The 288,358-nt window shown below is 36.7% G+C and overlaps 7 protein-coding genes and 1 non-coding gene across 10 annotated transcripts; 5 read left to right on the top strand and 3 right to left on the bottom strand.

The window, feature by feature from the left end:
- Positions 1-43,421: 43,421 nt before the first annotated feature.
- On the bottom strand, positions 43,422-44,483 carry LOC128856553 (uncharacterized). The gene is made up of 2 exons (XM_054091862.1): positions 44,373-44,483; positions 43,422-44,288 (listed from the first exon to the last, which is right to left on the bottom strand). The coding sequence occupies exons 1-2, from the start codon at positions 44,433-44,435 to the stop codon at positions 43,620-43,622; spliced, it is 732 nt and encodes a 243-aa protein (XP_053947837.1). The 5' UTR covers positions 44,436-44,483; the 3' UTR covers positions 43,422-43,619.
- A 35,948-nt stretch (positions 44,484-80,431) lies between these two features.
- LOC128863656 (T-complex protein 1 subunit eta) lies at positions 80,432-156,982 on the bottom strand. Its single transcript, XM_054102919.1, has 6 exons — positions 156,853-156,982; positions 156,177-156,437; positions 155,299-156,118; positions 155,104-155,238; positions 111,927-112,115; positions 80,432-80,870 (listed from the first exon to the last, which is right to left on the bottom strand). The coding sequence occupies exons 1-6, from the start codon at positions 156,853-156,855 to the stop codon at positions 80,644-80,646; spliced, it is 1,635 nt and encodes a 544-aa protein (XP_053958894.1). The 5' UTR covers positions 156,856-156,982; the 3' UTR covers positions 80,432-80,643.
- Positions 86,320-91,307, top strand: LOC128863631 (uncharacterized). The gene is made up of 5 exons (XM_054102883.1): positions 86,320-86,585; positions 86,696-86,767; positions 87,870-88,439; positions 89,512-90,303; positions 90,400-91,307. Exons 1-5 carry the CDS (start codon positions 86,393-86,395, stop codon positions 91,161-91,163), a joined length of 2,391 nt encoding a protein of 796 aa, XP_053958858.1. The 5' UTR covers positions 86,320-86,392; the 3' UTR covers positions 91,164-91,307.
- On the top strand, positions 92,455-97,662 carry LOC128863648 (uncharacterized). The gene is made up of 3 exons (XM_054102907.1): positions 92,455-93,185; positions 95,926-96,723; positions 96,786-97,662. The coding sequence occupies exons 1-3, from the start codon at positions 92,660-92,662 to the stop codon at positions 97,415-97,417; spliced, it is 1,956 nt and encodes a 651-aa protein (XP_053958882.1). The 5' UTR covers positions 92,455-92,659; the 3' UTR covers positions 97,418-97,662.
- On the top strand, positions 106,438-110,238 carry LOC128863640 (uncharacterized). Its single transcript, XM_054102895.1, has 3 exons — positions 106,438-107,225; positions 108,497-109,282; positions 109,340-110,238. Exons 1-3 carry the CDS (start codon positions 106,634-106,636, stop codon positions 110,209-110,211), a joined length of 2,250 nt encoding a protein of 749 aa, XP_053958870.1. The 5' UTR covers positions 106,438-106,633; the 3' UTR covers positions 110,212-110,238.
- LOC128856140 (U4atac minor spliceosomal RNA) lies at positions 129,375-129,511 on the top strand. Its single transcript, XR_008453806.1, has one exon. It is a non-coding gene; the product is annotated as a U4atac minor spliceosomal RNA (small nuclear RNA).
- Positions 156,983-161,916: 4,934 nt separating the features above from the next.
- Positions 161,917-274,890, top strand: LOC128863613 (janus kinase and microtubule-interacting protein 2-like). Of its 3 annotated transcripts, none has more exons than XM_054102863.1 (5): positions 161,917-162,808; positions 251,954-253,317; positions 253,380-253,629; positions 258,783-258,896; positions 274,565-274,889. In XM_054102863.1, exons 2-5 carry the CDS (start codon positions 252,530-252,532, stop codon positions 274,871-274,873), a joined length of 1,461 nt encoding a protein of 486 aa, XP_053958838.1. In that variant the 5' UTR covers positions 161,917-162,808; positions 251,954-252,529; the 3' UTR covers positions 274,874-274,889. The 3 variants fall into 3 exon arrangements, with proteins under 3 accessions (XP_053958838.1, XP_053958829.1, XP_053958847.1); XM_054102854.1 differs by lacking the exon at positions 161,917-162,808 and adding an exon at positions 179,566-180,618; XM_054102872.1 differs by lacking the exons at positions 161,917-162,808; positions 258,783-258,896 and adding an exon at positions 179,566-180,618 and having other exon boundaries at positions 274,565-274,890.
- On the bottom strand, positions 253,874-255,648 carry LOC128856081 (uncharacterized). Its single transcript, XM_054091457.1, has 2 exons — positions 255,629-255,648; positions 253,874-255,515 (listed from the first exon to the last, which is right to left on the bottom strand). Exons 1-2 carry the CDS (start codon positions 255,631-255,633, stop codon positions 253,874-253,876), a joined length of 1,647 nt encoding a protein of 548 aa, XP_053947432.1. The 5' UTR covers positions 255,634-255,648.
- Positions 274,891-288,358: the final 13,468 nt, after the last annotated feature.

Below are 288,358 nucleotides of genomic sequence, written 5' to 3'. Positions count from 1 at the left end.
GCCGTCATCTTCCGTCTTGTCTTACTAGACCTATGCGTGTCTTATCGCGAGTCTTGCAACTACGAACTAATTTGGCCGGGTTAACTGCTTCTAAAACATGTAGTAGGACACAAAAGATCTTTTAGGTCGGAGTGCCGTCCATTGGGCGCAGTGGCTAAGTATGGCGCTTCGACGCTAAAATCGAAGTAAGTCCATCAATGCACTATTGTCTCGATAATTCACGTCAAAAATCGTAATAAATCATGGTACGGAAATTTTCTCGAGTCAATTCCATATTTTGAGCGAGTCGAAAAAATAATAAATTAAGCTCGTAAGTAAAAATGTTATAAGCAATTTATCCCAAAAAATATCAAACTTTCGGTATAGAAAGCGAGTTACAGCTTCTCACACGTAGTTTTGCAAAGGTGAAAAATATAAAAAGCAACCCTCGTAGTAACAACTAGTATGAATTTGGTCAAATATCTTGAATTAATCAATATATTCGCCTTTTACTTCGCTGTACAATTTTGCAGCGGTTTGAATGGCTTCTATCGATTACTAACGCTTTCCCTTTCTCGCCAAATGCTGTTTGGGGCAGAGTGCCAAATCAGGTGAATACGTCGAATGGCGGAAAGATATAGATTTTTTAACAAAAATAGCCTTAGTTACAACCTTGGAAAAATGAGCTTGTGCGCCATAAATCTTAAATTGACCTTACGAAGGCATAAAGGCTCAGTCACAGCTGTCTCAGGAATATTCCATTCCATTCCAATTAGCGCCACAGACGATTTCTTATTACTTAAGATGAAGCCACGCACTTTATTAGTACTTTCTGGGAATACTCTACTCAGTTGACGACCTGGTCTTCTATCGTCATTAAGCGTTTCTCTCACCAAATGAAAACGCTTGTGTCACGCATAAATTCACGTATGGTATGAAGAATCATCCTACCGACTGCCATTCATCGCGTGAAATCGAACAAACTTTTTTCTTGACTGAATCATCTCAGAAAATTGGATTGTCAATTGTCCGCCTAAATTATGTGATTTAACTTCTTTGAAATACTATTTATACTTAATAGTGTATCCTGATAAAACGGCGTATGTAGCCTGGGAGACAACTTTAAACCGCTCAAGAGTATTTCTGCCATGAAAAAGCGCCTAAAAAAACCATCTGCCGTTCGCAGTCGGCTTAAAACTGTAGGCGCCTCCATTTGTTGGACAACGTCAAGACGAACACCACCACAAAAAAGAAGGAGGAGTTCGGGTAAACACCCAATAAATATATATTTAGGTATATCCTGATAAAGTAACTATGACGACTCGGAAGCAAACATTCAACACGATTAATAGCACAAAATTGAACCAACTGGATAGTTTTCTTAAAATTCCGTCGAAGTAGTCGTGTACATGAAATTATTTATAAACGATTAATATCAACAAATTTTAAAGCGAGTAGAATAATTATTGAAAAAAAATGTCTATACCTTTAAAAATGCACCCGCTACAACCACTTTAATGTCAACCTGAATTGTTGGGGCCGAATTACAATTTTCTTCGGGTACACACTAAAGTCGCGGTGAACAAGTAAGTGCCCAGGAGCGCATTGCAAATGTGAAACTTTTCAACGTCATCTGTTTTCCCCCTTTTTTAAATCGTAACAAACTAACTAACTAAAAGAAAATAAGAAGAAAAAAGAAATTATAAAATCGTTACAATCAGATGCGAAAATCTGGTTTCAAAGTGGCGTTTAAGTGGAACCGGTTTGGTTGACGTGAGGCGTTTCAATAAGCTACTGAAGTTAGTCGTAATTGCGCTGATGACGAACAAGAATCACAATCACATTTGGTGGCAAGATTTTACCAACGGCCCAAAGCGAAGCGAATGCGTTAATCAAATTGATTTATTGTCTTTCTCCAAATGATTAGTATTTGAGTACTACTCGCTTCAGAACAACTTAAAAGCTGGATTTGGTAGCACTGAACTATTTAGTTGGTGAAGAGAGTTATGAAGTGATTCGAAAAATGCATACAGAAATAAAAAAAAAATTTGGCCATTATTTGCGATTTTGTTTTATGATTATTCACAGAAATAAAAAAAATCGTTGAATATACTCATAGCTTTGTTGTTGCGATAGCTTTGTTGTTGCGAATTTTTCGTCAGGTGGAGTCTAGAGAAGAAGAAGGGAAGAAGAGCAGAGTCTAGAGATAGTGAGCGGAGAAGTGGCGAATGGAAGACGCCGAATAATGGAAATATATGTTAGGTTAGGTTAAATGGCTGCTTTAGCTTGGCGCCCACTTAGACAAATATTCAAAAGTCGTCCGTTGTGATGCCATACAGGGGAAAAGAGAAGGGAAGGAAGAAGGAGCCTTGGGATTAGGGGATGACCATGCACTTACGACGACGCCGACGGTGGCTGATTTACGTTTGTAATTAGCCGCATCAAGCTACTGAGCGAAAAAATGCAGGCGTAGCGAAAACATGAGACCCCAGATGTCGAAATCTTTGCCAGACGAGAGCAGGGCAGTTCAGAAGAAGTTGTTGAGATGATTCTACCTCGTCCTCAAGGCAGCTTCTGCAGAACAGGCATGAGGCAATCCCAAATCTCACCTCATGGAGACCCATCAAACTCGAGAGCTGGGGCTTTGTTAGCTTTAGGAGTTCTCTCGAGTGTCCCGATCTACCCGTGGCCACAAGGATCTCGCGGCCTTGCACGTTTGTGCACTAGCCCAGCGCTCGCTGAGTTGACTCGAGGCCCATCTTTCCAGGAGCAGGCCACAGGTTCTTAAGGTAGCCCCAATCCTCTAATTTTGCTACGAAACCGTCTAGAAAAGTTCCCTGTCTAGCCAGCTCATCAGCCTAGCAGTTTCCCTCTTTGCCGCTGTGAGCCTGATATCGAAGTATTCGGATGCAATCGAGAGAGAAGCCAGCCTTGGCTATCGGAATAATATTAAGAGTAATTACCGAAGTAAGCAACCAATCCACTGCTTCATTAATTGCGGCTACCTCTGCTTGGAAAACTTAACAAAGACTCGGTACAGCAAGATTGGTTTTATAATCGTGTTATAAAGCCAACCATAAAGCAACCATACAAGGCAACTGTTGTCTTCCTAATTCTCTCCTAAATGTTTGGCTTCCACGTTAGACCTCTGGGTATTTAATATTTCCTCGTAAATTAGACGAGCTCCGTCTTCAGAGGATTTATCGAAAGACAGCAATTTGCGGTCCAATTCACAACTAAATATAAATATAATTATGGTACAAAAACTTTCTTACGGTCGAACTTGCTCGGTTAACTTATTGTTGCTTTCCATAAGGAAGCCGAGATGTTACGAATCAAAAATGGCTAAATATAAACCAAATATAAAGAAATAAAGAAAAGGGAAGATTGAACAAGTTTAGACGACAACCGAATGGTAGAACGTCTCTTACCCCACATCTACACCTGATACCAAATGTGCCTTAACATTTGTTAAATTTCCGTTTAGACTTTGTCTCGTTTTCTTACGTGGGCACCTTGTTGTCTTACCATTTCATTTTCAAGATGACATCAAGCAAATCGGATGTATTAGCGCAGCACATGGCGCAGCAAAATGAAAATTGGGCTGTCAAACAACGAACTGACAGCTGATGTTAAGACAGCGATGACAAGAAATTCGGCAAGACAAATATATTTTTGCTGCGAAATTCTCGGTCTCCTCCTGACAGTTCTATTTCACCACAGGTTTTTAATATAATCTATTGAAGGTGAAGATGTGGGATTAATGGGATTGTTTATTTAAAAATTTGCATTAATTTATATTTGCTTCCCTAATTTTTAATGCTATAACGCGGCTGAGCTATTCGAACATGGCGGAGAGGAGTTGGTAAAGTGCATGCATCGGCTTATGGGCAAAATATGGTCGGATGAAAGCATGCCTACCGATTCGAATTTAAGTGTGCTCTGCTCAATCCATAAGAAGGGCGATCCTGCAATCAGCGCCAATTACCGCGGGACTAGTCTTCTAAATATCGCCTTTATGGTTCAAGCGAGCGTATTGTGTGAAAAGCTGAAGCCCACCGTCGTCAACGAACTGATTGGACCTTATCAGTGTGGCTTTAGACCTGGAAAGTCTACCATCGACAAAATATTCACAATACGCCAAATCTTGGAAAATGCCCAAGAAAGGAGAATCGACACACACCATCTTTTCGTCGACTTCAAAGCTGCATTCGAGAGTACGCAAAGGAGTTGCCTGTATGCCGCGATGTCTGAATTTGGTATCCCCGCAAAACTAATACGGCTATGTAAGATGACGTTGCTCAACACCAGCAGCGCCGTCAGAATTGGGAAGGACCTCTCCGAGCCGTTTGATACCAAACGAGGTTTCAGACAGGGTGACTCGCTGTCGTGTGACTTCTTTAACCTGATGTTGGAGAGTATCGTACGAGCCGCAGAACTTAATCGCTCAGGCACAATTTTCTATAAGAGGGTACAATAGTTGGTGTATGCCGATGGTATTGACATCATCGGCCTTAACAACCGCGCTGCTAGTTGTCATCAAATAAACAGTCGGCGCACTAGCGCATCGGCACCCACGTCATTGTCGACAGTTATGATTTCGAGGTTGTGAAAAACTTCGTATATTTAAGAATCAGCATTAACACCGCTAACAATGTCAGCCTTGAAATCCAACGTAGAATCTCTCTTGCCAACAAGTGATACTTTGGACTAAGTAGGCAATTGAGTAGTAAAGTCCTCTCTCGACGAACAAAAGTAAAACTCTACAGGGCTCGCATCATGCCTGTCCTAACTATGGCGCAGAAGCGTGGACGATGACAACATCCGATGAAGCGACACTTATAGGGGTTTGAGAGAAAGATTCTGCACAAGATTTTTACACGTTGGCAACGGCGACTATCGCAGACGGTGGAACGATGAGCTGTATGAGCTTTATGACGACATAGACATAGCGCAGCGAATAAAAATCCAGCGGCTTCATTGGCTGGGTCATGTCGACCGAATGGATATAAACGCTCCGGTTCTGAAAGTATTCGATGCGGTACCAGCAGGTGGTAGTAGAGGAAGGGGAAGACCTCCTCTGTGTTGGAAAGATCAGGTGGAGAAGGACTTGGCTTCACTTGGTGTGTCCAACTGGCGCCGGTTAGCACGAGAAAGAAAAGACTGGCGCGCTTTGTTAAACTCGGCCAAATCGCGTAAGCGGTTATCGCGCCAATTAAGAAGCAGAATTTTTAATGCTTCATAATTTAGAAGAAAAACGTACGATTTAAAAACTCACAAATTTATGACATTCATAATACATTGAAAAATTAAAGCAAAGTTAAAAGCTGATTAATTTCTTAGGTTAATAAAAGGTATTACCCACTGTTTGTATACTTATAGTGTATACTGTATACTGTAGGCTGTGGACCTGCCTACATCCAGTTTTGTTTTGCTATTCTTTATTTATATATGTATGTGTAAATCTGTAAATACTTAAGTACTATAAATTCTTTGTGAAAAATATATTATTCAAATGCATTTATCAATTATTGTATTTATGACTTTTTGTTTATTTTTTTGCTTATCAACAAATTATAAACAAGCGAAGTACGTCAATGCCTGACTTTACTCTATCGGTGTATTTTTAGTTTACACTCTATAGCACATACATACATACATACATGTACACACCTACCATTTGCACCACGACTATTGATACAATTACGGCAATAATAACATTTGGAAACAGATAGCCCTTTGGGGGTTGCTTGGGGGTTTGAACGCCACATATGCAGATACGTCTAAAGATCTAACTAAATCTTACTTATTTGACTAATTTCCATATCGTTTAGAATATCTCTCCCATACCGTCCTGTATATTTGTATGTACATATGTACGTGTGTACATAGTACAGTTGTTTCACTATCTAGAAGCAGCTTATTGGTATTTGTGTTAAGAGCTTGTATAGATTATTTTAAGTGGAAAGCAAATATTGATTAGTTTGCTAATTTATTTGAATGGCGTACGAATTGTTGGATTATACAAGACTTGTATAGACTTTGATTTGAAGCTCTTAAAGAAAAAGGTATTGCACAAATGAAAAAGCGAAGCAAGGAGTTTCCTAAGTGGGCGTCCCGAGACGGTACAAACTATTTACGCCAGATGCTTTCCATTTCAATTCAACCGGGCTATTCGGGTCATGTTCTTCGATTTCGATGTAACTCAGATATGTTGCTCTCTGGTCAAAATAATGAGAAACGTATTTTTTTGTTCGCCCGAAAAAAAATTTTTTCAAGAGTTATCGGCAATTTTGTTTTTCGGCTCAAACTCGATTTTTTTTAATAATATAAGAAAATTTTGTTTTTAAATGCTCATAACTTAGTCAAAAATGAACCGATTTTAATTATTCTGGGTTCAAAATAATCGTAATTACTTACACGAGCGACTTCATGTAGAAACAATTGCAAAAAAGTAGTCGAAAATTTTTTATTTAGCAAAAAAGAAGAAAAAGTGAAATTTTTTCGAAATTCAATATTTCAAAAAGAGTATTGTTTTTTTTTATAACTTTTTCCAAATCAAGAGGACACCTCAAACTTCAATTAAGCTGAATGCCCAGTAGCTAAAATGAGTTGTTTTTGAGTAATGAATTTTTGAGTAGAAAACCTGTTTCGCACTTTTTGTTGTTTGCAAAATAAAAAATGAAATCGCTCGAGTAAGTAATGACGATCATTTTAAACCCAAAATTATTAAAATTGGTTCAGTTTTGACTAAGTTATGAGCATTTAAAAAAAAAATTTCTTATATTATTAAAAAAAATCGATTTTGAGCCGAAAAACAAAATTGCCGATAAAGCTTGAAAACAAATTTTTTCGGGCGAACAAAAAAATATGTGTCTCATTATTTTGACCAGAGAGCAACATATTTGAGTTACATCGAAATCGAAGAACATGTCCCGAATAGCCCTTTTGAATTGAAATGGAAAGCATCGCCAATATTAGTGGAAAATTTTCATCCTGGGATTTCGGAATAGTTTTAAAGTAAGCAAAAATATAAACATTTATGGTTATACTCTCAGCTTATACGCTAGTAAATGTGGTTTTTTAGCTCGATTTTTACCCTATGGGTTCCAGTGCAGATTGGAATTAAAGGGAACGAAATGGCAGATAAATTAGGCAGCAGAGGGCAACCTCGCTATTTATGCAATCAAAATCAATGATAAGTAAGTTTAACCTAAGCCGATTTAAAGATTGCGGAATTAAATAAGAATAATTTTGGAATCATCACAGGAATTTTCAAAGGACATTCGGTTCAGTGGAAGCGAAGTAATTGCGTCTAAAGTGTCAGTATTTTTGAGTCATCGGTACAAAAATGAGTTTCGAGCAAAGAGCTAATATCAAATTTTGTTTTAAAATCGGTAAAACGTTTACCGAAACATTTGAATTGATGAAAAAAGTTTATGACGATGATTGTCTATCTCGTGCCAGAGTTCATGAGTGGTTTACACGTTTCAGAGGTAATATCAGTAATCACCGAAAACTCCATTGAAATTTTTCGTAAACTTATCAAAAATTAACCGAAATCATTGTTGAAATTTATGGAATCGGAGTTGAATATCTCCAAAACATCGATTTATCGCATTTTAACCGATCATTGGGCTTACGGAAGGTCTGTGCACGTTTCATTCCACACAAGTTAACTGAGGACCAAAAATTGCTCAGAATTAAAAATTCGAAAGACCTCATTAAAGAGGCGAGAAAAGACGATAACTTCCTTTACAACATTGTAACTGGTGATGAAATGTGATGTTTCCAACATGAACCTGAAACTAAGCGTCAAAGTGTCCAAAGACGAAGCAACACCCACAAAATCACGTTTGGAGAAGTCAAAAACCAAGTCGATGCTCATTTGTTTTCACAATTCCAAGGGAATTGTCCACAAGGAGTTCATGCCAATGGGCCAAACAGTTAATACAATTTTCTATCCTGGTGTTTTGAAGCGTTTGTTGCATGGCATTCGTCGAAATCGCCATGAATACCGCGAAGGAGGCAACTGGTGCTTATTGCTTGATAATGCACCATCTCCTCGATCCATTCTTGTGACTGATTTTTTGACCAGAAATCGCATTTTAACCAGCAATCACTCACTGTATTCGCCTGATATGGCTCCCTGTGACTTCTAACTACTCGGAAAACTGCATTTGACCATGAAAGGAAAATGTTTTGCGTCCGTAGAAGTCATCCAAAAGGTTTATACCGACATCCTGAAGGACATTCCGGTCAATGACCTGAAATACTCTTTCGAAAAGCTTTGCCCGTGCAAAGTCAGACAGATGGCACTACTGGCGCGTATCGAGGTTATGTTTAGTTAATAGCAGCCAGATCGGCCTTTTTGTTTGTGTTCGTCTTTCGTTTGAATCGGGGAAGTCGAGTGATTTTCTTTTTTCAACACGATCACGCACCACCTCACGCATCAGCAGTTGTAGTGGTAAAATGTATGGGAATAGGGTTCCAACTAGTTTCACATGCCCCCTATTCTCTAGACTTTGCTCTCTCGGACCCTCCGGGCTTCTATTTGTTTCCCTATTTGAAGAAACAGCTGAAGGGAAACGAATTTTATGGAAACAAGGAGGTGATTGTTGAAATTTGAATGAATGCCTACTTTTCAGACTTGGACAAATCCGATTATTCGAAAGGGATCAATAAACTAGAACAGCGTTGGACGAAGTTTGGTGATATGTCGAAAAATAAAAAAAGGTTGGCTCCAAATAATTCAGTAGTTTTTATTGTTACACGAACTTTTCAAACCACCCTCGTAATACTATTATTGAAGTTAGATTTTTTTTAAATATTATAATATGGTGAAAAATCTATGACAGCATACATATCAATCAAAGACTTTCAGATACAGTCAGCTGAATTCAATACAAGCAGTTAGATACCCAAAATTAATCGGTCACTGACACTTAAGACTTTTGCATACATACATACATACATACTTACATATGGACATAGATACATATGTACATAAATCCTATTTCACACTACTACCTTTCGATGTTATTTTCTCTTGCAACGTCTGAACGTTTTACCCCTTTTTGAAGATAAACATGTCAATATGCACTCCGATTTATTTATTTATACTTTATATGAAATCCAGTCCCATTGAAGTGTCTGCTTCCGCAACGAACTCAACCCCTCCAATATTTATAGTACTAAAGGTATCGAGTTGAAATTTCCGTTGTTATTTTTACTGGATTGTTGTTAGTTTCAATACATACACACATACATATATATATATATATAGAGAGATATGTTTTTATAAATTATACATAGAGGAGTTATTTTTTTTTTTGTATTTCACCTGGGCGTGAAATAACAAAAAATGTATTTCAATTATCAGTCAATTATCGACAACATCGAATGACGTTTTAACGCAAGCAAGTACTATGTACATATGTACATACATATGTATGTATGTATGCCAGATGTACTACCATATATATGTGTGTATGTATGTATGAGTAAGATTGTAGTAAAATCTTTTGTAAGCATCAGCGGTAGAAAATCTACTACTCTTGAGGGTTCATTACCCGGTTACTAATAAATTATTTTATAAGTTTTTTTTAATTATTCTTAATTGTACTTTTCAATTCAAATACTCGACCATTCTTATGTATTGTATTTATAAAACCATTTTATTCAATTCTCGTTCGGTAAATAAAACAAGGTCGCCGTTATCATTCGTCCGGTTTTGTAAATCAAAACTGGGAGAAATATCTGACAAAAAACACGTAGCCCCCAACGCTCATCTTTTTTACGAATGTGGAAACATACACACAAACATACATATTGTATGAGCAAATAGAGCAAATATGTAAATTACTAATATAAACATAAGCACATACATAAGTATGCATACATACATACATATGTATATATACTGCAAACGCACCACTTCTGAACAAGCGAGCCACTAGTTCGGTTTGCAGCTCAACTAATATAGTTAACCTTTTACCTACTTTCAAAGGCACGAACTGATACAATTTTGTTTGTCTGCCCTAGAACTCCAAAATGCTTTGTTTGTTTTGAATCTAAACTGTCAACTTTTGTTTACATTTTAACATAAAATACAACTAAATGTCAAAAATTGCTTTACAGTATTTATCATTGGGGAAAATAAGAAAGCAACAACAAAATATTATACGTGCTCTACCAGTTAAGATTGTTTCTGTTTTTTATATAAGACTGGTTTTTGGTGTGTTTTTGTGTGCCTAATACGTTTCTGAGGACAAAGAAAGCACCCATCACGTCGTGGTTTTGAAAAATTTGAGTTGTAAAAACCCCAAAAAACCTGTAGGGTATACTTAGATGAATGCATGGGTTCACCTCATTTTATTCATATTTATTTGGAACTATCATATACATATGTGCCCATAATTGTGAAAGTGGCCTAAGTCATTTATTTCCATTTTCCAAATATCAAAATCCATGTAGATTTGTGTTCTGGGTGGGATGAAATTTGACTTTTAGTGGTGTAACAACGAAAAAATATAGCAATCAACGAAGCATGCCAATTATGTACTACAAAACAAATTACCAAGAAAAATAATTTCGCGATTTACTGCAGCAATTCATACCCACAGTTACCCGATTTATCGCCCTTAGGCTGTGTTCTGCCATCTCAAATGTAGGGTCTATGAGAGTATACCAGAAGGAATTGAAGCTTTGAAAAATAATATTTAAGAGGTTTGGGGTAGTCAGAATTTTCAAAAAATTACATTTTTTTTTTGTTTGCATTTTCTTAAAGTATAAAAATATTGTGTGAAAATTTGTAAAAGGGCGCTCGGACGCTCTGTAGCCGATAGCAAAACTTTAAATGCGTTTTTCTCAAAACTATGTTTTTTGAACTGGTGATCACTGTAACTTAAATACCGCTTGGTAGATTTTATTTATTATAGTCTGTTATATATTAACAATATGCAATTTTTGTACAACTTGGGTCTATTATGTTCTTTTACCAATGTAAGAAGAATCTGTTATTATTATTATTATTATTTGGTTTTTGTAATTGATATTTCCTGCCGGTACTATTTTACGCATATGTTCGTTTTGGTGGACTGACAGTCGCTGTATATGCTTAGTGCTACATTTTGTGATTGTTTCTTGGATTGTGTCTACGTTTAAGTCACGATGTATGGCTTCATTGGAAATAAACCAACCAGCATTTGCTATATTTCGTAATATTTTGGATTGTGTTCACTGTATGAGCTGAAGAGCCAGTTTTTCGTCATTGTTTGATGCCATTAATACAGTATCATCCACGAACGTTGCTATCATTGCATTATCTGTTGTCGGAGTTTGTACATCTGCGGTGTATATTAGATATAAAAAAGGACCTAATACACTGCCTTGCGGTACTCCAGCTGTCATTGGTAGGATATCGGAATATTCGTCTTCATATCTTATATAAAATTTTCGATCAGTTATGTAGCTCTTCAAAAGTTCAAAGTAGTTTTGTGGAAAGATTCGTTTGAGCTTATGCTAAAGTCCTTTTGCCAAACTTTATCAAAGGCTTTTGCAATGTCCAGGTATACAGCTACATAATATTTTTTGTCATTCATATCGTTAAATATTTTGTTAGCAACCCTGTGAATTTGTTGGACAGTTGAGTGTTGCCGTCTAAATCCGAATTGATGGCTTGGTATCACTTTTTTTCCTGTCAAAATTGGTTCTAGTCGGTCGAACAATATTTTTTCAAACACTTTTGAAAGTATTGGCAATAAGCTGATGGGTCGATATGAGGCAGTTTTGGTGGCATCTTTTCCTGCTTTGGGTATGGCGGTAATTTGAGCAATTTTCCATAGTCGTGAGAAGTATTTAGTCTCTAACATGCAATTAAATATATTTCTTTTGAATTGCAATTTTTTTAAATAATTCTCGGTTTTTTTCTCGAAAACCTGAAAAATATTTCCTGAGGCCGCCACTTTGTCAATTTTGAAAAAAAGCCTCGATCAGGCACAAGATTATCTAGTTTAATAAAAATGATTTCTCTTGTCCGATTGATTTTAGATAAATCGCCAAGGTCTTGTGATGATCACAGCAAGGCACTTTTGGAGAAATGGGCCCCACCCAAACAGTGATAATAACTTTTACAATTTTTAATTTTTTGAAATTCTGCTAAAGTCAAGTCGAAAGATGATGTATGAATGCTACTATATGTTTTTATTTTTGTAAAATAAAGCAATTGACTAGCAAAACAATTTTATTGAAAACCCCTTAAAAGATCCCCAATTAATAGTAAATGTTGCGCCAAATGGATCGGTGTCTGCATGCGTCCAGGGTAACGTTTAGAAAATGTCGTTAATCACTCATAAGCTGCATTCGCTTTCGAAATAACTCTAACGTGAAAGACCAACCACCCTGTATTTTATTTACTGATATTTGTAAATTTCCACCGGCTAATCTAAAATTTAAATGTATTTGCGTATACCTACTTATGTACATATGTATATACCTTTCTACTTGCGTATGTATGTATGCATGCATCTATCGCGCTTTACAATGGGGATTATATGAGAATACTCGTTTGTGTGGGCTCTTATTAACTGTAATTGCATTTAATTTTCCACTGAACTTTATCAGTATTTGCTATATGGCAGAATACGCAATTGACAATGGAATGTTTGCAACTGAATAGATTACTTTAGAAATGCAATGTTTATGAATACCCAGTGGCGAATCGTGATAACTAGAAAATGGGTGGGTAATATGTAGTAAAAGTTAAAGTATAACTGCTAAATTCTTCAAATCTTCCCACTTATGTATGTAAGCACAGTTTTTGTTCCTTAAACATTTCTATATGTTTATATATGTACATACATATAAATACTACATATAAAAGGGTATTTAACGATGTGTGAAAGAAAACGCTCAGCACCGTAATGTGATTTTTGAGCCATTTTGAACTTGCACCAACATTCAATTGGCTTTGCAAATGCATACTCGAAATTTTTCTAAAAATTCTGATACAAAATTATGAAATTTTGATTAATATTTGTTGGATTTTGTATATAAATTTTACACAAAGTTTGAAACTTAGATTTTCATTACAAAATTATTGGAATTTAGTACGAAACAATTGAATTGTCAAAACTTGTCCTGATGCTATAGTTATTTAAGGTGTTATATAAAGGGTGTTTTTTTAGAGGTTAGGTTTTCAAGATGAAATAAAACGTATATAATTTAATGTTACGGCCAAGAATTTAGCTTTATTATAAAGATAAGGGTTTGCCATTATGTTTTAAAAAGGATTTCGGGCAAGTGGCCGCCGCGGCTGGCTCGAATAAATTCCAGCCGAGAGGCCCAATTTTCGACCACTTTTTGCAGCAATTGGGGCCGTATGTCAGCAATAACGCGCCGAATATTCTCTTCCAAGACGTCAATTGTCTCGGGCTTATCTGCGTAGACAAGCGACTTCACATAGCCCCACAAGAAATAGTCCAGCGGTGTTATATCGCACGATCTTGGAGGCCACGCCACAGGTCCACGGCGCGAGATAATGCGCTCACCAAAAGTTTCCTTCAATAAATCGATTGTTGCGTTGGCTGTATGGCATGTAGCGCCGTCTTGTTGGAACCAAAGGTCGTCCACATCAACATCGTCCAATTCAGGCACGAAAAAGTCATTAATCATGGCTCTATAGCGCTCTCCATTGACTGTAACATTATGGCCGGCTTCATTTTTAAAGAAATATGGACCAATGATTCCCTCTGCCCATAGAGCACACCAAACAGTGACTTTTTGAGGATGTAACGGCGTCTCAGCAATGGCTTGTGGATTATGTTCACTCCAAATGCGACAATTTTGCTTATTGACATACCCATTCAACCAAAAGTGAGCTTCATCGCTGAACAAAATTTTCTTCGATGCGTCGCGCGAACCGAACCATTATTTTCGTAATAAATTTGCACGATTTGCAAACGTTGTTCAGGTGTAAGTCTATTCATTATGAAATGGCAAACCAAACTGAGCATAAATCAAGTGACAGCTGTCAAAAAGACCATCTATGAAAAAAGTAGTGCCAACTTGAAAACCTAACCTCTAAAAAAAACACACGTTACCTTGTGAGCCCGAAAAAATGGACGATTGTCATAATTTGTGTTAAATATGTTTTAAAACTTTTATTCAGAGAACTTTTATTCACTCGAAGAATACATTGTGGTGTTTTTATTTAAAAAAATGTTATTATTTATTATTATTACCGCCCCTCCCCAACTGAAATCAAAAAAATTAAATGATTATGGTAGAAAAATGTTTTTTTAGTGAATCTGAACGGTTTATTTACCCAAAAAAAATGTTTCTCAATATGAAAGCTTCTTTGCACCAAAAAACCGATTTTTGAGGGGTTGAAAAATTAAAAAAAAAATAAATTTCAACGAACTATGCAAATATTTATAAAAAGTGAACCGTTCAGATTCACGAGGTTGTAACATCGAATAATTAAAAAACAAAAATTTATGCAAATCGGTCAAATATTTTTTGATAAAATAATGATCACCGCGACGGTAATTTTAAAAAAACACGACTTCGACATAATCGCGTCTAAAGTTTTGCCTGCACTTCTCGATCCAAGAGAGGTCGCGCACTTCCACGGTCTGTAACTTTCGTTCTAGTGCTCCGATCTTTATGATTTGAATTTATATTTCTAAGATGATGTACTTTTAGAATATGCCATAAAAAAATTTTCGATTTTTTACTCCCCTTAACACAGGATATGTGGTTCAGTTCAGGGGTTCCTAATTTTTGAATTGAAAAATTTGAACTGCAACTCATTTTACAGAAATCAGTATTTTGTGTTTTTTTTTTGGACGCCCTTCTAAGAGATAATGTCGCTATAACGCATGGGCTGAAAAGTCTCGGGTCTACCACATGTGTACAAAGTGAGGTCCAAAATAAACAAGACTGAGTTAAAATAAAATCGACAGGGGCTTTGTTCTGATAACTTCGAGTTTACTTATTCAAAGTAGTCCCCTCTGGCCTCGATACACTGTTTTGCGCGATCTAAAAGCTTTTCGAAAGAGTGCTTCAGGTCATTGAACGGAATTTCCTTCAGGATGTCAGTACAAGCCTTTTGGATGGCCTCTACGGACGCAAAACGGTTTTCCTCTCATTGCCAAATGCAATTTTTTAAGTAGATAGAAGTCACAGGGATCCATATCAGGCGAATACGGTGAGTGATTGATGGTTCAAATGCGATTTCTAGTCAAAAACTCAGTCACAAGAATGGATCGATGAGATGGTGCATTATCAAGCCTCCTCCAGTTGCCTCCTTCGCGGTATTCATGGCGAATTCGACGGATGCGATGCAACAAACGCTTCAAAACACCAAGATGGAAAATTGCATTGACGGTTTGGCCCATTGGCATAAACTCCTTGTGGACAATTCCCTTGGAATCGTAAAAACAAATGGGCATCGACTTGATTTTTGACTTCTCCAAACGTGATTTGTTTAGGTGGTGGCTCGTCTGGGGCCTTCCATTCGGTACTTTGACGCTTAGTTTCCGGTTCGTGTTTCATAACCAGACCTCTTTAATGAGGTCTTTCGAATGTTGAATTCTAAGCAATTTTTGGTCCTCAGTTGACTTGTGCGGAATGAAACTTGCACAGAGCTTTCGTAAGCCCAATGATCAGCCCAAAATGCGATAAATCGATGTTTTGGAGATATTCAACTCCGATTCCATAAATTTAAATTTCAACAATGGTTTCGTTTAGTTTTTGATAAATTTACGAAAAATTTCGATGGAGTTTTCGGTGAATACTGATTTTGGGCGGCCCGTATGTTAATTGACATTTATGTCATCTCAACCATCTCCGAAACGTGTAAACCACTCATGAACTCTGGCACGAGATAGGCAATCATCGACATAAACTCTTTTATTCAATGTTTCGGTAAACGTTTTACCGATTTTAAAACAAAATTTGATATTAGCTCTTTGTTCGAAACTCATTTTTGTACCGATGACACAAACATACTGACACTTTAGACGCAATAACTTCGCTTGCACTGAACCGAATGTTACCAAGCTTTCACTGGAAGTCAGCTAGGGATGTAACTTCCAAAGCACTTACTCATTAAATTGATGGCGCCATCAAAAACATTTGTTTGACGTCAGTCTTTTTTATTTTGGACTTCATCTTGTATTTCTCTCGATTGTATTTTAAGCTTTTTCATCAATTATTCTAAAAACACACATGCAAAAGGATTTTGAGATTTCACTGTATGGGTCTAGGTTTTTCTTCTAGAGTTGGAATCATGCTGCCCCATACAGTAACCCTCAAACTGTTGCGGAGTTTTATCATGAAGCTCTTCTGTAGCTCTGGCCTGTAAGGTTATATAATCATAGAATTAATAAAGCAATGTAATGAAATATGAAGACACAACTCAAGGGAAAATTTCATGTTGACGTACAGGAGGTCAAGGAAGCTGACCACCAAGGGCCCTTCCAATCATTGTAATTGTTTTATACAGTTAAATTTGTTAACCGTTAAATTGTGAAGGTCGATAGTAAAATTTGGCTTTGTTATATTGACAAATTACCGAATATTCATTACCGCACCTCGTACATACATACATACATACACACATATGTATGCATTCAAACCGGCGATTTCGAAAACAACCATTATCAATAAATTCCTAACCTTCATTATATTGATATAAACTTGACTACATATAAATTTGTTCATATGTATGATATTATTGTGTACTGCATGAAAAATACTAAGCTACAAACACATATCCATAGTTATTTAGGTGCATAAAAGTTTCAATTACAATGGCTACTCACTACTAAAAATCGATAAAGGGCTAAGTTTAATAAATATACTACAAATATGTATGTATATATGTATATGTAACACAAAAGTACACATTTGTATACACATGGCCATATACATATTTGCATTAATACTTATAAGTATATTAAGATGAAAAAACTGCAAGCGTAATGCATTAAAGTTTGCAGCTGTTGCAATTTGTGGTCTGGGGTCTCTTTTATTTTTATTTTGTATTTTTATATTGCTCCTATTTTACGTCTTTACTTTTAGTAAATTTTCGCAAAAATATGTTCATATATTCATTTTAGTGGTGCTTTAATATTTTATGACTAGTGGAGCTTTGAGGTTGAGCGATTCATGCACGCGTCCCAAGTGAATGGCTGCAATGCGAGATGTGGCATATAATTAATATACATACATACATATGTCCATGTGTGAATATGAATATTCATATGTGTGCGCATATGCTGGTATTTTACATCCATGATTTTATCGACATTTGCGAATCACCGTTGCAACAGGCATTCGATACTGTATTCGGGCTACAAACAGCGCACATTTTCTTGACTGGCTGCGCCGACTTTTCACTTTTTTCGTCGTGGTGCTGATTTAAGTTTGAAATTTCTCTGTTTATGCCTTTATTTTGGATTGTTGTAACGCGCAATTGGCTTCATCAAACACAAAACTGTCAAAGAGAATAAATTTACTTTGCCTAGACTATGACCTTGAGAAGGTCCAGAAACGATTCGCAAGCAGCCCGAATGTGACTTGCAGGTATTTTGGCCCACTCGCGGACAATGGCTTTTTTTAGCGCCTTGAAATTGGTGATTCGTTTAGTTCGGATTTACTCTCTAAAAGGGCCCCAAGAGAATAATCCATCGGATTCGCATCTGGTGAATTTGAGAGCCATTGTGTGGACGTTATGAAGTTCGAAACGTTGTTTGTTTAGCCATTCTTGGTTCACTCGAGCTTTGTGAGTCGATGCCGAGCCCTGTTAAAACGTTCATGGTCTGCCACCGAAATGTTTGGCTGCCCACAACTTCAAAGCAATCTACAGAATACTTTCCCGATAATAATTCGTATTTACCTTGACGCAAGGCTCGATGAAAACGATTGGAGAGCGCCCATCTGCGGTTAAAGCGGCCCAAACCATTACCTGTGCTGCCGGCGGGTGCTGCCTCCTGGTGGCCAATCGATGACTTAAATTCTCGTATGAACGGTCAATCAAATAAACTCTATCGTTTTGGGAGTTTACGAATTGCTCAATTTGGAAAATTTTCTTGTCAGAAAACACAATGTTCGGAAACTGACCGCTTTCGGCCAAGCGAACTAACTCCTTCGCTTTCTCAAGTCTGACTTGTTGCTGCTTTGGTGTGAGATCATGCACCTTTTGCATCTTGTCAAGCTTCACTTTGGGATCATTTGTCAGTGTGCGGCGGATGTTACGGTCAGATATTTTCAATTCTTTCGCCATTTGATTGACATTTCGTCGAGGACTTCGCTCAAGACGCTCCTCAACTTTTTGAACCATTTCACGTGAACCATTTCAATGACCACCTCCATGACATTTTACGATACTACCAGTATCAGCACAGGAATTCCGGGCATCCCTAAATGATATTAGTGTTGTATTCAAAATCAGCCTTATTTGGGTTCCGAGGCAGAAAGATATTGAAGGAAAGTGTAAAACCGATGGCTTGTCAGGAGAGGTACTACTCTTCAATTGCGCAGTGATAGTAGTACCATTGGGTTACGAGCAAATTAATAAATAAAAATCCTTTATCCTAGAGGCCAATAAGGTATGGATGGATGAGGACACATACGTTAACAGGTTACAATGACCGCAAATAAACAACAACGCTGCTTGGCCTCTCATGAGAAGATATCTCGATGATCGTGGCTTATACATATAATCCTTGGCTATTTGGCAGGCATTCCTTGAGACTAGGAGTTCTCTCCCATGAATATTGTAGAAATTGTAGAGATAAGAAAGAAGAAGAAACTGTTGCGCACTTCCTTTGCAATTGTCTAGCCTTAGCTAAAAACAGAGCACATTGTCTAGGTAAATACTTCTGCAATTATCTTACAGAACTGTTTGGCGTGGGGATTGGACCACGCTTCATACGAGCCACAAAATGGTTTCATAAAGATAAATAAATAAGATTCCCATGTCGCCCAGTGCGGTATCACAGCGGACCTGTAAGGTCTAAGTGAGTTGGTCGAGTACCACCTTAGCCTGACCTAACCTCATAGAGCACTGGCGACATCATGGACCCCTATTTCTTTCGAAATGAGGAAGCAGTTGCCGTTACGGTGAATGGCGAGTGAACTTGTCTTTCTATTTGGTTCCAACAAGAAGACGCAACTTGCCGTACAGCGCGCTTAACAATCAATTTATATTCAATATAAAGGGTGGTAAGTTTTAAGGACCGGTGTTGATTTTGAAAAAAGTACAATTTTTTTAGGAAATTATTATTGTTTCTCTTTATTGTGGTAATATTGGTATGGCTCAATTACGCATGGAATAAAATATTGGCCAAATGGCCGCCGCGGCCTCGGCGGCATACCTCCGTCCGATGGTCCAAATTTTCGATGACGCTGAGGCATAATTGAGGTTCTATGCCGTTAATGTGGCGAATTATCTCATCCTTTAGCTCTTGAATTGTTGCTGGCTTATCGACGTACACCTTTTCTTTCAAATAACCCCAAAGAAAGAAGTCCAACGGTGTCAAATCACATGATCTTGGCGGTCAATTGACATCATCGCGACGTGACATTATTCGGCCTTCAAATTTTTCGCGCAAAAGAGCCATTGTTTCGTTAGCTGTGTGACAAGTGGCACCGTCCTGTTGAAACCACATATCGTCCACATCCATATCTTCCAAGTTCGTTGTCATCTCACGATAGCGAACACTATTCAAAGCCACTGCCTGACCGGCCTGATTTTTGAAAAAATACGGCCCAATGATGCCGCCGGCCCATAAACCGCACTAAACAGTCACTCTTTGTGGGTGCATTGGTTTTTCGGCAATCACTCTTGGATTATCATTCGCCCAAATGCGGCAATTCTGCTTATTGACGAATCCACTCAGGTGAAAATGTGCCTCATCACTGAAGGCGCAGTGTGCGATATGCATTTTGATTTGAACGCCCGTTTTCATAATTAGCCTGAATAACTTTAACGCGTTGCTCGATTGTGTATCTTTACATGGTTCAAATTGAGTTAGTCTGAAATTGAAAAATGTCAAATGAAATGCAGAAAAAAACTTGAGGTTTAGGAATGGTTTATATTCAACATCGGCTTTTGAAATTTAACCACCCTTTATATTCAAACCACCATTGACGCCAACGGCCAGATTTATTGGAAAAAGTAGTCGAAAATTGGGCCATGTAACTCGTAGCCACGCCTGTCATATGTCAGATATTTTATTCGAACAAACAATAAATGCCATGGAATTATCTCCGAGTTTATAATAAAAAATTTCATTTCATCAATATTTCTGTTTTTTATTAACATTTTAAGTTCTCTAGCTCTTAAAAACCACCCGATACATACACGGTATACATACAGTCTTGCAGTCTTTTCATCTTACTTTGATTCGCATCGTTGGCTTTGTACAAATATTTCATTATTTGCAAATTGTACGACATTTACTAGAAAACAACTCCACTGCAACTGTGCAACGGCTGCTGTGAGTGTAGGTGGTTGATTAGAATTCCATTTCCTGGTTTGCTGTTTTATCACATTTACCTTGCAGCAAACACTCTTTAACAATGGCTTGTCAAGAAATTCATTACTTTTTAGTACCATTTAAGCTATTACGTTCACTGGCAGGTTCACGGCTGTCTACAATTACCTTTATCGCTTATTAAAACAAGTTTGTAATCCAAATGCTGCAGCTCACTTCGCCTGAAGACAGCTGTTACTCGTCTCAGCAACCTCCAGTTTATTTATTCGCGACAATTTCGTTCGTTATAAAAATTTGTGTTTCTCTTGACGGCCTATTATGCATCGTCTGTTTTATGCCTTGCTGTTGGTCTTTTATGTTGCCTTACCAGCGGATTTCTCTTAAAAGTAAAATCAAAGGGCAATCGATACCGTCCGGTGTAATAAAACAAAGATTATGTTCTGACACGATTGTATGTGCATATGGATGTACGCGCAACCATCTTCTCATTTTTACTGTTCTCCTCACTTACCTGTTATTGCACATGTTGTTTGGCAGCATAAATTCTATGTTGCGTGCCGTATATTTTACGTCTGAATACAGCTGCCTGTATCAGTTTTCAAGGTGCGAAGGCACAGTGTTTCGAAAAAGGGCAAATTTTGCCTGAAAAGTTACCAATACAAAGAAAAATATACATCTCCAGGTATATGTGCGCTCCTATAGGGGTATGATGCATGCAACATAGCCTTGTTTATCTCGAACAATAGTATTTTAATTGCTACAAATTGGAGGTGTTTCAATATTCCAGATGAATCGCCAAAAACATTACTTTGGTTTACAAAAATTTTAGTATAAAAGTTAAGGTTAGTGATAGTTTTTATGACCCGAGAAGACATGCATTTTCATAATTTCGTGTAAGAGCTATGTTAACCAAGACTTAGAAATTATTTTATATACCCGTCAGCATCACGTGTTTCCGGTTAACCTAAACTCCACTGAGCTTAGAAAGCATAGAGGGCTGTAGGTTTTACAAGGCTGTAGGTTTTAGATTCTTAAGTTATATATTTTCCGTAATTTTAGACACATGAGAGAATCACCCTGCCATATCATTTTTTACATAATATTCTACCAAATATGCCATACAAAAAAAATTTTTCGTACAATTGTAAAACATATGACAACGCGTCAAAGCGAACTGTCGAATATAACGACAACGCGAACGAACCATTCCAACAAACCAATCTAAACATATAAAATGACAAACTAATATGGCTGGTCCATTCGTAACGACGTGCTGAGTAACGATCTCTAGATTAGATTAGATTCGATTTGGGGGGGGATGGGGGGGGTTCGACAAGTCCAACCACTCAGTCAGGAAACCATTGTACTACACCCGGATAGATTTCAGTAGAAAGAATATAGAGAGATAGGAAAGATAAAATGTGGTTGGCAAGACGGAAAAATTAGTTTGAGGGCACTCTTCCACAAATCTCTTGGATTCATTGATGAATTCTTAAAAGATCCGAAAGAGGAATAGATAAACTTTATCCATACTGAGTATATGACAACCCAATATCCTAAGTCTGATTCTGGAAAACGCCGGACAACTACAGATAAAATGCTCCGCAGTGTCGTCATCCTCAAGACAGGATAGGCATATCGGGCTATGGACGACTCCCATGACAGCCATGAGCCTTCCACAGGCGTTGTGCCCTGCGATGACACCCACCAGTACTCTCAGGTTCTTTCTGCTGAGTTTTAGGAGGAAGGTCTCTATTTTCCTCTTTGGTTATTTCACAAAGCACTTGGCTACTCTGCACGAGTTCAACCCAGACCAACGTCCAACCTAGAAAGAGTTCAGGGCCTAGTGGCATACTTGCAATCTAAGTTTCTATAAAATGCTATTTCTTTTTCTGTAAAAAACAAATATTTTGATTTTTCTTTGCCCTTTAGTTTTTTATGTTCAATTCAAAAAATGCTACACTCTGCTAAAAAGATAAAGCAAAAAAGTCTCTTGTGTACTTGAAAAGCTTTGTCAGGCGAGATGGTTCCCTGAAAATTAGTCAATTACTTAAAACGATAATATTATGAAGTGCCTATGCCATTTAAAGGTAGATACATATACATATAACAATTTCTAACAGACTGCAAAATATTTGGCCGTAGTACTGACGAGACACTCACTGTCTCACCCCACATCGCGCAGCCAAAATGGGATTAGTCCAAAGCGATGCGTGTAACACAGGCAACGAAGCGAATGTTAGTAGAACTTTGGAACACCTACTTTACCACTGCGCTGCTCTCTGTAGGGCTCGACAAATGTGCCTAGGATCTACATATTTTTCATCCTTGAAGTATATTGCTGACAAAAGGCTGAACGGCTAAAAATTATATCTTCGATTCCAGATACGCACTGGCAACACAATGGACCCTAGCAGTCTCAGTGAGATCTTTTTACATAGCAGCCAGTACTACTTATCCTGATCTTGGGGAGGACTGTGCCATCTTTTTCCGATGTTTTATCTGAATGAACTAAATAAAAGGTCGCAGGTAAATGGCCGATTGGAGATTCTTGTAAGCCTGCATTGAAGGAGTTCGCTAATACCAATATTTTGATCGTACTGAGACTCTATACAACGGATATATGCCGTATCACGAGCATACTAACTGGGCAACGGCCTTTTGGAGGTTCACATAACGATTTCTGAAAAAGTTAAATGCGCTTTAGAGGATCTGGGCGATTTTGGTAATAGGACTATGAATAAGTTCGTTACGGTTTTACAACAGATGGCGTAACTTGATTATTATTCCATCGATCCACATTTCCAAACATTCATTGGAGAGCTACTGTCGTAAGGCACAAACGTCAGTATAAGTTTTTTATTTGAAGCGTAAACAACAATATTTTTACCACACTTGAAAATGTCGAATTTCGTGCCAAATAATGTGTTTTTGCGGGGAATTCTTCTTCATTATTTTAATATGAAGAAAAAAGCAGCCGAAAGTCATCGTATCTTGGTGGAAGTTTATGGTGAGCATGCTCTATCTGAGCGAACGTGCCAGAAGTGGTTTGCACGCTTTAAAAGTGGTGATTTTGGCTTGGAAGACGAAGAACGCGAGGGTGCGCCGCCAAAGTTCATGGATACCGAATTGGAGGAATTGCTCGATCAAGATCCGGCTCAAACGCAAGAAGAGGTTGCAAAAACTTTGGGAGTTGATCAATCAACCATTTCCAAACGTTTAAAAGCCATGGGAATGATCCGAAAGGTAGGCCATTGGGTGCCGTATGAATTGAAGCCAAGAGACGTTGAACGCCGTTTTATGGCATGCGAACAACTGCTTCAACGGCACAAAAGAAAGGGTTTTTTGCATCGAATTGTGACTGGCGATGAAAAGTGGGTCCATTACGACAATCCAAAACGTCGGGCAACGTATGGATACCCTGGCCATGCTTCGACATCGACGTCGGCGCAGAATATTCATGGCCTGAAGGTTATGCTGTGTATCTGGTGGGACCAGCTGGGTGTTGTGTATTATGAGCTACTGAAACCGAATGAAACGATTACGGGGGATGTCTACCGACGACAATTGATGCGTTTGAGCCGAGCACTGCGAGAAAAACGGCCGCAATACGCCGATAGACACGACAAAGTTATTTTGCAACATGACAATGCTCGGCCACATGTTGCACAAGTGGTCAAAACATACTTAGAAACGCTCAAATGGGATGTCCTACCCCACCCGCCGTATAGTCCAGACCTTGCGCCATCCGATTACTATCTCTTCCGATCGATGCAACATGGCCTGGCTGACCAGCACTTCCGTAATTACGATGAAGTCAAAAAATGGATCGATTCGTGGATTGCGGCAAAACCGACCGAATTTTTCACAAAGGGAATCCGTGAATTGCCAGAAAGATGGGAAAAAGTAGTAGTAAGCGATGGACAATATTTTGAATATTAAATTTGTAACCATTTTACGTCAATAAAGTTTCAAATTTCGAAAACAAACCGCACGAACTTATTCATAGTCCTATTATAATCTTGCAGGAGTTTCCGATTGAATATCGAAATGTTTTAAGGACATGCAAGAACAGGACTGGGCAATATAATTAGGTTCAGTGAGCACCTAGTGAACTCTTTCAAGAGCAGACCCGTCTAACCCATCTTCTAGTTAGATTATATGTGGAGGGTCTTTGAATAAACGCCCCTAGATTTTGTTTTAAAATTAAACATGTAAAAATTAAGTTCCTCTCATGTTTCAAAATACGATTCTTAATAATTATATGTGAAAAAATACATCCTTTTAATATCCACGAAACTAGTAAACTCCTTGGGTGTGCAGGTAACATTTCTCTAATTTGGGTTCCAGGACATAGGAATATAGACGGAAATGCTGACGAACTTGCTAGGAAGGGGACTGAATTGGCCTCAGAGACTCCTACCCGGTCATCGCCATCCCCTGACAGTTGTTAAAGGAGAACTGCACAAATTTTATCTCAGGAAAGGACAGAAAACATGGAGCTCCATTTCTTCATGCGCTATTTCGAAAACCCTTTGGCTCCAGTACAATATACGAAGGACTCAGAAGGTCTTTGGACTCCTCGCCATTCAATTTCCAAACCCGTAGCTATGTTTACCGGTCACTGGACGATCGGCACACACACCGAAAAGCTAGAGTTGCAGAAGCTGCGCTGGCCTTTCAGAGAAGAAGACTGTTAAGCACTTTCTCTGTAAATGTCCGGGTTTGGCAGCTAGACGATTAAGATCACCGGGTGCTCCTTTCTTCGACAGACTGGGGCAGTGCGCCAACCTAAATACCATAAATTTTCTCCATTATATCAACAGCTCAGGCTGGCTGTAGATATCTGCCTGTTGGCAAAACGGCGCTTTAGTGCTATTTACTAATATCCACCATGAGCCCGTCTATAGGTAAAATCCGCCAAACAGTCGTCGTCGAAACATGATTGCCTAGCTGTTTTTCAATTCTTCTGCCTAGCACTTTTGAAAGATGCTTCATTTATCGGGCCTCCATTAGTTGTTTAGGTAGGTGAAACGGTTCAAGTACCAGACTGGCATTAGTTGTTCACAAACGCCAGATATTTTGAGTCACTATTTGAGATTTGCGACCACAGTGAGGTGTTCTTTGCGTACAAATGCTTTGTTTTTTTCGACGTTTCTTGTGGAACACACAGTGTATGTACAAGTAATTTATAAATTCATACATATGCACATATATGTATTTTTTCTTGTTTGTTTATTTTGTATGTGCCTCTTCGGCTTGCCTTGCCACACATAAACAATCAGTAGGTCGACCTTCTTCTTGGAGGTTGTTGTTGTTTTTGGAATATCTTGAGCAATGTGTGATCTTCAATTTTTCCTGCTATTCTTTTTGCAGTTGCTTGTGGCAGCAACCGCCAAAGATAGTTGTCGAAGCGGATGCATGGTGCCGCCGTGGTGCTCCACGCATACCAACACTCAAGTGGCACCATTGCATGGGGCTAAAGAAATGCACGGATGAACGATCGTCAAGTCACTTTGCTGTACTAGTTCACGCTGCTGCCTCCTACACACACATACGCATATGCATATGGTTGGGTGTTGTATCAGCAGAGCTTGTTTTTAAAATTCAAGTTTTTAAGATTTCTCTGACTTCTGCTTCGCATTCGACAAATACTTTATTTTTGAGGGCAACCTTCATTAACGACTGTAGTGGAGTCTTTGTTTATTTGTTGTTGGTTGCCTAAGTACCAGTGATTTCTTCATGTTTCTCCCCACAGTACTTTGGTTTGGCCCTGAGAGGTGAGTGATTTTGGAGACTGGCAGCTGGTTTCGGTGTCTGATTTCCATCGACTGCTTTTCAGGCAGCCTACCAAGCCGTTGAGCAGATAGAATTGCTGGGCGGCACATTGCACATGACTATGCCTACGAGTACAAGCATAAATATGCTTAATGTGATTGTAAGCGAGGGAAGCGAAAGGTTAATAATAAGCTGCTACAACAATAACAACAAATATTAATAGTACAAACGCCTAGCGTTGATGCTCAGCGATGCTGTGGGTATGTCTTTTTAATTTTCTCGCTGCTGACCTGAATAAATGCGGCATATCGAACGTCTTGTTAGACTTTGTAGCGGGGACAGCCTACTTGCGTGTATCTCACATACGTACATATACACATACATACGTATTTATTTACTGACGTACTTACTAGGGTACTTGAGAGAGAAAAGTGTTCTCGTATAGAACAGAGCGGAATACAATTTAAAGGTTTCCATATACCTAAATAAGAAAAGCATGCAAAAGTATGAATCACAGTTTTCTTTTATTTTTCAATCATGAGAATTGCATAAATACATATTGTATGTTTTTATAAGTCAGACATTATATTGAAGACGAAAAAAAAAAAATTAATTAGTTCCTACTATATTGCGCCGCCAGTTTGGCACATAGTAATTTCGGAGGAATCATGAGGAATATATCGCCAAGTGGCTTCGTTGTCGCCATATTTTGGAACATATATGTAAGTATTTGTACTGAGTTAGAAGCCTCTGGAGTTTTGGGGAAAAACTGGACAATTACGCAAGCAAAATTGAAGGTATTTATTGCAATATTGTTAGCACGTGGGGCGTCCGGAGGAAATACTTTGAGGCTTCAATATTTGTAGAACAACAAGTGGGGACCATCATTTTTCTCCAGCTCTATGTGTAGACGAGATTTTATTCAGATTCTGCGATACACTCGTTTCGACAAAAGAAATCAGAGGAGTCTACATTTGCAAGCAGACGGATGCTCTAGTTTCAGCAGTTTGGGTCAAAGTTATTGAAAACAGTCAATACTGCTTCAAACCGGGAGCTCATATTGCCGTGGATGAGCAACTGTTTCCAACGAACGTCAGATACAGATTTACTTCGTATATACCAAACAAACCACATAAATTTGGTATACATTTTTGGCTGGCGTCTGAAGTAGAGACGAAATGTGGCTAACCGTATTTAGAAAAAGACGAGTCTCGAAATGCACCAACCTCCTAAGCGAGTTTGTCGTAATAAAACTTCTTGAAACGTATTCCAAAGTATTCCTTTGGCGTTAAAATTAAGATCTAAAAATACTTCGTTGCTTGGTACAATATGTGCAAACAAAAGGGAGTTTTCGAAAACTTCCACGTTCCTCAACCTTGTTGTACCAATCCAATAGATGCACACTAACCGTTTATAAAAGCAAACCAAATAAAAAAGTGCTTATACTGAGTACAAAGCATAAACACATCAAAATTGATAAAGCTGCTAAAGAAATTACATGAAACTGTATCGTTTTATAATATAGCTGGTTGAATCAGCTGAATGTATTGTACAAAAACACAACAGGAGAAAATATTTTACATTCTCATAGACTATCTGTTTAGATTAGTTGTTGTTGTTGTAGCAGCAGAAACATTCCCATTACATGTACGAGGAGTGCTGCTGAAGTGACAGTCCTTGACCGGATCTATAGTAAATCTGGGGCGTTCCGATAACGTAGAACCGACTGTCGGGGGCACGTATTTAGATTAGTAAAAGAACTTGCTTCAGAATTTCAGTCTTCACGGCAAAAACTACACGAATATGGTATTCCGACTACAAGTGTCAAGGTTTTTGTACGCAAATGGTGCCAAATAGAATATTGCAATAATAATCAGACTACAAATATTTGTAAGAAAAAATATATGCGGAGAGTGTACACACATGAAAATCTACCTATGTATGTAGAAGTTGTGACCGACAAACTGTAAACAATTAAGTATTTTGCTATTTAACGATGTCTATAAATTCATTTATCTATTACAACCAATATTGTTCAACTTTTTTTGTATTTTTTTAGGAGTGGATAAAGACTGGAAGTCACAATAAGCAGTTTTTCCTATACACCAGTCATTTTGACTGGTTTTGGTAGAAATAGGTATATTTAAATAGCTGGTAAGTCTACATAGTGTTAAAGAAGGGTCGAAGCATCACATCCGTGCAACGTTCAAAAATCATACGAAAGAAAATTACGAGATACGCCAATCGTATAAGCTGAATCGTAGCCAAACCAACGAATGTCAAACCAACGGATCGTAACTTATTTTCAATTCACAATAGTTTTCAAGTTCCACAATGATTTGGATCGAATTTTTTGGTCACGACGTGAAACTGTCAAAACTGTTGTAAAATTTAATAACCACAACTAAAATATAACCATCGATCCGACTTTGTTTTTGTACGAGTATATGAGTTCTAGTGAAAATTATCATTTTAGTTCGACTACTTTATTTATTATTATTATTATTATTTATTAGAGCAATATGAAATATAACACTAATTGATAGAGCACACTAGCTACTTAGGCCTACGGTACTATTGTTTTAAATATTACTTTAAATGCTATTTTACACGTATAGAAAATTGTTAAGCTTTTTTAATTCGTCGATATTGGTTAAATGCTGTTGATTAGGTTGGTATCTTTTATGAAATTGAATATTTTAAGTACATTGTCTACGGTTATGTTTTTTAGGAGTTTGGAAGGTTGTGTGGAATACTTTATTTATATTTTGGTATAATGCGGCGAATATTATTTATACTGAAAACATCTTACATACAACGTTATACGCACACATTGTACGTGTACATGATCCTATGTATGCATGTATTCACATAATAAATACACAAAAATGAAATTTAACACTCTGCCCTTTATAAAGTTATTTGCTGTCGCCACTATATATGTACGTCCATATGTATGTATGTGCCACGAGTACTTGCCGTCGCTATTGGAACCGGTGGTTGCACGAAAAATACGTTACGAAACGATCTTTATAGCTACATATATATGTATGTACGTATGGCTGAGAAAATACACCCTTAACAGGAATTATCTGAACACAAGGGGAGGAACGAGCAAGAACGGAGTCAAACTACGTTGAGACAATAACAGCAGCAACAACATTGTAGACGGTAACGGATGCGGCAGATGTTTCTTCATGAACCACAGCACATAGCCTTCTGTACATACATATATTTATTAAATACATATATGCATGGTATGTAATAACCATAAAGTGCACACCCAAAAACAAAATATATATCATGTATATGGGAGCGCACACTCAGGGTACCCTAACTATAATTCACTGACGATTTTTGTCTTCTTCTATGTGATTTCTCAAATTTATATGCCTGTATATATGCATGTCTGTGTGCATATGCCATAAATCCATTTTTTTTAGTGCATAATTAAGATAATCCAATGTCTTTTCAGGAGCCTTACGATTCACTTATACATACAAAAATATAACTGATTCAGATAAAATATGCGCTGTTTTGAAGTCAATCTCATGATTCCCAGGGTAACAAGGATAACTAGGGGTTCATCACTTAATTTTGATGCTATTTTCTATTTTTGTAACATCAAGTAAAATCTGTAAACTTTTCAAAAAGCGATAGTATCTAGGTCTATACTACATGAGTGATAGAATCTCCTATCCAGCTTGTGGAGCTTCTGGCGCGGCATTAACGATTTGTGCGACCTGGCGTTGTCACAACAACCTTCGTATTCGCCAATTCGGACCACCTCTGGTCGATCGCCTGCTTCCATTTGGTCGGTAACACAGTGCGACAATTTTCAGGTCATCGGCTCGGGCCCAAACCAAGCCAGTTGTAAATGAAAGTACACATGTAGAATAGTAATACCCCAACTGGGTTTTGGTCTACCGAGCCACAATTTTTTTACAGTGTATTAGAGTTTCGCAATACTGATCAAATGCCATATTAAATAATATAGTAAATACAGTACAAATATTCATTTTTCTTAAATTTCGTCTTAGAAGACTTTTAATAAAATTCAATGATACTTTTTTTTGTAGAACATTTTAACCCGTTGAGTCCAACCGTTATGTGACCCATTTTTTCAAAAATTCGGATATTCCGGTATTCTAGATATTTTAAAAAATCAATTTTTTGTTTTTTCGATATTTCGAAAGTATAGTATCTTAAAAATATACTGTGAAATTTTCATGCGGAAATTCCCAATATTGTAGGTTTTACAGCCCATTAACTAGGTAGAGAGCGGTCCGCGCGAGTTACATATTCAATTTCAAATATAAATTCACATTGTAAAACAGACGAAATTGATGAGTTTGTAAATAAAATAATGAACAATAAGTAAAAGTAATTGGAAACGCATTTCCTGTTTTGCAACAGTTTGACTTACCTGAAAAAGCGTGGGACAGGAAATGCGGAATAAGGTATTGACAACAATTTGTAAAATTAAATATTAAATGCAGAATAAGCAAATACATATGTACGTTAGTTTAAGTCTAAATGTAATAATTGAAATTATAATAAATCAGTTGTTGAGAAGCCCTTCAAGCAAAAAGTTGTCTTTGTTCTTTCATTTATTTTTTTTCTCAGCCGCTTGAGCAAAATACAAAATTGGCGCAGTCGGTAGGATCCTTTAAAAAGTAAAAGGATCCAGTGAACGAATTACGTGCGGTGAATAAACAAAATTTTTATAACACCCAAACCCTAATCCTGCGAATCCGTAGCCAACTCAGGAGTTGACCGGACCCTCCAGGGTATAACTTAATATACGTATAATTAAAAAAACATAAAAAGTGCAGTGCAGTGAACACTTATTAAAGTAGACACCACTAACATAAAAAGGTGCAGTGCAGTGAACACTTATTAAAGTAGACACCACTAACATAAAAAGGTGCAGTGCAGTGAACACTTATTAAAGTAGACACCACCAACATAAAAACAAAGGGAACCATCAGCTTAGCAAACAAGCTAGCTGATAAACCAACAATCAAAAATTAGGCAAGCCAGGCAGAAGGAATTCGATAAGAGAAGGATGGAGCAGGCCCAACAGGAAATGGCACCAGCAGATCTAGTAGAGCAGCTCGCACGAAGGGAGCAACAACTCGAGCAGCTTAGATTGGCCTATCTAGATCTTCAACAAAGGCAGCAACAACACCAATTACAACTTCAACAAAAACAACAGCAGCAAGCACAACAACAACCGCAAGAAAATGCAGCTTCAAATTTGGTTCTACAACAACAGATAGAGCACATTTATAGAAATATATCACATCTACCAACGTTTACTGGAGTAGGTCAGGTGACCATTAATTCATTCATGAGCAATGTGGAATATCTTCTTTCAACAAAAAGGAGACATCCTAGCAGCCGGTGGAGAAATAATGCTAGCCTTACTGTAAGTTTTAGTTAAGCGAAAAATAAGTAAGAAATCTTGTAGAAATAATTAAAGACATTTTTTTTGTGCATAAATTCAGAAAAATCTAAGTGTGTGAAAATAATTGAAAAAAGTAGAGTCAAATTTCAAAAGCTCGATTGTTAAATTTAGTAGCGAAGTAGAAAAAATTTTTATGAGCCAAGCAACATCCATGAGAGAATAATTAAATTGAATAAATTAATATTGAAATAATAAATTATGAAATTAAATTGAAAAAATAATAGTGAGTAAGAGCTAAATATTTCGTAAACTAATATATTTTTTTGAGCCAATTAAAAGAAGGAAAAATCCATGAAAGAGTAATTAAATTGAATAAATTAATAGTGAGATAATAAATTAAGAAATTAAATTGAAAAAAAAATAATAGTGAATAAGAGCTAAATATTCTGTAAACTATTTTTTATAAGCCAATTAAAAGAAGGAAATTTCCAGAGGCCTCCACAGGTAGGAAATCCCAGGGCAAATTCCGGCCATTATCGCTGGAATCAAACCGGGCAAAACCGGAGCGAGCCGATGGAAATAGATAATATCGAGGTAAATCATTTTCAAAGAATCCCACAGATGGGAAACCCCAGGCCAAATGTCAGCCAAAATCGCTTGACTCAACCTGGGCAATATCTAAGGGAAACTATCAACGAAATTATGTAGGACAAAGTTATTTTAGACAGAATACTGAACAGGCACGAAATAATAATAATAATAATAATGATAATTATAATAATTCAGGACGATTTAGAATTCAAAATAATAGGGATAATAACCCATCAGGCAACTTCCAGCGTTTCGGGCAGGTAGGACACCCTAGGCCAAATTTCAATCAAAATAGATGGAATCAACCTAGGCAAAACCTAAACGAACCCATGGACGTTGATAATATAGAACGTTATGGTATACACAATATCCAGAGGGTCGGGCAGGTAGGACACCCTAGGCCATGTTTCAGCCAAAATCGCTTGGAACAACCTAGGCAAAACCTAAACGCACCCATGGAATCCAGAAATGATGTACAAAATACAAAGGAAAGGATATATCGCCAAGACACCAACGATGGATACTCAAACTAGGAGAGTACGATTTCGAAGTAGACTATATAAAAGGTAGAGAGAACAAAGTAGCGGATTTTCTCAGTAGAATAGAAAAAAGTGAAGATAATATTTTAAAATATGAAGATGATGACAGTTCCAATAGCATAAACCTAATTTCGCTCGATGGGGAGGAAGACAACGTAAGCATGGCAACAGTACATTCAGCCGAGGAAGAATTGGGTAATCATTTTTTTATAAAAGAAGAAATTGTGAATAAGTACAAAACCCAAATAATATTAACAAATAATAAAACGGAAGAATTTAAGGAAATACATGGGAAAAGAATTATTTTTATTGCAGAAAGCGACTTTAACCTAATGGGAGACATTTTTAGAAGATACATTTCAAAAGGGAAAATAGGGATATTTTCGGAACTATCCGAACACAACTATAATATAGTACAAGAGAAGCTTATAGATATATATTCAAACGATAGCCAGATTAATTTTACTAAGTGCACCATGAGAGCACAGGACATTGAAACTGAAGTGGAAGCAGTAAAACAAATATCACTGTATCATGTAAGAGAGAGTATGCACTCTGGCATACAAGAAACTTATAATAAAATCAAAAATATAATATATTTTCCAAAACTCATGGAACTCATCCAAGTGGTAATTAATCAATGTGACATTTGCCAACAAGTAAAGTATGAACGACATCCGATTAAAAATAAATTTCATTACACAGAAACTCCTTCAGATAAAAACCAAATCATACATATGGATACATACGTAATCAAAGGATTTACCTTTTTGACGACCATAGATAAATTTTCGAAATTTGGCGCAGCGTATCCATTGAATGACAGAAATCATATGACTATAATAGAAAAACTAGAAGAGCATATCACTAAAATAGGAAAACCAGATAAAATAATAGCAGACAATGAATTTAAGACAATAAGGATAAGGGAATTTCTAACAGAACAAGGAATCGAATTACATTTATCTAAGCCCAACAGCCATACAGGAAATGCCGATATAGAAAGATTTCATAATACGATGGCAGAAAAGTTTAGGATTTTGTACCAAACTAATAAAAATTTACCTATCCAACAATTAATTCAACGAACAATCAGAAATTATAACGAAAGGTATCATTCAAGTATTAAATGTGCACCAAAAGACGTTCAGGAAGGACGTTTAGATCTAGGAAAAATTAAACAAAATTTAGAAGAATGCAAAAGAAAGAAAATTGATAAACTTAATTTAAAAAGAGAGGACTATAAAGAAAAAAGACGTGAGGGATTCATAAAGAACTACAAAGCGGTTAGGCACAAAGAACAACCTAAATATAAAAAAGGACTGTTAAAAAATATTCATCCATGCAACATTAAACGACCTTTAAAATTTACAGACATGGATCATGATGATAGCAATAATACTAACGATACGACAATGTAAAGGTATAATGACTTGGACGGAACTAACGGAACAAACCGGATTTATAGATTTACAAATTAGAAACCAAGAAATACCCAAAGATAGTGACATAGTACTACACATGATTGACGTTTACAAACTAGAAACTATTATCAACGAAATGACGGACAATATAATATTAATGAAATTAGAAAATAAAGAGACACTACAACGAGAGTTGTTAGACATAAGGAATAAGTTACTAACGCTCATGCCAGTAAAAACTAGAAATAAACGCGGACTAATTAATGCAATAGGTAGTATGTCAAAATGGTTTTTTGGTACAATGGACGAAGACGATAGACAAAATATACAAACGCACTTTTTACAGACGAATGACACAATGAACCAACAAATCAAAATAAACAATTATTTCAGTTCAGCTATAGAGCATCTCAAAGAAATCGTTAAAAGTGATAGAGTAAAAATTGAAAAAGAACTTAATTCTATTAATAAATTTATGTATGACGAATATAAACAAAATTTATACTTAGACCAGTATACAAAGATTCAGTTATTAAAAAGTAAAATTGAGCAAATACAAGAAAATGTTGTATCAGCCAAATATGGAATATTACACCCAAATATTTTAACTAGTGAAGAAATAGTTAAATATAATATTGATTATAATAAGCTTAAGTATCTACAATTAGGCACAGCCATTTTAAATAACACCTATCTAATATTCGGCATTAAAATACCTAAAAACTTTGAATACGTAAAAATAAGAAAGGTTATTCCAATACCTAATAAAGAAAATAATGAAATAGAAGCAAAAATAGAAGAAATATTCATTTATGCAAATAAAACTTTATTATTTGAAGAAAATAAATCTTTAAAAAGATTGAAACCAAGTAGACACTGCATATTAAAACAAAACTGTCACCTCACCAGAAATAAGGTTCTTGAAATTTTAGCCATAGACGTAAAAACGATTATTGTTAAAAATGCTGTAAATTTACAAATGAATCAAACATGTAATAAAGAGAAACCAATTATGAACGGAAACTATATCATAAGATATAATAATTGTTCAATTAAAATTAGTGACTACTATTTTTCAAATTATATCGAAAACATAGAAGAAAATATTGAAAGTGTAAAATATGAAGACATTCGGAACTTTACAAAAAAAATTACATTCGATGAAATATTGGAGGAAAATAGATCAAATGTAGAAAACATTTTTAAATTGAAAATTCATAGTAAAATCTCACATATCTGCAATGTACTAAGCATTATTATAATTCTAATAACTGTCATTGTTGTCATCAATAAACACAAACGTATAACTATTAAATTAAATAAAAGAATTCAGGAGAATTCTAATCTAAAGGGGGGAGAAGTTACATATTCAATTTCAAATATAAATTCACATTGTAAAACAGACGAAATTGATGAGTTTGTAAATAAAATAATGAACAATAAGTAAAAGTAATTGGAAACGCATTTCCTGTTTTGCAACAGTTTGACTTACCTGAAAAAGCGTGGGACAGGAAATGCGGAATAAGGTATTGACAACAATTTGTAAAATTAAATATTAAATGCAGAATAAGCAAATACATATGTACGTTAGTTTAAGTCTAAATGTAATAATTGAAATTATAATAAATCAGTTGTTGAGAAGCCCTTCAAGCAAAAAGTTGTCTTTGTTCTTTCATTTATTTTTTTTCTCAGCCGCTTGAGCAAAATACAAAATTCGCGCTCCTGTACCTTAAACTTTAAACTCATTTATCTCGAAACTACTTTTTTCGGACTGGTGTTATCAAACAAAAAAAAAAAGAAAATTTAACCGACTCATCTCTAATTTTAATATGTTGGTTGGTGAAATGGTTGAAGTGTCAGTCGGAATGCTAGCTTCAAGTAGCACTAAAGCGCCATTTTGATACCATAATGAGACCTCCAACAGGCAGATATCTACAGCCAGCCAGAGCTGTTGATATAATGGAAAAGATTGGAGGGATTTAGGGATTTAGGTTGGCGCACTGCCCCTTAATAGTCTAACTGCCAAACCCGGACATTAACAGAGAAAGTGCCCAACAGTCTCCTTCCCTGAAAGGTCCAGACAGCTTCTGCAATGGTAACCCTAGCTTTTCCGCGTGTAAGCGGATCGTCCAGTGACCGGTAAACACAGCTACGAGTTTGGAAATTGAATAGCGAGAAGTCCAACGGACTTCCTGAATCCTCTGTATATCGCCCTTACTAGAATCATATTATTATATCAATTATTTCGTATTTTTTTTATCAAAAACCTAAAAAAAAACAATTTTTTTGTATGTAAAAGAAGTTAAATAAAAATTCTAAAAAGTTTAAATATCGTTTTTCATTTTTTTTATTGTAAAAAAAATTCTTGAAAATACCCTAAATTTTCGAGTTCTAGACCACCGGCACTCCTTAAGTACACCATAAGCGAAAAAAAAATTCAAATTTAAAAACGATTTCGATTTTTTTCAATCTGAATATTGCCCCGACCTGTGTATAACTAAACTTTTTTATCTACAAAATCTAATCTCCTCTTCTAATTACAATTTTGTTTTTTTTTTAGTATAAAATTGGTCTGATGACAAGATATAGTCTAAAAATTACTACAATCGCGAAGAACGGAAACTGGGCAAGACCGAATGAAGAAAAGGCAGCAACACTAGCAGATTATTACGCAGAAATACATTCAAGCTCTACAACTCCCAATACCTTCCCGTTTGCATCAGAGCGAACTCATATTCAAGATTATAAATTCAGACCGGTGACTACACGAGAAATCTAAAAAATTATAAAGACTGATATAAAAGCAAAAAAAAACCCCTGGATTTAACCAAATCACAGGACTTATATAAAACAACTACCATCTCGCGCAATAGCCCACATACGCAACATATTTAACGCTTTGCGTAGGTTTAAATATTTTGCGAAGGTTTGGAAAATAGCAGAAAAATACACGGAGCATCACATAAAATATTAAGACGCAAAGAAATGTTGTATTGGCATTTATTTGGACATAGAAAAAACATTTGACAAAGGACTGATCACTAAGTTAAAACTAAAACGCTCACACTTTGGCAGGCCAGATAGAACTCTGAACGGTACGGTAGATGGACAGCGAGTCTAATACCCGATCTAAAAAAGTGGGTAGAAAGAAAGCGCGGTGAGGTTAACTATTACCTCACACAGTTTTTGTACTTGTGGCGATAAGAAGAGGGATATGTTTAGTGGAATCACCACGACGGTTACTAGATGGTGCGAAGGCATTCGTTACCCAACCTCACCGCCAAAAAAAAAAAGTTAAAACTAGTGCTTTCAAACAGTATTCATATGTAAACTACTGGAAAGTTACATATCGGATCGACACTTCTACGTTAATTTTAATGACAATAACTCATAACTCCGAAAAATTACAGCAGGAATTGCAAAGGGTAGCGTTCTCGGAGCACTGCCTTACAATCTATACACTGCTGACATACCAGAAAATATGCAACAAATATTTAACAAAACCAAAGAATGGATCTACCTGTGGAATATTAAAATAAAAGTTCTGAAAACGCAGCAGGTTATATACACAACAAAAAGGAACTTCGTACCAAAAAATGTCACCATAAATGGAACCCCTATTCCTACATCCTTAACTGCGAAATACCTAGGTATACATCTGGACAGCAAACTACTATGGAAGCATCACATTAAAAATAAGACCAAATTAAAAAAACTCTACTGGCTGTTAAACAAAAACTCAGCTTTGGCTCTGTATAATAAAGTTTTAATCTACAAAACAATTATAAAACCTATCTGGACTTACGGAGTACAACTATGGGGAAAAGCTAAAAAATCCAACACTAATATTATACTAAGACAGCAATCTAAAATTTTAAGAATAATAACTGGCGCACGCCGATATATGTCAAACCACGATTTACACAGAGAACTGGACATTACCACAATCAAAGAAGAAATAACAAAGGTCAGCAGAAAGTATCAGGCAACGATTGAAATACACTGCAACAACGAAGTAAATGTACTTCCTACACAAGAATTCATGCGAGCCAGTCGATTCCAACGCAAACGACCGATCGACTTACTATACAAATCACAATCTTAGAAATATCACTCAGCTGTTAAAAGAAATTGATCCAGTATCAATAATGTATTTTTAAAACGAATTAAAAAAAATATAAAAATCGGGAAGAGTTGTGTGCTCCAATTTGGAAAATGTAGTGTAGATTTGAAGTTAACAATTAGAAGCTATTTGATGAAACGTACATTTTCAGCTGAGCGAGATTGCATTTGAAAAGAAGTAATTATATTTTATTGTTGAAGAAAATGATACTCGTATTTCTATGGGGCTCGTATTTCAAATCGTCACTCTTTGTGGGTGCATTGGTTTTTCGGCAATCACTCTTCGATTATCATTCGCCCAAATGCGGCAATTCTGCTTATTGACGAATCGACTGAGGTGAAAATGTGCCTCATCACTAAATCACAAAGTGCGCGATATGCATTTTATTGGAACGCCCGTTTTCATAATAAGCCTGAATAACTTTAACGCGTTGCTCGATTATGTACCTTTCCATGATACAAATTGAATGAGTCTGAAATTGCAAGATGTGAAATGAAATGCAGAAAAAAACTTGACATTTAGGTGTGGTTCACATTCAACATCGGCCCTTGAAATTTAACCACCTTTTATATATGTATAACAAATGCGTTGTAACTTCTGTGAGAATCCAATGGAATCATTTTGTCTAAAATTTCTTTCTAGTCTAAATTTTGTAAATTTTAGAGCAATAACTGCAATATTCTTTAAATACATATTTAAAAGATTTAGAACGAGCTCTGAGTTCCAACTATATACATATGTATGTATGTATATGATTTTGATATTTTTTATTTATTTCTGCCTATATGCCCAAACTAGATATCCAGCATTAATCGATTTACATACATATGTATGTACTTATGTATCTATGTATTCATGCATTCATGAGCTGCTTTACTTCGTACTTAAAGAACAACCAGTCCCCAAACTTTCACCAAAATTAAAAATAAACAAATGTCAATGCAGTCGAGACGAGCGCAGCTAACTGAGAGACTATCAAAATAATCCGATGCAGCCATAGCGTTGTCATGTTAACTATAAATAAGTGGAAAATATCCAATTCGCCTACACAACGCAACTGATGGTAAACAACTCCAACCCCCCTCCGAGCTACTGAATCACTTTTGGACGCTTTAGTCAGCTTTTCAAGAGACTCCCTGCAGCCAATGTATATGTATGTATGTACGCGTGGTTGTTTACTCTTACGAAGCGTCGGGTCGATATGAAGTCAACACAACTTTGCCCACCAAATGTTTAAAACTAATGCAGTCCATAGCAGTACATACTTGGTACTTGGGAGAAACGAAGAGGCGAAAGGGCTACACCTACAGTGGGGATGGTGTGGTGTTACAGTGGGTGCCGAGGTAGACGTTCCCATTTATTCAGTGCTTAGGCGAGTGAGTGGGTGCCATACAGACTGTGTGGGTGGACAACAGCGTTGAAGAAATATTTAAGACGAAACTTGCTCAGATTAACATTTTTGGTTTTTAAGTTTTGGTTTTTCCTCATTCTGTTTTCATATTCACCCTAACTTTTATGTGGCAAATGCGTTTGGGAAATGATAGCGTAAATGGCGTCGCTACATGGAAAATGTAACTGAAACCTATTCCTTTTCATATTTAAAGAATAGAAGCTAACCCATAAAATCAGAGTGCTTGAAAAGCCGAGTTTGTGATTTATGAAAGATGTAAATAGAAGTGGAATTGATTGGTTTGGCTTTATTTAACTTCACCGCAGAGAAAAAGCCAACCCTTTTCCTTTAACCCTTTCGGTACGGAAAGCCGCTAATGGAAATACAAATTATTTTATATGTTTAATAGTTGCAATGGGTGAAATAAAAGTCTTTTGTCCCATCAAAATTGTATTCGGTTAAAAAGGGGCGGTGGGAGGGGCTGGGACATATATGCCCCCTCAGTAGTTTTATGGACGCATTTGTCCTGTTTAGTATTTTATAATCCAATATCGTTTTATATAAAAGTTTGTTTTATTATGAATTCAACATACATTTAGTTTCAGTAAAGTGAAAAGAAGAAAACAATGAGCAAGTAATACAGTATAAAAAAATTGGTTTTTACTTATGGTAAGGAGCAAACAAGAATACTGATGGGACACATAGGTCCCACCAGGATAAAAATGCCAGTAATTTTTTATATAACACAAAAATTTTTACTAATTTACCTCAATATAATAATAGAGCACTAGCCCAATAAATAAATATATTTTCAGTAAACTTTGAAGAAACCACGAAAAATCGCAAAAAAACCTACCACTTGCAAAATTCGCGTCCACTTTTGCGTTTGTTTTTTGACTAATGAACACGTGTTTACAATTTAACTTCAAATAACGGAAGGAAATACCGTTAAGAATGGCATTAACTACGAAATGGGATAAATAAAGTCCATTAAATTCGCTTAATTTCCAGGCTAGGTATCTTCAAACATGTGCCGGGACATATAAATCCCGTTCGGGCCGAAAGGGTTAAGAACACAATAAAATGTTTTATTCTCCTAGTCCACATTTAAGAACACAAATAAATGTTTTATTCTCCTAGTCAACACCTCGCAAAAAAAAACACTCGAGTATAACTTTCTGGTATTGGGTGCCACAACTCCTTGGGCGTGCATTTATTTCTTGTCAAATCAGAGTTTATCTGTTTCCTGTTTTCTATGAAAGCTTAAAAGGAAATAGAAAAAACAGTTTATTTCCAGTGTCCCATGAAAAAGCTACTCATAAAAAACCGTCTGCCGTTCAGAGGCGGCTTAAAACTGTAAGTCCCTCGATTTGCGAAAAACTCAACAAAGGGTGTAACCGCCAATTTTATAAACTGAAGGGAGGTTTTAACTAAACCAGTTACAAGAGTACATGACCAACAAAATAAAACTACTCGATGTTTCAGTAAACGAAGTTTTTAGTCACAGTACGAATGAATTTCATGTACAATAATCTCTTCCTTAAATCTTAGTCTCTTGAATCCAATATAAAAGATTACGATTAAACTAAGTACAAATTAAGTTAGAATATATAAGTACAGGGTCCGGCCCTCGAAGTATAATCAGTTAAAAGGGCCATAAATTTAGTTTGGAAAATTACTTTTATTCAATTCAAAAGTAAAAAATGTGTGAAAATAATACAAAATTAAGAATAAATTTACTTTTGCTCGATATGACCAACTTTCGCCTTGACTATGGCCTTCAGACGGTCCAGAAACGAATCGCAAGCTGCCCGAATGTGACTTGCAGGTATTTTGGCCCACTCGTGGACAATGGCTTTTTCAGCGCTCGTGACTGTTGAATCTTTTAGTTCGTACCTTGCTCTGTAAAACCATCGGATTTGCGTCTGGTGAATTTGAGAGCCATTGTTTTTTAGCCATTCTTGGTTCATTCGAGCTTTGTGAGACGGTGCCGAGCACTGCTGTAACGCCCATGGTCTGCCACCGAAATGTTTGCCTGCCCACGACTTCAAAGCTACCTCCAGAATACCTTCCCTCCTGGTAGAAATTAAGCCTACAGCAGTTTTAGAATTTATTACCAGCCTAAAACTATTTGAATTCAGGTAGGCTACATGGCTGCACAATAGATCTCTTCAGGTCGCAGTGCACAAACAGCCAATCAGTAATAATAATAATAATCCACTTCCAAGTCAGCTTCATTGAAATTCTCCGGCAATCCCATTGGAATTCATTCGAAAGTAAAATTTTTAAATATTAAGAAAAACTATTTAAAAAAATTGCAATTAATAGAGAGAGATTTAAAATCCCAACTGAACCTTATCCTTCAACTCGCAGCATCGGGTGTGTTTTCAGCTGCATGAGAACTATCTATATCGATAACTATGGCTTTCTTTTTGTAAGAATAAGAGCTACGGTCAGGGCAAAATCCTGGCTGGCTCTTCGGAGGTTCCCGGATTGGTGGACTATGCACTCCCACCTACACTTACCATTATAACATTCACGACCCTCCTACCCTCAAGGGAAGAGTGAGATCGGGACAATGTAAGACAGGGCGAGTCTATGCATGTATACACAGATGGCTCAAAGGGTGCCGAGCATCTGGGGATCTACTTCAGTTTTCCGCTCGCCGACTACTGTGGTGTCTTTCAGGCTGAACTGATGGCAATAATGAAAGCCGTGACACTGATACAGTGTGATGCGATAACCAGAAATTATATCTACATTTTCACTGATAGCCAAGCGGCGATAAAATCCCTCACAAAACAGTCGACAACCTCCAAGGTAGCCATGAAATGCAGCACATTTCTTAACGAGATGGCTGAATCATTTTGCTTAAGGATAATATGGCTTCCTGGCCATCGCGACATTGAGGGTAACTGCAGAGCCGATGACCTAGCGAGACTCGGCACCAAGTTGACCAATGAGTACATAGACAATGACATAGGCATACCCTTACAAGCATGTAAGCTACTCATCCTTGAAGAAGTCGTAAGGAAAGCAAACGAAAGATGGCGTAATGAAGCCACCTGCAAAAGCGCCCGTCAACTGTGACCGACTCTCAATGCTAAACGCACAGAATCTTTGCTAAGCCAAAATAAACACCGTCTTAGCACACTGATTTCAGTCATAACGGGGCATTGCCTAATAGGTAGGCACGCCCAAAGGATGGGAGTACAAGCACATGACTTCTGCAGAAGTTGTCTTGATGAAGAAGAGAAATAAGCGATCCCGCACCTTCTGTTCACTGTCCTGCTCTATCCAGACTTAGACTCGCCATTTTGGGTAGACAATCCTTTATGGAATTGAAAAATCTCGGCTCTGTCGAAATTAAGGATCTTATGAAATTTTTGAAAAGTACACATTGGTTTTTGGAGTAGTTCCCCACGCGACATCACTATGGTCCGTGAGCTTGAGTGTGTCCCACAGTGAACAACCGCTTCAACGTAACCTAACCTAGTCATCTCACAGCAGACATACAACTCTGCGAAAAAGCTGAGGAAATAATATACAAATTTTACAGACCTGACACGAGAGAGAATTATTGCAGCATTATTTCGTAAAAACAAATGCCGTCAGCGTAGTCTGTTACTGTAATCACCTTTTTTTAGGTATATAATATGTCGGAATAAAAAAAGTCATAATTTTAATTGTATGCAATTTTTTTACATAATATATTTCCGCAGTAGATTACATTTTATTGAAAACATCTGGTCACTAGTAACCGTTATTTGATTACATCTCTACGCTACATTTGCTTTAATAAAATTTCACGTATTTCTCCTTTTTGTTAAATCACTCCTTCAAGGTTTAAACTCCAAACGAGATTCTACTACTCATTCTCAAATGTTCACTTCAACCAATTTCGATTCAAGATACTGCTGCCACGCCTTTTCGGCCGCAATAACCTGCTCTTCTACGTCAGCTTGCAGTTTTGCGATTTGATATTTTTCCAGCGCTAATTTAAGTATCAGATACTCCATCGTGCGCTCCCCGCCATTCACTCCCATGGGGGGCTCCTTCAACTTGTCCACTAATTTTATAAATTTTCGCAGATATTCAAATTTATTGCCGGAGCTGGTGGTGTTCGAGCTGAGCGCCTCGGCCGCCGAAGCATCCAAAATATTCAAATAGCGTGTTATTATCTTCACCTTAGATGACACAAAGTCACTGCGCCCTACCACTGGCGATATTTCCTCATTCAGCTTGGTTAACGCTTCTACAATTTCTTTTAATTTTTTATCAGTCATCCCAGTGAGGTTTTGTTCTTCCAACCAAAAATCAGACATAGATCTGGGGGGCTCAACGGTGGTTGTGACCAGCAACAACTCCTCCGGGCGTTCAGTTAATTTTTCTTCTATTGACTCATCAGAATTGAGATTGTTTTTGACGGTGATGTGGTCATTATTGAAGATTAGAGTTTTATTAATAACATCTTCCTTCTCCGTGGATTTATCAGATTTTACATGAAAATCCAGTTCAAAGCGAAAGATCACATTAGCGTTCGTGAGCTATTTGAAAAGATTAGAGTTTGATGTTGTTTATGTTACACAAATATTCCATAATCAGTTTGTTTTTTGTTTATATTTGCTTACCTTTGCCTCTCTGGCGATTGCAGCGATAAAAACCACTAACAAAAAATGCATGCGCGGCCTCATTGCGATGCTGTAATTCAACGATTCGAATACAAACTAAGACAGAATTTCTTAAAATGAATTTCTGAAGTCCAATCGAATCATTTTTGTCCGTTGATGTGTTTTCAGCACTGGCCACATTATCGCTCAACGGTTCTTATAATTATAGAAAGGTCAGGCGAAGTTCAAACGAGATTAAAGAAACTTTCGATTATTTGTAGATTCCAAGCTGAAAACAACCACTTGATAATATGAATTAGTTTTGTTGTTAAGGCAACTGATCCAATACTATCAGGCGTGTTGTTGAATTCTATTACGAAAAAAAAATCGATTCGATTTTAAACGTGTCGCTGTTTTATATTTTTCCTTCTCCTATTGATTTTAATGATTTTTAATTTAATTGAATTTTAATGGGCTTACGTAGGAATTTCATAGATCCTGTTAGACTTACATATATGTATTTACTTATACTTATTTATATATTGGCATCTGTTTATTGTACTATCGGGTCAGTCCATACGTTCATGCGTATTTTACCCATAATTTCACTTTTGTACGATTTTTGCATACAAAAAATTATTCGCGGAATATAACGGAACTATTTATATTTTCTTTGATATATGGTATTGTGAATTCAACAAGTGATTTTAATCGCAGATAGAAGCACGCGTTCTTAAAAAATAAAATGCAATCTTCGAACGCGTATAAGAGATATATTTTGTATTTTTTTTTAAAAAGTGGTAAAAATGCAACAACTGCTGCTGCAGAAATAAACACTGTTCACGGAGAGGATACCGTGAGTGTAAGGACTGCGCAAAAGTGGTTTTCAAAATTCCGAAGTAGTAACTGCGACGTGGAGTATGCCCCGCACGCTGGTCGTCCGTCCCATCTTTAACTTCGACGCCTTGCTCGAACTCGTGGAAGCTGTGCCAAATTTTGACAGTCGATATGATAGCTCAGAGGTTAAATTTTTCGCATGGAACAGTCCACAGGCCCCTGGTTCAGTTGGGAAAGGTTCCAAAGCTGGGAAAATGGGTTCCGCATAGACTTTCCGTCGCCAACCTTCAACAGAGAGTGAATGTGTGTTCTCAGCTGCTGCAACGTCTTATCTCCTTCTCCTGTCTATTTGGTGAGATATGGCCGATATTGTTTATTATGAACTTCTGGAACCAAACTAGATGATAACTGCTGACCCACGACAACGGAAGACCTCATACCGCAAGGCAAACATTAGGCAAGCTGAACGAGCTCGGATGGGAGCTAATGCCGCATCCATCATACTCTCCGGATATTGCACCTTGTGATTATCACCATTTCCGTGGACTTCAATCCCATATGAGTAACAAGAACTACTCCTCAAAAGAAGCTATAAAAAGGATATCGAAGCCCATTTTGGATCCAAGGACAAACATTTTTTGCGCAGGGAATTAAAAATTAGCCTAAACGTTGGGAAGACATTGTAAATAATGAAGGAAAATATATTATTGATTAATAAATACTTTAAACATCTTTTTTATTAATTTTAAAACCACTTTTAAAAATCGCACGAACTTATGGACTGACCTGATATATTTATATATATATAATATATACGAGGTGTGTTCAAAAAGTATCGCGAGTTTTGAATTTTCGCAGGTTACGTATATTCGAATTTCTTTTTTTTTTGTGGCGATATGTTGATACTTATGTCTCTCACTCATGCTGACGAATTCGGCCATTTTGAATGTTCAGTTAATTATTAACAGCTGCTTTGCACGCATTTCGGCTCCTCTTCGGTTTTTACCTATTCAAAAAGATGGATCAAAGAACCTGTATCAAATTTTGTGTAAAAAACGAAATTAATGAGACGGGTCGCCGCAAAATTCGTACCAAAACTGCTCAATTTCGACCAAAAGCAACATCGCATGAACATTGCTAATGAGTTGTTGAACTCTGTTCGCGATGACACAAATTTGCTTCAGAGGGTCATAACTGATGACGAATCGTGAGTTTATGGTTAAACGGTCAATAAGGAATATTACCTGCAAGTTATGCGAAGCAATCCGCCAGAAACGCCCAGATTTGTGGAAGAACAAAAATTGGCTCATGCATCACAATAACGCCCCTGCTTTTCCTATTTGTGGTTGGCGTCTTGATGTTGTTCCAAAAATGGAGGAGCCTACAGTTTCAAGCCGACTCCGAACGGCAAGTATTTTTACGAGGAGCTTTTCATGGCAGAAATATACTCGGAGGCTTCCCATTGCCTGCCGAGAGGCGACCGCTATTAGAAAAAAATGTTTTCTTCATTTTGGTATTTCGCCGAGATTCGAACCTACATTCTCTTTGAATTCCGAATGGTAGTCACGCACCAACCCATTCAGCTACGGCGACCGCATAAGTTGTACTATATAAGAAGAGTATAAAAAATATGGACTCATTTATGCAGTTCTCAGCCTTAGGAAGAAGCCTATAGTGGTTTACTCGTAAATGCCTTTATGATTCCATAAATTGTGAAAAAGTTGCTGATAAATAAACAAGTTCCAAAAGCTAACAGAACGTTTTGAAAAACGTAGGTTTTTCGGAAACCCGAATTAGTTTATTCAAAATAGTCTCTTACCGACTCATTAAAGCAATTTACAAATTTTTACGGCATGTGGAATAAATTTTTTAGTTTGCCAGCCAGAATGTCGATGATTAGTTGACTTTAACGCTCACGAAATCTTTCACGTTCAACAGAAAATGTTGACAGTGGTGACAGTTGCAATGTGATTTTTCATCGAAAATACGGTCAGAAGTGTCGATCATCACAAATCATCATGCATTGCACTACAGCTGGTTGAATCAGTGTTTTATAAATTTTGATTTTCGTTCTTCTATCAAGAGCTTGCTTTTTAACAGCTTAAGGTGACAAAAACGTTTTCTGTTTGCAGCGTATACACAGACTTGGATAGCTATCGTTGTACCATCCGATCTAGCCGCCGTAGATATTTAATTTGATCCACGCTTTCAAATTTATCATCACCGATTGTAAGGTCTGTACATCTTTTCATTGGGGGGATTTTTAAATGGTGGGATGCTTCGCCTTCTCACGTTGGCTCACTCCCGAATTTCGAGGTTGTAAAAGGCTTCGTATATTTAGGAAAAAGCATTACCACCAATAACTATGTCAGCCTAGAAATCCAACGTAGAATCTCTCTTGCCAACAAGTGCTGCTTTGGACTAAGTAGGCAAATGAGTAGTAAAGTCCTCTCTCGACGAACAAAACTAATACTCTACAAAGCTCTCATCATGCCCGTCCTAATGTATGGCGCAGAAGCGTGGACGATGACAACAACCGATGAAGCGATGCTTGGAGTGTTTGAGAGAAAGATTCTACGTAAGATTTTTGGTCCTTTGCACGTTGGCAACGGCGAATATCGCAGGTTGGCTGGGTCATGTCGTCCTAATGGATACAAACGCTCCGGCTCTGAAAGTATTCGATGCGATACCAGCTGGTGGTAGTAGAGGAAGAGGAAGGCCTCCTCTGCGTTGGAAAGATCAGGTGGAGAAGGACTTGGCTTCACTTGGTGTGTCCAACTAGCGCCGGTTAAGAGGTTATCGCGCCAATTAAAAAGAAGGAGAAGAGAATTGTAAGGTCTGGCGCTTTCTCAACGTGTTAAATCTTGCGAGGTATTCCGTTTTGCTTTCATTGATCTTTAATCCAAGAATTTTTATCTTTATTTGAAGTGAAGAAGAAATACTCCATTCTTTTAGAGCATTCATGTACCTCGCAGCACAAATATTAGGTAAAAATTCATTAACAGGAATATCTAAATTAGAGCGGCGTCGTCAAAAATTTCTCATTCCAATAAAATGTATGTGAATCAAATTGAAGTCACGCAGCGGCAACGCCGAACGTTTGAAAAATCAGCGTGATAGGAAGTGATGTTGGCTGCAGAAAACGAAGAAGTAGTCATTTTTGAAGCACCCTTTGGTTGTTGTTCCTTGATTTAACGTAGCGCTAGTCGCTCTTAAAACGCGACACTTGCTGCTCTCATTTCAGTCTATAAATTGGTTGTCTAAAAATTTATTAACAGTTTTCAGTTGACCAACATCGTGCTGCAATCACGTATTCTCATATTCTCTGGAACAACATGAACAAATATCACCACAAACTTAGTTCATCAATCAAAACGGTTAGGCAAAAGTTTAAATAGGCATCAATTTCGTACTGATTACTTCAAAATACTGCCACTGTAGACGCAATAACTCCGCTGCTGTTTGTCCGAACTTCATAAAACCTGAAGTGAAGAATCTACCTTCTCCATACGTGCTAGTAAATTGGCAATGGTCGGATATAAAACCGGGTCGTTCCGGGTACGTAGAAACGACTGTCGTGGGAACGGTCAGGTTTGCTATTTAGCTATGGTGAAAAAGAAAATGGTGAGGGGAACTTTGGCTGCCACGTCACTTGGGAGATTCGACAGCAGAATTCTGACCGCTCATTTGACACATTTTCACACACTTGCCCCATTAGTCGTTGTTCAAACGGTAATGAAGTGTGATTGTGTTGACGTTTTTCTTATATCACCAACACAATCTCAGATTTTTCGTAAACAAACCACTGTCTTGCGCCCGGTTACGTCAACCAATCAGCTGATTCTTTCAAATTCGCTGCGAGCCGGTTAAGCGTCTGATATTGGTCACACCTTCCAAATTTTTTCACCATGGTTGGATTCACTCTATCTGTATATGAATCTGGAGTACACTTCTTACACTTAAATACTTAAGTTATGTGTACTATTGCAGCCCTCGTAATTATTTTTTATTATCACCCTAGTAATTACACAAACCGGTTCGCAAGTAGATGCATATGTATGTATGTTTGTAACTTTTCCTGGTCCGGATCGTCTGCTTGTGTACCTGGAGTACATAAGTGCCAATCGGTTGAATGCCTCTAGGCTTGTAAAATGCCAATAACAACAACAAAATAGAGTCTTTGTAAAAAAAATAAAAATATGCTTGCTCATGCGCATTCGTTCTTAAGCTGTTGCATGCAAGTACATATATAATGCACTATAAAAGTGTTGGTTGCAACAAGCCATGCAACATCCAGTGTCATGTAAGTAGGCACATATGCACTTCCACATACATACATACACACATATTTGTAAACGAGTTCATGTATCAGTTCATACATATGTAAGTATGCAGTACTCACATATATACATACATACATCCATATGTGTGTGGGTAAATGTTTGATTCGACACATTAATGTAGGACATCACCGTGGAAAAGTAGGCAATTGAAAGCAGAATGAGAACCAGTACCGTCCCATAAGGCGCTGGTTCTGTGCACATTTTTCATTAGTTAAATTTATTGTAGGCCTTCGTTAAATGATATAAGAAAGTAATGTAACTCCAGGAAATCTCCTAGTCCGATTTTCAATTATATTTTAATTGCATAGGGTTTTTCAAAAAGGGCCGAAATGGAATAAAAGTACGTTCACCTATGCAGTAATTAGCGATAAATCCACAAAATTAAGCTACCTGTTCACATATGACAGACTACCACCAAAATTGATAATCAGCTGTTAAGACTGTTTTGAAAGGTATGATATATAGTATACTCATCTCTACGAAGCCCGTCAAATTGACGGGCCAACCAAATTTTATAAATAATCCTTATATATTTGATTGGTTCGTCAAATCCATTAATAAATATTAGAATAAAAAGAAAATCTCCACTAAGATGATTCCGTTATCTCAATCGTGCCCCGATAACGGAAGCTGCACCGGATTATGTGGCCTGATTGTTTATTTTTGTAATCTACAAAACTGCTGATGCGTATTTGTCGAAACCTTTAGAACAAGAAACCTGGAAATCGTTATGATCGGTATACTGACAATGTATGGACATTTTTCAGAGTAGTGTGCAAAAGTTTCAGTTATTGTAGACAGTCTCCGCTTATTGTCAGTATTTCCATGACTCATGAGTAGAAACACGAGATATAATAAGAAAATTACCAAATTTACCAACATCAATGAGGATTGCTCTTAGGTGTCCTCCCCAGAAGATCAATATAAATTAGGTGAAAGTGATGATTACAGTGAAGATTCGGAATCCACTGAAACTGCAGGAATGGAAGGATCTACGGATAGTGAAGAGAAAAACTTCTTCAATACAAGTCGTAACGAGAAACGGGCGCGGATTATTTAAAGTTTTGACTTGGGGAAAGATATCACTCGATACTCAAATTCGTTGGGCCAGTTTGAAGCGTTGAAATTAGCTGAACCTTATTTACATCTAGGAAGAAATATCACCACCGACAATTTTTTTAAAAGAATCCCAAGAATTGCTTGAACTAAAGACAACCTTGATTGGGACCAACCGCTCGAACAAGAGAGAATTACCAAAACCAACGAAAGAAACAAAGGACAAGATTCCGTTATTTTCATCAAATTTATATAAATCAGAAGACTGCACGCTTACTGTGTATAAAAGTAAACCGAAAATAAAAGTGCTTCTTCTAACCACCAAGCACAGAAATATAAAGATAGAGGACAATAGAAAATGTTTTCCAGAGTCTATTACGCTTTATAATAAATCAAAGTTTGGTGTCGATGTCGCGGACCAGTTGGCTCGCAAATATAGTGTGAAAGTAGGGTGTTTTCGATGGCCCCTTCAAGTTTTTTATAATATTTTAGATTAGGCAGCGATAAATGCCTGGATATTGTAAAAATGGTGTACCGGATCGAAAATATCCAGAAAGGAGTATATATTTTCTTTAGTCGAATTAGCTGAAGAAAATAAGGAGATCATTCGTCACAGGTCAGATGTATCAGATCAGTCACCTTCAACACCAGGAGTGCGACAAAGTTGTCCAGTGGGCTACTGTAATAAAAATAGAAGCAATAATTGCGGCGTGTATTGTAAAAAGATCGTTTGGGGGAAATTCATAAAATAAATTCAATGCATACATATGTATGCAAAATATGTTCTCGATAAGTATGATTATGTGGCGTTTATATTATTGCTATCATTTCCGTAATAGCTTCAAAAAAATGTTAACCTATTAATATTTTATTTGTACGTGAAGCATATATTTGTTTTAATTTGGTTTAAATAAATTGTTTTTTGTTTTTATTTTTAAAGTAAATACGTATTTTCATCCACCCGTCAATTTGACGGATGCTCGTAAAGATAGGTATATAGAAACGCCCGTAAATCTAGTGTTAATAATACCTAACAAACATTTTATTAGAATTATGTTTACAAACCTGTTTTCTTTGCTGGCATTAATTTTATTTAGTTTTTACTTTGACGTTTCTCTTTACATTCGAAAAAATAATTATCTATAACACAGAAAACACAGGGTTGTATGCCAAAGAGTATGGTTATTATCTAGGACTATTTTATAATCTCAGATTTTGGGAGAGAAATTTTGTATGGGGAATCTCGCTTTTTAATTACGGATTGGGAGTTAAGCACGAAAAAGTAAATGATCTACTTACATGTACGTGAACGTATTATAAAACAAACAAGTACACCAGTCCCTCGATTTGCACGGTAATCGACAAGGGTTTTACATCACAACAAAGAAATTTTCTGATCTTATTCTGACAGTTTTGCATTATGCCATTTACCAGTATATTGATGAACGTACTTTTCTTAAAACTCGGTCAAAGTTACCACACGCACTCTTTTCGACAAGGAAAGGAAAACAATCAGTTTGAAAAAAAAATTTAATTTTAAGCCAACTAAAATCTGGACAAGGCTCAACATCTGCACCAAAAAAAAAATGAAATGAATGAGGCGATTATTAGGAGACAATAAAGCGAATGGACATTACGATTTGAAAACGAGTAGCCAGTGGAACTACTTTTTTTATGTTTTTTTTTTTTGTTTTTATTTGAAAGGAATATTTTTAATTAATGTTTTCGTTTTAATAATTATCATAAAAATAAATTGCATTGAAATCACAACGAATAACGTCCCGGATTCATATCAGGCCAAGGACCGTCCCTCCAGATGCATTTCCCAAATGTTTATGGGGTATGTTTATGTGGTATGTTTATGATGTTGCAACAACAACAGAAGCAACACTTTTGCAACTAAAACGACATAGCAGGCACAGCCTGTCAACACTCACACACCAATACCAGAGACATGCCACAACCAGTTGGAAGGTGGAGTATTCTACGAGGAGCTCCCCATCAGACTCAAGTTCAGGTTACTAAACCACTGCAGTGTATTCTAAGAGGTAGCGGCAATTCAAGAAGCGGCTGATTGGCTTTTCACTAGTGTAATAACTGTTTCGGGGGTTAATATCTACTCCGACAGCCAGGGGGCAATCAGGGCCCTGGGCTCGATGATGGTCCACTCGAAAGTGGTTGTGGAATACCTTACTTCACTTTCAACTGCATCCGAATTCTTCAATATAAAGCTCATCTGCATACCTGGACCAAGCGTCAACTCCGCTAGCGCTGGGCCAATACACAAACTTGTAAACACAAACGAGTGGATCGGAAACGTTCGAGGGATCTTCTGAGGTTAACAAAACGTCAGCTCTCGAATTTCTTGGGTGACCTTACAGGACATTGGCTGCGAGGTATACATGCTGTGAGACTCGGCCTCACTTCGAATCTATTTTGCGTAAGTTGAGGGCTTATTTTTAAGTATCTTGGCTCTCATCTCTTTGCTACGCTTGCTGATATAGCAGGCCTTGATATTAAAAAACCTGATGAACATCATCAGCAGTACGAAGCGGCTAACACCACCATAACTCAATCATCGTTCGGCCGTCATCAACAAATACACACCCACCCCGCTCGCCCCTCTATTGTGGTGCAAAGCCGTGGCATGCATCACGAATTGGAGAAAAGGCTCTGCCGAACAACCTTCAAAGGATGTTTTAATTTCATTACTTTAGATTCGGTGGCCTCAGGCCAGTTTGAAAACTACCTGCATTCCCTAAAGCAATAATCTCTGCATAGAAGAAGCGGCAGTTATCTATCAGACGAATAGAGTGTCTGATCTGTAAGCTCTCCATCTCAGTAAAATTATATATAATAATATATTATACATTATATAATTGCTGGCGTAAAATTAATCATCCTGTTTTTTATTTGCATAACTTTTTTAATAAATAAAAACAAAAATTTTGTGTGATAGGATCTTTATTTTAAGCTTTACGCTTGTCTGTTTGCATACTGCAGCTGTCTAGTTCACAAGTGTCAAATGTGATTGACGTACGATGGCATTTAAAAAAATTATAAATCTTCCGATAGGGTGATTAAATTTGACCTACTTCTGTACCTATGTGTGTGCACTATATAATAAAACATTTATTTCTGCGATTTGTACTCTTCTAACTCTTTAGTTATATATATATACATATATACAGGGCCCGCCATCTATCGTTACGGATTTGAACTAGGTATTATTTGAAGAATGATAACACTTAGCTGTCATCTGATTTGACAGAAAAATAGTTTTATTCTTCCGCTGAACGAAAATAGTTGTGTATACGCTCAAAGAACGCTGGGAAATATTGCGGCATTACTTTGAAAATCATGGTAATGTTGCAGAATGTGTACGAAAATTACGTACGGCAATGGGAAGAAGAAAAGCACCGAATGAAGCGTATGTGCGTTACTTTGCGAAAAAAGTAAGAGAAACTGGGTTGCTTATTGACAAACCAACGCGTGACCGACCAAAAACCGTGCGTACACCCGAAAATATTACTGCTGTGGCCGGGAGTGTTCGTGAATCACCAGGAACATCAGTTCCATCATTGAGAGACATCATTGAGACGAATTTTGCGTAAAGACCTTGGTGGGATGGTGCATGGCTAGCCGAGGCAGCCATATGAATGAAGTTGTGTTCCATCATTAACCGGAAGGATTGTACTTCAAAATAAAAAAAAACAGTTTGGAAAAATATTGAGTAGTTGCTTTTTTATAGCATTTTTAATTCCGTAAAGTTATATGGCGGACCCTTTATATATATATAGTTGGCGAGTATACCCTTTTTGGGTGTTTGGCCGAGCTCCTCCTTCTATTTGTGGCGCTCGTCTTGATGTTGTTCCACAAATGGAGGGACCTACAGTTTCAAGCCAACTCCGAACGGCAGATATTTTTTTATGAGAAGCTTTTTAGTTACCGTCCGTCAGCCCACCATACCATAGGTGGCCATGAAAAACTGTCGCAAGAGGCAATAAAGTATCTAGGCGTAATGATTGATGCACGGCTTTGCTTTAAGCAATACTTAGCAACTGTGGGTTCCAAAGCAGCGGCAGTCAACGGTGCTCTTACAAGAATTATTCCAAACATAGACGGACCGCAAGGCGCCAGAATGCAGCTCCTGGCAAGAGTGATGGATTCAGTCATCTTATATGCTGCTCCTATATGGGCAGGAGCTAAGCCATCGAATGTTAGACCCGTAGCTCTAATGTACCGTCGTGTACGCTAAGAGTCGCGTGCGCATACAGGACCGTATCAGACGACGTGGTTTACGTCATCACTGGAAAGCTCCCAATAGATATACTTGTGCAGGAAATGGGACAACTTTATGACAGGGAAGGAGTAAAGCCGGCAACTGAAATGAAAGCTGCAGAGCGTCTGCATTCGTTAGAAAAGTGGCAAAGCAGATGGGACTTGTCTGTTAACGGAAGTTGGACCTATAGACTTATTCCCAAAATTAGCCAATAGGTGACCTTGCAAAAAGGATAAGGCTGCACGTGCAACGAACCCTCGATAAGAGGTGGGCTGTCTACAAACTGACGACAAATCACAGACGCTTGAGTCATATGCTCATGACGGCATAAGACGGTATAATATTATTGCAACAAATTTCGATGTTTCTGTTTTGCTGCATATGCAAAAGAAACCTCGATAGCGCCCATGTGAGAGGAACCTGGGTGCATGCCACACATACCACTGGTATGACGGCACAGATATATTACATTAGAAGATGAGCCTATAGCATGAAGCTGGCTACAAATATGGTAGACCCAGACATGAGTGAATAGTATTGGTTCATTTAATGGACACCGTTCTGGGCTTTCCCAGAGGAGGAGGGATTGTTTTAGTGACTACACCATTCGACGCAGTTGATAATGGTCGCTGTAAGTGTGAAGGCATTTTGAACCCTACCTCACCCACCAAAAAAAAATTTTAAATTAAAAAAAACTTGAATTTCAATTAAATTAGAAAACATGAAGAGCGGTGAGAGTATCATTATGCCATATAAATACATAAATTGAATAATATAATATTTCTGCAAATATACCACACAAAATAGATTTTTCGCACAAATGCAAAACATATTGCAACATATTCCGCGTCAAAGCGAACTGTCAAAGGAATAAGCAAAACAAATCATTCTAAACATGTACGATGAAAAACTAAACCATCTCTATGCTTCTATGATAACTAAGTTAAGTCCAATAGTTATCATAGAAACATAGAGATTGTTTAGTTTTTCATCGTACATGTTTAGAATGTTTTGTTTTGCCTTGGCTAACAGAGCTCTAACGTGATTGTTCCTGAATGCAATCGACGTGGTTTAGGCAACAGGATTTGCAAAATATGCATAGAGCATTACAGCGAGTCCAAATGATAGAACTTTTTGTAGCTTATTCTTCACATATATCCATACATATGTACATGCATCTATGTATGTATTTATGTATGTAAGTACATTTTCAAACAGACGAGATGCGGTTCCGCAATATTCGTATACTAAAAAGGCGTGGCAGATATGGAATATGAGTATGCTAGCACTAACTCTGTTATGTACTTTATACCCTTGACATGTGTGCAGAAGTATGGTCATATACTCGTAGGCTTTTTATGTACATATATATGTATGTATACAGACACATGCTGCGTTCATTGAAATGCATTCAGTGCAGCCAACATCACTGAAATGAAAGCGTCTGCAACTTTGGGCCGGCACGTGTCATTGGTAGGTCGTCTGTCTGGTCGTTGAACTGTTAACCCGTCGCCATAAACACGGAAGGGCTCAATACATAAGACTATTCATAAGCCTACCTATATGCAAATGTACATATGCACATACATACATACATACAATTATGTATACGCATTTACTTGTCAGAAAGTGCAAGCGCGTATGCATAAAAGCCCGTCTGACTCATGAAGAGCATAGCAAAACTTTGTATGCTGCTGTAATTCAAGCCTAGAATTGTTCTATACGTATATGTAATGTATGTATCTAAGTATGTAACCATGTAAGAAGGTTAAGCCTATAAAACTATTTTAAATATACTATTTAAATTATATTATCAATAATTTCGCTGGTAGTAACTCGGACGATGGCCGAGCTTTAATCAGTTGTGGACTGGTGAAGTGAGATTTATTGAAGTTCTGGAAAATATTGCCTAGCAACATAAACGTAGTAAGGTGCGTTTCATAATCATAAGACAACTTTAATTTTTCAAAGTATTGTAATTTATAGATCTCAGAGGAAAATAAAAATGTTACACATCGATTAAAGTAACAAAATTTCATTACAGAATTTAGAACTTTTTTTAATACATAAAGAAAATTTTTAGCAAAAACGAATTTCGAGGTGTTTCAAAATGGCTATATAATTAGAGTGATCGTTTAACAAAAGTATACTTTTTTCGAATTTTTTTTCTGTCGTCTAGAATATTTTAGTATTCTATGGAAGCACCATTTGCTTTAACGACACAAAACAACCTTTTTTCATCGATTCTACTAACTTTTTAAGTAAACTTACATCTAGAGAAACCAATTCTACCCTAATTGCCGCTTTAAGCTCGTTGGTGTTGTCAAATTGGCGATTGTTGGCGTAAACTCTTCAAACTAATATACCCCAAATATTTTCTATTGGGTTTAGATCCGGAGAACACGCCGGCCAGTCCATAGTTTCTATGGAACAATCGGCCAAATACTGCCTTGTTTCCCTGCTTATGTGGATTCGGGCGTTGTCTTGCTGAAAAACTAAGAGTACTTCCCGATTATCCTGAATAAAGGGAAGGATGATGTAAACTGTATATCAAGAGTTGCTTTCGATGTAAATGGACCCCAAATCATAACAGAACCTCCACCGAAATTGCGCTCCATTTTTTTCATCCGAAAATATAAACTTTTTAAAAAATAATAGGAAATTTAAAAAAATTTGGCCAAACTGTGGTTTTTGAAACCTTATTTTGAACAACAGCGGCCAAGTTGGCGCAACACTTACTCGAGCTAGAAGCTTTTCTTATGATTACTCGCTGTTCTCGACTTGATAGTATTAATTTTGATCCAACGGGCTTCAAAATGTTGTAATTCTCAGGACCCCGTAAAAAAATCGGGATAACACAACGACTTCTGCCTGTTTTTTTTTGCAATTGATTTGATTGACAAGCCTGAATCCTTGTAGGCCAAAACTTTTCCACGCTCCTCTTGTGATAATATTGAACCCTCGGCATTTTAGGTTAAATTGAATAAAATTATAATTAAAGTCATCCAAAACAACAAAAGCACCTTTTATCTCTTCAGAAGCTTATTTTCGACTAGTGTCTTATCATTATGAAACACCGAAAATACTAGCTAAAGTGCAGCTTCTTCGAAAAAGATAACGGTTCTTTAAAATAGAGTGAGCTTTCGTACCAGACACAATTAATGGAAGTCTTAAGCCTATAACTGTTAATATGACGCGAAATAAAAGCTACTCCGGAAAAGAAAAAGCGAGCTGATGGTAGTTCAAAAATTGTATACCAAAGGTGAGTTATAATTATGAAACGCACCTTATAATGATATGCAATGTCCAGTGCAAGGCTATACTATTCCGAGGCATTAAGTACAGTACCAATTTTAATACTGAACCAGTCCTTTCTATAGTCCTCTTTTACGAAGTCTGTTTGGTTGTGATTACTATTGGCCCGGCCTTGCATAGACGTAGACTATTATAATTGTTTTTTTTGTTTTTTGCAATTCAGATAACTGTGGATTGTTGCAACAACTAATAGTCACAGTTGTTCCACGAGTATCGCTATACACTGAAAACTTGATTTACTCAGTGATTTTTCTATATCCAGAAGAAGTCGAAATTATGACAGGTGCCAGTGGCAGCGTAAAAACAATTTATACTTAATTCAAATTCGTGCTTTATAAAGTTGGTGATAGCGAAGACATTATCGGATGTACGGATTTTAACAATTTAATCTAGTTTTTCCTCAGGTAATGATTTCAGGCGTCTACCAAAACGGCGCAATCTTGGAATATATGGTTTAAAGAGAGAGCTCCTCCGCAATGTGCGCCAACTGGAGGTGGCTCCCCAGTAAGGATGTGTTCATGTGTGTCAAGAGTGTGGCAAAGACGTAGCCGGGAGAAATGTTTCATTTGTATTTTCCATACGCCGGTGGGGTATTGTGGGGATATATGCTCTCGGTTTATGGTAGTATAGTGGTGGTGGGTGTAGTTTAGCCATTCAAGTTTCGTTCTGGTGTTAGATGTCGTCTAATTGCTGACAGCATATCTCTCTTTTCGCATGTGGGATCTTTTGTTATCGGTGCAGAGGAGGCTTGTTTGGCCGCCGCACTGTCTGCTATCTCGTTCCCGTGAATTCCTATATGGCTTGGTATCCAATGTAAGCGTATCCAATGAGCGTATGCTTTATTCTACTAACGAATGGATGAATTGGCTAAAGTGTTTAGAACTGAGTTTAGAACAGATTTACTGTCGGTGCACATGGGAGTTTTACAATCATTTTCCAAGGCCATGTAGCATGACAAATGGCGATTGCTTCTGCACTAAAAACAGATGCACAGTCCGGTAAAGTTTGCACGCGAAGAGTGTCTCCGTTTGTATCAACCATTTTGAGCCATCTGTGAACCACAAAGTCCAATTGTCAGCTTCATAGTATGTATTGCGCTCCTGAAATATAGAAAGGAATTCTTCTGGTGATGTAGTTTTTTCACAAATTTGGATAAGCTGAGGTCACAGGATAGATTCGTTATCTCCCATTGTGGGTTTTTTGCTTGGTAATTCAGCACCAGATTGGATAACTTTAGCTTGTTGGCGAATCCAAATATTTGATGCATAAGGGCAAATCACTTTGACATTGAATCCACCAAATCGCAGGAAAAAAATTAACTGCTCTACCGCTATCACCCTGTATGCATTCGGTCTGACGGTTTCACTTATTTCGAACCACTGCGATACTCATGTCGTCAGTAGGGGCCTCTGTCTTCAGTAACTGCGTCAAAGGCAAGGCGAATCTATTCAAGGTGAACAGCTGATTAAATTTTTTTCAAGCCATCATCAAAATGAGATGTTTTTTTAATTTTAATTTGAAAAATGTTTAGAATTATGTCGACATATTTTGGAGAAAAATAATATAATTTTCAATAAAAAGGAAAAAAACTGTTTAAACAAGGCCGAGTGTGTTTTTCAGTGAGTGAAATTTTCTTAGCCGCACAGCTTCGCATCATTTTGAAAGAATATGTAATAATACATATAAGTAACTGCGAAATAAATTTCTTCAATGTATTTTTATTTAAAACAGAAATAACTGAAACTATTAACATTTCAAATTCATTAAACGGAGAGATGCGAAAATGCTTAGCCACATGCAATTAAAATTAAAAAATACACATTTTGATAAAAAATATGCGTATACTTGTCTTTAAATAAAACACGAATTCAAATTTGCGAATTGCAATTGCTAATGGAATGTTCTTCATCTGACAGCGATGCTGAAATGGAACAAACTATTGTGGACAAAATGAAATCATGTGATTCCGAACCTTTCTGGTCTAGAATTTCGAAAAAATCGATTTTTTTGTTTTTCATGTTATATGTACTAGTTTATACTTTCAAAGATATACTTGCAAATTTTTATATTGAAATTCGTTGTAGTTTAAACGTTACAGTCCTTTAAAACGATACCGGTTTGGAGTACGACGCCCAGGTATAAGCGCGTTAACCATGTTTTTCTAGAAACCTTTTTTCCCGAGTTGGCTTTGGTAATTTCTCAAAAAGTACTGAACCGATTGATTTGAATTTTTAATATGTTATTGAGTAGACCTGTGGCTCTCGCGGGTAGCAGAATTATAATTTTACAATCAATTTTTCTATTTTTTTAACAGCGAGACGTGAAAAAATCCTGTCCTTGTTTTTCCAACAAACAGATAAAATATCTAGAATTTTTTTTTTAATCTGCTACCCACCATAGCGACATATCTCCTGATAAATAATTGACCGATTTTTTTTTTCAGACGCCTGGGCAGCCCAATCAGTTAAAATAAAGATTGATCTAATGCCGTTCCCGCGACAGTCGGTTCTACGTAACCGGAACGAGCCGGATTTATATCCGGCCAAGGACTGTCACTTCAGCAGCATTCCCCATATATGCACGGGGAATGTTTAGCAACAACAACAACATACAACTAATTTTATTTGATACCGATTGTTTTTCTTCAATTTTCAACGCCTTCAATTTTCACGCCTCTAGACCAGAAAGGTGCCTTAATTTAATACGTAGTAGCTCAAGTGAAAAAAATTTAAATTTTTGTGATTTTTTCTGCGTACAATTTAATCAGCTGTTTGTGAAACTTGCAAATTATTACTGGTTTTGCGTTCATGTACTTTTTTTCTCTTTGGGAGAGAATTCTCGGAAATTAAGTTAATGCAAGTTACTGGATAATTTTTACATGAGCAAACCTAATGTTACAAACTCCTTGCAATAGCAATTACCTTCTGTTCGGTACGCGTGGATTTCTCCTTATAAAAGGTTATACCTAAACTAAATGCGACATTTCCTCCACGTTGCGTATAACTAAAGCTTTAGAAACTTACAATTCAATTCAATGCTCATCTGTCTGCGAGTGACTGTTGAGCACGGCCTTAGCCAGGAGCGTGCCGTGACAATGCCTTTCTTTGCAGCATATCCTTCAACTTGAAAGCAAAGCAACAACAATAATAATTTATTTGAGATGAAAAAATCCATAATGCCCGGGTCGCGTACAGTAGCATTGGCATGAAATTCAATGCCAAGGTGTCTGTAATATTTCCACCGGCCCCCTTGCAACAGGCAGCTAATCAACACCAGGAAAAAATACATTTTTCTTACTACGTTTTATTATAAAAGTACTGAAAGCGCGCTATGCATTGCAAATAAATCTAAACGTGCATATGTATGCATGTGTGTACGCACAAAAATACACTCATCTGATTGTACGCGTGCAGATATGTATGGGCAAAATTCTATGGCCGGACCGAATTTGTAGAAATTTATTAAACTATTTGTATATAAAACAATTGGCTGAACAAGCAAACGCAATTTGCCACATTCAGCGGCGATGGCAGCGGTAGCAGTTGGAATTTTCAAGGTCGTGTCCTTGAAAAAGCTAACAAAGCAAAAAACACAATCAACAATAAATACGCATATAATTTACTAAAACATAGATATACATATGCCGTATGTATGTACATGTATGGCTGCACTACATGCACATCGACCACATGCAGCGGCAAAACGCTTAACCCCTACAATATTTGCAGTAGTACATTATGTATAGTGTGTGTGTGTGTGTGTGTGCAATTTTTAATGAAATATATGTATGTACTTGTATACACCTACATATATGCTCTGGGTGTATTATTAGATTTGTGCACTGCAAGCAAGGACTTCATGGTGGTGTGAAGCATTGTTTAGAAGGTTGAATAAAGGGGCGTATTCGGCAGGCGCTGTGGGGTGGTAGATGTACGAGTACATTTACATATGTTTCGTGTGCGTTACTATATTATAACTACATACATATAGACATATCTAAATGTGTTCTAAAAGCTTAGCAGCTACAACTGAGCATTCTGGTGTGTGGCATATCGGTTCGTTAAGTGAAAGTCGTGAGTTCAATCCCATATTCTCGTTTTAATCCTTAAATGATGTGCATCACAAAGGTTACATTAATATAGGGTTTTTCAACTTTTGAACTTTTTTGAATAAAACACAAACGGTTTGATTTTTTTAACTAATTTTTTTTTTATTATCGAGTTTGAACATATACATTTAAGTATGAAATTCGATTTCTTTTGCATGACCACCGCGTGCACGTTTTACGAAGTCCAATCGTTGAACCCAATTTTCGACCACTCTTTTGCATAAATCGGCCGAAATTCCAGCAATTTCGCGTTCAATATTGGCTCTGAGCTCACAAATCGTCGCCGGCTTGTTACTGTAGACCAATGACTTCACATAACCCCAAAACGGGACGGCTTGTTAAATGGACCGTAAAATGGCCGTAATGCTCTTAAAGTAGTAGCAACAGAACGATTATTTTCATAAAAAATTTGCACGATTTGCAATCGTTGCTCAAGTGTGTAGCGTTCCATGATGAAATGTATACTAATGAAGTTTACAAATGACAAGCGAAAAATAAAAAATATTGCGTCGTTCGCCGTCCCTATCGGAAAAAAGTTGAAGCGCACCTATTGAATAACCCATTAGTTACATTGGCTCCTGGGACCAAACTAAATTATTAAATTAAAGCTCTCCACTTTTTTGGATTTGATTGTTATAAGTATTACTATATAAGAAACCGGGTCTTTCAAAAGTAGCGCCTAGATGTTATTGTAAAATGAAACACGTAAAAATTTAGTTTCTTTCAGGTTTCACTATTTTTATTCAAAATAAGGTTCTTAAAAATTATATGTGAAAAATGATTTTATTTAAATGTCCACCATGAGCACGTCTACAGGTAAAACCCGCCAAACAGTCAACTCAGGAACGCCTAATTGTTGAGAACGTTGAGATATCGATGTTGGAGGTTGTTCAGCAACATTTTGCACTACATACAGACAATATTCTCAACAGAATATCCAGTTTTTGGTTTTAGGTCTGCCAGTCCTTTTTCTATTCTCGACAGAACCAGTTTTTTTTTTCAACCTTTGAATTGTCGACTCATTCGGATGATTATTTCCACCAAACAAGTCGCCAATTTAGCGATATGTTGTTCTTAAAGATCGACCATTCTCATACCAAGTTTCAATAATTTGAATGCGTTGTTTTATCGTGTAAAAATGTACATCTGCCTACTTGACAAATACAAAAACCGGTACCAAGAATGATAGAGAAGAAGATTACGCCTTCCGAATTCACCGTGTCGTAAGAGCCCATGAATAAACAAGCCAAAGGAAGGGGAATTACTTGTTTGTGAAGAAGAAGAGTAGGCGAAGGCAATGGGAACAAGCAAACACAAGAAATTATAACTAAGTATATATACATATAGTGATATTGACATCATCGGTCTTAACAACCGCGCTGTTAGTTCTGCCTTCTGCAAACTGGATAAAGAGGCAAAGCGAATGGGTCTGGTGGTGAACGAGGACAAAACGAAGTACCTCCTGTCTTCAAACAAACAGTCGGCGCACTCGTGTATCGGCACCCACGTCACTGTTGACAGTTATAATTTCGAGGTTATAAAAGACTTCGAATATTTAAGAACCAGCATTAACACCGCTAACAATGTCAGCCTTGAAAACCAACGTCGAATCTCTCTTGCCAACAAGTGATACTTTGGACTAAGTAGGCAATTGAGTAGTAAAGTCCTCTCTCGACGAACAAAAGTAAAACTCTACAGGGCTCGCATCATGCCCGTCCTAACTATGGCGCAGAAGCGTGGACGATGACAACTTCCGATGAAGCGACACTTAGACATAGCGCAGCGAATAAAGATCCAGCGCCTACGTTGGCTGGGTCATGTCGTCCGAATGGATACAAACGCTCCGGTTCTGAAAGTATTCGATACGGTACCAGCTGGTGGTAGCAGAGGAAGAGGAAGGCCTCCTCTGCGTTGGTGTGCCCAATTGGCGCCGGTTAGCACGAGAAAGAAACGACTGACGCGCTTTGTTAAACTCGGCCAAAATCGCGTAAGCGGTTATCGCGCCTATTAAGAAGAAGAAGGGGCCACGGAACGCTGCTTTGCGATATAAATATATATATATATATATGTATATAATTGGCGCTTACACTCTTTTTGGGTGTTAGGCCGAGCTCCTCCTCCTTTTTGTGGTGTGCGTCTTGATGCTGTTCCATAAATGGACGGACCTACAGTTTTTGGGGAGACACTGGAAATTCTCTTTTCATGTCTCATTCGCGGCCACACGGGCAAAATTGTTTTCGGCAACATTTTGACATTTAATGCTTTAGCATCGTATGGTTCGGATGCATTCTCGCACGCGCTTACATGTAAAGCGGAAAACGTTCGTCAACAATTTCTTAAATATATGAATGAAAAATGCAAACTGGTTAAATAATAAATGATTTGTTGTTTTTTTATTTAAATATATTTATAAATTGTTGTACTTGAATAAAAAAAATTAAATTAAAAATACTTCATACATAAATAATTAACTTAAAATTAACTTGAGTATCTAGAAATGCGGGGAAAATTAGAATTCAACATAAAAATGCCCCATAATATATTTTAAATTATACCTACTTTACTAGAAAAAATAATCGTGCATTTCCCAAGCAGTGTTCGGATGTTTGTCATCTTTGTCTGCTTGAAAACCAACACATAACTCAGAACCTTCTCCCATAAAAGGAGAAAACAAATGAAGCAACTGTCAAAAATTGCTTTAAGATTGGAAATACGAATAAGAAGCACAAAGCGTGTCGCCAATACAGGAGACAAATTCCCTTCTCTCTTCCGCGGCCGTCCTTCACCACCGAACAAAATGTTTCCCTTCCAGTTGTCTCCTCGTGTAAATGGGCACTATTAGGTCACGGAGTTTCCAATCCTACGTACTCCGAATGGTAGTCACGCACTACTCCATTTGGCTACAGCGGCCATGTTCCTCGTGTATATATGGAGAATGTTACGCTGCTACAACAACAACAATTCAGATTTAGTTCAAGACTTGCTGCGAGAAGATTCAGGGTGCAGATTTAGAGCAGCTGGGAACTTTTAATTAAGGTCTTGGCGATGCTATGAATTCTTTTAGGGAATAGAGGCTATATTTTTAGCAAGAAGAAAACTCGGATACAATTGGTTTACTTAACAAAGGCATTTAAATTTAAAATCATTTTACCAGAGGTTTTTGTCAATAAGGCACCAAATGAAATCATTGATTTTTTTCCAACAGATTTATATACATATTTGTTTCCAAAAATTACGAATATTTGGTTCCAGCAAGACGGTGTTAAGGGACATGCAGTGAGCTTAAGGTTACACAACGACCAGCAGCGCCAAAAATGCGCTAAAAGAAAAACTGTTTTTAGAAGGGATAACAATAGAAATAAATATAAAAAAATGTTATACATTGTTTATTAGTACTTAAACTTTATAAAAAAATGTATTCTAATTTTTCTTTACAAGAATTAGCATACAAAAAATCACGTGACCCAAAGTACAATGAAAAAAAAGTTGCTCCACGGTCTGCATCATTTCTCCTTGAAATGTTGATGGATCTGTAAAAAGTGAAAAAATTCTTGTAAATCAAAGCTGTAATTATAGTCTGGCGCGCCGGATTTTTGAATTTTTAAAAATTTAGCAATTTACGGAATCTAAAAAAAGTATGCGTTTCACGTCATAAAAGTCACACTTTAATTATGTTTATAAACTTAAACATATCGAAAATCTGGCTCGACAGACTATAGAGAAAACACTTTCGTTTTTTCTTAAAGAAAACCGCAAATATTTAAAACTGTATGAGTTATCATGCGGACCGGGCCGGAAAAAGTAGTTTAGAGAAAACGAGCTTCAACGTTCAAGTGCATTTCGCTCGAGGTCAAAATCGCACATCTAACTCTCGTCGGGCAGTTACATTTTCTACCATAACTTTGTATCTATGGGGGATTTCTACAATCGACTACCACAGAAATACCCCTAAAACTATAAATAGTAATAATCTGTAAAAAAATCGATTTCTTGAAAATTCGGCGGGCTAATCACCTACCCTGTCAGAAAGCAAAATAGATAAACGAAACCAACGCAAGACCGAGTGGAGTGAACAAGGAAAAAAATGTAACCTCTTAACAATCGAACTGATCGAATGGACCATGTAACTCGTGGCCGCGGCGGGCATATATGCATGAAAATATGATACCTATCAGATTATAATAAAAAAATTCATTCCAACAATATTTCTGTTCTGTATTAGCATTTAAGCTCTCAAGTTCCGAAAAACACCCACTACCTGTTACTGCCAAATAACTGATCAGCTAAGACTGACTAACTGAAAGCTAAAGGGAGTTTGAGTTGGTTTTGTTGGCAGGCGTAAGAAATATTTACGCCTCGTTTTTTTGTTTTTGCATCCCTATTTAAGGGTAATGTTGATCATTAGCTGGAGGGTGGATTTTTCTATGAGAAAATCCCGTAATTTTAGTGCCCTGTATTTAATGACAAATCACCACAAAATTACGCGAAGCTTGGCCTTAACCCATTACAGTAACGCACGTATTTTCATTTTCATTATATTTCTTATAATTATTAATTTTTTTTTGTTTTTGTGGAGCTTCATTGAAGTATGTGGACTTAAATAGCGATTGGGCCGTTGTTGTTGTTGTAGTAGCATAAGCATTCCCCTTGCATATACGAGGAATGATGCTGAAGTGGCAGTCCTTGGCCGAATATATATAAGTCCGGGTCGTTCCGGTAACGTAGAACCGACTGTCGTGGGAACGACGATTGGTTTGCAGATCGTCGTAAGGAAACGATTTGTATATAATCAGAAACAATTATCCTCCGAACGATTAAGCCAGGAAAGTTATTGGAAAAGTATTTTCCGTACATAAAGACTAATCTTCGTGGAATCGATGATGATTTAATTTACAACTGCCATTTAATATAATAATTAAAAGTTTTAGTGGCAGCAGACCCGAAAGTAATAACAAACACATTGACGTCGTCGGCAGACGGGCAGCATCTATAAAATATTAAAATAGAAACCTTCTTATGAACGTAATTATTTTGACGACGCCGTAACTTCAGGCGGTATTCAGGTATTTTTTTTTTACAAAAGTGGTGAAAATGCAACAACTGCTGCTGCAGAAATAAACACTGTTCACGGAGAGGATACCGTGAGTGTAAGGACTGCGCAAAAGTGGTTTTCAAAATTCTGAAGTGGTAACTGCGAGGTGGCGGATGCCCCGCACGGTGGTCGTCCGTCCCATCTTTAACTTCGACGCCTTGCTCGAACTCGTGGAAGCTGAGCCAAATTTGACAGTCGATATGATAGCTCAGATGTTAAATTCATCGCATGGAACAGTTCACAGGTACCTTGTTCCGTTGGGAAAGGTTTCAAAGCTGAGAAAATGGGTTCCGCATAGACTTTCCGTCGCTAACCTTCAGCAGAGAGTGAATATGTGTTCTCAGCTGCTGCAACGACTTGAAAACAAAAGATTTTTGAACCTTATCGTTACTGGTGATGAAAAATGGGTCTTTTACAATAATTCTGTTCGCAGATAAAGATGAGGCACCACGACAACGCAAGACCTCATACCGCAAGGCAAACATTAGGCAAGCTGCACGAGCTACATAGGATATAAAAGCGTATTTTGGCTCCAAGGACAAACAATTTTTTGAGCAAGGAATAAAAAATTTGCCCAAACGTTGGGAAGACATTGCAAATAATGAAGGAAAATATATTATTGATTAATAAATACTTTAAACATCTTTTTTATTAATTTTAAAACCACCTTTAAAAAACGCACGAACTTATGGACTGACCTGATACCTTCAATTTTGCGCGGAAGGAAGTTCTCGCAAAGAAAGTTCTGCCACTGAAGTAGGAAATATGATATTTTAGAAAACTTTTTGTTTGCCTCAAATTTTAACACGAGCTTCCTAAATATATTTTTTAGTAATTAATCGACGATTTTTTCTCATCGATTAATATGTTTTTTTTTATAAACAATTTACGGCCGAAATTTTAGTCAAAAATGGATTTTTTTTTTAGAAACCGCCATTTTGTCAAAAAGAAAATCTATTTTGCTGTTTGGTTTTTTAATTTCAGAGGATCCAGTTCAGACATAAAGTGGTCACCGCAAAACGTCTTTTTTGAGAAAAGCTCCCGGAGATCAGCTGTAGCTCCTTTCCAAAAAGATATTTTTACTAATACAAAGTCTTAAAATGCAGTTAAAGGATAACATTATTTGTGTAAAAATTTTTAGATCAATAAATTTAAAAGTTTTCTAAGCAAAAATTCTGGAAAATTCGCTTTTTCTCGGCCTTCCTACTGTATATAACCCCTTAAATCTAATAATTAAGTGCAGAATTTCAAAAAATCAACTATTTAATCTACTGTAGAATATGCTTTAACTCATTAGCAGAAATAAAGTTCATGAAATCGAATGTTAGGAATTTCCATTAATTAAGCCAATTTGGTCGGGTGCGTCGTAGGTAATTAGTTTGAAATGTTTTGGTTGATTATTGATTGATTTCTTTTTCTTTCGCTCATGCGAGAGCTACACGAATGTATGTATGTATGTACATGCGTATATCTATCAAGAGAAAGCAACTGTTTTGTTTGCGTAATCCATGTGAACTTATCATGAATTATTCTGGCAACGACAAGCTAACTGTTTTTAAGGGATAATGAAACAGGTAACGAAATCCCAACAGCTTAATTTTCCAAATTTAGAATAAAAATTTCACAAAATATTAATCAAATAGTTAATTGTTTATATGTAAGTATACAGTCGTAAGGTCGCGAAATCCTTCTGGCCACGTGTGGGCCGTGGGCGCTCGGGCGAGCTTCTGAGGTTGACAAAATATCAGCTCTCGAATCTCGTGGTCTTTCTCACAGGTCACTATGCGCGAGGAATTCATGCTGTAAGACTTGAAATTACCTCAAGTCCTTTTTGCGACGGATGTATGGAGGATGAGGTGGAATCATCTCAGCACCTTCTTCTTAGCTGCCCTGCTCTGGCGGGGCTAAGATCCAGGCATCTTGGCTCTTACTTCTTTGCTACGCCTGCTGATATATATACATAGCTGGCGTTCACATTAAAAATCTGATGAATTTCATCAGCAGCACAAAGCGGTTGACGCAAACGCAGCACAGTCATCGTTCGTAATCCACACACTCTAAACCCACCCTCCTAACCATCCCAGCACCACCTCTACCCGCCCTCTCCCTGCATCCCATCGGTCTTCCTCTTTCCCCTCCCATCCTTCATAATGATACCACAAAGGACGAAACCGTTTTTCTTCGTCCAAGTGTGCTCATTCCTTGGGAACCATAGCAACCTAACCAACCTAACCTAAGTATACAGTGGTCACACAATGCATTCGTACTTCCTGTGTAGTACGTAAAAAAATGTAGCTTTGCGTATAATATAATATTTGCTGTGACAATATATTTTTTTGGGTCACTGTAAGAATTTCACATTCCTAAAAAATTGCCACAAACAAAACTCCCGTTATTTCAACTCACTCGGAAGGGTTCCAAGGATAGCAGGCAAACGTAGCAAATGCTGCAAAACATTTATTCCTACACTTTCAGCCCTTGATATTGTTGCTGCAAAAGTAACGGTAAAAATCGTTTATGTTTTTACTAATGTTGCTGAAAACGAAATAAGATTGGTTTTTCTTAGTTTTTATGGCCGATTCGGTTTGATAGTGGCAACCGATTGAGAGTGGCAAAATGGGACGTAGTGCGGATTTACCATTAGAAATGCGTAAAATTGTTATTAAATTGTACATGGAAAACAAGTCTCTGCGCGAAATCGGCAAAACAATTGGCAAATCGCATTCTACGGTGCAAAGTGTTATTGCTAATTACGTTAATACTGCTAATTTCGAAGCGAATCATCACCAAGCCGGAAGACGACTCCACGCGAAGAACGCAACATAGTAGCATCAAAATATAACCTCCCCGATATTATGCCGAAATATTCAAGAGTCTTTGCATAAAAAAGTAAGCCCACAAACAGTCCGTAATTGCCTGCATAAAGCTGGTTATCATAGCAGAGTGGCACGCCGCAAGCCCTACGTTTCAGATATGAACAGAAAGAAGAAACTCTGTTTTCGGATCAGAGGGTCCTCCAATTGTTTGGCGAAAAGAAAATACAGAACTGAGTGAAAAAAATCGTATTCCTACCGTTAAGAGGAGGAAATGCAATGGTTTGGGAGTGCATAACTGCATCTGGAGTAGGAAAAATGGTTTTTATTGATGATAAAACGGACAGGCATCTGTATTTAAACATTTTGAAGAATAATTTGCATGATAGTGCCGATTTACACACGGAGCCATCTGGAAGGGAGACACTGGAAATTCTCTTTTCATGTTTCATTGAACACGGGCAACATTGTTTTCGGCAACATTTTGACGTTTACTATGCACTTTAGTATCTTCTGGTTCGGATATATTCTACAAGCCGCTAACATGTAAAGCGGAGAGCGTTCGTCTACAGTTTCTTAAATGTTTTAATGAAAAATGCAAACTGCTTAAATAAGAAATAATTTTTTTTATTTACATATATATGTATATAAACTAGCTGTACCTGGCGCGCGTTGCTACGCCAACAACTAAAATAAATTTAATAAAAATAACTTTACAGAGAAATCAGTATACAAATATTCAATTCATTCTAAACCATTTTATTGATTTTGTTTATTTCGAAAAAATTGTGACATTACAAAGTTTAGTTTCAATTCGTTGTTTATTAAAGTGCTGTGGGATACACAATATTTCTTGTTTTCCCATCTGGTGCGCAGACGAATAAATCAGAAGGTTTTCAGACACGTGAGTAAGCCACATAGAGCTGTCCATGTGAGAAGCATGGATTCTCCAAATTTAATCCACACACTTGTAACGATTGTCCTTGTGCTTTGTTAATAGTATTTGCGAAAGTGAGTCGCACTGGGAACTGTAAACGTTTGAATTCGAATGGCATATCTGTCGGGCATATCTGTCAAAATTGTTGACTCGATAACATTGTTCATCATTTTCTTGACAGAGTTTCTGGTTCCGTTGCAAAGTCGTGGTGGATTTACTATATGTTTCGAAGAAGAATGATGAATACGCCAATTTTCAATGTAAGAACGTGCGGCGGCAAGCCTGGCAAATAAAGCGAATTCAAGAATTCAGTTGGATAGTTGACAACCTCGTCTTGATTCTCCACAGTATCGATGGACTTATATGTTGTCGTTTCACTGGGTATTCCATGCTGAATGGTGAAGTTAATGGTATTGACATCGATGTTTTTGGCTACTAATATAGCACGCGTACTGAGCCACTGATGGTCATACTGATTTTTATGACAAACGCAGGACGGGGAAGAAGTTGCTACTCTGCAGCGCAACCTGGTGGCGAGTGACATCAATGAGCATATTCCACAAACCTTCTCCGTGGAAAAATACATATGTATACCAATTTTTATAATAATCGGTCCAGTAGATTTTGAGTTCATCGATGACACACAGACAAACATTCATTTTTATATATAAAGATTTTTGTACTTAAATAAAAGAAAAATTAAATTAAAAATACTTCATATATAAATAATTAACTTGAGTATCTAGAAATGGGGGCAAAAATTAGAAATCAACATAAACATGCCCCATAAGTTTCTTAAATTATACCTAGTTTACTAGCATAAATAATCCTGCATTTCCCAAGCAGCGTTCGGATGTTTGTCATCGTTGATTTCTTCCATTTGATTGAAAACCAACACATAACTCAGAACTTTCGCCCACAAAAGAAGAAAACGAATGAAGCAACTATCAAAATTTGCTTTAAGATTGGAAATATAAATAAGAAGCGCAAAGCGTGTCGCCAGTACGGGAGACAAATTCCCTTCTCTCTTCCGCGGCCGTCCTTCTCCCCCGAACAAAATGTTTCCCTGTGTAAATGGGCACATAGCGCCGTAATCTTGGACTGGATGCTGAAGGGTTCTTGTTTCAACAAGACAATGACCCAAAACACTCATCTTATCTCGTGCAAGAATGGCTTATTTATCTCTGGTAAGCAGCTTAAAACTCCACCTCAATCACCGGATCTGAACCCGATTGGCCATGTCTGGGAGCGCTTAGAAAGGAGAAGCAGAAAGCACAAAATATCATCAAAGCCATCATTAAGACAGCTCAAAGGGAACACCACTATGGTTTTTGAAAATTGACGAAGTTATACCCAATACAATAAGTGCAAGTAGTGAGTTACAATGGCCAATGAAAACTTTAAACGCGTTTTTCTCAAAACTATTTTTCTGAACACGGTGGCCTCGATTTCTGGAAGATTTATGAACCGATTTTAATTTTTTTTTTTAATTTTTGTACATATATTGGCTACAGTCGTACATAGCCGTTTTTAAAAATTCCAAAAATTAATATTCTTTCAAGCCTTTCGAAAACAAAAAAAGGGTAAAAACACAAACTCATTTTTCATCACCATTTTCTCAAAAACAAAAAATAAAAAAAAAACGCCACGTCCGACGATAGCCATTGATGTATAGATTAAGCATTTTTTTTGGTTTTTTACCTTCAGATGATTTTTCACCGCTGTATCGTAGCCAGCAGGGTGCATCAGTTTTTTACGACGTCATTGCCTTAATATTAATAACAATTGTAACTTTTAATAGTTTTTAATAAAAATTTGTGTCAGTATACAGGGTGACAAAAAATAAGTGTATGCAACATTTTTTAATGAAAAAAATGTATCACTGACAGTACCTCAAAACAAATTGTGAAATTTTAATAGACAATGTTTGAGTAACATTATATTCAGCCAGTTTGGAAGTGGCCACCTTTAGCACGAATACATAAGCTCAAACGTTTCAAAAAATGTTGGGCTATAGGCCATAGTTTGTCTACCGTTATGCGATCCCACTCTCGACGCAACGCTTGCTTCAGGGACTTCAAAGTTTTGTGGCGTTTTGTACAGGCCGTTGCTTCCAAAATCGACCAGACGCTGTAATCTAGCGGATTCAAATCCGGTGAGCAGGGTGACCATTCTGGGGAAGTTATGAAAGAAGGGAAACTGGCTTTGCACCACTCTTGAGTTGTTTTTGCTCTGTGGGTTGGATTTTGACGATGTACAACAATGGACGAAGGTCCAGGAGCTTCTGCAGACCAATTTCTGTCGTTTTGATGATTGTGAGCTTGTTCAACGGTAAACAGCTTCTCATCCGTAAAGACGATTTTTTCTCAGCCCGTACCTGCGGCCCGACGTTGGAGCAAGCAACATCTTTCGAGTCTTACTTTCTTGTTTTCATCCGTGCGCAGCTGGCATTTTTGTAGTTTATAAGGCTTAAGTCCAAGTCCTTTTTTTTTGCTATAAGGCGAACTGGTTCACGATTGATGCCTGTCTCACGAGCAATTTTCCTCATCGAGACCATAGAATTTCGTTGAACTCTTTTTTTGACGATTTTTCGGTTGTTGGAAGTGTTAACAGTTCATTTTCTTCCTCTTCCAGCTCCTTAAATCGTTTGATTGCAGGAGAAACCAATGAACGTGCAGTTCCAAGCTTCCGTGCTATCTCGCAGTTGCGTGCTCCTAGCTGATGCAGGGCTATAATAGCTGAGCGGCTATTTGACATCGTTACACAAAGTATTTAAAAAGAGCTGGAACAGAAACAAATATTTTTTTTTGTACTTCAGAACACACACAACAATCACAAAATAAGAGCATTTACTAAAAAAATTTTACATTCATCTAATTGCACAGAGAAGTTTGTATACAGTTATTTTTTGTCACTCTGTAGTTGGATATACGTTAAATAAATTATAATTTGCCCGATCCTCAAATAAGCATCCCTACTTATAAAAAAAAATTTATGAAAATACCTTAATTTTCACGCGTACACAGGGTGTTCCCCCTTAAGTGCTGAGTGGGAGAAAATTGCAGGTAATGAAACCAAGGTATTGGTGAAAAGTATGCAACGACGTTTGGAAGCTGTTATTAAAGCTAAAGGCCAACAAAATACTAAATACTCGTTTTTTATATTATTATTTTTAAATAAAATATTCCTTATATGGCTATGTACGAATAATAATTTTGCATAAAAGTGTGCCTTATTTCGTTATTACCATAAGTTCTCTAATTCCCGCAATGATTTTTGGAAGTTTTTGTTCCTTAAATATTGAATCAAAATGTTATTTTTACGAATATATTAAAATTTTGTTATTTTATTAGGTGCGCAACTAAGTTCCCGCTGGTTGTCACCGTCGCTTCAAAGATGGTGATTTTAATGTTGACGACCGTCCGCGTGAAGGAAGGCCAAAAACCATCAAAGTCGCTCAATTGGAGGCATTGCACAATAAGGATCCGTGTCAAACGCAAGAAGAGATTGCTTCAGTATTAGGAGTTACCGCCAATCCATTTTCAAGCGATTGTATGCTTTGGGAATGATTCAGAAACAGGAGACTTGGGTTCCTTATAAGTTAAAACCAAGGGATGTTGAACGTCGTTTTCTGCCTGTGAACAACTGCTCCAGCGGCAAAGAAGGAAGGGTTTTCTTCATCCCATCATGGCGGGTGATGAAAAATGGATTCATTGCAGCAATCCAAAGAAAAGAATATCATTGGGACTGCGCAGTCATGCTTCTATGTACGTCGTCGCCTCGGCCGAATATTCACGCTGCGAAAATTATGCTATGTATTTGGTGGGACCAAGTTGGTGTTATTTATTATGAACTGTTAAAACCAAGCGAAACCATCACTGGGAATCAGTATCGACTTCAATTGATGCGATTGAGCCGAGCACTGCGCGAGAAGCGGCCGCAATACGCGAAGAGAAATGAAAAAATGGATTCTACAGCATGAAAACGCTCGGCGTCACGTTGCCAAACCCGTTAAAACCTACCTGAAAACTCTGAAATGGGAAATCCTACCCCACCCGCCACATTCTCCAGATATCGCGCCGTCCGATTATCACCTGTTTCGATCGATGGCACATGGTCTAGACCATGGACCAGCAGTTCCATTCATATGAAGACATCAAAAAATGGCTTGATCCGTGGATAGCCTCAAAAGATAAACAGTTTTACCACGAGATCTACCAGCAAGATGGGAAAAAGTAGTAATCAGCGATAGGCAATACTTTCAAAGAATCACTTGTAACCATTTTTTTCAGAATAAAGTTGTATTTTCATCAAAAAAACACCGAGAACTTAGTTGCGCCCCTAATATATAAATCGTTCCAAGTATCAGGTGTATCTGCTTATAAACTGTGAGTGTATGAATAAATTGTGTGACCACTGCATATTAGAAAAAATAGATAAGATGTGTTTTAGCCTTTGACTCCTGTGTAACCTCTAAAGGAAACAAACTTTGTTATTTGAAATTATAGGGAACTTCATCAAGCCTCAAGCCTCTTTTATTTCTTTATTTTGAGTGGTTATAATATGTAATAGGCGCAACCACGCCGGGATGCTAATTTCCAACTAAGTTGGATGTTTAAATTTTCATGGAATTTCAGCTCTTACTTTAATCTACTGCAATACGCAGTTTTATTAGTTTACGTGATTAAGTTCCATTATCATTTGCAGGCGAAATAATGGCTGCCATGGGCATCTAATTTAGTTGATTGTTACGAGATGAATCCGTTACATTTTTGGAATGCAGCCCACGCAGAGTTTACTTGCAAGCATGGGGGTTGTTGTTGCTATAACGACTAGCTGCTTAGCTAGACTTATAAATAAAACTGTTGCTATTATCCTGAGCAGAGAGGGAAGTAATTCAATCAAATGCCGCCGTGGCGTAATACCCACATATTTTCAGCGCTGCTGTACACTGCGTTTCTGTACCTTTCTATGAAGCGGTTAAAGGTTGAAGTGGAAGCAGAAAAACGCGTTGGCGGTGAGACATGTCACATAGAGAAGTAAAGGGTGTCCCAAGTATATTTCTCATTACGTTCACTTCATTATTATATTTAAGTATAAGTGGAGAGTGGGCAAGGAAGATGTCTTTGGCTCAACCGTCGGAAAATTTAGCCTTCCCGACAAAACTACCAACAACGGTATGAGGCTGATCGACTTCGCTGCGGCACGGAACATGATAGTAAGTAGCACCGGATTCCAGCAACCAGACATCCACAAAGCTACCTGGCTATCTTCAGATCAATCGACGCGATCGCAGATTGACCACATTGTGATAGACGGACGCACTGCTCCAGTCAGGGAGTCAAGGTTCGCACATACATATGCATGTATGGTAAGAAAGGCGTTCCAATGTATATAGCGAAAGCTGGACGTCGGTGGTTGGATTACATTAACAGCAGCGCAACACCTGGTAGGACGCCGAGTGCCGCTACGCCACTGCAGTAAAAGACGCAGCATACAAGGCCACATTGCTGTCGGCCGCAACGTGTGCCACGATGGAACGATATCGCGAGCTGAAGAGGAAAGTGAGGCGTCTTTTTAGGTGCAAGAAACGGGATGTGGAAAGACGTGAGCTAGAAGAGTTTGAGATGCTAGGCGACAGGAGCATGGCCCGAAAATTCTATTAAAATGTTAAACGCCAGACCAACGGTTTTAAGACCGGGGCCAGCTCCTGCCAAAACAAAAACAACGATCTGCCTAAAACCCTTGATATTAGCCGATCTATTCTATTTTTCAGCAACGTTGCTTTCGCAAACTCCTCTAATGCGCTTAAATTATGAGAATTAAATCGAGTTGTCAAACCGCATTCATCATCATCATCCTGGCGTTATAGTCCGTAGTGGACTATTGCCTCCTCTACAGTACGCCTCCATTCTTCTCGACAGTTCGCTTTCGCTCTATGTTGTGAGATTTTCATCTTTCGTATATCGTCTTCTATGTCTTGCAACCATCGCCTTCTTGGCCGGCCTCTCCTTCTTGCTCCTTTAAGGTTTGCTTCAAATACTTTTTTAGTCGTTCTTTCGCTGCTCATTTTTAAAACGTATCCATACCAAATCTTTGGGACCTTATAAGCCGCGTTACATATCTTCCCGCGATTAAAGTACTAAGCTCGTGGTTATACCAGTATTTTCCGTCTTCTAATCGTACAGGGCCGAATATTCTTCTTTCAAATCGCACCAGTAAATTCACGTCATTAACTTTAAGGACCCATGTTTCACAGCCGTGGGTGAGAACCGGTCTTATTATAGTTCTGTACATCTGTAGTTTTTGTTCCTTTGATATCAATGAAGACTTCATAAGTTTGATATAGCCAAGATATGCGCTGTGAGCTGCCTGAATACGGTCTTGTATAGATAAGGACATACCCTTATTTATGCTGAGCAGTACGCGTAAGTATTTAAACTCTTGCATGAACTCTAAAACATAACTTCCGATTCTTGTGTGACTATCATGAAAGGATCGTGTCATGTACTTCGTCTTTTCTTCATTTATATTGAGGCCCGCTGGTCTTGTATATAGTTTGCTCTAAGCGCATGAAAACATTCTGAAGAGCCTCCCTATTTCTAGCAAGAATCACAATGTCGTCAGCGTATACGCATATTTCGATTTATAAAATATTGTCAATCCGCATTAGCTACACTTAATTCCTGGTTCCATTCCGCCGTCTGTCTAGGCTCCAAGTAATCGTTTTAGTCAGCAAGAACCTGCAAAGGTAGTTTTTTGGCTAAATAAATACGATCGAACTCCGGTCGAAGGCTTAAATAGACAATTAACCATTTTCTTATCTTTGGAACATTCCAATAGGGAAACATAAACATTAACAATAGGGCTGGTCGTTCCCACAGCCGTCCAAAATATACAATACTGAGCTAAAATAGAAGCAACAGCAGCTTTGTTCTGATAACTTCGAGTTTATTTATTCAAAATAGTCCCCTCTGACCTGAAAACACTGTTTTGCACGATCTCGAAAGAGTGTTTCAGGTCATTGACCGGAATGCCCTTCAGGAAGTCGATACAAGCCTTTTGGATGGCTTCTTCGAACGCAAAACGTTTTCCTTTCTTAGTCAAATGCAGTTTTCCAAGTAGTTAGAAGTCACAGCGAGCCATATCAGGCGAATACGGTGAGTGATTGATGGTTAAAATGCGATTTCTAGTAAAAAAATCAGTCACACGAGTGGATTGAAGAGATGGTGCATTACCATGCAATAAACGCTAGCTTCCTCCTTCGCGGTATTCACGGCGACTTCGACGAATGCGATGCAACAAACGCTTCAAAACGCCAGGATAGAAAATTGCATTAACGGTTAGACCCGTTGGCATGAACTCATTGTGGACAATTCCCTTGGAATTGTGAAAGCAAATGAGCATCGACTTGGTTTTTGACTTCTCCAAACACGATTATTTGGTTGGTGGCTCGTCTAGGACCTTCCATTCGGTACTTCGACGCTCAGTTTCAGGTTAATGTTGGAAACACCACATTTCATTATCAGTAACAATGTTGTAAAGGAAGCTCTCGTCTTTTCTCGCCTCTTTAATGAGGTCTTTCGAAAGTTAAATTCTGAGCAATTTTTTGTCCTCAGTTGACTTGTGCGGAATGAAATGTGCACAGATCTTTCGTAAGCCCAAATGATCAGATAAAATGCAATAAATCGATGTTTTGGAGATATTCAACTCCGATTCCATGAATTTCAACAATGGTTTCGGTTCATTTTTGATAAATTTACGAAAAATTTCAATGGAGTTTTCGGTGATCACTGATTTTGGGCGGCCCGTATGCTTATTGTCATTCATGTCCTTACAACCATCTCTGAAACGAGTGGGCAATCAGCGCCATAAACTTTTTTCTTCAATTGAAATGCTTCGGTAAAGGTTTTACCGACTTTAAAACAAGATTTTATATTAGCTTTTTGTTCAAAACTCATTTTTGTACCGATGACACAAAAATACCTACACTTTAGACGCAATTACTTCGCTTCCACTGAACCGAATGTCGCCAAGCTTTCACTGGAAGTCAGCTACGGATATAACTTCCAAAGCACTAACTCATTAAAAAGACACTCATCAAACACATTTTTATGACGTCAGTCTTGTTTATTTTGGACTTCACCTTGTACATAACCTGAACGCCCCTGACTGTCACTCCAGTAGAGAAAAGTATTGCAAATATTAGATGGCGCAATTTAGTGATTCCAAGTCTAAATTTAATATACTTGAAACACCCTTTGTAAACTTCAAGTCGCAGCTAGTAAGGCGTCCAGAAATGAATTCTTCTTAATTGCACAAACATACGCAAATATGTATATATGTATGTGCGTATGTTTGCCGTTATAAATTTATAGATACACACCGCGTTAAGGGCATGCGCAGTAAGAACTGCGTTGCGGAAAATACGGGTAACAAATTGAAATATCTGCAGGATATATAAATTTCCCTGCGTTTGTTTGGCCAGAGAGAGAGAGTGCTGTCAATTTGAGAGGCGTGTCGTCTGCAGTTGTTATCCAGAGAGGCAACATTTCTTTGCTGGGTTTGTATAGATTGGCTCAAAAAGGATAGCGATTTACTAGGAAAACGCAGACATTTTGTGCGTTGCCAGGAAATGGGGAATAACAGTATTGTTGAAGTCTACACACCCCTGTTCCACCACCCTTAAGCCGGCTATAAAGGCTATAAATATACACACCGCATTTGTGCTCATTGCCCGGGGAATGTCCTGCTGCGCCAGTACTGATTTCGCTATTTGCTTGTTTTGCAAAAATATTACATGGCCTCACCCTAGGCGGCGGCACTACATACGAGTACGCATATATACATATATATGTATGTATATGATATAGAGAAATATATGTAAGCATGTGTGTGGGTATGGGATAAATAAGTGCTGCTGATGGTGGTACCATGTTTTTGATTATTGCGTCGCAAGTATTGACTTCATTTAATGTTCATGCAGGCATTTGTGTATGTGTGTGTGAGTGTGTGCTTGCATTAAAACTTAAATTCATTCATTCCATTTGGCATAAATAACCAAAATTCGGTGGCTATTAGGGAAATGTAGAAGAAGTTTCGTGGCATTAAACAAAAACAAAACCTTTTAAATTTTTTTACTCATCTTGATGTTATCTTTTATTTAAAGCGAGTTTACATATGTATTTTGTATGTACATATGTATGTGTGTGTATTATGTAATAGTTGTATATGGTATAACATGAAATGCTTCGAACGAAACGTGAATAAAGTTAGTGGGTTGAAATAAAAGTGGAGTTTTAGAAAAACATTTATCTTTAGTTTTTAGTTTATTTGCAAAACTAATGTTTTGTTACCATATTTTAATTGTGTATAATTAAGAACCAAATGCAATAAAATATTATATTTCCTTTGTTGTTTGAAGCAGTTAGCGTGTGAGTGCAGCTGTTCTGTAATGACTTTTGATGTGGTTTCCCGATGAAGGTCCAAGTAATTTAGATAGCAGGCGCTCACATGGGCCTTCCCATGCCACGGCCCATGCCCATGCCGCCAGCCATTGGTGCCTCATTGCCAGCTTTGGGGCTCTTGATTGTCTCGTCGACAGAGAGTATCATGCAGGCGGCTTCAGCAGCGGCGGTCAAAGCGTTTATCTTAATAATCGAGGGCTCCCAAACGCATTGTTCGTAGTTGTCAGCGATATGCTCCTTGGTGATATCAACACCATACCATAATCCGCCTGGAAGAAGAAAATAACAAAGAAAAAAATTGGTTAATTAATGTTGCGGTTTTGGTTCACATGGCAGACAAAATTCGTAACTTCACTGAGTAATAAAAAATAAAACTAGAGCCTACATAAAAAATCGCAATTTGGCACACTGAGTTTCTATATGCAATATTGAAATATTTTGAAAATAAAACTTATGGCTTTATTAAGCTTTCACGTGGAGCTTATAAATCTCATCAGAAGCACAATTTTTGACCTTTCTTTTTTTTTGTTTTTAATAAAGATTTAGTTTTTAACTGAGAGTTTTTAAGGTAAACGAAAGAATAAAATAAGCTTTAAAACGCCAAAAATTGCTTAAATTATTGCAATACCAAAACCATGCAAAGATCCTACGCAAGTAGGATTGTTCTCTAATATGGAACCCATTCTACTAATGTCATATAAATTAGATTAAAAGAGTCCAAGAAGTCTTTACCAAATATGCGTTGTGTAAGCTGCGCTGGCCTAAAGGGCTCCCTAGTTATATAGGCAGACGCAAATTGATTGGTATGCAAGGCCTTGAGGATAGACGAATCTACTTTTCGATTCTCTTCGTGTATAATCTTTTAAATTTCAATATAAATTGCTGTGAGTTGCAGAGTTTAATTACATATCAAACAAAGCACCATGATTTAAGGCAGGCTCGTTTATTTATAGATCAACGGTATAGAACTAACTATGCCCTCAATGAACCAATGGTGAGATGCATTCGATTCTGCAACAATTATCCTAGCCTCGACTTTAGACTAAGTTTATATAATTTTAGGCAACAATTGTTTATAATCTTTAGCTAATAATTAAACATTGTCTAATATAGTCTGTAAGAATTATTTGTAGACTGAATAAACGAAATAAATAAATAAATAAAAAATAAAAAAGTAACTTCGTATTGTCCCATAAGTCTACTGCCAGTATTATCAACAATTTTTGAAAAGTTACTTTTTGACAGAATCGAGCCCATCACACAAAAATATCATATAAAATAATACCTTGCCACCAATTCGGATTCAGGCAAAACATTCCACCATCCAACAAGTTCACAGAGTTACAAACATCGATAAAAAACGAAAGGGTGAAGCAGTATATTTCGTCGTAGCCAAAGCCTTTGACACAGTATGTCATGCAGGACTTCTACGAAGGCTCTTTACTTAGTTATTTACCAACAAACTACTACAAGCTAATGAAAAGCTATAAGTATAACTGGACGACAATTTTATGCAAAATTCGAAGACACGTATTCTGATATACTAACAATGGAAACAAGTGTACCGGAAGGTGGTGTCCTTGGGCCGCTTCGTTACCTTCTTTATACAACTGATGTCCCTACGCCGGCAACGAAGAATTCTTTAATAGCAACATTTGCAGACGACACTGCCTTGCTAGCATCAGACAAAGATCCAAGGACGGCTGCTTATAAACTTCAGGAATTACTTAACAAAATCGAGACTAGAACATTCCAACAGAGAAATTCGGCAACTTCCATTAAAAGAGGAAACCGAGACGAGGAGACTTAAGCGAAAACGGCCAACTGATCTGCAGATTTAAATGGTGTCACAATTTTATGAATAAGAATGAATAAATATATAATTAAATAACGAGTTAATTTTTTAAATCAATGTAATATATATAGTGGTATTGGTAAATATTATTGAAACCCAAAAAGAATGAAAAATTGTAAATATTTAAAGTTTAAATAGAAACAATAATAAAGGGTTAAAACAAGACAACCAAAGTGAATCAATAACTAAGAAATAAAAATTGTTTTTGGCGGGATTGATAAAAAATTATTCATAATAAAAAAACTTGGTAAATCTAAAAATTTGGAATTGTTTTGGCCGACAGCCGTAGCCGAATGAGTTGTGCGTGACTACCATTCGGAAACACCTAGGTTTGAGTCTCCGTGCATGAAACACCAACATGATAGAAAATAGTATATATTATGTATATATGTATATTATTATTATTTTATTTCCTAAAGAATGAAAACTTTTAGAAAATAATCTTCACTCCACAATGTTACCCAAAAGTGACGAAAGTTTAAAGTTCAAAGAGAGTAATAAAGACGTTGGCTGTACGTTCATATTCTTTTGTCTTATACCCTATGATTAGAAAGTACCGGGAATGTTTAAATAAAACAAACCAGAGTTAAATTTCAGGCAAATTTATTTTATCTACTTCAAAATATGACCTGTCTGATCCCGTCATAAGCCAACGTTTAACCTAGTCCTCCATGCACCCCTGGATGGCCTGCAGTTCCTTCGTCGCATTCTCTTTGGACTCCTCTATCGACTAAAATCTGATTGGTGTCCGAATTTCTTCGGAGCTTTATTCTCAATGAAATTATTGAACAAAAAAATTAACACTAAAGTAAATCATTGCTTGCCCTGTTTTATTTTATTATTTAAACGATAATTTTTCATGTAAGAAAAAATTTTAAGCCATTTAGCCATTTTATAAAAAAAAAAATTCTAAACAAAAGTTTTTTTCTCGAAGGATGCTCCAATTATGGTACTGCTTAAAAACATTTTAAATTTATAAAATAAAACCTAATCTGCAAAAAATTTTGTGATTTTATTGAAAAAAGTCTCATTTAGAGAGTACTGGATTTCGCTCTTAAGTAGTTTTCAACGCCTGTTTATATGCCAGAGCAAGGGAGTAAATTTATCTTCTAGTTAGAAATAATTTATACCGAAATAAGGTTAGTAAGCAAAGCAAGGATTTTCATTTTATTTCATTTCATTAGCATTTTCAACATTAACATTCTTTTATTCCTCGAAGCTAAATTAAACTTAAATTAAAGAGTACAATAATTCAATAATCGATTTAAATAGCGGTGGCGATGTTCGATGCGTTGGGCGCAGAACAGAGCATAGTAAATGTTGGTGCAAGCACAGCAGAACAAGTATAGGCCATTGACTTCGCTTTGTATGCAGCCACACTAGCATAATTCGAAGATCTCAACATAGTACTGGCACAGTAGTGCCATACACGGCGTAGAGACAGCGCAGTCGAAGGTGTAGAGCTCAGTTTAGTTTTAGAAAGTGTGAAAAAAAACTTTATATGCGAATACTCAACTCGCCATATTTGCACCCAAACTGAACGACTTTTTTCCTCTTCTTCTGGTCACTTCTTTTCAAGCACAAATAAATACCAAACATGGCAATCACTTTTTTCCGCGTCCCATGTTCACTCAGCAACGCTCAACGTGAAACTGAAACCGTCAACCAATCCACACGCGTGTGGCGAAATGAGTTTCAGCCGATTTTTTCTATTTGTTTCCCCGTTTCTGGCTTGCTTTATTTGTGTGCAAGGCGCATTCATTAAAGGTGGTGGCACTAGACCAACAACAATGTTCTGTACGTTTGATTGTCAAAGCAAAGTATTGGGAAACTAGAAAACAAATAATGAATTCGCCTTGTTTCATTATGAGCTGACAGCCACATAGGCACGGCGAATGAAAAAAAAAAAAAAAAACAAATCAGCTGATTTACCAACACTACCTTTAATAGATTTGCCTTGATTTGTGTGTGACATTTTTCCGTTTTTTTAGTTTCGTCTTCTTGTTCTACCAAATTTGTATTGAATTACTTAAAGAACTTTGTATGCGTATTGAAAAAACAGAATTTCAAAAATCCACCCTTGCATTTAAAGTGACACCGCCTACTTCATTTATAACAGAGGAGATCTCCCGTGATGTTTTTTGAAGTGAAAACTTCTTTAGAATCGTTGGGAGTCATTTGAGACTCGATGAAACGAAAAAGCGACACTAAAAAGAGACATACATATAGATCTTATAGTACATAGCCTGCGAGAGAATGAGATAGAACACAGTTACACATCGTTCCCAAGAATGATAGAAAGAAGATTTCGCCCATCAAGAGTGCGTGACGTCACGTTTGCCGAGTTGTGCAGTGTTGCCAACCATTTGTTCTTCACAATAAATTTAATGCTTTTTTATACCCAAAATGCAAACATTTTTAAGTTTCATGTGTGTTTCTTTTTTTTTTTAATTTAAAGCTACCGAAACTTTAAGTTAAAAAAAACAAACTATATTATTAAACAAAAAAGGTTAAAAACGGTCACTCTGAAAAGATTTTAGTGCTAATGAAAATTTTTTTACTCTTATAAAATTTGATAATTTGAAAGTGCAAATTTAATTTTTGACTCCATTTAAGGTTATGCAAGAATATTAAATCTTCTTCTCTCAACTCTTCTCAAGATTGAAAACCTTTTAGCACATTTTAAAAAGCCTTTGAATTTATTGAATGCGAATTAAAACCATAGAGATGTAATCGTTTCCTCCGGTCATCAATCCTTAGTGAGGCATAGGACATTAAGAGTTGTATTCATTGTAAAAATAAGCAACAAAATACCAAAAAATACTAAAGAAACCATACTGACATTTTTTACAAAAAAAGTACCTTATCTAGTTACATAACTTCAAATATAGCAAAAAAGTCGTTCCCTTAACAAAAGAGTCTCGCTTAACAAAAAAAACTCATAAATTAAATTGTACATAATCACAACACATTTATTTAAAAAAAAAACGCACATTTTAAAGACAATTTGTCACGCATACAAAGTTCTTTAAGTGATTCAATAAACATTTGTTGGGCTATTTGCTTTGAATGGGCATTTTAGTGCGTTTTTATATCCAGCTAGGCAACACTGCAGTAGCGAGAGAGAGATTTGACTGCCGAAAGCAAAAGAACACCAACAACACCTGCAATCGCGGGCAATGCCACCAGATGTTAAAAAAAAGTAAAGCTAAATAAAACTGGGTGAATTATTTAAATAATTATTAAAAAATGTATATTTTACAAAATTATAAACATTACATTTTAATAAGAACAGCTAGAAAAATGTCATGAAGGAAGAACTAAAACTCCGAGACTAAATAACAAAAAAAAAATGCTAAATCAAATTATGAAAATGGTAATCTGGCCATACTGGAGCTAAAATCGCGTAACTAGTTGTCAAATTCGCTGAGAGCAAAGTAACGGGACCACGATAGGCGCCATCTCATTATTCTCTCCATCGTGCAGCGTTCCCTATTCTCCGTCTCCTCTTTGTGCGGTGCTTCGTAGCCTCCCCACTCTTGGCTACGAAGCGTTATATGTTGATATACGCCACACACATGGCTGCGTACTGCTGAGCCACGCTAGTATAGTGAGTATTGTAGCATGTATACTACACTGTCTATTACTTGCTTTGGTGTTTAGTTCAAGCGTCATACGTATGTATGTTTGTATGTATGCTAGTACGTATGTGTGCGCACCTGCGTATTACGGAGTCACGGTGAGCGAGAAGGCATTATGTATACCTATACTACACTACCTAATATTTGCTTTGACCAAGCGTCCTACGAATGTTTGTGTGTATGTTAGTACCTTCTGTGTCATATACGCGTTACGACGCTCATAATAGCAACCGCGTGTGCTGTATTGCGTCCGTATATTCGTAAATATTTTAATTTTTAAATATTTACCGCAATTATGCCGAAAAATAATGCAGAAAAGTGTCGTGAATATCGACAGAAAAAAAAACAAAAAGAAAATAAAACTAAAAAACCCGCAAAGACTTCAACAGAACGTGTACGTGAATTTCGTGCACGCCGAAATGCGCAACCTAGTGTTTCTATTGTGCATAACAATGCATCCACTGTGCAAAATAGTGAAAACGATCATCGTAAGTACTTTAATATTTTCTAATCAACAAATTTTTGGGTTTATGCTCATAGATTAAATGCATAACCTACATGCACCATGTGTATAACCTTATTTGTCATTGCTTTTCAGTCGATTTCCAAGTGGATGTATCACATGCGCAAGGCAATGCTCCAAATGAACATGATATTGAAAATGATCATTGTAAGTACTCAAATATTTTTTCTTTCGAAAATTAACACTAAATAGAAAATCGTATCGGGATCGACTTCGCCCATTTTCCATCAAAACTATTTGATGAAATGTATACGAAGTTTCATGGAACTATGCGCATTAATTGTTGATCGTGATACATTCCTGTATCTATACCGATTCCAATAAGCTGTAACATGCACAAGTGTACAGATAAAAAATAAAAAATTTTCCCTACACCGTTAAAGAATTAGATTTGTTGCGAAATAGAGGATTTGTATGACATTGAGAGGCGTTTGGACATTATAATGAATAAAAAAAAGGTGGATCGGTAGTTGGTTCAAAGGACAGAATTGTTGTAAAAATAAAATCAATACCGCTCACGAAGCTAAAATAAAAATAATTCACTTTTATTTTTATTGCAATTATCTCCAAGTTAATCACCCTGTCAGAAATCAAATAGATTAACGAAACCAACGCAAGGCCCTTTGCTCCCCAGAGGAGTGAACAAGGAAGTAACAAAAACACAAGAAAAAAAAATATCTCCCAATTGGATTAAATACAATTTTATTATTTGTTTGCATAATTATCTTAAACCATTTTTTGAAAATCTTTTTACAGAGGAAAAAAAAAAGTTATCAACATTATAAGATCGAGGTGCACACTGTCATTCAAAGCTCACAAATGTACCTGCATATAGTTATTTGTCTATATGTATGTATGTGTAAGTGTGTGTATGCGGTTCGCACTGAAAAAGTACTTTCCTACTACTTTTTGTTCGCTCGCTGATTTTGAAGCGAACCTCTTTTAAATGTGAGCAATGCAAAGGCGCGTAATAGAGAAAGGTATAGGCAAGCAAGTATTTGTTGGCTGACATGAAAGAGATGCCTATAATGGTAGAATGTTTTGTTTCTATACATATACATATGTTTCCTTCTCTTTTTCTGCTATATTTGAGCTAGAGCAAACTAATGATTTGAGTGCCTGGTGGAAACAGCATGTTTTACTTTGCACTTTCTTCGGCACTTGAAAGCAATCGACTAGCCAAAATATATGAACAAAGTCTTAAAAATTCCAGTTAAAAACTTGAAGTAAATAATTACTATACCCGCAGATATGTCGCGACCTTTAAAAAGAAAAATACACGAAGTGGGCAACTCAAGTGATGATAAAACAATAAAAACAACGCCAAAAAATGTTACAGTGCCAGAAACGCTAAGTACGAACGCAGCAGCGGTGGCAGTGGCGCAGCATACAGCGACAGACTTGGAAATTGGGCTGCCAACTCTGGTGATACGTCAACCAGAAGGCGGCGCTGGCAACTTCGCAGTTAGCGCAGACGAACATGTGTCGCGCAATGCAAAACCGTTTCAAGTGACAGCTGTTACTTCTACTGCTGCTACGACAACATCAGCAGTGGCTTCGACATCGACGAAGCCCAGCGTAGCAACCCCGAAAGTCATCAGGAGAGTTGCTGTCTACAGTAGCAATGTTCAAAAAAATATTGAAAGCGGCGCTGAACTCGGCGGGGCAAATGAAATGGGATCTTCAACCAGAGAAGTGGCAATGCAAGCTACAACTGCACATTTAGATGCCTACGTAATAGATATGCAGAAAAGCGATTCGGACGATGATGGTTATTCGAATATCGATTTCAATGATGACGATTACCAACTTATTGATTGTGAGTTAAGTTTTGTTTATTATTATTATTTATAGGAGATATATAAAGTATGACCCTAATTTAATTAGCACACTGGCTACTAGGGCTATTATTTTAATATTTATAAGGTGGTCCAATTAGCGATTGAAATTTGAACCATTATTTTTTTTTTGAACTGTGACAACTCAAATAATATTCGCGATGTGGCAGAAATTTAGTTTGGGATTAGACATTTACAAAATGGGTTACTTTTTGCTCAAACAACATTAGGAAATAAAGGGTCTTTCAAAAGCGACGCCTAGATGTTAGTAGTGAATAATTCCTGGACGGCAACTGCTTTTTGTCATGTTTCATATTTGTCTAGAAGACAGATGTGCAATTTCACGCGTTAGAACACATTAAAATTATTGAAACTTATTATGAAAATGTCCCACCTTTAAGAAAACAAATAATTGTCGACAGATCAAAGTTTCGTGAACAAATTTTAAGAAGCTGGTTCTGTCGTAGATAGAAAAAGGACTGATAGACCAAAAACTGGATTTTCTCTTGAGAATATTGCTGCTGTAGCACAAATAGTTGCTGAACAACCTCCAACCTCGATCTTTGAGCCATCTCAATAATTAGGCATTCATTAAACGACTGTTTGGCGGAATTTACCTGTAGACCTGCTTATGATGAATATTTTAAATTATGTCATTTTTAACATTTAATTGTTTAACGCCATATTTTGAATAAAAATAGTAAAACCTGAAAGCATCGAAATTTTTACATGTTTTATTATAACCCCTAACGGCAGGGAACTGTTTTTGTAATACTCGCCCATAAGACGACGGAAAATTAGGTTAAATTCTAAAACGTTTATAAGATGAAAACTGAAACTAAACATTTGAACTGATTTATTTAGATATGAATTCAATATATTTACTTGATTTTTAGTTTTACATGATCAACAAAAAACAGGAGTGCACAAAGATGCAATATTTGGTAAAGAAAACTATAGCGATGAATAAGCGCAACTTTAGAACCACCCTTTAAAACACTAGGTAACATTAATGCACTCTTTTGTTGTGTTCTTGCATTTTCATAACTTTAGCGGAAGAGTGTTTAGATGAATACGATCCAGTTTGGTCCCCAACGTTACGACTTCCATGCAAAGTATTCAACTACAAAGAAGCGATTCAGCAAAGCTTAAAAAGTCCTGCAGCAGAGGCACCGATTTTTTATTTTGATTTGTTACTGGGGCCGAGGGCGGAGTTCTTCTCAAAGTTGGCTAATAGTTGCGGCATTCGTGCTACAAAGACAATGGAAAACCCTCCGAATATTCATACTTTCAGTTCAGAAGAAATGCAGATATTTATTGGAATCTGTTTGCAAATGAGTGCACTCAAATTATTTGATTTAGCGGAATACTGGAGTGAAAGTGCCAACTTTGGATTTGATGGTTTTGGTGATAAAATGAGCTTGCAACGTTTCGAAACTATTTTGGATATTTTAAATTTTGATATGTTTAAAAGCAACTCCCATAACCCTACTGTCCCATCTAGTAGTAGCGAGAAATTCCCCGACACATTCTCTAATATCAGGCCCTTATTGAACTACTTCAATACGCGCATGGAATCCGTTTACATCAGCGATCGTCGGTTGATTTTAAATGATCCTTTAATATATTGGAAGGGAAAATTTGATTGGCTGAATGAAGTGCAGACTAAACTCCGGCGTTATGCAGTGGGACTTCACTTTCTGACTGAACCATCTGGATTACTATTGAAAATAGTGGCCGATTTAGAGGTACCAGAGCGAAAACAGATTACCCGAAATTCGAAAGCATTGGCCTTTCAACGCTCAGCGATAGCATTGGAACTGTTGGAAGCAAAGTTGCGAAAAGGTAATTTAAAATGGAGGCAGTTCATATTATCTTATTATGCATACACTTTAGTGTACGTGTATAAGTAAATTTGTATGTGTGCATCTTTCCCGTTAGGTCACATCGTTTATGCTTCTAAGCACTACGGTAGCTATGCGCTTGCCCTGGAATTGGCTAAACAGCAAACCTATTGCACTGGACTTTTGAACTGCAATCGGTTCGGCAATAGCAAGGAGGTTATCCTAACACCACTCGATAAAGGACGCGTTGTGGCAAGATATGCTGGCGACATAGTGATGGGAAAGTATCGGCATCGCGGCAAAAATATTTACTTCTATAGTTCTAACTGCGCGGATATTTGTGCCAATGAGCAAGAAGATAACGAATCCCCCCTTGCAAATGCGGTAAAAGAACTCAATACGCTTTTGTGTCAAGCGACCAAAATCCGTTCAGACATGCTTAACTGCCAAATGTTGTTATCTTGCGAGAAAATGAAGTGGGACCAACGCTTAATGATCTATGTGATGAATTTGATTGTGTTAAATGCTTACATATTGTACACGAAGCATGCGGTCTTCAGGAAAGGTCAACTACCCATCCAATATGAAAAATTTCGACAAGTAGTTATAGCGTCATTACTAAATACAAATTTGGAAAACGAGCACACAATTCAGATTATTCCACCGATCAATGATAAAGTTGTGAAGAAGAGATGCCTGATATGCCGTAAAGGGGGTCTAGTGACCTATTCCAAGTATTCCTGCAAAATTTGTCCTGGATTGCCGGGTTTGTGCGCAACGCCCTGTTTCAAGATTTGGCATGATCAACTGCAGAAATCGATGCTGGCAACCAAGGCTCAGTGCTGCGGTAAAGTAAGTTAAAAAACAATATGAAGGCGCCTTTTATTAAAAACTACAAAAAGCTTGTTCTGTAAAAAATTATGATTGTGAAATAAATTGAATGAAAAACAGAAAAATAGACTGATGTTAGATTATATGAATGCACATAAGTAATATACATATACATATACCTATGGTTAATGGGGTTCGGAATTTTGAAAATGTACCCTTTTTTGTGGCTAAGTTGAATACGAGTGCGTTTCAAGAAGTTCAAATACTAAAATATTTTTTATAAAAAAATTGAAAAAGGCTGACGCAGAAATACATGCATTAAACAAATAAAATCTGTCCATTTATAAACTGGTTTCATTTTACAACAAAAAAACTTTAATGAATATAAATTTCCAAATGCAAAATGTCGTGGACACTGTTCTAACGCTACCTCCCTCAAATGCAGACATCGAGAGAGTCTAACAGCTAGTTTACTGGGGCGGCAGAGTGATTAACAGCTTGATTACAGCACTCATCTAACACCCCTCTCCTTCTGGACTCAATCGATCAAAGTAAGAAGTTTCCTGGACCCACCGTTAGATGAGCTAGACGAAGACAACCGGTGATTACACTACAGTGGCAGGGCAAAGTTACTACCACAACAACAACAACAGAGTTTAACAGCCGTTAAATGTAAAGAGAGGGCTTAACAGATGTTAAATGTAAAGAGAGAGTTTAGCAGACGTTAAAGTAAGAAAGAAATCGGTTAGAGCCACATACACTAAACAGCATAGTGAGGATGCGAGCCTCTTTTGATTCGAAAAATGTAAAATTAGTTTTGAGGTAACGAAAAATCATTTGAAACTGTACAAAGAAAAATATATTAAATCTCAATAACTGTAATTAAAAAAAGAGATCTGGTATGTATGTAGGTACATAAATTTTAGGTTGTACATATGTTAATTAACATTGTATAAGTTTATATAAATTATAAATAAATAAAAAAAAAATTGTTTTTAAACTTTTTTGCTTCTGTTTTATTGATGTGTTAAAGTGTGGTAAAAAACCGTGGTTTGCTCTTGGTCGAAAAGGGAGCAAAACAGAAAAATTAGTACTTTTTGAGTTTTTTTCTCCATTACATGGCATCACTGATTCAGCTATTGAAAAGACTCAACACCGCATTCAAAACGATAACAGGTAGTCGCACTGGTCTAACAATCAACGCTGTTGTGCGAAAGAGATAACTTCACACGAACTTTATAGCAGCAAAGCAATGCCGCTTTAGAAGAAAAAGGAAAACACAAAAGAGTGGCAGGCAAAGAACATCAAAAACTCTTTCATTTCACTGTCTATCTTTGTTTGCTAAACGGTTTAGTATGAAGAATAAAGCCAGGCGGTGTGTCATGATGATTTGCGCGTTGTAATCATAAAAGCGAATATTTTCAGGAATAAATATGTTAAAAGTGTAGTGATGCTTTATAATTTCGGTAAGTTAACAAAAAGTGAATGTCGAGATTTAAAATAAAAAGCAACGAAATTATATTGTGATGCGGCGCGCTAAAAAACGGCTTGCGTGCAAACAAAAGGAACGAGCAGAAGACGACGATGTAAACGAAAGGCCAACACCGGCGCGGGACGCTGCAATACTCGCTGCTGCTGCGACTTCAACGCAGGCGAATGAAGTGAAAATACAGACGCCGGATGTCAAAGTAGAAGTAGAAAACGAAGCAGATGAGCGCATTATTGATGAAATTAAACCCGATGTATACGAATTGCAGCAGCAATGGTTCAGCCAAGCAACGGAAAGCGCAGCATCGACGCTGACGTTGGCGGCTTCGATTTTTAGTATCGACGATATTGCCAGTGATGTGGCACCTGATGCATTGAGCGGCAATGTTCCAGTTATCGGCAAAGATGCTAAGGTGCCCGTTACACCGAAAAAACTAAAACCGGCTAGTGTAAATCGTTCTGATTTTTGTTTTGATGCCGATGAGGTGGATATGCAAGAAACCGACTCGGATGAAGAAGGTTACTCAGATATCGACTTTGAGGAGGAATTTGAAATTATCGAATGTAAGTAAATTGATCAGATATTCAAAATCCTTCAGTTTGAAAAGGACCGAACACGACTGGGATTTGTTATAATGTAAATTGGGTAATTTTAGGCGAACTATAATGATTTATTTAATGAAACTTGGTGGAGATGTGCGGAAATAATAGTTTGGTAATTATTTGCCTTCAAAGTGCCCTCGGGAGCTTCACTATAGTTTGGCCCGTTATAGTATATATTTTTCTACACTTCACTTAGATCCACTAAATATACACTCATGCGCGTGCTTTTACTTATTTTTATATTTGTATTCGAGAAATTTCAATGAAAATTAAATGCAAATGCATTTACCCATATTGGCCTCTGGAGACGATACAGCATGCTTGACTGAGCTTTGTGTGTGTTAGTGCAGTCGGGTGTCGTCGTGTCACACATACTTGTTGTCGGCTTTTGAATGATGAAAATCAAAAATTTTAGATATTAGCGTCAATCAGCCGACACGCACACATATAAAGTTCTTGTCAAACAATGCTTGACCGTCACCAGAGGCCATATCATCACTTTTCAATTTTAAAAGCGAATAAGAATTCATTGGAATCGACAACAGTTAGTGTTGCCGGATGCCTGCAAATGAAAATATGAACAAAAATTAAGTATTTAAGTTCAGTGTTGATGATGGGGATGGGGGTTATTGTGCCGTGTTGGCATGCGAACTTCGTTCTTATTTCAGGTGTCTGGCAACACCAGCTTTTCTCTAAATTACACAACTTTAATAATAAAATACTTAAAAACTATAAGCCTCCGGAGGGTACGGTTTTTAGTTTTAAGATGGGGATACACCCCTCTATCCCCCTTCTACAACCTTTTTTTTCAAAGCATGTTACATTATACTATTAAATTGCCACACTGTAAGAAATCTCTTACTTCAGATTCGAATAGAGGGTTGAACAATTTACCAATTACGCCTAGCTAGGGAACCATAGATAATATTTAAGAGTTTTCAGACTAGACGTAGAATATCTCGAATTCTTAGAAATTTATTTAAAATGTAGTGGCATACGTTGTGGTATCAATATGTCCCCTTCTGCCACGTGTATACATTAATAGCAACATTTCTGGCATTGGAATGTGCATATCCAAAAAATATGTAGAGACCAACAGTTTCGAGGAGGTGGAACGTATATATGGGTTGGCTTTCCATTGCTACCACGTTAAATTTGCTTATAATATGTGCGTGGACCGAATTTATAAATTATAACGCACAAATGTAGTCACTCTATCAGCGTTTTGATATATAGTGCTCTTTATAAATAACCATTAAAAATTAATTGCAATATGTAATGTTAAAAATGCTTAATTTTTGCATAAGCTTGAAAAAATGCCCTATTACAGACTGTGTTTTTACTTAAATACAGACACATAAAAGTAACAATATTCACTTATAAACACTCCTTATTAATTCAAGATTTGATTTAAAGCTATTATTACTCAAAAATACTACGAATTTTATTAAAATTCTATTATTACAAATGTTCTTCTAAACGTTTGTAATGCTGTGCAAAATAAATGTGCGGGCCGAACTGCCAAAGGAACGATAATGGAAAAATAATAAAGTGAAACCGAAAAAACTCAGTCAACCAACAATGGGGTTCGATAGATCTTGTAACCCTGACAAACGAAACATATGCCCGGCATGTGAAGGCACCCCACACGACACTAACCACCTTTCCACATGCCCCATCAAAACCACTAATCTAACACCCTCCCTCTGGACCCAACCTATCGAAACAGCAAGACGAAGACGACCGGTGTTTTTGGAAATGTACATTTATATTTGCGAGGATATGATACAAAAAAAAAATTTCATAAAGTGAAAATTGGGACTAAAAATTCACGCAATTTTTTTTAATCCTGAGGCCTTTTTTTTTTGATAATGTACATGTATATGTATATGTTATAAAAAAAAGAAAATTTCAAATTTTTTGAAAATGTACATCTATATACATATGTTTCAAAAAAAAATATATATTTTTATTAAAAGTGAAAATTTGAAATAAAAAATGGAGGGATTTTGTCTAAATTTTCGCCGGCGGCGCTTTTTTATTTTAAAATACATATATACATGATACACAAACTAATTTTTTTTTATAAAAATAATAAATTTTTCGTCAGGGTCACTTATAAATTTTACGATAATACAACATTTTCATAAATAGTATGAATTATAAAACCTTAGTTAAATGCTTGCTGGGTTAACGAATGCTTTATATTATACATTTCTCTTCAACGATATTTTAGTAAAAGATGCAAATACGGTCGTAATTTTTAAGCTTTTCCTGGGGGTCTATAGGAACCCTAGGAGGTTGAGACTTTCATCGTTATAATGATGGTGTGACCTTGCTCTTTCTATTGGGAGTGGTGCCTGGTGAAACGCCTCCTCCCCCTCCGCCCCTCATCCAAATATATCGTGGTAGCAATGGCAAGTTTAGCCGTACATATGTAAAGGATGGTAACCCTACCTGTAAGGCAGCCTCGGCGAACGAGGATAGATAATAGCAGAGAAGTCAGTCACGAGTAGCAGTCAAAGAAGCTCTGTCTCCCTGCTTACATTTATTATTAGAATGAAATATATTTTTACAACAAAATACTTTAATTTAACGAAATAAATAAATGAATGGTCAAGGAAGCACTGTCTTGCTTCTTACATAAATATATATGTAAATGGAACTATAATTATTATTTTTTTCTAATTTCATTCGACAGGTGATGCAGGCGCGGATATGTACGCCCCTGAGTGGTCAAAAGAGTCGAGGGTGCGAAGAAAAGTCTTTTCTACTAAAAATCTTAATGGAATGCTCAAAGGCTTTCCCAGATTTGATTCGCCCACTTATTACTTCTACAAATTGCTTGGTGGTTTGCGATTCTTCAAAGATTGGGCCGAATGTTGCAACAAACGTGCTAAGGAAACTATGGTAAGCTCACAGAAACCGATTCGTGATCACTTTGAAGCGTTCACAATGCACGAAATGAGCATTTTCTTTGGCATCTGCTTGCAAATGGGTTCACTGCAACTTACGACTTTGGCAGAATATTGGGAAAGCCAGGCGCACCACGGACTTAGTGGTTTTTCTAGTAAAATGAGTTTGGAACGTTTCCAATTTCTACTTGAAGTTTTGAATTTCAAAGGCTTACACACTGAAGAGGAGAGTTTTAAAAATGATAACAACAGCGGCGATAATAAAATATCCACTGATCTCAAGTGCTTCTTATGTTTCTTCAATAATCGCATGGCATCCGTATACAATTGTGGTCTACAAATAATCTTGAACGAACCCGTTAGGTATTGGAAAGGAAAACTGCATTGGGTGAACGATATGAATCCAAAATGTCGCCCCAATGCAATTTTATTGCACTTCTTAACTGAACAATCCGGTTTGGTACTTAAAATATTAGTGGATATTGAAGGCCCAAGGCAAAAACAGCTCGCACGGAATTCAAAGGAGCTTGTTATGCAACGATTATCTACTGCAATGGAGTTACTAAAGGGGAGGTTTAAAAAAGGTAATTACGTATTTTTTTAGTTTACTCATCCAAATCTAAATTGCATTCGTACATTTGCATAGGACATTTTGTTTTCACTTCTAAATATTATGGCAGCGTTGCACTTTGTTTGGAGTTGGGAAAGCTCGGTACCTTATCATCTGGCTTTTTAGACAGTCAAAGATTTGGTAATTGCAAAGAGCTTGTTCTGAAAAATTTGGACCACTATCAGTTTGAAACCAGATTTGCTGCCTTTATGATGATGGGAAAATATCGGTGTCTGCGTAAAAGTTTTTATTTCTACAGTTCGGATTGTCTTTTCATTTCACCGCATGAAATACTAGTGAAGCATAAGCCGAAATTAGTGAGCGAAATTGATTGGCAGTTAAATACGCCTGAAAAAATACGTGCGCATATGCTGGATTACCAATTAGCATTGCAGCGCACAGAAATCAAGTGGGAGAGACGTCTAATAATCTACGTAATGCAACTGGTTGTGCTCAACGCCTTCCTCCTTTACAAAGCCCATGCGCAAAAAGGGCGTTTTTTAAATAAACAAAATTTGTTTTCATACCAGACATTTCGACAAGATGTAATTGCATCATTATTGACTCCGAGAGACGAGTGGAGCAGTATTGATTATGGAAACGAGATCGACGTGGCCATTGCAGCAGATAACTTACACACTCGCCACAATAGCTCTGGCACCTCATAAGATCTGGGGTTAAGATAGCACTGACACAAAGAAATGCTGGAACTTGGTGCAAAGTGTTTCAAAATGCGATCGAATTTGAAACAAAGGTGACAACATGTCCTACCGCGTCAGGGCTAGGTGCGATATCGTGCTTTAAGGTGTGATATTCCCAGATGCAAAGGAAGATACGCATTTGCTTTATCCGTATGAAGCGATTGTTGGGTGAAATATATAATAAAATGTATTTAAAAATCTAAACAAGCCTTTTACTGGTTTATTTGTTAAATATCACTTTCATAGTGACTAAATTTAATTGTGAAAAGGAGAGACAACTCAATGCTATGAAAAAATTTTCTAATAAACAATAAAAATTTAGTATCGAAAGAACGGGAGTAGTGGTGGCAATGCCGTAGAGGCAAAAAGCGCCTAGTAGCAAGAGCAACAGGCAAACGACTCTCTGTGTGTCTTACGGGGTTATATACAGTTAGAATAAAAAAAAATCGATTTTTTTGAATGTATATATATTTAAGAATACACATAGAAAATTTAATGATATTAAATATTTTCGGTGAATATTTTCGAAGTTACACGCAAATTTGAAAAGGCGTTTCCATAGTGCTTGTAAAGTGCAAACTTTAAACGCGTTTTTCTCCAAACGGTGTTTTCACAGTCGGCGACCAACACTGCTCGAAAGCGACTAAACCGATTAGTCTCAAATTTTAACACGAGCTTCTTAAATATATTTTTTAGTACGTAATCGAAGATTTTTTATCACCGATAAATATATTTTTTATAAACAATTTAAGGTCGAAATTTTGGTTAAAAATCGTCTTTTTTTTTTAAATCCGCCATTTTGTCAAAAAATTTATTTTGCTTATTCGATTAATTACTAGATTGAACATTACTTTAACACTAAACCTATCAACATTTTATGTATTCCTATTCCTACCAAAGTGGGTCAAATGACCCGTTACGTTAGTTAAAGCAGATCACATATATTTCTCGGTAAAGCAATTAGAAAGAGAGGAGTAAATCTTGAAAAAATAGTCGTTAAGGCGGAGATTTAATAAAATTATTTCTAAGAACTTTTGACAAAAAGTTTATAATGGGTAATTTTACCCGTCATGGTAAGTTTAGTGTTAACGAAATCTGTTCTGTGAATGAGTGGTAGTCACGCACAAACCATGGCGCGTTAATTAAAGATGGTGGCAGTAGACCAACAAAAATGTTTTGTAAGCTGGACTGTCAAAGCAAAGTATTGGGAAAGTAGAAAACAAAGAATGAATTCGCCTTGTTTCATTCTGGACTGACAGCCACATGGACATGGCACAAGAAAAAGTCGATTTACCGATACGAGTACTACCTTTAATTGATTCGCCTTGGCACAAACCCATCCAGCTGCAGCGGTCGAGTCAACACTAAGGAATTTATATTTACCTGAAAAATATGTTTTATAGATCTCAAACAGAATGAGCCACCTTAATATACACATATATATAAGAGTACATATGCCGACTTGTATGTACATATATAAATATTTATTGTTTTGATAGCCAACAAACGAACACAGTTTGAATTAATAATTACGCAGTGTAGGAAAAATGAAATTTGATGAAATACCTGACGATTATACATAAATATTCATAAAACGTTGAAATAAACAAATTAATGCTACCCACAACCAGTCAGATGTAGAGGGGCTTGCAAAGGAAAAAGACGGCCACAAACGTGGAATGATTGAACGCAATGCAGTGACTTTCTGCCGCAACGAATGCATGTTTGAGTGTACGTATGCATCTATATAAATGTGTGTACACAATACTATAGGTTTGCATTCGCAAAACAAGGCGCAATAAACGCGTCAATGACGGCGTTACTTTTGGTACTGACTGTGGTGTTGCTGGTGTTATTGTCTGATGTTAGTTAACACGAATGAAATCCACTTTTGTGCAACTTAGCAATTGAACGTATTATCTCAAAAACATAGTAAACGAAATAGCAGCACAGCAATGCAGCGATACTCACTCGCGTGTATTTGTAGTTATCCAATTGGGAATTGGATAATATGAAAATTGCGCATTGGCTTCCAGGCGGCACAAGATTTGCCCATGTATCTACTAATACATCTGTTGGCTTTTGGCATACATAACAACTTACATATGTGAATGATTGATTAAAAATTTTGAGGAAAGCAGGCGATTTATTGTCTGGCAGAAACAAATTTATTTAGTCAGTTTTTAGTATTTTTGCCTGACTCAACTCTAGTTAAAGTTGTATTTCAAAAAATGAGCAGTCTCATAAAAGTAGCAAAAGAATTGGCTGCTTTTTTATTCATTTATAGCTCAGCTCTTCTCATGTTTTTTTACTCCCTCAGCTCTTATGCCAAAATTAATTACAAATACATACCCACAGAACAGCCTCTGTTTCGAGCATTTCAACCAACTCTTTTTTAAAGAACTACTCCTAAAGTGTATTGCCCAAAGTGTGTAAGTAGTGATACAATAAATTCCAAAATAAAATATATGTAAGTAATTGCAAAAGCGGTTTATTACACAATATTAGTGAAAAGTGTAAGAGGAGATTTGACAATTTTGGTGTTCGACAATCGATTTTTATGATTTTTGTATATTTAGAGAGGCTGACGCTTCTGAAATTACGTGTCGAAATTTCCAGCCAATGAGAGAAAAGATGAGCGAGTTATAGCATTTTTACTGGAAGGTTCTATGCCGCCGTAGCCGAGTGTGTTGGTGCGTTACTACAATTCGGAATTCAAAGAAAACGTAGGTTCGAATCTCGCGGTGAAAGACCAAAATGAAGAGAAAAAATATTCTAATAGCGGTCGCCCCTCGGCAGACAATGTCAAAGCTCCGAGTGTATTTCTGCCACGAAAAAAAAGCTTCTCATAAAAAAGCATTTGCCGTTCGGAGTCGGCTTGAAACTTGTGGGTCCCTCTATTTGTGGAACAACATCAAGACGCACACCACAAATAGGAGGATGAGCTCGGCTGAACATCCAAAAAGGGTGTACGCGCCAAGAGGAGTGTGATTTCGCGACTTATTAAACAATTTCAACGAACGGGTTATGTTTCTACAACGCATAAAGGATGAAGGCCACAAAAAACTTCAACTCCTAATTTAAAAGAAGATATCAAAGCGATTCTACAGTTTCTACTAATCAAATAGAAAACATATTGAATTCGCCAGTTGATGCTAGCACCATTAGAAGACTAACAATGGAGACCGGACTGTACAGTGGAGGCCAGCGAGAAAGCCATTTATTTCGCCCCAAAAACAAAAAAGCAAAACTTAGTTTGCCAAATCCGATCTAAACTAGACAGTTCAGAAATGGAAAACTGTATTGTTCACAAGATAAAAAGATTCAGACGGTTAAGGCGAGTAAGAAGGCCAAACAACTATTAAATCCTAGGTATTGTGCCGCACTACTAAGTATGACGAGGGAAATATTTTGGTTTGGGGATGCTTTTCTGGACTAATAACACTGCCCTGCAAATTTCAATTTTCTGATGCGAATAAGATGTGACCTAGTGTTCCCAAAGGGAATTTTCGCGCTGAGCACGAATCCGAGTTCAAAAATTTTCCATCACGTCAGGTTTTCAAAAAACAGGGGGTTGAAACCCCTAAAAATGGCGTATTTGGCCATTTTTCAAAAATTGTGGAGCGGAACCCTAACGTGCTACGATCTTCGTTATTGTCAGTAATTGAAGGTTGAACTTTGCTCTTTGAAATAAGCCCAAACCCAAATTGTTCGCATGCACCCTTAGAGTAGGGGGTGTAGTTATGTCTACTATGTCTACTCCCTTACAGCTTGTCAAATAATTCAATAAAAACCAGGTAAAATATGGCATATTTTTCTATTAATTCGATATTAATAAAACGTAACAAAAATTTTGAATTTTGAATATAAAGAACTAAAATTGAAAATATGGCCAATACTGTATGTGTTTGTTAATGTACTTAATAATTTTTAATAATGGAATGGAAGGATTTCCACAGTTATTTTGCAATGAAAATTCTTACTGGATACCTTTTTACATGCAACCATTGAACAATAAGAAAAATCTTTGATTCCAAACATTAGTTCACGCAATAAATTCACTAAAAGCTGAGTTTTGAAAAATCTTCGTTGAAAATGCTTAAACGCAAAAAGTTAACAAAGGAAAAATGGCCCTGAAAACTTGTAAGTTTTTGTGTGCTATGCAAGAATGGGACAGTTTAGTGTAAGCCTTGAGCTCCAATTTACAGGTAAGTGCGTACCTCTTAACGAAACACTTTTTGTGTGTCAAGTAAAGAGCAGATGCGTAAGTGAATACTCGTAAAAGCTTTCAATCTGAAAATACGGAACAAATAAATATATTATACAAACACACATGTGGATACGTACATATGTACGTGAATGTAGCTTGAAGAAATAACAACTAACTAAAATGCGTTAAGCTAAAAAGCAATTCCACTGAGTCAAATAAACAAATACAAATATGTATGTATGTGCCCCTATACCAACATCTACACGCGTTAGCCTGTTTTGGTGCCTACGTGACTTTTTTGTTGATAAGCAACGGAAAAAATTGGGCAAAAACAATGCTGTTATTTAATTTTTTGTTATTTATGTCTGGATTTCCGATGGTTTTATTTACAAATAGACATATAAACATCACACTAAAATATTGTGTGGACGACTGAGTGACGATATGTCTACTTCATTTAAATTTTTTAAGATTTGATTTTTTCAAGACCGAAAAAGACCAGACAAAAAATAAATGAAATAAACTTATCGAAATTAGTATTATTTTTGTTTTGTTTCAAGCCAATTAGTAATTGCCAGCCTAGATTGGGGGAAAAAAATCGATAAGATGCCCAATAGGAATAAAAAACAATAACTAAAAGGGGGGGAACAAAAAAAAATAAAGAAAAAAAAAAAAAATAAAAATAATCACGCAGAAGTGTGAACGACCGAGTGTTATGAAAGTTTTTTTTTCACACAATCTACTATTTGTACGTAAAAAAGTTTTTTCATGGCACTAACCACAATTTATAATAAAGAGAAATTATATAGTATGCATATGCAAGTATTTTTTTTTTTTTTTTGTATTCATTCAAAAAAAATGTATTGTAATCGAAATTATGTTTGCTGCAGTTTTTTCGACCGATTTTATGACACTAATACATACATATATGAACGCATACAGTGGGCTCACAGTTTATTTGTTAAGGGGACAGATACCTGTAAAATTACGAAACAATTTTTTTTTCATAAAAAATCCTTTAAGAATATGTCAACAAATTTTTAGAACGTAAATTTAAGTATTTCTTATATTATAGATCGTCAACCGTGACGACTCTATTCTTTGCGTTCGAGCGCTGGGAGAGGTATAGGTACGTTGCTGACTTTAGATGCGTTTTTCTCAAAACTGTATTTTTCGAATTGGCGTACCCGATAACTCGAAAAGTTATTGACCGATCTCCCAGAAATTTTGCACACATCTTTTTTATGATATTACTTTCTATGTGAATTTACAAGTTTTTTTCGAAAAAATATTAGGAAATTCGCTCGAAAATTAATTTTTTTTAAGCATTTTATTCCCCGAATTTTTCCCCCAATTTTTTTTTTAATTCATATAGAAATTATGACATTAATAAACAAAAAAAATTTTGGTTTTTTGTATTCAGGTCACTGACGCGGATGCTACAATGGCCGCCGTTTGAGAAGCACCGCTGCTACCTTCCTGGAAGAATTGAGTGTACATCCGCCATTTGAAATGATTAAAATAAAAAAAAATATATATTATTTTAATGTATTAATAAACTGTATGCCAATTTTGAAAAAAATAGATTGACTTCTTCATTTTAAATAATTTTAACCAGGGAAAATATGGCCATTTACAGGTATATATCCCCTTAAGGGGTTAGGGGTAGTCAGAATTTTCAAAAAATTGATTTTTTTTGTAATTCCTTAAACTAAAATATCTGAAAAATATTGTGTGAAAGTTTGAAGTGAATCCGATAAATATTATTCAACAATTTACAAAGGGCGCTCGGGCGCTCCGGTAATCGATAGCAAAACTTTGAATGCGTTTTTCTCAAAACTATGTTTTTTGAACTGGTGATTATAAGCTTGGTAGATTTCAATAAAATGTATACTGCTTTTGAAAAACATTAAAAACTCGGGCCTGGTCGAAGGATTTTTTTTTTAATTCGACTTTTTTGTTAATTTTGAAAAAAATGCTTCTATCAGGCACAAAATTATCTATTAATAAAACTAATTTATTTTCTCCGATTGATTTTAGTTGAATCTCCAAGGACTTGTGATGATCACAGCAAGAGACTTCTGGAGAAGCGGGCTCCACACAAACATTGACAACTTTTACAATTATTAATTGTTTTTTTTTTTTTAAATTATTATTTTCGAATTATGATGCATTAATGCTATGTTTTTATTTTTGTAAAATAAAGCAATTGACTAGCAAAAAAAATTTATTGAAAATCATCATATTTTCGGGCCTCTGACTACCCCTAACCCCTTAAGGTACCTGCTATAAATTTTGAGAAATTGTAGCTCAAAAACTTAAAATGATGAAAATTGAATGCCGGTCAAAAAAGGGGTCGAAGTCATAATAATATGAAAGTTAAATTCTGAAAACAATGGAACAATTCATGTCACAGCTATTTTGAATAACTGCATGAAGTTCCAATACCTTGCCATAAACGGTTCCAGAGAAAAGTTATATGAATGTTTAATTTTGTAGGGGAGGTACTGCATCCACTTTTCCAATTTTTGCCATATTTCACCATAAGAGCGGTCTTGGCAATTTGCGTAACTGTATTATATCTCAGTATCTTAGCTTTTGTGGTTCCGGAGGAAAACAATTTGAAAATTTTAGTTTATATCGGAGGTGACACGCCCCTTTTTCCAATACCTACAACTTGAGATAAGTGCAGTGCATGCGTTCGTGCCAAGTTTCAGTTTCCTAGCTTAATTGGCATTCACATTTTAGCCTATTTGTCAGATGCCACGCCTCCTCCATATCAGGGGAGCACTAAAGAAAGTTATTTCCATCAACTCGGTGCGTGTTTCATCAAAATCAGGCGAACGGTACATTCAAAAATATTTTAGTGTGGCGTATTTATTTAGTGATGATGCTGATGTTGATAGCCTTTGGTGTTAACAATGGCTTTCAGTCTACTCGGTATTGAATCCACAAGCTTTTGTGTAGTATACATCGAAATTCTCTGCCATTTCTCCAATAACACCTTCTTCAACTCATCTTTGTTGGAGATTTTATATTTACAAATGTTTATGGCCCAATAAAGCTCACAGGGTTTCAATAAAATTCATGTCAGGTGACTGTGCCGGTACCGTTAGCAAGTGGGGATAGTTCCATATGCGTCAAGATTGCGCGATTCCTGACTTGTGTTTTGATAAAAACGTAATTCTTCGTAGATGTCCATTATATCAGCACTTTGAAGAAAATTCTTCTGGAGTATTCTGAGTAGTTTTTGTTCAATCTTCCTTTAATGAATTCCAAACTTCCTACTCCGGCTACAGACCTAAAAGCATCAATCACACCGCTGTCGCTACGCTTAATTTTTCTTTTTCATCTCAGTTTTTGGTTTAAGTCAACAATAGAACATGCCGTCGGACACAAACGTATTGAACTTGGATTCGTCCGCAAAAATTTATGTGCTTCAAAAGTCCGAACTCTTAAAGAATAGCGTTTTAGCAAACGCAAGTCGGCTTTGCTGATTTTGCTTGGTTGTTCCGAGCTACCCGGTCATTGAAGCTACTTTCTAAATTGCACCTACCAATTCTTGTTGAACCTCAGTTGCCAATTTTGGCCCCAGGGCAGTAATTTCTGGACGATATACGCACTTGAAACTAAAATACTAAGAATTCAAATGCTATGTATTCGCCACCTCTACGGAATCAAATTGTACGTTCGCAAGACCATCTACATTGCTTTTGCAAAACCTGTGATTCGTTAATAAAAATTGAAGTATTTTTGGTCACTGAGCCATCTAAGTTTTACTAAATGCTGCGTCATAATTTAGAAACTTAAATAAAATTCTGTACAACTTTTTTTTAATCTACGAACAAGTTTTTACTAGATATTTGAGAAGTTGAGATTCATAATAAAGGGTTTTCCATAAACAGGTGCTAGGTAGGTGTTGAACAGGAGAGATGATTAACGATTTTTTATGGCCGGAATTGGATGGTATTGTTCTGGATAACGTTTATTTTCAACAAGACGGCGCTACGTGCCACACAAGCAATGAAACCATTGATCTTTTACAGGAAAAGTTTCCGGACCGTGTTATCTCTCGAAAAGGTGATCACAATTGGTCACCGAGATCTTGTGATTTAATACCTTGAGACTTTTTTCTTTAGGGCCACGTGAAAGAGAAGGTCTATGTCAACAGCCAGGATCGATTCAAGACCTCAAAGATGGAATTCGTGAGGCTATCGAGGGCATAGGGCAGCTAATTTGCAATTCGGTTATGGAAAATTTCATGAAAAGGATATTGACCTGTAAGCGTGGTCGTGGTGGTCATTTGCCTGATGTTATTTTGACTATTAACGGTATACCTTCCTCTTTATAATGAAATAAACATCCGATCATTTATATTAAAAAATATTATTTTTCTTTGAAATTCAAGATAACGCCTCTTATTGGAAAATCCATTATAATTTTTTTCAGTATGTATTTAATTGAACACCTCTAATATTTACCGAGCATCCCTAATGTCAACCTCGATAGTGTATTTTCCCCAATTCACTAATAAATCGATAATTTTGCAGCACCTAATAATGCTCCTTTTCACTTCCCATATGCCTGAGTGAGCCAGCTGGTTTAAAATTATTTTATACGCACGCTTTTTCACTCCCAGTGCAGTTGAGTGAGATAGCGGTTTTTAATCGAAAGAGACCAACACATAATAGCTATGCAGCCTGACAATACCAACCCAAGAGTGACAGAGAGACCCTAACAAACAAGCGTATGTGAAAGTTGGAGAGAAAGAGATATGAATTTACCAACGATAGTCTAAGCAAAGCACACTGCCTTTCATTCTTAAAAAAATATTCGCAGTTGTCTGCCACAGTTTTGGTAATCGCTGTATTTATATTAATAATTTCCACTGCCTAAAATGCTGTACAATTGAAATAAGTTACTTAGAACAAAATTAAATTAAGATTTAATAGTGAGTGTAGAAGAAAAGAAGAATGCGAAAAACACGTAGCCGTCGGCGCAAGGCATCGGCAGAGCAACAACATACAAATGAAATCCCAACGCAGTCGTCTACTGCGGAAGTTACAGCGCTAGCGTCTTCGCCTGCTGAAAATGGGCATTTATCGTTGATGGGTGAAATAAAAATGGATACATCGGCAGAAAACGAAGCCGACGACGAATGCACACTTGAATTCAAACCAGATATCTACGAAATACAAGAGTATTGGCTGAGCCAACATACACCGCACGCGGCGACTACATCGGCGTCAACGTCGTCGACGACGATAAAGCCTAAAATTGTGAACGCAGCGGCATTGGAAGAATATTCGGTTAGCAAATGTGCGTCAATTTTCGATAACTTTGATGTTGATGTGAGGCAAGTTAAAAATGAATTTATCGGCATAGCAAAGAATAAATCGGAAGATATTGAGAATGTGCCAACAAAGGCAGAAAAGCTAAAACCGGTTAGTGTAAGTCGTTCTGATTTTGCTTTTGATGCCGACGACGTGGATATGCAAGAGACCGATACGGATGAAGATGGTTACTCGGATATCGATTTTGACGACGAATTTACACATTTACAGAGTGAGTAAACCCGATTTTGAAGAGATTGATGTGAGTTAATTATAGGTTGCTCATCAGTGCAGTGATGGTAAATGTAGGGAAAATTCCCTACATGTATGGAATTTGTCGGAAAATGTGGGTGTAGGGAAAAGAAGGACAGATTTTGTTAAATTCTGTAAATGTAAGAAATTTTCAAGAAAGACAGAAAAAAATTTGAAATAGCGGGAAAAATTAGAAAAGTTCATTTAAAATAAAAACCCGCAGTAAGATTTCATGTCAGATTTTTTTCTTTATGGCAGAATACTTTTAAAAGCGTTAATACGGCAACATTGCCGTTTTTTTCTTCGTTAACGCTAACGCGATTTTTTTTTCGCGCGAAAATTGTTTGTTTTCTTTTGAAGTAAGTTTTAAAATAATTTAGTTTTACCTTTTTTTTAATTTAAAATGCATATATACTTATATATGAGTTCCCCCTCTTCGACTGACTCTTCGGAGGAACACTAGAAAAAACAATGCAAGTATCGGACACAAAAGTTCAATAACAAGTGGCTTGACGACGACAATTTTAGTGGCTGGTTGGAAGCTGTGGCTAACGATCCATTCAAATGAAAATGCGCTGCAAGCGACAAAGTTTTTAACTGCGGCAAGTCTGATTTTCAGAAGCACGCCGAATCAGAAATGCATCAAAAAAATATGAAGGCAATAAAAAAGACACCTAAACTAAACAGAGTTTTTTAAGAAAAAATGGAGTAAACCAAATGGCATGTTCTTCGCTGAGCATATTGTCGCGCCGCAAGTGGTGAACCATTTAATCCCACTCTTAAAAGAAACTGTGCCGGATTCTGAAAAAATAAAAACTCTGCCTTGCTTTAAACAGAACTGAATGTAATGAAAAAGTATAATTTTTAGTCTTTTTGCTGATTACATTTACATTTATGTTTATAATATAATAAATATGTGTACTTATATATATTTGAAATAAAATTTGTCAAAAAAGCACCAAGTCCAAAACTTAAGCAAATAATTCAGTTTTGACGTTGCAAGTGCCTCATTATAGTGTAAACACATGAGAAAAAATGTTGGGAATTGTATAGGGAAAATTTTTTGTAAGCGTAGGTAAAAGTAGGGAATTTTTTGGGCTGTGTAGGGATTTTTCAAAAAATCATTTACCATCACTGCATCAGTGTCACATTTTAGTAAATATTCAATCAAAATAATTATTATGTATAAAAAACCTAATTTATACAAGTATACTATAAATATTATTGCTCTTTATCATTTCTATTTAACAGGTGATGGTATAACTGACATTTACGACCCAGAGTGGTCACCTTTGTCCACAACGCCAAGAAAAGTGTTTACTAACGGCAATTATCAAGGCGTGCTCAAAGGTGGCCACATAAACTCAATTTCGTACTACTTTTACGATATTCTCGATGATCTAAACTTTTTCGAGAGCTTGGCCGATGGTTGCAACAAACGCGCTGTGGAAACTACGAAAAACTCACAGAAACGCAGCGCTGAAAATTTTGAAGCATTTACTTGGCAAGAAATGAGCATTTTCCTTGGCATTTGTTTGCAGATGGGTTCATTGCAACTTTTGACATTAGCCGAATATTGGGAACGCCAGGCATATCATGGCTTTAAGGGATTCTCTAGCAAAATGAGTTTGGACCGTTTCAAATTTATACTTGAAGTTTTGAATTTCGAAAATTTACAAGCTGACGATAACAGTTTTGAGAACAATGACAAAAATGACAAGTTCCACGAGTTGAGGCCTCTTTTGAATTTCTATAACAAACGCATGGAATCGATATACACTTGCGGTCAAAATATAGTACTAAATGAACCGGTCGTTTATTGGAAAGGCAAACTGAACTGGCTTTTTAATATGAATAAAAAGTTTCGGCGCAACGCAGTTATGTTTCACTTCCTAACTGAGCAGTCGGGTCTAGTACATAAAATATTAATTGATAAGGAAGGTTCAGAACGAAACCAGCTTGCTCACAATCCAAAGGCCTTGGTTGTTGAACGATTAGCTACAGCAGTAGAATTGCTTAAGGAGAAATTTGGAAAAGGTAACTGAAATTTTAAACATATTTTCTCAACTTTATGTCTTTCGTACACCCACATAGGACACACTGTAATAACCTCCAAATATTATGGCAGCTACGCACTTTGTTTGGAGCTGAGCAAACTCGGAACCTACTCCTCTGGCTTTTTAGATAACAAAAGGTTTGGTATTTGCAAAGAATTGGTACGCACAAATCTCGATCCATATCAATTCGTAACCAGATATGCTGGCTGTGTAATGATGGGAAAATGTCGACGTACCGGAAAAAATATGTACTTTTATAGTTCTGATTGCCTTGCCATTTACCGCTATGAAATGAAAATGTACCATCACCTGAAATTGGTAAAAGAAATTAAGTGGCAGTTGAGTACCTGTGAGGAAACACGTGCCCAGATGTTGGATTACCAATTAGCGCTGACACGCACAGAAATCAAATGGGATAGACGTCTAATGATCTACGTAATGCATCTGATTTTAGTTAATTCGTTCATACTTCTCAAGAACAATTCTAAGATAAGGCGTTTACATAAATCTGGGGCTTCGTTTCCAGAGTATCGACAAGAAATAATTGCATCACTTCTTAATCCAGATGCGCATAAGAATTTCGACGGCATGAAAGTTGTGGGCGAAAATGCAATCAATGTTGTAACGGGAGAAACAGCAGAGAACACAGAGAGCTGCGCGACCTCAAAGTCAACGACACATTTGCAATTGGCGAAAAGAGTACACCAACCTATGGAAATACCCAGTGTCAAGGGAAAAATAGTAAAGAAGCGATGTGGAATTTGTTATAAGGGAGGTCTTTTGATTTTTTCACAATTCTGTTGTGCTGTTTGCCCAGGTATGCCGGGACTCTGTGAGGAACCTTGTTTTAAGATTTGGCATGATAGGATAGAGAGAAAATGGCCAGAATGTATGAGCAAATCTGAATAAATTATTTGTTATGAAAAAAGTCTGTAAGTCTGTTTTTTTTTTAAGGGGTAAGGTGGGTTTGAAAATTTCAAAAAATCGATTTTTTTTGTCTTATTAAATAGTATAATATGTTTAAAATATTCTCCTAAAATTTCAAATTGATCCGAGTAAAATTCTACGAGATAGACCCTTCAGAAGTTCCGCCCATCAGGCCATGTCAGTGCAGCGTTTCGCAGGTATGCGTGTTTATCTCAAAACTCGATTTTTTAAGTCGGTGAACACGATTTCTCGAAAAGTTATTAAGCGATTTTGTTCAAATTTTGCACACATCTTTGGAATAACATTATCAAGTTATTGAACGAAGGATTTTTTTTATTTTTTATTACAACTAATTTTTTCGAGCCAACACATGACGAAAATTTGACCAAAAAATGTGTTTTTTTGTTCAAAGTCTGTCAAAAATTCAAATTACAATAAATTTTTTTTTTTTCCTTCGTCCAGTAACGAGATTTATCCATGTACTAACGGAATATTTTTGGTTTTTTGATTTTAGATGAACCAATAATGAGTTATGCTGTCCACGGCAAGAGCATTTTTTTGTGAGATGTTAAGGGAGATGAGGTACCAACGGCTGAGTTTTCGGAATTTTTAAATAAAAATTTCACAAAATACTGTTTAAATATGTATCTTTGATATGCTGAATTGTTTAAATAAAATATATGATTGTATATATTAAAAAAAAAATAGTAAAAATACCCTTTTTTTGAACCTCTGTAACCCACCTAACCCCTTAATACTAAACTTTGTAAAGGGTGTTTTGAATAAGAGTAAGAACTGTTGTTTATTGACCGATAGAGGGCATTTAACTAAATTGTCTTATTTTCTTTAAGAAAACATTACCACAACAATAGTTAGAAATAATTACATCTCATATAAAGGGTGATCAGATTGGAGGTACTTTTTCGAAAAGGGTTTTTTGAGATATCACGCGTGATAATACTTTTTTTAGTATTCATTGACATTTCATTAGGTAAGGACTTACAACGCAACAAGGTTTACAAATCGTACAATTGTATTACGAAAATCGACGCTCTGATAGAAGTGTCCATCGCGCGCTCAGGCCAACTTATATTGTTCAGCGATGTCACCCATTTTTGACTTAATGGCTACGTCAATAAGCAAAATTGCCGTATTTGGGCTGCAACTCGAAGCCATTCAAGAACAGCCATTACATCCATTGAAAACAACCATTTGGGGGCGGCTGGAGGAATCATCGAACCATATTTCTTCAAGGATCAGTAACAGTGAATGGCGAACGCTATCGTGCCACAACATTTGACCTTTTATTTGTGGGGGTATGTAAAGTCTAAATGCTTTGTGGAGAAACCAGCTTTAATTAAGGTACTCGAAGCCAAAATTCCTAAAGTTATTTCCGAGACACCGACCGAAGTCATGCAGCGAGGCATTCAAAATTGGTGTTTACGGATGGCCGAATTACGGCATAATTGCGGCGAACATCTGAAAGGGGTCATCTTTAAAAAATAAATGTCATGAATGGTTCTACACAAAAATAATAAAGATTGCCTAATCAATTCGAATCTTCGATGTTTTATTTCAATTTAAAATCAGATACCTCTAAATTCGTCACCCTTTATGAAGATAAAATTGGAGGTCAGAACACATACGAGTGTGGAAATATAAATCAAAAGCATTTGTTTTTGATTTTAGTTACTTACCTTGAGCATGTTTTTGACGTAGTTTGTTCAAAATGTTAGTGGCATCGAAACCGGCATTGTCGCACAGTTGACGGGGAATCACCTCCAGAGCTTTGGCAATGGCGGCGATCAACAGCTGTTCCTTACCGGCGATGGTTCGCGAATAGTCACGAAGGATTTTCGAGAGCTCCATTTCGATGGCACCGCCACCTAATAAAGAAAAATTTACAAAAAAACAAAATGTTAAAAACGAATAATTGCAATATTACATTAAATTATTATATTTATACTACGGCAATGTGCTCTCCATTATCCATGCAATGCAAATTATATATGCGCAATTATTTTAAGGTTGGTCGATTGAAAATATTCTTACGAGTTCAATAGGTACTTTTATTTAAAAACAAAAAAAAAATGCCAGGTCTAATGTCCCCTGCACATTGCCTTTCTAATATATGCGCTGGGAATACTTATTCGACCATGGACTGAATACTTATACGACTCGACCGACGGACCAGCAGAGAAGGTAACAAACCGAAGTCGGCGAAGGATAACAGTCTGGACTGCTCCGTAACTTGCGTCATCTCAAATCTCACAGATACCGAATAGTTAAACTATACATGGAATTGCGCTTTCTAACTGCGGACTGTACAGTCTAGTTCAATTCAATTGAATAGAGGCAATCTTTCGGATTGCATCGAATTCCGCTCTTTTAACAGCAACAATTAAAGAAATGTTCGAACGGCTATTCTAAAAGCGCCACATCTGAAGCATAACAAATTACAAACACCAAACCAGCTTTGAATAAATTTCGCAGATTTGAATAAAACGTCGACTCGATTTTGCAAGGGACCGCATGGCTTGGAGCTTTGTTACAAATATCGATCCCGGTGAATGGAAAAAGTAGTATTCAGTGAGGAAAAGAAGTTTAATCTGAATGCGCCGGATGGCTACAATTACTATTCCCATGAGATAAGGAAGGAAGAAAGGTACTTGGGTTGACATCACAGCCGTGAAGGCGGTGCTATGGTATGGGGAGCAATATCGTACTATGGTGCGTTCGAATTGAAAATGGTAGACTACAAAATGACCGGAAGCAGCTGTAAAACTCTGTTGGAATCAACTTTTCCTGGGATTCGTGAAACATTTGGACCAATTAATCGGATCTCTCAACAGGATAATGCACCTGTACACACTTCAAGTCTGGTCAAAACTTGGATTGCTGTCCAAAACGTTGAAAATTTTACATAGCCACATATTCCCCAGATTTGAATATTAAATCTATGGGGATGGCTGGCTTGCTCGTAAGGTTTATGAGAATGGACAAAAAATTTGAAGACAAAAGTTATTTCAAAAATTCGAATCACTAAAATGGCCTGGTCTGAAATTTCATTAGGCTATCTGTAGAATTTATGCAAATTCCTTCATAAACGTATTTACGAAATAATTTGTAAACAGGTGGCAGGACAAACTATTAAGTTTTAAGTAATAAATAAAAAAAAGTTTTTAAATATTAATTGAACAAAAAAAAAAAAGTTAAACATAATATCACAAAAGTAAAAACAAAAAAAAAATCTATCTTTAATACTATTTTTTCTTATTTGGCTAGTGCCTCTATTCAAGTGAACCAGTAACTCAGGTATTACAGCTGCTACTGCTGCGCAATACCGTTAGTGGAGTAATATTTTGGTGCATGTTTATTTTCGAGCAAATTACAGACTTCACTTGAATTATCAGAAAACCTAGGATTGCTAGAACAAATACGCTTGCTTTACGCAGTTATGACTTTCAAAAAAATCGATTTTTTTTATTGCATTTTTGTAATGTACATATATTCAAAAGTATACGCACGAAATTTTAAGTAGATCTAAGCAATACTTTCGGAGTTATACCTAAATATGTAGAGATGCCTCGGCACGTTTTAAGGTAGGTATTGAAACTTTAAACGTGTTTTTTTTTCAAAACGGCATTTTTCAAGTCGGTGTACACGATATCTCGAAAACGGCTTGTTTGATCGGTCAACCGTTTTAACTCAATCTTTAAAGATACATTTTCTAGTAATTAATCGTTCCTTTTGTAAATCTGATACTTATTTTCCATTTTATAATCAATTTACGGCCAAATTTTAACGTAAAAATCGAAATCATTTCTTTTAAAAGCTGCCATTTTGTGAAAATTCACTATTTTGATTAGCCGAACGATTAATTACTAGATAATCTAATATATTAACAAAATTTGTTTGGTTTTTTGATTTCAGATAATCCAATCCTGAGTTACGATGTACACCGTAAATCGTCTTTTTTTAAAGGAGGTTCCAGAAATCGCCTGCAGCGCGCTCTATAATCAACATTTTCATAAATAAAAAATTTTGTTACGTTCTTGAAGAATGCTTTTATAACCGCCAAAAATTTTCAAATTAAAATATTCTGAAGTTTCTTCAGGATAAATCCTTGACAACCCGTCTTTTATTTGCTTCATAACTGCGTATAACCCCTTAATAGCCATTTTCTTCCATAAAAAAATGATTGTCTTTAATCAAGCGAACCGGACTGTATGTAGGTTCAAGCGTAGCCAAAGAGAATGACGTCCTTACATCCGTCCCTTTTTATTGTTTTAAAATGCAAAAAATTTTGTTATGTTTTTGACCCACATTCAGCCAACCACAACGATTTCTATTGTGTGCATTCACATTCAAATATATACACTTACACACACATGCACATATGCGCATATCGGTCTGCTGTAATGGGCTTTCAGAGGGAGAGTGCCAAGCGAAACTAGTCGATTTGCGACTTTTCCGAACTTAATATGCATTCCGCAAATATTTATAAACCTGCCGATATGTATATATGAGTGTATTTTTTTGTTTAACGTAAGCACTTGGATGTAACGTTGGTGTTTTTTTATTGCAGTGTGGTCGATACTTAGGGAAAGGAAAAATTGCGTTACGAAAATATTCGTAATGCGATTTTTGTAAAAAACAACATCGAAGTGGGATGAGAAGATAGTGGTGGCGAAAGAATTAAAATAAATTATAGTTATCCAGTTTCGCAGCCAATGGAGTCAGGTTGCTTGTCAAAGACAAGACACTCGGTGGCCTTAAGGTCCATTGTGATACCTGCATTGGATTTCAATCTCCTAAGTTGCTCAAACTACTTAGATCTTTATAAGAAGGTAACTAGTCCCTCCAGTGAGACATTTGGCAAATTTCACAGGTCTTCGAAGAAAAAATCGCGGCTTTAAAATTTATAAAAAAATATCGGCGAAAATTCCCTACCGATTATACCACCTTGGTCAAAAAGTTTGCGGAACAACCGCCATGCGGCGCACTATGTAAACTAATTTGAGTTCTGTTGTTAGGTTGCCACATTTGTAATTTACATTCCTAACAACTGTCAAAATTGTATCGCCATTGATTGATATTTGTAAAAGATACGCCGCCTTGAGCAAATCTACCTCTGCACGTGCTTTCGATTTTGAGTTTTAAAAATGGATTCGAATTTGCAACGAGTTTGACTAAATTTTGCTCGAATGCGTTGATATCGCCAACGACATGATTTCCAAGACTGAATTCGGACACGACATTTATCAAACGCATCGTTACTGGACAGGAGACGTGGCTTTATGAGTAAGACACGCAATCCAGACATCAGGCGAGTGAGTGGAGAGCTCCGAATAAACCACGACCAAAAAAAACCACGTCGTTTTCAACGTTTAACGGTATTAGGTTAGGTTGTAGGCCAACAAGTGGGTCCGCTTGGATGCAAGAAGTTTGATTCATCCTTAGAGATACCATTCCAAGGAAGAAAAAAGAAGGGAAGAAAGGAAAACGGTAGGACGAAAAGTAGAGGTGTGGGGCGGTATTGTACAATACGATTTTTTGCCAGAAGTTTAGACAGTTAATAAGGACTATTATTTGGGCATTTTTAGGCTATAAAAATTAAGCGACAGTCTCTAAACGGAAAAGAAAAACTTAAACATAAAAAAAAAATAATTGGCGCGTACACTTCTGTTAGGTATTTGGCCGAGCTTCTCGCCCTATTTGTGATGTGCGCTTTGATGTTGTTCCACAAATGGAGGGACTTACAGTTTTTAAGCCGAAAATGACTTTTATGAGGCAGAAATACACTCGGAGGTTTGCCATTGTCTGCCGAGGGGCGCTATTGGAAAAACCTTTTAATTGATGTTCATGCACGGAGATTTGAACCTACGCAATCCCGAATGGTAGTCATGCACCAGCCCATTTGGCTACGGCCCCTGCCGTATTTAGACGTAAGGCTAATTTTGTGGCTTAATACTCAAGTAAATAAGCTCTTAAAATTGCATTTTGGGTGAAATTAATGGATGTTAGAAAAAAAAAAAAAAAAGCCTTAAGCTATGGTTAGCTTTTCTGCTACTGCCTTCGCACGTTTCGCCCGATTTCTAATACGTCAAGGGTACCCAACTTGTTTCTTGTTTGTGTCCTTTGAGGGCATTTTAGCCAAACTTAAGGTCGAGCGGTGTTGGCCAAAAGCAAAAATGAACTGCAACCAAATTTAAGTTTTCTCATTCGTCCGTCCAAAGGTTACAGGTTTCGAACCAAATGCATTGGCTACGCGTTAGTGTGAACTGTATACTAAAGCAATAAGCTGCAGGATCAACTAAGTGGATAAGTGAGTCAACCAACCAAATGCAAAACAAATAAATCGCTAGTAAAGGCAACTGAACGAATAAAATAAAACTAAAAATAGATGCAATTAATGATAATCAATGCAAGTCGTAGTGGGTAATTTGTGCTTCTTCGTAGAAAACGCAAATTGAATGCGCAACGATAGCCCCGGAGAGGCGGTTAAAGAAGCGAAAGCTGACTGCCGCATTGTATTTATTGCAATGTGAAGGAATATATGTACATACATACATACATACACATATTAGATCGCTAGTTGCGACTGATGATCTCTAGCAGCGAAAAAAAATTCATTGTAACCGCAAATCTTCCAGCAAGCGGAAAGGGATTTTATAAATACGAATGGGAAAACGCAACAAGTAGCGTTGTTTAATTAAAGTGATTAGAATATGATAGAAAATAGCTAATTAATAAAATTGTATTTTTTTTTTGCAAAATGTACAAAGAAAATTTTAATACCCGAGCATAATCGTGTGTCCCGCCCAAGGTATCCGCTATTCAATTATTTATAGTGTTTTTGTTTTGTTTTAGCTAATTTTTTCACTTCACCTAGTATTTCTCTTCTTGGTGTTATTGAAATCGATCGTTTCAAAGACGCTTGGCCATTGCACTCAGCACAACATAAATGCAACAGCTACTACGAATGCGATAGTAAACAAAAGAATCAGTAAATATTGTATACAAATGTGTGTGTGTATATGCATGTATGTGTGCATGTAATTTGTCGCTTAACGCAATAAGTAATAGGTATATAGTAAAGAAAATGCATTCTTCAACTAGTTTGTTGCATTGTATCGAATTGACTAGGTTGCGGTGTTGTTGGAAAACTTGTTAATAACGCAAATAACTGGCTCAACCACAAAGTAGCCAACTTTAGAAAAATGCAATGAAAAACCAAGAAAAAACAATGCTTTTTAACAATAGTGCCAGTACGAACTCCCAGCAGATAAACAACTTTGTAAACGTTGCGGCACAATTTAATGAAAAGAGCTCCCACTCCTTCTACAAGCTTAAAATGTGTAGAGCAAGGGCAGCAATTGTGGGGTGTTGTCTAAAAATAAAGCAATACGAAACGAAAGACAAAAGACTTCACGATTTTTTGTTTTGGCGGCTGTTTAAACAACAAACCTCAAGGCAAAAGTGAACAAAGTACAATAACGAACAAATCCATGCAGGTACAGCATACCCCGGCAGCGACAATCTGAGCTACGGTGGTATGAGTCAAGCACTATCTGTGTCCGTTTGTTTGCCCGCTCTGGCAAAAAGGCGATATCTGCATCTTAGCAAGCATTTCTTTGAATGACCAACTTACTTGGAGTGAATAGACATTCTGATGTTGTTGTTGTAGCAGCAAAAACATTCCCCATACATGTACGGGAGTGCTGCTGGAGTGACAGTACCTGGCCGGATATATACTCGTAGTATATCCGGGTCGTTCCGGTAGCGTAGAACCGACTGTCGGGGGGAACGTAGACGTTCTAATATCAAACGTTTCTTAAAACAGACTCACTTGGCTTCACCACAATGAGAATTTAAAAGGACGGAGCTAGAGCTCGCTCACGTGGCACCACAATGGGCTGTTGAATATGAGTGTACCTCTCTGCACTCCGTGGATAGTGGCAGCCTCCATAAGCTAACTTAACCTGGTATGAGCAAACTTGCAAGTCAAAGAAATGCATATTTCACTTTCTTATTTTAACAAATTAGACAATGTTTTTACAATAATCACTTTACAATAACTTTTTCAATCTAAATTGAGTCGCACTAATAAGCGTTAGTTTTTTTTTTTTGTCGGGCTGGTTTGTCCCTCAAGTAGGTACAGCACTCAGACACAATTAAGTCCATTGTAGTGCACTCGGATTCCCTTTTTAATTTTCTTTAAATCTACTCGACCTCCGAAGAAGTCTGAGTAGATCTTGTGGTGCCAAAGTGCTAAGGTGGTCGCTTCTTAACAAATCAGTGCCAAAGACTTCAAGCCTGATTTGAGCGAAGGCTGGGCAGATGCCCAGAAAGTGGTCCGTCGTCTCATCCTTCTCTTCACATAAATATTAATAGTCTTCGAGTAGTAGTGGAGCAATCGGTAGAATGGTGCTCTTTCCTCTATCTTATCTTTATCGATTTCCAAAAAGTATTCGATACACTTCATCATCAGTCAATCTATGGTGATTTGGCTTGTATGGGTGTTCCATCAAAACTCATTGAGATTAAAGCAGAAACTCCAAAGTAACAACATAGAACTTGAAGAAGTCGACTCCTTTTGCTATCTTGGCAGCATAACATCTGCTAATGGTGGTTCAAGCCAAGCAAGCTTTCGGCACTCTTAAAACAGTTTGGAACATTTCAGTCGTAACACAACGCACAAAGCTAAAAATATTCAATTGCAACGTCAAATCCACTCTTCTCTACGGCTGTGAAACTTGGAATTCAACATCTGCGGATATGCAAGCTCTACAGGTCTTTGTAAATCGATGCCTCCGCACAATTCTACACATCTACTGGCCCGACACAATAGCTAACATCAATCTGGGGCCAACACCAACTAAATACTATTGCGAATAGAAATTGCAAGAAGGAAATGGGGATGACTTGGGAATGCTTTGAGAAGATCAACAAATATTGTTGCTGTTATAGCAGTAACTTTGCCCTGTCAATATAGTGTAATCACCGGTCGCCTTCGTCTAGCAACGATAGGCCCGGGAAACTTGCAGTTTGGGTCCAGAGGGAGAGGGAGGGCCTCGTTATGTAAGTGTTGTAGTGGGGACATTAGACGACATCCTGTCGCAGTCCTAATGACGTGGGGAAAGTTGTAGGTTCCTCGCAGTGAAAAAGCGAGAAACGCAGGCGAGGTAGTCGTTTACCTTGGCGCACAGGCCATCAATGTCATTGCCCGACGCCATTATCGTGTAGTCGTCGGAGTAGGAGACCAGGGAGACTCCCTCTGGTGGCTGGGGGAGTTTCGAGATAAAGAAGTTAAAAAGCAAGGGAGAAAGGACACCACACCGCAGACCTCCTTGCTTTATTTTCCTCTATTTAATTGCAGTTCTAAATTCGCTGAATGCACTTCTATAAGAGGCCTAGTGCTTTCCTGCAGGGTTTGTATACTTTAGAAACACCGGTGCACTTACTTATGCCAACACAGGGTATGCAACGCGGCAGAAGAGGCACAGCCGCTGCGTTGACTGTGCAGTGAAACCGACAAAAAAAAACACAAAAACAATCGACCAAGCGACAAGCAAACAACTATGTTGGATTGCACATACAAATACATGCGCACTATATACACATACATATACATACATGCATATAATTATAAATGAATAAGCAGACATATGTACACACATACATACATACATATTTATATGCCCACAGTGAGGGTCAATAAACTTGTCATGGATACAGAAACTGCATTTTGCACAACAAATTTGCCACAGCCGTCAGCAGCAACTACTACTGAACCAGCAGCAACCACTGACATGCATACACAGTAGATTTAACAGAATGTTTTTGCTTTATAAATTGAAACCATCAATAACTTTTTTTTTGGGAGTTGGCGTTATTTTTCGTCACCTAAACGCATTATTTGGGAATACGTGCAGGTAATTTTTCTCAGGCTCGTTTTCGATTTCCTGCAAGTTCTTCTTTACTGACTTCCTTGCAGCTGTTGAGAGCGTCCAGTGTCAAATACGTTCTCATTGGTTTATCGAAATTTTCAAGATTGGTTTAAACGTATGCAGGCAATAGAAGGGGTATTTATCCTTGAAAATCAGCGAATGGACTGAGAGTCTTCAAAACTTCAATCTACTAAAATTTATATCGTCCAACAATTTTTTTACTGGGTAGAAAAACCTCTCGAAAGCAATCTCAGTAAGTATTGATTTGGTGTGACAAAGTCGAACTTATCGCTGCGAGAAGCTGAATCAGTTTTAAGGAAAAGTGGTGTTAATTTAACCCAATACACGATTCGCGGACGTTTACGTGCAGAAGACCGCAAATTCCGGAGCACTTTGAAAAAAGACTTGCATGGGCTAAAGCAAATCGCGTTTAGGCAAACGAAATATTCACGGATGGATTTTCCTTTTTGAAGAATAGTTGCATACGTCGGTCCTGGTGCACTGCTTATAATCAACGACTTGAACGAACTGTTAAGTACCCAGTTAAGGTTCATGTTGCTGTTGTTGTTGTAGCAGCATAAACATTCTCCATGCATGTAAGAGAAATGCTGGTATAGGGACTGTCCTTGGTTGGATATAAATCCGGTTCATTGCGGTAACGTAGAATCGACTGTCGTTTAAATGAGTCTTAAGATTCATGTTGTTGTTGTAGCAACATAAACAATCAAAAACATATACTGGGAAAGCTGTTGAAGTGACAGTTCTTGGCCAGCGTCGTTCCGGTTAAGTAGAACCGACTGTCGTGAGAACGTAATGTTCGGGACTGATTCTCCGAAAAAGGAATTGATCGTTTATTTGTGTTTACATGTACATAGTTTTGATAAATAAAATTGATCTAAAAGCATTATTACTGTCAGTTGCGAACTTGTTTTGGAAGAAATAGTCAGCCTTGGATTTTACAAGAGGACAACGATCGCAAGCATCGAAGACGAAGGTGTGTAAAGTGGAAACAGCAGAATGAGATTGAAATGCCTTGATCAACAGTTAAGTAAAAACTCAAAGAAAAACTAAATGAATGTTCAACAGTTATCAAGGCAAATTCGTTGACTGTTTTGGAGCCGATTACCTTCACAACTTGCGTAGATATTCACACAAAGTACAATAGTTATTATAACTCGCAGATGTGAAGCCTCTGCAGCTAATGCTTGTGACTATAGATTTTATTGAATATATTACGTATAGTAAATATTATACGCCCACAGTTTATTACAATCGAATTGGTAAAGTGGTTTCTAAGCTATGGAGCGCAAGCTTCCATTAGACGACCTTTTAAAAGCATAAAAACCGAATCAAGGGTTTTCTAATTTTCAAACTAATGTTCTCCCTCACCAGCTATTAGCGTCTGCGGGCTGTTAGGTTCACGATTACGTTATGAGTTGCAAGACAACGCGAGATAGTATTTTTTTTTTCTTGTAACCGAGCGAAAATTTAGATATTAAGGGGTTACATACGTCCAGAATTAAAAAAAAATCGACTTTTTTTTACAGACTTTAAAAATTCCCCATAGATACAAAGTTATGGTAGAAAATCTAACTGCCTGATGAGAGTTTGATGCGTCCTTCGTTTTGCGGCAGCTGGCCGTTACTTTCGGAGCCTTTCAGCCTATCGGTTCTTTTGTTATTCTAAAGTATGTATAGGGACATCTATAAAACATTATGACAGAGAATTGGATATGAGGGGTACTACTACTGTCTCGGAGAAAATTCGAACCAGCTAAAACACGCCCGAATCAAGGCTATGAAAGCAACAAAAGAGGCCAGAACATCTCGTCGATTGAAAAAAAATAAACAACAACAACTGCTTACTGATCAGGAAGGCATACACTATGAAGCTGGAAAGGGAGATTAGACGTAAGTTAACAAAATAAATTTAAAAATTCATTTTGAGTTCGTGCTTTTAATTCGCGCGACCTCGAGCGAAATGCACTTGAAAGTTTAAACTGGTTTTTCTCGAAACTACTTTTTCCGACACGGTCTGCTATGATAACTCATACAGTTTTTAATATTTTTTGATTAAGTAATACAAATTTTAATATTAATCGAAAGTGTCTTCTCTATAGTCTGTCGAGCCGAACTTTTTGATATTTTTATTAAAAAGGTTTATAAACAAAATTAAAGTGTGACATTTATGACGTAAAACGCATACTTTTTCATAAATGCTATAAATTGCAAAATTTTTCGAAATTCAAAAATCCGGCCTTTCAGACTAAAACTACAACTTTATTTTACAAGAATTTTTTTCTTTTAACAGATCCATCAGCATGAAATGCAAAGGAGAAATGATGGAGACCGTGGAGCAATTTTTTTTTCATTGTACTTGGGTCACGTGATTTTTGTATACTAATTTTTGTAAAGAAAAATTATAATAAATTTTTATATAAGGTTTAAGTGCTAATAAACAATATATACAATTTTTTTATATTTATTTGTATTGTTATCCCTTCTAAAAAAATTTTATAAAAAAATATATATTTTGTAAAAAAAAATTGTAAAAAAATATATTTTGTAAAAAATTTTTTTATAAAGTTTAAGTACTACTAAACAATGTATAACATTTTTTTATATTTATTTCTATTGTTATTCCTTCTAAAAACAGTTTTTCTTTTAGCGCATTTATGCTAAAAGCAGTGCCTGGTGTAAACTCCGGTACTAAATTAGTTCGATTTACTGAAAGGCTGTTTTGCGTCATTTACAGAAAGATCGAGCGTATACCGGTTTGAGTGAATAGGGTTTTATATGTGTTAAAAAAACAACAAATATGAAAGGTCTGTGACGTTAAACGGGGCATTGAATGTAAACAAAAAAGTTTATCTAAATGCATTCTTTCGTAATTATTAACTCGTTAACTTAAACATTCACTAACAGCTAGGTAAATGAAAAAACAAAAAAAAAAAAAAAAAAAAAAAATACGGTGTTTAATTTAATAATTAAATGCGCTATTACGCGACAGCTGAATCATACAGCCCTGCCTCAACATCTTATTAGTGGGAAATACAAAAACTAAGTCAACTTAAACTAACAGTTGATATATTTGTATGTACGTATGTATTTGCCAATGTATGCAGTACACAGTATGCAGGTATTACTGATGTTAACGCTGCACTTAATTGAAAGCACACAAAAAACAAAGGAAACATGAAATACTACAGTTGTCTCAAATTTCAATGGAAAATACATACCTATGTACAATAAAATCCATTACAAAAAAATGTATATATAAAAACAAAACTAAAAAATATAAAAAAAAAACCTATATCAGGCTAACGCTTGTGTATCGTAGTCTTATTGCTCATGTAAAACGGAGGTATTAGATGAAAACCACGAAGTCAAGTATGTAAGTAAAGCCATTGGCTAAAAAAAAACATAATAACAAGGGCTGCCACACGACTCGGCTTTCGGGACATGTCCGGATTTTATACTATTTGATTGACAATTTTGCTTCAATAATTCATGCTGGCAATTCCCACTTACACCACGTGATTTCGCAAATAAATACTCAATACTTTTTTCCCCAAAGCAAGCCATTTTGGCTCGATTTTTTTTAGCGTGTTTGTTACTTGGTGTCGAGCTGCTTCGAAAGGAATTTCTTAATGAAAATCCCTTCTAGACTGGAATGGCTTGAAGAAGATCCAACACCCAACACACCTGTTAAGATCTACTTGGACGGATCTAAAATGGACACCGATGTAGGATCGGAGTTATATTGCGAAGAGCCTTCTAACAGTGAATCCCTTAAACTACCGGATCACAGTAGTGGAAATAAACGCTATTCATGAAGCTTTAAAATGGTTAGAGATAAACAGAATATCATCAACAGATATCTGCATTCTATCAGACAGCCAAGCTGTCCTATGGGCCCTGGATGCATTCCAAATAACATCAAGGAGTGTATCACATTGTCGCCAATCTCTTAATGAGATGGCCAAATAATATCGTATCATCTTATGCTGGATTCCAGGCCACAGACATACTTATACTGAACTGTAGGGCTGACCAACTTGCAAGAGAAGATGCCTGCATGCCAAACATAAGTAATTTTATGGGGGTATCTCTCGCAACTTGTAAGCTTCTTATTAAGGACGCACTAATCAGGTCTGCAAATCAAAGATGGATTAGTGATACCTGTGAAATTGCTAGGCAAACATGGCCAGGGGTAAAATACGTTTTTCCAAGAATATTATAAAATTTGGTATACTTCAAATTAGGACCTTGGTAGGGGTCCTCGCAGGACATAGTCTCATAGGAAATCATGCAAGGAGATTAGGCATTTACATGCATGATTTCTGTCGTAGTTGCAAGAATGAGGAGGAGTTGTGAACAATTGCAACCTTTTTTGCACATGCACGGCTCTAGCCAGAAGCAGAAACCGATATTTAAGATCCTACTTCTTAATGAATATAGTAGATAATCTATACACTTTAGGTATCAGCAACATTTAACGCTTTGTCAAAAGCTCTGGGCGGTTCAATGTGGAAAGGGAAATGTAACCCAGCCTCAGCGGCTCACAACAGACCCCTTTCGTGGTCTAAGTGGCAGTTGTCTCTATGAGCGATGCGGCTGCCAAACCTTACCTAACCTAACCTACTTGGTGTCGACACTTTTTTTGCAGTAATTGCTATATGGCAAGGCTATAAGTAAAGTATAACTTTTGGAAGAAACACAAAGCACTTATTCTAGGCAACTCCAAAAAGGTTAATCGTAATATTGATGAAGTGAGTCTCTGCCTCAATTGTGAAATACTTCATTTGAAAGTCAATCCTTAAGATGAATAGGAAAAAAGAAATCTCTTTTCTGTAGTTTTTGTTTTCTGGTATTTAATTACTGTTGTAGCAACATAAACATTCCCCGTGCATGTACAGAGAATACTGCTCGAGTGACAGTTCTTGGTCGGATATAAATCCGGTTCGTTCTGGTAACGTAGCACCGACTGCTGTGGGAACGTGCAGTGGCACCCTCTCTCCCTTGCAAAATACTTTCACGAAAGCAGAAAATAAAATTACACAGAAAAGAAGTTGCCTATCAGCCAAATATTTAGGGAAATTGCGTTTTTGTTGTACCTCAGTTAGTGAGGAAGATTTTTTTTGTTAAATGTAAAAATGCTCGTTTTTATGCGTTTCTCCTTCGTAAAATTCAAACAAAACATGAAACAATTAATTTCCGTTCACTAATAAAAAAAAAAAGGTTGATTTTTATAACCGAAATTTCTTACGCGACACCTGAATGTATGCGTAATTTTTTTATAACTTGACTTTTTACTGATATTTATTCAGCGCTCTATTCCTTGTTCCAATACTAGATCATTACTTACACCTGGAAATGTTAACCCGGCGCCAGTCAAGTTGAGTAATTATGACTCGTGATATTTTAAACGCGCGTATTTTTTAAAGTATACGTAAGTGTGGAGCTGCGTTGTTAAGTTCCTAATGTGACTACAATTTTATTGTTTTTCACCAGAATATAATAACTTAAGAATCATATAGAGTCAACGTCAAAAGAATGTGTACACCATATATTGACAAGTTTTGACTATTTATTTATTATTTGATTTTATTTATTTTTTGATAAAAACATAGTGTATACTACAACAAAAACCATATAAAGCAAATTTTCGAGCTGTGTATAAAATTTAGAAAAATTCGGCAAATTTTCATCGAGATTTTTACTCTGAATTTCTGACCAAATTTCAAGTATGCAAATTTATAGCTCATTGAACTTTGTTAAAGTTCCTCCACTTAACGCCTACTCCACGTTTTTTTATATGAAGAAACTAAAAAAGTTTGCCAAGCCCGTGCAATAAAAAAAAAAAGGAAAAAATTTCGAAAATTTTTGTGTCGCCCTTTAACTGACGATTACAAAATAACCCTTAAATAAAAAAATTGTTTGCCCAAAGATCTTAAAACTAGAAGTTTAAAGCTTCGAATTGCTTTTTGTCGGAACTCCGTGTGACCATTTTTCACCGAGATACAGCTCTTCAAATATCACTAAGAAATTTAGGAAATTTTACTGTTCCCATAATTTTTGTGAGAAGTGTATAAAACTGCATATTCGAAATTTTTCCAAAATGAAATTTTGATGAGAATTTGCCGAATTTTATACACAGCTCGAAACTTTGTTGTATTTGACTCTTGTTGTATACAAAAATAATCCAAACCACAAAATAAATAAATAAATGATCAACATTTTTTCAATATCTGTGTATTTTTTTGACGCCGACAGTATATTACAATATATCTCATTTAAGAAGGCAATGCTTTAATTTCCGTGCAACGATAGAAATTTCACCCAGGACATGATGACCCACCAAACAGTTGTTGTACACATTTTCAAGCGAACTAACGGCGGGTTAAATAGAAGCCAATTTGTTCGTTTGGGGGTGAATAGTTTGTTTACTTTTTCCCCAGTGCGTGTTCGGATTACTAAAAATCTATCAACTACCAGACAGCATTTCGCATTAGACAAAATTTTAGCATTCAAGCAGAGTGCCTCGCTGAGTCAGGTAAACGTCATTGTTGTGCCAAACACGTGCAGCAAATGCAACAGCGCTTCGATGGATTTGCATTACCAAAGTGCAACACCCACGAATAAAGTGCAGATGACAGGCAGACGGGCACTGGTTTACACGTAATACACGTGCGAGAACGAACAAAAAGTAATTTTAAGAAGGAAGCCATTGTTGTTTCTTATGAAATCAAAGAAATTCAGCTGAATAAAATTCTATTGACATTCAGTCAGTCAGTCAGCCAAGTCACGTTGATCGCTTACCTAACTACGACGAGTACAAAATACTTGTTTGGATGTCGTGGTTGCTTGGTGCATGCACATGAGTCCCAAGAATGTTTTACGTCCTTACTATTCTCTCGTTTGACACCAACAACGCTTCTCAGCGTACTTGAGGAGTCGAATTGCATTGAGTGTCAAGTTGGTAATGGTTTCCAGTCACGTTGCAGACATTCTGTTTCATTGGTTACAGAATTGCCTAACAACTCTAACGTTGCTTGGCGTGGAATAGACGCGTAGCAAATTGATTTATTTCTTATGTAAACAGAAGCCCTTTCGGATTGAAATTTCTATAAGCATTCGCTTGGTCATAAGTGAGAGTATTGGAATGAGTAAATGAATCGGAGAATAAACTTGAAATGTACGTATAGGGTGGTACAGCTTGCGCTTTGGATTTTAACTCTCAATTTTTTCTTATTTTGACAACTAAAATAACGCCCATGATGTGTCAGAAAGACGCTCATGATCTGCAAACGTCTAGCAGGAAAATCCTGGGGCTGTAGCCCAAGAATCTTGAGACCAATGATACCACATGGAGCTGTCGCTTGAGCATTGAGAGGCCCTCTCTCAACAATGCGGGCAGTGCTAATTAAGCTTCAGCGCTTGGCATGCGTGGGAATCACGCGGGTGATGCAGACCTGTTCTACAGCTCCGATGGAGATGATACTTGAGCTGACACCGCATAGAAATCAGCCAAGCGTACCCTGTTGAATTAGTTGGAGGAAAAGTGATATCATCTAAAAACATGGAATTGCTGTGGGTGTAGCTCCCACTTACCCATCTGCTCAGAGATGATATCACTAAAGTCATCAAATGCGAAAAGAAGTTCAGAATTGAACTGGAGATTCTCGGAGTGTACTTTGCACTGGTACACAGATGGCTCGAAGACACCAGAAGGCATAAGCGCTGGAATATATGGCGCCATAATCAAGCGTCCTATGCCGATGGGTAGTTTTCCAAGCATATTCCAAGCGGAGATGTATGCCCCCTGTCTATGTGCAAAGATTAACTTAGATAAAGAAATTTCCGGAATGAGCGAATTGCCATTCTGAGCAACAGTCAGTCGGCACTCAAGGCTCTATCATCCTGTTAGATTAAGTCCACACTGGCCTTGAGGGTATCGAGAAACTGAATTTACTAGAAACGTATTGGACGTATTGGCGCGAGAGGCTGCGGCCTCGCCATTAATAGTAATCGAGCTATGGGACAACACACCATGAAGGAAAAGCCTGGGAGTGAAGAGCTAAGGCTAAGGGAGGTTTGCTGGCACCAAACTATGGGGCTACGCCAGGAGAAACCCATATTGGGAGGGTGCAAACAAAAGAGGCTTAAAAGACTTGTAACCCTACGCAAGGATGAACTGGGCATTCTCAAAGGCCACAGCAAACTACTCTTGTTGTTTCTGCAATCAATCACAGGAGACTCCAGTATACCTTCTTATGGCATGTAGCGCGAAAAAGCTTGAGACATCTCTCCAACCCAGCTTTAACCTGAATTTAATACGGGAACTGGGTCTAAATGAGGTACTGTGACGAGCAGAGGGCACAAAAGACCAAAAGAGGTCGAAGTGTAAACCTCGAAGAAATCTATCTATCTATTTAACTGAGTGCATTCTGTGATGACTGGTATTCCAAAGGTTTGGAGTTCAAACTTAACTTCGAACATTCGAAGTATTCAAATGATAGAAAGTTTTTGTTACCATCAGCCACCCTGCGGCAAGAAATGGCAACCTTTTATCTATCTTGTTTCGAAGGTGTTATTTGAGTAATAAGGATGTCAAGGGTTAAAGTTCTGATTGCAACGAAATTTTTTACGAACAGCACGCATTGGAGGTGGAGCTTGGGGTCCATGTTTGTTGGCGTCACTATTATTTTAATATTTATGTATTAAATGAAATTTTGCAAATATTTTATACTTTATACCTTCATAATGAAGTTTATAATTATTTAATCTTTTAGTTGAAACTGCGAAACATGTTTTTTAAACTTCAAATTATATAGTTGGATTTTCAAATATTACCTTTTAAACTGCTTTAAAATTTTTTCTTATTTAATCCCAAAAATCGGTTTAATATTCTATAACAACTTCATTAATATCCCTTTAGAAAACCCACCCTTTAGCTGATTCATTTCAATTGCATCCTTTATCCTTTTATAATTTCAGCAAAGTTGCAAAAGTGGAAAAACTACAATAGTTTTTGCAATAAAATTGCATTTTTTTTTAAATTGATGCGTTCAACTTTCACGATCTCCTCGCAAACCTTTTTCATCGCCACAGTCAAGTCAATGCCTGCCGCAGCAATTCTCAACAGTTTTGTAGCGGCGTAAGTATAAGCGTTGAATTGCTGCCACAATCGATCTTCCTTGTCGTGGGGAGCAGAATATCCAATGAACGTCTAGTGAGGGTATTTTTGCTGACACCATTACAAACATATTCCCCGTTCGACGTGTTCTGCACGCTGTGTAGTAGCGTTCGTTCGGAATTTTTGGAAATCCCTCTTACTTTATAGAGGGTTTAATGAATAAATTGCATTCAGTTAATCACGAAGGTGTGTGAGTATGTGTTAGTGTGAGTGCAGGCATGTTAATGCGATAAAAGCACGCGGTCGCTTGCACCAATCGAAAATTGCGTAGAAATAGAAAGTAATTGCGATGTGTGATGGCGCGGTCAGTTCAGTTAGTTTTTGAAACTGTTTACAGGCAGACATTTTGCATGTTTTACGATCTTTTATTATAGTTAATGTTAATGTTATGCAGCAGAGATTGTTACAAACATGCTTTTTGATTTAAATGAACACGTTGCAGTATTTGAATTTCAAATTTTGTTCTATTTTCTCCCAACTCGGGGGTCGTTTGTTTGTGTCTGAGCGTTTCTAATTTTTTTGTTTTTCTTTTTTTCAAAAGTGAAGGCAGACAGCGCACACAAGTAAGAATGACACACGATACAGAGGGTGTGCTTGTAGTGGCTGATTGTGGATTTGCAACGTGCAACGTGACTTTAATTAAAACCAATTTGCATTGCGCAACATTCGTTTTTTATTGTAGACGGCAAAAACAAAAACTAAAAATTAAGTAAAATTGATGACAAACAAAACAAAAAAATTTCAGACAATTAGACGCGGCAGGGATAGAGATAATTTAGATTGCATATGTAATAATTATGTATGTGTGTACGAATGCCTGTGTGACGAAAGCGTAAACAAAATTCGCAAATTGTGTTCGGTTTTTGGTACATGCCTTTTGCCCACCCAGCATAACCAATGGCACATTTTTATACGCAATGTTGCCAGATTCTCAATTGTAAATTGCAGTTTGTTTTTTGATTATTTCACAGTACAAATTATAATTTTTCTAAAATTTCACATTTGAACGAATATATTAAAATATCTTTTAATATGAATATTAGTTCAAGATGCGCTAACTACATTAATTTGGTAGTCTAGAATTAACTTATGACAGATATTGAACTAAATTTTTAAGACAAAGAGGCGATGGATGTGCAGCGTTTCATCTTTTGAAACAAATGTTGGGTTGGCAACTAAGTAATTGCGGTTTCCCTCATAGATGGCTTCAGTTAAATTTTTAGGTTTGCAGACGTAATGCAAACGTAAAACACATTTTTTATTTGATAGTTGGCCATTCAGGTGTCAATCAGTAAAAAAAAGTGTTTTGCTCGGTTGCGTAGTTTTCGTTTGGCGCTCTGGTCGTCCAGTTGCAGTTGATGATGCCCTAATGAAAGCAATAATCGATGCGGATCGTCACAGTACAACACGTGAGATTTTAGAGAAGCTTCATGTGTCACAATACATTCCCTTAAAACAACTTGGCTATGTTCAAAAACTCTATACATGGGTTCCTCACGAACTGAAAGAAACGCATTTCATGCAACGCATTAGCAGCTGCGATTTCCTAAACATCCATTTTTAAAACGACTGATAACTGGCGATGAAAAATGGGTTGTTTACAACAATATCAAGCGGAAAAGATCGTGGAGCAGGCCAGGTGAACCAACTCAAACAACATCAAAAGCCGATATTCAACAAAAGAAGGTTTTGTTATCAGTTTGGTCTACTTTGAACTCTTACCATCCAACCGAACGATCAATTCTGATGTCTACATTGAACAACTAACGAAATTAAACAATGCAATTGAAGAAAAGCGGCCCGAATTGATAAATCGAAAAACTATCAGCGCATCAGCTGGTATTATGGCAAAACCTATGAAAGTAGTTGAAGCCGTGGTTTTGTTGAACCGCCACGTAGGAGTGCTCGATTTTTTTTATGGAGAAATGCACAGAACCGCCAATAAAGAAATTGTCAAAAATCAACGCTATTTTTGAGCTACTTCAAACTTTAATTTCATTACTAAAATTGAATGGCCTATAAAATTGCATACTCGAAATTTTTCTAAAGATACAGATTAAAATGTTTGGAATTTTTATAAAAAATATAATTTGTAGGTTTGCAGTTTGAAACTTTATGCTGTATAGTTTTTGTTGCTGCGTAAACTATATTTTTATAAATAATTGTTAAGAAAATTATGAAAAATAATAAAAATAAAAAAATTTTTGGGAATGCAGTTTTGTAGTCCATTCAAATGTGTACAATTTTAAAGTGACTTTTTGTTAAAAATTTCGAAATAAATAAAAAAAAAAATAATAAACATTTTTTTCCAAATAAATAAAACTTTTTTTTTAAAGTTTCGAATTTTTCGAAGTTAAAAAAATTTTTTTTAAAGTTTCCAATTTTTTTTTTTTTTTCGAAATTTTTAACAAAAAGCCACTTTAAAATTGTACAAATTTGAATGGACTACAAAACTGCATACTTAACATTTTTGTTAAAATTCCGACAAATTTGTTGAGTTTATTTAAATTTTATACAAATTTCAGTTTTATGATTATATACAGTTGTGAACATGAAAACAGCAGTACCCTTAAAAAATTATTTTGTAGTCATTAATTTTTTTCCTATAAATGATACAAACAATACCAAATATCTACGAAGGGTTGAAGGATTTCAGATATGTAGAGCTTATTTGAATAATTCTGGCAACTACGTAAATAACGGTTCTTTATTGGCGTCGTTACTTTTTTAAGTTCAACATTGAAATAGCAGTGCCTTCAGTTTTTTAAAGTTATATTCCTTATTTTTATATTGTATTTTGCACAGATTTAGACAAAAGTACGTTTTTTGTTAGTTATTTATATATTTTTTTTAATTTGGTGTCATGCATATATTTCTTTGTTAGTTTATAACGGAAAGTTCTTGTTGTTGTAGCAGCATAAACATTTCCCATACAAATATGGGGAAAGCTGCTTAAGGGTTACATGGGTTTCGTTGGTTCTAAAAATCGATTTATTTTTTTTTGGCTTATTAATTTCTACAACATATCAGGAATATTAACCTAAATTTTCAAGTCGATCCGAATAATAAATTCGGAGATACAGCTTTTGGAATGTGTGCGCTCCAAGCCACTTTTATTGTTACTCAAAACTTTAAACGCGTTTTTTCTCGGAACCGTGTTTTCAAAGTCGGTTGTCAAATGTTCTCGAAAACTACTCAACCGTCTTGATAAAATTTTACACAGGTGCTCGAAATACAGTTTACTCGTGCTTGAACGAAGGATTTTGTTTTTTTTTTCCAATTACAACTATTAAAAAAAACAAAATGTTAAGCAAATTTGACCGAAATTTTCATTTTTTTGGAAAAATGTCTGCCAAAATTCCAATTTTTACTTTTTTTTCTTTCCTTCGTTCAAGCACGAGTTTATGGTCTTAACTAAAAGACTTATTTTTGTTTTTTCATTTTTGATGGGCCTGACAGGAGTTATGCTGACAACGCGGACGCACCTTTTTTTCGAGGGGTCACCGGAAATGACGTCACAATGGAGGAGTTTTAACTTTTTTTTATAATAATAATAGCATGGATATGTTTCTCATATTATGGCGCAGGCCCCATACACACATACAAGTGATGGCATAAAGGACAATAGGAATTGGCAATAAGTAGATTCTATCCGCACACGAGTGGGAAAGCTACGGATTGATTTCGCGCAAATAAAATTGAGTTTATGGAAGCTCAGTCCCCCGTCCTCAATCTTATAGAAAATCTGTGGAGGGACTTAAAAAGAGCTGTACACAATGGCAAGCCAGGTAACATTCAAAAACTTTGGGAAATTGTTAAAGATGCGTGACTGAAGACTCCGAAGCCGCGATGTGAGCAATTGGTGGACTCAATGCCCCGCCGTTGTGCTGCCGTAATGAAGAATTGGGAAATTCAGCTAAATATTAGCTACTAGTAAACCCGACCCCCTTCGCTGGGCACACTAAAATAAAATAGATATGGTTTAGAACAGAAAATATATGATTTTCATATTATTTATTTCTTTATTCTTTATTCAAGCGCTTTGGCATAAACAATATTTTTTGTTTTTCTATATGTTTTTGAGTAAATATAAAATATAAATTGAAAATCAGGAAAAAAGAAGATTGTTTTTAAATTTCAAACCAACGCATATGAATAAACAATCGTCTTTTTTCTTGATCATCCATGAATTTTTCGTTTCAATTTATATGTTTTATTAAGCATTGGAGCTTTTTTAACCATTATCCAAAAAAATTCACAAACAATTTTTGACACATTGTAACTCACACTGTCAATTTGACAGTTCAGTTCCGCCCCAAGCGTTAAAAAAGTAAGCGACATTATGGCTGGTTCAAAAGAACGCTGTACCCGTTGCCAGTGCTCCGAATTACAACCAAACTTTACGAAATCCATTTTCAATACTTACTTCACAAACTCACTTTAATAATGAATGCATGCATTGAATTTAAATACATACCAATGCATTGGAAAATTTCTGAAATTAAAATGATCCCAAAGCCAGGGAAAAATCCCAACGAAGTCACATCTTACCGCCCAATAGCATTACTCCCAGCCATCGGAAAGCTATTTGAAAAACTATTTTCCAAACGATTAAAGGATATAATTTCTAATAAACAATTAATACCATCTCACCAATTTGGATTTCGAGAAAAACATTCAACGATAGATCAGATACATCGTATAGTACACATCATAGAAGAGGCCATAGAAAACAATCAAGTGTGTTCAGCAATATTCCTTGATATCGCACAGGCGTTTGATAAAGTGTGGCACGAAGGTCTAATCCGTAAGATCAGAGCGATGCTCCCATATCAATATACTTTGCTATTGGAATCATATCTCACAGACAGATATTTTAGAGTGAAACAAAGACAAGCATACTCAAACATTAAAAAAATTGAAGCTGGTGTACCACAAGGCAGCATTCTTGGGCCAGTACTGTATTTGCTCTATACTGCAGATCTACCTGTTTCAAATACAAGTAAGATAGCCACTTTTGCTGATGACACGTGTATCTTAGCCTATGGAAATAACGCAAGTGAATCAACTAGAAAGTTACAGGCATCGATAGACGAAGTTGTCGCATGGACTGAAAACTGGAGAATCAAATTAAATGAAAGCAAGTCTGTTCACGTAGACTTTACAAACAAGAAAATAGCCTATAACCCAGTGAAAATATCATCTGCTACTGTTCCATATAGTAATACAGCAAAATACTTAGGTATGACTTTGGATGCAAAGCTCAAATGGAAAGAACATGTCAAAATTAAAGCAACTGAAATCAACTTAAAAATTAAAAAAATGAAATGGTTAATTGGCAGAAAGTCTACATTGTCAATACAGAATAAATTATTAATATACAACCAAGTAGTTAAGCCGGTATGGACATACGGCATTCAATTATGGGGATGTACCACTAAATCAAACATTGAAGCTGTACAACGCCTGCAGAATAAGATTCTCAGAGACATGGTCAACGCACCTTGGTATGTGCGAAATCACGACCTGCACAAGGATCTGTCGGTGAAAAAAGTCGCTGATATAATCCAAATTCTTGCAAGTAACCATGAAACCAGGCTGAAAGAGCACATAAACCCGGAGGCCGCAGAGCTTACCAAAACAGTCTGCACAAGAAGACTTCGAAGAACTAAGCCACGAGATTTAGTCGCCAACGCTGTATAATTGTTTGTAAAATATTTATAATTAACTTCAATAATTTAAATTTCAATGTTAAGGATAGAATAATGTTACTTGTTAGCTTATGCTAGGCGTAATACCAAGAAATGTATACCAATTTTATAACGTTTCAATAAAAAAAAAAAAAAAAAAAAAAAAAAAAAAAATACTTACTTAACAATGTGTGTAAGTTTGGTTTAATTCGGTGCAAAGACACGGCGGGTCCACGTTTTGGCATATATTTCGAGACCTTAGTCATCAATAGGTATGAAAATTACCCCGTATTAAAGCACTTATCAACAGCTTTCATTTGATACCCATATTGTACATACACAACCAAAGGTTACCCGGGCCCACGTTTTGACCTATATCTCGAGACCCCAGTCACGGAGCGGCGTGAAAAATACTCTGTACTAAAGCATTCACCAACAGCTTTCATTTGATACCCATATTGTACATACACGTCCGAAGGTTACCCGGGTCCACGTTTTGACCTATATCTCGAGCCCTATTTCCAAAATAAAATATAATCCATGTTACTCGTGGATGATGTAGCTTTCGAATGGTGAAAGAATTTTTAAAATCGGTCCAGTAGTTTTTGAGCCTATTCATTACAACCAAACAAACAAACAAACAAACAAAGTTTTCCTCTTTATAATATTAGTATAGACAACTATGTATCTGCAAACTTTGTCAATGCAGATTTTTCTTTAATTTTTTATAAACTTGGCCGGAATGTTTTGTCTTTCGTTATAGAATCTATTTAAATAGGTGCTTAGTTGAAGAATATAATACATATATCAAAGTAGAGTCGAATGGGGTAAGATAGGTCATTTTTTTTTGGAGAGCTCTTGCAACGGTGTTTTTGCATTGATTTTGAAAAATAAGCAAGATTTTGGAAGGTTATTTATCTGCTAACATTTTGGTTATACTGACTTATGTTTGGCTAAATATTTTAGAAGCTGCATTCAATAAGACAAAGGGTCTTTTTTTCGATATTTTCAAAATCGGGGGGCACGATAGGTCACTATATGTGAGGGGAAAAGAACAATGTACATGGCTTGGAAATTAACGTTTTAACCTTTATTTATAGAGTATGAACACTGCACATGTTATAAAAGTTAGGAATTTTTCTTTAATTCATCACGCAAGCACGTAAAGTTTCGAACGGAATTTTAAATTGTTTAGAGGCTGATCGAACACTAGCGCGATCTCGGACTGACGCGACTGCGTTTTTTACGTCCTCTTCACTTCGTTTCGGCGTTTTTCGCACATAATTACGCACCATTTTGCTGCAAAAACAATTAAAATTTATTTTATTCCATTAAAAGTAGTGACCTATAATGCCCCCAGACGGCTGACCTATAGTGCCCCCATGTTTTATGTTAGTGTCGATATTTTTCTAAAAAACAAAAATATCAAAAAACTAACACATTATTCGTGTTCAGCATTATTTTCTACGTAAAATAAAACTCACCTGAAAAATATTTACATACATTAAATGCACTGCACCGTAGAATAAAAAAAATGCTATGTCGGAGAAAAGCTCACAAAAAACTAAACGACGCCAGAACTAGGATAACTAATCAATGGTGACGGCCGAAATGACAGTCGCGAACGTTGTTCCCCACCACGTATTCAATTCACATAAGACGAGTGACCTCTGCAAAAACAGTGCAACGAAAACTCCACCTACCTATTGTGCCCCCATACCTATCTTACCCCATTCTACTCTAATAATAAAAACTTTCTGATCACATCGTAGATTGAAACTTTTTTTAAAAAATCTAAAATTTTTTTGGTACTGCTATTTTCGTGTCCTCAACTATATATTTTTATAAAAATAAATAGTAAAATCTTTGCAATATCCCGAACTGCTATTACATTCTCGTCTTCAAGATTTCTCAAAAAACTTACATTGAAAATTACGAGCGTACGAGAATTGTGGCAACCTTAAAAGAAACAACAATAAAAAGCCAGCACAAAGTCACATTTGCCTTTCTACTCTTCGCGGGTATAGATGCAACAATTTTTGCAAATATTGCGAACATTTTCTTGCATGAGATTTTTTTGTTACGTCCTTGCACATATTGGAACACTTTGCAGTCCTTGCACCTTGCAAGACATACAAAATCCCCCTATTGTAAACGCCACTGTACATAAATATGAAACCAATGCAGGCAATTTGTTTATGTACGTAAATCGCATAAACAACATTTCAAATTAGAAGTTTTTGCATTCCCATAATTTACTCCGCAGTTGATGGCTTATCGCGTTCTTCACGCTTGTTGCTTTGGCGCTTGGGGCCCAAGCAATAAATATTGATTAAAACTTGATTTCGAATAACAAGTATATACATAAATATACTGTACATGCATATGTATGTATGTAGCTATGTATGAATGAATGAATGTGTGGCCGTATGTGTGTATAATATAATATTGCCAAGAAGTCACGTTTCACTTGACATCAAAAATTTTAGTGCAGATAATTGAACAACAAAGTTGATATTTTAAAAAAGCCATAAGCATGGCATGGGCAATAAAATTCTAAATTACAAGATATTAATGCTAAGTTAGTTTCAAGGTTACAAGTTGTAAATGGACGAGGTGAAAAATAATTAATCAGTCGAAGTTTGGTTGCTACTGCTTGCCCTAATCACAAATAATTTGTACGATTTCTTCTCATATGCAGCCTATTGCAGCCCATAAGCATACCACAATTTTTTTTGTATAAAAATATAGTTTACACTACAACAAAAATCATATACGCGAAGTTTCAAACTTTCAAACAAAATTTTTCAAAAATTTCAACTTTTAAAACAACGTTTTTTTCGAAATTTTTTTTGGGTATGCAGTATGCATTTTAGCATAGTAATGTACAAGTTTCTAATGGTTGTAAAATATATTTGATTTTTGGCATGTCTTCTCTTTGTTAATATTCCAAATCCCGCAGAATTCTTTTTTCAATAGTTCCGAGTCAGTGTTAAATTTGAAGAATTACCAACTTGCGTCGTTAATTGCTTTATCGGGCATTACAACTATGAGGGCGAAATATTTCTTTCTCTACCTTCTAACCCTGCTAAAGGCAAATCCGTCTGCGAAATTGCCAAAATATTAAAAATCGGTGAAAGGTCAGTGGAAAAAATAATAAAAATAAAATAAATAATATAATTGGCTCATACACTGCTGTTAGATGTTTGGCCGAGCTCCTCCTATTTGTGACGAGCATCTGGATGTATGATTTTTTAGCTATTATCTTTTTGAACAGTTGGTTTAAACAGCTGACGCACGTTTCGTGTTTTGTTTCACTGTCAAACATCTTCAGTTTGGTCTATAATTTAACGATGAATCGTTTTACAAACGAACAACGCTCGCAAATCATTGAATTTTATTTTAAAAATGCGTATTCTGTTAAGAAAGTTTATCGCGCCCTTCTTCCATTTTATGGTGAGTTTAATCGACCCACTGACGCGGCTATTCGAGCTATTGGGACTACTTTTAGAACCAAATTTACATTATTGGACATCAAACCACCAACACGCTTACGTAGAGTGCGAACTGAAGAAAATATCGCAGCTGTATCGGTCAGTGTTAATGGTGACCATCAATTATCGATTCGTCGCCGTTCGCAGCAATTGGGCCTCTGTTACTCAACCACGTGGAAAATTTTGCGAAAGTATTTAGGTGTGAAGCCTTTTAAAATTGAATTGAAGCCGAATGACCTACCTCAACGCAGAATTTTTGGTGAATGGGGTCTTGGAAAGTTGGCCGAAGATCCACTTTTTTATCGCAAAATTGTGTTCAGCGACGAAGCTCATTTTTGGATCAATGGGTACGTAAATAAGCAGAATTGTCGATTTTGGAGTGAAGATCAGCCACAAGAATTGCAAGAGCTACCAATGTATCCAGGAAAGGTCACAGTTTGGTGCGGTTTATGGGCTGGAGGTATCATTGGACCGTACTTCTTCAAAGATGCTGCGAATCGTAACGTAACTGTGAATGGTGAGCGCCACCGTGAAATGATATCCAATTTTTTTTGCCCAAAATGCAAGAGCTTGACTTGCATGACATGTGGTTTCAGCAAGACGGTGCCACATGCAACACAGCACGCGTAACAATGGACTTGTTGAGAGGCGAGTTCGGTGAATATTTTATTTCACGTTCGGCACCTGTCAATTGCCCACCCAGATAGTGCGATATAACGCCTTCAGATTATTCTTTGTGGGGCTATGTTAAAGCTCATGTCTATTCAGACAAGCCTGCTTCAATTCACGCATTGGAAGACAACATTAAAGCATTTATATGTGAGATACCGGCCGAAGTATTGGAAAGAGTATGCCAAAATTGGTCTAAGCCAATGGCCATGGACCATTTGAAGCGCAGTCGCGGTCAACATTTGCATGAAGTAATCTTCAAACATTAGATTATATGGACTGTACTATCGATTTAAATAAAAATGTCATGCAATCATCCTATAGTTCCATAAACGCCTGCGGACCTACAGTTTTAAGCCGACTCTGAACGGCAAATGGTTTTTATGAGAAGCTCTTTAAAGGCAGAAATACTCTCGGAGGCCCACGAAACTGGCTATTTCGACAGGTTGAGTCCAGAGGGAGAGGGGTGTTAGATGAGTGGGTTTGATGGGGCATGTGAAAAGGTGGTTAGTGTCGTGCGGAGTGCCTTCACATTCCCATGGTAGCCGGTTCAAAGTTACTGGAGTGACTCGGGTTTTTGCCAACCAAGGGCTGCCGCCCAGTAAACTAGCCCTGTCTAGTGTACCGTACCCCACCTCCAGAAAAAACTTGTTAATGCACGGATATTGGAACCTACTCACTCTCGAATGGTAGTCACACACAAAATAGTATACAAAGGCTAAACAATAAATAGAAAGCAGTAGGACAGAGTACTACCTCGGAAGTCAAACAACGAACAAATATCTTACAATTTATTCTTCTTCCGGTCCGGTCCAATCCCTAATGGAGCATAGGACATCAACACATTGAGGTGTAAATCCTACTCTCTGGCTTCTAGAAGCGCTTACGGGCGTAGCGCGGGTGTACTGCGAGAGCAGGACAGCTGTGTGTAGTAAAATGAGTTGTAGCTGAAAAGAGAGGTGCATGGTCGCTGTTGAACGCAACAGCGAGGCTAGCCTTAGCTCACAGGGCGAAAAAACGGTAGTTGGAGGCGGATGAAGACCAGCTTTCTTTTTTTCCTATTCTGAGCTTCATTAATGTAGTTCAAGTCGAGGTTAGGATAGGTACTAAGTGCTACACCAGGATTTTTGCGGCTCAACGGTGGCGTTTCAAACCGTAGAAGAGGATTACTGGCAAAACAAGGCTGTCTGGAGTCTATAAGGACAGATTGCAAGCGTCCTGCTTTACTCAGATTTTTCGCGTCAACGAAACTTCAAACATCTTACAATTTACTTTGGTTGTATTTTTTAGTTGATGGTAGCTGTTGAAGGTTTTGGGTTCTTAACAACTAAAAACATACATACAAACTTATTTAATAAATTAAAATTTCGAAAATTGCTGTTTGTATCTACTTTAACTCAATATGCCATTTCTGAATCAAGTCGTTTCTTATTTTGTTCAACATTGGCTCATTTTTGCGCCATACTCTTATGCATATGAAAATACAAGGTGAAGTCCAAAATAAAAAAAGACTGGCGTCATAAAAATGTTTTTGATGGCGCCATCTTTTTAATGAGTTACAGCGTTGGAAGTTACATCCCTAGCAGACTTCCAGTCAAAGCTTGGTGACTTTCGGTTCAATGGAAGCGAAGTTATTGCGTCTAAAGTGTCAGTATGTTTGTGTCTTCGGCATCGGTATATCAAATTTTGTTTTTAAATCATCGCCCAAAATCAGTAATCACCGAAACTCCATCGAAATTGTTCGTAAATTTATCAAAAATGAACCGAAATCATCGTTGAAACTCATAGAATCGGAGTTTAATATCTCCAAAACATCGATTTTTCGCATTTTAACTGATCATTTAGGCTTACGAAAGGTCTGTGCACGTTTCATTCCACACAAGTCAATTGAGGACCAAAAATTGCTCAGAATTCAACATTCAAAAGACCTCATTGAAGATGCGAGAAAAGACGAGAACTTTCTTTACAACATTGTAATTCGTGATGAAATGTGGTGTTTCCAACCTGAACCTGAAACTAAGCGCCAAAGTGCCGAATGGAAGGCCCCAAACGATGCAATTTTCTATCTGGTGTTTTGAAGCGTTTGGTGCATGACATTCGTCGAATTCGCCCCTGAATACCGTGAAGGAGGAAGATGACGATTATTGCATGATAATGCACCATCTCATCGATCCTGTGACTGAGTTTTGGATTAGAAATCGCATTTTAACCATCAATCACTCACCGTATTCGCCTGATATGGCTCTCTGTGACTTCTACCTATTCGAAAAATTGCATTTGACCATGAAAGGAAAACGTTTTGCGTCCGTAGGGGCCATCCAGAAGACTTGTACAGACATCCTGAAGGACATTCCGGTCAATGAACTGAAACTCTCTTTCGAAAAGCTTTAAGATCGCGCAAAACAGTGTGTCAAGGCCAGAGAGGACTATTTTTAATAAATAAACTCGAAGTTGTCAGAACAAAGCTCCTGTCGTTCCTATTTTAGCTCAGTCTTGTTTATTTTGGGCTTCACCTTGTATAGGGTGGGCCATGTAAAATTTGCTTTTTGAATCGGCAATAAAAAAAACTAATCAATATTTTTTCAAACTTTTTTTTTTATTTTAAAGATTGAACATTGTTATTTATGAATAAAAAATATTATCGCTTAAATGACTGTCACGACTGGCTTTACAGTAGGCCATTCGATCAACCTAATTTTTAAGCACATTTTCTATTGTTTGGGCTCCAATTTCATGAATGGCAACTTCGATTTCTTGTTTTAAAGCATCAATCGTCTCTGGATGGTTCGCATAGCATTTGTCCTTAACGGCTCCTCACAAAAAATAGTCCAACGGGCTTAAATCACAGCTCCGAGGTGGCCAATTGATATCGGAATTCAAAAACGGTAGCCAAAAGTTCGAGTGTAACTTTGGCTGTGTGACAAGTTGCACCGTCCTGTTGAAACCAAATGTCGTCCATGTCATCCTCTTCAATTTTTGGAAGCAAAAACTCGTTGAGCATGTTACGGTAACGCTCGCCATTTACTGTAACCGCGGAAGAAGAAGAAGACTCACCACTTTGGAAATAGGTTTTCAATATTTCCCAATTTTGTTCAAGCGCATAGCGTCCCATTTCGTAAATGTCAAACCTTTAAGTAAATTATGAACACATTTGACATGTCATTTGTGTTACCATTCTCAAAAAAAATAGGTGGTTCAAAAAGCAAACGCTATATGGCCCACCCTGTATGTATGCATGCCAATATACAGAGAAAACAATTAGTCTTATGTTCATATGTACAGTGTATTTTCTTCTGCCAACCATGTCACCAGAAAAGTAACACCCCAAGTTGCTACACTTTACTTATGCACTGTGCCCACATACGAACTTTCAAAGCAGATAAGCAGAATTGCACTGATAAACTCTCTGTATGTTTTTATGTACATTTAAAGTAGTTGCTTGCGCATGAAGTCATGTTATCATTTAGGGGCTTGAGCTGTTTTGTTGTATTTTTTAGCTTTATTTCTAATTATGACAACAACTGCAATAAACACAATTCTAGTATACATTTCCGCACAAAAAATGGTGTCAGGAGGCAAAAATTAAAAACAAAAAACACAAATTTGTTCACAAAGCAGTTTTTGCAAAGATGAATAGAGGTGGCGTTGTCAGCAGATTCTGATAACAAGGCAACATTTGTATAAATACACATACAAATGCAAATGCACAGCTATATTTAGATGAGCCAAAGGGTTTTAGCGACAATAAATTATCTGGATTGGAGCTGAGCGCAAAGGTACTTAACATCAACCGAAGCGTCGTTTGTGGGCCATGCCATTCAAAAGTCAAAACAATGCCGTTGCAAAACGTTGTGAGCCACATTATTTCCCTTCTCTTGCTTTAGCATCGATTCAGTAATTTGCAATCACCAAATATGTACGATCAGTCAGTCAACCTACTTTGACTTTGGCCACTTCAATAGTGCGACTGTACAAAGCAGAACTGCCGATTAACATATTGAATGCATAATTGAAAAACAGCAACAATGGTGAACTCAAGCGAAATCTGTGCCTGTAGGCAGACATGGAGATACTCAAATTATTGTAGGAATTATGAAAGTAACGGAAAATGAACGGACAGTCGAACGAAAGACATTTATTGCCAAAATAAAATAGGAATTATTTAGAAGAAAATAACAGTACGCCATGTGGCTGCAGTTTGGCAAACCAAATTTGGTCACAGCGGTTGACCGAGCGACAGCAAAGACCAACGGCAAAGAAAAATAATGTCATAAATAATGCAAATTTATGCTAAAAGTCAACACAAATGATGCACAAAGTGGGCGGAAGTCAGCAGCCTTTCGGTTGGACGCGACATACATAAAATAGTAACCAGCATTTGTGATCAACAAAAATAAATATATATATATATGGAGGACCTTTGATATAAAAAAGTATACAAACGTATGCATATGGACGTATACAGGGTGTATTTTTGCAGAATTCTATGATACTTGGCAACACTTTTCTAGTGACAGTAAAATTGACAGAAGACAGCTAATTTGCGTTCAATGCATTTTGCCATTTGTCCATAGATGCGAAACTCTCTCATTATGTATGAGAGGGGGGCCACATGAACTCTTTTCATGCAGCATTGCCAGTCCCTGTACAGCTGATAAACGAAATGGCGGGCAGCCAGAAATAAGACCCCAAAAATAACTGACGAAAAGCATTACTCATTTTATTAGAACTATCAAATTTGATTGAATGCGATAGGCTTTGCCATGCTATGTTATCGCAATTTTGGAAATGACGTCAAGTAAGCTGGTACATATTGTACCCGCGCTCTTGATTGTTTGATTTGTACGACGAAGAGCAAAGAAGAACGCCGAGGTACTGCGTAAATCCTTTTTTGCAAAGAAGGGAAATGTACAGTCTGGAAAACTAAAATTATCAAAGTTGGCGTCACGCATTGCTTCCCAGATGTTGGCAATACATGACTTCAAATATTTCATAACATTTCAAATTGTCCATTGAAAGTTGTCAACAATTTAGTGTCGAAAATTGAAGAAAGGTGCTGGCCCCGAGCCCGCCCTGCCCCCCCTTCTGCAGCCATCAAAGCCACGGTTAGCAAACGGGTTACTTCAACGCCCAAGCGAGCTTGGAAGGCTGATGGAGACCTACAGATGATGAAAACTGATGATACCTGTCATGTCCAGATTCTCCTGTCATTAAGCAGAAGGGATTGTAGACAGTTGGTTACACTGATGGCGGGCAACTTTCTATGGGCGATCCACTTTCAGTGCGTCTGCCCAGCCTTCGTTAGAATCAGGCTTGAAGTCTTTGGCACTGATGTGCTAAGAAGCGACCACCTTAGTGCTTGGACACCCCAAGATCTATACTCAGATTTCTTCGGAGGTCGGATAGATTAAAAGAAAATTAACAAGGGAACCCGAGTCTGCACTCGGACTTAATGTTGTCCAAGTACTTGCTAGTTGCCTCGATAAAAAAAAACAAAAAACCGTGCTGGTCCGACGCAAGTTTGTTTTGCTTCGCTTTACTTTTAAGGGCCAAATGGTTTTTGTTGTTTTTTTGAGCAGCATCAAGTGACATTCCTTGGTCGAATATAAATCCCGGTCGCTCCGATAACGTAGCACCGACTGTCGTGATAATGAAGGCTAAATGGTAGATATCAACGCTGTTTAGAAAAACCAAAAACAAAACACTTAAATATACAGAATCCGTTGAGTATTATAAATTTAATGATTTGAAACATTTTCCAATTTCTGTCTAAGAAAACGTATAAAATATTTTTCATTTAGAGTACTTTTGAGCCAAAAAGCATTTAATGATAAGAATCTTTTGATACGTCCGGTTCTTACTTATGGTGCTGAAATCTGGACACTGTTAATGATATAAACCAGCTATTCCTATTTAAAAGAACCATAATGAGACAAATCTACAGTTTTATTCAGCTTGAAAATGGCACGTACGCATCCGTTACAACAACGAAATTCAAAACCTTATCGGTGGTGAAAAAGTGAAACGTTTTATTAAAGCGCAGTGGATTAGATGGCTTGGCCACATCATAAGAATGCACAACGAAAGTATACAAAAAAGGGTGTTTACTTTGCGTTCAATTGGAGAAAGAAAGAGAGACCGACCAAGAAAGAGATGGCTTGATGACGTCGAAGTAGACTTAAAAGCGATAAGCGTAAATGGCGAAATGAGCCAAGAGAGAGAGACTGAATTGAAGGAGGATTGTTAATGAAGCTATGGCCCATCACAGACTGTGAAGCCAAGAGAGAGAGAGAAAGATTCCTTTTAGTATTTAAATTTAAAAAATCGCTCTTTTGTCAACTTTTTTGATCTGAATGATATATGTCTTTCGACTGAGAAGCGATGTATTTCGAATGTAAAACTAATGGTATCTAAGTTTTCGTGTGACGGCTGTTCCGACAATTTCGCTTTGTTGCCAAAGCTCAAAAACTGAGATCATAGGACGCTCTCAACAGAAATGTGAGAATTTCAAATCATATTACATTATCTTTGGGCATCAAAATTTGCGGACGTACAATCCCTGCTATTCGAAAAACAGTTCGATATAACCAAAATTATTTTTATGTCCCAATGACTAAAAAAAAAATGTTTTCCCATAAACTCAAACCATGGCAGCCGTCATGCTTTATTTTATTTACTGTTTCTATGCTGCTTACAAAAAAAGCACCCGCTACGTTGAGTTTGTAAATGCCAATAACTCCCCTCGCAAGACCGAAAAGTTGGCAAAGTTATAAACTAAAAAGTCAAAAGCGGCGTTTAAAAATATTGCGATTGCACTGTAAGATCGTGGCCAGGGCATGAAATATGCGCAGAGGCATGCTCTATATTAGAAAAGCTGTGGACGGACGCAAATGGCAGCTGTAAATTGCAAGCAACTGGCCAGCAGAACCGGTTCGTTCTGCTTGATTGCGTTGTACGTTGGAAAATAGTAACCGATTAAGTGGTGGGGTGCGCAAAACAGCCGGCAACAACACGAAAATCGTGATAATTAATAGGCTGCCTGTGGTCAAAGTTGGTTATAGTTTATTTTTTACTATCTTGCTAAAGTTGTTGATGACTTTTGTAACGCGCGCATAATTTGATTTGCAATGTTTGAAACCATTAAAAATTTTATGCGATAGCTGAACTATTTTTTGTTTCTATAAAATAGCAAATTACTGATTCAGTTTTAGACAGCATTTGTGAATCAATCTCAGCATATAAAAATACAATTAGTAAGCATAGCCCGTTAAAAAATACACGCTTAACAACTGAGTTGACAGACAGAAAAAAAATATAAAAAAAACGAAAAAACTTCAGCAAAACCGCTTCACAACATGCATACATTTTCGTTTGTTTACGTTGACTGTCTATGATGCAGTGCCGATCGATGGAAATAGACTTTTCGCCACTGGAAGAAGGCAATCAAAATCGATAAAATCAGCAATGAAAAGATCAAACATTGTCCAGGCAACCGGCAACTAACGGTGGCATCCGCGTGCTGCTGCTACGAGGAACTGTGACAGCCGGCTAATCAACGGCACACTAACGTAACGCGGCAAGGAAAATTGCCAATAATCAAGTTGCGCATGCGCACAAATTGCCACACCACAACGGCGAACAACAAGCAAATAGAAAAAGTAAAATTAATAATAATGGCGGAGTTGCACGATAACTGCAGGCGGATACAGCCGCAATGTACACACCGTCGAAGCACTTTGGTTGGACGAAACAGAGGCGATGCGGCGCTGCAATTCTGTGCAAATGTTGCAATTGTGAAAATTAAAGGCTATCTGATGATGATGTTGCGCCGCTATGTTTACGTTTCTACTGCGCATAGGCTAAGAAATTCAAATTTAGAAAGTTGCGAATAAATGATTTCAGCGCTACGACTGACAGCCCACGACAAGAGCGGTTAACACAATTGGCAATAAAATTTGAATAGGCGGCAGCAAAGAAGAGAAACGGTGGCTCGAATCACACACACACATGAACACCAACAAATTGTGGCAAGTATCTTGTTTTGAGCGAGTACAAGTCATGCCTACAATTTATGCTGATAAAGTGTAACATTTAAGATGCGCCAGAGATAAAAGTGCGGCACAAATGCAATGCGACGCCTAGAGGCAAACGACAAATTTGATTCGCCTATGACTGAAGCATTTTCACTTGGTGCAACTTTTAGCTCCAAATAGGACTAGAAAGAGTTTATTATTTAGTTACACAAAAACTTAGAAATCGTGGAGTGACTTTTCAATCAATCGGTTTATAGGTTAGGTCAGTATAGCCGAACTTAGACTTAGAACTTAGAATAACTTAACGCCCAAGTAGCAGTGAAATACGGTTTTGATGTCATAGATCAGTGATTAAGTAAAAAAGCCGACAGATCCAGCAGTGATTTTCAATCAAATGTTTCAGGTTAGACGTACGTTTCCTCATTAAATTTGGAAATCAATAGAGTAGGTTTTGAAATGTCTCCACTTCATTCCCTACAGTATCTGCAGTAATGTTGTTGCTGTTGTAGCAGTTTACTAAACCTTGCCAGTACGGAGTAGTCACCGATCGTCATCGTCTAACTCATCCAGCGGCATCGTGCTAGTCTGACAGTTTGGGCCCAGAGCGAGAGGCGTGTTAGGCGAGTAATATAGGTTTGAGAGGGCATGCGAATAGGTGGTTAATATCGTGCGGTGTGCCTTCACATGATGGACATATATTGAGTATGTCGTGGTCGATTCTGAATAAGTAAGAGTTTAACCTACTACAATATCCAGAACGCAATTGGTGCAAAGTTATGCGGATCTCACGAGGTAGCTGAAGCTCTTCATCTGCTGTGGATGGCGGTTGGACTCCGATTATGGCATTCGGGAATCGGGAGTTTAGGAAGGTGGTAAGAGACTTCCGAGGGCTGTTAGTAGTTGTAGTTGCGTTTTGTCCTGGATCTCGTCCGGGTAGTTGAAGCGATTCTCTCCATGGCCGCATGGAATGACTTGGGTTTTTCCTGATCAAGGGCTGCCGCTCTAGTAAACTAGTCATCATTGGCCATGACCTGTGTTCAGTAGTAACAGTGACGAGACTCGAAAAATCAGACTTGCCCTTTCCTAATGGAATCGCTGCTCTCTCCTTATCAGATTCGGGGTCAGTTAAAGTTTACTCTTTTTAGCCTGGCACCATACGTTGCCTATAACCCGATTGGAACATTTTCCAACAAATTATAACTATCAACGTTGCCGATAGTGTGTGGTCCTTTATACAATACAAGAGGAAATTCCTCATTTGGTGCTTGCAGATAGGCGCTGCAGCTGTGGCGCTCTCGAAATGACGAATTTGGTTGTATTTTTTGGATATAAAACTGTGTTCAAAACTAACTATTTCTTGGAATTAAAAGTTTTAATGCTTTAATAAAATTAAAGTGCATTCTACAAGAAAAACCGTATAACCAAAGCTCAAACTTTGTACAAAACTCACAAAACTGTAGCAAATTAAAAAAAATAAAAAATAAAAAACTATATCAAAATTTTTAACTTTTTAATCAGAAATTAGAGATAAGTTCCAACTTTCTATTTAAGTACAATAAAGTGCAACTGATTACATCGTCCCGACGGTAACATTCAACAGGAATTTTTCCACTCTCTTTTCATCTCAGTAGGAATGCAGTAAGGGACTTCGATGGATTGCGATGTTGCAGCAGGACTTAGAATTAAAAAATCTGTACGTCTTTCTAACGCCTGCAGTGCTTTCCAGCCGGAAGTATTGACAATTGGGGAAGCTTTTAGGTTACTCATCGCAGATTTTTAAGGACAAAATCGCTATTCTTTCGGATAGCCACCTTGAGTTTTAACGATAAACTTATTTGAATCTCGGTCTCGGGACATCGGAACATTAAAGGTAACGAAAAATCAGATGAACTGGCAAGTGGGGGATCTGCCATGAACAACGTTTTTGAAGAAACGGTATTCACAGCACTGAGTGCAATCAAGAATGCAATTTCCTTAAAATATCTACAAATCGTGGAATGCAGATGGAGAGACCAGACAATATGCAAAGTTGGTAGAATGTTATGGCCCACCTACAACCACAAACAAACAACATTGCTGACATTTATGAAACAAAGGGATACCTGCAGGCTCACGGCAGTGATAACTGGCTTCAGGTCTATCGGGGAACAAGTAGCCAAAATGGGCATCCCTCACAACACACAGTCACAGTTGTAAACAACCAGAGAAAAAGGAAACGATTTTCCATTTCCTCTGTGATTGTCCTGGTCTATGGAAGAAAAGAATATTAATCCTAGGCAAACGATGCCCTGTTGCGAATTTTCTTCCATATAAAGCACATGCTCGGAAATCTTTTATGTGGAAAAAGAAGCCTAAGACCTCAGCTAAAAATCAACCACAATTTTGAGCCACTTGAAACATCTCACTCTAATATTGGATGGACTATAAAACTGCATACCCAGAATAAAATGCAATGCATACCCAAATGCAGAAATGCAATTTCCAGAATGAAATGTTGGAAAATTTGATGTATTGCTTTTTTTGTGTTTATATTTTTATAGTTTCATAACTAAAACCTCTAAACTTTGTACAAAACTCACACAAACTAACAATTAAAAGCTAATAATTAAAAAAAAAATGTGTACAAAGTTTGAAACTGTGGTTTATATGGGTTTTATTGCAGTAGGAACTATACTTTTATAAAAAAAAAATTGTGGTATGTGTATAATTTTGCAATTGGGAGCATATGAGAAGAAATCGTAAGGGTACGAATTAATAAGAAATATTGAGAAAAAGACGTTTTGCAAGGAATTTTACCAGAATCTCAATCATATAATAATCCCATTATTTTATATGCAGCAACGTAATAAACAACAACTACATATGTATATACCAACATATGCTCATGCAGCGACTTATGCAAATTTTCTGCTGAATGAAAATCGAAAAACAAAAAACAGACAATCTGATATTGCGATGGAAACACTCAAACAGTTTTCACTTCGCTACAGTTAAGCGGTTTCTTTGCATTTACAATAAAATAATACCAACTACCATCATGTAACTAACTTGACGTTGTCAGCAACAACTGTACGAGGCATTTGAACCATATTAATGCCACAGAAAACGCGCCACATTCACATTTGCTGACATTTGTAGTTGGCTGTCTGTGCCTTTTGCCACTCGCTGCAGTTGGACATGCAAGAAAACACGAGTTATGGCACTGTAATGGAAATAAATCACTTAAAGTTCGCTATCGCAAACGACATGCCACCAACGGGGCTCCACGCCATCTCGCCAATGCCTTTCTTCGATTGCTGGCAATGTTGCTCCGTAACGGTTAAATTTACTTTTGTTTTGTGTTGGCGTTGAGCGTCCGCGCCGAAGAGGCAGAAATCGTTTGCAAGCAACAATAAGAAATACAAAATATAAAAGATATGCGTGGATGAATAAAAGGAAATGATACAACTGTGCAAGTAAAATTTGTGTATTTTGAAATTAAAAAAGTAATAGCAAACGCTTAGTAATGGTCTACATGTCTGTATTTCTAAACTCAGAGGAAGCACAACTGATTGTGGATGTATAAAAATATTGGGGGGTCGAGAGATTTTTGAGGAAACATTTGTGCTTCAAACATCAGAATTATTTAAATTCATTATTTTTAAAGAAAACACTTATTTCCCTTCCTAAAGCAGCATGGCAACAACAGCGGAGAGACGCTGAGTCACTTGAACGGTCCAAAATTTTTGTTGCAAATGCCCTTAAGCTCAAAAAATCCACAGAACAACGTGGTGGCGAAAAGAAAACGACTTGCACTACTGATAATTTAAAGGTGACTATTACCGAGAGAGATCCTTTTAAGTCATCATAAGGAAGATAGCAAAAAATATTTAAAAAAAAATTAAGTAATATAAAAAATAAGAATATGAAAAAAAAATAAAATAAAAAAAGATAATTAAAAAAAAATATGGAAAAAAGCAATAATTAAAAAAGAAAAAAATTTTAAAAAATTATATTAAAATAATAACAAAAACATTAAAATAAAAACAAAACAAAAATGAAAAAAAAAACTTAAAATATATATATAAAACATATTACAAACAAAAAATAAAATTAGGATATAAAATAATAATCAAATAAAACTATGAAAAAAATAAAAATATTAGTAATAAAAAAAAATAATTTTAAAAAATTTAAAAAAAATAAAATTAAAATAAAATGAAAAATAAAAAAAAGTAATTAAAAAAGAAAAAATTATTAAAAAAAACCACAAATAATAATAAAAAAAAAAAAATTATATTGTAATATATAAAAAAATATAAGTTAAAAAAACTTTTTTAAATAAAATTAAAATAAAATAAAAAATTAAAAAGAAAGAATTATTAAAAAAACAATAATAATAAAAAAATAATATATAATAAAAAAATAATAATATAATATAAATAAAAAAATTAATAATAAAAAAATATTGTATTATATACAATATATAATAACAAAATTTTAATATATACATATATGAATATATTTTTTTATTATTATTATTATTTTTATTTCAAATTATTTAATATTTTTTTAATAGTTTTTTTTTTATTTTTTATATTTTTTACTACCTTCCTTGTTTAGTAGAAGTATAAGTAGAATAATACATTAAAGATTACCAATTTAATCATGCGGGTTTAACACCTACAGATTTATATTTTTCCAGTTACTTATACGAAACAACTGGCAACAATTCTTACATCACTGCAAGAACTGTACGGCATCGATTGTACATCATAAGCCTACCAAGCGGACTAGCTCGTAAGGTTCCCTTGCTGACACAAGCAAATTTATGGAAGAGGAAAAGTTTTGCTCAAGAGCACAAAACATGGTGTGGACCAGAGGGTATGGAAAAATGGTATAACACACTTTGGAGCCATGAAACAAAAATAGACAAATTTATTTGGAAATGATGCTGCGCGACATGTCAGACGTCCTAAATCACGAGAGTTCTCACCGCGGTTAAAAAAAAAACATTTGGTGATGCTTTTCTGGGTATGGAGTAGGAACCTATTCACCTCATAAGCAAATAAAATGGATAAATTTATTTACAAGGACATACTTCAAGAAGTGGTGCTACAATTTGATGAAGAAAATATGCCACTTCGGTGGCTTTTTATGCAAGATAATGACCCAAAAAACTACTCAATGTTAGTGCGTGCATGGTTTTAACAAAATAATGTTAAAGTTATGGATTGGTCAATCCAGTTACCTGACCTAAACCCCATTGAAAACCTTTGGGGCCATTTAAAGAAGAGAATGGAGAAGGAATCATTAAAAAAAAATTACCGATTTATGGCAGAAAATCAAAGAACTATGGTATGCCACTCCCACAGAAACCTACCGTCGGATTATCAATTCTATGCCAAATCGAATATACAAATTTGGCTATTCGGCTATTTGTCTGATTAAAAGCAGCTTTAGAAATTCTTTAAAGTACGCACCCATTACATCTCTGGGTACCAGATGCATATTTTCTACATATACAATTTTTTTTTAATTCTTTTTCTCTCGATAATATGCCAAACTGGATAAAAAGACAAAGCGAATGCATCTGGTGGTGAACGAGGACAAAACGAAATACCTCCTGTCTTCAAACAAACAGTCGGCGCACTCGCTGAGGTTCCTATATAAGGAACCAGCATTAACACCGATAACAATGCCATCCTTGAAATCCAACGTAGAATCTCTCTTGGCAAATCTCTAAGTAGGCAAATGAGTAGTAAAGTCCTCTCTCGACGAACAAAACAAACCTCTACAAGGCTCTCATCATGCCCGTCTTAACGTATGGCGCAGAAGCGTGGACGATGACAACATCCGATGAAGCGTCGCTTGGATTGTTTGAGAGAAAGATTTTGCTGAAATTTTTGGACCTTTGCACGTTAGCACATAGACGATGGAACGATGAGCTATATGAACTGTACGACGACATAGACATAACGCAGAGAATAAAGATCCAGCGGCTACGTTGCTGGGGTATGTCGTCCGGATGGATACAAACGCTCCGGCTCTGAAAGTATTCAATGCGGAACCAGCTGGTGGTAGCAGAGGAAGGGAAAGGTCTTCTCTGAGATGATCTTTCATGATCAGGTGGATGTGGCTTCACTTGGTGTGTCCAAATGGCACCGGTTAGCACGAGAAAGAAACGTCTGGCGCGTTTTGTTAAATTCGGCCAAAATAGCGTAAACGGTTATCGCGCCAATTAAGAAGAACGAGAAGAATATGCCACAATATTTTGTTAGTTATAGCAATATTTGACTTTTTTTTATAGGAATCGCCTCATATGAAGCGCTATGCACTTTTATTTAATCAATATAAAATTAAAAAAAAAAAAAATTTTTTTTTTATTTCTATTTTTTGTGGTATAATAAAAACATTATTTTTTTGCGTTTTCTAAATCGTCCCCTTAGTATAACAATAGCCTATGTGCTCATAGGCTATTATTTTTTTATTGAATTTTTGGATTCTCCATCGTCGATTTTATATGTGGTCAAAATTTTTTCAAATTCTAGTTCCACAAAGTGGGTCAAAACGTCAGTCAAAAAGTAATAAATATTTACAGACATAACGAGATTTGAGTGAGAGCTACTTTCGACAAAAAGTTTGAAATTCATTTTCTCAAAACATCAAAAAATTTATAGGCTATTTTAATACTAAGGGGACGAAATCATTTACAAGCTTTTAAAATCTGTTTGTTTTAGTGCATATTTCGCTTTGTACGTTCAATTAAGTTTTTAAACTGCTCTTTCTAAGCACCAAAGTCTAGTGCCAGTACAATTTTTTTGTCTTGCCTTCACCTTACTCTGATCTCGTGTTGACCCATGATTCAATAATAAAAGGTTGTGTAAAGTTTGACAACTGATTTCGGACTTAATCCATTGATGGATTTGGATGTAGGGGAAAGAGGGGCATAAGTTTATCCCCCTTTTGAAAAGATTAATATCCTCAGTCCAAAAGCTCGTAGTTTGACAAACAATTGTCAAGTAACTTAATTTAGTATTTTCAGCTTAACTGTTGAACTTTAGCAATTTCTGTAAATTTCGGTACGTTTCATAAAAGCTTTGACAACCTATGCCTTAAAAACAATAATTTTCCCACAAAAAATGTAATATATTTTTCCCATTCTTAGAACACCTATGTTCATCCATGTACGAATTTCGGATATTGCCCGTGCCATATAGTCCCAAGCCGAATGAATTGCTTTGGTTGGGTCTTCCAACTTTTTAATCTACCCCTCAGAAAGTATTTAAATGGCGTGGGATTTGAATTCATCAAGTTTCACAAGTCATTCCTCAAGATGTGTCCATTCGTTTAAATAAAACAACACTTAATTAAAAAAAGGATTTACTGTGTTTGAGCAGAAACGTCAACCAAAGCATGGACCATCTCGGGCTCAATCCAGCAATGCAAAAGTTCGATAGGCATCGGAAAAACATCAACAGACCACTTCATTTTATTTCGATCTGGTGCTGCTGAAATCTGTTGCCGAAAAGTGAAACACGCAATCTTTTTCGCCTGATTTCAACGAAGTGCCATACGATTTTAGCCACTCCCTTCTATTCATTTTGCCTTTTGAAACATGAACAAACTTAACGCTCAAAAATAATGTGCGCAAAATATATGTACGCATTTTATAAGCCACTCTAATGATAAACTGGCGGCCTGATATGGCCAGCATAAAAAAGCCCCATACGGGGCTTGTTGAGAGAACTGGGAGTGGATGAGATGTTGTAGTGAATGGAGGGTGAAAAACCAAACCATTTGGACCAAAGTGCAAACCTTACACTATTCTTATTCTAAAACTATTCGGACTACTCACCAGCAACCACGGAATCATGTTTTATTGTGCGTCGCACAATCATAATAGCGTCATGTAATGATCGTTCAGTTTCTTCTAGAAATTGTTCAGCGCCTCCACGCAGAATCAAAGTACACGTTCTGGCATTGGGACAACCTTTATATACAATATATTATTCAATTTTGTTAAAATATTGAATTAACGATTTTAATATACCTTGGAAGATGTTAAAACGTTCACCACCGACTTGTCGCTCCTCGAAATAGTCACATTTACCCAATACATTTGCGTTTATGTCATTGGCGGTGGTCATTACGGCACCACCACAAGCCTTCATTGTACGCTTCAAATCTTCTTCAGGCACTCGACCGGCGCAGAACAAGTCGCGATCTGCGAAATACTGTGTGGCAACATCACCAATAGGAAGTTTTGATAGAACAACATTGGCACCAGATTCATGAATCTTAGCTAGTTTATTGTACAGAATTTGCCACTCAGCATCAACCACTTTCTGGTACTCCTTCACATTATCTACTCGTATTTCGGCATTATCACGCTCGGCTTTCAATTCCAATTCAATATTTAAAAGGGCGATTTTACAATTTTTGTAAGATTTTGGCGCCATTTCGAAACCCGCATATGAAAAAGTCTTTTTGAAAGCGACACCAGAAACCAGTTCAGATTCCTCTAACGATCCACCAGTAACCTTTTTGATACCAATCATATTCAAAGGCAACAACTCATCTAAAGACAGTACGGCATCCACAACCATTTTTGAAAAGAAATCTTTCTGTTGATGGATCAATTTCGAAGACATTGCTGTGGCAGCGCATTTCTCCAATAAGGCACGTTGCTGGTCCTTGGATTGTGCTACGACATGCACAGCCATTTCATTAATTTTCGCCATACATAACTGTACTGCTTTGCGAATAGCTTTGATTATAATGCGAGCGTGCACACCTTCCTCAACGAATGGTTTAACTTGCTTCAAGATTTCCCCAGCCAAGAGAACAACAGAAGTGGTGCCATCACCCACCTAAGAACACAAAAAATTATAAACATAAATCTCTCATATTTCACTGAATTTTAATTACCTCAGCATCTTGAGACTTGGCAATGTCGACCAGTGTCTTAGCAGCTGGATGCACAATATCCAACAGCTTCATAATGGTGGCTCCATCGTTTGAAATAGTTGCCTTTCCACTGGAGTCAACTATCAACTTGTCCATACCGCGCGGACCAAGTGTGGTGCGCACAGCATCCACAATTGATTGACAGGCATTGATGTTCGATATGAGCTGAGGTTTGCCCTGCGAGGTATCGGTACCCTCTTTCAAAAGCACGATTTGCGGTTGCTGAAAACAAACAGAATGTAGCCAATATAAAAATTTTGCTGTTTTGGAGACCGCATGACTCAAATGTTTGAAAGGGTGTTGTCATCGTGCAAGACATGCCGCCGCTCTAAACACACAGCTGTCATATGTACGAGTGCGTGCGACAAGATTCTTTGGAGGTTATGTCGGCTCGAAACACACTCGAATTTTCTTTAATTGCATTCAATTAGTAAGTATAAAAAGAGTTTGAAGTTACCGACAACGTAAAATTTTAATGCTTTTTATATTTTTCAATTGCGATCAATTTCGTAGAAACCTCAAAACACACTAAACATCTGACTCGGCTCTACTCTGTATATAAATTTCGCTTTCATAGCAAATAGTTATTTTTCCTACAAAAGTTTATTATTTAATATTAATTTCCACGCTCGCTTACCATATTTAATTAATCAAAAGAGAATACACTGGTTTATTTGAGGAATATTTATTAAATTAGCAACAGCGGCTTTTCACGCGGCGAGTTGAATTTCTGCGACGGTGATGAGTAACAAAACCTTTGACAGTTGAAAATGCGTGCATTAGTGAAAGCGAGATAGCTATGGCGTGCTCTAAACCTAGCAGAGTTGCCATTTCGTTGATGAAAAATTGTAAACTCTGCAAGGTTGCTTTCGCTGGGACCATGGGCCGAAAAATATCTTATAAAGTTATTTCTGTAATGAAATGAGAGTAGTAGTTAAAAAACAATTACGAATAGTTCATAAATAAATATTCACATAATAGAAAGCAAATAGACTCACTAATATTAACAATGCGTAACAATAAAATACCAAAATATGCAAAATTGTTTTGCACGAAAAATAAATCGACAGACGGCTCATGCCGTTGTCGTTAAATTATCTTAATATTAGAAATTTGTTAATATTAGAATACGTAAATATTAAAAATTTGAAGATTTTACTTTTACTTGCAATAAATACTACTACTAATACTAAAATAACATGTTGACAGTAATCTGAATTAATTTAGAAAAATGCAAGCAAATGTTTAAGGGGTTATATACAGTTAGAAGACCGAAAAAATCGAATTTTCCAGACAATTTCTTAGCATTACTAAAAAGATTTATTTGGAAAGTAGCTACAGCTGATCTCCGGGAGCTCCTCTCAAAACAGAAGTTTTGCGGTGACCACTATATCTCTGAACTGGATTCTCTGAAATTAAAAAACTAAACAGATTTCGTTAAAGTAATGTTAAATCTAGTAATTAACCCTTTCGCTACATCTTTTTATTGCGCCATCCAAAAAATCCAAATTTTTGTCTGAGTATTTATTTTAGGACCAATAACAATACAAATAATTTTTTTTTTTTGTTTTTGTTAAGAGCTTTTTTTTAATGTTGCCAACAAATGTTTTGTATTCGTTTTAATCGCAAATAAACTTCTTCTGCAATCTAATGCAAGTTAACACCTTACGAGAATGGCAACAAGCTTAGTTTTAAAAATTAGCACAGCTTTTGAAGCTGCGAGCGACAAAATATTTATATGCCAAATGATAGATTGAACATCACTTATACTTTATTCAAAAATTGTTGAAAACATGTGCCCAAAATGCCTTAAAAATCTAAAAATGCAAAATACAAATTTCAGGGTGAAGGCCAGAAGGCTTTCTTTAAAAATGTTGTATTACCGATATATAATGGGCGGTTATTATTTATTTTATTTCTGTTTAACCATTAAACTTAAATTTTTGAAAATATGTAACAAAAAAGTTGATATTTTTTACAAGAGAGTGTTGACGGCCTTTTAAAGTTTACTGTTGCCATATGGCAACAATATCGCGAAAGGGTTAATCGAAGGAATAAGCAAAATATATTTTTATTACAAAATGGCGGTTTCTCAAAAAAAAAAAAAAAAATTGAGTTTTGACTAACATTTCGGCCTTAAACCGTTTATAACAAAAATATTTTTCGGTGGGAAAAAATCTTCGGGTAATTAAAAAAATATATATTTAAGAAGCTAAAATTTGAGACTAATCGGTTAAGCCGTTTTCATATAATGGTGGTCACCGACTTTGGAAATACCATTTGAGAAAAACGCGTTTAAAGCTTGAAAAGCACTTTCAAGCACTCTGAAACGCCTTTTCAAATTTGCGTGTAACTTCGAAAATATTCACCGGAACGATAATAAATGTGTGTATTCTTAAATATATGCGCATTAAGAAAATAAAATAAATTTAAATTAGAAATTTAAAACTGGGCAAATTCGAGTTAACTGAATTTAGTTTTGGCCTCGTGGAATTTCCTATTCGAATTTTTATCTCTATACGTTCCTTGGTTTTTATGCAGGAGTAGCAATTTCTGTTCACATTTTTATTTTTTACTGTTCATCCAATTATTCCTTTCCATACTATGCTTTTTGATTTGTTGTTATATTTGTTCAATTTATAGTTTACGAGAGCTAATACAATTCTTTTCTTTAAAGTTTGACTCAACTAGGATGAATTTTAAAAGTTTTTTTTTTCTTCTTCACTCCTCTCGGGAGCATAGGGCCTCGACAAGACTTGTGTTGGTTACGTTAATCTGACAAGTTAGGTGATTAGCCTGCCGCTAAAATTGAAGTCCCTTTTCGCGGCGAAAAGCTTTCGCGAAGAAATTAAAGGGTAATAAAATGCGCTCTATGTTAACTTTCAAGACTGCAATTTCTTTTTGCTTATTTGCGTAAGCTAACACCTTTAAATATTCGCCCGAAATGAAAGTTAGATGAGCTAAGTGTGTGCCAAGTAGTGTCTCTGTCTGAGAAGACCTTTACTGAAATTATACAGAGAGTATTTTTGTAGGATATTTACACTCTCAATCAACTCTACAAACTTCATATTTTTGGGTTTTTTAATAAATACAAAAATGGCAAACACGAGTCAGAAATATTGAGTTAAAATAAAGGCGAATCTCTTAAAAGTGGTGTTGGTAAATCAGCTGATTTGGTTTTTTTTCTTTCGCCGTTTCCATGTGGCTGTTAGCCCAGAATGAAACAAGGCGAAATAATTTTTTGTTTTCTCCTCTGCCAATACTTTTCTTTGACAATCAAACGTAGAAAATATTGTTGTTGATCTAGTGTCACCACCTTTAATAAATGCGCAATGATTAAAATGTTCCATAAAAATATGCGCCATTAATTTTTGTTAAATAAAAAATGGTAAATGTAGTTTTAGAAAATTTTTTTCAAATAATTTAGATGAACCTCGGACTAAATTAGGAAATCTTCAGTACACGCATATGGACAAACAGCAGGAGGTCTACTGCACTTAGTTTTTCATAACTGCTATAAAGCATTTTTGTCTTTTTCTTTTCGTCCCATTTTCTGTAGTGTTTCTATTTACTCAAACGTATGGCTTGTCTTAAATTACTTGAATTGGCAACTATGACGTAGCCTGCAGGCAAGGCAATTGAATTTTCTAGATGCCGCTGTTAAGAGAACAATCAAGGCACATTCATTAAAGGTGGTGGCACTAGACCAACAACAATGTTCTGTTCGTTTGATTGTCAAAACAAAGTATTGAGAAACTAGAAAACAAATAATGAATTCGCCTTTTTTCATTCTGAGCTGACAGCCACATGGACACGGCGAAAGAAAAAAAAAAACAATTCAGCTGATTTATCAACACCACCTTTAATAGATTCGCCTTGCGAACAATTGAAAATACTCGCTTCTCTCAAAGTGCCGTTTGTCAAAGATCTTGTTAAAATATGTAGGTTACGAAATTGCCTCTCCCCTTGCAAGAAATATTGAATAAAAAGAAGCTGTTGGCACATTTTTAATAGAGCGAATGTATTGTTAAGAGAATGTGAGTGTGAAAGACAAATCGTCTAGAAACTCAGCTAAATTTTTGGGCAGTCTGGATTTTACCAAGTCGTCGTTTAAACTGAAATCAAACAAAACAAGTATTTATGGTTCCATTCCGTTTCATTGCATTCCAATTCCATAGTTTTTTAATTCATTTATTGGTTCAGAACGACGCGTGCAACTTATGCGAAGAAGAAAGGGGTACGTTAGAACAATTCCTTTGCCGCTGTCCTGCTCTAAGCAGAACTCCTTACAACTGCCTGGGATCGGTATACTTTGCATCTCTGAAGCATATTGCTGACAAATGTTTAAGCTGTTTATTAAAACTTGCGACGAACTATGTTTAACACGTCTCCAACAACATTCGTAAGACTGCGGACCATTGTGATCTATGTGAGATATATTCAGATCAGCCAGATATACCTTGATTCATTTAATATCATTTAATAGTAGCTGTTCACTCTGTTCTGTTTCAAGTAAACGAGTATTTTATATCATTCCATTAAATTTTGCAATTGTTTTTGTTTTAAATTTGACATATTATATTTAAAATTAAGAAAAGAACTGACCTGAAAAAAAACAATTCTGTTGCATATGAGCTCACGTAAAGCCGGGTTCTGGCACTTTTCCAAATTTACCTACTTTCCCTGTTTAAAAAAAAAAAAAATTAATAATAATAATCTCCTTCCTCAACCCCAAAAACTTATCCTTTCCATCCTTTACATCCCGACTCCCGCACAATAGTCAGACCATTATTTGCATTGTGGCTGCTGAAACACGTAAAAACAAAGAAAAACACACAGTTACAAATAGCATCAGTGGCCCCAGTAAGAGGAAGCGGGCTACCGCGGTAATAGCGCAGATACAACAAATTTAGTGAAGTCCTCCACCATCTGTGCGATCCTTCTCGCAGAACAATGTGAAACACAGATGGCGCTCCAAGTAGTAAGAACGCGTTCTTCTTAAGCAACGACATGTTGGCACTCCCACTATTTAGGACTGGTAGCGGCAGGCTAATCCCTGCCAGAAATCAAAATTGATTAACGAAACCAACGCAAGACTGAGTCATGTCGAGGCCCTATGCTCCCGAGAGGAGTGAACAAGGAAAAGAAAAAGAGCATACAAAAAAGAAGACATTTGCTTTCATGTTTTCATTTGGCAAATTTAGGTTACTTCTTATTTAAGGTTTTTTGCGTACTTTTCTTTTTTATGCATTTTCTTTCATTGCAAATTTTCACATAATTTTTGTCAAATTAATTACTTCCCTATTACTATTTTTTGTAGCAATTAAAATCTCGTCAGTGGGAAGTTGTATTTTTCATTTATTGGATGAAGCCAAGTGCCAGCAGTGACCATTTTAAATGCGTGCAATACGCCGCTCACCGCTAAAGTGTGTTTATTTGTTGTTTCACACAGCGGCCGCAGAGTCCGTTGTCTTCGCTGCGTCCGATTGCGTTCAACATGTCGTATGCGTAACACTATTTTTAGCCGCAACAATTTCTGTAAAACAAATGAACGCGATGCTACACATCGACACGCACCTCTGCATGCATGCATACATACAAATGTATACACGGGTACAAATGTAGTGTGCTTATTTGAAATTCGTATGAAAAATTCATGTTTTCATTTAGTTGCATTGCATTTTTTGTGGAGCCCAGATTGGGGGAAGCAGAACGAAATTCTCTGCGTGAAAGTGAAGAGGTGAGAGTGTAGCGCGTAGACACAAGTGGACATGGACATCTTCACTTGCCTTCAGTTTGCCCACACAACTCGAACCAGACAGTTGTCGATGGGAATGTAAAGAACCGCAAAGAGCAGAGCAGAGGAAAGGAAAGATAGCAAAGGAATAGTTGAAGGAAATGCCAAATGAAGAAAAGTCAAGCAATTCAAATTACGAAAATTCTAAATCTAATTCTGTAAAAGTGAATTGGAATCTTAGATGTGACAAAAAAGCAAGAAAAAACCAACGAAAATAACAAAAATAAAAAAAACAAAAAGATTAGCATGAACTCGACATATGCAAAGCATCCTTAAAATAGTTTTAAAGATATTTTTTGCTAACAACTTCAATACAGCCAGAGAAAAGCAATTTAAGTGAATTTGAACTGAAATCGGAATTGGCAAATTTTGTGCAAGAAGAAAAAGATTTACTCTTAGCGATTCGTGAGGAACCAAGTGAAGTTTGAATTAAAGATAAAAACAGCCCCATTCCATTTGGAAAACGTGTCTCAGTGCCCTGAAAGTGTTAATGCGGTAAAGTCGTGGCGATTAGTGCGTTTGAAGAAGAATTTATTGAGCGTTTTGTGAACGAGTGAATGAAGTGATTTTTTGGGAAAATTGAAAGTGATTGCATTTTGTGTTTGAAAGAAACGTATTCCATTGTTGTGCAAGAAACTTATATAACGGTACAAAACAGTTATACATTTTTTTATGCAAAGTGAAAAAATAAGTGAACATAAGCGAGAGAGAGGACTAAAAGACTGTAAACCAGCAACAAGTGAGTTAAATAAGCCTGAATCTACGAAATCAAGCAACAACGAAAAGCATATTTTAAGTAAGTAAAAGTAATTGAAGTTTTTATTTAGTGTTTTTCTCATCAAAAGTACATACTTGAAGTTAAATTTCCTAATTTATGTGTCTTAAATGAAGATGAAAATGTGAGCAAATTGTCGTAGTAATTTTTAGAAAATTCGAAATTACACTAAAAACGCTTTCACATTTAATGTGCAACACCTGGCTGCTTGCCCGCACGCCACATAGCGCAACGCAGTTGTGAGTGGGAAGACATTTCCAGCGCCTGCTCGCGTACAGCCGCAGCCATACGTACATGCGCATATTTATAAATATTCATAGCTGTGTGGACACATTTTTTTATAGTTTAGCGGGATGCGCCACTCGCCATTTGCTTTGGTTTTCAAATATGAATGCTGTGGTTGCACTGGCATTTAACCCAATTCTACATTTGCCGAACTTACTACAATTTGCCGGTGCTGTTGTAAAATGCCATAAATTTAGTTATTTTTTCTTTAGTTTTTGAACATAAAATGCATTTGCATGTGTGTGTAAGTGTTACCTTCTCCGAGATACTTGCACACACACACACACACACCGACATAGGTGAGGTAGTAGCTGCGGTAGACTGCGTGTTAAGTATTGGAAGCTCATAAATTTTTATGTGCGCGCATAATTAGGCTTGTTGGTATTATTAGTGCACGCACACATACACACACGCACAAATATATATATTTACATTCATATTTACTTACAGAGCTATGTAAACGCACTCATTTAGCTGTACGTGCTTTTGCTTAGTCGACATGTTTTGAAATTTTAATCTATAAAATCTTTGGAAATCTTAAAAAAATGTTCCCATATTTGCTTTGAAAAAAAAATCTATATATATAAAAAGAAGTTACATTTCCTTGGTAATCTTATAACTCAAGAACGGGCTCACCTATCCAAACCAAATTTTTAGGCTTTGTTTGGACTATTCAGTAGATGGTTTGTGTTTTGAAATTTTAAGAATCGGATACCAGGGTCTCGAGAAATAGGCCAAAACGTGAACCCGGGTAACCCTAGGATGTGTTTGTACAATATGGGTAGCAAATGGAAGCTGCTGATGATTCTATAGTATAGAGTATTTTTGATGCCGCTCCGTGACTAGGGTCTCGAGATATCGGCCAAAATGTGGACCCCGATAACTTAAGGATGTGTTCGTACAATATGGGTAGCAAATGGGAGCTGTTGATGATTGCTATAGTATAGAGTATTTTTAATGCCCCTCCGTAACTAGGGTCTCGAGATATAGACCAAAACGTGGGCCTGGATAACCCTAGGATGTGTTTGAACCACATGAGTATCCATTGTAAGTTGTTGATAAATGCTAATGAAAAGAGGACTTTTCTTTTCGCTGGGTAACTAAAGACTCCAGATATAGACCAATTGGGAATTCGCCTTCAGGTTAAGAGATTGCATTCTCATGTACTGCAACCAGTTAAAATGTTTTTAAAAATTCAGATCCGTTATCTACAAATATTTCTCGAACTTTACAGATTCAAGGTCAAATATACCATAGAGCTGGGTCTTTGCTACCATTCCCAGATGGTGACCATCAATTTTTGCAAATATATTTTATTGGTGATGAGAATCGTGAATTAGATCAGCGCTGTGCAATTTCGACGAATACGAGAAGATCAATCGTGAATGAATTGCAAACAATGTTCCATCAACACAATGAATTGTGGAAATTGTTCAAAGTGGCACTCGATCTGATGCCCACCGATGGCCACAAAATCATAATAAAAGCCGATAAATCACCAATTGGGAGCACGCCAGACGATTCAATGTACCAACGATTGATGAAGTAGGTATTGTTGTTACAGTTTCAGCCACGAGATATTGTTTTGTATCGTAGAAATGAGCAATAACAACGTATTTCAGAACTCCATCGCTGTTATGATGCATTGCAATACCCCATTTTGTTTTGGAGAGGGGACGATGGCTATCATATCAACATACCAATGATAAATCCAACAACTGGTACATACACATTTTATTTTTGTTTAAATATGATTTTTAAATAATTTTCATACGCTAATTAATTTTTGCATCGCAGGTCAAAAATCAACGAAAACCGTCAGTGCGATGAATTTTTATTCGTATCGATTGATGATTCGCCCTCAAGAAAACAATTTTATTTTGCGATGCAATCAACTTTCGCATCAATTTTTTATCGAATTGCAAGTAATTTTGGACGCAAATATAATAAAAAATTGAATGCTCCAGGAGGAACTGGGAGAACATTTTTAACTTTATTTATTTTAGCATAATTTATTTAGCGTAAAAAATAGAAATGGATATTAATGAATCAAAGTTTAATTACAAGTTTTTATCGGCTCTTTCACCTTTCATGTATGTATATAGGTGACCACCACAATCAAATTTTAAAAAAGTACAGAAAAGGCTATTGTGACATCTTTAGAAAGTATGTTGAATGAAAAAAATCAACTAATTCAACTGTTTAAACATTTTACGAGTTCTATAAAGAAAACTTAATATGAAAAATTTCTTGCGATATAAAAAAACATTTTATGTACGGTGGTGCGAAGCCCACTGGGAAATGCTAGTATATATATAAAAAATTGTTGACGTGTTTAAAAATGCCTTTAGGCCATGAAATTTATTAGGGGACTATTTTTCAATGACAAAATATTTGTAAAGTAAAAATAATTGATGGAAATTTTTCAAGAATTCTGCCTATGCTTATAGTTGGAGTTATTCAGAAGAAAACTATGGAAAATTGCAATGGAATAGGTCAAGTTACATTTACACAAACGTGAAAAATGACGAAACATTTATCAAATTCATGAAAGATATCTTCAATTTCGATTGTGCATCAGACGTTAATAAGTCAACAACACTAAGAGGCACCATCATCGATTTGCCTTTTTCAAGACACTTTACACTCGAAACACCTCCTTTCATTTCCTACTTTTTCTATCATCGTCCTATTCTCAACAGAGAAATGGTTCATTACCATGCACACAGGAAGAAGGCATATGCAAATACAAATATGTGAATTTATATACAAATGCGCATATACATACAAATATATGATCACTCAAGTAGGACAGAGCCAGATATCGAATGTAGCCGAACGCGGGGGCCGATTGTGCGTTCGTTCCGCGCTCTCGCTTGCAGTTCAAGCACATTAGCTTACATTTGCTTGCGTACGGAATAGATTCGTATATTTGATATGTCCATATGACTTGTATGCATCTTTACATATAGATTTGTTCTTTTTGAAAATTGCGCGAAATTGTATATGTATATGCATGTTTATATATATATATTAGTATACAACATATCTTATAAGGTATATGGTAAATATTATTGTAGCATACATTTTTTCCTTCATATATAATAAAAAAATTAATAATAACTAGCATCACCCAGTGGGCTTCGCACCACCATACATAAAATGTTTTTTTTATATCGCAAGAAATTTTTCATATTAAGTTTTTTTTATAGAACTCGTAAAATGTTTAAACAGTTGAATTAGTTGATTTTTTTCATTCAACATACTTTCTAAAGATGTCACAATAGCCTTTTCTGTACTTTTTTAAAATTTGATTGTGGTGGTCACCTATATACAGGTAAGGTGAAAGAGCCGATAAAAACTTGTAATTAAACTTTGATTCTTTAATTTCCATTTCAATTTTTTACGCTAAATAAATTATGCTAAAGTAAATAAAGTTAAAAATGTTTTTCCAGTTCCTTGAATGCTCCAGTTTTTATTATATTTTCGCCCAAAATTAATATTAACATAATACACTTACAACCACAACCGTACAACAGAAACGCTCATAAGCGGCTGTGTATTTGTTATTGTTTTTCCCATACAGGCATTTCGTATGAGAGGAAACCATTACTCACATAAAATATCATAACTCAGGAACGGCTGCACCGATTTCAATCAAACTTCACACAAACCACCTCCTCAAAGATAGAAAAGAACTCTAAAATGTCAATCGGTTCGGCGGTTCTTGAGTTATAAGATTACCAAGGAAATGTAATATATAACGACAACTTGAAATAACTCAGGATCAGCAGTGTGGTTAGGAATTTCAGCTGATATAAGGCTATCGATTTGATCCGGAGTTATTTTATGTACCAGCCAAATTAGTATATGTGCGTGCGCCAATCCCCTTTTCTGCCATTCGATGGAGTACATATGGCAACGCACCTCCCCAAATACATATAATTTCACAATTAAATCCATAAGTGCCTTACATTTTTGCCGAAATGGATACTCATGTGGTTCAAACACATCCTAGGGTTATCCAGGTCCACGTTTTGGTCTATATCTCGAGACCCTAGTTACGGAGGGGCATTAAAAATACTCTATACTATAGAATCATCAGCAGCTTCCATTTGCTACCCATATTGTACAAACACATCCTAGGGTTACCCGGGTCCACGTTTTGGATTATATCTTGAGACCCTAGTCACGGAACGGTATGAAAAATACTCTATACTATAGAAACCATCAACAGCTTCCATTTCCTACCCATATTGTACAAACACATCCTTAAGTTATCGGGGACCACATTTTGGGCGATATCTCGAGACCCTAGTTACGGAGGGGCATTAAAAATACTCTATACTATATAATCATCAGCAGCTTCCATTTGCTACCCATATTATACAAACACATCCTAGGGTTACCCGGGTCCACGTTTTGGATTATATCTCGAGATCCTAGTCACGGAACGGTATGAAAAATACTCTATACTATAGAAATCATCAACAGCTTCAATTTGCTACCCATATTGTACGAACACATCCTTAAGTTATCGGGGTCCACATTTTGGGCGATATCTCGAGACCCTAGTCACGGAGCGGCATCAAAAATACTCTATACTATAGAATCATCAGCAGCTTCCATTTGCTACCCATATTGTACAAACACATCCTAGGGTTACCCGGGTCCACGTTTTGGATTATATCTCGAGACCCTAGTCACGGAACGGTATGAAAAATACTCTATACTATAGAAATCATCAACAGCTCCCATTTGCTACCCATATTGTACGAACACATCCTTAAGTTATCGGGGTCCACATTTTGGGCGATATCTCGAGACCCTAGTCACGGAGCGGCATCAAAAATACTCTATACTATAGAATCATCAACAGCTTCCATTTGCTACCCATATTGTACAAACACATCCTAGGGTTACCCGGGTTCACGTTTTGGCCTATTTCTCGAGACCCTGGTATCCGATTCTTAAACTTTTAAAACACAAACCATCTACTGAATAGTCCAAACAAAGCCTAAAAATTTGGTTTGGATAGGTGAGCCCGTTCTTGAGTTATAAGATTACCAAGGAAATGTAACTTCTTTTTATATATATAGATAACATTAAGACAACAGGTATTATTAACAAACTTGGTTTTATTTTAAATTCTTCAAGTAAATCAAATTAATAATAATCAATAAGAAGACATATGCAAATACAAATACGTGAACATAGGAGAGAGCAAGATGTCGAACGTTGCCGTTCGTTTGCTTTGTTTGCTTTGTCGTTCGTTCCGCGCTTTCGCTTGCAGTTCATTCAAGGTAACGGCAATGGGCAAGGTAACGACAAATGAGCAAGGTAACGACAAATGAGCAAGGTAACGACAAATGAGTAAGGTAACGACACATTTTTTCGTGCGTGCAGCCGGCTAAATCGAATTATAAGACGTTATCACGTCAAAAATTAGAGACCCTGCTTGAAGCAGTAATGAGTCGAAAAAGACTTTGCGATAACTTATGAATTTTGTGAGAAGCACCCAGGTCTTGTGCTTATGAAAAATTATGAAAAAGAGATCTGAACGAGTTCTCGAGCCGCACCAATTCTGGCCTGAAAGAGTAACCCATTGGAATAAAAGGAAAACTTAAAGGCACATTTCCAATCTTTTATAAAATAGATCAAAGGTTTCTCTGAGTGAATTTTAGAATGAGTCCGATACGAGTATGTATCGCGTATTTCTATCCGATATTTTTCTAACATCGAAACTTTTCTTCGATTCTTTTAGCGAGTGCAGGTATCGGATAGATGGCGGTATTGGAGCAATACTACAGGGTCCGGCACTCGAAGTGTAACCAATTGAAAAGGCCATAAGTTTAGTTTGTAAAATTACTTTTATTCAATTCAAAGTAAAAAATGTGTGGAAATAATACAAAATTAAGAATCAATTTGCTTTTACTCGATATGACCGGCTTTTGCCTTGACTGTGGCCTTGAGACGGTCCAGAAATGAATCGTAAGCTGTCCGAGCATAACTTGCAGGTATTTTGGCTCACTCGCGGAGAATGGCTTTTTCAGCGCCTCGAGACTGGTGAATCTTTTAGTTCGGATCTTGCTCTTCAAAATGGCCCAAAGAGAATAATTCATCGGATTCATGTCTGGTGAATTCGAGAGCCATTGTGTGGACGTTCTGAAGTTCGGAACGTTGTTTTTTAGCCATTCTTGGTTCACTCGAGCTTTGTGAGACGGTGCTGAGTCCTGTTAAAACGTCCATGGCCTGCTACCAAAATGTTTGTCTGCCCACGGCCTCAAAGTAACCTCCAGAATACCTTCCCGATAATATTTCACATTTATCTTGACGCCAGGCTCAATGAAAACGATTGGAATGCGCCCATCTACGGTTACAGCGTCCCTAACCTTTACCTGTGCTGCCGACGGGAGCTGCCTCCTGGTGGCCAATCGATGACTCAAATTCTCGGTCAAATAAACCCAATCGTTTTGGGAGTTTACAAATTGCTCAATTTGAAAAATTTTCTCTTCAGAAAACACAATGTTCGGAAATTGACCGTTTTCGGGCAAGCGAAGCAACTCCTTCGCTCTCTCAAGTCTGACTTGTTGCTGCTTTGGTGTGAGATCATGCGCCCTTTGGATCTTGTAAGGCTGGACTTTGAGATCATTTTTCAGTATGCGGCGGATGTTACAGTCAGATATTTTCAGTTCTTTCGCTATTTGATTGGCACTTCGTTGGGGATTTCGCTCAAGTCGCTTCTTCACTTTTTGAACCATTTCACTTGACTTTGCAGTCTTTTGATGACCACATCCGTGCGATAAATAAAAACTTTATTTACTTTAAGAAGCTCGAGCTCACGAACAAACGCTGGTTGTGATTTTCCAGCCAAATATAATGCAATTCCACTATTACGTTTGAAATCCATTACTGATTTTCTTTTTTCGCGTTTACTCTCGGACCAACTCTCTAGCCAACTAACAGACAGCTGATGCTCGGGCGAGCGATCTGAAGTTGGTTACACTTCGAGTGCCGGATAGATAAAACCTGTACTATAATTTTAGAGCGCACAGTATTTTACTAAAATAAATTTTCATAAGTCTGTTGAAAATTGCAGACAAATTTTGGGGCTTACTAAAAGTAATTCATAAAAATAATTAATCAATAAATTAGCAGCGTTGTATGAAAATCTAAACAAAATTGGCTAATTTCCTCTAAGGATATGTTAAAAACTTATAAGTTTTTCTAATATTCAAAAAAAATTAAATCAACAAAAGTCTGCAACAAAATTTGTATGCGAATTTAAAACTGGTTTCCGAGTAGTTACAAAAAGCTCGTTTTAAAAGATACAGATGTTCTCTTTGCTATATCGAAATCGCTTTTCAAACATTTTTAATAAATGAGCAGGCACCAAGTAAGAAAAATTGAAATCTTCTAAAAAAGAATAAAGATGATAATGAAGCAGTAAAAAAGGGGCGTTAAAGGTGGAAAAAATGTTTAAAAGAAAAGAAAATAAATCTTTCAAATAAAATATACAAATTGAAAACACGGGACAGCAAAAACAAACTAATCTTACATATGTATGGATGTATGTATGTATGTGTGCGTATATGCATGTACCCGAAAACATTTTTGTACACAAAACAACCCAAATGACCGAAAGGAAAATAAAAGAAAGTGAAAAATTCTTTCTTGCAACGTTCGGTCAACACACGAGCGTAGTCTTCATTTGACGCCACAAAAACAAAACAAAAATAAGGCATAAGAAAGCAAGTCAAAAGTATGTTTATACCTAACCTCAGTATTGTTGTGCGTGTGTTTTTGCATGCCCATACATACCATATATAGTAAAGGGTCCGTTTCAAAGAAATTTTTTAGCAGTTTATATTATTTTGACTGATTAAATTGCGCTTGAATGATGTATCGACATTTCTTTAGGTAGGTAGGTAGGTAGGTAAGGTGAAGAGTACCCCAGGCACACTTCAAGTAGCACTTACGTGCCGTTTTGATACCATAATGTGGACCACTACCTGTGAAAAGAAAAATTTTGGGAAGAAAAAACCTTCTGCCGCCATCCAGTGCTGTTGATGTAGTGGAGGAGAGAAAAGGGATCTAGGCTGGAGAATTTTTTCAAGCCATTCCCAAAGGGTACGCTAAGGAATCTCAAGCGCCTTGCCCCCGGAGCCGGACATTTGCAAAGGAAGTGCTCAAAAGTCTCCTTCTCTGCAGGATCCCAACATCTTCTGCAATAGGGATTGTATGGAATTCCAAGCTTCTCCACATGAGTACCGATCACCCAGTGACCAGTGAACACCGCAATAAGTTTGGAAATTGAATGGCGCGGGATTCCCATTACATTAAGCGTTCTGTTTATATCATATGCCGCCAAAGAGTGGCCATATGAGGCCAAAGAGTTTTCCAAATAGCACACGATGAGACAGACCTCCATCTGTCTTGCGGTTTTTTTAGAAATAAATTGTGTAGTTTCCCTTTAACAACGGTCAAGGGGACATCGATGTCTGAGAAGGGGACAGCTGAAACCGATTCTGTCGACACCTTCCTGGCAAGCTCATCGGCAATTTTATTTCCCTCTATATTCCTGTGCCCAGGAACCCAGATAAGGGAAATGTTTCCTGCACGTTTCAGACGTTTGAGTTCCTCCTTACAGGAGTTCACCAGAAGAGAGCTGGAATTCGGCGACGACAGGGCCTAAATCGCAGCTTGACTATTGATAAAAATATTAATGTCTCCCTCCCAACAGCCATCCCGAAGCATTTTGCATGCTTGCAGGATCGCGAAGACCTCTGCTTGAAAAACGCTGCTTATTTCCGCCAGATTAAAGGATACCGAAGTGCTGGCTTATTTAGAGAAAACCCCCGCTCCCACTCTAGATTCCATCTTAGATCCTTCAGTGAAAACAGATGTACCTCTATCTCTGCCGACTCTCCCCTCTTTCCAATCTTGCCTATTCGGAAAGATAGCCCAAGCATAACCCTCAAAACCCACTTTGCGGATGGAGAGATCAGAGCGAAGAACAGAGAAGGAAGGGGAGATCTGCTTCAAGATGCTACTATGTCCTACAGGAAATTGTTTCCAAACGCCAATCTCCTTCAACCTAATAGTGCTCTGAGCAGCAATGGATTTAACTGGCAGATCCACAGGAAGCAAGTGCAGAATAACGTTGAGCGCAGCAGTGGGACATGTTCTACAAGCACCAGTGATGGTCGCACATGCAGTTCTCTGCACTCTCTATAGTTTAGTGGTGTTCTAATGAGCTACCCACCAAACTAGGCAACCATATGTCAAAATTTGGCAGAACCACTAAGTCGTACATCCAAAGTACGACACGTGGCTTGAGACCCCATCTTTTGCCGAACATAGATTTACAGGCGTAGAAGGCTATATTGGCCTTCTTAACTTGATTTTCTATGTGCAGATTCCAGTGGAGCTTGGGGTCAAGTATTGCACCAAGATACTTGACTCCCGATGCAAGTGTAAGGCATTGGTTGTTTAATCTTGGAAGCTTAAAAGGTGGAGGCTTTTATTTTCTGGTAAATAGCATCAACTCCGTTTTGTCAGAGTTGACTCTAAGACGGCAGTTGGCAGCCCAACTACTGAGTGTAGCCCGTGCACCCTCCAAAATCGAATTTCTTTATCTTTTTATCTCTTCTTTACATGAAAATAAAGAATTGGAAATAATTTTTGACTGCGAACTAACATATCTCAATCAAGTGGATTATGTTTCTTTTATGGTTTACTCAATGTGGGGAAGAATACATTTAGAAAGCTCCCATCCCTATTTTGTTTGATTGCGCCTACGACCGATGCCGAACACCTGGACAAAGGAGGTCAAAATACAACTTAAGTAAAAGTCGATGACACTCCGACTGTTAACAACCCCAAAATCTTGGGAGTTACCTTCGAAAGTTTGCTCTCCTTCTCAGCGCATTCAACCGCTATTGACACTCACAGTCCAAATCGCAACAAGGTCCTCAAATCGCTTGCCGGCAGCATAAAGAAATGTTGCTATCGACATTTAAGGCAAAAGGTCGGCCGGTTTTAACCTATGCTGCGCCTGTATAGTCGCCTGAAACCAGTAATACGCAGTGGATGAAGCTACAAACCTTTCGAAACACTGCCATTAGGGCTGCGGCAGGAAGTATTTTGATGTCCCCACTTCAACATCTACACGACGAGACCCATATGATCCCTGTAAAGGAGCATAATAAACAGCTCAGCAAGCAGTTCCTGTTGGGGTGTTATCGCAGGTCTCACCTATGCGAGATCCTGGACAAAACAGACCGACAATTAACGACATTAATGGGGAGATTCTTACCACCTTCTAAAGCTTCCGACCCCCGAATGCCGTCATCGAAGTTCAACCACCACCCATTGCAGACGAAGGGCTCCAACTTCTCCGAGAGTCCCACGTAACCTTGACACAATTACGTTCTGGATACTGTAGCAGGTTAAACTCCTACCTATCCAGAATTGACTCCGACACACTAAACATATGTCCGGCATGTGAAGGCACCCCGCACGACAATAACCGCCTTCTCAAACAGCCCCACCAAACCCACTCATCTAACATCCCTCTCCTTCTGGACCCAACCTGTCGAAACAGCAAGTTCGCTGGGTCTTCCGTTAGGGTGCGACCAGAGTGAACGCTGATGCCGAGCGGAGCCGAGCCGAGCTTATTGACGCTTATTTTCATGCGAGAAGAAAATTTGTATATAACACAGTGAATGCGAGAATCAGCGCTGAAATTCTGTTTATTCCATGTGTTTTGCTCTTATGTCATTTAATTTTGTTGTTCATTTGTGTTTATAAAATTGCTGTACACGGTAATGGACTCATCTGATGAAGAGTATTTTGCTTCTTCTAGTGTGATTAATGCAATTATTAACACAAAAGAGTTTGGAAAACATCCAATTACACTAAAAAGGAATGAATTTGGTGAATTTCATCATTTATAATATATAATGATTTAAGAAAATATCCAGCTAAATTTCAACAATATACTCTTGGTTTTTGCATCATCATAATGCACCGTCTCACACTGCACTCGTTCTTCGTGACCATTTCGCCAAAAATTCCGCACATCGTATTCACCTGATTTGGCTCCGTGTGACTTCTGGCTATTCCCAAAACTCAAGAGGCCACTCCGGGGAACGCGTTTCGAGTCGATTGAGGAGATAGAAGCTGAATCGAAGAAGGTGCTGATGGCTATACCGGAAATGGACTATTTGGCATGTTTCGGGGATTGGAAAAATCGTTGGCATAGGTGTATTTTATCGAGAGGGGATTATTTTGAAGGGGATGAAATTGATTTACAAGAATAAATAAAGATTTTTCATTTTACAACCAAATTCACCGTACTTTTTGCCCACAGGTAAAAAAAGAAAATATTAATCCTGGCAATCCTAATAAGGATAATGGAAAACTTTTATCAAATTATTGCATTGTCATCGCTCCTTGATAGGTGTGCAAAATTTCAAGTCGATCAGATTTTTAGAAGCCAGTGAAAATTAAGCTCAAAGATTCCGTTACATACATACATACATACATACACACGTACACACAACCCGACCTAATAAAAGTGTGTTAAAAACACAACTGCACTCTAAAAAGTAAACATCAACAATCCAAAAAAGCGAGCAAAACGCTTTGAAACTGTTTTCTCGCACTCATCGGCTTTGCTCTCTGCTCTTGTCGGCGCTCACTGTGTTATACACAAGCTTATTTGTATTGACTTGTATGTAATCAGTTTTATCGCACTGACAATCTTTATCGCACTGGCAATCTCGGCTCGGCTTTCAGCGTTCACTCTGGTCGCACCCTTAGATGAGCTAGACTAGGACGGACGGTGATTTACGCTACACTGACAGGAAAAGGTACTGCTACAACAACAACAGATGCCGAAGGTGTGGTAAGTTGTGGTAGTGCTACTCGGTTCTCAGTGAATTTTATTGAATTATGTATTTGTTGAGTTGACGTAATTTCAGAGTTTTGTTTAAATTTGTTTTGTCTACAAATAAGAATTTTCTTTCTATTTACTTTTCAGTTATCTTTCAAGCTTACATTAACCTAACCTAACGTTTCATGTCTGCTTAGAAATGCTAAATGTCAAAATAATATTACAACCGCGAGTCTCTGCTGCTAGCGCTGCATTTGTTTTAGTTTATTTAATAATTTATTATTACGTAAGCGTTGTAAAATAAAAATAATAATAAAATTTGTTTGATATTTTCCACTAATTTTGCTTCAATAGCTCTTCTAGAGTTAAATCACAGCAACATTTCTATCAAAATTCCACTTCAGCCTGCGTAATCTTGTATTCTACCATTATTCTCCCTCATTCTTTCCGGAAGGCAAGGAGTTCTTAATTCTTTTAAAGTCAATTAGCCATCAGTACGTACAAAACGGTCTCAAAGCTCAAATTCTTTATATGTGTAGTTCAGCTTCTTCAATCAGCTTTTTCGTATAAGCTTCGTATCTCAATTTTTGTGAGAATAGAGAAATCTATCTACGGGCTGTTACAAGGCGAATCTGTTAAAGGTGGTGTTGGTAAAAATTATGATTTGTTTTCTAGTTTCCCAATAGCTTTGATAATCAAACGCACTGAACATTGTTGTTGGTCTAGTGCCACCACTTTAATGAAGGCGCCTTGGGTTGTTATCTGATCTAACAAATAAAAAGAGCTTTATTAATCGAGCTGATGAAGTATTTCTAACTTTAAGTCTTTTTGTTTTCATAAATGCCTAACGAAGTAAATTTTGCTAGTATTGAAACTATGGTAGGGCTGGGGTAGGGATCCATGATTAATATTCATCTATTTTTAAGACTGGTAAAAGCAGACTGATCAAAAGCAATTGTTTTTTGTTTGTTATTATTATTATGAGGGGATTTAGCATTACGACCCTTCATGGGTTGAGAATATTTCTTGGGTTAATTAACTTCACTTCACTTAAAACTTTACCACTAATTTTAGAGGGTACACCAACTATCCTTTCAATATATTTATACGAGTATATCGGACCGAGGGCTTAATAGGAAATGGGAAAGAACGAAATGTATTTATTAGCATGATAAAGTTGAGGTTAGTTGGAAAAACTCCCACAAATTGTATAGTTGACAATCGACATTTGATATTCTAAATGTTGGTACTAAGTGAAGAAATTAATTAAAAACAAGTACGAAAGTGCCGAATTCGGTCTGGGGCGAACTTTAAATATATGCGAATATTTTAGTCAAACTTGAATTGGGCTGCATACTTCGACATTAGTCTCATTTGGGTTCCCGGTCGCAGTGGCATAGAGCCAAACTGCTGTGCTGATGACCAGGCTAGACAGGGGACCTTGGAGATGGCTTCACCGCGAAATGGGAGGATTGGGGTTTCCTTGAGAACTTGTGGCCACCTCCTAGAAAGATTGGCGTTGCCTCAACTCAGCCTGCGCTGGACTAGTGCGCAGACGTGCAAAGTCGCGAGATCCTTCTTGTCGTGGGTAAATCGGGGATCCTCGAGGGAACTTATGAAGCTAATAAATACGCATTTCTCGAGTTTGGTAGATATCTGAGACACAGCAGCGGCGGCTAATCGACTTTCCTCTCCGTGATGTTATACTTGACTGTAGTCCCGCGGCGAGAGATTATGGAAATAAATGCTTAGCCCGATTTCAGAAGGCCGCTTGAGGACAGAAAAGAGTAAAAGCTCACATAAATTTTAGTACAATGACGAGTGCAAGCTTGAAGTGGCCAAAAATTCGTCTTGATTTTTGATACTTTTTTTTTCCTGAGGACTTTCGCATGTTTTTCTATAGAATAAATGCTCGAAATTTTCTCATATAAAAGAAAATGCGCAAGTCCTTTAGGCGGAAAACTTACCAAAAAACAATGCGAATTTTAAATCGCTCTGTACTTGCATTTACTGTGCTGAAATTAAATGATTTCAAAGCTCATAGTGTACTCGAAAAAATTCTAAAAACACAAAAATTTAAATTTTGATGAGAAATTTTGTGAGTTTTGCTCAAAGTTTGTAACTTAGACTTACAGGTTTCTTTAATAGTAAGAATTACATTTTTATAAAAAATTACTGAAAAGGATTTAACATGACGAACGTTCTGAATCTCGTAGAAAAAAACTGAACACGAACTTTTCCTGCTTAGTGTATAAAAAATCAATTAGGCATATGGTAAATTTTTTTTTATAATTTGGGATTTAAAAAATTTTTTTTATGGATGTTGCAGAAAGGAAACCTGAACGCAAACTTTTTCTACGTTTTTTGTTTTTATGAATATTGTAGAAAGAAAAACTGAACGAAGACCTTTTCTGCTTAGTGTATAAAAAAATCAGTTTTGCATATAATTTTTTTTTTTAATTTTTACTTTTTTTGTTTTTATGAAATTATAGAAAGAAGAACTGGAAGCAAACTTTTCCTGTTTGAAATTGACATTTGAAAAGGCCGAGCGTAAAACACTCAGGCTAAAAAGACCATTGTATTCAAAGTTCTGGAAAGGGGGTAGATAGTCAAGGAGGGAAGGAGAAAAGTATCAGAGAAAGAGATAGGAAAGAATAGAGACAGAGATAGAGATAGTTAGTCCTATGAGAACTTTTCAGAGTCTTTGGCGAATCTGTAAATATCCTCCAGTTTTAGAGAACGAATATTACTCATTCTCATGACATCGGAACCCAAAACTCGTAGCCATGCTCTAGCAAAGGCAGGACACTCACAGAGAAAATGCTTAGTGCTATCCGCCTCCTCCAAGCATGATAGGCATACTGGGTCCTCATGACTCCAATAGTGGTCATATGCTGACCCCATAGGTTGTGTCCTGTGATGATACCGACCATCAACCGAATGTCTTTCCTTCTAAGTTTTAGTAGAAAGTTTGACAGTTTTCTGTTCGGACTTGTCACAAAACATTTTGCAGTTCTGCAGCGTTCTAGACCGGACCATCGCTCTTTATGTAGATTGTCTACATAATCGCTGATCCAATTCATGATTCCTGCGGAACTGATTCCGATTATTGGCTCTGGCCCCTGTGGGGGCACCGCTGATCCATGGTTGGCCAATTCGTCGGCAATTTCGTTTCTTTGAACACCTGAGTGTCCCGGAACTCATATAAGTACAAGCCTGTTTTACCTTGCGACAGAATTAAGATTCTTCTTACATTCGAGAACAATCTTTGAGGTTTGCTTCGCGTTCTCCAGGGCCTTTAGTGCAGCCTGACTGTCAGTGAAAACTTCAATCTGTTTCCCGTTCCATCTCCTCTCGATTTTCATTCGCCTACTTTCAGGATGGCAAAAATTTCCGTTTGGAAAACAGTTGCCATTTCATATTGATAGCATACTGATACTTATTACTATCGTTTAAGTATCATCCGGCTCCAGACCCTATTTCATTCTTGGATCCATCGGTAAAGAAAATATCCGTTAAACCTCCCTGAATGCATTCTGGATTGCTCAATTTCGCCGATAGATATCTATGCAGTGAAACTTGGCATTGCTTCAAGTCCTTTACTTCAAATATTTGGTGGAAACATCTCAGCACCTTCTTCTCAGCTGTCTGCTTTCATCGGTCTAAGATGCAGGCATCTGGGCTCTCACTTTTTTGCTATACCTGTGGATATGGCAGGTTTAAATATCACACACCTGGTGATTTTCATCAGTAGCTTGAAGCGAGTAATACAAGTGTAATCAGCCACCGTTTGGTCGAAATTTTCCTATCCAAAGTCCGTTCTTCCTTTTTTCCACTGTTTGGCTTTTACTCTCTGAACAAATTTTGCTTCTTTGATTCTTTGTCGCTTGCGTGGGCTGCCATTTATCCTATCATAATTTAAAAACTTGCTTCGCATATTCACAAAGGAGCAGTTATTTAGAAAATGCTGCGTTTAATGTCCCATAATAAATTATTATTATCGACTACCCCCCTACAATTGTCAAATGCTAACCGTTATGTGGCACCCAAATCGAAATGCTGGCCAAACAAAACAGATGGAATACGCACCCTGTTTATATCTATGCATGTGCTAGCAAGGAAAATAATGTGCCGAAATGGAAGTACCAACGAGCGATTTGCCAAATCATCAGGCAAGCAGACAGCTGAAAATTCGCTGTTGGCCATTGCGAATTGACCGGCTGCGGACAAATTTAAAAATACTCGACTAGGAAATGGAAAGAATTTCGGCGATACGCGCAAAAGCTTTGCGTTTGCATAGTAACCGTCGGCAGCCATATCGACACTTATACACACACACACACACATACATAGTAAGTACATTGGTCCGCATCTGCCGCAGAGCGAGAAAAGACCACCAACCACTGGCAGAACTTCAACAAATTAAGCTTTGCGTTGACTTGTTCGCTTATCGCGCTTCGTTCGCTACTCGCTCGTCTTTTGCGTGCGCGTTTGACAATTAGCAAAACAAACTGCTGCAGAGGCGAAGCAAAAGCGTTTTCGATGACGCCGAAAACTTGCGGACTACTTGGTGTCGTAGCGTGCAAAGCTCGACCGGCCGCGTTAGTCAATCGGTGTCCGACCGAAACGAAAGATCTCACATTGGCCAGGGAAAATTCTACGAAACTATTCGTTAGAATTTTCATAAATGCCATTAGTTTTACATATAATAAATAGAGGAAAATCGAATAAAGAAACGACTAAGAATACGGAAAATTTGTACTTGCAAAAGCCGACGACGAATACTTTTAAAGAAAAAAGTTCTGGTGTACTTTAATTGAATCAAATAATAAATTGCAACGAATTTAATTGACTAATTCAATAAATAAACTCAACGACTATTGCAACTTTAACCCCTCACAACAATACGAAACAAAGCGCCTTACACCTAACGGTATTTGTAGTAAATGTCAATAAAGGAGCTGACTTTTGTAACGAATATAAAAGTAGAAAAGGAGAAAAGAAAAGTGTAGAATTGTACAAAACGTGAGCGGATATAATAATTAAATGACTATTATTGGAAAATATTAATATTATTACAATAAAAAAAGTATTCCAAAGTACATTAGTGTAAAACCATAAGCGTGTAAAGAAATTAGAATCCCTGTAGTATTTACATACATATTTACATGTAGAACTCTGCGACTAAGTAATCGTCTTTTTTTGTGAAGTGACGTCACTTCCGATTTCAGCACGAATAGAAAATTCAGAATAAATCGCCAGCGCGTCTGAAGAATTTTTCGTACACTGTAAAAATACTGCACCAATTTGTCCAAAGCGGAAAGCAAGAGAACTTAGCGACACAAGCCATTCAAGTAAAATTGTATTCACAGTAAAAGAAGAAGATAAATTGATAAAAAAGTAAAAGAAGATAAATTGATAAAAAATAGTAAAAGAAGAAGATAAATTGATAAAAAATAAAGCGTCGCGTTACTCGGAAACCATTAAGAAGAGTGAAGAGGCGAACTGATTGAATGTGAATATACGCGAATCAAGCGCCAGCGAAAATAAGTGCCTTAATCATAAAAATCGAGTGGATAACAAAAGCTCCAGAAACAGAGAACTGTATTGGAATTGGATTACCAGTTCAAGGATTCAAAAAGTTTTGGTAGGTACAGCAATTGCGAATGATGTCTTTCAATTATGCACGCAATTTTTCACAGTGTATTCAGTATTTCAATATAAAATATATGCGCTTTATTCCAACAAGCTGTACACTTTTTGAAAAGATTTCAATTAACTTTATGCCGCAATCATTATTTTTAAAAAGTTTCATTCGAAGCATCACCACAATTTGTATTTAGCTGAACACTGCCAGTGTTTCACTCAGTTGCATAGTCATAAAAACTTAAACACATCGTCGCGCATACGACGTTAAAAATGCACAAACCTCGCATCTCGAGTTGTTGGCAGTTGCAGAGATGCCAGAGTTTATAATCCCAATAAAATGGATATTACTCATACGCCCACGCGTTCACATATGCGGCAGAAGATATTTCCTTTTTCTATTTTTTCCTTGAATAATTAAAAATTTTTAATTTTTCATATTTCGTCGTATATGTATATGATGTAGATATGTAGAGTTGTAATAAATTTGAAATTTGTAAAATTAGAGAGTAATAATTTCAAGATCTCTGTACTCAATTAAATATGGAAAACAAAAACGACGTTTGTTGATAAAGTCCAGCAGTTCGCCTGTGTCGATTGTCACTGCCTCTATACATTGGCTGGCTATTATCTGCTTACTTAGTGCATATAACACATGCATACGTACATATATTAAGACATATGTGCATATAGTCTATGAATAAGTAGTATTTATTTGAGATTAAAACGTCTGTGTTATTTGACTTGCTACTTATTCGCAAAATTCATGTGAAAATATTGAATCATAGAAATGCAAAAAAAAATTTTTTTTTTTGACTAACCATTAAACACTATTGGCGTGAATAAGATTTATTAAAAATAAAAAAAAATGGTTCGAAGTTTTTTAACGCTGGATACATTAAGAATATTTAAATTTTTCAATATTAAATTTTAAAAATTTTAATTTTACCACACATACCTATACAAAAACTGGGGAAAAAGATGATTTAATGATTCCAAAAAAAAAAAGAAAAAAATAAGAATACAAATAAAAGTAAAAATTAAATACATATGTATATATAGTTTTATTATTTTCCTTTCTTGAATTTTCCTTGTTCATTTCTCTCGGGATCGTAGGGCCTCAACAAGACTCTTCACACGGTTCTGTGCTGTTGTTTTTGCACCGTCCCATGAGATATCGGCATCTGCTAGTTCGCGCAGCATCGACCTTCTCCAAGTGGTCGACCGTAACCTCTGCTTCCTTGCGGGTTCCACTCCAGTGCCATTCTCGGTCTGGTGGTTTTCTGAATGCGTGATCTATTCATCGCCACTTTCTGCGTTAGATTTTCCTAAGGATGGGGTCCTCGTTCGTTAATCTCCACAGTGCGTCGTTACTGATGGTGTTTGGCCAGAATATTCTGCAGATGATGCGGAGGCTTTTGCTTCTCTAGGAGTGTAGCCTCTGTGCGATGGTGTTAGAGACCAGCCATGTTTCGCTTCCGTACAACAATACGGACTTCACGCTTGAGCCGAATATTTGTAATTTAGTGCCCCTAGAGAATTGCGAACTCCTCCCCCATACTGTATGCATTCGGCCTCCAGTCCGACAGTGCGTGCCAGCGTGACTAGTTTGTCCGCCTTCGCTTGTATGTCAAAGAGCTTCTGAGAGAAAAAGCAGATGTCATCGGCGAAGTCCAGGCCTTCTTAAAGTCTACGAACAGCATGTAGAGCGCGAACAGCATGTACTACTCTAATCCGAAGTGTGTTGGCTTGGTCAACACAGTTTCGGAGAGGGGGAAACCAGCTTGCTCGTCTCTTGAGGAGCGTTCGATATCTTTGAGCCTGCTTTATATGATCACGGCTACGATTTTGTAGATGGTGTTAAGTTGCGTTATTCCTCGCCAGTTGCCGCAGTCAAGCAGGTCGCCTTTCTTGGGCAGCTTCACTATGATGCCTTTTGTTCAGGACGGAGGCAGCTTTTCATTGCTCCAGACGGCGGTAATGTGGGGATTTCCGCTGCTATTTGCGGGTTGGCTGTCATTACTTCAGGCTGCCAGCCATCTTCGCCCGCCGATTTATCTTTTTAATTGCATCCGTAATCTACGCTAGGATGGGGCAGGATGTTGTTATTTTATTGCTGGATCTGCTCATCATTGGAAGTCAGCAAAGCACCATTCAGATCTCTGATCGGCTGGTTGCTGTTACTCTGCTGGTTGGTTACGCGGCTAACTATCCGGTACAGCTGTCTCATGTTGTTTACTCCTGCTGCCGCTTCGGCATCGCTAGAAAGGTCTTCAACGAACTTTCTCTTGCCATTTCTGGCCGATTTCTTTACTTGCTACACCACCTCTCTGTAAGCTGGTCGAAGGGAGCCATCGCTGATAAGTTGCCTTTTAAGTTCGTTTCTGCGCTGAATGATGCCCCAAGTGGTGTCAGAGATCAGAGATCGTTGGTGGTCTTTATTGTGCAAAGTTTTTCCTGATCGATCTGCCTGAGCGTGGCGATGGTAACATCCCAATCAGTGTTGTTATGAGCTGGACGTTGGTCGCTTATGCTTGCGTGGTGTGTACTTTTTCTTACTGCATTTCAGCTTGACCTCGACGTTACCGGTAATTAGTTCGTAGTCGCTGTCTATGTCGGCTCCCCGTCTATTCCTGACATCAAGTAACGAGTCGTCTCACTGGGTGAGGTCGAAGTGTATTTATGGATTTCCTTGTGGGAGAGACCAAGTCACCACCTTTCTTGAATAACTTCTATGAAAATATTCGGAAACGATAAAAAGAGTTATATACATAGAAAAGAGAGGGTTTAAATCAAGCAATCTGAGATTTTGAGAGTCTAAAATAGAAAACCTACGAAGAGCTTTGGCGGGATATTTAAGAAAATCCTGTCATCGGACAATCAACAGCACCACGGAACAAAAATGAAAGACAACGATGAGAATATTCTCCTGTTTTGCAATGATTTTAAGTAAATCTGTAAGCATCACGCTTCATAGGTAGGCATAGCATCCGAGAAGCGTAAATTATGCAACGCGTCTTTACTGCAAAGAAATGTCGTCCAAGCTTGGGTAGGCAACGCCTGTTAGCCGATTTAGTAAAATTCATAGTCTACAATAGCCAGTAAATTGTTTAAAGAAAAATGTGCCCAGATTCCATTAGAGCATAGGGATTTTCGTCGTCCTAAAAATGTGCGTTATCAAATAAATAACTCTGTTTTGAGTGAACCCAAGCTCATCAGTAAAGGCGCGAGCTTTCAACAGCATTGCGTATAAACCTTATTAAGGGTTGGCAGGTCTACTCTCTATGGTTGGTCTCTCTGTACACAGCTCACGACGCATAATTTTCTTCAAAATCAGCACAAAATTAGTCCGTGCTTTCACCTCCTTAAATATTTAATATTCTTCTTTTAACACCCTATATAATTTCTTTCCGCATCGCCATTCTGCAAAATTTTATTTCTTGGACGTATTCGGTTTAATTTTCCCTCTCTCCGGTTTTGATAAGGGAGCCATTGAGTTTGTTCATTTCTGAGCAAAAAGTCAAATCTAGCTTACGTCGTCAACTAATGAACATTTTTCCCAAGCCTAGTCAAATTATTATATTATGAAGATAATTCGAAATAGAAATGTGAAGGCCTCTATGTAAAGCAAAGTGGGATATTATGCTAGTTGTACAAGAAAATTATCTGCAAAAGTAGCTAACAGCGGCAGACGGACTAAAAAAATGTCATATCTATTTATTGTAGAAACTTCGCCGTTAAGGTTCTGAACAATGCACTCTGGCCAAGTCATTGGAAAGCTCTCTATAGTTCATATTTCCATTGTCTATGATTTTCTTCTTTAACAGCACGCAAAGGTTCTTAAATCACATTCGGGCTTTCCCGAACACCGTAACAGCCACTTCCGTGGATGCTGTTATCGTCTAAACGTCTGCGTCGTGGTGCAGGACTTATAAAGTGTGGGTTTCATTCGGTCAGAGAGTTTGCAATGGCTTACTAAGTTTCAATAAGGGCTTGTACAGAGATTCTCAATTTGATTTTAAAGCCAAGAGGATGATATATTACCACGTTTGGCCATTCGCCATAGTGAAAAACAAAATTCTGCGGGTAACTTCGGCTGCCGCGTCACCAGGTATTCTGCCTGGCCAATTCACACGTATTTACACACTCGTCCAATCAGTCGGCGTTCAGATGGGCTCTGTTCATTTTTTTCGTATATAACCAACATAATCTCAGTTTTTTCGCAAACAAATCGCTGTCATGACCCTGGTTATGTCAGTAAATCAGCTGATTCTTTCAAATTCGCTTAGAGCCGGTTAACGGTCTGATGTCGGCCACTCCTCTGAAATCTTATCACCATGTTTAAAGCTGATATTGTTAACTACACTATTGCGGGGAACGAAGTAAGCGAAGTCAGTAGTGACGGGGGTATCGAGACGCGAGCGCGCTGTCTGGAAGTTCCTCGTTTTGCTCTCGTTCACCTCGATAAATGTTCGCCTAGCTTCTGTTTTTGGCTTAAAAAGTGCAGAAGTGACTGGTCGGTTATTTAGGCTGGGCATACGCCAGATTATGCTGGTTCCTGAACAATTCAGTTCTGCAGCCCGAATAATTTTGAAAGTTAAATAGCAAGTTCGAAAATAGCAAAACTAATAAGGCTGGGAAAATGACGCTCATCGAAGCCACCAACTGCGTAAGAATGGGGAAACACCTCTCCGGATGTTATGAATACTTGGTTCGTGGTATATTTACCAGGTCTACAGCCACACTGATAATTAATCTTTATAGAATTTATAAGCGATATTAAAAATACTGTTTCCATGATTGCATTGGGCAGAGCTCACCTAAATTCCATGGCTGACCATTTTCCGCGTGTCTGAAATAATAATAAGCTGAAAATTATTTAATGATTTGCGATATTTAATGAACGCTACCGATATCCAAAATTGAATCGATGACCTTTTCGACAGCAGAGCTAGTGGATAATAATTCTTCGTAAGACTTGTGGGAATTTGCGCACGTATCAATACTTTTTGGAGCTTATTCAGAATTAATAAAAAAAGCAAGGAGTTTATACGCATGAATGTTTTGGTGCTTGTTCAAAGTAATTTTTAGCAGTTTTGTCTTCGTCTCGCTCTTAAGTGGCTCGCGGCAACAAGTGCAGCTGCAAGGCTGTACCAAAAATAAAAATGGAAGAACTGTAAGCGAATGCAAAGCATGCAGCAAAACCAAAGAACAACAATAATGAAGACTGATATGTATACTCGTATGCAAGTATGTGTGAGGCGATAATTTGTTGACTCTTTGAAGTGATGAAACAGCGATCTGGGTGTGAGAATATTTCTGGTGAATTGCCTAGACAAATTGTCGACTGCAATGTAAGACAAATTTGAGTACTGAAGTAAGTGCATGCATGGAAAGATCGATGGATATAGGGTATAATACTTATATAGTGTGTAATGTTTGGGTGATTATCACGACCGATACAATTGCATAAATATATACACATACAAAATACATAAGAGTATGCTGCAAAGTACATTTTTGGTGATGAAAAGATGTCATCTTATATTAGTATACTATCATACATATGTACATGTATATGTACTTACAAGGAGAAGTCCAACATAAACAAGACTGAGCTAAAATAGAAACGAAAGGAGCTTTGTTCTGATAACTTCGAGTTTATTTATTGAAAATAGTCTCCTCTGCCCTCGATACACTATTTTGCGCGATCTAAAAGCTTTTCGAAAGAGTGCTTCAGGTCATTGAACGGAATGTCCTTCAGGCTGTCAGTACAAGCCTTTTGGATGGCCTCTACGGACGCAACACGTTTTCCTTTCATGGTCAAATGCAATTTTCCGAATAGACAGAAGTTACAGGGAACCATATGAGATGAATACGGTGAATTGCTGGTTAAAATGCGATTTCTACTCAAAAAATCAGTCACAAGAGTGGATCGATGAGATGGTGCATTATCATGCAATAAGCGCCAGTTGCCTCCTTCAATACGCCAAGATAGAAAATTGCATTGACGGTTTGGCCCATTGACACGAACTCCTTGTGGACAATTCCCTTGGAATCATAAAAACAAATGAGCATCGACTTGATTTTTGACTTCTCCAAACGCGACTTTTTGGGTGGTGGCTCGTCTGGGGCCTTCCATTGGGCTCTTTGACGCTTAGTTTCAGTTTCATGTTGGAAACACCACGTTTCATCACCAATTAGAATGTTGGAAGGAAAAGAAGTTCTTGTCTTCTCTTTGCCTCTTTAATGAGATCTTTCGAATGTTGAATTCTGAGGAATTTTTGGTCTTCAGTTAACTTGTACGGAATGAAACGTGCACAGACCTTTCGTAAGCCCAAATGATCAGTTGAAATCCATGTTTTGGAGATATTCAACTCCGCTTCCATTAATTTCAACGATGATTTCGGTTCCTTTTTGATAAATTTACGAACAATTTCGATGGAGTTTTCGGTGATTACTGACTTTTCATTTCCATTTATGCCCTCACAACCATCTTGGAAACGTATGAACTACTCATGAACTCTTCTACTGAACCGAAAGTCACCATGCTTTCACTGGAAGTCAGCTAGGGATGTAACTCCAAACTCACTAACTCATTAAAAAGATGGCGCCATCAAAAACATTTGGCATGCCCAAGTATTCTTTGGCCGACCGTAACCTCTGCTTCCTTGCGGGTTCCACTCCAGTGCCATTCTCGGTCTGGTGGTTTTCTGAATGCGTGATCTATTCATCGCCACTTTCTGCATTTGATTTGCCATAGGATGGGTTCCTCATTCGTTAATCTTCCCAGCGCGTCGTTGCTGATGGTGTTCGGCCAGAATATTCTACAGAAGATGCGGAGGCATTTGAGGAAGATTTTAGCTTTTGTGTGATGGTGTTAGAGACCAGTCACGATTCACTTCCGTACAACAATGCTGACTTCACACATCAGCTGAATATTCGTAACGTAGTGCGCCTGGAGATTTGCGAATTCGCCCATACTGTGTGCATTTGTATAGCCTGCTGCTGATATCTTTATCTACTCCGCTGTCTGCGGTGATAGTGCTGTCGACAACTTCCACCGGCCAACCGTCAGCTATTATATGTCTTGCTTTATTTTGATTGACTGTCATACCTTTGGTCTTGGCGATATTGACCTCCAGTCCAACAGTGCGTGCCAGCGTGATTAGTTTGTTTGTCTTCGCTTGCATGCCAGTGAGTTTGTGAGAGAGGCGGCAGATGTCATTGGCGAAGTCCAGGTCCTCGGGATGTCTGGTTGTTGTTGTTGCTGTTGTAGCAGCATAAACATTCCCCATATTTACATACGGGGAATGCTGCGGGAGTGACAGTCCTTGGCCGGATATAAATCCGGGTCGTTTCGGTAACGTACTCGTAGAACCGACTGCCGTGGAAACGCAGGATGTCTGGTCTTTTGTGCCGGTTCAATCGGTTCATAACGTCGTGTAGAACGAGAGCGAAGAGCAGGGTGGCGCAAAATTAATCACACTATCGGAAGATTTATCATTTTTGCAAATAACATCGTAGGTAAGCCATATTTGACACTTGTGAACTAAACAGCTGTAGTATACAAACAGTTAAGCAATGGATCACGCAGGTTAGGTAAGGTTGAAGGGCTTGTCCTGTGGGATGTCGACTGTTTTGTGAGGGATTTTATCGCAGTGTCGTGGCTTTCATTATTGCCATCAGTTCAGTCTGAAAGACACTACAGAAGTCGGCGAGTGGAAAACTGAAGTAGATCCCCAGATGCTCCGCCCACCCTTTGATCCATCTGTGTATACATGCAAGGACTCGTCCTGTCTTATGTCGTCCCGTTCTCACTCTTCCCTTGAGGGTAGAAGGGTCGCAAACGCTGTAATGGCAAGTATAGGCGGAAGTGCATAGTCCACCAGTCCGGGAAGCCCCAAAGAGCACGTAAAGGTCAAAAATATTTCCAGCACTTATTCAGTATAAAAGTTATCCAAAAATAAAACTGGATGATTAATTTTGCGCCACTTATATGCACTATACTAATTCATACATATTTATATACCTACTTATAAGAAATTTTATATGTATACATACATGCTTACATATTTAGTTGACTATATTTCGACTATATTACGAGTATATTCCGCTGTGAACCGAACTAATTAATTGAATTTGCCACTTCGCATGGCATCGCATTGTTGTTTACCCGAATGAGGTCAATTAATATCAATTTTCATTTTTTCACATTTTTGTGTTTGCCATTTAAATTAGTTATCTACATACTTATGTATGTATGCATATTTCTCTGGCGGACGCCTTGGTTTTAAATGTTTGCGCTGGCAATTTTCACTAATTCCAGCGCTACTTTTCGCAACATTCAAAATTTTCTTAGGCAAGATTACTTCATTAAGTGTAGCAGATGTTTACTCAAGTTTTCGAAACTTACAACAAGCAACAAAAAAGGTGCCAATACTAATCGTGACTGAAAATGTGTAGGAAAACATGCATTGAGTATTCAAAATGCTTCATTAACAAAAATACCTATTGCCTTATTTGGGCATAACTAGTGTGACGACATGAAACAATTGTGACACTGAAAAATGGGCAGAAAGTGAAAAAAATATATATATAATTCATAATATAACTACTCAAAGGCAGAGGCATCGACAACCAAGAGGTGTGGAGGCTTTACCTGTAAGTGGTTAAACTGATTCGTTCTTCCCGTCTACAATTGTATTGGAACTTCCAATTTTTATTTTGTAATTACTAATAGGTCTATTTATAAGTTCGTGCGGTTTTACAACAGATGGCGTAACTTGATTATTATTCCATCGATCCACATTTCCAAACATTCATTGGAGAGCTACTGTCGTAAGGCACAAACGTCAGTATAAGTTTTTTATTTGAAGCGTAAACAACAATATTTTTACCACACTTGAAAATGTCGAATTTCGTGCCAAATAATGTGTTTTTGCGGGGAATTCTTCTTCATTATTTTAATATGAAGAAAAAAGCAGCCGAAACTCATCGTATCTTGGTGGAAGTTTATCGTGAGCATGCTCTATCTGAGCGAACGTGCCAGAAGTGGTTTGCACGCTTTAAAAGTGGTGATTTTGGCTTGGAAGGCGAAGAACGCGAGGGTGCGCCGCCAAAGTTCATGGATACCGAATTGGAGGAATTGCTCGATCAAGATCCGGCTCAAACGCAAGAAGAGGTTGCAAAAACTTTGGGAGTTGATCAATCAACCATTTCCAAACGTTTAAAAGCCATGGGAATGATCCGAAAGGTAGGCCATTGGGTGCCGTATGAATTGAAGCCAAGAGACGTTGAACGCCGTTTTATGGCATGCGAACAACTGCTTCAACGGCACAAAAGAAAGGGTTTTTTGCATCGAATTGTGACTGGCGATGAAAAGTGGGTCCATTACGACAATCCAAAACGTCGGGCAACGTATGGATACCCTGGCCATGCTTCAACATCGACGTCGGCGCAGAATATTCATGGCCTGAAGGTTATGCTGTGTATCTGGTGGGACCAGCTGGGTGTTGTGTATTATGAGCTACTGAAACCGAATGAAACGATTACGGGGGATGTCTACCGACGACAATTGATGCGTTTGAGCCGAGCACTGCGAGAAAAACGGCCGCAATACGCCGATAGACACGACAAAGTTATTTTGCAACATGACAATGCTCGGCCACATGTTGCACAAGTGGTCAAAACATACTTAGAAACGCTCAAATGGGATGTCCTACCCCACCCGCCGTATAGTCCAGACCTTGCGCCATCCGATTACTATCTCTTCCGATCGATGCAACATGGCCTGGCTGACCAGCACTTCCGTAATTACGATGAAGTCAAAAAATGGATCGATTCGTGGATTGCGGCAAAACCGACCGAATTTTTCACAAAGGGAATCCGTGAATTGCCAGAAAGATGGGAAAAAGTAGTAGTAAGCGATGGACAATATTTTGAATATTAAATTTGTAACCATTTTACGTCAATAAAGTTTCAAATTTCGAAAAAAAACCGCACGAACTTATTCATAGTCCTATTAAGTAACTAAGTAAGTTTGAGTTGCCAGACTCCAATGGGAGATAAAGAAAACGAAGATGATTAAATACAATTGACTTTAGAAATTCGAGTTAAATACCGTGAATTAGAAATAGTTAGTGTTAGGCTAAGTCTTTTTTCACTTGTTCTTTTCTTACCAACTTTCGATAAATAAATGTTTTTCCAATAAGAGGTGTTATGATCAATGGTTTCGTTGCTTGTGTGGCACATAGCGCCGTCTTGTTGAAAATAAACGTTGTCCAGACCAATACCTTTCAATTCTGGCTATAAAAATCGTGAATCATCTCTCGATAGCGCAATCCATTCACCCTAACTGCTGCTCTAGCTTCATTTTCGAAAAAGTAAGGTCCAATGACTCGGCCGGATCATAAACCGTAGCAAACAGTCACACGTTGAGGTTAGAGAGGCTTTTCAGCAATAACTCTTGGATTTTCTGAGCCCCAGGTCCGACAATGTTGCTTGTTGACGAAGCCACCGAGATGTAAATGGGCCTCATCACTCATGATGATTTTTCGATGGAATTCCGGATCATTTTCATGCATTTCAACGACCCAATCAGCAAAGACACCACGTTGTTGATGTTCGGCCGGCTTCAGTTCTTGTGTTTCCTGGACTTTATAAGCCTTAAGACCCAAATCTTTATGCAACGTACGGTGTAATGACGTTTGTGAAATGCCTAATTCCAAAGAGCGACAAGGAATGTACAAACCTTTGTTTTCTTCAACACTTTCGGCTACAACAGCAATATTTTCGGTTGTTCTTGAGCGACGTGCACGGGTTTTATTCTTCACATCAATAACTGGTACCAACAGCTCGAATTTGTTCACCAATTTCATTATTGCGGTCCGGCAAGGTGTTTTACGGGGCAAGGTGAAAAATGTTCGAGTTTTACGAACCGTCTCTGCCAAATTTTCACCATTTGTATAGTGTATTTTTAATAATTCCAATGCTTTGTTTAAGCGTGTATCGTTTCATTTTTATTAATGGTTTGAGTTCCGTGTTCTATTTTACAATTCTCGGCTAAAGCTAATTAATCTAAAATCTCTAGAAGAGAAAAGGACAGTCCTTTCACTTTCGTTTAGTTTTAGTGATGTTAATGGCATCGTCGACTCTCGAAATCTACTTGAGCTGGTTAGCTTTAATGTTCCGCAAAAAGTCTTAGCACTCTTTATCCTTTTTACGGGAAAAACTTAAAACTAAATGTACGAGTAATCCAAACTTGGCTTGTTTTTCTTTCAATTTTTGTATAGTCTGTAAGATAATTAGTTCTGCAAAGTAATACAAAAATACTCTAAGATGCTACTCTAGGTAGAATCCATTCGCACCTAATTCTTTTCAATTGCAATTGAACTAGAAGTTTCGCTCAACTAGCCGCTCAAATAGCCGTTTAAATGGATTCCATTCTAGCGCTTCATAATACGCTATTTCGTCTACTTTCGACTTAAATGATCCATATTTTGTAATATAAAAGCGTTGCTTACTACTTTTATAAGACCAATACTGGAATCTGGTTCGATAGTCTGCAACGCGCGATACTAAAATTTCTTACAAATGGGAGTAGAATCTATTCAAAAAACATTTTTACACTTTGAATTGAAGATATTCGTTCGGACTCACTTTATGTTCTTCAATGTTTCAGTAGTCATCTAAAGCTTACCAATCTTCCCATTATTGCACTGGCGTGGAAAATAGCTAGGAATAACATTTATGTATACTCGTCAAACTGCTCGTATTTCGATTGCTGGTTCATTTGTTCTGGCGGCAGTTAACTTATATGTTCTCTCCCGAGTATAAATGTAATTATGACCTGGATTCTCAAAACCTCGTGAAGTAAATTACGAACTAAAAGAATAATTTCGATTCATATGCCAATATTTTAACCCTCACTCCAGCTTCTTTAAGAATACGATGCTACTCTACCCCGATGATTGACGGTGATATTAACTTTTGTTCAGATGATGAATTTTTTCTGTACCTGGGCAATTTTAGATTTCGTTGTTTAACGAGTTTCTGTCTTGACCCGACGCCAAAATAAAAAGGATCTGTACGTCATGCGGAGGAGGGGCAACCGGTATATTTATTTTAGTACAGGGTCCGGCACTCGAAGTGTAGCCAGTTAAAAAGCCCATACATTTTGTTTGGAAAATTACTTATATACAATTCAAATTAAAAAATATGTGAAAATAATACAAAATTAAGAATCAATTTAGTTTTGCTCGATATGACCGCCTTTCGTATTGACTATGGCCTTGAGACGATCCAGAAGCGAATCGCAAGCTGTCCGTGTATGACTTGCAGCTATTTTAGCTCACTCGCAGATAATGGCTTTTTTCATCGCCTCGAGACTGGTGAATCTTTTAGTTCGGACGTTGCTCTTTAAAATGGCCCAAAAAGAAAAATCCATCGGATTCGTGTCTGGTGAATTTGAAAGCAATTGTGTGGACGTTAAGCAATTCGGAACGTTGTTGTTTAGCCATTCTTGGTTCACTCGAGCTTTGTGAGATGATGCTGAGTCCTATTGAAACGTTCATAGTCTGCCACTGAAATGTTTGTATGCCCATGGCTTGAAAGCAATCTCCAGAATACTTTCCCGATAATACTTCGCATTTACCTTGACGCCAGGTTCTATGAAAACGATTGGAGAACGCCCATCTGCGGTAACAGCGACCCAAACCATTACCTGTGACGGGTGCTGCTTCCTGGTGGGCAATCGATGACTTAAATTCTCGAATGAACGAACGGTCGGTCAAATAAACCCTATCGTTTTGGGAGTTTACGAATTGCTCTACTTGCAAAATTTTCTTGTCAGAAAACACAATGTTCGGAAGTTAACCGTTTTCGGCCAAGTGAAGCAACTCCTTCGCTCTCTCCAATCTGACGTGTTGCAGCTTTGATGTGAGATCATGCGCCTTTTGGATCTCGTAAGACTTGTCTTTGAAATAATTTTGCAGTATGGAGCGGATGCTACGGTCGTCGGGGATTTCGCTCACGTCGCCTTAATAAAAAATCGGATGCTCTGTTTTTTGACCCACCACTTTTATCAACCTAAAAAAGAGTATGCAATTCTTGTAAACATTACGTTTTGAGGCTTTAAGTGAACACGAGATTTTCGTAACAGTAATGGACCCTTGGAGTGTTTGAGAGAAAGATTCTGCGGAAGATGGAAGATCGTGGGCGATGGTACAATGAGGAAGGACTCCGCTGCGTTGGAAAGATCAGGTGAAGAAGGACTTGGTTTCACTTGGTGTGTCCAACAGGCGCCGGTTAGCACGAGAAAGAACCGACTAGCGAGCTTTGTTAAACTCGGCCAAAATCGCGTAAGCGGTTATCGTGCCAATCAAGAAGAAGCAGAATGGACACAATATTGGACCCTTACTCAAGAAAAGAGGATTTCGATCGAATAGTTGTGTGCAAGAGTGGAAGAAACGAAAATAATAAGGCACTATAAATCTGCGCCACGTCAGTTCATCTGTTTTGATTTTGGCGAAAAAAACTGGAAGAAGAACGCGCAGCCAGATGCAATTATTTTTCGATTAAGGCAAACTTCATCTTAACTTAACCCATACTTTTGCGAGTAAAGTAGTATTCTACTTATAATTGTGTAGTAAAATAAGAGCAATCTTTTTGTAAATATTTGCCTACGTTCATAAGCGAAAAGCCCCACAAATCTTATTTGCGCTACACCCCTGTTTCTTATTAAATTGACTGGCTTTATTTCATATTCACACAATTCGGCAATTGTTGGCGGTGACGCTATGCTACACCCACACACTCACCATATTTGAGTTCAATATGGACCATTTTATATGAAGCGCTTGTTGAGATGTGCCTGTCTTGTCGAGGTAATTGAGGCATATGGAAACGACGGAAAATCTTGAATGTAAAGTGCTCGTAGTATGCAAATAGTTCGTTTTACTCTTGGTATTCATGGGCATACTTATACTACACACACGCACACACACACACGCATATGTACTTACTGATAATCGGCATACCTAAATAGGCGCGGATTTCACTTTAACAATTAAACGGTCGCTAAACTCGCGCGGTGAACTTTTGAATTGAAGAATATGATTGCAATTATTTAAATTACTGCCTTATTGATTATAAGTACATCTGCATGTATTTGCTGTTTTTTTGTGCTTCTACTTCTATGCTGTTTTTGAGAATTTTTCAATCAAAACATGCTGAGATTACGACTTTTCCAAATTTATACTTATAAAATTTCGATCGAAGCAAAATATTAAGCAAATCATAATGACAAATCTCTAATACAGTCGTATGTACTTATGTCCTAATATGTATGTATGTGTGCACATACTAATTATATGTATGTGTTTGCTAATAAATATCATGATTCACCGAAGATGTCGCCGGCTTTGCATGCTTTCTTGCAGATCTTACGCGTTTTGTCCCCGCTTCGCTTCTAAAGTGAATGCCTTTGTCGCCGAACAGCTGGCAGCAACATTCGCAGGCAGCGAATGAGTCAAAACAAGAGAATAATACAAAATTCAAAATATATTAGAACAAATATTCGCTCGTTTGTGCATTTACCAAAAGAATATTCCCCTAATGCTCCAAGTATACAGTTGAAGGCACTGGCAGAGTGCTACAAATTTTTATGGAGGCGCGAAAATTTGGGTCAATGATGATGCTCCAAGTGCTTGATGGCTCTTTTCTACAACATTTCAAACTTTCACTCCTTTAAATATTTGTGTACATACAAATGTATGTATGTATGTATGATTTCTCTCCCTTCTTTTCGTCGCATTGACTATTTTTACAACAGCTATTTATGTGTTGATTTCTGTGATGTGCGGCATTAAATACTTGAGTTATGACTGTCAGTGTCAAGCAACAAGTTCTGCATAGCACAGCAATAAACACGCATACACATGCACATCAAATATATTGTTTTATATACAAATTGATGATTGAGCGAAGGTGTTCTCGTATGCGATAAGTGTCAGGAAGGCGACCCTTGTTGAAAAATTTATTTCAAAAACAACCAAAAATGTATCGATGCAACAACTGCGTTTTTTCCAATTCAGTTTTTCATCACAATTATGTGCTTATAGTTTTACGTGCTGCTGTTTACATATTTCAGTACAGACAAACGAATCACAGAAACACTAAATCTTCAGGAAATACCTCTGCATGTTGTAGCACTTAAAGCGTTTGAAGTGTGTGCGCTCATTTATGTTCCGTTTCGTAGCAATTAAATTCTGATTGTTTATGGCTTGTCGTAATTTTTCCATAATCCAAATTTTCTTCTTTCAAACAATGTATGAAAATAGTGCAGAAGTGGCTGCACAGCCTTACGAAAAATATACTCGTACATGTATGTGTGTTTGTGTATACTTAATAGATACACACATATGCATGGTGGGCATGGCTGACGCTTGCATTAGGGGTGAGAAACTTTTCCAACAATATATTGAATAAAAGAGTGAATTGCTATAGAATAAGACAATTGGCTTACAAAAAAAAAATGTTTAAAAAAGGCAATGATGTACAGGGTGCGCCATCTTTTATGTCGGTATGAAAACATTGAATAACTTAGAAAAGAAAACTGATTTGTTTAAGTGAGGTTTTTTTATTTGGTTTGGTTATTTACAAAACTATTAAAACTATTTTTTGAATACAATATAAATCAAGTGGCCACCTTTATTAGTAATCACAAACTGTGAGCTTTTTTCTGCGTTTGTCATGGACTTGTCAAGCATTTCGGGTTCTATAGCGTCGATTTCGGCACGAATCTTTGCCTTAAGCTGGTCAATAGTCTGCGGCTTGTTAGCGTAAACTTTACTTTTCAGATAACCCCACAAAAAGAAGTCCTGGGGTTAAGTCAGGTGATCTGGGGGTCGATATCGCCTCTTTTTGGCACTAGACGTCCCGGGAATTTCCGTTGCCGAAATTCAATTGTTGCATTCGCAGTGTGGCATGGCGCCCCGTCTTGTAACCGAAACCAGTAACCGTCTAAACCTTTCTCAAGCATTTTCAGACGTACATAATGAGCCAACATCCATCGATATCGGTTTCCATCAAGCGTTTCGTTTTTTCGGTAAAAATATGGCCCAGAGATGGTTTTGGCGCAAATACCGGCCCAAACAGTTACTTTCCGGTCATGCAATGGCGTTTCATGGATCTCGTGGGGATTCTCAGTTCCTCAAATGCGGCAATTTAGTTTATTCAACCTGCTAGAAAGGTTAAAATGTGCATCGTCAGTCATTAAAATTTGCTTCCAAAAATTGGGCTCACTGTCAACCAGTCGATCGACTGTTTGCCCGTATTCCAAGCCACGTGAATGGTCTGTCGGCAATATAATTTGCGCCAATGGCATTTTATACGGAAACAAATCTAAATCATCCTTTAACACGTTGAGTGCCACCATACAACAAAAAAAATGGGGTTCGTCCGGCCACGATTTTTTTTACATAATACAATAGAATATTTGAATTTTTGAATAGGCCATATGATGCCACATTGGTCTCATACCCATAGGCCAAGCAGCATAAACAATGCAATGGCTCTAGTATGGCGTGAATACACTACTACTAATAGCCTCTATGAAGCAGCTGCATCAGCACAAACCGAAATCTCACACATTATACCGTGAGACCAAGTGTCACCACGAGGCCTGAAAGTCCCTTCGCACTGTGAGACCAACCTGGACTCACATGGCACTCAGCGTGTTAAAATGCTGAGCGCGACGACGATACAACACTGTTGACTCTTGGGCGACGCTCTCCCTCACTGCTTCAACAAGTTCATTGCAACGTCTTGGTCGTTGATGAACGCCATGTTGACGATCTCCTACTGTCCCGTGCTCAAAAAAATTCGACACCAAACGACGAATAGTATTGTCAGACGGTACCTGTTTGCCGCCATACTTTTTGCGATATGCGCGTTGAGTTCGAACAATGGTACGATTATTTTCGATGTATAGCGTCACTATTTCAGCGTATTGTTTCGGTGTAAAGCGACCCATGGTTGAAATTGTACTGAATTGATGTATCGAAATCGTGTATGCTCAAGTCGATCGGTTAGTAAATGACAAAGTTATTCAGCGTTTAAATACCGACATAAAAGATGGCGCACCCTGTACTGTAAAGAAAAGAAGTTAAAAGCAGGCTTTATCGACTAAACACCGTTTTAACTCTCCAGTAGCCAACTTTATCTCTAAAAGGTCGTTCTATAGTTGAAGAGAGTTAGAAAAGCCTTTAAAATTTTAATAATTGATTAAATATTAATGTTGTGATGCTGTCAAAGGTTATCTGCAATGTAACATATTGGATATGACCTTCAAAGTTAAATAAAAACGTGAAAAGGTATGCCTCGCAATCAAACAATAAATGAGGTTTTGCAATTTTAAACCGCTACCAGAAAACCAAAAGCATACAAGGAGCGCTATGCGCCTTTTAACATGAGGGCGCGATTTTTTATTCCTGCCACCGCATTCGATAATACAACAACTTATATTAATTTAACACAAATCCTTAATGATGACAAATTTCCAGGTTAAACAAAATCAGAAGGTGTGGCCAATATCAGACCGTTAACCGGCACTCAGCGAATTTGAAAGAATCAGATGATTTGCAGACGTAACTGGGGTCATGGCGGCGGTTTGTTTGCGAAAAAACTCACAATTCAGTTTGTCGATATTGCGAAAAAAGGCAACGCACTCCCCACGCATGGTGCTTAGTTGCCGTCTGAGCGGACAGAATTCTACCGCTGAGTACCTGGTGACGTGACAGCTGACGTTTACTCACTCAATTTCAGTTTTATTTATAGCTGGAGGCCAAACCTATCATCCTTGAACGAATCTAGTAATACAAGATTCAGCCAGTCAGCCTCCTAAATAGTAAATTATACAAAAGTTTTGGGTTTGATTCTTTGTTGCTGCATCTTCTTCTTCTTGATTGACGCGATAACCGCATATGCCATTTTGGCCGAGTTTAACAAAGTCGTTTCTTTCTCGTACTAACCGGTGACACTTGGAAACACCAAGTGAAGCCAAATTCCTTCTTCACCTGATCTTTCCAACGCAGAGCAGCTGGTAACGCATCGAATACTTTCAGAGCCGGAGCGTTTGTATCCATTCGGACGACATGACCCAGCCAATGAAGCCGCTGGGTCTTTAATCGCTGCGCTATGCCTAAAGCTCATACAGTTCACCGTTCCATCGCCTATGATACTCGTCGTTGCCAATGTGCAAAGGTCCAAAAAGCCACTCCAAGAGACGCCTTATCGGATGTTGTCATCGTCCGAGCTTCTGCGTCATACGAGAGTCTTATAGAGTGTTAGTTTTGTTCGTCGTTTACTACTGCATTTGTCTACTTAGTCCAAAGTAGCATTTGTCGGCACGGAAGTTTCTACTCTGGATTTCAAGGCTGCATCTGTAACTATGCGCATAAAAATCAGCTGCTCACAGAGTGGACTTATTTATGTATATCTTTCTCGTACTTAGCTGATTTTTTCATTTCACTTTACGCAGTCTAATCTAGCTTTAAAGCTGGATTTTACATGCCCAATAGGTCAATTCTGTAATTTGCGCAAACTACTGCGGGATATGCTTGCTTACGGCCGCACATAAGGTGGTCTCGAGCGAATTCTGTGAGTGAGTGCTACTCATCGTCGATGTACTGATTGGGCCTTATCAGTGAGGCTTCAGGCCTAGTTGGTCCACTAAAGACCAGATCTTTACAATACGCTCATTTCCGGGAGAAGATCCATGTAAAACAATTCGATATAGACTATCTCTTCGCTGATTGTAAAGCCGCCTTTGATAGCGCAGATAGAAATCTCCTCTATGTCGCTATCACCACTCAGACAGTTTGGTATTTTCGCAAAATGAATACGGCTGTGTAGGATGACGTTGAATGCTACCACAAGTTCCGTCAGAGTTAGAAGTAACCTCTTCGAGCCAAATGAGGCTTCGGACGAGAGCTTTTTAAACCGCTTACAACAAAAAATCTTTCACGCTGCCGAGCTAAACCGGATGTCGAGCTATTAATAGGTCTATTTATAAGTTCGTGCGGTTTTACAACAGATGGCGTAACTTGATTATTATTCCATCGATCCACATTTCCAAACATTCATTGGAGAGCTACTGTCGTAAGGCACAAACGTCAGTATAAGTTTTTTATTTGAAGCGTAAACAACAATATTTTTACCACACTTGAAAATGTCGAATTTCGTGCCAAATAATGTGTTTTTGCGGGGAATTCTTCTTCATTATTTTAATATGAAGAAAAAAGCAGCCGAAAGTCATCGTATCTTGGTGGAAGTTTATGGTGAGCATGCTCTATCTGAGCGAACGTGCCAGAAGTGGTTTGCACGCTTTAAAAGTGGTGATTTTGGCTTGGAAGACGAAGAACGCGAGGGTGCGCCGCCAAAGTTCATGGATACCGAATTGGAGGAATTGCTCGATCAAGATCCGGCTCAAACGCAAGAAGAGGTTGCAAAAACTTTGGGAGTTGATCAATCAACCATTTCCAAACGTTTAAAAGCCATGGGAATGATCCGAAAGGTAGGCCATTGGGTGCCGTATGAATTGAAGCCAAGAGACGTTGAACGCCGTTTTATGGCATGCGAACAACTGCTTCAACGGCACAAAAGAAAGGGTTTTTTGCATCGAATTGTGACTGGCGATGAAAAGTGGGTCCATTACGACAATCCAAAACGTCGGGCAACGTATGGATACCCTGGCCATGCTTCAACATCGACGTCGGCGCAGAATATTCATGGCCTGAAGGTTATGCTGTGTATCTGGTGGGACCAGCTGGGTGTTGTGTATTATGAGCTACTGAAACCGAATGAAACGATTACGGGGGATGTCTACCGACGACAATTGATGCGTTTGAGCCGAGCACTGCGAAAAAAACGGCCGCAATACGCCGATAGACACGACAAAGTTATTTTGCAACATGACAATGCTCGGCCACATGTTGCACAAGTGGTCAAAACATACTTAGAAACGCTCAAATGGGATGTCCTACCCCACCCGCTGTATAGTCCAGACCTTGCGCCATCCGATTACTATCTCTTCCGATCGATGCAACATGGCCTGGCTGACCAGCACTTCCGTAATTACGATGAAGTCAAAAAATGGATCGATTCGTGGATTGCGGCAAAACCGACCGAATTTTTCACAAAGGGAATCCGTGAATTGCCAGAAAGATGGGAAAAAGTAGTAATAAGCGATGGACAATATTTTGAATATTAAATTTGTAACCATTTTACGTCAATAAAGTTTCAAATTTCGAAAAAAAACCGCACGAACTTATTCATAGTCCTATTATATTTCTCAGAAGTACCATTCCATTAGCATATCCCGATGTCCTCAACATTATCTGCGAAACCAACCGCGCTGTATGCTCGGCATACTCCAGTTTAAAGAGAGAGACGAGCAATGTGGGTCTTGCGCTGAATGAGTGCAAAACAAAGTACCTGCTTCCCACACATAAGGAGACATCGCGAATTGGACAATATGCACGTCAGTGTTGACAAACCAAGAATTTGAAGTTGTGAAGGAGTTTGACTATCTTGGGATCAATATCAGCAACAAAAATGATGCCAGCTTGGCAATCAATGGGATAATAACTCTTGCCAAGAGGTGTTTTTTGGAGCTCAGTATGCAATTGAGAAGTATATCCCTCTCTCGAAGGATCAAATTGTCGCTTTACAAAACGCTCATCATTCCCGTCCTGCTATATGACGCAGAAGAATGGACGATGTCAACACCAGATGAGCAAGTTTTGTGAGTTCAATATCTGAATGAATTTGTAATAATTATCACAAACTATCAGCTTTTGGCGTTCGTGTACGCAAAACTCTAATGTGGTACCATTTAATATTGAGGGGAAGCTGATTGTTTCTGCTGGAAAAAATTGTATAGGCAGCAATTTGTCAGCGGGAAAAACAGATGATCAAACACTGCTAGTTACAATTTATGCAAATCACAAATTTATTTTAGTTTTTGGAAAAAGTAAAAATACAAAATTTAGAAAAGAAACAGTAGAAAAAAAATCTTAGTGGGCGCCACATTCGACTAGACAAATCAATTTTTCATTTGAATATTATTTGAAGTGAGTAATTATTATAAGCAAACGTCAACTTAGTGAGTTTAGTGAGACAGATGCTCACTTTTCTTACGAATTTCGCATCGAGTAATACATATGTACATATATACTAAAGTGTACATATACTCGTATTCTTCATTGACAGCTAGGCGGCCATCAAGATCGTGACGGGTGCGATGACCAATTCGCTTTGTGTGCAGCAGAGCAGAATCACTGCGTTAAAAGACGAGTCACGATACACTGGAGGTCTATACGAAAAGAAATAGTAGGGAATGAGCAGTCTAAGCAAGCCTGATCAAAATGTCACACATCCGCACCTTCTTCAGTTAGCTTGAAACTGAGCACGTCAATGCCCTCGACAAAAATTTTTACTTACGGAAATGTCAGATAGCTTCTTAGATCAGTCTAGAAAGAACGATTCTCTTGGAAATAATTCTAATTCGTCATTGTGGTACCGTGGTCACTTATGATGAGATTCTGTAGGTGGCTATTAACCAAGTCTGATTAGTCCTCAGGCGTAGTTAAAAAGTAATTAAAAAATTAGAGCAAAGATGACTGAAACTTAGTCTTGAGAAAGTAGAAATGCTGAGGTGTAGGTGCTAAGATAATATCAACTCCTTATCCTTCAGACAACTATCGAAAAACTATCCATCAATACTGAGGATGGTTTATTTGCTAGTCATAGAAGACTAGAAAGCTTCCGATCTGCATATGATTAGCAGGAAATCGAAATCTTGCAAGTTAGTGGGCTTGTCCAGTTCTCACTGATCTGACTCGTGGATCTCCTAGCCAGGAACAAATCAGAATTAGTCAAGGTAAGCCCTACACTCTCTTTGCACGGGGGAAAAGCGGGATCGCTGCCTAGTAGCTCATCAAATACGCAGCTTTCTGCAGCGCATTGCCTGACGAAAAGTTCATCAGATATCTGCTGATACAAATAGAATATATTGTAGACTGTTAGTTGGGATGGAGCTAGGAGCTCTACAATATGAGAGGTTAGAATGTCTCTCGGGGTTAGAGCTTCAGAGCTTACTTAGATTCGCAAAAGACGCAGGCTTATTACAAGAAGTCTACTTTGTACAAGGAAACGTAAGGCTCAAGCTCCATCTGATACCACTAAGGATCAATAGGTCTATGTGATGGCTTTCAGCCAGCGAGGACAACCTAACCTAACCTATTAGTTGGGATGCCTAGTGTATTGTATGTATGACTGTATTGTCTTACACCGTGCCAAATAAGGAATTGGCCAAAGTTTGCAGCGAATGTAATGTACCCTGAAGCACCTTGCTTGCTATTGCTCAGCATTTTGCGGATCGGAGTAAAAGAGTCTTTGCACAGGGTTCCTCACCCCATTGCTGGAAATCGCGCATAAGAGGATAGCACATCCACAAGTAGGATGAAAACCAAAAGCCCTTTTTTTGTTTGTAGGATTAGGTTTAAAATGCTTAATGTGACATCAACTCTGCTGTCGCGGGAATGATTTTTGCGGAGACTAAAAAATTCCCCCTCATGTGGAGTCGTTGCCCACCCAGCAACCGCTTTCGCATTACTTCAAATTGACGTTCCATCTTCCTCATTACAAGGTCTGTGCTTCTGCGTCTGCGTCCAGGCCCTTCTTTTTCATCTGTTTCTTCGCTGCTTAGCATCTTGTCGATTACATTGTCAGTGGTTATATGACCGACTGCATTCTCCAGCGTCCGACTTTCTTGTTCCCAATGCGTGCATTGAAAAAAGGTGTCCCCAGTGTTTTCTTCGGCTGCGTCACCGTATATGCATGTGCGGTGTTCACATTTCCCCATGGTGAACAGATATTTCTGAAAATGCCCATGCATTAGGATTGTATAAAAATTGACTTCACTGAAGTTCTTGCCGTACCATGTAGGGACTTCTTTTATTAGCCTTATCGCCCATCTGCCGCGTGATTCGTTTCCCAGTGGTTGTTGTTGTTGTATTTACATACAGCATTCCCCTGCTGGAGTGACAGTCCGTGGCTGGATATAAGTCCGGGTCGTTTCGGTAACGCAGAACCGACTGTCGTGGAAACGTTTCTCCAGTGGTCTTGCGTACTGCTTCCGTCCGCTCGTTCTTTAATGCCCATAGCTTTTTCCTCTCAAAGGCTATCGGTGTTGAACTGCTTATCACTTGAACAGCGGTAGGCAGCCACAGTTTTCAGAGCTGCCGGTCATTGTACTGATGTTAGGAGGTTACACCTGTGATTTGCCTATAGCGCATTTGTCTAAAATTAAGCTCAGCATAAGAGAACAGAGAGCGTGGTGGCCATCATTATCTACCATTTCCTTTGGGTTGGTCCCCTATGTTTGCCATTAGTCAAGTAAGTAGGGATGCCATCTTAGCGGCTTTTTCTGCTCAGTTTTTTATTTGGGCCCAGAAAGTTAGTTGGGTTCCAGTCTTGCGTCTAGGCACTTTATAACCTCTTTTAAGGTTAGTGTATTTGACTTGCTCTGCATGCTAACTTCTAACGCGATGTGCCCCTTGGTTAGATGAATTAGCTTCGTTTTCTCAGTGGTTAATTTGCGGGCACGTGAATCTACCATCGTTTGTGCCCCTATCCTGGCTTGGTAAAGTGTTCTACATACATTAGGGGTAATGCTTAAGTTTTCTATGCTGCCCCTAATGTATGTATGTTTACTTAAGAAGTCTTCTCTGCTCTAATATTTCTTTGCTTTCCAACAAAATTTATTTGCTTATTCGGGATTTCTGTAGACAATTTCAAGCCCAGCGGAATTATGTATAACTCTCTGTGGTTTCTATATTCTTCAAGTAAATTAAAAATTTGTTTATTTATTGCAGGCACAGTTTGTAATGCCGCATTTAAGATGTTCTGGCAGTTGGGGCTTTTGTTTATTTGATGTGTTTGTCTTTTTACTAAATTGCATAAGATTTTGTTGTTTCACTAGTTCTAGGCATTGCTGCTTACAACACCTCAGTTGAATCAGTTACAGGTAGATTTGTTGGCCTGTTGTGAAAACCTTGAAAATCTTCAAATGTTAGTGTTGAAAGCTATACGCTTTTAAGTTCTCTAAAAAAAGTCTTAAAGTTGCACAAGAAAAAATTTAGAATTTTATATAAACAAAACCGCAAAATAAATTTTGTTGCAAAACTTTTTCAAATATACTTTGTTATTTATAGTGAATTTATATGCTGTTGCATGCGTGAATTAATTGTGTTTAGAAAAATATTATTAAAATTTTAATTGCTTGTGAGGAAAACGTAAAAGAGATTTTTGATTTCTGCTGTAAGTTGTTTGTATTTGTTACGCCTCAAGTCATTTAATTTAATGTTCTTTAATTTAATTTAGAAAAATATTTAAATTTAAATTTGCCCTGCATCACCTAGAACCCGAATGAAAGCTTAGGAGCTCTACAATATGAGAAGTTGGAATATCTGAGATTCAGGGCTTACTTAGATTCGCAAAGAACACAGGCTTATTACAAGAAGTCGACTACAAAAAAACGTAAAGGTCAAGCTCTTAAACCAGGCCACCTCAATATCTTGAACAGGGTTCAACATGCAGTATGCATAACCCAGGCGAATGACCACACGGAACCCGTACTCAATTTTATAAAGAGATACAAGGTTATCTTCCCGTTTGGGGAAGAGTGGAACACTAACCCGACATGGATAAATTATGACTCACAAAAATAGTACACAGATAGTTCCAAAACGCTTCAAGGAGTGGGAGCAGAAATAGTGGGGCCTAGAGCACACAAATCTCTAACACTAAGTACAGATACCACAATTTTTCATGCGGAGCTCTTCGCCATAATGGAAACAGTGGAAATCACATCCAAAAGAGGATTCGAGAAAGTAAAAATTAAAATACAGCCAGCCAATCGATTCTCAAAGTCTTGAATTGAATAGCTTCACATTCAAGTGAAAAGTCCTAATAGAGTGTAACAATGCACTCAACAAACTGGCCACTCACAATCAGCCCTCACTGAAGAAACGAGAAGGCGGACTTTTATGCAAAAAAAGAGGCAGAAGGGTTATTTATTGGACCAACCCCAATTTTCGGCTTAAAAAAAAATATAAAACAGGAAACCAAAAAATGGATCCAAACTAAAAATAGGGAACACTGGAGCGGCACAAGCAGCCTTAATCACTCCAAAAAGTTTTTGAACTTCAATGCCAACAGAGCAAAATCTGCTCTAACCCTAGATAAAAAGGGCCTCAGGTAACTCTGAGGAGCACTTAAAAGCCACTTTGCCTGTAATAAACACTTTAACCCAATAGGGTTATCTAGTACAAGATCATGCAGGTTCTGCTGTAATGAAGTGGAGTCACTTAATCACCAACTGTGAGGCATTAGGCCACAGGAGTCCCATAATCCTGGGCTCGTACCTACTAGAGGAGGAATATCTACAATTGCTCCCTTTTTCCAGCTCCTTGCTGGTTCGATTCCTCGGTATACTAAATAATTGTAATTAAGTAATTAGGGCCACACAATAGATCAGTGCATAAAGGCCTTAACCTAACCCGTACAACCATTACCATTCCCATTACCAAAGGTCAAGCTCGATCTGGTACCACTATATAGCATAGTGACTTATTTGCAAGCTTTGATAATTTATTTGCTTCACATTAAACTTAAATAAATTTTTTTTTCTTAATACAGATCATTCTCCTACAAAGCCATATACTTATATAAACATACATTTGTATACAAGAGACTCACACTACAAAATCCAGTGCAAATAAAAAAAATTATAAAATGTTTTCGAAATGATTGCCGATTAACTGATTTGTATGAGGGGAAAATACATACATACATATGCATTTCATATATTGTACTATACTTTTATATTATAATATTTAACACAAATTTGTAAAAGTTCGAGTGCTAAAGAAATGGCAAAGGGTGATGAGATAAGCGAATAAATTAACAGTAAGTAACATATAAGCAAAACTTTTGAGTGACACATCAGCTGAGGGAAATTTGTTTAATTTTGTTAAAAATGTTGAATTTTTCAACGTCAGTCGTGATCGGCCTGTCATTTATAAATAAATATAAAATACGTCTATACATGTCGACAAACTATCCGTTTCCTACTTTCTGCAAAAATTGAATGTGCAATAAACCAGAAGCCCAAATCTGAAATTCGTGTTTAAATACAATATCTGGTCCATAACTGAATAAATATTGCTAGTTTTTTTTTTTTGTTTTTTGGTGGTGAGGTTGGGTTAAAAATGCCTTCGCAACATATAGTAACCGTCGCTACTACGTGTGTGGTGATTCCACTAAAAATATCCCTCCTCTTCTCTTGGAGTTTTCCCTCCAGCCCGGGACTGCTTCCGCATTGCTTCGAGGTAGAGCGCCAAGACGGCGTCCTAAGAAGGACACTTACTTACTCACCCTGCGTCCAGGGCCGCCTGTTTTGAGAAACCTAAGCTCAATGCTCTTCAGCATAACTTTCCATTTCGCGCTTCTTTTTTATCCTCCACAAAATTTGTGACGGCATTCCATTTTTCTTCGTCTATCATCATTTTCTCGATAATTTCTTCAGGTGTAAATACACTAATAGCTCGTTGCCGAGCTGTTCTCTCTATGTTCCATCTCTCGCATTTAAAGAAGGTGTGCTTCGCTTCCTCTATATAAGCAGTTTGGTTGGCTCACTTTATCCATTCGCCACAAATATTTGCGAAAGGACCCATGTCCGGACAAAAACGGTTTGAGGTAATAGTTAACCTCACCGTGATTTCTTACTACCCACTTTTTTAGATCGGGTATTAGTCTCGCTGTCCATCTACCATACCGTTCAGAGTTCCATCTTGCCTGCCAAAGTGTGAGCGTTTGAACTCTAATATCGGAGGAACGTGGTACTGGGATTCCTGTATTTTTTGCCTCCCATCTCCGTTTGCGCTCTTGTGCTAGAATATCTATAGGGATGGTTCCGCTGATACAACACCGCTGCTTCAGATACTGTTCTGTATGACGAAGCCACTAAATATTACTAGTGAGGTCCTGCGAATGTTTACAGATAATCTTGTGTGCGCAAAAGTGTTAAGAGAACAAATTTCTAATTTTCTCAATTGATATTCAAAGTTTTCCATTTGGTTTAATTTAGTTTGGGGGATCCATTATTTTTGCTTACAATTTTTGCGCAAATGGCTTAAAACTGTCGTATGGTCGATCTTTAACTCCTGGATGATGCTATGACAACTAATGTACCGGTCAACTTCGATTATTTCTGTGCTTATCGTCTTATTTTATTGACATTTTCTTTAACATCAAAAATGCCTGAACGGAATCGAAGAAACCAAAATCGCACTGTAACTCACAACTGAATGGAACAAATAAAAAAGCAAAATAATTTGTTTAGCGTGAAATTTCAGCTTGACAACGAGCATAAACTTTAAACTGTTTGATCGATACTTTACGAGATATCGATCACTACAGCCAACTACCGAGAAAATAATGGATTTCTTTTTCCACAAATTAATATTAAACATTTTGGTCAGACCATTAAGGGGTCCCGTTGGTCTAGAGCTCGAAAATTTAGAATAGTTTCAGCAATTTTTTTTACAATAAAAAATTGAAAACGATTTTTAAATGTTTAGGCTTTTTATTTAACTTCTTTTGCATACAAAAATGAAAAGAAATTTATTTTTTTATTTTTATTTTAATAATTTAAAAAATGGCGCTGAAGTTGACCCTCCCAAAAAATTTAACCTGAACGGTGTTGTCCATTTTGGCTCTTCTATTTGTCTGAAACATAAACACCAAAAAAATTATTAATCAGTACGGCTGTCGCCATGTCCCGTACGAGAATAAAAAAAAATTGACAAAATGGCGCGGTTTTGAATTTGACACTTTAAAAATCGGGTTTTTTTCATTCTTTTAATCAAAAAATACGAAATAGTTGAAATAATAATATGATTCTAGTACTAGCGATAGCCATTGATGTTGTGTACAACATATTACAATTTCAGACGATTCGGTTGAATAGTTTTTGTTTTTTTGTTTTTTGACACCAAAGGGCCGAAAAAAGTCGTTTCGAGATAAATGAGTTTAAAGTTTGAGCTACACGTGCGCGAATTATATATTTAAAATGAAACAGTGAGTAGTTTGCAGAAAACATGACTTTAATCTTCTACGTCAACTTAAGACTCCTCTGTACATTCTAAAATAAATTGCTTATTACCCAAAATAAAGCTGCATTTTATGAACAGTTAAACAAAAAGCATCACGCCACCTAAAAGCTCAGCTGCAATGGTATTCCTCCATCCAACATTCCTTTTTACTACTTGCTTATTTGTTGTTACTATAACTGTTTAATTTAGGTTTCCCAACGTTGTTTTTCCATTAATAGTTCTTAACATTTAACTTCTTAACATTTAACATAGTTTATATTCTTTAACATTTGTTTAACATCACTATTGTGTTAATGCCATGTTAATAACATTAGCTACGTTATTAACAGAGGCTTATATGTACAGGGTGGGCCATTTAGCATTTGCTTTTTGAACCACCTATTTTTTTGAGAATGGTAACCTAAGTGACATGTCAAATGTGTTCATAATTTCCTTAAAGGTTTGACATTTACGAAATGGGACGCTATACGCTTGAACAAAATTGGGAAATATTGAAAACCTATTTCCAAAGTGGTGAGGCTTCTTCTTCTTTTCTGATGAAGCTCATTTTCACATCGGTGGCTACGCCAATAAGCAAAATTGTCGGATTTGGGGCTCAGAAAATCCACACGTTACTGTGGAGAAGCAAATGCATCCACAACGAGTCACTGTTTGGTGCGGTTTTTGGTCTGGCGGCATCATCGGGCCATTTTTTTTTCGAAAATTAGCGACGAGCCGCGGTTCCAGTAAATGGCGAGCGTTACCGTAACATGCTCAACGAGTTTTTGCTTCCAAAAATTGAAGAGGATGACATGGACGTCATTTGGTTTCAACAGGACAGTGCAACTTGTCACACTGCCAAAGTTACACTCGAACTTTTGGCAACCGTTTTTGAATTCCGATATCAATTGGCCACCTCGGAGCTGTGATTTAAGCCCGTTGGACTATTTTTTGTGAGGAGCCGTTAAGGACAAATGCTATGCGAACCATCCAGAGACGATTGATGCTTTAAAACACGAAATCGAAGTTGCCATTCATGAAATTGGAGCCCAAACAATCGAAAATGTGCCTAAAAATTGGGTTGATCGAAAGGCCTACTGGCCAGTCATGGTAGTTATTTGAACGATATTATTTTTCAATCATAAATGTTCAATCTTCAAAATAAAAAAAAAAAAGTTTGAAAAAGTATTGATTAGTTTTTTTTTATAGCCGATTCAAAAAGCAAATTTTACATGGCCCACCCTATACATAACACGCGGAACAGGTGGACCGCTCTCCACCTAGTTAACGGGCTGTAGAAGCTATAATATTGGGAAGTCGCGCATGAAAATTTCACAGTATATTAAGATTCTATACTTCCGAATTAACAAAACTACATACAAGGGATTTTTTGAAATTTCTAGACCACCGGGTCCCCTTAAGGATATTCAGTGCCGATCAAGCCTCTTACACACAATATTTTTATCATTTCCAATCATCTTTGCTTCAGATAGTTCAGCTAAAGCTAAAATCAATAAGTTGGAAATAGAAATAGAGCAAACAACTCAGTAAATTTCGAACTGTATGCCGATTCATTGTCCATATTAATAATTAAGTCGTCAACAATTACGTTGTTAGTCGCTGTGTCTCATATCATTATGCAAATACTCCTCCGAAATTATTATAAAGGCATCTCGTATCAACAAGTTTGGACTATGTACTTTCTAATCTGACTGTTTTCTTCGTATAAAAAAAGTGCATTGAAAAGAAAATATCAAAAATCAAGACAAGCTTTAAACGACGTAAAACTTGCACTTTGTTTTACCAAATTTAATTGGCTGTAAAACTGCGTATCCACATTTTTTAAGAAGTTTTTATTACAAATTTTTAAATTTTGATGAAAATTTGTTGAATTTTTATAAATTTTGTGCAAGCTTTGAAACTTGGTTCATGAATTATAGAATAGTTTGAAGATAGAATAATCTTTATTTAAAAAAAGAAAAAAAAAAATTGAAATTAAAAAATAAACAAGAAAAAGTCAAAGTTTTCCAATCCGTGGTGCCTCTATAATAATTTCGGGGGTATAATAAATTTACTCATTAAGATAAATCACAATTATATGATGAGCAAATTTGCATTTCTAAAAGTGCTTATCTAATCGATGCCTTACTGTTGTGCCACTGTATCATTTTAATTTCCCCATATGGTCGTTAAGTCAGACAGTAGCATTGCCACATTTTGTTTTTAAGTTGGCACGCATATATTTTATATTTTATTAAATAAATAATATGTGGGCACTAAATTATATATGTTCTTGAGTATGTATTGTCAGTACATGTGTATGTATGTGCATGTGCATGTATGACTGATGCAGCGGATGCTACAAATTTAGCGAGACTAACTTGATACGACTAGTCACAAGCATATGAGTACTAAATACATAGACATACATACCTCTAAATCATACGGGATCATGTGTGTGCGGCTATGCTTACAGTTTTAAGTACATCTGATACATGCACTCTCTATCCGTAAAGAAACCGAACTCTGAGAGACTCCCTTGAAAGCTTTGGTAGAATCCGTGTAAATGCAGTCGAGTTGCTGCCCTGCTGAGACGGATCTAATGCAATATTCACTAACTTCGCGATATATGCCGCTTCATTAAGGGCTTACATATACAGCGTTAGAAGGCGGAAAAAAGCGAATTCTCTAGATTTTTTTCGGAGAAAACTATTAAATTTATTGATCTAAACATTTGTACGCATATTATGATATCTTTTAACTGTATTTTAACACTTAGTATTTGTAAAAATATTTCTTTGGAAAGGAGCTACAGCTGATCTCCGTTAGCTCCTCTCAAAACAGACGTTTTGCGGTGACCTCTATATCTCTGAACTGGATTCTCTGAAATTAAAAATTCAAACAGATTTTGTTAAAAAATACTTAATCTATAAATTAATCGCAGGAATAAGCAAAATACATTTTTTTTACAATACATAATTGCGGTTCTCAAAAAAAAAAAATCGATTTTTGACCAACATTTCGGCCTTAAATTGTAAAAAATATTTATCGGTGAGAAAAAATCTTCGATTAATTACTAAAAAATATATTTAAGACGTTAGTGTTAAAATTTGAGACTAATCAGTTCAGCGGTTTTCAGGTAATGTTGTTCACCGATTTCGAAAACACCATTTTGAGAAAAAACACGTTTAAGGTTTGAAAAGCAGCGTCTTCGGCAGCATTTAATAATTCGAGCTGATGGTGTCTGCGAGCCATTCTTCCATCTCGGGTGCTCTCACGCGCTCTAAAATCGGAAATGTTCACGCGCTGCTTATCTTCTTTTTTGGCATACGAATGCGCATTGGGCTCAAGAGTAATTCCTATTGCCTTCATATAATAAATGGTGATTAAATTTCAAGGGCCGATGTTGAATGTGAACCACACCTAAACGTCAAGTTTTTTTCTGCATTTCATTTGACATATTTCAATTCCAGATTAACTCAATTTGAACCATGGAAAGATACACAATTGAGCAACGCGATAAAGTTATTCAGGCTTATTAGGAAAACGTGCGTTCAAATCAAAATGCATATCGCGCACTTCGCCTTCAGTGATGAGGCACATTTTCACCTCAGTGGATTCGTCAATAAGCAGAATTGCCGCATTTGGGCGAATGATAATCCAAGAGTGATTGCCGAAAAACCAATGCACCCACAAGAGTGACTGTTTGGTGCGGTTTATGGGCCGGCGGCATCATTGGGCCGTATTTTTTCCAAAATGAGGCCGGTCAGGCAGTTACTGTGAATAGTGTTCGCTATCGTGAGATGATAACGAACTTTTTATGACCCGAATTGAAAGATATGGATGTGGACGATATGAGGTTTCAACAGGACGTTGCCACTTGTCACACAGCTAAGGAAACAATGACTCTTTTGCGCGAAAAATATGATGGCCGAATAATCTCACGTCGCGGCGATGTCAATTGGCCGCCAAGATCATGTGATTTGACACCATTGGACTTCTTTCTTTGGGGTTATTTGAAAGAAAAGGTGTACGTCGATAAGCCAGCAACAATTCAAGAGCTAAAGGATGAGATAATTCGGCACATTAACGGCATAGAACCTCAATTATGCCTCAGCGTCATCGAAAATTTGGACCATCGGATGGAGGTGTGCCGCCGAGACCGCGGCGGCCATTTGGCCAATATTTTATTCCATACGTAATTGAGCCATACCAATATTATCATAATAAAGAGAATTTACAATAATTTCCGAAAAAATGTATTTTATTCAAAATTAACACCGGCCGTTGAAACTTAACCACCCTTTACAATAGTAATGCCATTCCTTCATTAAATATGTCGGCAGCTACGTACTCAGCGATTTGCACAGTTTTCGAACCGGCCGGAAGAATTTTGGGAGAGAATTTCCAAATCAGTTGATTGTGGCTCACGTTGTTGTTTTGGTTAAAACCACCTACACATCTTTCTAATAAATTCTCACTGCTGAGATCTGTATAAATCGGAAGTATAGCCTCAGCAACATCTTCTGGTAATGGCTCATAATCATGTTCGAAAATGGATAATTGATTGGCAGCTGCAGCCCTCTGCCAGCTGCACACTCGTCTTGAGGTTTTTCGTCAGTTGAACAATAATGATAATGATACGTATGTTAAGAGATTTTCCCATTTCTGTAGAAGACTTCATTTTCACGAAAAAATTACAGAAAAAATATGAACGAACTCATGAGCGTACTGCTTGGCTTAGCTGCTTATACTGACTACCACTCCTAAATATTTCCCAGTTTGGGTAGAGAAAAATAAAAATTTGCCTTACAGGTATAAAAAAAGGCAATAACACACTGTTGCTTTACGCATCTACATAAAGACATTAGAAGGGAACATTTACACTAGGCAGGTGCATAAAAGAGACAGCGTTCCAGGTAAGCGCTGCCGCTCCGGCCTTGTACTTTCAAGCACTCTGAAACGCCTTTTCAAATTTGCATGTAACTTCGAAAATATTCACCGGAAGGATACTAAATTTTCTGTATGTATTCTTAAATATATGTACATTAAGAAAAAATAAAATAAAAATAAAATCGATTTTTTGAAAATTCTAACTGTATATAACCTCTTAAGCTCACTCAGTGGTTAAATACCTATTGCAGATACGTAAATAATTCGACAAGATGGAGCTATAGTCGATGCCCAACGAAATGCTTAAGTCCAGCCTCTGCATCATAAATTCATTCCCTGTTGTTTGGAATAATTAATTGCCAAAAAAGCTTCAATTTTAGTCTTCTATTAGGTTAGGTTAGGTTAGCCTGGTTGGCAATAAGCCGCGCATAGACCTTTTGGTCACTAGCGATACCAGATGGAGATCGACCGAAAGTAGACATTATGTAGGATGTCAGCGCTTTTGGCGAATTTAAGCAGAGCTGGGAGATCTGTTTTTGGGACGTCCTCGAGACCCTTAAACAGTGAGGCTCCCAGTAATTTTAGACGTGTTTTTAATAATGGCGGACAAACGCACAGAAGGTGTTCTAAAGTTTTCCTCCTCACATTCGTAAGAGCGTAAGCACGAATTGAGTCAGTTTGCCTTTTACTTGCCCTACACATGACTTTAGCTGGTTTGCATATGTGGTCAGATTAGTCCATCTATATTAGCTTCCACTCACTTCTTCATGTAGTCGTTAATTTCGTTGTATATAAGTTCCAGATCCACTTTTTTATCGAAAAATTGTGTTCAGCGACGAAGCTCATTTTGGGATCATTGGGTACGTAAATAATCAGAATGGTCGATTTTGGAGTGAAGATCAGCTAGAAGAATTGGAAGAGCTACCAATGTATCCACAAAAGGTCACAGTTTGATGCGGTTTATGGGCTCGTAACGTAAGTGTGAATGGTGAGCGCCACCGTGAAATGATATCCAACTTTTTTTTGCCCAAAATGCAAGAGCTTGAGTTTCATGACATGTGGTTTCAGCAAGACGGTGCCATATGCCACACAGCACGCGTAACAATGGACTTGTTGAGAGGCGAGTTCGGCGAACATTTTTGGTCGTGCGATATAACGTCTTTAGATTATTGTTTGTGGGGCTATGTTAAAGCTCATGCCTATTCAGACAAGCCTGCTTCAATTAACGCATTGGAAGACAACATTAAAGCATTTATATGTGAGATACCGGCCGCAACATTGGAAAGAGTATGTCAAAATTGGACTAAGCGGAACCATTTGAAGCGCAGTCGCGGTCAACATTTGCATGAAATAATCTTCAATCATTAAATTATATGGACTGTACTATCGATTTAAATAAAAATTTCATGCATTTTTCTGAATTTTACGTGCATTTTTTTGAAAAACTTTCCTATAGCCCTTAAAAAATCACCCTTTATTAATTGTTGAGTTCTTTCTTGTTTTTGTGTACGCTAGCTCCGCGGCTTTCTCCACAGCAAAAACTTCCGCTTGGAAAATACTGCTCTAGTCTGGCAGCTTGATAGTCTACTTTATCCCTAGTTAGTCTTAGAGCCGTCTGTGTAGATGTGAAAAGTCCTATCACCAGGCTTTATGCCTTTGTGCCATCCCTCCTCTTCAATTGGAGTACGAAACCTTCTCTCCCAATTAAAGTACAGAGTCATGTAGTCTGTACACCCTGAACTCCTCTTTCCTATTGAGCTACAGGGTTTGATTGAAAAGTAATGAGCCTTATTTTTTTTAAGCAGTTTTATTAAACCTTTTGGCTTATACAACTAATATTCTTCAAAATAGGACCCTTGAGCGTCAATACACCGCTGGTAGCGATCCTTCCACTGCAGGAAACATTTTTTTAAACTCATCCGCCGGAATCGCGTTCAATTCGGCTGCCACAGTTTTTGAATCGCCTCGATGGAGTCGAAACGCCTCCCCTTCAGCTTTCTTTTCAGGCGCGGGAACAAGAAGAGGTCCGGAGGGGACAGGTCTGGGCTGTAGGGAGGGTAGGGAAGCACCGGAACCCCCATCTTGGCCAATGCAGAGGTGCAGAGGAAGGCGGTGTGCGCCAGCGCATTGTCGTGATGAAGGGTCCAATAGTTGACGAGGTCGGACCGAACCCGTCGCCCAGGTTTTTCAACCGAAGAAGCACTTGTTTGTAAAATGCCGCATTTACAGTGCTTCCTGGAGGTACAAACTCCTTGTGGACGATGCCTCGAGAGTCGAAAAAGATGATCAGCATGGTTTTGACCTTGGATTTCGACATGCGCGCCTTCTTGGGTCGTGGCGACTGGCTCGTGTGCCACTCCGCACTCTCACTCTTGCCTTTAGGATCGTACTCAAAGCACCAGGTTTCATCTCCTGTGATAATACAATTGTCTAAAGTATTATCCTGTTCGTCACTTTCCAATACTTTACGACTCTTTTCTTTTTAGCTTTAGATCGAGTAACGTTGCTCCAACGATCGCTGCATTTTCGCCACTGCAAAACCCTAACACACGTTTAAAACAGCTTTCACGCGCGGATCGATGTTGATTGCACCGCTGTTGCCATCGAACTGGGACCGGTTTCTAGTGGAAGGGGAAGGTCCAACGATCATTTTTCCCCACCAGCCGATTCGGTTGATCGCCTGGCAGACGCTCCGCGCGGGAAGGCTCATTACTTTTCAATCAAACCCTGTATGTCCGAAGGTTTTACAGGTGACACTACTAATCTTCTACCAATGTTATAGTAATTTCTAGCAAGCCTGTACTAACAAATAATTTTGATTGCTCCTTCTTCAATGTGACAGAAGTCTCATCAAGTTTTGTTCTCTATAAAAACAGTTACCTCTCAACTAGTATTAAGTTTTAGTTCACGTGCACGAATAAGAACAGTGTTAATTTTACAGCAGGGACATAAGTCGAATTAATCTAAATTATTTGCATACCAAACCATGCATGTATTTGTGATACTCGTATACTCGTATAGTTTACACGCTGCGCCTAAGTGCCATTTGTAGCACTCTGACCATAGTGGAACCGAGTATTGTGCACATTCACATTGCTTGTCATTACAAAGAATTTCAGCGCTTCATTGTGCAATGCATTAAATTCGAATATAAAGGAAAATCGAGATCACAGCAAATAGCGAACGGCACACGAGAAAAGCATGGGCGTTGGTATAAGTAATAAAAGCGGATTGCACTATACATATTTACATACATACATACATATGTGCATAATATTTCTTTACATACCCACATTTACATATATATATTAGTGAGTGATGGACTAATATATTTAGCTTTTAAAACATTTCTATTCACGTGTACTTGCGTATGTAGCTCGACATACTTACATAGTTACCGTTTTTTTTTATGATACAACTAACGCCTTTTGGGCTCGTTCTTTTGGCGGAAATTTCATTACGTTCGTGCAAAATTCACCTTTAAACTTTTCGTAAAATTGCAAGCGGCCACTACCCAGTCATTTAGCGCCATCGAGCGATTTATGTGTGCGATTCAAAAATCGCATGCGATAATTTTGCGCATGTGAAAAATTTCCCCTTTACAAGTTGAAATGGGCGAGATGGGTGTACGTCAAGGACGCGAACGTGTGTCCATCAGCGAAGGTGTTTGTAGGACTTGTGGGCAAATTACCCCAAAAGGATTGGATGAGGTCAGCAAGCGCGTTTCTGAAAAAGGGTGTGTTTGAAATGGGCTACTAAAAGTGGACAAGTTGAGCACATAAGTAATTGTGCATGGTTATGTTTGTATGTGTGCATGTATACCGACATGCGTAGGTGTGCAAATACATGAAGGCTGAACTTTGTATTTAAATTAAAAGGAACTGTATGCAGACATTTTTTCGTACCAAGTTTTCACTTTCACTTTTTTCAGATTGCACTGATGTGCATATGTATGTGTGTATGTATGTGTTTGAAAGCAATTGCTGTGCATGTTTGCGCCTTCTCCTGTTTGGCAAATTAGTTAAATGAAAAGCGTTGAAATTATTACTCTACTTACATATGGTCATGTATATGTATATGTATGTGTATATGTATGTATATATGCAAATATTTCTCTCGCTCTCGGCGGTATTTTGCATTTACTGATGCGTAGCAGTCCACAGATATATTTGCAAAGCCAAGTGCGTTTATTTATTTTCGAATTAAAAGTAAGATTGATGCATACGTAAATATTTACATAAAAGTACAAGTGCTCCACTTGTGTACTCACATATGGTACTATGTATGTATGTATGTATGTATGATTGTGAACATCTCAAAGATGAACGCGCGAAGCTTTGTTCTTTGAACACTGCGCACACTGAGTCGAGCGACTAAATTTGCCAGTTTTTCAATGCAAAAAATTTATTAATTAAAAAAGCTTTCTTGTGCGCTGCCAAAATATGCATTATAGTATTGTTGTTGTTGGAGCGTATTTGTTCTTTTCAACCCAGATGCTCCCGTTGATTTTTTCCGAAAATTCGCCTAATGAAATCATCTCATTTCGACATTAGCCTTGGCATAAGCAATGATCTTGCTAAATAAACTCACACATACATATACATATATACATACATATACACAATTGTGAAGATATTTCAATGCACAGAAAAGCTTCATAAGGGGTAAGTGGTAGTCAGAGGCCCGAAAAAATGATGATTTTCAATAATTTTTATTTTTGCTACTCAATTGCTTTATTTTCTAAAAACAAAAAATAGCATTAATACATCATCTTTCAACTTTTCTTTAGCAAAATTTCAAAAAAAAAATTAATAATTGTAAAAGTTATCCCTGTTTGTGTGGAGTCCGTTTCTCCAGAACTGCCTTGCGGTGATCATCAAAAGTCATTGGAGTTTCAGCTAAAATCAATCGGACAAGAGAAATTAGTTTTATTAATAGATAATCTTGTGCCAGATCAAAGCTTTTACTTCCAAAATTATCAATATGTCGGCCTCAGGAAATAAAGAGTGGTTAAGTTTCAAAGGCCGGTATTGATTTTGAATAAAATACAAGTTTTTTAGAGAATTATTATCATTTCTCTTTATTATGATAATACTAGTATAGCTCAATTATGCATGGAACAAAATATTGGCCAAATAGCCGCCGCGGCCTCGGTGGCACACCTCCATCTGTGTGACATGTGGCACCGTCCTGTTGAAACCACATACCGTCCACATCCATATTTTCAAATTCGGGCCATACAAAAATTTCATTATCATCTCACGATAGCCAATACTATTCACAGTAACTGCCTGACCGGCCTCATTTTGGAAAAAATACGGCCCAATGATGCCGCCGGCCCATAAACCGCTCCAAACAGTCACTCTTTGTGGGTGCATTGGTTTTTCGGCAATCACTCCTGGATTATCATTCGAAAAAAAATGTTGCCATTTCCTGCCACCATTCTGACCATTGACGTCGCTTGAAATGGTCAAGAGGCTTTAGTTCTTGAGTCAATTGCACCTTGTAAGCGTGTAAATGCAAGTCCTTATGCATAATGTTCATCAACGACGAGCGTGAGAGGTGCAATTGTTGGGCACGACGACTAGTTGAGGTGGACGGCTCTTCAACTACACTATCGGGAACAGCAACAATATTTTCTGCAGTACGAGCTATACGAGCATGCATTGGTGTTTTCACATCTCCTACAGACCCGGTTTGCTCAAATTTTTGCACAATTTTTCCAATTTGGACGAAAACATCACGAAGTGCGCGATATGCATTTTGGTTTGAACGCCCGTTTTCATAATAAGCCTGAATAACTTTGACGCGTTGCTCAATTGGGTGTCCTTCCATAGTTCAAATTGAGTTAGTCTGAAATTGAAAAATGTCAAATGAAATGCAGAAAGAAACTTGACGTTTAGGTGTGGTTCACATTCAATATCGGCCCTTGAAAATTAACCACCTTTTATTTTTCAGATTTTCGAGAAAAAGGTCGACAATTAATTGTTAAAAAAAAAATCGAAATTTTTGAAGAAAAAAGTCTTTCGATCAGGCACGAGTTTTCATGTTTTTCAAAAGCAGTATACATTTTATTGAAAGTTTTTAAGTTACAGTGATCACCAGTTCAAAAAACATAATTTTGAGAAAAACGCATTTAAAGTTTTGCTATCGGCTCCGGAGCGCCCGAGCGCCCTTTGTTAAATGTTGAATAACTCGAATATTATTTGTCGGATTCACCTCAAATTTTCACAAAATATTTTTAAGATATTATACTTAAAGAAAATGCAAAAACAAAAAAATTCAATTTTTTGAAAATTCCGACTTCCTTTATCCCTATAAGGGAATAAAAGAAAGCACAGAGCGTCTTACTGAGGGAGAAATGCAAGAAAACTCTTTTAAATGAAGCAAGACCAATTGAGGATAAATGAAATAAAAGACCAAAAAGAAGAAAAAGATTTTTCTTATAGCGGCTGCCCCTCATCAGGCAAACCTCCAAGTGTATTTCTGCCAAGAAAAAACTCCTCATACAAAATATCTGCCGTTCGGCGTAGGCTTGAAACTGTAGGAACAACATCAAGACGCACACCACAAATAGGAGGAGGAGCTCGGCCAAACACCCAGAAAGGGTGTTAACAATATTATTAAGAATTATATTATATTAAGAATTTACATATTTTTGTATTCTTGTAGAAATTATTGCCATTTTTTTACACTAAAACATATTTCATATTCTTTGTAATAATATAAAAATAATTTTTTTTTGCATTTGTAGTTGCACACATCAGCACTATTTTTGTAGAAAAAATTGTGTCTGCATTAAGTAAAAAACAAAAAATATATATATATATATATATATTGACTATCCAGCCTTTGTGTTTTCGATAATTTTTATGTCCCTCTGGAAAATCGGGAATATTAACTTTTTGAAATATTTGTTCGCCCCCTTTAGAGCTTTTTGCTCTTTGCAAATTTGCAAATTTCGCTTGCCGAAAACGCACCTGCACTCATTTAACTCAAACAGAATTCGACACACATACATATGTATGCGGCTGATTTCGCTTTCTTTGAGAATTGAATTGCAGTAGAGGCTTGAATCTGCAGCTGCGTGCTACTCTCGTGCCACCTCAGTGATATTCGTGAAATACTAACTGTGATAAATAACATAATTTGCATTTAAACATTAGACTTCTTGGTAATTTTGTGCAAAAATTGCAATGATTGAAGTTTATGAAGAATATACATACAATGATTTTTCACACTCCTTGAAATCTTTTTCAATAGTCTTCAAGTGGATTTTATGAAATGTATTAGTGAAAAACAATGTGTCTTTTGAGATCTCAATTTCGATTTCAAAATGAACAAAGCCCAAAAACGAAAAAAAATAAAACGCAACTATAAATTAAAAGCTAACGCAACGCAAAACTAATTTGCGTGCTATTTTCGAGCGAATTCCAGAATAGCCAAGCACATACAAGCAAACATAATTAATTACACGCCCATGGTGCAAGTGAGTATTGTTCTTTTATTCGCGTAAGCACATACACACACACACATACGTGCTCGTATTCATGAACATTATTCGTAAGTGCAGAAAAACGGGACTATTCAATAGACTGTCTAAATTGAGTGTCTATAAACTGGTGCATGACGACAGCGGTCTAGCGAGTTAATCATATCTTCTGCAGTGGAAGGCTGTTACGAGTATTTCGAATGCTGTGTGACGGCGGTACCGTTTTATTGTGCCAAAGTCGTTCCCCTTTTTGTGATTTTCTCTTGATCGAGAATAGATGACTCATTTCGATACCGCGTCAACAGTGTTCAGAATACCCGTAAGGTTAATGTAACCTTCACTATTAGTACAAACTTAGTTTACTATTCAATTCTGAGCGGGAAATAGGATATTGAGTTGTCTTAAATTTATATGTAAATGCAAATGGAATGCAAATGTCTATCTATGATATTGTGAAATATGGTATTTTTCCTAGCTCGTGCGGTTAATCGCACTTTTTAAATTTGTGTCTGTTTTCTGGCTTAATTTTCGAAATGGCTGAACCATTTTAATGGGATAGATGGAATAGTCTTGTACCGTCCGTTCTTTTGACGTTGTGGGGTTCCAGTAGCTTACAGTAGCTTGCCACACATGAAATCGCTTGTTTAATAATATAGAGAAGTAACTCAACACTTTATTTTTTTGAGATTTTATCACAAAATTAAATAATGAGCTAATGAAAACCGGCTGTCGGACCGAACTCAGTCTAATGGAATACACAATGATGAGACGATGGTGGAAATAAATGCTTTTGCATACTTTTACACAATTTTTCTTTTTTTTTCTTTTTGAAATCCACTTGTTCAATAAATTAAATTTTCTACTCACAACAGAAGCGACGGAGTCCTTCGGCTAACAACCTTTCCAACCGATGATGTGAAGAAATTTATGAATTTCGTCTGAACAGATCACCTCTTTTAGAAAGTTATACCTTGCCTATACATTTTTAATGGTCGGATTTTTTTGCATCTTGAAGGCGTCGGGGTGTTACAAAATCTCTTGTCGACGTATTGGGTTGTTCGGAAAGTAATTTCGTTTTCTTGTGGATATATCGAGCTTCGAGATTAAACCCAGGCCTTTCAGGTAGTCATAAACAGTTGAATTCGATAAATTTAACCTCTCACCGATCTCACGTATTGTAATTCGCCGGTTTGCATCAACTAATGCCTTTATTGCGTCTTTATCAGCTTCAACCGGCCTTCCAGAACGTTGTGCATTTTCGACATCAAAATTGCCGAATTGAAATTTTGCAAACCAGTTCTGGCATTGGCGTATTGCCAATATATCTTCTCCATACACATCGATTAATTTCTTTCTGGCGGGCTTTCTGAACATAATTTTTACCTTTTCTATAGCAAAAAAAGGCAGCAGTATTTAAAAATTAATGTGAGCACATTTGAGTACTTTTTAGGCATATATGTAGTACTGTAAACCAAATTAATAATTAAATATTTTTTAATTAAATTTTTTTTATTAAATTATTTTTTAAGCAAAACTGAAATACTGAGAAATTCTCGGTATGAAAGAATAATAAGTTGAATGAATTTTTAATAAATTTTTTAGAATAAAAATTGTAAGCTCTCTCTCTTAATTGATATAAATATTTTTTGTAGCATATTTTTAAGCCGATTAATAACTATGTTTTGCTTTCCCGCCCTCCTAATTATAATTTGCAGTTAAAATAAACTTTTCAAAATGATGAAATTTCGATTTCGCTTCGACAAAAATTTCAAATATTTTAAATACTTCTATATATTATTTCTTTCTTATTTCTTCACATTTTCACTTTTAATTTATATTAGTGCAATTTCATGATATACATCTCGATTTCTCGCATAGGAACTTATTTCTATGCTGCCGATTCCGGTGCATTGGCTTATATTTTTTAGCCAGGATAGTTGCTTTCTGCCTATGCCACCATTCTCTTCTATACTTTCTTACCTTCTATACGCAAATACGCAGTTTTCCTTCTTTTGATCGTAGTAAGAAATTCACGGTCATTCTACGCAGTACTGCAACATATGTTATTCTATCGGCCCAGGGTATTTTTAGAAGTCTTCTACTTGTATAATCCATATCTTAAATACTTCTTTTTTGTTTATGCCAGTGGTCATAATAGTAATAGATAAAATAACGCACTGCCTATTGGTGTGTTATCGACGATAAATTATCGATCTATAATTGAAATTTTAAATTTATAAATTAATATTTTTCCATAAAAATTTAGGATGACAGTCTTTAAGGGGGTAGTATGGTATTTTTTTTTTTTTTCATTTTTTTTTTTTTTTTTTTTTAAATTATTCTATAACATCTTAAGATTATTGTGTGAAAGTTTGAAGTGCATTAGAGTAAAATTGACAAAGACACAAAGGATTAAGTATCTACCTCTCCAACCGGATTTCACGCTGTAAAAATCTTCACAAATCTTTAAACGCGTTTTTCTCACACTTGCCTTTTTTACGGTCGGTGTCCACTGTAGATTCATATCTACTGCACCGATTCTTTTCAAATTTGGTTTTTTTGTTTCTTTATTTTATTCACGAGGTAATGACGTCGAGTTTTTTTTTTTTTAAATTTTGTCATATTTTAAAACAACAAAGTTTTCAAGTTTTTTTTATGAAAAATCGGTGTTTTGACTTCAAAGCGCTTTAAAAAATTAAAAAAAAAAAAAAAAAAAAATTCGACGTTGTTACCTGCGAAACTTTATTAGCTGATGAAATCAATTTGGTTTTTTGATTTTAGTTGATCCAGTAATGAGTTCTGAGGGACACCGCAATAAAACTTTTTTATGAGACGTCCGCGAAGATTCGCTGCCACCAACTCATTTCTTCATAAAAATCAATGAAAATTTCACACAATATTCTTTAAATATGACTTTATAATGAAGTAATTTTAAAATTTTGAATAAATCAACTGTGTCGACAAAAAAAATTTCGAAAAATATGCTTGTTTTACACCGAATTAACCATACTACCCCCTTAATGGACACTTAATAAAATAAAAAAAATCCGATCCACAAATTCCTTCATTTTCCCCCCAAAAAAAATCACTTATTTCTTTGGTTGTCGCAGTGGTGTTCCCCCTTAAAGCGTAGCTTTTTTATGCCACTCTTTCTTTACTATGCTTAAATATATTTTATAAATCCATTTCAAGACTTTAATAAATAATAATATAGTAAATTGTTGTATGATTTGCCTGGTTTTGTTATAAAAGCGTAATAGTTAATATTATTAATCGTATAAATTTGCAAATTTCCATTTGAATCCAGTACTGGATTAACTTCGTAAATACCTTTTTCATGCTTTCCAATGATATTTTAAAGACACAAATGTTTTTCAGACACAAATTAACAAAGCGTTAGAAGATTTAGTAGATTTATCGAATCATAATAAAAAAAACCAATATTTCAGGCGATTGAAACTAACTTCCGTTGATCTCAAATTTCAGTAGAGTTGGTATTACTGGTTTAATTATTATTCATCTAAAAATTTTAAATCCGCAGCTGGCCTCTTGTGCACCTCTCAGAATGAAATTTAGGATCCGCCCCTGATGGAGTTAGCGATTTTCTAGCGACTTTTGATATTGCCTCTAGCGACTCAGACTTATTGGAGTTGGCAACACTACATGCAGTAAAACAGGCAACTCGCAACATTTAACAAATCGAGATTATTGAGAACATTTTTGTACTTAAGGGGATCCGGTGGTCTAGAAATTTCAAAATCGATTTTTTGTTTCTTCGATATTTCGAAAGTATAGTATCTTAAGAACATACTGTGAAATTTCATGAGGGAACTTCCACTATTATAGCACCTTTAATGAATTCTCCTTGCAAGAAATTGTGTTTTTTGTGTTCCAGTGTTCCAGTGCTTCTGGCTATTTACGTTCAATTTAGAGAGCATTTCGTGGGTACGCTTAGTTGCCCGAAACTTGCTCGACATTTGAAAAAGAAACAAGATCTATTGCTAAAAACGCAAATTATCAGGCTGCCTCTTACACAACTAAATTGTACAGAATGTCTGTAATATTGTAATGTAATGTGTCAAAAGTTACACGTAACGACACCAAACAGATGTACCAACCCACGAACAATATTATTATTAACAAAAGATGCATGTAATTTGCGATGGCGTAGTTGAGGTCAGACACTAATTGTAAAAATCAATTCAATGTGAATGTTTCGTTTGTGCGTTTAACATTCGACTGTAGCGTCGGCTTCTATTAGGCTTCGTGGGCAATTCAAATGTGTGTAAAAATACAAAAAAAAAAAAAAAAAAAGAGGTGGGGAGGGGGGGGGGGGGGGGAACCAACGCCAGACATAAAATCAATAATGAATTAGTTGTTCAGGGGATTTATTTTATGTTTAACAGCAAAGCAAGCGAAGAAAGGGCAAAAAAATATGTAAAATGTACATACAAATATTAGTGAATAGTGTTTGTTGAAGACGTTCAAATATTTTTTTGAAACGCACAAAAGCACTTACAGAACTGAATATTCACGCCATCGTGCGCGATATATCTCAAAAGGGTGTGAGACCTTTTTTGATACAGATACGATTTTTTTGCATAGAGTTCTATATATCCTAATATTTTACGAAAATGGAAACGCAGAGTATGCAGATATTTTATTTATTTTGTTATTGTGTGTGAAGTAGCACACCTTTTTTAAAAAAGAAAGAAATCGGGTCTAACTATAAAAATACAACTTCGCCGAAAATGGCGACATACACGATTCCCTGGAGATAAAACCATTCTTAACAAAGCATCTCAGGAACTAAGACGAGAAATAAATAATTTAAAAAAATGAGTCTATGTGTCGTTATTAATCTGAGTTAACAGCTGATAAAAAAAGTGTCTACTCTCTTTGGAAATACACAAAATATTTAAATAGACTAAACTGTCACGTTCCGCCAGTTAAAAATGCAAATGACACCTGGGCAAGAAGTAGTAAGGATAAAGCTATTATATTTGCAAAGCATCTATCGAACACCTTTAAACCGTACGAGAACCAATGCGATGACTTATATTCCTCCTTAGATCAAGAAACCACTCTAATTCACATATAACTATAAGCGAACTGAAAAGAGAAATCAAGCAACTAAAAGACAAAAAGGCAGTTGGATTTGATTTAATCACAGCGGAAGTATTAAAGCAACTACTCAACAAAAGCCTAATAAGATTAGACAATCTATGCAATTCATCGATCCGACTTCAGTATGTCCCAAGCCTGTGGAAAGTTGCGGAGATGATTATGATTACCAAACCAGGAAAGGATCCACATATTGTTTCATCATACCAGCCAATCTCCTTGTTGCCACAAATTTCAAAACTACTAGAAAAGCTAATTCTAAATCGCTTATAACCAATAATTGATTTTCGCAATCTTATACCTTCACAACAGTTTGGACTCCGTTGTGAACACTCCACCATAGATCAGGTGCACGGAATTAGAGCTGAAATAGAAAAATTGTTCGAAGAGAAAAAAATATGCTCAGCAGTCTTACTGGGCGTCGCGTAAGCATTCGACAAGGTTTGGCATGAAGGCCTTATCAACAAATTGAACTCATGCCTTCCACTTCAATACAGTACATTTATGAAATCGTATGGAACTGAACGCTATTTTCGCGTAAAACAAGGGAATGAGTATTCCAAATTGCAGAAAATAAACGCTGGCGTGCCGCAAGGGAGTATCCTTGGACCCTTTCTTTACCTTCTGCATACGAAAGAATACCATTACCTCCAAGCACTGTGATCGCCAACTTTGCTGACGACACAGCAATTCTTGCAACAGGAAAAAACGGCGGAGTAGCGGCAGCTAAACTTTAAATCACTATAGACGCAGTAGAAAGATGGACAAAAATTTGGCGAATAAAATTAAATAGTAACAAATCAATCATGTGACCTTCACCAATAAAGAAGCAAATCATCACCCAGTAATGCGAATAGGTGCTCCAATTCCGTACGTAAGTACTGCCAAATATCTTGGTATAACCCTCGATGGTAAGCTACGTGCAAGGAGCATATAAAAATATGATAAAAGGAAGCGAACTTAAGTTGAAAATACTATTGTAAAAATGAACGGGCTCATTGGACGGAATACAAAACTCTCCATATACGACAAAATAATGATATACAATCGAATTAGCAACCAGTGTGGTCTTATCGCGCACAAATTTGGGGTTGTGCCAGTCAAAATAATATTAACATAATCCAACGATTTCAAAATAAAATTCTCAAAAACATTGTGAACGCACCTTGGTACAGTTAGTAACATAAATAAGTATACAGGAGCCTGATTTATGGAATCGTTTGACGCTAACGCTTTCCTTAATATGTAATCAAAATCACACGGTAATTGTGTACTGGGATAAGCTTTCATATGCGGCTTAATTTAGCTGTAAATTTTAGGTACCGTTATCCGCGCTTTGCTTTGTCTTTGATGCCAGCGAAATTTATGTCAAAAAAGTTAGTATACAGCAAACAATTGTTCAGTTAGCATAACATTTATTTTCACGTATTGATTAAAAAAGTTAAAGCTATTAAAAGGAAATAATTAAAGTGAGTATAAAAATTAAGGGAAGTACGTTTTGTATTAATATTTGCGACATTTTTAGTAATGACATCAAGAGGAATGATTTAAAAAATCTGATTATAAAATATCACAAGGAACATAAATCATTGCAAGAAATCGGTTGTTTGATAGATAGGAGTTTTGCTACAGTTCAAAAGTTTGTGAATAAATATAAAAGTGCGGGAAGCACCACTAATAAAGCGCGTAGTGGGCGTCCGCTGCTCATAAGTCCCAGAGACAAAAGCTTAGTCGTACTGAAAATCAGGACAAACCCCAAAATAAGTGCCCCCAAATTGAAATCTGAAGTTGAAAATGAGACTGGAAAACAATTTAGCACCCAAACTATTGGCCGGGCTTTGCATAGTGCTGGTTATCATGGGTGCAATGTTAGGAAGAAGCCCTTCGTGAGTAGTGTCAATCGGAGTAAACGGATTTCATTCGCAAAAGATCATGAAAAATATGACCAAACGTTTTGGAACCAAGTCATATTTTCTGATGAGTGTAAGTTAAGTATCTGTGGATCTGATTACCGTGAAAAAGTTTGGAGAAAAGTTAACTCGGAATTGGATCCAAACAATATGACCGGCACTGTGAAGCATGTAGGGGGCTCTGTGATAGTTTGGGGATGTATGGCTGTAAACAGGGTTGGAAACTTGGTATTTATCGAAAATATCATGGACCGATATGGTTATTTAAATATTTTGAAAAATAATTCAAAAGAAAGCGCTACGAAATTAGGCCTTGGAGGAACATTTATCTTCCAGCAAGATAATGACTCCAAGCACACATCCAACATTGTACGAGAGTGGCTGTTATACAATGTGCGAAAACAGCTGAATACTCCGCCACAGTCCCCGGATACCAACCCAATCGAACATTTATGGGAACATTTAAAGCGGCAAATACGTAAACATCCGATTAGAAATAAGGAACAACTAAAAAACGTCCTTCAAGAGGAATGGAATAAAATACCACCAGCTGTAACTGAAAACTTAGTGAAATCAATGCCACCACGACTTAAAGCGATTCAAAGTCTAATGGTTATCCTACCAAATACTAGGATTTGATTTTAATTATGTTTTTGATTTCACAAATTAATAATATGATGAACTGTATACTTACTTTTGAGACATGAATTTTTATAAAGCTTAAATTCTTTGGATTAAGTATGATTTTTGTATAGCATTCATGTAAATAAACACAATTTTGTTATAACTTAGGTTTTTTCAAGGAATCGATTGGGGGGAAATTGAAAACGTGTCCGGTGTATACTTACTTCTGTTACTAACTGTACATTCACAATGCAGATATTCCTCCAGACCTCAACATTCCTCCGGTCACTGAAGTTATTAAAATACTAGCAGAAGCCTACTCTAAGAGGCTCCAGAGGCACGTAAACGAGGAAGCCAGCAAACTTCTCAACACCGCGGGCCTAACCCGACAACTCCAGCAAAAAAATCCATATGATCTTATTGGTAGTTTATGTAAAGAGGAGATTTTAAAACTATCCTCATAAAAACCCCACAATATTGTTAAAATCATACTGCTTGTTAGTTTCTTTTAAGCTACAATATTTGTAGTGTCTACAAACATTGTATACCTATATATATTTAAATGTTTGTAATAAGTGAGTGACCAATTGTTTCGTGTATTCCGGACTAATTTGCTTCCTCTTTGCAAGTATCGCCTTTTTAAGATCAGATTTGTTGATGCCATATTTCTTATATTTGTCTTCACCTTTGTTTTGTTTTTGTTTTGTATTACAATGAAATGTGTGGACACTTTTTTGTATTTTATGTTGAGAAATGAAATAAAGCAAAATAAATAAAATGTCGGCATACTCTGTTTTTCCATTTACGCAAAATATTATAGTATAAAATACAGAATACTTTACAAAAATCGTATCTGTAGCCAGTAAGGTGTGAATGAGAGTATATATATACAAATAAATATATTCCTTGACTGACACTAAGACCTTCGCAATAGTTCGTTGATAGTGCGTCCAATGTCCACCAACTTCGAACATAGCCTAACATCTCGCTGGCTTTCCACAAGATTTTCGACTCCTGCTCTAGGAAAATATCTTTAAAATTTCCGAATTGATCATGAGAGCTGCCTATCGCATCAAGCGATCCATTTTTGGAAAGCTTCAACTTGATTTCATAATAAATTTTCTATGAGATTAGGCTACTCCCAGTAAACGTGACTGCAAATACTGAATCAAGCCGATTGCGATTTACACGATTCACGTATTTGTAGTTTTTTGGCATTGATCTTAACAGCTTTACTATAGATTAAGTAGTAGCACACATAAAACATGCATCAATGTATGTGGATATGTACAAATTTGAGGAATGCTGTCGTCAGACACGTACATATGTATGTGCGAAAAAGTTCGATGAACTCCATTCAGCTTTGAAAAGGGGATTTTTCTAATCTTTTGAAAAAAGTATTAAAACAACAAGCTAATAGCAAAATGTTGAGCAAAGTAAAATATTTTTTTTTTTTAATTACAAGTCAATAGTGCAGAGTAGAAGGAAAATCATAGATACAATATATGGTTAAAGGGTGGTTAAGTTTCAAGGGCCGGTGTTGATTTTGAATAAAATACAATTTTTTTAGGAAATTTTTATGATTTCTCTTTATTATGATAATATTGGTATAGCTCAATTACGTATGGAAGAAAATATCGGCCAAATGGCAGCTGTGGTCCAAATCCGATGGTCCAAATTTTCGACGACGCTGAGGCATAACTGAGGTTCTATGACGTTAATGTGCCGAATTATCTCATCTTGAACTGTTGCTGGCTTATCGACGTAACCTTTTCTTTCAAATAACCCCAAAGAAAGAAGTCCAACGTTGTCGTTCACGTGTAGGTGTGGTTCACATTCAACATCGGCCCTTGAAATTTAACCACCTTTTAGTTCGTCAAACGGTGAGACAAATAAAGCGAGACAGTTTTATATTTCTGATGAATCAATACATCCCAGCCTTGTTGAGGTGGCCACCGTAGCCGAATGAGTTGGTGCGTGCCTACCATTCGAAAGTGCGTAGGTGCGCATCTCCGTGCATTAAACCTTAAAATAATAGACACATTTTTTTCTAATAATGGTCAACCCTCGGCAGGCTAGGGCAAACCTCCGAGTGTGTTTCTGCCATGAAAAAGCTTCTCAATAAAAAACCATCTGCCGTGCGAAGTCGGCTTAAAACTGTAGGTCCCCCCATTTGTGGAACAACATCAAGACACCCAAAATAGGTGAAAACGAAGGGTAACGGAATTATGAACTATCTAAAACGATCCAATAAATTGCAATTCAAAACACTCATCACACTACATTCTGCCAACCCAAAACTTTATTGAAGCTGATATTTTTTCCATACTCCTCAGTAGTATGTATATTCCGGACTACAACGCAATATCAAAAATGTTAAAATTTTAACATTTATTATTATTTTAACTCAAAAATTTAACATTTTTACCATTTAACTCATTTTTTTACCTTACAGTTACTCAAAATTTTAACATTTTTTAACATTTAACTCATTTTTTTAGCTTATATTATCTCAAAAAATAAACGTTAAAATTTTGATGTGGGTCGATGAGTCCAACCCTAAATTATAGTTACTCGTAGTTAATATTTTTAAGGTATTTAAGATATCTATTTTTGAAGTACTCATAATCAATATTTAGGTTGGTACAGTTAAAATTTTGAGTTGGGTCGCTGTCTATTAAGTGAAAAAATGTTAAAATATTGATTACAAAATATTTAAAGTAATCTATTCAAAAAAAAAAAAAAAAAAAAAAAAAGGATACATTTATTTTTTAAAGTACCTTTCAAAAAAACAATGAACTCCACAAAACAAAAGTCTTTGAGCCAGATTTGAACTTGCAACAAAATTATTGTTATAATTCCAACTGCTTAACCAACTCATCTAAACATCATATTCTGAAGTAATCTAATTATAGCTGAGTAGTATGCAAAGCAAACAGTTGATCTTATCAGCATTGCTCACAATCTATAAATAGAATAAGCATAAGCACAAACCAAAAAATGAAATACTGTTGAATACGAGTCACAAACTGCAAGATAAGCATAATATTTGCAAGATAAGCAATTAAGCTTTTATACATCAACACATGGTTAATGCAATTTTTACCGCGCACAGGCTCTAATCTTACTTTACATTATTATAGTGTTTTAAACGAAGAGAAGCAATGGAAGAGTAAGTATCGCAATTATGAAATGATTTTAATACAAAAAATAATAAAATATATATTTTATAGGAATCAAATATATGAGGACTTTGATAAAATTGTAAAAATTTGTAATGAGAAGAGGTGCAATTCTCAACAAGCTATACAAGTAGCAAAAAAAGAAAAATGGGTTGATCGGAAAACTTTGAAGAGGCTTCAACCACCCGTAAAAAGGAAGGCGAAAATAAAAATGCAGCCCGAAGAACTAAATAATTTTTTTAAAAATTTAATTATAAATTATAATGATTTAAATATTATGAATAATTTTATTAATGTTAATAATTATAAGGAAAGTGATATTAAAATGACTTTAGAAGAACAAGCAGTACATATTCTTAAAATGAAAATATATGGAAAAAAATCATTTGCACACTATTGTATTTTAGCAAATAGTATCGTAAATATTTTAAGTTTAAAAAAATATAGCTATGAATATATTATGACTATTACAAAATATAAAAGTAAAAATTTCATAAAAAAACTAGAATGGTTAGGAAATATTGTATCAAAGTTTCCTAAAATAATGCACATAAATATTACATTAACTGAATTTATAAATAATAGAAAAAATATTACAGAATTGTTTAGTGAAAAATATAAAGATATTAATATATATTGGAGGAGTAATGTAAATAATTTACAAGAACATACATTTAATGAAACCAATTTTAATTTTAATGTTAATGATAAAATATTATTTCATGAACAAAATATTATATCAGAATAATAAATCTTTGATAATATTTAATAAATTATACATTTATTCAATTTATTTTTATTTAAACACTGCTTAACTATGCTATGAATGTCATTTTCTTCAAATTCATTTTAATTTATTTTACTATTATATTTGTAATAAAATATTAAAAATATATATTTTTTTAATTTTATAGTAAATTAAAAAAAATGAACAATTAATTTTTGATAATTGTTTTAAAATTAATAGAAGCAATTTAGAAAAACAGGTTTTTAAAATTGGAGAAAAGTAAAAATTTTATTTTTAATAGTTTTTATATTTTTCACCTATCATGTATATTTTTATACAATTTATAATTATTTGCATTAAATAAAATATTTATCGATCTGTTATATTTATAAAATTCTGTTATACTAATATTTAAATATTGTAATCTAGGAAAACAAGATACTACGAACTAATGTATCTAAGTTTTCTAACATGACTTAGATTTTTAAATTTATCATCATTTTCTAAATCTTTAAAATATTTTTTTTTATAATTTGTTGGTCTTTGAGGATTTTTGATTATTTCATCTTAATGAATAAAATATAAGATACAATATAAAATACATTTATTATCAGTGTTTTAATATTAAACAATTTTTAAGTGAATAGAATTATGAACTACCAGTCAAAGGTTATGCCATATCGTTACTTATGTGGTTTTCTGAGAATTCATTATTTATTTCCTCTATCATTAAATCAAATTCTTTTGTATAGTTTAATTTATTAACATAATGTATTTCTGATCTATACCAATATTCATAACTTTCTTTAATTTTATTAGTTTTTTTTATCAATAATCACAATATTTACCGCTGTTCCTAAAGACACTTTAAAATTACTATATTTTTTAAAACCTTTGAAAAAATATTTGAAACAATTTCTTTTTATTAATTCTAAATGTCTTTCAATATCAAATTCTTCATTATTTGTAAACTCTAAATCAGCAACCATATTGTTAAAACATGAACCATTTAATTGTTTTTCTTGAATATCAATAATATCAAAATCATAATCATCAAAATTTTGAAATATATTTTGAATAACATCATTATTATGCTTTTCTATTAAAACACTTATTATGTTTAATAAACTATTTTTATTTTTATTGTACCAATATTTTGGCAATTGAAAAATATGTTTATTTGCTCTAATATATTTTTTTAAATTTTTTAAATTTTTAGATTTCAATTCTTTAATATTAAATGGATTCATTTTTATTTGGTTGATATTTCTACTTAATTTTTCCTTATTTATATAGAAAAATTTTTTTTAAATAAATTAACTTCTCGTCTTTATACAATATAAAATTATAATACTTTAAAGTGTGATGTAAATACCAATTAATTTTATTAAACTTAATTGGATATTAATTTTTATCATTAATTTTTTCATTATTTTCTTTATTATTAATAAATTTAATATGAAATTGAGATTTAAAATGACGTTGTTTATTTGATAAAGTATAATTTACACCACATTCACACTCTATTTTTTATTTCTACTTGGTAATGTGTTACGATATGCAAATTTTTGATTGTAACATTTTTTACAATACCCCTTATTCAAATTAGAAATATTTGTTTCTTCCAAACATGAAAAACATATTTTTTTACCATTTATAATAGATAAACATATTTTTTCACCATTTACTATTTTATGATATAATCTTTGTTGTTGTTGTATTATTTCACCCATTGTTTCCAATTTATTAACAAATATTTTTTTTAAATTTTATATCAATTTACATTTCTAATATTTAATCTTATACTAATTTTTTCTTTTCTAAAATCAATTAAATTATTATCCTGATCAACAATATAAATAGTTATATTTCTAATAGTATTTGTATTTACTGGATAGTATATTAAATTTTTAGGTATTTCATTTATTTTTTCACCAGGTTTATCATTAATACAAAATTCATGAATAATATTTGTTTGTTTATTATTTTCATAACTACCTCCTACAATATTACATTTTATTCTAATAGAATTAACATTCATAATATTTACTGGTAAATCAGATGATACTAATGTATTAGGTTGAATAATTTGTTCACTAAATCCTAGTAATGAAGCTATGGAATTTTTTTGTGTAAAATCAATAATATAATTACTTTTAATTTCAACTTTTAATGTTGTCATATTTGGTTTAATAGTAATACCCTTTATTTTCTCTTTTATAAAATTGTTTATATCATTTATTTCATATGAACCAGTTGGAAATGTAATTTTTTTGTTAACACTGTTAATTGTATGTAAATTATCTTGTGAATCATTTCCTTCGAAAATATGTTCACTTTGTGAACCAATGACAGAGTCAACATAATGTAAAATATTATTTTTTAATTTTTCAGATATGTTCGGTATAGAATTATAAGTAGAAAAATTAAGCAAACACATTTCAAAATCATGTTTAACTTCATTTGACTCTGTTGAAATATGTTTATTATCTAAAATTATTGGTTCATCAAAATTACATGAAATTATTGAAGTATTTCCATCTAATGATATAGTCGGCATTATTTAATTAAGTAAAAATTTTAAACATAGATGACCACAAATTATTTCATTTATTTCTTGATCAATATTATTATTAAAAATTACAGTATTTTTATTAGTTTTGAAATAATTTTCTATTAATATTGGTAATTTATTTATAGCAAAGGAATCATAGTAAAAAATATGATTATTATATTTTTTATATGCTACCCAGTGTGTACCATTACCATCATTATTATCTAAATTTATTATCCCTCAGGTATGGGGAAACTCGTTTGTTTGAAGAAGTAGACAAAATTCAACTTTATTTTTTAAAAAGGGTACTTCATCTCCCGAGTAATACGCCATCTTATTGCATTCTCTTGGAGACAAATGTTCCAAGTTTTCATTTGTATACACTGCAGCTTCACTTAAAATATATATTCAAAACGTTATTTGAATATGATGATAATAGATTGCCTCATATACTATCAAAAAAGATTTTAGAAAAACAGATATTTTGGGTTGAAGAAATTAGTAATCTAGCACAAAAGTTAAATATAACATGTAACTGGGGCACTTCAAATAAAAGAGAGTGGAATAGAAATATAATTTCAATAATAGAAAATCTTCATGATTTGAATATTCGAACTTTATGGGAAAGGGCACACCAAAGCACCCGATTATATAAGGAATTAGACCATAACAACGCCAGAAGCTATTTAAACGATAATACTAGAATCTATAAAATTATGTGGATTATGAAAGCCAGATGTGATTTAATATACTTGGGAAGCCAAAGGGATTTAAATTGCACTTTATGTAACTTAAATGAATTAGAAGACATCACACATTTTTTAGGAAAATGCCCGATACTTAAAAGAATTCGTCAAAGATTTTTTGGAAAATTTATATTAGTTTAAACCGAGATGAAATCATAGACATTTTAAATGGTGTTGGCCCTTCTGGATATAATAATTTATTTAAGTTCATCACTGGTGCTATAGAATATAGAAAATTAATTTTAAGCGAATTCAATATATAGTACCATAGTAACATATGTAAAATGTAAGATTTTTTTTTTTTTCTTTTTTCTTCCGACAAACGACCTAGTGTCACTGTCGTACGTTCTAATGTTAATGATTAAAAATGAAATGTAATGAAATGTAAAAGTCGAACAATTAATAATAAATAATAATAAAAATAATAAATAATATTCCACATTCTATATCTTTTATCTTTTCTGGTAATCTATCTTTCATGAATACACCCCTAAAATTTGCTATATTAAATTTTCTAGCATATTTTTTTGAAATCATAATTACTTAATGGTTTAATTGGAATTAATTCAAAATCAAATTTTTTTTAAGTAACATACCATTACCAGATTTTTTAAGTAACATACCATTACCAGATTTTATATTTTTTTCTTCTAATGCTTTATTATGACGTATTTTTTCTTCTAATAATTTATCGTTAGTTTTTTTATCATTATATGCTCTATATAATGTTGTTCCTGCAGTAACTGCAGCTCCTATTGCTGGAATAAGTGGTAATAGTGCTGGTAAAAATCCGCCAATTTTTTCATTATTAAAACTTTGTAACTGAGACATAGATAATTTTAATATAAAAATTTTAAAAGTAGTTTTATTATTATCTAAATGTTTTTTTATAGAATTAATTTGTTTTCTAATTAGTTAATGGTAAATATGTTTCATTCATTACACTTTCTTTAGTTCTTTGTAATTGAATTGGTTCTAATTTTATAGTAATATCTGTTTTATTTTTCATAGCATCATAAACTTGTTTTTGTTGATCTTCATTTAGAGATATTGGATATTTAATATATCGTCCACATTTTGGAATAAAATTAATTTCATTTTCATTTGTATTATGTTCACTTTGTGAACCGTTAACAGAGTCAACATTTATCAATTCTTCAGTTAATGAATTGTGAGTTGTTAAACCCATACCCATTTTTCTTTTAAATTTCATAGCATTAGTAGTTAAATATGCATTTACTTTTTCTGATAAACTAGCATCTTTTGCTGAAACTCTTGACCATGCTTTATCTTCTAAAATTTTATCAGCTTCATGTCTTTTCTTTATATCATTACTTTTAGAATATGCAATATCATGTTCTTTAGCTGCTTCATCTAATTTATTAATTGGATTTACATCCTTTTCAAGTTTTAATTCAAGATTAGTACCAGGTCCTAAATAATTATATCCTGGAGAATGTAACTCAAATGGAAGATTATTTATAAGATTATTTATAATACCACTACCATAATATCGTACCATTTATTATAATAGAAAATGTGATGTATTTATATTTCTTCATATATATTTATTATATTTATTATATTTACCAAATTTTTAGAAATTTTCAGTATATACTAAGCGATTTTAGTGGAGAAAATTTAACGAATATGAATGAAGTAAAAGAATTATTATATAATATTATGTCATTAATTCAAAAAATGGAAAAAATTTATTATTTAAATGGAAGATAAAATAAAATGTGATAAAAATAATCAATTATCAAAAATAGATTTTATTATTTCAAATGGAATAGATAAAATAATGCAAAATGAATACATTTCAATGGTACTAATTATTATTCTATTAATAATGTTTTTTTATAATTTGATAAGACAATTAAATACAAGACTACAATTATTTTAAACATAGGTTTCGACCTAGTCAAAACATATTAGTAAATTTTTAATAATATTTTTTAGTTAAATAAATGAAAGAAGAAAAAGGTATCGAATCTTATGACTTTTATGAACATTTGCCATCTAATTCTACACTATTAAATGAATATGGAAGACCAATAGAAATAAATATTAATAATCAAGACATTAAAACGTTACCATCAAAAAGTTTACTTAATATTAGAGGTCAAATTATTGCTAAAGATAAAGATGGTAAAATATTAATTAGATAAACTTAATCCTGATAAAATAAATTTTGTGAATAATGGTATAATAAATCTGTTTAGTAAAATTACATATTTTATTAATTCAGTTGAAATTGATAAAATTGAAAATCCTGGAATAACAACAACAATTAAAGGCTTAGCATCATTTTCTAATGATTTATCATTAAATAATGCTGGTTGGCAAATTGTAAATAAAGGTAGTGTTTGTAATAAGAAAGGTTATTTTTCTGTTAGCATTCCATTATGTATATTAATTGGGTTTTTTGATGATTACAAAAATTTCATTTTTAGAATTAATCAAAAATTAGAATTAATAAGATCAAATGATGATACAAATTGTTTAATTATTGATAATAGTTTAAGTGATCATACTTTTTCTATTGATATTAATCAAATTATATGGAGAATGCCTCATGTTAAATTTTCAGTTGAAGTTGATCATGAAATTAATAAAAAAATTTCAAATAATACAAACTTTCAAATGTATTTTAGAAATTGGAGATACTATTGTACTACTGCAATTCCAGCTGTAAAGACTTATACCTGGAATATAACATCATCTAGTGCTAAACCTAGATATTTTCTTATTGCATTTCAAACATTAAGAAATCAGAATAATTATAAAGACAATAGTAAATTTGACCATTGTAATTTAGAAAATGCTGTAATATGTTTCTAAATTTTAAAAATTCATATTATGGTTCTAGTATAAATAATTTACCAATAGTTAATTATGATACATTTTTAAAAGAATATCCAATAATATGCATTGATACATCTAAACAGAATGAGGTAATTAAAGAGGCTGCTATTGATATTAAAATTGAATTTAAATGGACAGAAGATTTTCCATCAAATACAGTCGTTCACTGTTTAATTATTAGTGATGATAGTTATTCATATAATCCACTAACAAATCAAGTGATGCATGTTTGACTTGTTTTTTTTTTAATTTTTATAAAATTAAAATTAACTAAAAATTAATTGAAATAAATATGTAATTCATTATATTAATAATGAAAAAATTTATCTAAAATTCTAATTATGGATGGTCTTTTAAAAGTTAATAAATTAGATAATAAAATTAAATTAACTATTCAAAATTTTGATACTCATAAACCAATAAAAAGATTAAATGAAATATTTCCGAATATTATTAGAGCAATTATTTGTGGACCAAGTAATTGCGGAAAAACAAATGTATTATTAAATATATTATCAAAGATTTATTATTCTGATATAATAATTTGTTCAAAAACTTGCTATCAAGAAAAATATAAATTTTTGGAAGATATGATAATTCAATTTAATAAATTGTGTATTAAAAATGATTTGGAATCTAAAGATATAAAATGTTTATCAATTCAATCTCTACCAACACCTGAAAATATTAAACCATATTCTGTAATAATATTTGATGATATCTCTACAGAACAACAAGATAATATTGCCAATTATTTTGCTTATGGTAGACACAATAACATTTCTTGTTTTTATTTATGTCAAACATATTCAAAAATTCCTAAACAATTGATAAGAGATAATGCAAACTATATAATTATATTTAAACAAGGCAATACTAATCTGAAGCATATATTTAATGACCATTGTAATGATATTGATTATGATATTTTAAAAAATATGTGTATTCAATGTTGGAAAGAACAGTTTGGATTTTTAGTAATAGATAAAGAACAAGAAACAAATGATGGTAGATATAAAAAAATGTTTGAATTTTTCTTTACAATATAAAAAATGTTTGAATTATAAAAAATGTTTAAATTTTTGTTGAATAATATTTTTTATTAATTGTTTTTTATATTGTTTAAAACAATAATTTTTCGACTACTTCATGAATTTGATTTATCACTCAAGTCTATTTTTTCTAACAAATTCAAAGCTTCTTCATAGTTACTATTACTTATTGTGACTCATATTCAACAGTATTTCATTTTTTGGTCCGCACAGGTCCGCACCAGACTAGATCAAATATTATGCTTATCTTGCAGTTTGTGACTCATATTCAACAGTATTTCATTTTTTGGTCCGCACAGGTCCGCACCAGACCAACAGTTCACTCTGTGAATACTTATAAAGCTTATTCTATTTATAGATTGTGAGCAATGTTGATAAGATCAACTGTTTGCTTTGCATACTACTCAACTATAATTACATTATTCAGGGTATACGGTTTAGATGAGTTGGTTAAGCAGTTGGAATTATAACAATAATTTTGTTGCAAGTTCAAATCTGACTCAAAGACTTTTTTTTGAAAGGTACTTTAAAAATAAATGTATCCTTTTTTTTTTTTGTTTTTTTTTTTTTTTGTTTTTTTGAGATAATATAAGCTAAAAAAATGAGTTAAATGTTAAAAACCCCTATATTATAGTTACTCGTAGTTAGTATTTTTAAGGTACTCGTAGTTAATATTTTTAAGGTACTCGTAGTTAATATTTAGGGGTGGACTAAATCGACCCAACTCAAAATTTTTAACTTTTTTTTTGAGATAATATAAGCTAAAAAAATGAGTTAAATGTTAAAAAATGTTAAAATTTTGAGTAACTGTAAGTTAAAAAAATGAGTTAAATGGTAAAAATGTTAAAATTTTGAATTAAAATGATAATAAATGTTAAAATTTTAATATTTTTGAGTTAAAATGATAATAAATGTTAAAATTTTAATATTTTTGATATTGCGTTGTAGTCCGGAATATACATACTACTCTCCTCTTTCACATGGACCCTCAATACTTCTGGGGGACTTTAATGCTTGAAGCCCATTGTAAGGATCTAATGAATCTAACGCTCGTGGTGCTAAACATTATCATGCCCAAAAACTTAACCATTCTCAATGACGGATACCCTACCCATTTCTTCAGCCATAATTCCTCCTTCCCATATTGACGTAACTCTAGTTTCTTCCAAACTAAAAGGACGGAAAAGGATTGGTGACTTGTGTGGTAGTGATCACTTCCCGTTACTTACTCAAGTTGGTTCTAACCTACTTCATACCAACTTAATAAAATCACCAAAATTCAATACTGATGCCGTTAATAGGAATCGATATTAATCTTTATGCGAGGAAAATTCCAAGTGCTGGAGCAAAGGGTTATCAAACAAAGAATCTGGCGTTTCTATAAAGTATCTCCATCTTTAGTCCTGCTCGTGGCCTATAAAAAAGCTAATGCTCAGTAATATTAATAAACTTACAGCTAATATTGCCAAAGCCATCAGATCAACTGCAAAAATTGCTCTTCCTCAAAGTAATACTACCTCGATAAGAAATTATTCCGCATGGTGGAACAGTGATTTGCACACCCAAAGGGTTAACAAACAAAGATTCCGGCATTCCTATAAATTATCTCCATCTTTAGTCCTCCACGTGACCTCTAAAAAAGCTAATGTCAGTTCAAAACATCCGTGAAAGAAACCAAAAGGAAGGCAATATCCAACTTCGCTTCCGATATTAACCCATCCGCTACAACAAAGAAAAAAATTTGGCCAAGATCAAAGCTCTTACTGGTATCCCTTCACCACCCTTAAAACTTATTCAACTACCAAACTGCTCCCTCATAGCGACCTCAGACATAGCCAACGCTTTTTGTAATACTTGGTCTAAATATGCAGGAAACTCCAGCTTCCCAACTGACTATACTAACAGCAAAACTTCAATACTCTCTCGTCAGTCTTCTTCTTCTTAATTGGCGCGATAACCGCTTACGCGATTTTGGCCGAGTTTAACAAAGCGCGCCAGTCGTTTCTTTCTCGTGCTAACCGGCGCCAATCGGACACACCAAGTGAAGCCCAGTCCTTCTCCACATGATCTTTCCAACGCAGAGGAGGCCTTCCTCTTCCCCTGCGACCACCAGCTGGTACCACATCGAATACTTTCAAAGCCGGAGCGTTTGTCGGACGACATGACTCAGCCAACGTAGCCGCTGGATCTTTATTCGCTGCGCTATGTCTATGTCGTCGTAAAGCTCATACAGCTCATCGTTCCATCGTCTGCGATATTCGCCGTTGCCAACGTGCAAAGGTCCAAAAATCTTACGCAGAATCTTTCTCTCGAACACCCCAAGCGTCGCTTCATCGGATGTTGTCATCGTCCACGCTTCTGCGCCATACGTTAGGACGGGCATGATGAGAGTCTTGTAGCGTGTTAGTTTGGTTCGTCGAGAGAGGATTTTACTACTCAGTTGCCTACTTAGTTCAAAGTAGCACTTGTTGGCAAGAGAGATTCTATGTTGTATTTCAAGGCTGACATTGTTATTGGTGTTAATGCTGGTTCCTAAATAAGTCGAAGTCTTTTACAACCTCGAAATTGTAACTGTCAACAGTGACGTGGGTGCCGATACGCGAGTGCGCCGACTGTTTGTTTGAAGACAGGGGTACTTCGTTTTTGTCCTCGTTCACCACCAGACCCATTCGATTTGCTTCTTTATCCAGTTTGGAGAAGGCAGAACTAACAGCACGGCTGTTAAGGCCGATGATGTCAATGCCATCGGCATACGCCAGCAATTGTACGCTATCATAAAATATTGTGCCTAAGCGATTATGTTCTGCGGCTCGTACGATCCTCTCCAACACCAGCGAGTCACCCTGTCTGAAACCTCGTTTGGTATCAAACGGCTCGAAAAGGTCCTTCCCAATTCTGATGGCGCTGCTGGTAATGAGCAACGTCATCTTGCATAGCCGTATTAGTTTTGTGGGGATACCAAATTCAGACATCGCGGCATACAAGTAACTCCTTTCCGTACTGTCGAATACAGCTTTGAAGTCGACGAAAAGATGGTGTGTCGATTCTCCTTTCATTTTTTTTCCTTTTTGGCGTCTTTTCCAAGATTTGGCGTATTGTACCGTCAGTACCAACCATTAAATGTCCCAAGGGATGCAACTTATTTGAAAATCAAATTCTCTTACGTCGAACTAGAGTTTGAGAGTTTCAGGATGCTAAAGTGTAAACACCTGGTAGAGATCGTATATCCTACCCTATGTTACGGAATCTTCTAAAATCTTCTAAAAACGCATTACTATCCTTATATAATAAAATACTTAAGGATGGCATCTATCCCCATTCCTGGTTATCCGCTTCTGTGCTTCCGATTCCGAGTCCCAATGAGTCCCCTGAACTTATTAATAGCTATGACCGATTTCCCTCTTTTCATGTCTCGGAAAAATACTTGAAAAAATGCTAACACAACGTCTAATGTGGTTTATCTCTAAAAATACGGATAGCTCCAATTCCTTCTAAAATACTTCATAGCCAAGCTCATCGTCTAGCTTGGAACTATCTGTATAGAAGTTTAATTCTCCCCTCATCTATGGCCTCGGTGTCTGAAACTCTCTTCTTGAAGGTATGCTCGTCTGGAAGGTGTGTCTAGGAATACAATAGTCTATTTCTTGTTTGTGTCTATTCAGAGTGAGCAAAATAGAGGCGTGGCTAAACCACCTGTAACCAAACCAAAAGTGAAAACAAAATTACTTACTAGCAGAGCTTTGACATTCTGCTTGGCGAACGTACAATTTTAAACGATAGCACAACGCTTTAAAATTTTTGAAACTTTTTATGAAAATGATCGAACTTTAAGAACAACAAATTGAAAAATTTGTGATTTTTTGTAGGATTTTGCTTGACTTGTTTTGTTCTTTTGAAGAAGTCAAAAATTTAATTATCGCAACGTTTTACTCAAACTACGACTCACCGTCAGAAAGATAAAAATAATGGTGATGGATAGCAGATCAATAATTGGTATAATAACTGTTGAAAACCGTGTAAGTGAATTGAATTTGAATTGAAGAGAATGCTTCTAAATAATTACTTTTAAATTACTTTAAAATTGCTCCATTAATAACCGTTAGATATATCCAGATATTACAAGGTTTTAATTTTTGCTACGCGCTCACTTTTATTTACGCAAGAATTCGCTCTTAAAACAAAATCGAACAAATTGCCACCGTTTAAGGCAGTGACGCGAGAAAGTCCCCACCTACACTTGTGGGTATTCGTTTTAAACCTTTAGCGACTTCAACAAATGATTGCCTATCCGCACCCTTAAGAATGTTTGCGCATGGTTTCACATATTCACACATTCTCGTATTTTATTTGTTTAACTTTCATTGAACGCTTAAGTGTGGGTGTACGCATTTGTATGCTTGAATGTATTTATTATGTCACCGCAAGTACAAACACAAGCAAACGGATGTCTTATCCAACCGCAGACACACATTAATACATACATCCGACTATTGTTCGTGCCTCTGTAAGCCTTAAAAGCACAGTTTAGTTGGCGCCTCTGTTGCATATCAACAAGTCAATGTCTGAAAATGTGGCGAAGTGGCAAAGGGCATGCTTTCGTAACATGGCCTATTGATTTGTGCCGCTTACATGCATACACACACACACAAGCATGCATATGTTAATAAAAATATAGAAGGCACTAAAAATAGCAGATAGTTTCCAACATTTTATTATTATTTCGGCATGAAAATACGAGTTCCATTAGGTTCTTGTGCCATTGCTTTGATAGTCTGTTTGGCGTCTAGGAATAACTTAATTTAATAAATTCTTTATGACCATAGCAAAGTTAAGTTAATTGGATGTATGGAAAGAAAGTAGCTTAAATTATAATCATACATCTAAGCAGATTTGTTTGGAGTTCATTTCGTAGCAAGAATCAATAAATGTTTTGGGAGCCATTAGATATGGATTGGGCAACTTCTCTGTTTTCACTGCCACAGCAAAATAGGATTGCTTACTAGGTGGTTTTTTGCAGTTCGATAAGAGAGGACTTTGCTACTAGCCTAGATTATTTGTTAGTTTTCGTTATGTTGGTACAGTGGCGTAACTAGGGGCCACTCAACTTTGTATATTCAACCGCGATTTTGAACTTCGATTTTAAATAAAGATACAAGATGTCAGGACAGTCGACTTAATTAAAATTAATTAAAAAATTATCAGAAAATAATATTACACATTCAAATGATTTCGAAAAACTTAATAGTGATATAGAAAACCTGACTCAATGCCATGACATCGGACATCTGAAATTTGATGAGGATTCTTCATTGCATCGAGTTTCTTCTTCTTCTTCTTCTTCTTCTTAATTGTCGCGATAACCGCTTACGCGATTTTGGCCGAGTTCAACAAAGCGCGCCAGTCGTTTCTTTCTCTTGCTAACCGGCGCCAATTGCACACACCAAGTGAAGCCAAGTCCTTCTCCACCTAATCTTTCCAACGCAGAGGAGGCCTTCCTCTTCCTCTGCTACCACCAGCTGGTACCGCATCGAATATTCTCACAGCCAGAGCGTTTGTATCCATTCGGACGACATGACCCAGCCAACGTAGGCGCTGGATCTTTATTCGCTGCGCTATGTCTATGTCGTCGTAAAGCTCATACAGCTCATCGTTCCATCGTCTGCGATATTCGCCGTTGCCAACGTGCAAAGGTCCAAAAATCTTACGCAGAATCTTTCTCTCAAACACTCCAAGCGATTGATCGGATGTTGTCATCGTCCACGCTTCTGCGCCATACGTTAGAACGGGCATGATAAGGGTCTTGTAGAGTGTTAGTTTTGTTCGTCGAGAGAGGATTTTACTACTCAGTTGCCTACTTAGTCCAAAGTAGCACTTGTTGGCAAGAGAGATTCTACGTTGGATTTCAAGGCTGACATTGTTATCAGTGTAAATGCTGGTTCCTAAGTATACGAAGTCCTTTACAACCTCAAAATTATAATTGTCAACAGACAGCGGCGGGTCCCAAACCCAGCGCACAACCAGCTATCCTGGAATGCTTCGCCTTCGCACTTTAGCTCACTCCCGAACGGGTGTTCGGAAGCAACCGAGTTTCTAGCTACGCAAAATTTTGCTCTGCGTGGACACAGAGAGTTATAGTACATCATACGCTTGACAACTCTAATGTCGGAAATTTTCTTGGTTTGCTGGAACTAGTATCTGTATTCGATCCAGTTATGAAAGAGCACCTGAGAAAAGTTGAAAGTATCAGAATGAATTTCTTCACCTTATGGCATCTGCTGTTCATCAGCGTTTACTTAAAAAAGCATTCATGTGGCCAAGTATTTTGGTCTCATGTTCGGCTCAACTCCGAATTTTGCCCATCGCGATCAAATGTCGGAAGTCGTGAGGCTCGAGGACATTGATTTAAAAAAAAACCGTACAGGTGAAGAAACCCTTTCTTGGCTTTATTAAAATTACCACGCAGAGTGCGGAAGGACTGGCGAATAGTATTTTAGAACAGTTAAAGAAAGATGAAATGAATTTTGAAGATTGTCGGTCACAGTGCTACTATAATGCTGCTGTAATGGCTTGACACAAAAATGGCGTAAATGAAAAACTGACAGAAATAAAAGGATAAAAATAAAGTTGGTGTACATGCAGCAAAACAAAATGTAGCTGCGGTCACTTTTTTTGGAACGATCGAAAGTCTGTATGCATTTTTTTCTCGTTCAATACAGCGTTGGGAAAAACTTAAGGAAGCTATACCAGTTGTCATGAAATCCAGATCTGAAACCAGATGTAGTGCAAACGTAGAAGTAACAACCATTTGGATCAAATTCTGGAAGTTCTTGAAGAAATGACCGACGACAAGAATCAAACAAGAAGTGATGGCCAGCAACTAAACAACCGAATGTTGGAGTATGATTTCTTGATTATGCTGTAATTTTGGAATAAAGAGGCTGCAAGATCCCACGATGAATTTTCACGATGCTGCTGAAGATTTGAAAGCTCTTCAACATTATTTCGAAAATGAAAGAGAGGCCATCGTTTATAGTTCACTCGAGGAAGGGATAATTTTATATCAAAAATGGAACGTTGCAACTGAAAGACGCCGAAGAAGAATAAAAAATATGGATGTTGAGATTTCGATTTATGCAGATTTGAGTGCCATTGAAGAAATGAAAAGGGTCTTGAAAGAAACAGTTGATCGACTATTGCAAGAAATGAACGAAAGATTCGTACGGTTAAATGAAATCGATGAAAAATGTGTATTCCTTCTCAATGTCAAAGGTCTTATTTACCAGGAAAAAGAATACGATTTAAAAAAAAAAGTGCAACGAGTTAGGTCAATTCTACGTGAGTGATATTACTGGAAATGAACTTTAGGAAGAAATTCTTGACTGCAGGATGTTGCGCACGAGTCGTAAAAACACCATTTCAAGTCCAGAAACAATTTTTTTTGCTGCCATGGGCGCTACGTCCCCAGGTACGCCTCTGTGTTGGTACACTCCTCATATGAAGTTTTATTTCAATCTGTCAATTCATTTTTTGTTTATAAGCTATTTAGTGCCGGCGTGCCACGGTATTTGCTACAATGGAGCAAACCAAGTATCGTGCAGTGATTGAATTTTAATTTTTGGAAGGTATATTAGTAGAGGAAATTGATGAACGAATGTGAATTGAAACGTGTTCGTACAAGCCCTGAAGACGATCCACGTCAACGACGTCCAAAAACAGCAACCATACCTGAAATGGTAGAAAAAGTACAGGACATCGTATTGGAAAATCATCGAATGACCGAAAGAGATTTAGTAGAGAGCACTTCGCATCTCATTGGACAGTGTTGGCAATAGTTTGACTGAAGCGCTGGGTTTCAGTGTCGGAAAGGTGCGTATACAGTGGGTGTCGCATTCGCTAACAGTGGAACAAAAACAAAGCCGAATGCGAATGCTACTCAAAATTTAGGTAGCAACCGTCGTATAATGTTGAGATCTGACATCAAAGACTCAGCATAATCAAGGAGTTATATAAAGCTCAAAGGCCAAAAAAAGCGAATTTCCCAGAATTTTTTCTGAGAAAACTTTTAAATTTATTGGTCTCAAAATTTGTACACATATTATGTTACCTATTAACTGTATTTTAAGACTTAGTATTAGTAAAAATATTTATTTGGAAAGTAGCTATAGCTGATCTACGTCTCTTCTCAAAAAAGACGTTTTGCGGTGACCACTATATATCTGAACTGGATCCTCTGCAATTAAAAAACCAAATACAATAGATTTCGTTAAAGTAGTGTCAAATCTAGTAGTTAATCGATGGAATAAGCAAAATAAATGTTTTTGACAAAACCTTTTGCGAAACCGCCTCAAAAAAAAAACGAGTTTTGACCAAAATTTCGGTTTTAAATTGTTTATAAAAAAAAATCTTTATCGGTAAAAAAAACTTCTATTAATTACTAAAAAATAGATTTAAGAAGTTCGTGTTAAAATTTGAGACTAATCGGTTTAGCCGTTTTCGAGTAATGTTGGGCACCGACTTGGAAAGCACCATTTTGAGAAAAACCGGTTAAAAGTTTGAAAAGCACTGAGTCTAAGTCTGAAACGTATTTTCAAATTTGCGTGTAACTTCGAAAATGTTCACCGAAACGATATTAAATTTTCTGTATGTATTCTTAAATATATGAACATTAAGAAAATAAATAAAAGAAAATCATTTTTTTGAAAATTCTAACAGTATTTAACCCCTTAAGAAAATGAAATACATACATATTCACCGATTTGTTCGATCCCTGTTGCCATTTTGAAAGTAATACATTCAAGTAAGTCATTCCCTATAGACAAGAACAGGTGGTAATCACTTGTTGCCAGATCCGTACTATTAGCGGCATGCATAGGACCCGCATTTGTTTGACCCAGGAGCTACTTGCGGGTTGCAAATGATGTGTGTAGCCCGGCATTGTCCTGATGGAACGCACAACTTCCCCTATTGAACAAAGCTGATTGCTGCTGGAAAATCGCTTCCTTCAGACATTGCAAAGTTGACAGTATAAATAGATTTGAATTAAGAGTTTGCTCGTAGTGTAGTAGCACGTATTTGATTTTTAGTTCCCAAACCCACACAACACACAGAAATACCATCCTGACCATCAATCTTTATATGGCCAACACCTGCCCTTGCTCACAACAATTCGACTACAACTGTTTTTTATTTATTTATTTAAATTAGAATAGTAAGGGACCTAGCAGCCAAAACGAATAATCCATCGGTTTCCCGTCTGATGAATTTGAGAGCCACTGTGAGGACGTTATGAAGTTCGGAACGCTGTTTTTTAGTCATTCTTGGTTCACTCGAGCTTTGTGAGACGGTGAGACGCTAGGCTCGATGAAAACGATGCGGGTGCGGCCCCTCCTGCTGGCCAATCGATGACTCAAATTCTTGTATGAACGGTCGGTCAAATAAAGCCTATCGTTTTGGGAGTTTACGAATTGTTTAGTTTGAAAAATTTTCTCGTCAGAAAACACAATGTTCGGAAATTGTCTGCTTTCGGCCAAGCGAAGCAACTCCTTCGCTCTCTCAAGTCTGACTTGTTGCTGCTTTGGTGTGAGATCATGTGCCTTTTGGATGTTGTAAGGCTTGACCTTGAGATCATTTTTCAGTATGCGGCGGATGTTACGGTTAGATATTTTCAGTTCTTCCGACATTTGTTTGGCACTTCGCTGGGGGTTTCGCTCAAGTCGCTTCTTTACTTTTTGAAGCATTTCACGTGACGTTTCAGTCTTTTGATGACCACCTCCATGACGTTTCGCGATGCTACCAGTATCATTGTAATGGTGCGATAAGCAAAAACTTCATTTACTTTAAGTTGTTCGAGAGCTCGCGAACAATCGCTGGTTGTGATTTTCCAGTCAAATATAATGCAGTCACACTATTACGTTTGAAATCTATTACTGATTTCCTTCTTTCGCGTTTACTCTCGGCAAAATGCTTCCGCCCGCTTGTAACCAATACTATGGACTGTCCTATGGCCAACTAACAGACAGCTGATGCACGAGCAATCTGAAGTTGGTTACATTTCAAGTGCCGGACCCTGTAGTATATATAAAACGATACTAATAAGCAATTTTCATTTGCGAATTTGATAATTTAATTTGTTTTAAGAATCATTTTTCAAAGTAATCTCTATTCGCTCTCCATACGGCCTGCTACAGTTGTGCGTTTTTGTCGTCTTCGAGAAGAATTCAGTCGAAGTAAGCTGGATGCTGCATCGTTGACATGACTTTCTAGTCCCTGTTTGTAGGCTATGGCAAATTGCTTCGTTACTTCAGTCACAGTTGGTATGCCAAGATCACGATGAAGGTCGCATTCCTTATAAAGGGTGGTTAAGTTTTAAGGGCCGGTGTTGATTTTGAATTAAATACAATTTTTTAAGCAAATTTTTGTCATTTCTCTTTATTATGATAATATTGGTATGGCTCAATTACGTATGGGACAAAATATCGGCCAAATGGCAACCGCGGCCTCGGCGGCACACCTGCTTCCGATGGTCCAAATTTTCGATGACGCTGAGGCATAATTGAGGTTATATGCCGTTAATGTGCCGAATTATCTCATCCTTTTGCTCTTGAATTGTTGCTGGCTTATCGACGTACACCTTTTCTTTTTAAATAACCCCAAAGAAAGAAGCCCAACGGTGTCAAACCACATGATCTTAACGGCCAATTGACATCGCCGCGACGTGAGATTATTCGGCCATCAAATTTTTCGCTCAAAAGATCCATTGTTTCGTTACTTGTGTGACAAGTGGCACCGTCCTGTTGAAACCACATATCGTCCGCATCCATATCTTCCAGTTCGTGCCATAAAAAGTTCGTTCTCATCTCACGAAAGCGAACACTATTCACAGTAACTGCCTGACCGGCCTCATTTTGGAAAAAATACGGCCCAATGATGCCGCCGGCCCACAAACCGCACCAAACAGTCGCTCTTTGTGGGTACATTGGATTTTCGGCAATCACTCTTGGATTATCATTCGCTCAAATACAACAATTCTCCTTATTAGCGAATCCACTGAGGTGAAAATGTGCGTCACCACTGAACATGAAGTGCGCGATATGCATTTTGATTTGAACGCCCGTTTTCATAATAAGCCTGAATAACTTTAACGCATTGCTCGACTGTGTATCTTTCCATTGTTCAATTTGAGTTAGTCTGAAATTAAAAAATGTCAAATGATATGCAGAAAAAAATTGACGTTTAGGTGTGGTTCACATTCAACATCGGCCTTTGAAATTTAAGCACCCTTTATAAAGTAGTTTTGCGCGTTTACTGTGCTCCGCACAATTTTGTGTTGCAAACTTTCGACTCAAGTAATCACAGCATGTCTCAGAAGGCCTTGTTGTATGAACTTTAATTTTTCTATTTCGAATGGTCTGATCTGCATTCATACACCACGAGAACCGGTTACTAAAGCTCTCTGTTGGCAAAATAATGTATTTCTTTTTACAACAACCATATTTTTTTAATATTATCATCCTCGAAATAATCGAGTTTTTATTATTTAAAAGCTATACCATCGTTTATTTGATTAATATTAAGAGAGTGCCAAATTCAAATGTTTAACGTTTATGTTGAGAAAAGCATTCACGACCGAAGATCTAGCAGTTCGTTTAATTCCATTGCATAGTTTTAGGCAGTTTAACAAATGCGTGCTTTGAATGGCTCGCAATCGAGGTGCGCTGCTTAATGGCAATAATTGCACACAAATAGTGGGATAATGCAAGAAAATAAATTAATAAATAAAATAAATAATAAAATATTTTCCAATAAGAGACATAACTGCATACGCACATTTTTCATTTTATTAACATTTTATATTTTTTTTCCAACATACATAGGTACATCCATATAATTCAATAACAAGACAACGAGACTAATGCGATGTTTTACATTTTTTCCTTTCTTACAGATAAAACGCGTCTAAGGAATCCCAAGAAGTGCCATTTAGAATTGTATGCGGACAAATGAAATAAAGCGCAGATTTGAGACCAAAGAAAGCATCCGCACATACAAATTAAGCGAAGGAAACGGAAATGCTAATTAGCTGAAAATTCTTTTTTATATTAAAGAGGAAGTAGCAGACAATAAATCTGAGAGAAACAGCATTCGATTAATATTTATTTATTTATAACAAATCACCGAACTCAATTGGAAAATTAGCATTGAGTTACAGGCACCGCACTCAAGTATAAGAAAAGTGACAAATACATACATATACATACATACATACATATGTATATATACGCACGCACTGCACAGATGAAAATTCAATTTCTAGAAATTGATCGCTTAAGCCAAGTAGCAGTTTTTGCAGTAATTGAATTGCAATAAAGTAAAACGAGACGGCGAGTAACTTTCGAACGGGTCGGACTTACCATACAATTAGAATTTAGTATTTCATACCTATTCAACGAAATTCATACAAATCACGAATTTACATATTATATCTTTGTATGAATCAACTACAATCAATTAGAGAGTAAAAATGGCAGATAAATATACAAAAACAACGACCTCTAGCAGCGTGTTAGATGGAAAGAACGACAGAAAAAACGCTACACTTACGCCAGCGTCGTCCCAGTTGCCCAATGGCGTCGCTGGTTGTGGCGTTAATCCCAAAAATGTGCAAATCCTTACGAAGCTGGCCAATAGTTTGAGTGAAAGCTACCAACTGGTCAAGCAACGTCAACAGAAATACAAAGAATTGAACACCAAAATGGGCGGCATCGATGCGCCACAGCTCATAAGCTATACCCAAGACTGTGATGATCCTGGCGCCGGTGAGTGGCAGGAAGTCAAGAACAAACTGAAACGCAAGAAGAAGCTTTCTGCCTCGCTCACATCCGTCAACGACTCGGTCCACCAGGAGAAGCGCACACGCATCGAAGGCATTCAGCTTAATTGTCGCGGCAAATTGCACATCAGCGAACTGCCCAAGCCAGTGCCGCAATCGGCCACACAAAGCTATGTCAGTGTGGGCGTGGCACAACGCGCCGAGCGCTGGGGTGGCACCAAATCGAATACTTCACACAATTCCGCTGCCGCAGCGCCTAATAAACAGATGCATGCGAATGTTGTAGTGTCAACAGCGGCGGGTGCAGTCACAGCCACAGGCGCCACTACAGCAGCGCCACCACCGCGCCTCAAACGCAAACTGCAGGAAAATGTGCAGACCATACAAAAGCTGAATGCGCTCACAGAACAGCTGAGGCTGGAAATCAATGAACTGAAGTCCAGCTTGACAACCGAAAGGGGCGCTGTGCGTGTATTGCGGTAAGTGTGTGTGTGTGTTTGTGTGCTTTTCGTGAATTCTATAAAACACATTTTTTTCATAGCGCACAAAATGAGTCGGAGACACGAAAATGGAAAAATGAAGTAAAGAGACTACAAAATGCCGTGGAGCTTACGAAGAAGAACAACACAACGCCGCTGGTTGGTGCCAAGAAGCCGCCAACAGAAGTTAGCGCTGAGAACCTGCCAAATGCGGCCACAGCTGGCAATGTAACCAATTACGAAGTACAAAGACTGACAAATGAAGTTTTAGCGCTGAAAGAGGCGAATAGAGCTTTAGAAGAGCGAAAAATGGTAAGCGAAAGAAATCGGTTTTGCATGCGGCCTTAGATTTACGGCATGAACTAATATTTTTCTTGCGTGCTTGTTTTTGTGGGTTATTTGTGGGTTGTATTTCACTTTCACTAAGCGTAAAGTAAAGCGCAAAACGACCGAAATGTTATTTTTAAAATGTAAACTTTGCAGGCTTTTCATAGTTCTTATAGTTCGCATAGTCCTATTTACGCATCACGAAACAGTTAAGTGACTTTTCAACAATTCATGTCATTGCCTTAGCTTTTATAAAGTGCACACTGAAATCGCACTTTTTTTCTTCCAAAATCTGTGAACTTCGATGTTTAAAGAGCTCCCATACAAATATTACCAAAGCTATTGTCAATCCAACCAATAGCAGACCGAAAGCCGTTTGAAAATGCGCCAAATTAAGCACAACCGGATCGTCGGCGTTCATGGGATTGCGAACGGTCTTCTTCCCAGACTCTATGAAGGCTGCGTTCATGAGCCGCTCCCAATGGATGCTAAAGCCGAACTCGTGCGAGCTGCGTATCAGCGTGTTAATAAAGCCCAAATATGGCGACCCATAAGGCACGATGTAGACAGCATGAAATGGCACCAGGCAAGTGGACATCACATGGAAGAGCGGTCTGCCCCAGTATGAGTGAACACGCGCGTTCGCTTGGAACACCGCAAAATGACTTTTTAGGAGATACGCGTATGCCAGGTTATTTTCTTGGACTTTACCTACAAAGTATTCGTCGGGCACAACAACTACTTTGCGCTTGATAATGGCTTCGTAGGGATTACTAATGTTCAGTGAACGATTTATATGTTTGATATGCCTGGAAAAAATCAGCATGTCATAAGGTGACTCGGCCAAATCCTTTAGGGTGTTGATGTCCTCCAGATAAGTGCGAAAGACGAGACTACTTGTGAGATTCCCCTTGAAAGCATTACAAATCAACATGCCGTAGAAGAGCCAATAAAAAAGAAATATGCGCAGCGGGGTGCGCGTCGGAGTTCGCGTCAATGGCATTGTTAGTGTGGTGGCGTACAATTGAAGTAGATCGCATTCCGACTTATGCAGACGCAGATGCACTAAATTACAAAATAGGTAGGCCAGCGGTATCGACAGACATATGGACAACCAAACCGGCACTGTGAAGGAACGAAACAGATTCCAAAATGTTGTTGCGATCTTGGCCTTGGGCACTAACATGCACAGATCATCGCGGCCGTGCACGATCGTATATTCAACTTGTCGTAAAAAAGTCACCACCGCCAGGAAACGTGTATTTAATGCCACGTCGTCTATCTCCTGCGCAATTTCCTGGAAACAAATATCCGCTTTCAATGTAAAGTTACCAAAGCTACTGACACGATTTATGACACGCTTAGCATTGAACCGTTCCGCGATAAACGCGGACATGAGTCCATCACTACCGGTTATGCGTTGGTTGTCGTTGCCATTTTCGAAGATGGCACGCACTTCGTCGTAATACATACACACGCGCAACGTTTTGCCGCCCATATCCGGCAGCTTCTTCGGAAAGAGCTCGTCCCCGTGCGGTAGCGTGCGCTGGTCTAAATGAATTTTTATAAGCAAATCGTCGGCGAACGGGTTGTATCTATAGACGTGCAACTCGCTTTCGCGTTCAAACATTATTACAACGTTGAGATACCAAATCTGCCAGAAGATCGCAAAGGTGCGACGCAACCAAGCCTCGGTGATGGCATCCGAATTGTTGATAAGCACAATCACATGCGAGCGATACTTCGCTGCAGATCGCTTTTGTAGTATTGAGAGGTTGATTTGCTGGTTGGCGTCGTTGTAGATCATTACCAGATACATAAGTACGCCGTCGTTGTTGACGAGCTCCAATGGCTGGGTCTTAACGCGGTTTCTGTTCGAAAGAAAGGCCATAATTAGTAATGATTGGATGTTGGAGTACTGGTAGTTAATAAATAGTTTTGTACGAAAATATATTTTTTTCCTATGCTACTTGTTTCCACGCACCTCATCGTTACGTATGAAGTGCTGCAATCACTCAAGTGCCGCAATATTTCACCCGAATAACCGAAAGATGTTTCATTTTCGAAATAAACATAGACCAATTTCGTTTGGAAACTGCACAAAATGCTGCTGGCATTATCGATTAATGCCCTCTTTGTCGCAGAATTCGCAGAATCAGAACTTTCTAGCAACGGCTGAGCGGAGTTAAGGCTGCAAAATGTCGAAACGCTGAGGAGCGCGTACCAAAGCGACAGTGGCATTGTGCCTAGACGAGCAAAAACAAGCGGAGCAACTGTTGGCACTCCGTTGGTGGCCAATGGTTTTTATAGATGGATGGAACACAGCTGGCGTTAGGAAAATGCATTAATGGAATATTTTTTACAAATACACTCGCGCATATGTGGTAGCATGCATACGAGTTTGTGTGTGCGTGTTATGTATGGCTTTCAGGAGTTGATGAAAGCTAATGTCATGATTAATTTCATTAATGTAATCCATTTATTATGCATTCGACAGTTGATGTTGTTATTATTTATTTTTAGAGCCATTGGTGCAACAATTGCAGGCGTGTTATCGCGCTATCACAAAATAAACAGCAGGACAATTCGAAAATGGGGCGGGATGGCAAATAGTGTTGCTGGAGGCTAAATTCTGCTTATTTTATGAGCGAAAAAATATTGCGACAGGCAACGATACCGCACTTAGCATTAATTAAAGTCCATAATAACCAGCGTCAATATTTTAAATTGGGTTAGGGTTCTTTCTGGCTCGCAGGCAACTTATAAATAAAAAATATTAAATGAAAAAAGAAAAAAAAAAATGTTGGAAAATTTGCAGGCAGCGCATAAATAAAAAATGTTAAATGCAAAAAAAAAAATTTAAGAAAATTCGCAGGCAACGCGTAAATAAAAAATATTTAATGCAAAAAAAAGATATTAGACGGCTCAAAAAAACAACAAATTATTAAATATGAGGCAAAAAAAAAAAACGAAATAATAAAAAAAATTCAGGCAACTCACGAAAAAAAAAATTAATATATGGCAAAAAATTGTTTTTTATAAAATTTTTCTACATTTAATATTTGACAAAAAAAATTTATTTTTGTGATCTGAAGAAAATGTAAACAATTTTTTAATATCGCAGGCAACTCATAAATAAAAAATAATTTAATATCAGATACAAAAAACGTTCTATAGTCCAAAAAAATTTCATAAAAAAATAAAATTAAATAAAAAACTTTACATATAAAACAAATTTTTGTTTGACCTTTTTTAATTTTGCAGGCAACGCATAAAAAAAAATATTAAATGCAAAAAGAAAAAATTGGACATTTTTTTGAATTACAGAAAATGTATCAGGCGACTCAAAAAAAAAAAAAACAAATTATTAAATATAAGGCAAAAGACGAAAATTTATATTAAAAAATGCAGGTAATTCACAAATAAAAACAAAAAAACATTTCATATATGAAAAACAAAATGTTATGAAATTTTTTTGAATTAAAAAAATACATTTTTTTAAATCGCGGGCAACTCATAAATGAAAAAAAAAACATTTAATATAAGATACAAAAAAAAGCGTGTGGTCCAAAAACAAATTTATAAAAATTTAAATTAAATAAAAAATATTACATATAAAACAAATTGTTTTTAACCTTTTTTAAAATTGCAGGCAATGCGTAAATAAAAAATGTTAAGTGCAAAAACAAAAAAAAAAAAAATTTGGAAAATTTTTTTAATATCAAATATAAATAAAAAAACTAAAAATTATATTAAAACAAATGCAGGTAACTCGCAAATAAAAAAAAATTAATATTTGACAAAAAAAATGTAACGCATAAAAAAAATTAATATGAGATACAAAAAATAATTTTATAGTCCAAAAAATTTTCATAAAGCAATAAAATTAAATAAAAAACATTACATATGAAACAAATTTGGTTTAATCTTTTTTAATATCGTAGGCAACTCATAAATGAAAAAACATTTAATATGAGATATAAGCAAATTTTATAGTAAAAAAAAAAAATCATAAAAAAATAAATTTAAATAATTTAAATATAATAATTTAAGTTTTTGGTTAATATTTTTTAATATTGCAGGCAACGCATAAATAAAAGAAACATTACTTATGAGACAAAAACAAATTGTTATGGTCAAAAACAAAAAAAATTCATAAAAAATAAAATTAAATAAAAAACATTAGATATAAACAATTTTTTTTTTACCTTTTTCAATATCGCTGCCAATGCATAAATAAAAATCCATTACATATGAGTCAAAAAAAAGTTTTTGTTTTCCAAAAAGTTGTTTTTCAATTTTATGAAATTTTTTTTAAATTTTTTTTATCGCAGGCAACTCAAGTAAAAAAATTTGCTAATATTCCGCTGATTTTTCTGTGTTGTAAAGAATCCGAATTTGTATAAATATCATCTGGTGACTTTTGTGCCAACATTCGTTTTCATAAATAAATTATAAAATATAAGACAAAAGAAAATTGTATAAAACTTTTTTGAATTACAAAAAAAAAATGTAGTACATTTTTTAATACTGCAGGCAGCTCATAAATAAAAAAAAATTTAATACATATTAAGACAAAAACAAAAAAATTTGTTTATGAAATTTTTCTATATCGCAGGCAGCGATTAACAAAAAATATTTCATATAAGACAACAAAAAAATGTATGCCATTTTTTGCAATTAAAAAAAAAATTATTACATTTTTTAATGTCGCAGGCAAAAAAAATTATTTTGTTATGAAATTGTTCTTCAGGCAACGCATAAATAAAAACATAAAAATAAAAATAAAATATGAAATTTTCCGAAAAGCCAAAAAAAAAAAAACTTTATTACATCAGTCACATTTATTACAGCAAACTCATTAATAAAAAAATATGAAATAATAGTTGAAATAAAACTTTTTATGAAACTATTCTGCTATTTGTATCCGCACTAACATGCATGATCGCTAATATTCCGCTGATTTTTCTGTGTTTAAGAGAACCCGAATTTGTATAAATTTCATCTGGTGCCACTGTTGCCTTTTGTACCAACTAACTTTCGTTACCGGCTGTCTGTGTTGTTTTATCGTTCCGTTTCCCACACTTACCTTCACATAGGAAAATTATTGAAACTTTGAAAATCGCTGATAATTACAGATCAATGGCGATGCTGATAGACGTAAAGCAGCTGATATGCGCACATTGAGAGATACCTATGAAATCCGATTGACTCAATTAACTAAATCTGCCAAAACTGAAATTTCACGTCTGGTAAGTTGAAGCGGAAAGGGGGAGTTGCTGGTGATGAAGGTTTTGCATGAAAATTCATTCTAAATTTTAAATAATAGTTTATGTATCAAAGCATTATAATTCACAAATTTTTTAGTGCGGTGTGTCAAAAAAAAAAAAAACAAATACAATAAAAGGCTGGAATTTAGAACAATGCCGATCTTGGAATTTCTGGCAAACTATAATGTTTTTTTTAATGAAACTTGGTGGAGATGTTAGTGAGGTGTTAAGGAACACTCTTTATAACTTTAAATTAATCGGAGAATAATAATTTTTTAATTATTTACATTCAAAATGCCCTTGGGAAGATCAGTATAATTTGCCACATTACACTCTATATTTTTTAACATTTCACTATAAATCACCAAATATACACTCACACGCGTGTTTGTACCGATTTTTATGCTAATATTCTAATTATATCTATTAAAATTAAATGCAAATTCATTTGCCTATGCAATCACATTCCAATTTTAAGCGCGAACAAGAAGAAGATTGGAATTACAACAGTATGGTGTTGCCGGATGCCTGCAAATGAAAACAAAAATTAAGTACTTGAGTTTAGTGTTAATGATGGGAATGGGGGTTATTGTGCCTGCTTACTACATACACGCATATGACGTTTTAATTTTGGGTTCAATGGTTTTAACACGGAAAGGAGTTTTACGCAAAAATACGGTGGATTGCGTAGCCGGAGTTGGACTGATGAGGGTTATTTTTTTGAAGCGCGGCCGAAGGCCGCCCACGCGAAAAGGAGTTCTACGCAAAAATACTGTGGATTGCGTAGCCGGAGTTGGACTGATGAGGGTTATTTTTTTGAAGCGCGGCCGAAGGCCGCCCACGCGAAAAGGAGTTCTACGCAAAAATACTGTGGATTGCGTAGCCGGAGTTGGACTGATGAGGGTTATTTTTTTGAAGTGCGGCCGAAGGCCGCCCACGCGAAAAGGAGTTCTACGCAAAAATACTGTGGATTGCGTAGCCGGAGTTGGACTGATGAGGGTTATTTTTTTGAAGTGCGGCCGAAGGCCGCCCACGCGAAAAGGAGTTCTACGCAAAAATACTGTGGATTGCGTAGCCGGAGTTGGACTGATGAGGGTTATTTTTTTGAAGCGCGGCCGAAGGCCGCCTACGCGATTAAGAGTTCCACGCAAAAATACTGTGTTAATTAATTTAATTTAATTTTAATTACTTTATTATTTTTTGTGATACGCTTAATATCATTGTTTTTAAGTTTAAATGAGTTGTATGTTTTTATTTTCAAATTCATTTCTCAACTTTAAATTACAGCAAAAAATACTGCAGTTTTACAATGAACCTTCCACTGAACATCCCTGCGTGCGAACTTCGTTTTCATTTCAGGTGTATGGCAACACCAACTTTTCGCTAAATTATAGAACTTTAACATTAAATTACTTAAAAACTATAAGCCTCCGGCAGGTTCTGTTTTCAGTTTTAAGATGGGGATACACCCCTCTATCACCCCCTTTTTACCGTTTTTTCCAAAGCGATCGGCATTATACTAAATTCTAGCCCAATAAAATAAATGAAAAAATTGAATATGAAGAAGATAGGAATATATGAGCTTTCCTCATATTTTCCTTGCCTCGGTCTATGCATGTAATATATATATGAATATATTGCAGACTAGCTTTAACCCGCGGCCCCGCTCGCGTAGGAGTAGTTTTGAGGGATTTAGGATATGTATATAAAAGAATTACAAACAATAATTTCATAGAAAATAATTTTTTATTACAATAATAACCATAATATGACAATACCCGGCATCCGTTGCTATGCCTCGTTGAATAAAATCAAAACAACCAATCAGAAAAATATCAAGCAAAATTATTTTTATTAATTATCTATCTCAAACCGTTTTTGAACTTCGCATTTGGGTCTTAGTTGAACAGCTTATGCGGATTATGAAGTCTAGAGTGTGCTATAAATAGTGGGAAATAGGAAAAACTAAGATTTTTTAGATTAAATTTAAGCAAATATTCGGTTATCAGTGACGAATGAGACTGATGGCGCGGCCTGGGGGCTGTGGGAAGGGAGTTCCATCATAAAAACATGCCTATAACCTTCATTGAGTGAAACTATGAATGTATAAAAATGTTTACGTCATTTGGTGTTGTCGTTTCGTAGTGATGCGCGGACAACGTACCTTTATAGTATAGATTGCCAAATTAGTTAATAACCAAGAAGTACAAGCAAAAAACACAAAGAGATGCGATTTGTATTTCGAAAACTGCAGCAACGTTGACTGGAGGCTGTGGTTCAGAAGTATATATATACCTCTGCAACATTGGCCGACTCCTTTGTGATATATGACTTCAATTCAACTTTATAAATTTTATCTAAAATATGAAATATTTACTTGCATTCCCCATTGTTATTTAAATTGATCATTTTGATTTTGTTCACAAATTCCAATTCGCGTTTATTTTTACTTTGCGATCAGCTGTTTTTCTTACTTGCAAATTCGTACAAGTAAAAATGTATCCAGTAAAAACTTGCAGCTTCCCCTTTGAATGAAGTGACATTTTGCTCTCTCATCAAAACTTGATAATTTGTAACAACTGCTACGCATTATTTGCTTCATAGACAGACCTGTATGTTCCACAGAATTTCATTATGTATAAGTGTTAGTGAGTTTAAACAAACGTTGTAATAATAGAGCGAAAAACATGCAAAAATATAGAGTGGGCCATGTAAAATTTGCTTTTTGAATCGGCTATAAAAAAAAACTAATCAATATTTTTTAAAACTTTTCTTTCTATTTTGATGATTGAACATTGTCATTTCTGAATGAAAAAAAATATCGTTCAAATGACTGCCACGATTTCATGAATGGCAACTTCGTTTTCGTGTTTTAAAGCATCAATCGTCTCTGGATGGTTCGCATATTTGTCCTTAACGGCTCCCCACAAAAAATGGTCCAACGGGCTTAAACACAGCTCCGAGGCGGCCAATTGATATCGGAATTTCGGCTGATTATTCGGTTTTCAAAAACGGTAGCCAAAAGTTCGAGTGTAACTTTGGCAGTGTGACAAGTTGCACCATCCTGTTGAAACCAAATGTCGTCCATGTCATACTCTTCAATTTTTGGAAACAAAAACTCGTTGAGAATGTCACGGTAACGCTCGTCATTTACTCTAACCGCGGCTCCTCGCTCTTTTTCGAAAAAAAATGACCCGTTGATGCCGCCCGACCAAAAACCGCACCAAACAGTGACTTGTTGTGAATGCATTTGCTTCTCTACAGTAACGAGTAGATTTTCTGAGCCCCAAATCCGACAATTTTGCTTATTGATATGAAAATGAGCTTCATCAGAAAAGCAGAAGACTCACCACTTTGGAAATAGGTTTTCAATATTTCCTAATTTTGTTCAAGCGTATATCGTCCCATTTCGTAAATGTCAAACCTTTAAGTAAATTATGAATATATTTGACATGTCATTTGTGTTACCATTCTCAAAAAAATAGGTGGTTCAAAAAGCAAACGCTATATGGCCCTCAGTGTTCTTTGTCCATTAGCGTTAATTTAGGCAGAGAGGATCACGAACCCTCACTCAACTCATTGTTGTTTCCGCTATCACCTCCAAATCCAGTGTATGCCGTTTTTATGAGCGCATTATAAAGGGTTTTCTAATAACAGGTGTTATTTTGAGTAGCCCGCTATTTCGGTAGATGTTACTTTTGAATCTGTCATTTTTTGATATTTGACAAGTAGAAACTACGTCATTAGTAAAAATGGAACGATAAACGCTTAAACAACGTATTGAAATTATTAAAATCCATTATAAAAATGGCGAACATTTGGCAGAGACGGTTCGTAAAATTCGAACATTTTTGGGTCATCGTGAAGCACCTTGTCGGACCGCAATACAGAAATTGGTGAAAAAATTCGAGCTGTTGGGACAAGTTGGTGATGGGAAGAATAAAACACGTGCACGTCGCACAATAACAGCCGAAAATATTGCTGTTGTAGCCGATAGTGTTGAAGAAAACCCAGGTTTGTTTATTCCTCGTCGTTCTTTGGAATTAGGCATTCCACAAACGTCCGTAGTTTGACCGTATTTTGCATAAAGATTTAGGTCTTAAGGCTTATAAAGTCCAGTTAACACCAGAACGCAAGCCGGCCGATCATCAATAACGTCGTGTCTTTGCTGATTGGGTCGTTGAAATGCATGAAAATGATCCGGAATTCCATTGATATATCATCTTGAGTGATGAGGCCCATTTCGATCTCGGTGGCTACGTCAACAAGATATGGGGCTCAGAAAATCCAAAAGTTATTGTTGAAAAGCCTCTCTATCTTCAACGTGTGACTGTTTGGTGCGGTTTATGGTCCGGCGGAGTTATTGGACCTTACTTTTTCGAAAATGAAACTGATACAAGAGTTACGGTGAAAGGAGAGATGATTAACGATTTTCATGGCCGGAATTGGATGCTATTGATCTGGACAACGTTTATTTTCAACAAGACGGCGCTACGTGCCACACAAGCAACGAAACCGTTGATATTTTATCAAAATAACACCTCTTATTGGAGAACCCTCTAGTAAACGCTGTTCTTATTAGACTTAGACTAGCCCACATAGGGAGTTTGAGGCTTAATCCATCAGCTATGTTGAGTAAAAACCACGAAGAGCTCAAATAAACTCTGCGTTAAATGAGAACACATCAACATTCTAACCAAGTTTTACTATTTTTCTTAGAATATTCATCAGTTTTATGTAAAAGTTTAGCTAATTGTCTAACAAAAACCAGATATATCCAATTTGAAAATTCCACAATCTTTTTAACCTAATTTCATGGGTTTTAATTATAATTTCTTGAAAGATTTTTTATATGCAGTTTCATAGCTTATTAAATTTAGTATAACAAAGTGCCAGCTTAAAGTTGCTGAAAAGTTCAGTTGATTATTTATAATAATTTTTTTCATTAGTATTTTCTCCATATTTAAAATGCATGAAATTTTTTTTTTATGAAGGAAATGCGCAACACCATTAGAGGAAACACCATTGTAAAAACTTAATGGGAGTTTTTAGCAGCTTCAGACTTGCGCTTTATTATACTAAAATTTAATAATAAGCAAATTGAAAAGCAAACTCCAATTTTGAGTTTTCCGGATAAGTTATGACTTTGCCTACTGTGATTTCAATGCCTCGATGCATTGCCATGCCAATTACCATTCAGATTGTAAGAAGAGATATGCAAATTTGTCTCTTTGATTGTATTGTTTGGGATTGAGTTTGAAACTAGGAAGTTACGTTCATATCAACAAAGTAGCTAAAATATTTAGTAGTATGTTGATAAGCGGAAAATTTCAATGCGGTGAATTAAACATTGCTTTTATTTCTTCCACATTTTAAATCGACTACACGAGCAGGCTGTGCCGCTGCAGTGAAGTGTTGATCGAACTTGTGGCATTTTAAATTTCAAATAAGTTATGCTTGAAGAGATATAAAGTACATATTTCCAGAGCTACTGCGTATATATTCTAAAAACCAGAGATGGACCAGGAATCGTCGCAAGCAAATAGTCCTTCAAACTTTGTAAAAGTACTTTAGTTTTCATACGATTTTTTATCTGCCGATTATCCAATGAATTTGATCTGAAAGCCATCACTTTCGATTGTACATAAGTCGCGCTCCTCTGCCACCGGATTAGTAAATACAAAATTTGGAACACAAGTGAGATAGTTTTAAGTAATCGAAAGAGAGTAAAACTTCCAATTTTAAGCTTCAAACTTAGTTGGATGACCCGAGGTATTTTTTTAAATTTACTCAGTCAATTGTTACTGAAGCTTTGAGGTATGCATCACTAAGGTGAATACGTCAAGCTGACATTTTCATAGTAAAGTTTGACATTTTCAATGAAAATCGTTGTTATGAGTTCGTTTGTTCATTGTTATTATTAGGTGCCCAACTAAGTTCTCGCTGCTTTTTTGATGAAAATACAACTTTATTCTGAAAAAATGGTTACAAGTGAATCATTGAAAGTATTGCCCATCGCTGGCTACTACTTTTTCCCAACTTTCTGGCGGATTTCGTATACCGTCACTGTAAAACTGTTCATCTTTTGAGGCTATTCACGCATTAAGCCATTTTTTGATGTCTTCATATGAATGGAACTGCTGGTTAGCTAGGCCATGTACCATCGATCAGAACAGGCGGGTGGGGGAGGATTTCCCATTTCAGTGTCTCCAGGTAGGTTTGGCAACGTGAGGCCGAGCTTTGTCATGCTGTAGAATCACTTTTTCATTTGCGGCCGCTTCTCGCGCAGTGCTCGCCTCAATCACATCAATTGAAGTCGATACCGATCCCCAGTGATGGTTTCGCTTGGTTTTAACAGTTCATAATAAAAAACACCAACTTGGTTCCACCAAATACATAGCATAACCTTCGTGAATATTCACCTGGCGTGAATATTCGGCCGAGGCGACGACGTAGAAGCATGACCGGGTAGTCCCCATGACTTCTTTTTCTTTGGATTGCTGTAATGAATCCATTTTGCATCACCCGTCACGATGCGATGAAGAAACCCCTTCGCTGTTGTTCACAGGCGAAAAAACGACGTTCAACATTTCTTGGTTTTAACTCACAAGGAACCCAAGTCCCCTGTTTCTGAATCATTGAAGTGGAATGAGTTATGGCACCATAAACCCGAAACTAAACAACTATCGACCCCTACGCGTCTTAAAAGGCGGGCTATATGCGTCAATACATCTCCATACCCCGTGGCTCTCAGTTTTTCCGATATAATTGGATATGTTGGCACCGTATCAGTAGAGCACCAAAAAATAATCAATTCTGTATGGTACCCCAGCAGGTATTCAGTAAAAAAAGGTAAACTAATGGCAGCAGAAAAATCATTTTCCGCTACAACAATGCAAGCTATCGCACACCGACTCAATAAGTGAATTTTTGGAGCATGCAACGGCGAAATAATAGACATCCGCCGAACAGTCTTTACTAGATACCCAATGATTTCTTTGATTTGATCAAAAATAGAAACAAAATCAGGATTTTTCGATACCTAAAGACGCGGTTGGTCCGCTCAAACCGCATTCTTTTAGAGTTAACTCAGTGGGAGTGGGAAATTTTTTTTGAAAATTGCTTAAAAGTGTAGGGATCTGCATGAAAAATATTTTTATAAGTAATAATGCAATTTTCTGTTCTCAGAGCTTAAGCAGCAACTCTCGTATAAATAAAACTTTCAACGTCATTTGCGTGCAGAATTTGGCGAGGACTGTTTCAGTTGCAAGGTCTTACTTAATGGCATGTAATTATTGGTAATTTGATTGCGTGTGGGACATATACAGTGAATGCCAATATTGCACATGCACTATATTCAAGTTAATCTGCCTACTTTTCTGGCTTCTTTTTGTATTCCTGTAAAGCTCAAAAACAGCTTTCCACTTTTTCAGAAGGTTCCGCTATGGTCCGAAGGTTTTTTAGTGGTTCGCGGTAACTACTGTAGAACTTACTGTGCGTTTGAGCCACTGTGTGTATGATTTTTAAACATAAGTAAATAAATAAAAATAAATATTTATTAGAACTTCTATGAACATCTCGAAGACCTTGCCTACGCTGATGATATATGCCTTCTCTTCGTCAAACACACCGATATGCAGAACAAAATGGATGATCTATCCTCAACCTCATTGAATTTGTTTTCCTTGTTCACTCCTCTCGCATAGAGCATAGGGCTTCGACAAGACTCTTCCATCGTACACGGTTCTGTGCTGTTATTTCTGCACCGTCCCATGAAATGTCGGCATCTGCTAGTTCCCGCAACATCGATCGTCTCCATCGATCTTCTCCAAGTGCTTTTTTGACGACCGCGACCTCATTATGCAGGGCTAAAAATAAATCACGAGAAAACGAAAGCCATGAAAATTCGATCCACCAGCAGTCGCCCGTTCCTCTTAAATAGTAATCAAATTGAGAAGGTTGACACCTTTACCCACTTGGGTAGTATAATTGCCGCTGAAGGCAGTGCAAAACTAGACGTTATCGCCAGAATAAATAAAGCGAACGGCGCGTATGCACAGCCTGAGCTATCTGGTCTCCGAGCATCCTCAGAGTACATACAAAATTACGGACCTTTAAGACAAATGTACTATTAGTACTCTTGTATGGATCGAAAACCTGGCCCACAAATAATTGGATCGAAAACTAAATTCATAGCTGTGTGAACAGATGTTTACGCAGGATATTGAAAATCTGAGGGCCCAACACCTGTAAGTAACGAGAATCCGCAGGGTGGTGTCCTTTCTTCCTTGCTTTTTAACTTCTGCATCTCAAAACTCCTCCAGTGGGAGTCTCCCTGGTCTCCTATGCCGACGACTGCACGATAATGGCGTCGGGCAATGACATCGATGGCCTGTGCGCCAAGGAAAAGAACTACCCCGCCTACCTTTCTCGTTTTTTTACTGCGAGGATCCTACAACTTTCCCAAGCCCACGTCGACCCTCTTCACCACTTAGAGAAAGGAGGTCAACTTAAGGTAAAAGTCGATGACACACCACTTCCGACTGTTAACAACCCTAAAATATTGGGAGTTACCTTCGACAGTTTGCTCTTCTTCTCAGCGCATACAACCGCTATGGCCACTGAAGTCCAAAATCGCAACATGGTCCTCAAATCGCTTGCCGGCAGCACTTGGAGTAAAGCAAAAGAAATGTTGCTATCGACATTTCAGGCATTAAACTTTGCTGTGCCAGTCTGGTCGCCTAGAACCAGTGATTCGCAGTGCACGAAGCTACAGACTTGTCAAAACGCTGCCATTAGGACTGCGACAGGATGCCTTTTTATGTCCCCAAGCCAACATTTGCATCACGAGGCCCATATGCTTCGGCCGGTAGCTCACATGATAAAACTGCGAAAATGGAGGTGAATTGGGCATACGCTTCACAAGGACGCAAATGAAATCTGTCGTCAAGCACTGGATTGGAAGATGTTCGCACGGTTGGCCGTCCAGAAAAAACTTAAAGGAGAACTTTCCAGAAGGAAGTTGTAACGTCAGGAAAAACTTGGGACGAAACAAATCTCCTCGCAAAAAATAGAATCAGATGGCGGTGTTTTACTGAGGCTCTATGCTCCAGTGGAAGAAACAGGAAGCGATGATGATGATGACTTTTTTCAATTAAATAACTAAGAACCAGGATCTATGTTTGAAAATTTAGGCTTTAGGTTAATTAATGTGTTTTTTTTATTTATTAAAATTACAAATATATCAAACATTTTACTGCTGCTTTATCACCGTAAAACACGAGAAAGATTAACTTGCATTATTCTCCATTAAGAAGCCTTCTCATTGCACACGAATTGTCTTCAGCAACACGCAGCGCATCCATTTGTTAACATATACAGATCTGTCCACGAGTGAGTCATGCATCTGGAAAGCTTAAAAGAGACCAAACAGACATTATTTTAACCCCCGCGCACTGTGTAGCAAACAAAAATTGTTTGATGAATCATAGAATGTTGCATGCGGCAAATGTGCGTCTTCTTCTTGTCTTCTATTGCTGCGACGGCATTCTTCGATGTGCACTTATCGGTTAAGTAATTTCGGCTTCCGCCGCTTTTTGTTAAAATAAATTTGTTGCTGCAGGCGATTTTCAGGCTGCTGCTTTAATTCGTTTCGACGGAAGAGGGAGTAAACCAAGCACCGATATTCTTTAAAATTCTTTCAAAAAGTTCAATTTATATTTTATTTATTAAGAAAATAAAGTGCACGTACTTGCATATGCAACCAACCAACTGCATCTGTATATGTAATTATACTATAGTATCAGAAAATATGGCCCTCATCAGTGCTATGTCCATTTGAATTAAAGGGTGTTCCATAAAATAGCTCATTTCGAATTATGAACAATATTTTGTGAGTGCCACGATTCTGAGACGACACAAAGTGCGAAGACTTCGACAAAAATGAAAAAAAAAACTCTGCCATCAAAAGTAATAATATTCATATCAATCGGTGTTAGGCCCAGACATAGGTCCCAACGAATGGATAGAGAACGCTCTGTTAACAGGGGAACCCCTCAGGGAGGGGTCTTATCCCCTTTGTTGTGGTAATTAGTTGTCAACAATATTCTTACCAAATTCAACCGAAAGGGAATTGAAGCAGTGGCGTATGGGGATGACATAGCGCTTATGGTTTCAGGAATGTTTCTAACCATAGGTAGGTAGGTAGGTAATATGGCAAGAGTACCCCAGGTGCACTTCTCTGTAGGATCCCCACAGCTTCTGCAATAGGGGTTGGACGGAATTCCAAGCTTCTCCGCATGAGTACCGATCATCCAGTGACCAGTGAACACCGCAATGAGTTTGGAAATTGAATGGCGGGGGATTCCCATCACCTTAAGCGGTCTGTTTATATCTTATTGAGGCCATAGTGTTTCCGAAATAGCACACGATGAGACATACCTACATCTGTCTTGCGCTTTTTTTTTGAAAGAAACTGTGCAGTTTCCCTTTAACAACGATCAAGGGGCCGCTCCCACTCCAGACTCCATCTCGGATCTGTCAGTGAAAACAGAGGTTCCTATATCCGTGCCGACTCTTCCCTCTTTCCAATCTTACCTGCTCGAAAAGATAGTCCTAGCACAACCCTCAAAGCACAGTTTGCGGATGGAGAGGTCAGTGGGAATATAAGAAGGAAGGGGAGATCTGCTTCAAGATGCTACTATGATCTACAGGAAGTTGTCTCCAAAGGCCAATCTCCTTCAACCACTCTGAGCAGCAATGGATTTAACCTGCAGATCCATAGGAAGTAAGTGCAGAATAACGTTGAGCGGAGCAGTGGGACATGTTCTACAAGCACCAGTGATGCCCACAGATGCCTCTCTGCACTCTCTCTAGTTTAGTGGTGTTGTAGCCCTTCTGAAGAGTGAGATTATGGGAAGAGCTCAGCAACTCAGAACTCACCTATTGGGCCACAGATTGTGGACTGAACTGATGCTATTCACTAAGAGAATCAAGATACCAAGCTTTAATCTCCCAAAATTAAATGGCATTAATCTTATGCTAACCCAAGATGCAAAGGAATGTTGGGTAGAAATTGGGTTCCACAACCAAAAGTATCCAATTGGTCCTACACGTATCATTTTCCGCTGTTTTATCTTTAAATAAATTCGTGTCAAAATATGGGAAAAGAAAACTGCTTTTTTCAAAATTGTATTTATTTAGAAAAACCCTGATCGAATTTCTTAAATCATAATAACATTATTTACTAAGAAACCAAATTTTATCAAATTTCGAATGCTCCTCTACTTTTGATTCCAATCCTCTCCATTTGCGGCGAAGCTACCTCACAAGTCCCCTGTTTGGCCAGCTCATCCGCTCGCAGTTTCCTGCATTTTCACTGTGACCAGGCACCCAGACGAGCTTTATATTAAAGAACTCGTATGCGATTGAAAGTGAAGTCATGCATTCCTCGAAGTGTTTTGAGGGCACCATCATCGAGCACAGCATCCGGATTGTCGCTTAGCTATTGAAGTACTTGTAGATATTTACTTTCGTGGCAGTTATGGAATAAGCCAGTCAGTAGCCAGTTAGCTGCTATGGGTGCGTATTAATCTCAGGACGATCACTTTAAGCTGTATGCAATAAAATGCAGGTGCTTTTCACTAGGAAACGCAATATGGAAGGCCTGTTTCTACCCGCATTGAAAGGGGTAACACTGCAACTGTCTTCTGAGGTTAAATACTTAGGAGTAATTCTAGATAGTAAGCTTACCTGGAAGAAGCACGCCGAGCAGAAGGTCTCTCGAACACTAAAAGTCTTCTGGCAGTGTAAGAGAACCTTTGGCGAGACATGGGGTCTAAGACCGGCAATAGTACACTGCTTGTACATCACCCTGATTAGACCCATTATTTCTTACGCCTCTGTAGTATGGTGGAAGGCTACAATGGTTAATTCCATAGTAAAACCCCTAAACAGGCTACAGAGAAGTGTGTGCTTGGGTATCACAGGATCTATGAGTACGACATCTGGTGATGCCCTTAATGCTATTCTGAACTTGCAACCTCTAGATTTTCAAATTCGAAAGGAAGCAATGAAGGCGACGTACAGGCTCGAGTTTAACGGAGTCTGGGAATATGAAGTAAGCACTGGCCACTGTCAGATATACCACCAGTTGTCGTAACGGTGCACACTGTTCTCGATGCCAGTGTACAATCGGGTGCCTGTCGTTGGCTTCGGTAGGAAGTATGATGTTTTGATCCCAGATAGAGACCAATAGTTAAGTCCTGAGCACTTATTAACGGAATTTAAGCACACTTTCTTTACCGAAGGATCCAAAACCAGTGATGGTAGCGGATCTAGATGGTACTTAGACGAAAACACTAAGTACTCCTATGCCACAGGACAGATGGCCACGGTACTCCTTACGTCTATGCCATCTTGAATGTGACAGGCAAGCTGCACTGAAAGGTCTTGCTAACCCACGCTGCTCATCGAAGTTAGTCGGTGAATGTAAGACAAAACTGAACAGTGCTGAAAAACACAACAAAGTTAGTCTTATTTGGGTGCCTGGGCATTATGGTATTACAGGGAACGAGTTAGCTGATAAATTTGCTAATGAAGGCTCTGCAAGTATGCCACTAGGCCCTGAACCCATTCTAGGTGTCAATATCGTATCGATTCAACTATGGATCGCCAACTTCATGAGGCCTACCCATAGAGGACGTTGGTCTGGGTGGAACTCGTGCAGAATGCTTTGAAAGAAAGAAACAGGGAAATAGCGACGTTTCTCCTAAAACTCAGAAAAAAGGATCTGAGAGTACTGGTGGGTGTAATCACAGGGCACAACGCCTGTGATCAGCATATGGCTGCCATGGGGATCATCGCCAGCCCGATAGATGCCTGTCTTGAGGATGACGATAGTGCAGAGCATTTTCTCTGTAGCTGTCCGGCGATTTTCGGAATCAGACTTAGGATATTGGGTTGCGATATACTGAGTATGGATAAAGTTCATACTCTTCCTCTTCTGGAACTCTTAAGATTCATCAATGAAACCAAGAGATTTGTGGAAGAGTGGCCTACAACTAATTTATACGTCTTACCACCCAATGGTGCAATGGTCTCCTGACTGAGTGCTTGTACTTGTCCAACCCCCCACGAATCTAATCTAATCTAACTGTGAGACGTTTTGAAAATAAATCGAGCCTCGCCTTGGAAATTTGCCACCAAAATTATGTGAGCAGCATTTTTCGTTTTTGGGGTTTGTTTTTAAAGGAAAGATAAATATGTACATATTTCCAAAACAATTTCTTAACTTATAAAGGGTGGTTAAATATCCAGGGCCGATGTTGAATGTGAACCTCACCTAAACGTCAAGTTTTTTCTGCATTTCATTTGACATTTTTTAATTTCAGACTAACTCAATTTGTACCATGGAAAGACACACAATTGAGCAGTGCGTTAAAGTTATCCCGGCTTATTATGAAATCGGGCGTTCAATGCATATCGAAGAAAATCATCTTCAGTGATGAGACACATTTTCGCCGCAGTGGATTCGTCAATAAGCAGAATTGCCGCGTTTGGGCGAATGATAATCCAAGAGTGATTGCCAAAAAACCAATACACCCACAAATAGTGACTGTTTGGTGCGGTTTATGGGCCGGCGGCATCATTGGGCCGTATTTTTTCCAAAATGAGGCCGGTCAGGCAGTTACTGGGAATAGTGTACGCTATCGTGAGATGCTAACGAACTTTTTATGGCTCGAATTGGAAGATATGGATGTGGACGATATGTATTTTCAACAGGACGGTGCCCCTAGTCACACAGCTAACGAAACATGGCTCTTTTGCGCGAAAAATTTGATGGCCGAATAATCTCACACCGCGGCGATGTCAATTGGCAGGCAAGATCATGTGATTTGACACCGTTGAACTTCTTTCTTTGGGGTTATTTGAAAGAAAAGGTGTACGTCGATAAGCCAGCAACAATTCAAGAGCTAAAGGATGAGGTAATTCGGCACATTAACGGCATAGAACCTCAATTATGCCTCAGCGGCATCGAAAATTTGAACCATCGGATGGAGGTGTGCCGCCGAGGCCGCGGCGTCCATTTTATCAATATTTTGTTCCATACGTAATTGAATTATACTACAATAATATTATCATAATAAAGAGAAATGACAAAAATTTCCTAAAAAAATTGTATTTTATTCAAAATCAACACCGGCCCTTGAAACTTAACCACCCTTTATATAGACAATATTAGACGCAAAACTGCGTAATTGGACCTAAAACTTAGAAAAAAAGCCATTCATTTATTTTTTCATTTCTCTAGCAATAAGTTTAGAGGGGCACCCTTTAACTCATTGAAATCAGCACTGCACTCTTATTCAGAGCATTTTGCCATTATTAACTTCGAAACACGTTCAATTATCGCCTATCAGTGCCTGTCAATAATATGTCACAACAATTGTCAACATTTGCTCACCGTTGAATCCAAACTTGAATGAAACTGCCAAATCGACAGCATCCAAAAGTCTATCTGTGCATGTATGTATGTATGTATGCATATATGTACGTATGTATGAATGTAAATATTTATGCGTGCATAGCTGGACCGGTACCTACGGTTGCACCCATTCACGCTGCTGCATTTGATTTATGGCTGCGCAGGCAACAAGTGCTAGCCGCATGCCGAATCGAAATATGCACGAACATGCAGACCACCAATTTTCGCTGTCTTTCTCAGCCGCCTCGTAATCTACTGCGCGTACGCACCTTTTGGCAGCGCAGATTTTCGCTTGTTGCTTTTTCAGTTGATTGCCGTGTCTGCGTTGTGTTTTGTGCGGAATGCCAGACTTTATTTGTTTAATAGCTGAGTCGTATGATTTTACGCACTCGCCTGTTCTCGGCAGCTGTGAGTTTTTGCGTATTCTATATGAAAAAAAAAACAAAGAATTTGAAGAATGGTAAACAATTTTGGCGGTAAAAATCTTCCCACGACTTGCTTACACTGCACATAAATTGCTTTTATTGCAATTTCATGTTAAATGGGTTTTATGAATACAGTAAATAGTGTGCTCATCCGGAAAAGTTTTTACAAATAAAGTGAAAAAATTCTGAGTACTCCAGAAAAGTGAAAAATAATATTCTTTCTTTTGACGTGATAACGTCTTATAATTCGATGTAGCCGGCTGCGCGCACCAAAAAATGCGTCGTTATCTTGCTCATGCGTCGTTACCTTGCTTGAACTGCAAGCGAGAGCGAGGAACGAACGACAAAGTGCATGGTAATGAACCCTTTCTCTGTTGAGAATAGGACGATGATAGGAAAAGTAGGAAATGAAACAAAATATCTATGAAACAAATAACATTAAAATTTTCTTTTGAAAAATGCAACCATTCCATTAGTATTTTCTTATGACGTTGTCACCTTAAGCTATCTCTCAGTAAACCGACTTTACAGACAATCTCGTTTTTGGATGAGCGTTTACTTTATTTTGTAGTACATCTGACGTCATCCTAACATAATTGCCCTAAGTATGGCGCAATTTTTTGGTACTCAATTTATTAATTTAATTCAAAAAACATCAGTAAAATATTAAACTTAATAATCAATTGATCTGAATTTAGCAGTACACGTCGCTTATTATTTCTTGTTTTCTATTTCAACAGCTGGAGGAAATAAAAACCAAAGAACGTTATATTGGGCAACTTAAAAAGGAATTACAAACACTTCAAATTCGGCCACAAGGCCAAGCCGAAGTGAAAAGCAGAAATGCAACGACAAATCAACAAACGACGAATAAAACGACGAAACCAAAGAAGAATAATAATAACAATAAGTCAAAACTAAATACAACAAACAATAGGTCGAACGAAACAAATGCTTCCACCTCCGCTTTGGCTAAAAAGACGGAGGATAGCAGGACTACAACAGGTGGAGAGGCTCAACATCCAAATGAGGTAAGAGGAAATTACTGATATATATTTATTTTTGTTTTTAATACTAAATATTACTCCCATGCAAGTATTTTTCGCAAGTACTACTACCCTCTTTTTCCTAAAATAAGACACTGACTTACTTTCTTTATTGGTCCAAAATACGCGCTAGAGCTTATTTTCGGGGGAGGGCAAAAATAAAAGTATATTTTTGTATTTTTATTTAATATTTTTTTACACAGAATACAGAAATTTAAATTTATTCAATTACAGTCATGTCATCTTCTCCTGGAATATCGTCATAAATAAAATTCTGAATTATATTCTGATTTTCTTTCAAATCCATTTTCTGTTGAATCATTGGCCCGAATCTCTCATGCCTAGCGCTATACCTATCGTTAAATGAATGCTTCTTGTCTAAGTAGCCTGTTTGTAGTGCATTGGAAATATTACTATCAGTTATTTTGTCCCACGTATTTTTTACGCAATTCACAACTTCTTGTAAGCCTAGGTTTTTCAAAATTACCTCGATGATTTCTCACCATTCTGTTTTCAATATATTCATTGATTTCCATCCGCAAATGCTCCTTGAATGGCTTGTTTTTTTGCAATGTCAAATGTCTGAAGGTAACCAGTCATTCCTGCCGGAATCAGTATTTGATCAATCTTCCTCTCAGCAAGAAAGTTGTTCATGTCTCTAGCGCGGTGAGTACCTCAACAGTGGTGGCAGCATAAAATCAACCCACTTTCTTATAACTCCTTTGGTGCACCAGACTTTTTCACTTTCAATGACATAAATTCCTGAAACACGTTGAATCTGGGCTTTTTTACCTTTAGTGATTTAAAATGGCGATACTTTCTTGCCATCTAGACGAATCGCCAAAATACAGGTAACACGTGCACTATCGTAGTCGGTAGAAGGAACGTAAATTGACGAGAAGCCTTGTGATGATCTGTCGTTTGAGCTCTTTGGTCTAGGAATACCGCGGTCTCATCCATAGCAATCATGTTGGAAAATTGGTATTTCGACTTAACAAGTTCATTGTCTTCCAGCTTAAACAATGTTGTTGATCTCCTTAGAGACAGTTGTTCAACCAATGTGACGATGCTTTAAATTCTTCTGTGGATATATTAAATGAAATTGCTATTTCAAGGGTCCTGCGCACAACCAAAGCCATTGACTCCTTCCTGCAATCCATTCCCAGATGCAATCTGCTAGCTCAGAAAATAATGGCTGCCGGCCTGATCTAACTCTGCGTTTTTTCTTATTTCCGTGGTCCACCAGTTGACACAGGTAATCGTAGTCTGCACGCCATTTACGAACCAAATGGAGATCCAGCATCTTCTCTTTACTTTTTATGCTCGTCGGAATAGCTCTTTCGTTTTGTACACTTTTTAACTCGGGTTAAAAATTATTCACTTTATTTTTAAATAAAATTACGTATGAGGAAATAATCACACTTACAAGACTGAAATGAATGGACGTTGTATAGCTGCACTGTCGCTCAAAGTAGACTGCTGCCTTATGTTGTATTTTTAAGTTAAATTCCAAGAATTAATTTGACACGAACTGTAGAGGTAAACAATAAGTTTGTCGGAATATTTTCTTTCAAACATTTCTCTGAAATACGAGCATTAGGAAAACTAAAGGTGCCATTACTTATACACCTGTACCTCGCTTTACACGGTAGATACGTTCCTGACAAAACCGTGTAAAGCGAAAAAAAAATTTTTATATGGAAAACCCGTGTAAAACGAAAAAGAGTATAAATACGATTTTTAAGACATTTATTTAACTTAAAACATATCTTTATACAGTTAACAAGATATAAGAGAACCATTTAAGTCATTAAAACCATAGAAATAAGTAAACCAAAAAATGCATTCCATTAAAAAAATATATGTACTTTATTATAAATAAAACATCTCTATTGTTAACCAAACTTATTCACTATCACTTTCAACCATAAGTTTCCTCTTTCGAAGTTGTATAATTTCCGACTCATCACTGGATAAAATAATCTCATTGGATTTTTCTTCTGCATTAACTGAGTTGGTTGTAGTCAAAGTTTGCTGAGAATTATGTTTTGGAAAAAATTCTGAAATAAGCTTTTGTTGCTTATTTTTATTTGTCATATCTTTATAGACTTCTTCATATTGTTTTAACAGATCGTTAACACCTCGTTGAAATTTAAGACCACGATCTAAGTTAACGTCTCCTCCTTGAAAATGGTTTCCTAGTTTTCTTCCTAAAACAAGTCCCTCGTGAACAAATTTTGCTGTGAATACGTTGGGTTCATTGTTTTCAATGTCAGATTCAAAGTCATATTCATCACTATTTTCCTTGCAACTTATAACCATTTCAATTAAGTCGTCTGCATTTAGTTCCTGATCTTGCATTAATTCTTCAATATCTGCTTTAGTTATATCGTCAAAGCCTTCTCCACCCAATTCTTGGCCCAACTCAATTATTCGCGAATACTCTTCCTCCAAAGCCACACTGCTATTCTCACCATTAAATAAATCAGGCCATAAAGATTTCCAACAGGCATGCAGCGTTGATTTTTTAATCTCGTTATACGACATGCTTATGTGTTTGATACAATCCAAAATTGAAAATTTTTTCCAGGCATCAATGATTGAAAGAGTTCCTTCATTTTCCACATGATCTAAAATATATCTGAATGACTTTTTTATGTACAGGGCCTTGAAAGTTGAAATTATCCCTTGGTCTAGGGGTTGCAGCAAAGAAGTCGTATTTGGTGGTAAAAACACAACTTTAACATTTTCATGCTGCAAGTCTTGAGGGTGTCCTGGAGCATTATCAAGAACTAAAAGGACTTTAAAAGGTAATCCTTTATTGATTAAGTACTTTTTCACATCTGGCACGAAAATGTTATAGAACCAATCATTGAACAACGTTACGGTAACCCAAGCTCTTTTATTGGCTTTCCAATAAACTGGAAGATTGTTAATATTTAAACCTTTAAACGATCGTGGTCGGTTAGCTTTACCAATTACCAATGGCTTCATAATATGATCTCCAGAAGCATTACTACAAAGAAGAATCGTTATACGATCTTTTGCAGCCTTATGACCGCTAGCTGATTTGTTATGTTTTGCTAGAAAGGTCCTCCCTGGCATTTTCTTCCAAAATAGTCCGGATTCATCAGCATTAAATATCTGGTCTGGGCTGTATGACTTTGCGCCAATAATTTCAGCAAACTTTAGTGGATATTTTTGTGCTTCTTCCAAATTAGCAGATGCTTGTTCACCTTTTAATTTAAGACTATGCACAGAATGTCTTTGCTTAAATCGTTGGAACCAGCCATGACTTGCGTTAAAAGCTATCTTATTCGCAGAAGTGGACGGCGTTTGGTTTTGCAGAGTGTCATAAATTATTAAAGCTTTATTTTGTATGGCATTTGTATCAATTGGAATCCGTTTTTGATTTTGGTCTTCTACCCATATCATCAGAGCCTTTTCCATGTTTTCCATAGTCACATTTCTTACGTATGAAGTGGTTTTCATACTCGTATGCATTCCAGCCTTTACACTTTTTCTGATTGAGTCTTCATTTTTCTTTATTGTTCTTATTGTTGCTTCGTTCATTGAATAAAATTTAGCAATATCCACTATTCTTTCTTTATTGCTTAAGCGGTCCAAAATTTCTATTTTAGTTTCTAAAGAAATAATTTTTCTCTTCATCATGGTGAATTCCCTCTTTGTTTAGTTTTTCTTAAAATATTATGACAGAATACCATGTAGTATTGCCAGATCTATATACATTATCAAAGTATTATGACAGAATAGCATATAGTATTGCCAGATTTAAAACAATGTACAAATAAATTAAATTAAAGTAAATAATAAAATTTTTTTTCGATTTTGAAAACCGTGTAAAAGCGAAAACGTGTAAAACGAGTACCGTGTAAAGCGAGGTACAGGTGTACTTAATAAATCAACAGCATTTCTTAGCGAATTCTTTTTGTCACAGTATTTTAACTAGAGCTTATTTTCGGGCGATGTCTTATTTTACAAAAAGTTCCGAAAATCACGATAGGACTTATTTTTGGAGGATGTTTTATTTTCGGAAAAAGATCGTAGTTACTACATACATAAAAATTCAATACTGTTAAATTTTATACGATTGTAACATCCGAAGTTAAGGTAAAGAATATTGCAATGAAAATTGGTACCCCCCACATACCCAAAACTGTAAGTTTTTTCATGCAGCTGATGATTTGTGATAACACTTCAAGAAAAGGAACTTTTTTGCGACATTTGGCGCTCACAAATACTAAAGATACTAGTTAAGGCACTTACTTATACACTGAGCAGGATGCTGATAATTATTTTTCTATATCAATTGACTTAAAAAAGAAACATCTTCTCCTCTAAAGTTTCCTTGAAATCAATGTTAGGTCGCGTCGAAAAAAAAAAATTTTATAAATAATTGGCGCTTACCCCTATTTGCGGTGTGCGCCTTGATGTTCCACAAATAGAGTGACCAATAGTTTCAAGCCGACTCCGAACGCCAAATTTTTTTTATGAATCAGAAATACACTAAAAGCGATCGCTATTAGAAAACAACCTTTTTGTATCATTTTTGTCTTTCATGCATGGAGATTAGAACCTACGCACTTCCGAATGGTGGTCACGCACCAAACTATTCGGCTACGGTGGTTGCGCCATATGTCTGTTACATCATCTATTTTGTATAATTCTTACCAACGAAATCAATCGGCCTTATCGTGGATTTCCATGTGAGCAAATATTCTTATAAATTTCAGTGCTGTACAACAACAAAGTGGGGAAATTTGTATAAGCATATTTGATATGAAGGCGAAAATATTTCGCATTTGAGCCAATCAACATATAAATAGTAAACAAATATTTTCACCATAATATGCAGCACGCCTTATAAGTCTTTTGTAGATATGCGCGCCAAATGTTTCGCTTTTTGGACTGCAACAGAGTAATTATCCACTCTTGGCGTTCGTGTAGCTAAGACAACTTGCAAAGTAGGGGAAATTGAGAGGGCAAACTGACATTCCATTTTAACAGAGGAGAGGCTGCTCATTTCTGTTGGAAAACTTTTTACTAGCGTCAATTTTCCAGTAAGAAAAAAAAGCTTACTACAAGCAACTGATCGTAATTTAACCCCTTGCTGAGCTTTAACGAGTCTGACTCGTGATGAAAATTTTGGTGCAAACATGAATATGACGAGCCAGGCTTGTGAATAGATCGTTGGGCCTAACATAAACATCACGAGCCTGGGTCGTGATTGAATGTTAGTTTCTACCTGTACGCCACCAGAGCTAGTCACGAGTCTCATAATTGCTGTTACAAAGTAATTTATATTGTTCTGATCCATTTACCTTGCGTTGACGCGTAACACTTGGGCCCCAGTTTCCTCGAACTAAATGGCACGGCAAGGGGTTAAGCTAATCAATTCAATTACTATAAGAATTTTAAAATTTGACATAATTGGAAAATTGCAGATTAAATATGCAGCTCGGAAAGTAAATATGCTTTTTGTTAATTTTCTTCAGTAATTTGCCTAGAAAAAACTCAATATTCATTTTTCTATTAATATCCATTTTTTTTGCTATCTATTTTATTTGTTAACCAACTTTTATCAAGTCCTACCTTAAAGATCAACACTTCTTTGTTAACCAAAACGAAGAACAGTCTGAACTATATGCAAGTTTAGCTGGCGTACCCAAAGGCAGTATAATGCGCCCAAGCGCCCACTTGCTTCACACACAAGATCTACTTATCGTAGAAGAAACTATCAGTGAAACTTTTGCAAATGATACCTTTACACTCAAACGCAACACTTGCCCAATAATGTAATTATTCTCCAAAATAACTTTGCATGCACCTCAACAGCAAGCGGACATGGAAAACGTATACATAAGTATGTTCACCAAACGCAAAGCACTCAGAACCTATAGTAGTTACGAATCTATTAAAGGTGGTATCAAAGGATGATACCAGGTTTGCTCGTCAGGTATGGTGACAAAAAATTTTGTTTTTTGAGGGGAACTTTGGATTCTATGTCATTCGTTTTGTGTTGCACAAAATTTAGCTTTAGCTTTGACATACATACATATCTGTCAAATTCACTCAGAGCCGAATAACGGTCTGCTAGGTAGTACACGTCTAAAAATCTTTTCACCTTGGGTGGTATTGGTAAATCAGCTGATTTGTGTTCTTTCTTTTGCCCTGTCCATGTGGCTGTCAGCCCAGAATGAAACAAGGCGAATTCACTCTTTGTTTTCTACTTTGCCAATTCTTTGGTTTGACAATCAAACATACAAAACATTGTTCTTGGTCTAGTGTCGCCACCTTTAAAGAATACGGCTTGGGTCGATTTGGCTAACATACTAAAATATATATATTTTTAACTGAATATTGAAAGCAAATCGTCGAGTAGACCAAGTGAAAGTTACTGGTACTGAGTCTCACCAGCGCAAGAAAATTCAATAATGATTATTTTAACTCGAATTTATTCACTAAAGCTAACGCGGCCGGTCGGGTAGGACGATTACTGCCATCAACTAGGAAGTGCGGTAGTAATTTTTAATAACTTCCAAGCATTGCTCTTTCACGCCCTACGATAAGAGCGTAAACCTCAAATTACTTAATTGATTTTGCAACCAACCACTTTTGAGGTAGTTTTCATATTTATTTACAATATTTTTTCTACAATAAAGTATTTTATTTTCTCACAATCAACTCACCTCCATTGGAAATAACTCAACTGTGATCAATGCCCACTGTGACAGTTCAATGCAAATATTTTATAAGTAAATAACTAAAATACATAAATTCGAAAGATTCTTTTGTTTGAGTTCAAATTTCACGCGTCAACAAAAGATGACAAACTCAAACAAGCCTAAAATATTTGTGTATTCTCTCACATATGTGTGGGTATATGTGTGCGTGTGCATATGTCAGTATAACTGCATTGTCAAACCGCCACCAAAATTCTTAAAAATATAATAAAAATTTTTAAGAGAGAATCAAAATTGCTCAACTAAAGTCAGCTCTGCTGTAGGCCTTGGTGTAAATGAACTCAGGTCAGGGAATTAAGTACGAACCTATGTGTGTATGTATGTATGCTATGTGTATACACGCCCTTTTTGTTTACAATTACTAAACTGGTAAAATTATCTGCCTATTGAATGTCACTAAGTGCAGTTGATTGCCTCAGATGTTGGGCTTAAGTAGTCAGATAAGAATATTTGCGTGGGTGGAAAAACTCTTTTCATTCTCAGAAATTTCATTTAGACCACCTAAAATTGTGTTTACTTAGTTTAGAATTGGGGGAAAAGGAGAAACAATTTAATCGACATTAATTTTTATTGACCGGCACAGGTACGTAAATACAAATATACTAATGTGTGTATGTGTGTAGGTATGTAATGACTAGCCGAATGAATGGTTGATTGAGGAACCACGCTAGTCAGCCTGAGCCATGCGGGCTATTCTAAATACATACATATAAAGGTTTATACATATATCACATACACATGTACACACACATCTTTGTGCACTCGTATACTAGTATTGGTACACTCGTACACTCGTAGTAATGTGCATGAGCGACCCTTTAGGTAAATTTATTCGTACCAGGTTGGCGCTCGTCGTCAATTTCGGTAATTTTACACAAGTTCCGATGTGAGCGATTCCAAGTCAAGTGATCCAAGTATTTTGGACATTGTCATCAATCATTCTAAAAATTGAGTTTTTTTTTCAGCTTGATAAAATAAAAAAAAAAAAAGATGTAGCAAAATGAAAAAATTTTAAAATTAGTGGAGTGTTGAAAAAGGTTTTATTTTTTAATTTTTTAGGACAAACAAAACTTTATGTTTTTTTTCAATTTTTGTATACCTGTTTTTTGAATTCTTAGGATAAAATATAATTTTTCATTGATTTGCGGTTTTTTTTTGACATTTTCAAAAATTTTTTTTTTTTAATTTTTTAGGATACAATGTATTTTCTAAAAATTGGTTTTGGGAAAGAAATAATATTTTATTGGTCGAAATTTTTTTGGGAAGTTTTTTCAGGGGTACCTATTTTAATTCAACTTGAAAATGTATAGGGATTCCTTTATGAAATTTGCAGGTATTACTATTAAAATAAATAAAATAAGGGGGGGGGGACTGTTTTTGAAAAACTGAAAAAACCTCCCAAAAAATTTTGAGCAATAAAATATTATTTCTTTGCCAAAACCAATTTTTAGAAAATACATTGCATCATAAAAAATTAAAAAAAAAAGAATTTGAAAATGTCAAAAAACCCGAAGACATTTTATTTTAAATACTCTACACCAATACTTTTTTGAAAATTAAGTCATTCTCCGAACTATAAAAGACTTTTTACAAAAATTTTCGACTTACTTTCTAATATTCTCTATCCCACAAATAAACCAATTTCTAATTGGATCTAGATTAGATTAGATTAGATTTGTGGGGGGGGGGGGGGGGGGGGGGGGGGTTGGACAAGTCCAAGCACTCAGTCAAGAGACCATTGTACTACACCCGGATAGATTTCAGTAGAAAGAATAGAGAGATAGGAACGATAAAATTTGGGTGCTAAGCCGGAAAAATTTGCTTGAGGTCACTCTTCGAAAAATCTCTTGGATTCATTGATGAATCTCAAGAGATCCGGAAGAGGAATAATTGGTTCACTTGAGATTGAATCATTCATTTGTCAAAAAATCAGAAATTATATTTCGATTAACATAGGCATTAATAATACTTTAAACTAAAAACTTTAATGAATCCATTTTTACTAAAAAAACACACAACATTCGTAAGAAATTTGATTTTTAACACGATTTAGTGCATACCTACTTCGGCCTTTGGTAGAAAAACTGTCAATTACTTAATCCACCGAAAATAAGGAAAAAACGTCAACAGTATTTCAACTGATAAAACTGGCTACAAGTTACCGAAGGAACATTTGTTGAGCAGTAGATTAACTATTTCCAGATTTTCCTGTAGGGGACGTTGCACTGAACTGGTAGTCGTTACGAGTAAGCGCGAAATGTAAAAGAATAAAAAATAATATAAAAACATAACTGTGCAAAATTTACTAACTGGTTGTTCATTAACTGCTGAAAGCTTTGGAAATGAATGAGCCAAATTAATATAAATCGATATTTTGAAAACCTTCCCCATAGTCTTGAAGATAAATGGTTGGCGTGGATCAAATGATGCATTAGCTAGAAAGAAGGAATGAGTACAGCAGAAATCAAATTTTATATGAGAATAAGAAACATTTGCTTCTATTTTTGTGATAGGCCTTTTTCAAATTTAAAACACTTCTTTAAAATTCAATTTGTTGTCACCGCTTTCGAGCGCGTTGCCGCTCGAGTGTCTTTGCAAAATGTAAAGATTTCCAGTCGTCATTCTAGTCACACATTACAGTTTCGATGCTATTCTATGCGTATAATTATGCAAAATTAGCCAGCAAATTTGAATTTAAAGCGATTATCGATGCATGCACCTCTGCTAAAGAGGGCATAAACTTTTGAATTTGAAAAGTTTTAGTTTTTTTAGACCGAATTTTTGCTTAAGAAATCATACTACGTTTTACCATAATCCCTAAAAGCACCGAAAGATTTGGAAATTAAATAGAAGATATTTAAAAAAAATTTTGTGGGAAAGGTATTTTACACCTTTTACTCCCGATCTTTTCTTGGGGCTCCTGCCATTTATTCCAATACTCGTTGAAGGTAGACAGAAAAGGCGTCCGCAAAATACGCTTTCATGAAATGACCGAGCATTTAACTTCGTTTGTTTTTTGTGCAAAACGAAAAATTACGAAGTCAATCACAATGATCCAGTGCCAATCAATTCATATCGAATCTATCCTTATGAATTACATTTTTTCCACGTTTATATCCACAAAAACTTGATGTACAAGCTCAATCAATAATGGAAGCGAAACATGGGCTTATGAGTCGACACGCAATCCAGACATGAGGCAAGTCAGTGGAGTGCTTCGAATGAACCAAGACCAAAAAAATCACGTTGCTTTCAGCCAAAAAAGAAAGCGATGCTTACGATTTTTATGGGTCACAGCAGTATTGCTCATCAAGAATTCTTTATTTGGATGAGAGGTTTGCATGAAGCAATTCTTTGAAAAAGAAAGGATTTGTGGGGAAGCAACTCGTGGATTTTGCACCGTGATAACGCACCGTCACACAGCACCACCATTATCCGTGAATTTTGGACCAAGAACAAAACGAATACCATCCAAGAGTCATCGAATTCACCTCCCTACGATTTTTTCTCACTTGATCGAACCAAAAAAACACTGCGGGGAACAGCCGTTCTACTACCAAAAGGAAGTAATGGAAAAATCGAAGACGGCTCTGATGGATATAGATGGAAAATAGAGTTCCAGAAATATTTCGAGCGCTGAATTAAACGCTGGAATAAGAGCCTCGCAGTTGTTGGAAAGTAATCTGATGGCGTTCGTATCACTTTCGAGTAATAAACTTGTATTTTGAATTTTCTGCATGCATCCCGCGTACTTTTTGATCAAGGTGGTGTTTTATTTTTAAAGCAATCTCCAGCACACAAAAATACATAAAAGTGGACTTTATTTTCCTTCCTCCAGGCAACTTGCGCTTGGAGCATACTACAAAGTTGTTATGGTTTCCTTTACCATCAGGTTGCAAGATAGGTTCCCATCCAACTTTTCCTCATTGTCTGTTGTTGAAAACTTTCCATATCGTGCAGTTTTCGCTTCAGGAAAATGACTTAACTATTTTGCCAATAAATTTTATTATACGCCATTGGTTTAGTGTTGTTATTTTTGGCTTTATAGAAAGTGAAAGAATTTAGAGAGGATATTTCAATTACCCAGACAAAAACCTTTCGTCACCATTTTAATGATTCTTCTTTCATAGATCCCATTCGATCTGCCCGATCTACTCCGCCCATGAAATTATTACAATTCAGAGCTACTTGAAGTTGTTATTCTTGATGTAGTTATCACTGATTCACTATCCCAGGAATTCAACATGTTAATAATTTTCTTATCTGGCCATGATAAAACTAATAACTTATTCTTGAACAGAAAAGGATAATCGGAATTTTGCAGCCGGTGTTTTTATTTATTGGCAGCATTTTTCTGTTATTTCGCATAGTCCCTGTTAAGTAACATTTTATTTTAAGCAATTCTTTGGAACACTTGTATAGTATCAGCGTTCGTACTGCCTACTTAGTCGGCTTATTAGGAATAAATCTTCCTTATTATGCAAAAGAAACTTCCTTTGAATGGCACCACAACTTCATCCACACATATTTCTCCTCCATGAACAAATTTTTGTCCACATTTACAATTAAATAGTATAGAAAATTTTTGACTTTATTCGATTGTTATCACCTTTTAGATTTTAAAAAAAGAAATGTTGCTAGTGATGTTAGGTTAGGTTAGCCGGGTTGGTAATAAGCCACACATAGACCTTTTGGTCACTAGCGATACCAGATGGAGACCGACCTCTATTAATACCGGAAGTAGACATTATGCAGGATGTCAGCGCTTTTGGCGAATCTAAGCGGAGATGGGAGATCCGCTTTTGAGACGTCCTCCAGACCCTCAAACAATGGGGCTCCCAGGCACTTTAAACGCGTTTTTAACAATGCCGGACAAACGCACTGAAGGTGTTCTAAAGTTTCCTCAACATCCTCTCTGCATTTCCTGCATTTGTCCGTGTTAGCAATCCCTATCTTGTACGCATGTGCAGCTGTCAGCATACCTATGATAGTTCTGCAGTCTTTTCGTGAGACCGTAAGTACGAATTGAGTCAGTGTTTTGACGTTAGTTCTACACATAACTTGTGCTGTTTTGCATGGGGTCAGATTAGTCCACCTAGTTTCCACTCGCTTTTTCATGTAATCGTCCATTTCGTTGTATATAGTATTTAGCGGTTTTAGTATGTCGTTGTTCAAATGGTAGTCTAACAGCACTTTTTGCCATCTCATCCACTATTTCGTTTCCCATAATGCCTTTGTGACCCGGTACCCAGTAGATATGCAGCCGACTGTAACAGTTTTGGACTTAATACAATATGAGCTTATTGTTGCTTGACTGTCCTCGTATATATAAATTGTTGAGTTCTTTCTTGTTCTTGTGTAGGCTAGCTCCGCGGCTTTCCCCACATCAAAAACTTCCGCTTGGAAAATACTGCTGTAGTCTGGCAGCTTGATAGGCTGCCTTATTCCTAGTTTTGAGCAGTAAATACCCGCTCCCACTCCGACTAAAGTTTTAGAGCCGTCTGTATAGATGTGAAAAGTCCCTGACCAGGCTTCATGCCTTTGTGCCATCCCTCCTCTTCAATTGGAGTACGAAACCTTCTCTCCCAGTACGGAGTCATGTAGTAGTCTGTACAACCGGAGCTCCACTTTCCTATTGAGCTGTGTCCGAAGGTTCTGGAGGTGAATACCCCAGCAGCCACTAGCCTCCTCGCGGATTTCGCTGCCAGACTTTCCGCCATAAGGTCAAGTCCGCCATAGGTCAATGCTGAGTATCATTTCCAGCGCCTCCGTTGAAGAGTGGTTTTCATCGCTCCTGTTATGCACAGAGCAGCGAGTCGTGGAGTCCTTTCCAGTGGCATTAAATATGTCAGTTTTCTTGTCGCAGTCCACCATACTAAGCACCAATGCATCAGAGAGGATCTATTGGTGTACCGTTTAACTACTATAGCTATGTCATCTGCATATGCCACTAGTTTTGGTGCCCCTCCGTCAAATTTCTTGAGCAGTTCATTTGCTACAAGTAACCATAATAGCGATGATAGTACCCCACCTTGCAGAGTACCTCTGCATGCATATTTGGTGACGCTCGTATCGTTTCATTCCGCTCTTCCTGCTAGCTAATAGCTGCCTAAAATAGCATCTTTCGTCACGTTGTTAAAGGCTTTTGATATATCTAGAAATACTCCAAGAGCGTACTCTTTATATTCGAATGAATATGTTTAGTACAAGGGAGTGAAGTGCAGTTTCAGTAGATCTGTCTTTAGTGTAAGCGTGCTGCGCCTTGTCTCTAATGTATGTTTCTAGAATCTTCTCTAACGTTTTCAGGAGAAATGAGGTCAGACTAATGGGCCTGTATTCTTTCGAGTAGAGAGAGAGATGCTTTTTCCAGCTTTTGGAATAAACACAACTCTCGCTTTTCTCCACAATACAGGAACATTCCTGAACCTCACGCATCCCTTGAATATCGTTTTCAACCATGGTACCACAAGATGGCTTACCTTTAGGAGCGTGGCTGGGAAGATTCTATCCAGTCCTGGCGATTTATATTGGTCGACACTTTGTATAGCCCATTCTATCTTGTTGGTCGATATTGAAGTCTTTCGAAAATTGATTTTTTATATCACTTACGTCATGTCATACATTCGTTCATATTCAAAATCATACCAAAAAGAGTCTCATATGAACATTTTTTCCAGTTTTGCCAAACAGATCTGGTAGATAATTCAATCTTTTCAATTTGCTG

The sequence above is a fragment of the Anastrepha ludens genome, chromosome 2 (assembly GCF_028408465.1).
Source record: "Anastrepha ludens isolate Willacy chromosome 2, idAnaLude1.1, whole genome shotgun sequence".
NCBI lineage: Eukaryota > Metazoa > Arthropoda > Insecta > Diptera > Tephritidae > Anastrepha > Anastrepha ludens.
Note: the sequence above shows the minus strand (reverse complement) of the source record. Positions and strands in the feature narration are given on the sequence as shown.

Coding starts and splice junctions, on each gene's coding strand:
- LOC128863648 (XM_054102907.1), top strand. CDS start 92,660: ATGCGGCGCGCTAAAAAACGGCTTGCGTGCAAACAAAAGGAACGAGCA. Junction 93,186..95,925: donor GGAATTTGAAATTATCGAAT/GTAAGTAAATTG, acceptor TTCATTCGACAG/GTGATGCAGGCGCGGATATG. Junction 96,724..96,785: donor AAAGGGGAGGTTTAAAAAAG/GTAATTACGTAT, acceptor ACATTTGCATAG/GACATTTTGTTTTCACTTCT.
- LOC128863656 (XM_054102919.1), bottom strand. Junction 156,119..156,176: donor CCAAGTCTCAAGATGCTGAG/GTAATTAAAATT, acceptor TTGTGTTCTTAG/GTGGGTGATGGCACCACTTC. Junction 112,116..155,103: donor ACATGATTCCGTGGTTGCTG/GTGAGTAGTCCG, acceptor TTTCTTTATTAG/GTGGCGGTGCCATCGAAATG.
- LOC128863631 (XM_054102883.1), top strand. CDS start 86,393: ATGCCGAAAAATAATGCAGAAAAGTGTCGTGAATATCGACAGAAAAAA. Junction 86,586..86,695: donor AAATAGTGAAAACGATCATC/GTAAGTACTTTA, acceptor ATTGCTTTTCAG/TCGATTTCCAAGTGGATGTA. Junction 86,768..87,869: donor TGATATTGAAAATGATCATT/GTAAGTACTCAA, acceptor CTATACCCGCAG/ATATGTCGCGACCTTTAAAA.
- LOC128856553 (XM_054091862.1), bottom strand. CDS start 44,435: ATGAGGCCGCGCATGCATTTTTTGTTAGTGGTTTTTATCGCTGCAATC. Junction 44,289..44,372: donor CAATCGCCAGAGAGGCAAAG/GTAAGCAAATAT, acceptor CTTTTCAAATAG/CTCACGAACGCTAATGTGAT.
- LOC128863640 (XM_054102895.1), top strand. CDS start 106,634: ATGCGAAAAACACGTAGCCGTCGGCGCAAGGCATCGGCAGAGCAACAA. Junction 107,226..108,496: donor CGAATTTACACATTTACAGA/GTGAGTAAACCC, acceptor TCTATTTAACAG/GTGATGGTATAACTGACATT. Junction 109,283..109,339: donor TAAGGAGAAATTTGGAAAAG/GTAACTGAAATT, acceptor ACACCCACATAG/GACACACTGTAATAACCTCC.
- LOC128863613 (XM_054102863.1), top strand. CDS start 252,530: ATGGCAGATAAATATACAAAAACAACGACCTCTAGCAGCGTGTTAGAT. Junction 253,318..253,379: donor GGCGCTGTGCGTGTATTGCG/GTAAGTGTGTGT, acceptor TTTTTTTCATAG/CGCACAAAATGAGTCGGAGA. Junction 258,897..274,564: donor AAACTGAAATTTCACGTCTG/GTAAGTTGAAGC, acceptor CTATTTCAACAG/CTGGAGGAAATAAAAACCAA.